At 44.9% G+C, this 256,149-nt stretch overlaps 3 protein-coding genes and 1 non-coding gene across 6 annotated transcripts; 2 read left to right on the top strand and 2 right to left on the bottom strand.

Annotated features, from left to right (window-relative positions):
• Positions 1 to 9,465: 9,465 nt before the first annotated feature.
• Positions 9,466 to 130,585, bottom strand: DPYSL2 (dihydropyrimidinase like 2). Of its 2 annotated transcripts, none has more exons than XM_061163853.1 (14): positions 130,217 to 130,585; positions 85,688 to 85,776; positions 83,734 to 83,918; positions 45,620 to 45,784; positions 43,398 to 43,459; positions 42,361 to 42,441; positions 41,342 to 41,410; positions 35,210 to 35,330; positions 24,675 to 24,831; positions 24,067 to 24,208; positions 21,295 to 21,465; positions 15,806 to 15,985; positions 14,542 to 14,707; positions 9,466 to 12,207 (listed from the first exon to the last, which is right to left on the bottom strand). In XM_061163853.1, exons 1-14 carry the CDS (start codon positions 130,568 to 130,570, stop codon positions 12,116 to 12,118), a joined length of 2,034 nt encoding a protein of 677 aa, XP_061019836.1. In that variant the 5' UTR covers positions 130,571 to 130,585; the 3' UTR covers positions 9,466 to 12,115. The 2 variants fall into 2 exon arrangements, with proteins under 2 accessions (XP_061019836.1, XP_061019837.1); XM_061163854.1 differs by lacking the exon at positions 130,217 to 130,585 and adding an exon at positions 89,141 to 89,458.
• Positions 70,145 to 70,263, top strand: LOC133071473 (5S ribosomal RNA). The gene has a single exon (XR_009696428.1). It is a non-coding gene; the product is annotated as a 5S ribosomal RNA (ribosomal RNA).
• Positions 130,586 to 130,928: 343 nt separating the features above from the next.
• Positions 130,929 to 138,666, top strand: PNMA2 (PNMA family member 2). Of its 2 annotated transcripts, XM_061163856.1 has the most exons (4): positions 130,929 to 131,046; positions 134,299 to 134,430; positions 134,722 to 136,165; positions 138,169 to 138,666. In XM_061163856.1, the coding sequence occupies exons 3-4, from the start codon at positions 135,139 to 135,141 to the stop codon at positions 138,177 to 138,179; spliced, it is 1,038 nt and encodes a 345-aa protein (XP_061019839.1). In that variant the 5' UTR covers positions 130,929 to 131,046; positions 134,299 to 134,430; positions 134,722 to 135,138; the 3' UTR covers positions 138,180 to 138,666. The 2 variants fall into 2 exon arrangements, with proteins under 2 accessions (XP_061019839.1, XP_061019838.1); XM_061163855.1 differs by having other exon boundaries at positions 134,722 to 138,649.
• An 87,498-nt stretch (positions 138,667 to 226,164) lies between these two features.
• Positions 226,165 to 250,640, bottom strand: BNIP3L (BCL2 interacting protein 3 like). The gene is made up of 6 exons (XM_061163857.1): positions 250,436 to 250,640; positions 242,627 to 242,810; positions 237,766 to 237,838; positions 231,867 to 231,970; positions 231,619 to 231,768; positions 226,165 to 228,921 (listed from the first exon to the last, which is right to left on the bottom strand). Exons 1-6 carry the CDS (start codon positions 250,533 to 250,535, stop codon positions 228,873 to 228,875), a joined length of 660 nt encoding a protein of 219 aa, XP_061019840.1. The 5' UTR covers positions 250,536 to 250,640; the 3' UTR covers positions 226,165 to 228,872.
• Positions 250,641 to 256,149: the final 5,509 nt, after the last annotated feature.

Consider the following 256,149-nt stretch of genomic DNA (forward strand, 5'->3'; position numbering starts at 1 on the left):
GGACGGCGGCCGTCTAGAAGCTGGGCCAGAACTCTCAGCAGAGGCTGAACAAAGCAGAACCTTTACCTTGGACTCCTAGCCTCTCAGACTGTGAGAAAATCAATTTGTTTTTTAAGCCACCCAGTCTAAGACCCTTTATAACGGCAGCCGAGTTACCTAATACACCCATAGAGAAGCTTCAGGGCAGTGGTCCCCAACCTTCTTGGCACCAGAGACTGGTTTCATGTAAAACAATTTTCCGATGGACTTGGTGGGTAGAGGCATGGTTTCAAGTGATTCGAGCACACTACATTTATTGTGCACTTCATTTCTTTTATTATTACATCAGCTCCACCTCAGACCATGAGTCATTAGAACCCAAAGGTTGAGGACATCTGCTTTAGGGCATAAAACAAAAGAACATCTAACCAGCTCCCAGGGTTCAATAAATACTAGCAGTGATTGCTAAAAATCTGAAACCATGGATAGAAATTAACGGTGAGTACCCAAAATAGAGGGGGATGCTTTGGCATGTATGATGGCCACCATGGAGAAATTCAAGCATGAGTCAGAGAACCTTTGGGGAATATTGTCACAGAGATAATTCAAGCATCAAAAAATGGTTGGACAAGGAATGGATAAACACACACTGACACTGAAGTTGCTCAGTCGTGTCCAACTCTTTGCAACCCCATGGACTGCAGCCCAGCAGGCTCCTCTGTCCATGGAATTTTCCAGGCAAGAGTACTGGAGTGGGTTGCCATTTCCTTCAATGTGGTACATATATACAATGGAATACTACTCAGTCATAAAAAAGAATGAAATAATTCCACTTGCAGGAGCATGGAGGGACCTAGAGATTATCATACTAGGTGAAGTAAGTCACACAGAGAAAGACAAATATCATATTTCACTTATATGTGATATCTAATAAAAATGATGCAAATGACTTATGTAAAAACAGAAACTGACTTATAGACCTCAAAATCAAATTTCTAGTTACCAAAGGGGAAATGTCGGGGAAGGTGATCAATTGGGAGATTGGGATTAAATATACACACTACTATGGATAAAATAGATGACTAATAAGGACTACTGTCCAGCACAGGAATTCTACTCAATATTCTATAATAACTTACGTGGGAAGAGGATCTGAAAAAATGGATATATATATCTATAAATAACTGATTCACTTTGCTATACACCTGAAACTAACACAAGATTGTAAGTCAACTACACTCCAATAAAAATTTAAAAAACAATAAGACATTATTTTTCAAGTGGTTGGAGAACATGCCTTTTCAGCTCCTTTTCAGTCACAAGAGCTTTGGAAATTTTGCTGTGGGATTTTAAAGTCCTTCCAAAATGCCTCAGTATTCATTTTCTCTGGATGATGCATTCACAAACCTATAAAGTGACAGTCAATGCTGTAAAACATTATCAGAAAAAGTGTTCCTGTTGTGTTACCCACTTTTGTATGTGTACGTGGTGTGTGCATGTGTATATATGTGTGTGCTGAAAATCCCTGCTCTTATGCTTCTCTGACATCAGTGTGGCAGATTTTTCACAAACCACCTGCCAGACGACAGCAAAGTCATATACGCACCCACAGGAGGGAAAAAGCCAACAAGAAAACAGTTGACTGTGGCTTCCTCATCTATGTGAGACACAGCAGGCCAGCCCTAGCAAATCCCTCCCTGATTGGCGTATCAAGGAAATGCTTTCACATTTTCACTGATTCACAGGAATCAGTGCATGGGCATTGCTGTTGCTATTTAGTCGCTCAGTCGTGTCCAGCTTTTTGCAACCCCATGGACTGCAGCCCGCCAGGCTCCTCTGTTCGTGGGATTCTCCAGGCAAGAATACTGGAGTGGGTAGCAGTGCCCTTTTCCAGGGGATCTTCCTAACCCAGGGATCGAACCCTGGTCTCCTGAATTGGCAGGGAGGTTCTTTACTGCTGAGCCACCAGGGAAGCCTGCGTGGGCATTAAGAGCTGATTTTATTAGTTAGCAACCCCAGGGTCTCAGTCAGGGAGCCCACACTTGGCTCCAAATACGTCCCAACATTTTCCCCTGCAGGGAGACCCCTGCCTGATCTGGACATGCCCCATCACCCCGGCCAGGGGTGTGCCTGTGGGACATAAAGACTGGCCTCTGGTCCTGGGATATCCCTCACCAGATGTAAGAATCACCATGATTCAGAGGCCTATGCCCTTGTCAGTGATTTCCTCTCCTTGAGAAAAGCCACAGGACACGGCAGTGAGCAGAACTCCTTCTGTTTTAGTATTTGGAAGTAACGATTCTTTTGTATGTGCTTTGTCAAAGATAGACAGCTACGTGAGGCAGACTACTGAGGATGGCATGGACTCAACGTGTTAAAACCAGAGACCGAGAATCCCGAACTCGGGCATTGTGCTGGCAGCGCCCTCTGGTGGACAAAGAGAATGCTGCCTCTTGCTCTCTGTAAAATACTAAAAAACTTGCGGTGCTGGTGGTGTTCAGCCGCTAAGCCGTGTCCGAGTCTTTTACCACCCCATGGACTGTAACCCACCAGGGTCCTCTGTCCATGGGGCTTCCCAGGCAAGAATGCTGGAGTGGGATGCTATTTCCTTTTCCATAGGGTCGTCCCAACCCAGGGAACCCACGTCTGCTGATTTCTTTAGCAGTGAGACACCTGGGAAGCCCCCCAAATTGTGTTAAACCCTGTTAAACCCATTTGATAACGTTAATAGAGTCAAGCATATTTTCTTGCTTTCCAAAATTAATTGGAAACGTTATTTAGTGTTATTGAAGGAGCATAGTGATAGGAGTGCAGGATTGAAAGGCAGACAGCCTGGGTTTGACTCTCAGCAAAGCTATTTTCTACCTGTATAAACAGGCAAATTATTTTAAGTCTTTATGCTTCAGTTTGCTATTCTCCAAGATATATCATACCATGTTGTAATAATTAAATGGGTAAAAACATTAAAAGTACTTAGAACAGTGCCTAGCACTAAATAAATGCTTATTTTTAATCTTAAAACATGCTGAGAAGTCAGGATTTCTTGGGACTACCCTGGCAGTCCAGTGCCTAAGACTCCATGTTCCAATGCAGGGGGCCTGGGTTCAATCTCTGATCAGGGAACTAGATATTGTTGCAGTGAAAAGGGGGAAAAAAGGAATGAGTTTTTTTTCTTTCCCTTTCTTGAGAACAAAGATGATAAAAAGAATAGTGAGCAGGCCTGAACAGTCCTCGTTTTCCTAACTCTGCATGTGCATAAAAAATAAACCAATTTCAATTACAAAAATTTATCCCCAAAGTTTCAATAAAATTCTTACAAATTGATATCAGCCCTCTGATAAAAATAATAATAAAATGCCTGAATTAATTTGATCATAGATCAAAAAGGAAAAATCACAGAATCATGCCAATAGGATTTCTTACAGTCTGGCAACCATTCTTTACAAAAAAAGATTTTTTTTCTAAAGTAGGATTTAAAAACTATTTGTTCCTAATGTGATAAAGAATATCTGTGTGAACACAATAGCCATATTTGGTATGCTTAAAATGTGTTCTAAATAATTTTAGCTCTGAGGGATTGTATGAGTAAGTAAGTGTAGAAATGGTACAGTGTCAAATAAGCCTGCGCAATGATTCAGCAAATAAAAAGGCTTTTATGTGTTTATGTGTATTCTAACTGTCCATATGTTCCATACCCCTTTGACCCTGTAGGACACTTTGTTGACAGAGCATCTCTCCAGACTAGCATTTTATAGGAAGTCACTTTGGAAAATGATGTAGTAGTGGTCTTCCCCCACAATACGGAGAAGAAAATCACAGTGTTACTGGCTCCACTCTAACGTTGTCCTAAAATTTTAGGTCAAAGTGTTCTCAGCTAACATGCGGGCAACCCAGGAATCGAATCTTTGTCTCCTGAGTCTCCTGCATTGGCAGACAAATTCTTTACCACTGAACCACCTGGGAAGCCGGCAGTGAACTGCTTTAGTAACAAAAAAATCTACACACCCACTTTGCTTTAATACGTAAAACTCTGCTAACTTGGAGTCATCCATTGATCTTTTCATGGACAGAATGCAACCCATGCACTGGGGAGCTGGCAGAGTGCTTGTTTAGGAAAGGATTATTCACTGAGTCAGTGTTGCGTTCCATTCTCTGTGCGAGCTGCTTCAAGGGCGGGGGACCTCATATTTGCACAGTTCATGCTCTGCTGCCATCTATTGGAAAATCTGTGCAACTAGCCAGAGCTAAGTTTTAAATAGGCTTCCCTCCAAATTCCTCAACCAATATTTTGTCAGCCGAGATTATCCTCTTGTCATAGGCCTGCCATCTAGGAGGGAAAGAGAACAGCAAGCGCGGACAGGGCGCTTATTAAAGTGGAGGTAAGCATTTAAAGGCAATCAAGTGAAGGACCATTTTAAGTAAAAAAGTGAGAGAGAATGCCCACTCGAATGGGTGGAAGCAGAGTGGCCAAGCAGGGTGCGGAGAAGATGGAGAAGTGGGAATGAGGAAGAAGAAGAGCAGTAATAATTCCAGAGAAGTTCAGTAAGACTTTCACACACTTATGAGTTCCGTTCTGAGAGCTCAGTCACTAGTGCAACTTGTTTGCCCGTCCAACAAGGTTAGCCTAGGTACCCACCCAACACAGTTGCTATATAGTATTGTACTGGTGCAGGCTTATAATACTTTTTACACACAAAAAATACATAAAAACAAAAAAGAAAGAGAACATTTTTAATCTTACAGTACAGTTCCTTGAAAAGTACAGTAGTCCAAGACAACAGCTGGTATACAGGGGCTGGCATGGAGTGAACAGGCAAGAAGGGTTACTGACTAAAGGAGGGAGCGGAGGTGGGAGACGGTAGAGCTGAAGGCTCGTCAGCAGTAGGGAACAGAGGGCCAGCTGCGAGCCTGAGGCTGATGGAACACACGTTTGCATCTTTGAAAGTCAGCAACATGAAGGTTCATGTGTAGGGGTTTACTGTAACCCTTTATGAACATTACAGCTGTCTAGACACCCATACAATTCAATTAACTGTACACCTAAAACCTGCACCATTGTTTGTTTCTATTCCGCCGTCAAGAAAAGTTAAAACTAAGAAAAATGGATGCAACAAAACAGTTATCTAGGAGACTAATAATGGTAGTTGAGATACAAGCAAAGGAGCAGAAAAGGGGATCCGGTTTTCTTTTAAGGCAAAGATGTAGGGGACAATGTTTAGTGAAGATGGGAGTTTATGGAATCATGTAAGTTTGTTGATCATGAAGCATATATATAAAGAGAGAGTTTGGGAGTGGGAGGCTTGGTCAAGGATAGAAGTTCAGAAGGACAACATGTAGGAAGATGAGGTACAGTGAACTAGCTTTCCATAGTCCTGTGAAAAAGTAACAGAAACCTCAATTATACACAGTTGGACCACCAGAAGGGGGAGCTCTCATACCCTGAGATAATCACAGAGCCAACAGGAAGAAGAAAGACTTCTCTCCTGGCAAAGGCTCAGCCATGGACTCATTGTTTACTAGAGCTTCCCAATTTCCTTTTCCTCGATTTAAAAAAAAAAAAAAAAAGAATTGTTCTCCTTCCTTGCCCTGCCAGAACTTGCACATGGCTTGCCCTGGTTGCAGACCCTGTGATGACCAAGAGGGCTGAGATGGGGAGGCGAAGGGCGAAGAGAGGCTCAGGAGGGAGGGGATATATGAATACACGTGGCTGATTCACTCTGTTGTGGGGCAGAAACTAACACAGCATTGGAAAGCAGCTATACTCCTATAAGAGTACTGCTAATGTTTGATCTGCCTGCGACGCAGGAGACCTGGGCTCCATCCCTCAGTCAGGAAGATCCCCTGGAGAGGAAATGGCAACCCACTCCAGTATTCTTGCCTAGAGAATCCCATGGACAGAGGAGCCTGGTGAGCTGCAGTTAACGGGGTCACAAAGAGTGGGACACTCAGGTCATTAGGAAGTTATAACCCTTTGGCCTCTGACACCTCCCATGATACCAGACGAGCATAATTAACATTGTCCTGGGACAGTGGATTTCCACCAAAAAAAGAATGAAGTTAGTTGCAGACCCTGAATGGCAATTCTCAGTTGATCCCGAATAAATCTATGTTTGCCAGAGAAATATCGGGCAGTCTGTTTCAGGTCAACAGCCCTGCGTTGCACAGTAGCACATAGGTTTCCCAGAACTCAAGCCAGGAGGGAGGCCAAGCAGTTAGGAATGGGTCAGGAATTTGCATTTCTCGTGATCTGTCACATGGTGTGGATTGCCAGGGAAGAACTAAGCAATCAGCAGGAAGTCTTTCATCTTGATGGGTTGTGTCTGTTCTTTGGAGTTGTTACACTGGATCAAGATAGTAGTGCAGACGGCTGCTGGCAGGCAAGGCTGCTGTAGCTGGGGATCCAGAGCTGGGATTGCTTCAAACCAGACCAATTGGAGGACATGCACTCAAGGATGTCGAGGGAGGGACTTCCCTGGTGGTCCAGTGGCTAAGACTCCACACTCCCAATGCAGGGAGCTTGGGGTCGATCCCTGGTCAGGGAACTAGATCCCACAGGCTGCAACTAAGATGCAAATAAATAAATATTTTTTTAATAAAACATTGAGGGAACTAGTGGGAGAGTTAAAACACCCACCGTGGAGCATGAGTAGGGTGCTGAGGGAGGCTAACAGCTGAAGGACAACCAAAGTCACGAGGCTGAAGGTGTATGACATCAAAAAGAGAGTGGGGACGTCCTTGGTGGTTCGGTGGTTAACAATCCACTGCCAATGCAGGGGACATGAGTTTAATCCCTGGTCTGGGAAGATTCCACATGCCACAGGGCAACTGAGGCCATGTGCTGCAATAGGAGAAAGCCCGCATACAGCAAGAAGACTCAGCACAACCAATAAATAAATAAACTTTAAAAGGAGAGCAGGGAATATAAAGCTGGGAGCCCGTCTCCCCACACCTAAGCAGGACCGCCCCCTCCCCAGAGCATCCCAGCAGGTGGCCAGCCCATCTCCTCCCTGTTCTCTTGAGAGACAAAGTGGTCTTTGACTACATTCCATGCTTTCTCAGCTCACACTTAAATGCACAGGAAAAGATGAAGGGTGTGTGTCTCCAACTGATGGAGTGCTGCATCACAGTGAACTGACCTCATTTACCAGGCTTACTGGGTCCCCAGAGGCCTCCTGAATCTCTGAGGGATGGAAACAGCAAACCTCTAGAGTGACAGGAACAACCATTAGACATGTAAGCTCAACCTAAAGGAAATCAATCCTGAATGTTCATTGAAAGGACTGATGCTGAAGCTGCAGCTTCAATACTTTGGCCTCCAGATGTGAAGAGCCGACTCATTGGAAAAGACGCTGATGCTGCGAAAGATTGAAAGCAGGAGGAGGTGACAGGATGAATGGTTGGATGGCATCACTGAATTGATGGACATGAGTCTGAGCAAACTCTGGGAGATAATGAAGGACAGGGAAGCCTGGCGTGCAGTCCATGGGGCCACAAAGAGTCAGACACGACTGAGGGACTGGAAAACAATGTAAGGTCAGGGTGAAGTCTGCTGCTCATCCGATCTCCCCTGAGGAGGGATGGACCTTGGAGACCCGTGAACAGCCAGACAGGCAATTCTCCCGTCCTGCCCCCTTCTTCCCTGGGGCATCCACGCTTGGGTGCCATCCGTGGTCCCTGGGGTCCCCAGATCCTGAGATGAAGCTTGATGTCATCACTGAAGGAGGTCAGGCCATTTCCCTCTCGTTTGTTTGTTTGTTCAATATTGGATTTATAACAGTTTGGGGGATCTGCCTTTTCTTACCAGACATGGGTACTACAGAAACTTACCAGATAATATAACCTTCAACACATACCAAGTCAACACAAAAATATTTCCCGAAGGACATGCATTCCATGTGCTTTTTCTAGATGCTCTAACATCTGTCTTTGGATTAAATCACACCACTAGTTATGCACCTGGTCCCGTTGTTCAGCCACGTGGCACCCATGGGACGCCCCTCTTTTGAGGACCCACTCTCTAGCCACCCACTTTCAATCCCTTCTTCAAATGGACACAAGCCTCTCCCCAGCGTCTCCATGGACCTCTCCATTAGAGGGCGGACCTCACGGTGGGTGTGGACGGCCCTTGGCATGGCAGTTTGCTACAGGCTGGCTGGAACTTGGACACATGGGCAAGCAGGCCTGAGCACTTTACGTGGGCTGGAGCCAAGGTGGGGTTAGAGGGAGGGTGGGCTGCGGGCCTGGGGTCTCCCTATCAATGCTTGCCTAAGGTCTCATACATGTCAGGTGAACACTTCTGCCCTTCTCTCCAGGATCGGTTCAGTTTCCCCTAGATGTTGGTGCTCTGCCATCAGGCAGCATTGATGGCAGGATGACAGCCAGTCCAGACACGCAACACCGCCGTCCTTGGACCCAGGACTTGCCCGTGGGGCTGAGCACCAGGAATCTGTATCCCTTTGGAAGGACTTACTTCTCTTTGGGTCACTATGTTATATGATCTTCTGGCCATGTTTCCTTTTTTGTTCTATTTGTTGCTAGAACATTCAGCGTTCCCTCACAAATTTACAACCTCATGGCATTGTGCTGTACCAACCAAACGCAGACCTTATCTCATTTTTCCTACTCTTAATTTCCCTTTACTCAAACACCCTGTTTATACAAGCTTGGCAGAGTGTGTGTATTTTTGTAAATCATCTCCTATCCTGTTTGGACAGGGCTGGATAGAAGAGAAAAAGGGTTCACCAACCATACAATGGGCACAGGGGAGCCCCACTCACATACCCGCTTCATTCAGTATTTTGCGAACCAATGAATCAGTAGTATCAGTGCTAGTTAATAAGCTAACTGTGAGGACTCAGCATCCGGTAGGTGGGAGTGGACACGGCTCACCAGCCCCTCCAGATGTGCATTCTTGCACCTCCCTACCAGGGGTAAAGGAACCTGCTTCACATCCGTGGCTTGTGCGATCCTAGTTCCCCAACCAGGGACTGAATCCAGGCCCTCCCCAGTGAGAGCGCTGTGTCTTAACCACTGGACTGCCAGGAAGTCCCTCCGATGAGCTCCTTGACTGAGCTTTTGATGCAGGCCCACATATCTCAGTCTCTTATCTTCTGTACCCTTCTGTGGGTTAAGGATTTTCAAGGGTGAACAAGCTCTGAGGATGCAGAGAGCCCAAGGGGTCACCACACTAACCCACGTGGTCCCACCAATTTCCACTTCCCAACTTATGTTTACAGCTCGATCCGGGAGGCTCCCTTGGCCGGGCTTAGGGTGGAGTCCGTGAATTTCTGAGACTCAGGGCTCTGTTCAGAATTAAACCTCAGTGGCCTGGACAAGATTACCAGAAACACACAATGAAAACTCCTGAATTAGCACAGTCATCGAAACGAGGCCGAAGACATCCAGAAAGTTCCGGGGAGGGAAGTTTTGAAGGAGGCCCGGGTCAAGCAGCCTGCCTCCTTGAACATCTCAACACAAGACACACCCTGAAACAACCACATTTTGCTTTATTAGGCGTTCCATGGTAATATAACACAGAGTTCTTAAGGAATAATAAACACGAGACTTGTTTTGCTGTTTTTTTTTTTACCATAATTATTTTGCCATTGAGACAGTGGTTACAAAAAAAAAAAGGTACTCTCCTGGCTACACATGTAATGAGCTTTAGCACTGAAAATTCCTCCACTCGTGGGTCACAATCACAATTCCAAGGGTTAAAATCCATCTATGATTAAATCCTACATGGTTGAGAGCATCAAGTCACTGCAGTTTTACTCAGTTCTGAGACACTGTCGATTTATTTTAGCATTTACACATGACATTCATTTAACAGACACACAAAGCAAGCCAACAGGAAAACATGCTTACACAGCCTGCAGAAATCTTCAGGTTTTAAGTTGTCTCAAGGAAACAATCAAAAGAACCAAGATGAGCATCATGGAAAAACAGGAAGACTCAAGTGAAGAGAAGAGAGCTGCAAGTGTTTCTTAGAATTGAAACAAAAATCTTTTTTTTTTTTCTGACTGGTTCAATTTCCCTCGCAGTGCAGGTGAGAAAAAAACAAAAAAGCAAATATATTAAGTTAACCAATGATTCTTTAAAAGTGCAATTTCCTTTTAAAATAACAAATAAACAACAACACCAACAAAAAGAAATAAACCCCAACCATAACCCCAAAGGCAAAACGTGTGGAGAGACAAGTGTCGTGATGGGATGACCTATTTTTTGATGTTACGCTTTATGAGAGCAGATTTGGTTTTATAAAAGCCTGCAAACGTAACATGGCTTAGGAGGACCTGTAAACACGTTTGGAAGAAGATGCAACACAGCTCAACAAAGACAGGAATAGGCACAAGGCAGCTAGTAGAAAGTAGAAAGGGTGTCTGAGACCAGGAGAGGGTAGGGTGTGGACACAAGGTCGCCTGTGGTCTTTAAGAGGCCACACATCAAATTTACAAGTTTTTTTCCCCCACCACAACTCTGACTCACAAAACAGATTTTTCCTCTTGCAAATGAAAATGGTCTTTTTTTTTTTTTTTTTAAACTCTTCATTGAATTTGCCACAATATTGCCTCTGTTTATGTTTTGCTTCTATGGCCCCGAGCCATGTGGGATTCCAGCTCCCTGACCAGGGATCGAACCCACACCACCCACGTTGAAAGGCAAAGTCCCAAAACCGGACCACCAAGTAAGTTCCCTAAAATGGTCTTTAAGCCAAACGTCCCATGGACTTTCTGAGTTTAGGAGACCTCCGTATATTGCATGCTGTCTTTCTAAATAACTGGACAAGAAAAAAAAAAGTTTTTTTTTCTCCAAAGTGAGAAGCCCAGTGTGATCTGGTGCCCCCCAAAGATACTTAGATGGAAAACAACAGCCCTCAGGGCCAGACTCCATCAGCTCAGCACCTCTTTGCTGGTGGCTGGCTGGAGACTGGTTAGCTCACAAGTTACGGGGGCTCAACTGACAGATCTGATTGTGTCTTTAGCCCAGTTAGCACTGCACAGGGGAAAACCTCTCAGGTCCTAGAGTCTCAGACTTCTCCAGCATCTCAGCACCGTTTGAGGTCTATTCTGGGCCCACGTGTGACAGCGTAGGTAACTCGGCCCTTCCCTGCATATGGGGATCATCTCAAACTCAAAGGCACATCCTGGGGATGTGAGTGGGTAGCACTGGTCTTATACAGACTAGGACAGCATCTTACAATGGTCGCGATGACAAATCTCACATCTTTCCAGGCAGGTTCTTAGGACCACAGTACAACGGCAGACCTGGTCATTGGCAAAGATCATGGGAGGGAAAAAAAACAAAAACAGAGACGAGGGCTGGAGGAAACACAAAGAAAGAGCAGACATGTGAACGTATCCATGAATGACAAAGCAAGAGGGAGAGAGCGCGAGCAAAAAAGAGGTAAAGAGAGAAGGGAATCCTCAAAAGATTTCATCTGCAGCAAAAATCTAGGCCAGAAAGAAAACCTTTCCTTTGTTAACAGTTGACCCAGAAGACGATGGAATGGCGGTGTGGATGCCGTGCAGCCTCTCAGGAGGGACATGGTGAGTCTGCCCACCACCCTGATTCAGCTTGATGGTTACACAATTGCATCATTAGGATGTCCAGTTCAAACCCCTTGTAGTAATAATGAATTAGGCTTTCCAATTTTGTCTTAAAAAAAAAAAAATCTCCCCCCTCCCCTACCCACCCCACCCTAAGCCCCAGAAAGAAAACTCTGCTAAAACTTTAAAAAGAAAAACGGCAGCTCTGGGCAATTCACTTTATCTTCCCCTCCCCTGATGACCAGGAAGATGATGACAAGTACAACACGGGTTGGAGATGAGAAACACCCTCACTGTGATTTGCTTTGTTTCGCATGTCTGAGTGTTGGATACGGTTCTGTGTACGGGCTTGGTGGACTCAGGGTGTGATATTCCTAGATGTGTAGGGAGGTGGGTGAGCAAAATAGGTGACTCCGGGTGAGGGACGGAGTGTGGGGGCTCGAGAGGGAGCCCCAGGAACTGGCTGCCCCACAGTAACTATCACAGGCTCCTAAAAAAAAAAAAAAAAAAGGAAGGAAAGAAGGAAGGAAGGAAGTCTCAGAAAGTCCTCAGGTGTCCCATCCCCCCGCTGACGGCAGCCCTGAACTCTAGCCCAGGCTGGTGATGTTAGCACGGCCACCAGGGGGCGCCACGATGCGCTGGGTGGTGCGGCGGGGGATGTTGTCATCAATCTGGGCACCTGGAGAGGAGAGAGAGGGTCAGAGACAGTTACCCAGGTCCGTGCTTTAAACCGAAATAACGTGGCTTTTTTCTAAAAAATATATTTTTGTTGAAATAGAGTTGATTTACAATGCTGTGTTAGTTTCAAGTGTACACCACAGTGATTCAGTTAACATATATCCATTCTTTTTAAGATTCTTTTCCTATATAGGTCACTACAGAATATTGAGTAGCGTTCCCTGTGCTATACAGTAGGTCCTTACTAGTTATCTAATTTACATACGGCAGTGTGTCTATGTTAATCCCAATTTTCCAACTTATCCCTCCCCACCTTTCCCCCTGGGGAACCATAAGCTTGTTTTCCCACATCTGTGACTCTATTTTCTGTTTTGTAATGAAACAACATAGCTTAGGAGAAAACCTGTCAGGCCCGTTCATTGTCCTTCTAAAACCTCACCAAGAGGATAAGCTACAAAAAAAGGCTGGCCTCAAGTGGCCTAAGAATCACAGATGGTATAAAGTCATCCTTGGAGAAGTTGGATCCACTACCTGAAAAGTAAAACTATACATAAACGAACACCACATTTCAGGCTTTTGAGAGACTCAGACTACATCCTGTCCCTATTCTCAGTAGGTCAATTAAGTGTGGCTTTTCCAAAGGTACGCTCTGTCCCCCTAACACTATTTATCTTCTATGTAATCATAGATAGGACTCATCATACTTAATATAGAATACAGTTAATATATAGTTAATATAGTTCCCTGTGCTATAGAATAGGACCTTGTTGCTGATCCATCCTATGTATAACACTTTGCATCTGCTAACCCCAAACTCCCAGTCCTTCCCTCCTGCTTGGCAACCACAAGTGTGTCCTCTATGTCTGCGAGTCTGTTTAAGTTTCATACATATAGCAGAGGGAATATATTCAATATCCTATGATAAAGCATAATGGAAAAGAATATGAAAAAGAATGTGTATAACTGAGTCATCTTACTGTACAGCAGAAATTAAACATAAAGTTGTAAATTGACTATACCTCAATATATATTTTTAGAAAAAGGTAAGAGTCATGATGGTTTTTGTGTTTGGGGGGGGCTTTTTGTTTTTGTAATAATTAAATTTATTTATTTTCCATTGAAGGATAATTGCTCTACAATATTGGGCTGGTTTCTGCCAAACATCAACACGAATCAGCCATAGGTATAGCCATGCCCCCTTTCTCATGAGCCTCGCTCCCACCTCCTTCCCCATCCCACCTGGTCTTTATGTTTGAATGGCCTGCTGAAAGACAGCACAGAAAGTGTCATGCAACATGAGTAACATGGATTATGTTATGGGAAAACTAATGTTCATTAGTTTTAAATTCTTTGCAAATGGGTAATCTGTATATGGCACCTTTCTAAAACCCAGTATATCTGACAAAAATATATATATTTCTGATTCACTGTTTCCCTAACCCATCATAGAGATTCGGGTACATATCTGTGACTCAGGGAACTAGAAAAATAGAAGATTTCTAATCACTGGCCAAATGAAGGATTGGAATGAAGTTCAAGTAGAGAAGCTCTAAAACTGGCCTCTTTTCCTCTCACCTTTCCTGACATCACATATTTTATCCAGACTAATAGCTAACAATTATCAAAGCACTCAATTCTAAGCATTTTATATGCATATTAAGTCACCTAATCTTCACAACTACCCCAAGAGATAATTACCACCGTTACACCCATTCTACACACGAGAAAACCAAAGCACAGCTTGCGTCTGGGCTGCGAAGTTAAGCTGCTTAAATTCTAGACTCCACAAGCTGAACCACTCCAATTTACTGCATTTGTGAGGGAGAGGAGAGTCCTAAAACACCACAATATCCTTTTTCATGATGGACATAATACATTGAAAAAACATCCTCTAATATCCTGCTCAGTGGTAAAGAACCCGCCTGACAACGCAGGAGACGTGGATTCAATCCCTGGGTCGGGATGATCCCCCGGAGAAGGAAATGACAACCCACTTCAGTATTCTTGCTTAAAAAATCCCACGGACAGAGGAGCCTGGCGAACTACAGTCCATGGGGTCGCAAAGAGTGGGACGTGACTTACTGACAAAACAACAAAAACACTGTCCTGGATATAAGTGTAGCCATCAGAACATTATATGTGATATAGACTCATGTCAAGATTCTGAAAGCCAACCCACCATCTGCTGTGAATTACATCTCTAGTGAATTACATCTTTGGGAGAATGGGTCTATCATTCATTTCCACTTCTTCTTCTACAAGAGTGATGCCCGCCCCACCAGCAACATGGAGCAAGGCCCTGCAGAAGCAGGTTCTGACCCAGCCGTAACCATACCGGACAAGCTGAATCCAGACTGGTGCAGGTTCCGGACAGGTGGGGCCTGCTGCTTGGCCGGAGACGTCTTAGCCGAGGAGGCCGGAGTGACCGTCTTGGGTGTCACGGACACCTCGCACACAGGTCCATCGTACAGACCGCGGGGAACCCCTCTCAGCTCCGCCAGCTGCAGAACAAAAGAACCCCTCAACTCAGTCCACATTCACAGAGGATACCTACCTGGCAACTGCCTGCCTGATGGGGAAGTAACAGGTGCTAGGATGGCCCTGTGAGATTTGGGGGAGGAGGGCTCTCTACGGAGTATGGCAGAGACAGATATAAGCACACAGCCAGCACCCCAGCTCCCGTGCAAAGCTCCCTTAACGTGGGTCCCATAAAAACTGATGAGGGGCTTCCCCGGTGGCTCGGTTGGTAAAGAATCTGCCTGCAATGCAGGAGACCCAGGTTCAATCTCTAGGTCTGAAAGATCCCCTGGAGAAGGGAAGGGCTACCCACTGCAGTATTCTTGCCTGGAGAATTCCATGTACCCTGGCAGGCTACAGTCCATGTGGTCGCAAACAGTCAGACACAACTGAGCAATTTAACACACACATGCACAGGGAACTAGATCCCACAACTAAGACCAAATGAAGCCAAATAAATAAATAAATATTAAAAAAAAAAAACTGATGAACAGTTCTTCCCATTTTCTCCCAAGGCACTTGAGCCTAAACTTCGGAGGAATTCCCAAACATGTTGTGAAGAGGGTCTGGGTCACATGTTCAAGATCTGGCCCCAGAGCTTCCAATCTTACTTTCCCTTTAATTCCCTGACAGTTCCACCCATTCCCTGCCTCACGGTCCTCAAGCACCAGTGCTGGAGAGTATTCAACATGTCCTAAATACACTCTACATTTTCTATGCTCATAACTGTCTCTCTACCTAATTCCCTTGTTTCCCTTCTTTGACTTGTACAACTTCTACTTAACCTTCAAGACCCAACTCAAAATGCCCTCTCCCCATGTTATTTTCTCTTATAACTGCAGCAGCAGTCCCCTCCTCGAAGCCTCATCACAGCACACACCACAGTCTCACATCACTCTGGCTGGCTGCAGACATGCCTGATTCCTGCACTGGCATTCTGAATTCCAGGAATAAAAAGACCATGTTTTCCTTCTCCCTAAATCTTCCGTACTGACCTCAGTAGTTTGACTCAGAGTGCTCCGTGTTAACGGAATTGAACTTTATCCAGGAGAGAAACCACTCCTAAGATAGGAGGTACTCACCCTGCTCCTTGCCTTGATACGCTTGTAAACGAAGTCAGGGAAGGGCTTCCGGGGGATGTAGCGTCCAGAGCCTTCGGTGACATGAAGGGTGCCATCCTCCAGGACAATCTTCCCCTGGCTGATGACCACCAGTGGGGAGCCACGGCACTCCATGCCTTCGAAGATGTTGTACTCAAGAGACTAAAAGGGAGGGAACACAGTAAACTTCAGAATTCGCCCTCCATCCTGGGAAAATCTCATCAGTCTGGCAGTACCCACTGCCCAGCGATCACTCAGAAGAAAGAAAAGCCCAGAGATGGGGTCCCTCTCCTGAATGACCACTCACCAGGACTTCATCACTAGGTCTAAATTCTGTCTGAGTTTCAGCACATACACACAAAAAAACGGAGGGGTAAAACTCACGGAAGAGAAAATTTATACAGAAAAGCAGAGGGGTTTGTAAATGCCACACGAATATAAGAAAATGATTCCTCGTATAAGCGGTGACTTTGCTCTCACTAACTCAGGCTCCAATCAGGTTAAAACCCCAAGAAGCCTTCTCTGACCAAGTTCTAAATTTAATCTTGAAATGAGCCATCCACGAGTCGGTTTTCCCACTGGTTCGCTTGGTTTTCCAATCAGTTAGCGATGTGGTTAAACTGAAGTTGCTAAATGAAAGGACTGTGGTAACTCCAGAGACATGCCGTCGATAAAACGCTTGAGGTTTAATTTCCCAACAAGGCAGCCATCCTTTTGGTTCCAAGCCTTTCATGGTGAAAGGGGGGATATATCTGTGTGCCCTCTTGGAAAATATGTGGGGTCTCTGTCTGAGTGAGTTTGTTGCTGCAATAACACTAAAAGCTCCACATGTCACAGGCCCACCCCACAGCCTCAGCTCACCCACTGCTCCTTCTCCAGATTCCAGACGCCTGCCCTGCTCACAGGTACAGCTGCCTGGACCTGGAGAATTAACAGGCAGCTCCATGGCAACCCACTCCAGTATTCTTGCCTGGGAAATCCCATGGACAGAGGAGCCTGGCGGGCTACAATCTATGGGGTTGCAAAGAGTGGGGCACGACTAAGCAGCTAACAACAGTTTGTATCCACAAAAAGCAGCTGGGCTTCTGGGGAGATTCGGACCAGGTGATCAGCGCTGAAGAGTCAGTCTGTGAGCAGAGCTGATGCACTGCCATTCAGGGCAACATCGCCTGCTTACTGCAGGGGCTGGTGGGCATGGGGAGCCCCAGGCTGGCTCATCAGCTCACACGGGACCCGTGGGGTTGCCTGAAAACAGCAACAAAACAGCCCTGCTCTGAGACTCCAAGGAGTAACCTGAAAGCTCCTGGAGGAATAAGAGGAAGAGGCGCCCGGGGGAAGGAAGGCGACTCTGCACATGGATTCCCAGGACCACAGTGTGTGCCCCCAAGCCCGTCATCAGTTCTAAGACACTGGTCCCTGAAATGAGCCTGTATCTCACAGCACGAGGAGCTGCCCAGTCAATGTCAGCCTAGGCTAAACTGGGCCCTTCCAGGGGATTGGAGTCAGCTTTTCCCACTGGCCTGGGGGGTTCCCAAACCTGTAACATGTTACAGGAAAATCTCACCCTCAGGTTTTTTCTGGACCGCTGCTGGACACAGCTTGCATAAGCCCCAGCTTTCAGTTCAGATTCTCTAAGCAGCCAGTTTTGCCCTCTCTGCACCAAAAGCCAGTATCAAGAAAGCCAAGCTTCTTTGCCACCCCTTCAGTACCTGGCAGATCTAGCTCTCATGTATCCCGTGCTCAGCACAAGCTGGCCTTTGGCAACACAGCATTTAATTTTAGAGCAGTATCCTGTTAGACTCCTCCTTTTTTGGACATGCTTTTTTTCATAGCAGTACCCAAACAGACTATCTTAAAATTGGTGGCACCTTAGATCTGTTTGAAATCGAGGAGTTGTATGACTCTGAGCTTTAATCTTGCCTCAGAACTTCGGTTTCTTCACCTGCCTCCTTTGCAAGGCTCATGTAGAGATGACAACCCAAGAAGCATCATATGGGAAAGAATTCTGACTGCTCTGAAAGGACCTTCAGGAGGGTTATCCTTGAGGACTGAGTCAAGTCTCAGGTCCTCCATGTCCCCCACAGTTAACTGTCTACACTCTGACAAGCTCCTCTCATGCCCTCCTATAGTCATGGCGACAACCCTGGCCATGGTGCCATCCGCCCCGGGGTCCACATCCCAGGTCTGCCATTTGCCAGCTGTATGACTTTGGACCAATTCCTCACACTTCTCTGAGACTCAGCGGCCTCACCTCTAAGGGGACACAGCCCACTTTAAAGAAATGATGCTAGGATCACAAGAAATAAAAGGAACAAAAGCATCTAGCCCATTACTCAGCATTATGTTGGCATTTAGAAAATCCCTCGTTCACTGTCTGGTTCTTTATTGCACTTTCCCAGCAAGATTGCAAGTGGCAAAGACATCCTGAGATGCATATGCTGAGTTTAGTTGCCTAACAATGACTGATCTCATGGGACGTCACTGGTGGTCCAGTGGTTGGGACTTCGCCTTCCAATGCAGGGGAGGTGGGGTACGGGTTCAATCCCTGGATTGGAAAGCTAAGCTCCCATATGCCTCGTGGCCAAAAACATGAAACAGACATGATATTGTAACATTCAAAAAAGACTTTAAAAATGGTCCATATCAAAAAAAAAAAAAAAGATGGATATCAGCACCCAGAAGATCTATGGGTCACCTCCCATTTTTAAAGGGATGTGGAAGAACAAGTCCTACGGCTCTCAGTGACTTAAAATTAACAAGTTCAATGGTCAGTCACAACCTGGGGTGTTCAGAGCCTATACTCTGTCAAGGGCTTCCCTAGTGGCTCAGGGATTTGCCTGCAATGCTGGAGACCCAGGTGCGATCCATGGGTCAGAGAGGTCCCCTGGAGAAGGGAATGGCTGCCCACTCCGGTATTCTTGACTGGAGAATCCCATGGACAGAGGAGCCTGGTGGGCTACAGTCCATGAATGGCAAAGAGTAGGACACGACTTGAGCGACTAACACACACAAATACTCTGTCAAACAGTGAGGCAGCGAGACCTCGTCGCTTACCAGGTACAGACCTTTATAACTTGCACCCACACATGCTTCCTAAAATGATTCATCTGGCTGGATACCGGGCAAATCCAAGCAGAGGCTTAGTAGCAACAGGGCTGTCAACAAGAGTTAGCTAAATACTCCAAATTAAAGCTAATTAGCCCCGTGGTAGGAAATGCTGTATTACACGGGGAAGGCCTCCTGCTAGTGTTCTTCTAGATAATTAGTGTTGCACAAACATGCTCCGTGCCGGCTCTTTCAAAGAGGTTTGGATGGGCGAGAGGCACTGTTAGAAGTCATGATCTCCAGGACTGCCTGGAGGTAAAGGCAGGGCATTGCTGTTGAATGTCTGGAGGGTGGAATCTGTCTTCTTGGATCATCACTCCTTGACATCCTCTCCTCTGCCGGGTTCAGAGCTTCCCACGCAGGTGCTCTAGTTAGGTCACCTGCAGATTACACAGTGAGTCCAGCCTGCTCTTTCCATCACCTCCGGGAAGGGGACTCTGTCAGGGAGAAACATTTTTCTCCCTCTGACCCTGACCAAGAGGCTGCGCACACAGTCTGGCAGGGAAAAGCCCTGGACAATTTTGGGTTCTAATTCTAGCTCCACCGCAAAATAGCTATGTAACGTTAGACTGGTCACTTAAGCTCTCTAAGCCTCTGTTTTATTTATCTTCCCGATTGAGATAATAATACCATCCCTTTATTGAGAAGGCCAAATGAAAGGGTAAACGGCGCTGTGATGCTGAAGGCACAAGAAGAGGTAGGTTCACAAGGCAGGAGCCTCGGTCGCTGTTGTCGTTCTTGTTCAGCCGCTCAGTCGTGTCCGACTCTTTGCGACCTCGTGGACTGCAGCTCACCAGGCTTCCCTGTCCTTCACTGTCTCCCAGAGTTTGCTCAAACTCACGTCCAGTGAGTGAGTGATGCTATCTAACTGTCTCATCCTCTGCCACCCCCTTCTCCTTTTGGACCCGAGGCCCCCTGTCGATAAAGAAGACAATGATGGGCCCCCGGGAGGTCGTGACCTAAGTCACCAGTAGGGGCCGCTGTCAGGCTCTGCTGGGGAGCTAAGCCCGCCAGTGGGGAAGAAGGGAAAATCCACCATTAATACCGAGAGCTGAGCAGACTTCCTTAAAGGCACCTACCCACCCAGCACCCACGGGTGCTTGTGCAGCCCAAGCCCCTCTGCCCACATAGGAAAGAGGATTAGGATTTAGCTAAGAGTCCAGCAGTGTCCTGGAGAAATGCCAGAAGCCCACCCTGAGCTGGCCCTTGGAGCAGGCGTCCATACTTGCTGGCCCAGGACACCTGGAGTGAGCAACCTAGAGTCAGATTCCTCACTGAGCCAGCTTTCAGTTTAGAAGTTTATCTCAAAAAGCCTCTTCATTCACTAAAAATTCACTTCAAGAGTCATACAGGGGAATTCCCTCATGGTCTAGGACTCACTGCTGGTTAGGACTCACTGCTGAGGATCTGGCGTTCAATCCCTGTCAGGGAATGAAGATCCTATAAGCTGTGATGCTCGGCCAAAGAAAAATCATAGAGGTTTCTGACATGAAAAACTCTGTTCTATACCTATTTCTTTTCTGAAGTTCTCCCTTTTGCCATTTCTATATTATACAGACACACACACACAATTTTTTTAATGAAGAACCAATGGTATCTACATCTCCATCTAATACCTGCTGACTTCACAGAATCACAGGATACTCAGGGGCCTCGTCAAAACCCCTCTTCTCAGCCAACAAGCCCAAGACATGACATGAAGTCACCTCCCCAGGGTCCTATTTATTACCAAGACAGGGCACCCCCAAGCTCTGCCATTTAGACCAAGAGACAAGAGAGACCCCAAAACTACAGATCCTAAAATCCTGATCACAACGCCTTCCAGGGTATTTCTTCTATTTCTTCCAAATCAATTCATGCCTTTAGGACATAAGAGTATCTGCCTTTTAGGCTTCTGTATGGCCACACTGACAATGAGAAAGCAGTGGCCTCAAAGAATGAAAGTGCCGAGTAGGCATCTCGGGAGTGAACATTTGAATGTTTTATTTGAATCCCTTGCACCAAGGGATGTCAGAAGAGATGATGCACCAAACTATTAAACTGGAATGCTGCCTGACTTCTAGAAGCTTCTGAGGTCCAGACATGATGCTAGAGGCTCTGAAGGTCCAGAGATAGAGACTTTCTAGCCATAGACAGGCCATTGTACTCCAAAGTGATGATAAGATTAATGGTCATGTTGACCTCACTAAAGAGAAGGAAAGAGCTATTTTTTTCTCAGCAAATTGCAAGTTATAACATATCCTAGGGAAAAGTTCCTTCCGATCACAGCGAGTTCTTTTCATAAATCCTGGGGACTGTCCCTGCCTCTGTCCTTCTATGAGAGTGTTACTGGTCTGGATGGGGTCCACGCCGTGAACAGGGCTTACGCTATTGTGGGTCTTGGCAGAGATGGTCTTCACGCTGTCGGGGTCCCAGATGACCAAGTCAGCATCAGACCCCACAGCAATGCGGCCCTTCCGGGGGTACAGGTTGAAGACTTTGGCAGCATTGGTGCTGGTCACGGCCACAAACTGGTTCTCATCCATCTTCCCAGTGACCTGAGGAGGACAATACACACACGTGTAAGAAAAGCAAGTTAGAAGGCTGAAGGGTGGAAGGCTACTTAGCAATAAAAAGAGATGCTCTGGATACACATAACTTGGATATTAAGGGCATTATGCTGAATGGAAAAAAAACAATCTCCAGGGACTTCCACGGTCGTCCAGTGGTTGGAACTTTGCACTTCCACTGCAGAGGGCATGGGTTCAATCCCTGGTCAGAGAACTAAGATTCCCACACGCCCTGACATAGCCAAAAAAAAATAACAGTCTCCAAGGGTCACATACTGTATGACTTCATTTATGGAACATTCTCAAAATAACCAAGTTATAGAGATGGACACACGAGGGGTGAGACGGAGATTCCTCCGCAGGTTAGGCGTGGGTGCAACTATAAAGGGGCAGGAGCACGGGGGTCTTTGTGATGATGGAGGACACCTCTATCTTGATTGCAGTGATGGTTACATGAATCTGCATATGACAAAACGACAGAGAACTAGACACATGCACCACACCACTGTCGTTCTCCAGGTCTGGAAATCACACTCCAAATATACATGAGCTGTAACTGTTAGCAGGTGAAGGGTACACGGGACCTTTCTGTCCATGCTATCTTTGCAAATCCTCTGAAAGAATAATTATTTCAAAGCAAGAAGTTTTTTTTTTTTTAAAAAAAAGCTGAAGGGGCCTCAATGCCTCTTTAGGAAACATGATTTGATGTGAATGGTTGTTCCTTCCAAAGATACAGGCACAGACCTCAGCTCCTAGTCCAGCCAACCTAGAAGTCTCAGCGCCCCATCCCTGCAGCAAACTCTGGATGTCGATCAAACTCCCCGCACATCCTTCCCCCTACTTTCTCATCTCTATCATGTGTACTTCGTGTCCCTTTAAATGTGGGATTTGAAGAGATGAATGCACTCTCTGTTAGAAAGCCCACTCTAAATCCAATAGAAAAATGGGCAAAGGACATGAGCGGGTTGTAAGGGAGAAAAAAATAAAAAATGGCTGAAAGCATATGAAAGAAATATACATTTTAATAAGTAACTGAAGAGATTCAATGTAAACCAATGAGGTGAAATTCACAATAAAATTGGTGATGCCTTGGGTTTTTTGATAACCCTGATCTGGACCTGGTAGGAGGAACTAGGGAATGCCGTCTACTGCTGGCAGCACACAAATTTGGTGTGACCTTTCTGGAAGGAACTCTGACAAGAGATATGAAAAGCCTTAAAAATATGCACACCCTTTGACCCAAAAATACCACTTTTAGAAGCTTCTCCTATAAGCATCACTAAAGATGTGTCCAAGGATGTACCTACGAGGGTGTTCATCCCAGAAGTAAAATCAGAAATAACTAAATAGTCAACCAAAGAATTACAAATGAATTATAGTTCAGCATCAAGATGGAAGAGTTAGCTATCGAAAACCAAGTTTTCAAGTACGTTGAAGGATGTGCAGAATTTTTATACTACCTTAATTGTAAAAGATAGGCTACAAAATAGTTTATATGATGCCTGTGTTACACATTCACTCATACATCATTTACGCATATGTAAACGCACTAGCAAAAAATTAAAGACATTCACCAAAATGTTCAGTGTAATTGGATCTGAAACATGATGTCATGAGTGAGTTTTACTTACTTCTTTATTCTTTTTGGAATAAGGAAATACATAGTTTACATAACTGAAAAAATTCCATAAGGTTTTAGAACTTTAAAACCCATAAGGGTTTAGAACTTTAGGTTTTAGAAAACCTAAAGTTGTTACATTTTAAGACATTAAAAATAAAAAGCCCCAAAGATTCCTCAAAGGTCAATGTATGTTCAAAGCAGGCCGTTCAAAAGCCTTTAGTGAGGATAAATGTTAAACTCAGAGAGTCCAAAAGACCATTTGAAGGAAACTGAGTCTATTTCCAAGAGCAGGAGATTAAGTCACCAGGGTGTGAAGGAAGCTTTCTCTTGATTGATGACAACAGTCATATTTTAAAGACCATCGTGTTTTCTTTTCCCCCAGTCTCTCCTGTTTCACATATAATAATAGTGACAAATACATATGGGTATTTAAAAAGAAATAACCTATGGGGAGTGGTCTTAGACTTCCAAACCTAATATTATCACACAAATACTGGTTTCTAGAATTTTCTCAACTGCCATTTCAAGGCTCGCATGAGACCCAAGGCCTCGGATGAGGAGGCAGGAGAAAGCCGAGCCCTGCCCACCACTCAGAGACCACTGCAGTGAGACCACCACTCCTTACCACAGCCTTACCCACCGCTCAGAGACCACCACCATGAGTCCACCGCCCCTTACCACAGACTTACCCTACTGCTCAGAGACTGCCGCCGTGAGCTGAGACCACCATCATGAGCCCACCACCCCTTATCACAGCCTTACCCCACCGCTCAGAGACCACTGCCGTGAGCCCACCGCCTCTTACCACAGCCTTACCCTACCGCTCAGAGACCACTGCCGTGAGCCCACCGCCTCTTACCACAGCCTTGTCCCTACTGCTCAGAGACCACCACCATGAGCCCACCGCCCCCTACCACAGCCTTACCCTACCACTCAGAGACCACCGCCGTGAGCCCACCGCCCCTTACCACAGCCTTGTCCCAGATGACAGACATCCGCTCCTCCGTGCCGTTGGTGCCCTCAGGGATCAGGGTGAAGTTGTCCTTTCCGACGGCCTTCTGGGCCGTGTTGAAGGTACAGTGAGCGCTGCCGGTCACCTGGAGATCTCCACTACAAGGAACACACAACACCAGCTTTTTACTGATCTTTACCTCAGATCATCCTTGAATATATTTTTTTCACGTGTCCGGCCACTGAAGGTTTTTAAAACAGTCCTCCTGCCCCCAGGAGTCAGGAAATGCAGGAAGACGTGGCCTGACATTAAAGCTTCATTAAATGCTGGGTCTCTGAGTCTCTTTCATGAGGTGTCTTATGAGTGACACCACACACAGTGAAACCCTTTCGCTTCCTCATTCATCCCCTTTGGTTGACTTTCAAGATGGCCCTGGCTTTTAACCCAGGATCCCCTTGAAAGGATCAAGATGCTAACCCCCTGCTCCCATCCAGCAATCCGAGTTTGGAGGACAAGGTTTCTGCTGGCAAGCTGGCTTTGGCCAGCCATACTGGAACCCACCGGGTCAGCCTGGTCTGAGGAAAGACCAAGAACAGGAGACAGGAGCAAGTCGCCGACACTCACCATGACAGCAAGGAGTTCAGAAAGTCTGGGGTGGTCGGGTCGGGGCTCAGGGGCGGGGAGGTGACAAAGGCAGCAGCCTTGGCCCAGTTCTTGCTCCAATAGTGAGAGCCGTCGGTCCCCAAGCTGGCAGTGATGGGCTCGCCGTACACCACGGTTCCTGACAAAGAGAAGGCAGAGCTGAGCCCCACACAGAGAGGCAGCGAGCGGGCCACCGCTGCCGGGAGTCCCTGCATCCCGGCAGCACGCCTCAGGTCCAGCACCCCTTCAGAGGAGGAGCCGCCCTGTCTCAGAGCTGAGGAAATGGGTGTCTGGGGAAGTCAAATACCCCAGCCATCCAGTCACCAATACAGTAAGTACTCCTTAAGATTTCACCTGTGACCCCTGCTCTTCTTTTCTTTCTGTTACTTTTTATTTTTTATTGGAATATAACTGATTTACAATGTTGTGTTAGTTTCAGGTGTATGGCAAAGTGATTCAGTTATCCAGATACATGTATCTATTCTTTGGATGGCGCTAGCGGCAGAAAACCCGCCTGCCAATGAAGGAGACCCAAGAGACACAGGTTCGACCCCTGGGTCGGAAAGATCTCCTGGAGGAGGTCACGGCAACCCACTCCAGTATCCTTGCCTGGAAAATCCCATGGACAGAGGATCCCGGCGGGCTACAGTCCGAAAGGTCGCAGAGAGTTGGACACGACTAAAGAGGCTGAGCACATACACACACATTCTTTTTCAGATTCTTTCCCCATAAAGGTCATTACAGAGTAGAGTCCCCTGTGCTGTAGAGGTCCTTGCTGATTATCTATTTCATAAACAGTGATGTGTATGCGTTAATCCCTGGCTTCCCTTGTGGCCCAGATGGTAAAGAATCTGCTTGCAATGCAAGGGACTCAGGTTCGATCCCTCAGTTGAGAAGGTCCCCTGGAGAAGGAAATGGCAACCCACTCCAGTATTCTGGCCTGGAGAATTCCATGGACAGAGGAGTCTGGCGGGCCACAGTCCATGAGGTCGCAGACTAGTAGGACATGACTGAGTGAATAACACTTTCATTTCACTTTCATATGTTAATCCAAGCCTAAGTTGATTGCTTCCCCAGACCACTGCTCTACTAACTCAACCCACTCTCCCTTGGAGAACCCAAACATTCTACCTTCTATTCTGTTGATCCCCAAATCTGTTAACAATCTCCAGCTCAGACTGCATTCAAGCACCCAATCCCAAGCACCACCTAGACTCTTATTTTGGGGTGATCCAGGGTACCTCATACTTGACCTCACTGCTCACCAAACACAACCCCTGGCCTGCTCTCCCAACATCTCCCAGTCCTTTTCCCAGTGTCTAGCTACGACTAATAGGCTGAGACAGAAAATCAGATGTGACATCAGTGGGATAAAGTATTTGAGAGCAAGTATACAGCCCTCCACATCTGCCTGGATCCCTGAGTCACCATTCTCAGGGCCCCCAGATTCATAGCAGACTTTGTCAGAAGGAGAAGTAAAGGACTCACACAGTTACATTACTGAGATTTCAAGGTTTGCAGACGTCTAGCCCAACTCAATATACTGTCAGGAAAGAATGTTGATTTCCTGGTGCTTAACTCATGTCCTCTTCTCTAGCCACTCATGGCCAAGCCAGAAAGTTGGAATCATTTATGACCATCGAAAGCCAATGCTGTAATGCCTTATACACATCCGTTCCTTTTCACTCTGCATGGTGGTGGTTTAGTCGCTAAGTCGTGTCAAACTCTTACAACCCCATGGACTGTAGCCTGCCAGGCTCCTCTGTCCAGGGGCTTCTCCAGGCAAGAATACTGGAGTGGGTTGCCATTTCCTTCTCCAGGGGATCTTCTCAACCCAGTAATCAAACCCGTGTCTCCTGCATTGCAGGCAGATTATTTACTGACTAAGCTACAAGGGAAGCTACTCTGCATACCTTCCCTTAAATCAGGGCTTCATCATTTCTCCCCAGCTCACTCCAATAGAGGGCTTCCCAGGTGGCGCTAGCAGTAAAGAAACTGCCTGCCAATGCAGGAGACAAAAAAGATGCAGGTTTGATCCTTGGGTCAAGAAGATCCCCTGGAGGAGGAAATGGCAACCCACTCCAGTATCTGCCTGGAGAATTCCATGGACAGAAGAACCTGGTGGGCTACAGTCCATAGGGTCACAGAGAGTCAGACACAACTGAAGAGATTTAGCATGCAGCATGCACCCTCCAATAGAACCTCCCAGTCAGAGTTCGGATTGTTTTCTGCTTTCCCCACCTCGTTCCTTGCCTCTGCATCCATTCTCCACGGCACTTCCAGAGTGATCTTCCTAAAACATAATCTTCATGGGCCATTCTCTTACATAAAGACCTCTGAAGGGATCCTTCTGCCTTCAAGGATAGACATGAACTTCTCACTGAAGCATCTCATGCCTTCCTTATGCAGCCTTACAACAAAGCTGGTCTCTCTTTTAACACTGTCCAAAAACTCAATCCCAGCCTCCACTCCAATAATCCAATAAGCACCCAGTTTTAAATTTTTTTATTTTTCACACAAATATCATATGATATCACTCATATCTAATGTTTTAAATCTAATGTCTTAAAATCTAATCTTTTAGATTTTAAAACATTAGAACCTAATGTTTTAAAAATGACACAAATGAAGCTATTTACAAGACAGACTCACAGATCTCAAAAACAAGTCGATGGTTACCAAAGGGGAAACATGTAGGGGGGAGAGGGATAAATTGGGAGACTGGGATTAACATGTATACTCTACTACATATAAAAATAGATAAGCAACAAGGATCTACTATATACCATGCGGAACTCTACTCAATATTCTATAATAACCTATATGGGGAAAGAATCTGAAAATGAATGAATGTGTATGTTTAACTGAATCACTTTGCTATACACCTAAAACTAACACAACACAGTAAATCAACACCAAGACATTATTTTTTTAAATAATAGATTTTTTTACTTTTCTACTTGATGGAGATACCCTGTGGAAAATGACTCTGTACTCAATAACTGTGTTGAACTGATTGAAGGGTGTGATGTTTTATGAAGTCAAGGGATCCGAGCTGGAATTTGACCTCAGACCAGCCCCACCACCAGCAGGAATGCACCTCTTCCACCTCCTCCCACTGTGGGGCTCCCGCACCCCCACAGTGGTCCTGCCAACCGGGCCCTTTTCTCCAAACCCAGTGCCTTCAAGGCCAAACACTTCTCAGTCTGGAATGCGTCTCCTTTCCTCTGCTCGGCCTTTCCCGAGGCCTTATCTCTTGATAACGCAGCACAACACCCACTCTGGGACAGTGGCTGCCTTGCGAGCTGGCTCTGGGAGCTGCCCCCATCCCTCCCACCCCCCACCCCAGACTCAGGAATCTCACAAAGAACACTCTGTTCCTCTGGGGAGTGTTAGAGGCCTGGCAGGCAGCTCACTTGAGGAAGTCAGTGACAATCCCCAAGCAGGAAGGAGGGCCCCGGAACGTGGGGACAGCCTCACCCTAAAGGAAGCCCCCAGGAAGAGGGGGGCCAATGCTCAGAATCACCTGGAAGGTCCCCGGCATTCCTGACCTACTCAGAGCTTCCCAGGCAGGCAGGATGGAATCCAGGGAGCTGCAGGGCAGCTGCACATCCTGTTTCAGCTCATCCCAGAGCAGAAAAACCTGCATCCCGAGAAGGCCCTGGCCCCTAAGGGATGTGTGTGAAATGCAAATGCCAAGCAGGCCCCCACGGCCCCGCAGGCCAGGGTTTTTGGTTCACGTATCAGCAGAAGTGGCTGAGCTGAGGGTGGCCCTTCCGACCCACCCAGGACTAGAGGTTCCACTGGCTCTTGTTGCTGCTCAGTTGCTCAGTCCTGTCTGACTCTGCGACCCCATGAACTAAAGCACGCCAGGCTCTTCTGTCCTTCACTATCTCCCAGAGTTTGCTGAAATTCATGTCCATCAAGTTGGTGATGCTATCTAACCATCTCTTCCTCTGTCACCCCCTTCTCTTATCTGAGCATAAAGGTGAGGTCTGGGTGAGGCCTTAGGAAAACAGAAGATCTGTAACCTTATAGGTTTCTGAGGACTTCCCTGGCAGTCCAGTGGCTAAGACTCTGCGCTTCCAATGCAGTGGGCCTGGGTTCAATCCTTGGTCAGGGAATTAGATCCCACACGCTGCAACTAAGAACTTGCATGCCTCAACTAAAAAAATCCCACATGCCACAATTTTAATTAATTTTTAAAATTCAGTTAAGGTTAAAATTGTTAATTAATTTTAAAATTAAAATGTTTAATTAATTTAAAACTAAATTAAAATTAAAATTAAAATTTTTAATTAATTTAAAAAAGAAAAAAAGGTTTCCTGGCTTTGTCGACCTGAAACTAATCAAGAGACAGAACTGCCTGGAGAAAAAGAGAGCTGCCGGTCTTTGGAAATCCTTGGACGAGCATCAACGGTTTCCTGATCTTCCCGTAACTCACTATTGTTCATCCTCTCCTTGATCTGCACTTCAGTCCTGCCTTTGGAAACCTGAGGACCGGGAGGGGCCGGTTCCCGGAACGCATCCTGCAAGTGTGAGCGCCCTTGACCTCAGCCTTCATCTCACTCCACAAAACACAACTCAGGTGGGGATGTGGGAGCTGGTGAAGGAACTGAGGCCCATCCTGTCTATGCACAGGCCACACAGCTCGACACAAGGGAATGAACTCGGCCTTCAGCTTCTACAAAACCCAGAACTGGGTCGGAGTTTCAAGGCCATGGCTGACCAGATCTGCCTCCTTAGCCCGAGGCTGAGCCAGGACTCCTGGGCCAGGGCCAAGTGAAGATGGGGGACTTGGAGAAAGAGGAAGGCATCTTTGCAGCTCATTCCTGCTTTGCCCTGTTCAGGGATTCAGAAGTCCTTGCTGTTTTGGGGTTTTCTCCTCTTTAGCCCCCAAAGACAGGGCAGGAGCTACATCACCCTAGAGGAGGCCTCCACCTCTGCCCATTTTATGAACACTGTACCTGAGACAGCCACGGATGGACTTCCAGACCCCAGCCAGGCCACAGACACCAAGGCACTGCATCCCGGAAATAATTACCACTAATAATAATAAACCACAAACTAGGCTTCACTGGCCTTTCTACACGCCTCCAAACACACTGCTGATGTTTTCTTGGCAGCAAGTTAGACCTTCATGCTTTTCTTCTCTGGGGAAAATCTAAACTGAAGGAGATGACCCCGGGCCAGCCTTTGGCAGGCTCCCTAGGATGGCCGGGAACAGGAGGGCTGGGGTGGTGTTTATTCACAACGGCCTGAGCGCATTCATGGAGAATAAAGGCAGGCTGGGGATGAGAGATGTTTGACAGCTCCCGCCCGGATGGTTAGTCATTTCCCATGAACAAGAAGCAGGAGGACAAATCCAGAGAGAAACAATGGGAAAGAAAACGTATGTGTGTGTGTATTTCAAAACACAGCCTTAAAAGCACAGTGAAAAATTATATAAACACTGGGAATTCCCTGGTGGTCCAGTGATTAGGGCTCCACTCTTCCACTGCAGGGGACACAGGTCCCATCACTGGTCCGATAACTAAGATCCCTCAAGCCACGCAGCACAGCCAAAAACAAACCAAAAAAACCCCCCAAAATACAAAAAAAAAAAAAAAAACCCAAAACCCTATGCAAACATATACAAGCTCCGGGAGATGGTGATGGACAGGGAAGCCTGGCATGCTCCAGTCCATGGGGTCGCAAAGAGTCGGACACGACTATGCGACTGGACTGAACTGAAACATACACACACATACCACTCTCTCTCTCCTCTCAGAGACCCCAGGCCAGAACTCAACACCCTAGGCCCTGTGCACGGACAACCCTGTCAGATTCTGGTACCGAGAGTAATTCTAAAGGAACAGAATCTTAAAAGTTTTCTGGATGGGTTCTGGGGTTTCTGGAATTGGTTCTCTAACCTGATTTAAGGTACTAATGACCCCACTTCAGTAGTTATAAGACAGCGCTGGCAATGCACAGGATGATGAGGCAAAAGAAATGCACAAAATACCACATCAAGTGCTTACAAGAGGCAAAGTTCTGGGTGACTGTGTATTTGATACCTTAGAACGTTTTTGTCAACCTGAGTATGACAGTATTAGCTGGTTGTTCTTAATTACACTGGACAAAGTGAGGAAAGACAAGGATGACTCAGGGATTCAAATTCCCAGCTCATAAAGAAAAAAAAAAAAATTCCCAGCTCAAGGGTCCCATAAATGAACCAAAAGTTTCTATATCTACCCCAAAAGAGAGCCTCATATCCAGCAGCCTCAAAGCCAAACCGACCGAAAACTGAACCCAGGGTCTCACCCTGCAAGTGGCTGAATTGAATTCCCAATTTGCAAGCATCTGCTATTGAGATGAGGGGGTTGATGGGGGAGGAATTCTGCCTCCAGACAACTTCCCATTGCAACATCAATGCTTTCCTGAATCTCCAACCAAGCAGCCTACCTGCAGACTTGCTTGCCAGTGCCCACAATGCATGAACCAATTCTTTAAAATCTGTGTGTGTGTGTGTGTGTGTGTGTGAGAGAGGGGGGTGGGGGAAGGGGAGAGATTGGTTCTGTTTCTCCAGAGCCCTGCCTAACACAAATTTTGGTGAGATTCATTCACAGCCCAACCAATGGGGCACTCTCTGGGCTCAAGATTACTAGGCTGTGCATTAACTTAACACAAAGGATTTGTCCCCAAGTTGGGATGGTCCTCGCAGAGCCCCTGACCATGTGCTTCTCATTACACCCCCGCCATTCCTACTGAACCTCAGGGCACAGGAAGTCTTGTCTCAAGTTTGGGTTGTGAACATTTCTGCATCTGGGTTTGGGGCTGGGGGAGGGATGTGGCTCAGATGAGGTCACTGGGCACGGCCCACGTGCCACCACTCACACACAGAAGGCATCGACACCATGTTCAAGCCCACACGTGGATAAAATGCAGTCGGAGGGAGCCCATGTGAGAGAAACCCCTACAATGGATTCTTCATGAAAAGAGAACCAGCCCAGAGTCTAGATCTAAGGGTTCTATTTCCTACAGGCTGGATGATCTGGGGCAAGATAGTCCATTTTCACATTTCGGTGTCCTTCTGTGACATCGGCCTTTGAAACTGACCAGGGTCTAAGCTCTTTGGAAGGGTGAAAACTGCCCAAGGTATTCTGGTGCTGGCTGTGTCTTCCTTCACTTCCTTGTTTGCAGACTGGGGTTGATGGGAGGCTGTCCTGCTGAATGACAGGATGGAGGAGACAACAGTGGCGACACTGGCTCTGTGGGAAGCCCGCATGACGCTGTGGCCAGTTAAAAGCCCCTGAAAACAGGCCTCACTCAGGCTCCATCTTGGGCTTCCCTGGTGGCTCAGATGGTAAAGAACCCACTTGCAATGCAGGAGACCTAGGATCAATCCCTGGGTCGGGAAGATTCCCTGAAGGAGGGCATGGCAACCCACTCCAGTATTCTTGCCTGGAGAATCCCAAGGACAGAGGAGCCTGGCGGGCTACAGTTGCAAAGAGTCAAACACGACTGAGTGACTAACACATGCTCACTCTTCAATCGTCACAGTATCAGGTACAGTTATCATAAAGTCCTTGTGGGCAGTATCTCATTTAGGCGTCACCCTTGCCTTAGGAGATTATCACTGTTACTATCCTCCCCATTTAGATCGGAAAAAGGGACCAAAGGATGGTAAGTTATCTGCCCAGCATCACAAGCTAATGCCTAGTGGAGCTGGGAGTTGTCTCAGGACAGGATGCTGATCCCAGAGCACTAACATTCAAATGCAGCTTTATATTAATTTTCTTCTTGGTCACTGGGGAATCCTGGCTTCCACATTCTCCATGACTTTGCCAAGTGTCAGAGTCCAGTTTCAACCCAGTTTGTTAAGGAACTAAACACCAACAGATACCAAGGAGACAGCCACAGCATCTCCCATATTAAAACAATCTCAAAACAGGAAGGTGAGTCAGACATTAGTGGGGACCTTCATGGCGTGAGGTCAGATGCAGATGATCAAAGCCCAATTCCACATTTCAGCAGCTCTGAGCTCCAGTTTACTCAGCTGCAAAGTAAAGCAAGTATAGAAATTCCTGCCCCAGAGCCTCCCAAAGGAATTATGAAGTTCCCAGAAGACGGAAAGAGCCTACAAGCAGGCTACGATTTCTCCTTCTTGCTAATTAACACCAGGATGCACCAGACATTCCTTTCTGGTGGTTCAAGTTCATCTAAATCAAAGGCTTTCAAGGTCTATGGGGCGAGAGCTGATGAATGCAAGAACCACCCTAGGAACCACAAGCAAGCACAGTTGGACTCACCCTAAAGGTTCTGAATGAAGAGACTGAAGTCCCTTCTTGGTGCTTAGACCCCAACACACAAGCAGATTCCAGATCATAAGGAAAACACGGGGACATCCTGGGGCACTGAATCGCAGAGTATCAGAGGGGACCTGGACTCTAATAACACACTCCAGCTTCAAATGGAAGAGCTGAGACACAGAAAGGAGGAGCCGCAGCACTGCTGGCAGGGCAGGCCCCAAGCCCAGGGCCACCAGCCCCAGAGCAGGACCAGGGCCACCTGCCCCAGACTGAGACACTTCCATCTTGCAATTCTGACAAGTGAGAGCTGGAATTGGAAAGCATGGCTGCAGTGTTCAAATTCTGATAAACTGAATGCTTAACTATATTGAAACTATATTAAAATGTTTGCTTAACTTTCTGTTTTTTATTTTCATCTGGGTAGGGTATGGTTACTAACAAGCTGTGCCCAGCTTCCCGTTTTCAGACACAGTGCCAGCTGTCTCCCTTCTACATGGAAGCAGCAATACTGTGATTAGCGCTGGGTGCTGAAGCTGAATCCCACATTACAGATGTGTGCCTGGGTGATAAAAGGCCCCATTGAGGGAGGGTCACCAGCAGTAATCATCCACATCTCCTAGAAACATAATTCAAAGCCAATTCTAAGTAAGTGAACAGTGGTGGTGATAGTTTAGTCACTAAGTCATGTCCGACTCTGTAAACCCAGGGACTGTAGCCCACCAGGCTCCTCTGTCCATGGGATTTCCCAGGAGAGAATACTGGAGTGGGTTGCCATTTCTTTCTCCAGGGAATCTTCCCCACCCAAGGATCAAAACTGGGTCTCCTGTATTGCAGGTGGTCTCCTGCATTGCAGGCAGATACTTTACCAACTCAGCCACCAGAGAATGTTCCATTGCAAAAAGGCAGTTCCTTCTTGCTGCCAGGAGAGGGCAGGTTTCTGAAACACTGGTAAATGCAGCAACCATTTCATGCAGCGTCTGAGGACTGAGACCCCAAGGGCGCTCCAGAGGACAGGGGCCAGGAATTCATTGCTAGGGCCATCTAGAAGCCATCAGCTCCTGGGACAAGCTGACTCAGTGGTCATTGAGCAATCTGTTCTAAGTCTTGCACCAACTCACCCACCAGTGAAAAAAAAATCTTCCTGATCCATGTGGATCACATCCCACTGAGAACCAGAGAACAAACCAGAGAGGTCAGAGGGCCCCCTTGCTAATGGAGAAAAAAAAGATACATGAAGAGAGATAACAAAGTCAAAAAAGAATGAGACAGAGAAACAGAGAGACCAAGAAAGTAATGCAGAGACCAGGAGAAAGCCAGAAGTCAAGAGAGAAAGAGAAATGGAGACAGAGATGGAGAAATGCAGAGACAATAGGGTTGGGAAATATAATGGAGGGAGAGAAGGAAGAAAGGAGGGAGGGAGGGAAGATCCTTCTATGATACTCTTGTCCAGATCCAGCCAAGATCCACCTCAAGTCCACTAAACAGAATCAGTCTCCCTTTCTGTATACTGAGCTACACTCCCAAGCAGAGACCAAGGTGGTGTGATTACCCGAACTCATAGTCAAGGTAGCTACAGTAGGGCTGTGTTGCATTCATAATGGATACGGTGATCAGGGCACATCCCCTGGAACGGTACTTAGTAGATTAGTTTCCAAGAACCTTCCCGCTGGAAATAAGAGCCAGCCTCAGCCCAGAATATATCGCCACCATCTACAGGGCGCCACTGGGGCACCAGAACAGGATATGATGATAGGGTGGGGGGGAGGGGAGCCGGGGGGCGGGGCAGAGCCTCGCCCCCACAAGCCTCTCTTACACAGGCCAGCGGAAATCACTTCCAGCCAGAGCGGAAGCGCACTTTGCAATGGAAGGTTCCCCAGAATTCTGCGGCAGATGGGAACTGACGTCATCTGTGTATGTGCCTGGTTTATTTAGACTGCATCAAATTAAATCCAACTCTTCTGCAGAAGTGAGAGCAGGAGGCAAAGCGTGTGGCCCACCCACCCTGCGCTGTGCGTAGCTTTAAATAGATACCAACACGGTTGCAGCCCGGAACAGAGCGAGAAACAGGAGCTGCCCGCCGCACCCAGATGTAATTAGGTTAATGCTGCAAAGTGATGAGAGCGCTGCGACCCACTTGGCAGCAGGAGCTGGAAAAGCAGTCCTTGCCCCCACCTACGACCCCTCCAGAACCTGCGCTTGCACGGTGAGACCGCGGGCAACACTTACCCTTTTTCCGGGCCTGGGCGATGACTTCCGCTGCGCTCTTGCTCATCACCTTGGTGATGTACAGGGGGCAGTTGGTCTGGTTGGCGATGGTGATGGAACGGTTCACGGCTTCAGCCTCGACCTGCAGAAGAGCATCCCAGTGTGAGAACTGTGTCCACTGTTCTGTGAGTTCCCTGAGCTCATGGCTGCCCTCCACCCACAAGGAGGGGCTACGGGTGAACCAGAAACCAATGTGTGCCCAGGGCTCTACCCCCAGCGGCACGGAGGGCAAGGGCAGTGACTTGCCCAGCTGACCCTTGTAGATGGTTCTAGGTGTGATAAGCAGCCACCTGGAGTCTGTAAAGGAATGCATTTTCTCATGAGTCTCAGGCCCTTCCACCATATCCAAAGGGTCAGTAGCTCTGGGGGTGGGATCCAGAAGGTTGGGTCTTACCAACTCTAGGTGATTTTTATGCTTGCTAATGTTTGAAAGCCACCATGCCTGGAAACCGATGGCTCCCAGTTTGGTGCATTCACTCCAAGCGTGTGGTCTCTCCAGTCAAGATATCCACTGATGGAATTTTTGTGCTGGGCTTCAGTCCCATGCTCAAAAATGAAGTCAGCCTCACCCAAAGAACAATGCAATCTCACAGCGCTCTGGGAACAGGGGCAGGCAGATCTGTGTAAACCAAAGGCCCCTCTGTATGGGCAAACCCATCATCACCAGCCATAGACTGGTACTCCCTTCCACACGAGATGGGAGGGCTGCTCTAACCAATAACCTGATTCTTTAAACCTGATGCTTCAGTGAATGATGGTCCAAAGACCCCAAGGGATGGGGCTTCCCTGGTGGCTCAAACAATAAAGAATCCACCTGCAATGCGGGAGACCTGGGTTTGATCCCCGAGTTGGGAAGATCCCCTGGACAAGGGATAGGCTACCCACTCCAATATTCTGGCCTGGAGAATTCCATAGACAGAAAAGCCTTGCAGGCTACAGTTCATGGGATCACAAAGAGTTGGACATGACTGAGCGACTTTCACTTCCACTTGTTCACTGAAAGTGAATGATATTCCAAAGACCCCAAGGGATTACTGCTAACACCTGAACAGGTAAGACGAGTTCTTATGTCATTGTATCGTACAGAGGAATCAGCAGTACAGAGGAATCAGTGGGCAGCTGAAGGAACAAATGCAATGATGAGACAGAGGACCTCAGAAAGCTTCTTGCTGCCTCCCAAATTCTGGCAAAAGGCTGACTTCCACTAACTTTTCCAGGCGAGGGGCTGGGTCTTCCTTGAATTTTTTGCTTCCTCTAGGCAGTTCCCAGGGTAGCTTCTGGTACCCAGCAGGTGCTCAAAAATGTTCACTGAGCAAGTAAGTGACTTCATTTCAGGTTAATGGTTAAAGCTAGGCTGGTTCCATAAAGGGCTGCCACTTTTCATAAGACATGACCAGCTCCAGACTGAATCATCTTAGCTAACCAGTCTCTATGGGAGCTCAGCCAAGAACTGAAGTTCTGTAAACTGCGCTAATGGGTGATCTAATTTAATATAAGAGGACAGCATCCTTCATACTTGGTCTCTTGGGCTTCAACTATGTGAAGAGAGATGTCTAGAGACCCACAGGCAAACCAAACAGCCCTTGAAAAAGCTCATTAAACATCCAAGTGTTTTTAATTCCTGGCATAGCTGAAAGATCGCCCTCCCCTCTCTGTGGCTCCAGTTACAACAGAAGGGCCTCTGGCCGGGCAGCATGAAGGAGGGACGTCTTGCGTCTCTGCGGTCACCTCAAAAAGTACACAGGGGATGTGCAAACAGGACTCCACTAGAATCTGCATGCTTTCCAGGGGTGCAGGTGACTGCCTGAATTCACGGTCCCTATCTTATAAGACTCTTCTGAAAGCAAACAGAGGCACTATTCATAACTGTCCGGGGCAATGGGTGTGGACCAGGACTGCCTGGGGTGAACCAGAACTCACAGTCAGGCTCATCAGGGAATAAATGGAGCAGAAGTACCAGTTCCAGGGGGCCCCTCCCCAAGAGGAGTGGTTTCTGTTAAGACTGGTTTGGTGGGAGAATCTGGGTCCCAAAGCCCTGTCTGGATTGGCTCATCTACTGAGTTCTGACCCCTCCCCTTCCCCAGCTGGGCAGTAAGGTCATGTCGTGGAGAGAAAAGGTCATGTAAACCCCACCTCTCCAAGTTTCACCCTGAACCATGGAAGGATTCACACATATCCTTCTGCAGGTACATATTGTGACCCCATGGACTGTACCCACCAGGCTCCTCTGTCCATGGGATTCTTCAGGCAAGAGTACTGGAGTGGGTTGCCATTTCCTTCTCCAGGGGATCTTCCCAACCCAGGGATAAAACCTGGCTCTCCTGCATTGCAGGCAGATTTTTTACCAACTGAGCTACAAGGGAAGCCCGGTACACGTGTATGCCTCCGCTAGAAAACGTACATTGTCTCAGGCACACTGAAATCTGGCTTCAGTATTATGACAACAGTGTTATGTTTAAAAATAAAACTTTGTCTTTGTCTCTTTATAGAGCTGTCAGGGATTTAAGCGGTCACCTGAGCCATGCTTTCTGCTTTTAAAGATGAGCCACCCCAAGTTATGACCATACCCCGGTCATCCCATGCCAGTTAGGAGTTTTCCTTCTCCATCAAAAATTCTGTCACATTCACCTCTGGGTCCCCACTCTCCACCCAGACAATAGGCTGTGTGTGTGTGTGTGTGTGTGTGTGTGTGTGTGTGTGCGCGCGCATGCGCACGCTTTGTTTTGTTTTTACTTTTGGCCACACAGCGTGGCTTGAAGGATCTCAGTTCCCCAACCAGTGACTGAACCTGGGCCACGGCAGTGAAAGCCCAGAATTCTAACCACTAGGCCAACAGGGAACTCCCCCGACACCAGTCTTACATCTCTTACTGGCTCAGAACCCCATCACATGTCGCCCCATCTACTTACTCTGCATCTCCCCCTTTCTCCACCCCCCACCCCCCAGCTCATCCAAAATTCCCTTCACAAAGGACCACTTTCTCATCCATCTCGACATCCCCTACAGGTTGAGCAGTGCCTCCATCAAAATAAGCTCTTGGGTACAATTGATGGACAGGAGGTTTCTATTAATAGATTTCTGCATCCCTATTTGTCTCCCTTTCAATCTTCTCTGCTGAAAACTGGGGGAAATCCTACCAGCCATCTCACTCGGTGAGTTGGAAAGAGTAGCAGAAAGAAGAGCATGTTTTGTGTGGTTCAAGTCAAGTTCAAGTTAACCATCAGGACGCTGTCAATGGATCATGAAACCAGGAAGAAATTATGTTATTAACTGTGTTTTTTGCACTGGCAGCATCTCTCTAACTTCATACTAAAGCTCAGTTCCCTCAATATGCCGCCATATTTTATTCTCTTTATTGCTTATGTACAGCATGTGAAAAATAAAAGTGTTAGTCGCTCAGTCGTGTCCAACTCTTTATGACCCCATGGACTATACAGCCCGCCAGGCTCGTCTGTCCATAGAATTCTCCAGGCAAGAATACTGGAGAGAGTAGCCATTCCCCTTCTCCAGAGGATCTTCCCAACCCAGTGATCGAAACTGTGTCTCCTGAATTGCAGGCCCAGCAATCAAACCTGGGCCTCCGTTACCATCTGAGTCACTTGGGAGGCCCTACGTAGAATATAACACACTGTTGTTAACAGATCCCTACCACTGAACTGAGAAACCATCCCCGGGAGCCAAAGGAGAAGGTGCCAGCTGGCGCCTGGCGGCTCACACGGCTGTCCTAAGGATGCATCTGCGCAGAAGCACCGCAGACCATGCCTGGCCTCGAGTCAGTGCCTCTGAATCAGCTCAGCAGCAGGTGCCCCTGGAAAGCAGGCAGTCCCAAAAGCAGCCTCGTGTGGGACCACAGGACCCACCCCCCCCGCAAGGAGCCAGGACCTCCCCATATTGGAGTGCTGCTGGGGCTGCCAGCTCCCAAAGGAGGATTCTAGGGGTCCCAACACAGCAGCGGCTGCAAAAGAAATATCCCATGCCTCAGGGTGGAAAAACAGGTGACGTTTGTGGTCATAATGGCAACCAGGCCTCCTCTTCTCTGAAAGTTGTGGCCTGTTCAGTAAACCCAGGGAGGACTCGCTTTCTGATGGGGGTGTGCTGGGACCTGGGGAGGGAGTGCAGATGGTGGGAAAGGTAAGACGGGAAGCAAGCCCCCAGGAAGGCTCTGAAATGGAAACCAGCAGGCGGCTCTCACTAGGAGCCCTGGGCCACAGGAGGAGAGACGTTTACTCTCGGAAGACAACATCCTCTTCCCCTTCTCTCCTGGACGGTTGGGACTGGAGGGGAGGGGCTCCCAGCCAGGCTCCCGGATAAAGGTGAAGAGTAAACATTCTAATGGAGCCCAGCCCCAGGTGTCCGCCTGCTCACACAGGCCAGTGGCTTCCCATGGAGCTTGGGCTCCCGGCTGTGTATCTGTGTGTACACTGAGGGTGGTCAGGGGGGCAGGCAGGAACTGCACTTGCTAGCTCTCTGATGCTGAACTTCACACCCCTGTGATTTCTTTACACAAGAGACCCAGGGGACAAAGACTTTGCCTCCAGGCAGCACCACACACAGGCAAGCAGAATGGAACGGGTCCCCTGGACACAGCTATCCTTTCATCTGAAGGAAATGTCCTGAGTCTCCGATGGTAATGAAGGTGCCCTGGTGTGCCTGTGTCTATGTATGCACATGTGTGCAATTATGTGTGTCTGTGACTCTGTGTGTGTGTCTGTGTGTGGGTATCTGTAACATTTGTGTCTCTGTGTCTGCGACTCTTGTTTCTGTGACTGTATGTGTATATGTCTGTGTGTCTGTGTATGTATATGGATGTAACTGTGTCTGTGACTCTATGAGTCTCTGTGCATATGTCTGTGTGTCTGTGATGCTCTGTGTGTGTGTGTATATATCTCTGTATGTGTGTACGTGGGCACATATGTGGCAAGAAGAGCAGAACAAGGAAATTAAGCCCTCAGTGTGTGCAAACATTCCAAGTGATTTCTGCTTTTGCTTTTTTCTGCCTCTTTCCTACATTCTTTCTCCTTTTTCAGCCTCATCCCTCCCCACAAAGCCTGGAGAAAAGCCTGATGAGACGAGGTACTTCTCCTCACCCCAGGCAGCCTGTTGATGGCACCTTCAACGCCACACGCTCAGAACCCCTTTCCTTCTAGGCGGAGCAGAGCCCCTGCGCCCACAGGTCCTAACCCAAGTGGGTTAGGGAGGGGCTCCCCAGACTCAGTGGGGATGTCCTAGCCCTGAAATGCTGTGACTTTGGGGCCCTGGTCCCATCCGTACCCCTCTGACCCAGCATCTTCCACCACCTGTTTCTGGGAGGAAAAATCCTAATTTTAAGTCATCATCCACAGGGCAATTTTATCTGCCTTCTCTGCCTGTCCCTTTTCCCAGGACAGAGTCTCTTCACTTCCATCAGACTCTCCAGCATCCTCTTTGCTCAGAGCCACCAGGAACCTCAAAGCCTGACCTTGAGGCTTTCCTCAAAGAGCTGGCTCCTGAAAAGTATTGAGGCCACAGATTCTCATTTAGAAAAACAGACTCTTCTATCACGTAAGATGTGAGCCCTCCTTCTCACTCACAAGCTTCACCATCCAAAGCAGTGACTCTCAACTCTGGGCCAGCAAGAACCCTGCTCTGCACTCTCCTCCCTCGACTGTGAAAGATTCGGTCTACCACACTCTGCTGATTGCACTATACTCCATGTAGACTTACCATGGAAACACTTACAATCTCCCTTCTGCCTTCTAGATACTTAGCAGGATGTTGGAGGCCCTGGGTTACGAACCACAAAACCCCTATTGCTGGATGCTAATAAACGCTGTTTGTGTTTGTCTACCCAAGGAAGGGTTTGGAGAATGAGAGTCAGAAAAGGAGTCTTTAGGTTAAACAAGCCACACTGCTTTACCCCACAGCACATTCTAACACTTCACTTTGCCTGTGTAGACACTTCTCAGTGGCCGATTGTGACTTCTCCAGGGACCAGAATCAGCATCCGAGGGAAAAAAACCAACATTCTCAACAGGCAGGAAGTGGGCGCTTTGTGGCTCTGGCAGCGCCTGCCCCAGAACACGGATTCATCCCCTCCCTTCAGCAGGCACTCACCTCCTCAGGCCGGCTCAGTACATGTCCCTCAGGGCCCGTGATGCCCAGATCCAGGATCCTCTGCTGCTCCTGCAACGTTTAAAGAAAACCAGGCTGTCAACCCTGTCCATCCGAAAGGAAATCAACTCTGAATATTCATTGGAAGGACTGATGCTGAAGCTCCAATACTCTGGCCACCTGATATGAAGAGTCAACTTCATTAAAAAAGACCCTGATGCTGGGAAAGATTGAAGGCAGGAGAAGAGGATGACAGAGGATGAGATGGTTGCACGTCATCACCAACTCAATGGACAGCAAAATCTGAGAGATGGTGAAGGACAGGGAAGCCTGGCATGCTGCAGTCCACGGGGTCACAAAGAGCTGGACATGAACTGAACAATAACAAGGCTGTCGGGGGGGAACCGGATCCCACATGAGCCTGATTGCCAAGAGCTGGGTAAAAGTCACTCTGATGAGACATCAGAATGGAACTGCTGGGACTTTCCTTCCGGTCCAGTGGTTACGACTCCACACTTCCAATTCAGGGGGTACAGGTTTGATCCCTGATTGGGCAACTAAGATCCCACATGCCATGCAGCATGACCAAAAATTAAATTAAAGTGGCACTTTTGACCCTCATCCCAAGACCCCACAAAGAGAGGGCTTGGTACCCCGTCCCCCGGTGCTGCGTGAGTTATAACAGATCAGTAACAGCCTCCCCAACAGTACAGCTATCCCCTAGGATGCTAAAAGCTAACACATCCCAGTCCTGGGCTTCAGTGTGACATATCTATATGTGGGTGTCCACATCCGCCTCCCCGCAGGCAGCCACTTCACAGCGCTGAGAGAAAGGACTTCTCAATGGAAAGGCTGTTCGTCCTGAGAACACATCAAGGGGTGCGTGCGTCTCCGATCTTCATGCTGCCCTAAGACTGTTGCCACAGTCCCCTCCGGAGGTGAGCTACGGCAGCCCCTCCACTCCCTTGAGCCTACGTCTCGCCCAGGGGGTCCCGTGGCGGTGACAACGCGGAAGCACGCACCTCTGCGATGATGTCGCCGTTTTCCGCGTGGACCTGGGCGATCGCTCCAATATCCCGGATCACGCTCAGGACTTCATAGATCTGCGAGAGGGAGGGCGTGGGATCAGAGACAGGGAACTCAGTGTTCCTGGTCACAAGTACCACCACCTCCCTGACAACCGCCAGGACTAGCACCAGGACCCCTCGATGCTTCTATGAAGGCCAGCTTTTCTGACACGCCCGAGGGCAGTGTTTCCGGTCACACGTAGCAGAGAAGGACCTCTCAGTAGTTAACAGATAATCTACAGAGGCAGTGTAACCTACACAGGCTTGGATGCAGAGAAGTTGGTGGGTGGCACCCGCTCTGCACCAGGTCTGCTGAGGGGGGTCTGAGAACCCCCCTCAGTTATACCTGCCCAGGCAGGTGCCCGATTCCAGAGCCTGGGAACACCAGTCCCGGGGGGCCAGGGCTCGGGCTTCACACCATCCCCTGAAGGGAGTGACATCAGGGACTTCATCCACCAACCATTCCCGTAAGCATACACAGAGGCAGCTGTGGAGACAGCAGCAGTCCACACTGAGTTTATTTTTGTGTGTGGTGTTGGGGCATGCTCCCACTACATTCTTTTACATGTAGCTGTCCAGTTTTCCCAGCACCACTTGTGGAAGAGACTTCCACAAGAGAGTGTCTTCTCTCCACTGTATATTCTTGCCTCCTTTGCCATAGATTAGGTGACCACAGGTGCATGGGTTTATCTCTGGGCTTTCTATCTGGCTCCATTGATCTATATTTCTGTTTTTCTGCCAGTACCATACTGCCAGGGGTAAAACAGATAGCTAGTGGGAAGCTGTGATAGAGCCCAGAAGTTCAGTTCAGTGCTCTGTGATGACCTAGAGGGCTGGGATGGAGGTCCAAGAGAGAGGGGATATATGTGCACATATAGCTGATTCATTTGGCTAACACAACATTAGAAAGCAACTATTTGCCAAAAACAAAAAAGACAACAGCAGTGGCCCAAATGTACCAAATGCCAGTAAGAAAAGCCGGCTTTTCTTACCTGGGAATCCGTGAGCTGGAAGCGATCTTTGAAAGCCATGTACACGAGGAAGGAATTCACCCCTAGAGGACAGACAAAGCATAGAGCTGGAGACATGACTCACAGATAAACCAAATCATCTGGGGAATAAGGAAGTCATAATATGCATATGTGTGTGGAGAGAGAAACTCAGAAGGAGGAAGAAAGGAAGAGATAAAGAGAGACAGAGATAAAGACAGAGGCAGAAAGATAAGGCAAATAAATGTGATAAAACAACTGGAAAATCTGGTACTAGGGTGCATAAGGGTTCTTTTTAATATTTTTACAGTTTTCTGTAAAACTATATCAAAATTTTAAATTGCCAGTATTTGCACACCCATTTTCACAGCAGCATTGTTCAAAATAGCCAAAAGGTAAAAGCAAAATAAGTGTCCATGGATGAAGGGCTACAAAATGTCCATCCATACAATGGAATATTATTCAGCCTTAAAATGAAGGGAATTCGAACACAGGATGTTAGAATCTAACATGGATGAGCCTTGAGGACATTCTGCTAAGTGAAATAAGTCAGTCACAAAAGGACAAACACTGTAGGATTCCATCTACATGCCAAATTCAGAGGGACAACAAGTAGAATGGGGGTTGGGGGAAGGGAAAGGTATGGTTTAACGGAGACAGAGTTTTAGTTTGGAAAGATGAAAGAAAGGTCTGGAGATGGACGGTGGTGATGGCCGCACAACAGTGGGAATGTCCTCAGTGTCACTGAGCTGTACATTTAAAATGACTAAGACAGCAAATTTCACATTATGCTGTATTCTACCATAATTAAAAGTTAAACATTAAAAAGAAATTTGCTCCTAACTGTTGTGACTTTAACAAGAAAGTGAATTCAAAGATCTCTAATAAATGTCTTTTCTCCTGTAAACTGACTGCCTTCTATGCTGATTTTTCAGAAATGTCTGTGGGTGCAACAGCAGATGTCACAGTTCTCACGCTGGCATTTTAGAGTTCTTGCTTCCAAAAGCAGCAGACCAAACATCCCTGCTCAACATCCATCACAAGGGTAAACAACTGTACTGACAACCTGCTAGCATTAGAGCTTAATTCAAGCCACAGGGGGTGCTGGAAGCTGCCTGTGTTCAATGCCTTGGGACACTTTGGCCCTTCTCTCCTGCTAGGCAACAGTTGCTATGGGAACCCTCCAGGCTGATGTGGAGTAAATTCATTATTAGCATTTAATCCATTTGAGTCTCAGCATTTGCAAAAGTGAGAAAGGTCAAGGATTACCTAGTTTCTTTCATGTGGGACCTCCATGTGGGAATGAATCTTAGGGTATCTAATCCAATATCCTCATGTGAGACTTTTTGTTAAACTGAGACTCATCAAGTTTAAGTGATTTGGCCAAGGTCACACAGCTAGTTTGTGGAAGAGAAGAGAAATAAGCCCCAGACTACAGATTATCATTCTAAGCTTTTCCCACCATATCTGTAGATATCTACCACATCCATGCCTAGATTTTACTCTCAGCTCATGGTATTTCTGAGTCTAGAAGTTCCAGAGCCATAGAGCATAGATGTTTCCTTGATGATTTGGATCCAAAGAGGTCAACATGTGACCCCATGTGATCTCCAGTCTATAGCCAAGGTCAAGAAGACCCCCAAAGATGATGTTGTCTGATAACATCACCCAACCCCCTAAGGTTCCTGTGGATAAGAGGGACCCAGAGGCACCTGGAGGTGATTAAGATCCCCCCAACATCCCTGGGAATCTTTCAGAACCCAGTCGTTAGAAGCTGGCTCCCCCAGATAGTCCTATGGAACAAAAAAAAGACACCTCATGTGGTTCCAGAGCCTCATCACCCTGAAATCGACCCTGGTTCTCCTGGATTTACAAACAGAGGCTGCCAAAGTCCTGGACTCAGGGTCCCGGGCTCTCCTCTAAGATTACCCAGAGTCCTCCCTGGGAGGTGCACTCTTCTCCTTTAAGAGCAAATCCCTCTGTCATCCTCAGCTCTCCAGCCCGGCTGGCACGCACACACAGTGTGCTTACACCAATAAGCTGTGACCATTGTCTGACCACGGCCAGGCCCAGCACAAGTTGCAGGCCACGCCCTCCCTCCTAGCACACAGGCAGGTGCAGCCGGCCCCTCGGGGCACCATCCACACAGCTCTTCCTCAGAGCCGGGGCAGCTCGTGGTCTGCGACGGAAACACCGCCAGGGAGCGCCGGGTGGGCACGACCTACCATGGTCCTTCACCAGGGCCTCCATCTCCTCCTGCACGCCCTTGTGCCATTCGGTGATGTCCACGTGCAGAGAGTAGTCGCAGCAGGACTTGCTGTCGGCCCATTCCCGCCACTGGTCGAAGGCGGCCAGCAGGCTCGTCCCAGGTTCAGGAACCACGTGGTCAACTAGAAAGGAAGAGAAGTGTCGTCGTCACCAATAGGAGCTTCCAGGTGTGCAAGCCAGAAGCTGTTTCCCCATTTCAACCCTGAACAAGGGCTCAAAATTAAGATGGGACTCTACCACCAGGTTCTAAGAATCCACTTAACCAGCAGACTACCCAACAAGGAGAAAGCAGAAACTTGGCGTGGCGTGACTGCTCCAGTGAAACCATGCATGACCTGCCCAGATCTGATTTCCCGGCACAAAACTCCTGAAAGCACAGACCTCGGGCACATTTCACGGACAATGAGTCCTTTTGGACAATGGCAGTGTCAAATGGCGAGCCGGAGCCACCAAGCCCTTTTCTGTATTGATAGCTATTTCAGGGACACCCTCCACCAGACGACAGGGAACTTGAAGATGCTGGACCAGAGCCACGCAGACGGGGCCTTTTAAAAGGTCCCCGGCAATTGCTTCTCCGTCTTTCGGCTAAGATCAAATGTAAAGGTTCCCCAGCATATCCAGTATCTCATCACCACTCGGATTTCTGCAGCATAATACCACTTTGTAATTCAAGGGCAATCGTTCATCCTAAGAGTTCAAAGCATTTTAAAACTGCGGTTATTGTTATATTATTATTGAAATAGGCTGATAAGGAGTACAGAGGACTAGTCAGGTGCACGTGGCTTTGCTTCTGGCTCCACTCCCCACCAGCAAGGTGAGTCACTTCATCTCCACGACCCTAAGTTTCTGGATTGGTTTACAATAGAGATATGGGGACGTCCCTGGTCCAGTAGTTAAGACTTCGCCTTCCAATGAAGGGGGCACGGGTTTGATCCCTGGTTGGGGAGCTAAGATCCCACATGTCTCGGGGCCAAAAAAACGAAATATAAAACAGAAACAATATTGTAACAAATTCACTAAAGGCTTTAAAAACTGGTCCACATCAAGAAAAATATTTCTTTAAAAAACGGGGATATTACATACCACATACATTGGTTATGAGGATTCAATGAAACAGCATATCTATCAACATTATGTAATTTAGTCACTAAATCATGTCCAACGGTAACCCACCAGGCTCTCTGTCCATGGGATTTCCCAGGCAAGAATATTGGAGTGGGTTGCCATTTCCTTCTCCAGGAGATCTTCTCCACCCAGGGATCGAACCTGGGTCTCCTCCATTGCAGGCAGATTCTTCACCAACTGAGCCACCAGGGAAGTCCAACCTTACGTCCCTCCCCAATTTAAATCCTCCAGTGGTTTCCCCTCACTCTTCAGATAAAAATTTTTTTAATATTTATTTGTCTATTTATTTGGCTGTGCCAGGCTTTAGTACAGAAGCAGGCAGGATCTTTAGTTGCGGCATGCAAACTCTGAGTAGCAGCATGGGGGTTCTAGTTCCCTAATCAGAGATCAAACCCAGGCCCCCTGCCCTGGGAGTGCAGAGTCTTATCCCCGATGGCTCAGTGGTAAAGAATCCACCTGCAGTGAGGAGTGTGGGTTTGATCCCTGGGTGGGGAAGATCCACTAGAGGAAGAAATGGCAACCCCCTCCAAGTATTCTTCCCTGGAAAATCCCATGGACAGAGCGGCCTGGTGGGCTACAGTCCCTGGGGTTGCAGAGATTCTGACACAACTGAGCGCACTCCAGGGAAGTCCCCAGACAAAAGTTAAAGTTCCCGACAAGATCCTCGCCTACCTCTAGAAATCACCCTGGACCATCTGCCCCTTGCACTCTGCTCACCAGCCGCTCAGTGGCCGCCTTTGAGTTGCTCTAATATTATCAGCCTGCTCCCCTCTGCCACAGGGCCTTTGCATGGGCTGTGGTCTCTCTTAGGTCTTGAAGAGCTCTCGCCCAATGGCCATGATTCTTATTACTCATCTTCTGCCCAGAGACACTCAAATACAAACCAAAGTGACGTGTCCAAGGTCAATTCAAACTTATGCAACCAAGAGGACAAAACTCAGGACTCTTGACGCCTAAAGCAATGAATCATTCTTTTATATATTCGATTTTCTACAGCCAGGTAAGCAGTTCTCAGCTAAGAAAATGCCAATGCAGGCAACACTAGTGAGGTTGAGTTTCTGAACCGGATCAAATCTCACAGACACTGCTCAACTGCAATCAATTGAGCTTGGCTTTATATGCCTGGAAAATATGAACATCGAAGCTGAATTTTCTTCTGACAAAATTTACTTTTTATAAGTAGCAGCATATGTAATTAATAGGTAAATACAAAGCTGGTATTGTAATACATATAACATGTAATGTTACCTAACGAAAGCAATGAGGACGTATATTTTTTTTGGCATATAATTACCTTACAATGTTGTGTTAGTTTTTTCTGCAGGAGGTAGACTTCTAATACAAGTCTGTTCCATCTACTAACACAGAAACTCTGACAAAGTGATTCCAATTTTTCTTTCTAAATTGGTTCCCCCTGCCCTCAGCAAAAAAATGAAAAAGGACTAAAATTTGACTTAGTAGCAATCATAGTTTTGGCAGAATCTTCCCTAGTCACACTCTGCTTCATCACTTGCCCTCCTCCAAAGCCTCCGGTAGCTGCTCATCATCTGTAGAGCAAAACTCTAACTCCTCTTTTTGGTTCTGAAAATCAGCCCCAACTTATCTCTCCAATGTAATCTCTGCTACCTACCCACTGCTCACCACCTCCAGGCCACCATGGCCGGCCATGTTTCATTCTTTGACTTGCCAACTTCCCCACCCCCAGATCTTTGCAGGGGCAGTGCCCTCTCTTTGGAAATCCATTCACCTTGCTCTTTCCTTGGGCACCTCAGCTTTTTTTCCCCTTCTGATTGGGTTAAATGTCAGCACCCCAGGGTCACATTCCCATTTGCAGCAGTTTCTGCATCAGGTTTCCCTACTTTATGGCATGCATAGAGGACCTCCAGGCTACAGTCCAGGGGGTCACAAAGAGTCAGGCACGACTGAGCACACTTTACCCTCTGACTCTAGCCCCCACTCCACCCCACCCCACCCTCCTCCATGGGATGTAAAGTCTCCCAGAGCAGGGTGTGGATGCACTGATACAGGAAGTGCTCAATACGTATTTTCAACAAACGAATGAATGCTCCCTTCCAGCTCACACATCACCCTGCAAGATAGGTCAAGCTCAGAAGGGCATGCCCTCCTGGGAACACAACCAGATTTTCCTGTTCAACCCCAAGCGTATGTAAGATCATCAGGTGCTAGGCTCCTCAAACTTCAGAGAAAATTATCTTGAGAGCTAATTAAAACCCAGTTTCCTGGACATCACTCCCAGACTTTCAAAGTCTGTAGGCCTGGGCGGGGACCTGAGAATCTGCACTTTTAATAAGTTCCCCGGGAGCTGAGGGATCTTCCTGGGACCACCATGAGTATCACTTGCTGTTATTATTGTTTAGTTGCTCAGTCGTGTCCAAGTCTTTGTGACCCCGTGGAAGGTAGCCCACCAGGCTCCTCTGTCCATGGGATTTCCCAGGCAAGAATACTGGAATGGGTTGCCATTTCCTTCTCCAGGGGATCTTTCTGACCCAGGGTCGAACCCTGTCTCCTTCACTCTCAGGAGGATTCTTTACCACTGAGCCACCAGGGAAACTGAGTGCAAACCTTTTCCCACTGACTCCCCTCGCCAAGGTCATTCCCTTGTGCCGCTTCTACCATCAGGGTCCTGTTTTCTACACAACAGCTTTATCACGTACCAAAAATATCCGGTTCCCTCCCTATCCAAAAACAGCTCTTAGAGTTATGAACCCTTGAAAACTCAGGACTCAGGCAAAGCTGAGGACTTTGGGGAATAAACACATTTCCTGCCAGAATGAACGACACTCAGAAACGTGTCCACGAAATGACTCCTCATGTTTTCCCACAGTTCTCTTTCCACAGAAGGTCTCCTGGGAAGAGCTGCTCCAGAGAACAGGACAGAGTGTCACAGTCATTTCCGGAGGGAGCAGAGATGCCCCGAGGAGGAGGACAGAGCCTGGAAACGACTTGCATGGCACCCACAGGCCTTTTCCCTGGTGACTGTCCTAAGCCATCTGTCCCTGGGAGGGCCTGGCTTCTGTCTTTAGAGGGACATCTCATCAACCCAGTCTGGTAGCAGGCAAGGAAAAGAAGACGGCCTTTGGGGTCGCTGAGCCCCACGTTCTGATGCTGACTCCCACAGCATCACCCTTCTGCTGTATATATTCCTTGGAACCACCATCTCTTCACATATGAAACATGGGCATTAAGCATCCATGCGTGCAGGGCCTCGAGAAGTTCAAGAAAACATGTGAAAGCTTCCCGAGTGGCTCAGTGGCAAAGAATCCGCCTGCCAAAGCTAGAGACCCAGGTTCGATCTCTGGTCTCGGAAGAGCCCCATACTGCAGAGCAACTACGCCCAGTTCACCACAACTATTAAGCCTGGGCTCTAGAGCCCCAGAGCTGCAACACTGAAGCCCATGTGCCCTAGAGCGTGTGCTCCACAACAAGAAAAGCCACCACAATCAGAAGCCCACACATGGTTACTAGAGAGCATCCCCTGCTCGCTGCAACTAGAGAAAAGCCCATGTAGCAACCAAGACCCAGCACAGCTAAAAATAAATAAATCAATCAAATTAATTTTTACAAAAAGAAAGCGTGTGAAAGCACCTGGCGAAATGTCTGGCACGTACTGAGTTTTCATACCCTCAGGAGGAGCATCAGAAACACCGCTGTGGTTTCAGTGGAAGGCCTGTGAATCTGGTTTATGATGGAGCCAAAACATGCCCCAAGGCAGTGGCCTGAATTGAGGCATTCCAACCAGTGTCTGGAAGTGCTTGCATCTAGAGGACACCAGCTGTTTCCCAAGGGCTTTTATTATTTCTCTTAAAACTGTCAAAGGACATTACACTTTTTTTTAATAGCTTTATTGCGATATAATCCACATACCAGTCAATTTACACATTTAAACTGTACAGTTCAATGGTTTTTAGTCTCGTCACAGAGTTCTGCAACCGTCACCACAATCTAATTGTAGAACATCACCCAAAAAAAGAAACCCCATACTCATCAGCAGCCCCTCCCCACCCCCCCATCTCTCAACTCCCAGCCCTAAGGGACCACTAATTTGCTTTCTGTCGCTATGGATTTGCCTATTCTGGATATTTCATATAAAAAAAGAATCATACAGCATGTGGTCTTTTGTGTTTGGCTTCTTGCAATTAGCATGGTGTTTTCATGGTTCCTCCATTATAGCCTGTATCAGCACTTCATTGCTTTTTACTGCCTTGAGTGGTTTTGGTATCCTATTGTTATGTGTTCTGGATATCAGCAAAGTGTTAACGCCATGTAAATACATTGCTGCTCCTGGAAAATTCAAATCTAGGGCCTCTTTGGAGTTTGCAGTATTTAAAAGACCCTATTTAAAGTCCATGGGGCTGCAAAGAGTCGGACAGGACTTAGCAACTAAGCAACAACAATGGTATCTGTGGCAGACTAGACGGCCCAGCAGCTAAAGAATCCACCTGCAGTGTAGCAGACACAGGAGATGCAGGCTCGATCCCTGGGTCAGGAAGATCCCCTGGTGGATCCTGGCAACCCACTCCAGTATTCTTGCCTGGAGAATCCCATGGACAGAGGAGCCCGGCGGGCTAGTCCATGGGGTCACAAAGAGTCAGACACAACTGAGTGACTAAGCACACGATTGTGGTAATGATAAGCACACCATCACAGTATTTAAAGATTCACATGTAGTTGTAAGAAATGACACAGAGAGAGCCTCAGTCTGGTACCCCTCCACAAGGGCAATATCTTGCTAAAGTGCATACAACATCACACCTGGGAAGTCAGCCCTGACATAATCTAAGACCCCAGATTTTTAAAAGGCCAGCAGTTAGTGTTTCTAATCAGTTCTTCATATTTAGAACATAGAGAGATGCCAGAAAAGTCACCCCCGCAGTCCTTGTCCTGGAATTGAGGGGGCTGAACAAGAACCATACTCCAAGCCTGCTGGGAGGATAAGCAGATGGAGCAGGAGGAAGATGGGTGTGGGGAGTCAGCCCTGCCGGGTCCCACTGAAAGCTCTCCCCCTGCCTCTCTGGAGCCTCAAACACAGACCCCTGTAGCGGCAGGCCTAGAATCTCCTGTAGTCAGTACACACACCGCCCGTGCTCCCTGGGGCCTTTACCCTATCAGAACGGCCCCTCTCCAGCCCCCCGTTCCAGAATCAGCACTGGGCCTCCTTCTCCAGGCCCCGTGCTTAGCTGTGTGCACGTTGGCCTCCCATTTCCATCTGAGATAAATTAATGGACCTGAATTAAAAGCAAACCACCAGGGAGATGGCAGCACAGCCACCGCTGGCTTATCGCTGGAGCTGCCAGCGTCTCCTGGCGTCTCCTCAGCCAAAGGCCGGGCAACCTATTCAGCAGAGTGTGGCTTTTGTTGCTGGAGAGATAACAGCCTTTGGGGAGTCCGGGCTGCCAGTTAGGATAACATGGTTTTTGTCCTCAAAAGAGGCAGAAAGGGAAGAAAAAGCACCTGCGCCGGGGAATACAGGAGACGCAGGGGAGGAGAGGCGAGGTCAGATGACGGAGTTCCTGGCCTGTTCTGCCATCTCTTCATCACGTGACTGTGGGTGAGACAGTCAACCTCTGGGGACTTGACATTCCTCATCTGTAAAATGGGATTGATACGAGTACCTAACCCACAGGTTTCTAGGGAGGTGAAAATGAGTCAATACAGAAACCATCTGAAGAGTGCCTGCTACACAAGCGTGCTCTAAATGACCAGCAGGGAAGGCAGAGTTATTAATACAACACTTCATAAGGAAAACTCCCTCGTAAATCCCTTTGTGAAATATTAAAATGCCTCTAAACCACATGCTTCCAGGGCTAACTACTTGCCTTGTGCAAATATTCTGCTTCTCCTGCCATGCAAGGAAGCACTTTCCTAAAAGCTAGAACTATCTAGAACAATCGCAGGCATACCAACTGCTCGAACCTTAAGGCACCAGGGTCATCCTTTTATTTCTGTCTTTCCCGAGCCTCCTTTAACATTATCTCGCTTTTAAAACTAAGCAAGTATCCCCCAGTGGCTCAGTGGGTAAAGAATCTGCCTGCAATGCAGGAGACACAGGAGATGAGGGTTTGATGCCTGGGTCCGAAGGATCCCCTGGAGAAGGAAATGGCAACTCACTCCAGCACTCTTGCCTAGGAAATCCCAGGGAGAGAGGAGCCGGGCGGGTCCATGGGGTCACAGAGTCAGACACGACTGAGCAACTGAGCACACATGTTCATATCAACCATGTCAAGCCATAAGAAACCATTCAGTGTCCAGTGATCACTGCTAGAATCATTAAGCTAGAGATCTGGTGGGAATAAAGGCCATGGCAGGAGTCAGTAAAATGTATTTATAAAACAAACAAACAGCCTCTTCACTGATCTGATGAGTAGCCAGCTATGGAGCAAACGAACTCTGCTCCTAAAATACTATTTTAGTATTATTTGGGGGAAAAAAATACTGGGTTGGCCAAAAGCTTTGTTCAAGTTTTTCCATAGATGTATGGAAAAACCCGAACAAACTTTGGGGCCAACCCCATATACTAAAAGCTACACATAAGAATGACACTGCTCCATCCTCAGGCTGCTGCTCACTTCCGGCCCTGCTTCTCCTGCCAAGTTATGGACAGGGGTGAACGCTGTCAACACCCCGTGTTTCCGCCCCCCTTCACTCTCGGCCCACTGCACCCTTGCCTCCCCGCTGCCTGAACTCACCCCGGGTTCATCCCAGCTCTGCCCATACCATCCTGGTGTGACTCCCCAAAGCACCAATACCCCATCTCCCAGACAGAGCAGTTTTCTGTGTCCTGACCCATCCTTGGCCTCAGACTCAGTACTCACTGGGGGATAGATCTGGAGGCCTGTGCCCTCTTCAGCCTCAGGCAAATCCCTATGCCAAGCAGCTGGAAGCAGGTGGGGTGCCAAGGCTACAGCACCTATCAGGGGTGGTCCCTGCTGCCCACAGGCATCTGTGCATCCAGACGCTGCAGGTGGGCACTCGGAGTTCCCCATACCTGCAGCCCATGCCCTCTGCCCCCCAGACTCCCCTTCCTGTGGCCTGGGTCTGCTGGAAGGAGGCTGCCCATTCCTTCCAGGCTGCTGGAAGGCAACCTAGAGAGCCCAGGAATCAGAGCTAGAGACAGAGGGTGGGAAAGGAGAGGCAGGGAGCAGGGCAGAGAGAAGACCCAGATTCCAAACCCAGCATTAGTTCCGATTCGAACGATGATCATGGAAAGGCCTCTTGGCTTTTCAATCCATTTTCACAATTTAGCACAAGGCATAACCAAAGCTCCTCACTTTACGAAAACATATCTACTCCTACCTACAGAAATTCTTTTTAAAAATAGGAACAGGACCATTAAATCATTTTATAATGTCATGCCAATGTTTGTTTGATGGCAACAATATCAACCTCACCTTGGTACAGCTCTATAGCAAGTAGTCCACAAAGTGCTATGGTGTGCCTGATCAGGTGATGCTCAAATCAGGCAGACAGGGCAGTTTCACAACGCTCACATCACAGACAAGGAAACTGGAGGCTACCGGACTCACCTGCAGTTCTGCAGACACTGTCTCAGAGCTCAACTCCCAACCTGCCTTGTTCAACAGCCACAACAAACCACCACCTTCTATCAAGAACACACCTCAACTTTTCAAACCTAAACCCCCTTCCATCATCAAAAACATATGCAGGTTCACTTAAGCAGGCAGCTAATGAACTTAACCCGGTGGACAGAGGGGATACAGCCAACCTGAGTCACTGAAATTCAATTTGGGGCACCAGGTAAGAGCTTGTCAATATGTCAGCAGCTCGTAAAGCCTTTCTCTTTGAGGCTCGGGTATAGTTTGCACACGGCCTCCTTGCATGCATGATCAAAGGCAGAGCTAACGCAATCTTTGTGTGGCAATGAAGGGCCATTTATGATGTGTAAATCCTTGAAAAGGATTTACAAACCAAATGATGCACAGAATCCTCTCCTTGACTCATCAAAAGCAGACATAGAGTCTGAGAGCCCATCTGCAGGCAACATGGGGTCAACCTTCCAGGAAGGGACCCACCAGAGGCAACCGGTCGGCAGGGGGAGGGAAGGAAATCACCTGCTTCACCAGAAAGAGCTTCAAAACCAGCCTCCAGGGATGTAAGAGCTCTCTGCTCACTTGAGGTAGATGTGCACAGTAGCGCCTTCAGGAAAAGCATCATCAAGCCGTGAATGGTGGGTGACAGCAGGTCCGGAGCCACCAAGAGTGCTTACGGAACTTCACAGTTTGTGCACAATGATGGCACTAACTGCCCCCAAGTTGTTTGGGTTTTTTTTTGTTTTTTTTTCACAAATTGTTTATTGACATAAGCAGTCCAGCAGACGCCACTTGAAGAGACTATTAGTGGCTACAATCAGGCTCAGATCCAGAGACCCTTGGAAATGGTTCTAGCTTTTTACTGATGAGGAATCTGAGTCCCAGGAAGTTTGAAGAGTCACTAGAGACACATAACGAGATGGAGCAATACCAGAACTAATCCCAGGTCTGAATCCAAAATCTGTACTGCTCCCTTTACTGTTCTTATTAACAGGAGAAAATATTACCTATAATCCCACCATCCCAGTCATAACTATTCATCTTTTTTCTAGATCATCTTCCAGTTTCTAGATCATCTTCCAGATCTGGCATGTATATATTGTTTCTTTTTTGCTTTTTTCTCTTTTTTATTTTTTAAATTATGAAATTATGCAACACTTTTACAGGACACTTGGAAAATACAGAAAAAAATTACATATAGTTCCATTCTATATTACAATTATTTTTTAAGTAGATAAATTAAGATTTTTTTGTTGGAGTTTCAATATCAAACTCTCAAAAATTAATAGAATGAATATACAGAAAAGTAGAAGGATACAGTAGACTTAAAAAGTACTATGAACAAATTCAATGTAATTAATATTTATACAATTTTCATGTGTATCTGTTTTACGTGGGTATAATCACAGGGCACATTCACTTAACTGTGGCTTTTTTCTTAATACCATGTTGTCTTAGAGTCTTCATAATTCCATTTTTTATGAGAATTATTCTTTGAAGAATCTATTATGACTTTCTTCACCATTCCCCTGTGTTGAACCTATAGAATGCGTCCACTTTTCCTCTATTATACATAACATTCCTATGGACATGTTCATGCAAATAACTTCCCCTTACGTTTTTTTTTTTTCCAGCCACTCCACATGGCTTATGGCATCTTGGTTCCCCTACAAGGAATCGAACTCAGACACCAGCACTGAAAGCCCTAAGTTCAACCACTGGACAGTCAGGGAATTCCCATCTTCCCCTTCCTTTAAATGGTTTTCTCTGGAGAGGGTTCTAGCATCGAGTGAGCTTACTGGGTGAGCTACAGTTCTTAATACAGATGAACAGGTTGCATTCCAGAGCATCATCGCTCCATACCACCTCTAGGCACGCATCAGGATGTCACCCCAGCCAGCGCTGCTATTTTCACTTTATTTGCCTGCTATTTAAGGGAATAAAAACAAAGCTCTTTTCACTATTCTAAGCCGTCTCTGTTTTAGATCAATGGCCACCTTCCAAGACCCAAGTAGGGGACGAAGCAATACTCTTATAGAGCAGATCAACCAGCTGGACAAAGAGGTTACTGACAATTAAACCAGAATATGATGAAATGGTGACGGCCGCCATCTTACTTCTCCAGTCCCCTCATACCTTCTCTTAGCTTCGTCCATCTGACTCATAAGCTGATCCCCTCAAGGCCGCCTTGTGAGGCCAGCAAGCCAAGGCAGCAGCCCAGGCCCCTGGGCCCTAAGTGCAGAGAGCACAGCTGTGCTTTCTCTCAGCTCCATGAACGCTTACAGACAGATAAGACACTGAACAGGAAGTGCCCGCTGCAAGCAGCCTGATGAAACCATGGCCCGGGGGAGCAGGCAAGGGAAGCCAGAGGTGAGCATTCCAGCCAAACGCGTTAGAAGGCAAAGCCTCCAACTCCAGGTCCATGCAGAATTTCTCCAAGAGATGTCGAAATCATTGACTAACTGTGGAGAGGGCCCTGTTTCCTGTAATTAGACCGGCGCGCTGAGTCTCCGTCTGGAGACAAGCCAAGTTTGCGGCCCCTCGCATCCAGGCATCGGTGGTGGGAGAAACACCGAGTGTGCCTGAGGCTTGTGCTCGGGTCCTGGAATTCCTCTAAGCCGTCTGAAGTCCCGAGGATCCTCACGGACCGGGACTGCACAGCCTGCGAGCCAGCTGACTCTCAAACGCCCTGATCAGACAACGGGGCTTCAGCCCCACCCATCAAATGTGCGCGTGTTTGTGAGCATAGGGACTCGCCTGGTCCTTCAGTGGTTGGGAGTCTGCCTGCCAATGCAGGGGACATGGGTTCGATCCCTGGTCCGGGAAGATCCCACATGCTGCAGGGCAATTAAGCCCTTATAATACCACAACCACTGAGCCTGTGCTCTGGGGCCCATGCCACCGTAATGAGAAGCCCACGCACGGCAACGAGCGACATTCCAAGAAAAATTAATTTTACAGCTGAAACTTAACTTTAGATTAAAAATTAATCTAAAATAATAATTTTTTTTTAGGTTAGAGCACCAGTTGGCAGCCTGAGCCGGCACCCAGCTCTGCCATCCACTAGCTGCACAACTCTGAATCCTTCACATTCTCCAGGCCTCAGTTTTCCCATCTGTTAAATGGGGCTAACAGCATTCCCTTGCAGTGTTGTTAGGAACTGGTGTTTATAAAGGGCTTATCCCAGTGTCTGCCAGAGTAGGTCTTACACAACCATTTGCAAAATAAATTGAAAGTAAAATAGGAATGTCTTGAGCCTGTAAGACTGCTTGACATAATTCCTGGCATGAAGTCAGTCTTCTCCACATGCTCGATTAGGCTTTGACATAGAATGTGAAGGGGTTGGGGCTTGGGCACTGTGGGGGAACAGAACTCTCCAGCACTGCTGTGGGCTGGGTGGCAGGGACAGGGTTCAGGGCGGCAGGGGAAGGTGACAGGCTCAGGTGGAGGACCCATGAGGGGTAACAATGTAGGAAGGCAGCAGATAAAGACATTATAATAAGAGGAGAAGGCCAGAGGCTCCCAGTGCCAGGAGAGAGGCCTAGGACTTTAAGGTATCCATCCAGCCAAACAGTCTCCTGCATAAAACTGAGTTAGACAAAAACAAGCAAAACAATCTGTCCTGTTTACACAGCAAGTAGGCATGGGTCGTAAAATAAAAGACAGTGAATGCTAGAGCAGGAAGCCTCATAGAGACCCTCTGTCAACAAGCCTAAGTATAGACTTTGCACCCCCCCCCCCCACCAGGGAACCACCCTCCCCACCCTCTCTCTGACCCCAGGACACCATGATGGAAACAATCTTCCCGTCCAATGGAATGTCTTAAGCTTGAAGAAATGCATCTATTTGGATTATGAAAAAACGGCCAAGCAGAGCAGAGAACACAAAATAATCATCATGAAGAAAGTCCACGTAATTCCAATCACAAGCAATGAAACCTGATCTTACCCTGGAAACATCACGGCAGTGTGAATCTCCAGCAGGCTTTCAGAATATTGAGGCTGATTATATTTTCAAAGGCCCCCGGGGGATACGGTAACTCCAGGCTGCGATGGATGACCTGGTTTTCCCCTTTTGCTCTCCAGGCAGGGAGGAGAAGGAGGTGTGTTTCCTAAATGCTGGAAGCACTGGCAGCCCCAGGATCTGCAGATTTCCTGAGCAGACCCTCCCCTTCCATCAGCATCCTTTACCAGACACAAGGCCCCGGGTACCAGGATGACGACCAGAAGCTATGTGTTGTGCATGAGTGTATGTATATTCACACATGCATGTGCATGTGTGTGCACATGTGTGTGCCTGCTTGTGTGTGCACACATGTGTGTGCCTGCTTGTGTGTGTACACCCATGCATGTGTGCACATATGAGTGTGTGCCTACATGCCTGTGCTGGGGGTGGAAGGGTAGGAGGCGAGCTCCCTACTCTACCTCCTGTGGCCTCCAGGCTGCTTTAAGAAAATGGAAGAGACTTCCCAGTTGTTTTTCTTTTACTTTTAATTGGAGGATAATTGCTTTACAGTGTTGTGTTGGTTTCTGCCATACATCAAAGTGAATCAGCCATTAAGTACACACGTGTCCACTTCCTCTTGAACCCACCTCCCACCACCACCCCCGACCCCTCTAGGTCATCGCAGAGCACCGGGCTGAGCTCCCTGCGTTACACAGCAGCTTCCCACTGGCTCGCTATTTTCCATATAGTAGTGTATATACTTCAGTGCTTCTCTCTCAATTCTTCCCACCCTCTCCATCCCCTGCTGGGTCCAGAAGTCTGTTCTCTACATCTGCGTTCTCTATTCTTGCCCTGCAAAGAGACTTCCCAGTTTTCACCACAAAGTCTGCCATAAATAAACTCCAGACTACAAACAAATGATGAAAGGCATGCAGGAAACTAATGAGGGATGGGGACCCCAGGGGCTGGGGGGGAGACCATTGAAAAGGACCCTGTGTGGGGCTGGGTCAGACTCAGCTCTGAGGAGCTCCACCTCAAAGAGGGGGTGGCCACTGGCCGTGTCGGGCCAAGATGAGGTGGCGGGGGAAACATGTGAGTAATGACACTTCCTCTGTTTGTCTCAGCCTTTGGTTGCCTGGGACTACGCGACCTCAGATTCGGGGCCGGCCTGCCAAAAATAAGAGATTACAGGGCTGTGCAGAACATCACGAAAAAATAAAAGTCACACCACAAGGCTCTCACGTGCAAAGACTGCATCTGTCTGTTTTCCTTCCTGCTGGATCCTTGTGGGGAAGGGAACCTGACCAGAAACTCAAGGACTTACAGCTTCCTAATGAAACACACAGACTGACATACGTAATGTGAAGAGCCATATCGAAACGCTCCGGCCCAAGGTCACTGCCAATAACAGGAAAGGATAGCAAGCCGCTTCATCAAACAAGGTCACATTTACACTCCTATCAAAGGAGATAATCAAACACACCCTAGGATCTAGTGACAGTCATCTTTCTCTGAAAATACAGACCAGAGTAAGAGTGAGGTCACACCTACTGTAATTCAGGACGGCACATGTGGACACCCACCAGATAACATAATAAGGACGAGAGCACCTCATTCAAACAAGAACTGTCGTAAACATGGGGCTCTAATTAGCAACCGAACGATTCCTCCCTTGCACAAAGCTTGTACAAAGAAGGGCATGGCCACCCACTCCAGTATTCCTGCCCGGAGAATCCCATGGACAGAGGAGCCTGGTGAGCTACAGGCCATGGGGTCGCAGAGAGTCAGACACGACTGAGCGATGAACACACTTGTGCAAAGCCACTGTGACAGACTCGCTGTGTATAATAAAGAGAACAGTGGCCACCAGGCTGGAGTTCAACCCAGAAACAAAAGCACAGGGGATCCGTGCTCCACTGTTTGTTCCAACGTTGCACAATTCTCCTTGCATCCCCTCCAAATAAAGGCGGCCAGGGAAGGAAGAGTTGGTGATGTCATGTGTTGACTGGGATCTATCTAGAGCCAGCATAATTGACGGGTGTTTTCCTCCTAGGAATCTGGACTGGATTCAAAAACATAGCATAACATCTCTGCAGTCTGAACCACGGCCCTTGTACCATGATGTGCTGCCCATCTCGGGCTGAGGGCTGGCAGTTCAATGGGTCTTTTTTCTTATTGTTGATTAAGAAGACTCTGACTAGCAGCCAGTATATCTGGACAACAAGATCTAAGCCGGATAAGGGACCCAGCTGCTCAGGGAGCTTCCATGACGCTTTATAACTGTGTGGATGGTGGAGAGTTTAGGCTCTACACAAACACCCCAGCGCGACTATACATAAGTTTAAGCACTGCCTCACATTATATTTTCTTTCTTCCCAGGAATGACAAGGGTAAGAGATAGCAACCCAGATGAAAATGATAACTTCAAGGGAATTTGCTTTTTATAAAATTCCTTTAAGTGTGAAAGCACTTACACGCCAAAAAATTGAAGGAAAAATTTTAATTATTCCATCATTCAAAGAAAATCACTATTAATATGCTGATGTATGCCTATGCAATCTTTTTTCCTACCCACTATACATACATATATATCCTTTATGAAAATGGTATAATTTTATAGTTTAAATTACACTTCAATAAAGCTTTTCTCTAAAAAAAGGTAAAATCAAATTGGACACGTGATCAAGCCCTGCTTTTTTCCATCAATACACTGTGAACATACTCATATTAATAAATATTTTCCACAATGTTTTTTTAATGACTCCATAACATTTTGTTCTAGAAGTGGCCATAATTTACTTAATCAATCACTTATTTTGGTCACTTAGGTTGTTTCTAATTTTTTCTCACAATTGCAGTGAACATCCTTACCACTAAATGTTTGCACATAGATTATCCTGGATCAAGGGGTACGAATATTTTTTCTTCATAAACTTTTTATTTTTTAAATTTATTTTTTAATTGAGCATAACTGCTTTATAAGAATGTGAATCAGCTACGTATGTACAAATATCCCCTCCCTCCTGAGCCTCTTTCCTACCCACCCCCGTCCCCACATCTAGGTCGTCACAGATCACCAAGCTGAGTTCCAGTGCTATATAGCAGCTTCTCACTGGCTATTTACTTTATGCATGGTAGTGTATATGTGTCAATGCTACTACAATTTTAAAGTTCCTGTTAACTAGTGTCTTACTGCCCCCCCACAAAGGTCATCCCAATGTAAACACCCATCAGCAGTCTATGAGGCCCATTTCACGGAAACATTGGGTTAAACATCTGAAAATTTGGTAGACAAAACTTAGCTCATTGCTAAGTTAACTTGTATTTCTTTCATTACTCATCCAGATGAATATTTCTGCTTAAGTTTAATAGGAGACTTATTTTTCTTTTGTGAATACCTTGTTCATACCCTTTACATTCACTATTAAAGCCTCTTTCATTAAAATGTTATGATTTCATATTTTAAATATTATCAGCTCTATGTCGTATATTGCAAATAAAATTTCCTAGTGCTTTTTTTTCTTTTAATTATTTTACTGTGATGGGGGTTTTAATTTCTGTGTAGTCCAGTGTCACCATCTTTTCTGATTTCTACCTTTGATGAAATACCTTCTATGACCCTTTGATTATATTTTTTTTCTGCTTCTCTTTTGACTTTGTTGTTGAAATTTAACATTAACCCATTTGGAAGGTATTTTGGCATATGATTTGAGGTAAGGAGTTTACTTTTCCTTGTTTTTCAAATAGTTAACTATCTCAGCATAATACTGTAACTACATTATCATTCCACTATGAGTTAGAAATGTTATTTTTTTCATACACCAAATACTTAAATACAGTTGGCACTTACGGATTTTCTATTTTTTCCTACTGATGTATGTGTCTCTTCTGGAGCTAGGACCATGCCACCTAAATTATTATATTTTTAAAATATCTAGAGGTCTCATCCTTTTCTTCATTATGCTTCTTACAAATTTCTCTTAGTTCTTATTACCTATTGATTCTTCCACCAGAACTTCAGATTCAGTCAGGTGTCCAAAAAAAGAAAAAAAACAACACTTTTTAAAGTTTTGGTTGGAATCACACTGAATTTATAATTAATCTCTAAATAATCTGTTTCTTCAGAGTATTAGGTCTTTTTATTCATTAACATAGCACTTTTTTAATTGATTAAAGTCTTTTCTTGGGTCCAAAACATACAAATGTATTCTCGTAATTCTTGGTTACTTTATATTTTGTGCTGCTATTGTGAATGGGATTTTTAAATTATATTTTCCAACTGGTTCTTTCTGACATATGGCAAAGCTATTAATTTTTAATAATATATTTCTACACTCAGTCATCTTAATAAGCTTTCTTCTTAGAGCCAATTATTTTCTTCAGTTAATTCCTTTGAGTATTTAAGGTAAACCACCTAACAAATATCAATCATTTGGTTTTTGCTTTCCAACAGTGTTACTTCTTATTTTTCCTGTCATATTACATTGACTAAGACTTCCAGGATAATGTTAAATAACAGTGATAATAACTGGCATTCTGGCCCCATAATCATCAGGGTAATATATATATATACCCAGCAAAACTGATCTCCTTGTAAATTCTAAAGCATTCCACACTCTTATTTACTTAACTCCACAGGCCTCAATCCACTCACCCATGCCTCTCTTTCAATTGGACACCTCCTCCTAATGCCCACTCCACAATCAGACTCCAGGACAGAATCCTGGCCAGCCTTCAGCGCCTTCATCCAAGTCTTGGACCTATTTGGGGAAGCTTTTCCATAACCATCTCTGGCCCATTTTAAATATTTCTTCTTCTCTGTTGCCCCTGACCCTTCATCTAAAAATGATCACATTTTGGGAATTCCCCAGAAGTCCAGTGGTTAAGACTCCACGCTTTCATTGCTGAGGTCACGGGTTCGATCCCTAGTTAGGGAATTAAGATCCCACAAGCCATACAGTACAGCCAAAAAAAATTTTTCTTTTATTTTAAAAATTAAAATGATCACATTTTATTGTAATCCTTTCTTTGTGGGTCTCCCCAGTAGGCAGCAATAGAACAGAATAGAGCCCATATCTGTGATCCTAATGGCTAGACCAGAACCTACCAAGTGGCCTAATAAAGACCACGAATGTGTGAATGACTTGATGGATGAATGAACAGGGTTTCACAGTGGAGGAAACCACAGAGATTACAGAGACTAATACTGAAACGGCACTGGGAAGGACCACATCCTCCCAGGTTGTTATCTCTCCCTCTACCCACATCAATGCAGCCCCAGCCACCCAGCACCGTTCTCAGTTCACAGTTTTATGAGGTGTTCATCACTATGACATCAGAAGCATCCGGAAAGCAACAACAGAGTCCTCTGAGATCCAGAGCATGCACTGAAACCATGCATCACACCTGATGACCACAGCAACATGCCAAGCAGGACAGGCGCCGACCAGAGATTCAGATGACCAGGGTCTGAGTTGTCTGCAGCCTCATGTTAGTTGGGTGGATTTGGGCAAGTCAGTTAACCTCTCTATTCTGCAATTTCCTCAGAAGTGGGGGTTATTTCCCACCTTCTTGATCAAACCAGTCAATCCTAAAGGAAATCAATCCTGAATATTCATTGGAAGGACTGATGCTGAAGCTGAAGCTCCAATAATTTGGCCACCTGATGTGAAGAGCTGACTCTTTAGAAAAGACCCTGATGCTGGGAAAGACAGAAGGCAGGAGAAGGGGACAATAGAGGATGAGATAGTTGGATGTCATCGCTAACTCAATGGACATAAGTTTGAGCAAACTCCAGGAGATAGTGAAGGACAGGGAAGTCTGGCATGCTGCAGTCCATGGGGTTGCAAAGAGTCAGACATGACTGAGCGACTGAACAACAATTGATCTTACAGAGGCAGAAAGCAACCCTGAGTAAAGACTGTGAGCAACAGATGCAGGATGTGATTAGTTTTATTATGCTGGCCTATGGAAAGCAGAGATGTCCATCTGAGACAGGCATAGACTAGCCTGGGAGATCTCTGGTCCTCGGCAGAGACTGCCCTGGCCTGGCAGTCTACAGAAGGTGTCAGAGAGAACACTGGAGCAAAGAGGCTACAAGGCCTCGGCCAAGTTACCTCCCCGGCACAAGACCTCTTACCTGCCCACCCCACCATAAAGCAGAATAAACACAGTGAAATCATTCAGTCATGTCTGACTCGGCAACCCAGGGACTGCAGCCCACCAAGCTCCTCTGTCCAAGGGATTTTCCAGGCAAGGATGCTGGAGTGGTTTGCCATTTCCTTCTCCAGCGGATCTTTCCCGATCCAGTGATCGAACCCGGGTCTCCTGTACTGCAGTCAGATTCTTTACCGACTGAGCTACCAAGGAAATCCAAGCAGAATAAAGGGTACTCATAAAAGACAGAAAAACAGGACTCACTCTGGGACCCATGGTGACATAGCAGTGCATCTGGAGAGGCAGAGAGAGGTCTGAAAGGGAAGGAAGTGGCCAGTCCAGCCAGCCAGGGACAGTGAACCCCAGAGTGAGGATTTCTGGGACTGTCAGGGGTGAGGACAGAAAGCCCTGTTTTTCTGCATGTATGCATGCTTAGTTGCTCAGTCATGTTTGACTCTTTGCGACTTCATGAACTGTAGTCCACCAGGATCCTCAGTACATGAGATTATCCAGGCAAAAATACTGGAGTGGGTTGCCATGGCCTCCTCCAGGAGATCTTCCCGACCCAGGGACCCAATCCGCATCTCCCGCTGAGCCATCAGGGAAGCCTGTTTATCTGGGACATCCCTAATTTCAACTATTCGTTCTCATCTCTAGGAACATCTTTATACTTTTCATATCCGATGTCCCCATGCAGAGTGAGGAAAACATACTCAAAACCAAGTTCTCACATCGTGGGTCAAGAAAAGTGTGACTAAAGGTCCATGAACAAGTGGACTGGCTTTACAATAAAGCCTAGAGTCAAAACCACAATGAAATACCACCTCACACCCCTAGGGATGGCTGTAATCCTAAAAAGAAAGCAATAGGTGTTGGTGAAGGTATGGAGAAATTGGGGCCCTTGGATGCTGTTGGTCAAAATGTAAAATTTCACTTTGGGAAAACAGTTTGAAAGTTCCTCAAAAAGTTAAAGACCGAATTACCATGTGAGCCAGCAATTCTGCTCCTGCAAAGATACCCAAGGGAAAGGAAAATGTATGTCCACATGAAAACTTGCCTACAAGTGATAATATTCATTCAGAAAAGCCAAAAAGTGGAAACAGCCTTAAATCCATCAACTGATCAATGGATAAGCAACATATAGTATATTCTATGACATATTTTTTGTCCATAAGAAGGAGTAAGGTACTAATACATTCAACAATGTGCATCTTGAAGACATCATACTAAGGGAAAGAAGGCAGACAGAAAACACCACACATTGTGTGATTCCATTTCTATGAAATGTCCAGAGCAGGCAAATCAGCAGAGAACTTTCTGTTTTCGTTTTTGCCATGGTCTAGAAAATTACAAGTAACTGCTAATTAATATGGAGCTTCTTTGGGGAATAGTAAGAATGTTCTAAGGGCTTCCCTGGTGGCTCAGTAGTAAAGAATCTGCTTGCAACGTAGGAGACTCTGGTTCAATCCCTGGGTCAAGGAGATCCTCTGGAGAAGGAAATGGCAACCCGCTCCAGTATTCTTGCCTGGGAAATCCCATGGACAGAGGAGCCTGGTGGGCTGCAGTCCATGGGGTCGTAAAGAGTCAGACACGACTGAGTGACTAATGAACAACACAAGGAACGTTCTGAATTAGAGAGGAGTGATGTTTGCACAATCCTGTGAATACCCTAAAAAAAAATGTGTGCACTTTAAAAGAGTGAATTTTATGGTAAATAAATTATATATATTTTTTATTTTTAAAGAGCCAATATAGTGTGTGTAAGCCAATACATTTATTCACACATAAATAATGACAGAATAAATGAATGAAGCCTAAACTGATGAGACTCCACTTACTGAGCATCTCCTCTTGATGCAATTCCTAAGAAGAAACAATAAGAATAGACTGTCTTTTTGCAAATTGCCTTAAAGACAAAGAGAATGAGGAAAAGACAGGGCCAAACCAATCCAAGAGGAGGAAAGGTAATCAGGAAAATAACATTTTCTGGCAGAATCATGGATGGAAAAGCTATCAGTTGCTAGAGGACATCTTCAACTGGCAAGGAGACAGCACAAAGAGAGGATTTCCGTCAGAGAGGCAGAAATGTCTCACAGCATGTGACTTTTGGATCCCCTGACTCTATCAGAACAAAAGCCCGTCCGCACAAGCCAAAGGATCCAGAATGAACAACAGCCTTCCATCTCCTGATGTAGCAGAACCTATTGCCTTTTATTGATCAACTTTTCCAGTTTGTCTTTCATTAAGAGGCCTTGTCATTTAATGAAAACTCACATTTCAAAGTGGGACAGCAAGACCATTTTCAGTTATCCTCTGGAAAGTGAGCTTACTATTAGAGATGCATGTCTGTGCAATGGGAAAGCTTCTCTGGCCATTACCAGCACTCACTGTCGGTAGGGGGCTAAAATGCACAGAAGCTGCACCAGCTACAGACATAAGTGTGCCCTATGGAGAAAGGGCACAGACCTGGAGAAAGCCCTGGGCCTCAGTGTTCCAGCTGCAAAATGAGGCGACTGCAACAAATCACCTCTACGTCCCAGACACAGCCCACACCTAGAGCCTGGGGTCAGGTGTCCATCCCCCAGCAACAGAGATTTTGATGTTGAGGCTTTACCTGCCCTTTGAGCCAACCATCAATTAAAAGCACCTTTTTCTAAACTATAAAAAGAGAACATGGGACATCCCTAGTGGCCCAGTGGTTAAGACTTCGCCTTTTAATGCAGAGGGTTCAGGTTCAATCCCTGGTTGGGGAGCTAATAAGATGCCACATGCCTTGCGGCCAAAAAAAAAAATCAAAATATGAAACAACAGAAGCAATATTGTAACAAATTCAATAAAAACCTTAAAAATTCTCCATGTTAAAAAAAAAAAAAAAACTTTAGGATTTCCCTAGTGGTCCGGTGGTTAAGGATCCGCCTGCTGACGCAGGGACACAGGTCCCAAGGAATATACCACACGCCTGCGCGCCACAACAGAGCCTGTTCTCGGCAACAAGAGAAGCTGCCACAGTGAGAAGCCCAGGCACCAAAACTAGAGCAGCCCCCACTCAGCCCAACTAGGGAAAACGAGTACAAAAAAGACCCAGCACAGTCAAAAATTAATTCAGTTTTTAAAATCTTTTAAAAAGAGAGAAAATGATCAGACATTCTGAATACCCCACTAAGCAGGATATAAAATTCAGCAAAGAAAATCTTCCTTTACCAAACTAAGATGGAAAGTATGTTTTCTTGGGGAGGGAGTGACAGAACTCGCCAATAAACAGAGCTGAATGCTTTCAGCCAGGAAAGAAATTTGGGTGACAGTAAAGAGGTACCTCTGTAACGCCCAAGGAGATGTCATGTCAGAGCCACACTGCCCATTTTAATTGAGTCTCAGTGAAAGAAGAATAAGAGGAGAGGTGTATAATGAAATGAGAAATGACTGCTAAAGCCAACTGCTACCAGGAAGCAAAGTTAGCCCTTCAAACCTCTCAGGATCCAGGTGTCATGATAGAGGGTTTTGACTGGGCTTTCCTGGTGGCCCAGTGACTAAGACTGGGCTTCCATTACAGGGGGCCTAGCTTTGATCCCTGGTCAGGATACTAGATCTTACATGCATCGATCCCTGGTCAGGATACTAGATCTTACATGCATCAACAAAGATCCTGCATGTTACAACAAAGACCCAGTGGAGCCACATAAATGTTCTTAAAATAAAAAAAGTTTTGACTGTCAGGATCAAAACTGGGCTGCAGGGACTTCATTGGTGGTCCAATGGTTAAGACTCTGAGTCCTCAATGCAGAGGGCACGGGTTCGATCCCGAGTCAGGAAACGAGATCATGCACACTGTAATTAAAGATCCCACAGGCATCAAGTAAGATCTGGCGCAGACAAAATAAAATAAAATTTTTAAAAACTGGACTACAGGGCCTACTCCCCTCCTACAGAACCTGCCCAAGCTGTGTCACACCCACTGTCTCACAAAATCCTTACAGCAACCCTATTAGGCAAGACAGGCTGATCCTGGCCCTTTTGACAACTGACAAAACCAAGACAGAAACGTGGGGTAACTTGCCTGAGCTAATGAGCAGAGGGTCAAGACCCGAATTAAGGTCTCTTGATTCCTGGCTCTGTGAAGATGTGTCATCAAGAAGTTGAGGCCTCAAATTCTTTCCGTTAGACCTCATGCTTCTCCTTAGAGGATCTCCAGAAGGGAAAAAACAATGCAGAGAGCTGCAACCCCAAGTCTGATAAACTGTTTGATCTTCCCTGTTCCTGCTCCTCCTCGAAAAATGCCATGTGCCCGGGGTGTTCCCCAGCCAGGCTTGTGAAGGGCTGAGCGTTATGACCCTTGCAAGTGGGGGCCGAGCCAAAGTGATTCAGAGAAATGGGGAGAGATGGGGCCCAGGCAAGGGCCAGGAGACCTTTGAAGCGGCTTGCGTGCCGCCATCTGGCTGTGCAGAGAGAAGGGCTCCTGGGCTCCAGAAGAGGGATTAAGTTCAGTTGATGAATGCACGGCATGAGTCATTCCTCCTGGTTGCTCTCCAAATCCCTCCTGGGATGCAGGGGGACAGCTAAGGCATCCATCATGTGCTTCTGTTGGGAGATCAGAGATGCTCGGCACACCACCATCTAGGTGAGCATCTTCCCCTGCTGGATGCAGCCTCCCGCTCAGTGACAGACAATCACTAGCTGATCACTAGTTCTCCCTTCATATCACAGAAAAATGACTTCTACATACAAGCTGGGTTGAAGGATCTTTCTGTGTCTTGGGGACCGGGCAGCCCAATGCCCCATCACAAACTGCAGGTGGGCACTGTATCCAGGATGTCTGTGAAGCATCCGGATGCTGGGCACAGAGCAGCATTGGTGAGCACACTCTTTATTTTGGGGAGGGGCTGGATTTTTGGTTTGTTTTCATTTGTTGGCTTGGCCATGCAGTGTAGCTTGCAGGATCTTAGTTTACTGGCCAGGGATTGAACCCACACCCTCCACAGTGAAAGCGCAGAGAACTAACCACTGGGAGCTTCCCACGTGGTGCTAGTTGTAAAGAACCCACCTGCCAAGGCGGGAGACATAACAGATGCGGGTTCAATCCCTGAGTTGGGAAGATCCCCTGGAAGAGGGCATGGCAACCCACTCCAGTATTCTTGCCTGGAGAATCCCATGGACAGAGGAGCCTGGCTGGCAGGCTACAGTCCATGGGGTCACAAAAGAGTCAGACACGACTGAAGTGACACGCACTAACCACTGAACCGCCAGAGAATTCCCGTGAGCACGCTCTTTGACTGTTCAAAAGCAAGCAGTGCTCTTTATTCTGTGGTCCAAGAGTGCCAAGAGCCCAGCCCTAACACGTGCAAGCTTCATGGTTTTAGGCAAGTCACCTGGCTTCTCTGGACTTCCCATTACTCATTTACAGCCTGAGGATGAGTATGTGCACGCTCAGTCGTGTCCGACTCTTTGTGACCCCAGGGGCTATAGCCCACCAGGCTCCTTTGTCCACGGGATTTCCCAGGCAGGAATACTGGAGTGGGTTGCCATTTCCTCTTCCAGAGGATCTTCCCGACCCAGGGATCGAACCTGTGTCTCCTGCATGTCCTGCACTGGCATTTGAAATCCTTACCACTGAGCCACCTGGGAAGCCCCACAGCATGAAGACAAGCCCAGCTATCTTCAGGGTCGACGTAAGGATTAGAAATGCTGTGTACAGTCTACGGCCATACCACCCTGAACACGCCCGATCTCATCTGATCTCAGAAGCTAAGCAGGGTCGGGCCTGGTTAGTACTTGGATGGGAGACTGCCTGGGAATACCGGGTGCTGTAGGCTTTGAAAGGAAGAAAGAAAGAAAAGAAATGCAGTGTACAGGGTTTGCACTGGCGCACAGACTCCAATAAACTGTATCTGTTTTCTCTTCCTTCTAAATCATCTTACCTTCTTCTACTGTATCTTGTGCAAAGGATGGAACCATGCAGCTCCCTGCTACGATTCCTTGCAGGTTGGTGCATGGGTCCAGAGAGCAGCCACTGGGTCATTCCCCTTCAGAAGCATTCAGAGGACAAGAGAACTCCATGCAAGCCCCTTGGAGGAAGAGTTACGCATACTGGGGTGTACCTGGGCAGCCAGCTTTACGCTGTTGTCCTGATGTAACAATTGCAATTCTGTCGCTCAGTCACGTTTGACTCCGTGACCTCGTGGACTGCAGCTCACCAGGCATAACAACTAGTAGCAGCCTTTTCACTCTCAAAAGCGCATCCAGTTTGGACAATAACTTAAATGCCCATTCTACACACAGGGCTGAAGCCCCCATCTAATTATGTTAAAAGACGCTAAAACAAACCACCAGTTCTGAGCCTGTTGTTCGGATACTCTGTGGGGCTTGCATTTAACTCTGAAGCAAAAACTACACTGTCTCCAAAATACAAAGTCCACCCCCCCTTCCACAGGGCTCAGTGAAGTGAAGTGAAGTGGAAGTTGCTCAGTCATGTCCTACTGTTTGCAACCCCATGGACCATAGCCCGCCAGGCACCTCTGTCCATGGGATTTTCCAGGCAAGAATACTGGAGTGGGTTGCCATTCCCTTCTCCAGGGGATCTTCCTGACCAAGGGATCAAATCTGGGTCTCCTGCACTGCAGGCATATTCTTTACTGACCGAGCCACCAGGGAAGCCGTGAGGGAACCGGGGGCTCAGAGCGACCCCCAAATTATCTGCCAATCCCTCAGGACATAGTTTTCTAACTACACTCTCTTTTTGCTTTAACTAGAGATCTGTTCTGCCATTTTTTCCTACCTCCATGATTTGTGGAGCTAATGAGCCAAAGCGAAAAATAAATAAACGACAATAATAAAGATTCCCAGCTGAATGAAAGAAGCAGAAGTGAATATAGAAAAAAAGACATTGTCTGCCTGGATGGACAACATGGATGGACTTAGAGATTACTATCCTAAGTGAAGTAAGCCAGACAGAGAAAGACAAATATCACATGATTTCACTTATATGTGGAATCTTTTTTTAAAAAAGATACAAACGAACTAATTTCTAAAACTGAAATAGATCCACAGACATGGAAAACCAATTCATGGTTACCAAAGAGGAACGTGTGGGGAGGGATAAATTAGGAGGTTTGGCTAATATATACACACTGAGATATATAAAAACAGGGCTTTCCCAGTGGCTCAGTGGGTAAAGAATTTGCCTGCCAATGCATTAGACGCAGGAGTCAAGGGTTCGATCCCTGGGTTGGGAAGATTCCCTATAGAAGGAAATGGCAACCCACTCCAGTATTCCTGCCTGGGAAATCCCATGGACAGAGGAGCCTGGCGGGCTACAGTCGGGCACACCTGAAGCGACTGAGCACAAAAGCACGTTATAAAACAGATAAACCAACAAGGACCCACTGTACAGCACAAGGAATGATGCTCGGTATTTTATAGTGGCCCAGAAGGGAAAGAATCTGAAAAAGAACATGTGTATGTGTGTAGCTGAGTCACTGTGCTATACACCTGAAACTAACAGATTTCTAAATCGAGCATATTTCAATAAAATACATTAAAAAAAAAACAAAACACATTTTGTGTTTCTTAAATACATTTTAATACATTAAAAAAAAAATACCAGGCACCAACCGTCAGGGCCCAACGCTGTCACCTCTGAGGGGTCTGACACAGTCCCTTCATTTGATCCCACAAGAGAGGAACGGGTCCCTGGCCAGTCTGCCAGAGAGGAGCAAGCTCTGAGTCCCATAGGACTCTTATGCCACGCGTCTCTGAGTGTGAGGCCCTCTAAGGCTAAAAGCTCCTTTGCCAAAACAGCCCCTAGAGAAGAATTTGTCACCAGCACTGCCAGAGGACTGACCCAAGGCCAGGCACTGGAAGCGCAGCAAGCCTCGAGGCTGTGGGAAGGGTGATGCTTGTGCAAGGGAATGCAGACCTCCTTGCATGAATCCACCACTAAAAACGAGGGGTCCAGGCGCTCAACAGCATGATAACAACCCATTATAAAATTGGCCCCATTTGAATTCCTTTTTTGGCTAAAAAGTCAAATCTAGCAAGAATTATTCACTAGATGAGCTGCTTGTTGATGACATTGCTTTGCATCTGTGGGGTCAAATGAATTGTCAAAGAAAATTAAGCCCCAAATTCTTTCAGCGATTATTCAGAGGGCAAAAAAAAAGAGTGAAAAAAAATTTTTTGTATAAGAAGTCATTTTAAAGGGCTTTTTATAGATGATGGTTTCTCCTGCTGGGTTGGAAACATGAATTCCATTAACATGGGGTGAAGATTAAGCTTGAATTTCTTTCTGATCTCCCCAAGCGGCAGGAAAGGGAGATAACCCATCTGGAATCAGCCGGTACATGACTGCATCCATGGATCAAGAGAGATGAACAGTAGGAGAGACTGTTGTTCAACAGTCATGTCTGACTCTTTGTGACCACATGGACTGCAGCACACCAGGCTTCCCTGTCCTTCATTATCTCCCAGAGTTTGCTCAAACTCATGTCCTTTGAAACAGTGATGCCATCCAACCATCTCATCCTGCCCCATGTCATCCCCTTCTCCTCCTGCTCTCAATCTTTCCCAGCATCGGGGTCTTTTCCATTGAGTCAGCTCTTCACATCAGGTGGCCAAAGTATTGGAGCTTCAGCTTCAGTCCTTCCAATGAATATTCAGGATTGACTTCCTTTAGGATTGACTGATTTGATATCCTTGCTGTCCAAGGGACTCTCAAGAGTCTTCTCCAGCACCACAGTTCAAAGCATCAATTCTTTGGCGCTCAGCTTTCTTTATGGTCCAACTCTCACATCCATACATGACTACTAGAAAAACCATAGCTTTGAGTTTATGGAGCTTTGTTGGCAAAGTAACGTCTCTGCTTTTTAAAATTTTGTCTAGTTTTGTCATAGCTTTTCTCTTAAGGAGTAAACGTCTTTGAATTTCATGGTTGCAGTCACCCTCTGTAGTGATTTGGGAGCCCAAGAAGACAAAATCTACCCCCATTTCCACTTTTTCCCCATCTATTTGACATGTGATGGGACGGGATGTCATGATCTTGTTTTTGATGTTGAGATATCAGATTAGATAGATGGATTAAACAGATGATGTTGATTTACATAGGTAAGAAACAGCTAGAAATATGAACTAGATATATAAGAAAAATGACAGATGATGACAGCTTAGATGCCATGCCATCTGTCTCTGGGTTATGTCCAGCTCTTTGCAATCCAATGGGCTGTAGCCCACCAGGCTCCTCTGTCCAAGGGATTCTCCAGGCAAGAATACTAGCGTGGGTTGCCATTTCCTTCTCCAGGGGATCTTTCCAACCCAGGGACCAAACCCATATCTCCTGCATTGGCAGGCAGATTTTTTACCACTGAAGCACCTGGGAAGCCCTAATTGGTATCGATATTTAGATAAAGAATAGAGATGCTGGCTAAATCATAGATTAGATAGGTGGACAGATCCATTGAACATTGATCCACTGATTCACATAAGCGCCAAAAGTGTCACAATAATCATGTACAGCACAGTCTCACTTACCTTGCATATAACCCTAAGTAACAGGAATTTATTATCTCCATCTTACAGACATGGAAATTGCCATCTAGAAATATACTGAACGAGTGAAAGTCGCTCAGTCATGTCTGACTCTTCCTGACCCATCGACTGTAGCCCACCAGGCTCCTCTGTCCATGGAATTCTCCAGGCAAGAATACTGGAATGGGTAGCTATTCCTTTCTGCAGGGGATCTTCCTGACCCAGAGATCGAACTCAGGTCTCCCGCATTGCACACAGATTCTTTACCTCCTGAGCCACCAGGGAAGCCATAGAAATATATGAGATCACACTCAAACAGAAAGTACTAGAAAGGGAAAATTAAACTTTGGGCTTCTGATTACTGGACCTCTCCCAGCCCTGCCTGCGCTGTTCTTTGCAATTCCACCCTCTGGAACATGCTCCAGTTTCTCCCAGCTGAGAGAAAGAGAGAGAGGAGCTGAGACAGACCATATGAATGCTTGCCTTAAAAGTCTCTGATTCTATGTTATTACCAGGCCCCTTTGATTTTTCTCTCACAGGCTCTCCACAGGGAAGGATTCCAGGTCTGACCTATCATTAGAGGGAGATTAGGTCATAAACACTATTGACTCAACCTAAAGACAGTAGGGTTTCCTCGGGGAAACCAGCACAGCAGGTGGTCCACAGGGCTGGGCCCGGCAGTCCATATCCCAGCTCCACTCTGCCTTCAGCATCCCCTCTCATCCCACGCTGTACTGTCCATCATCTCTCACCCACCCTGACTCCAAGTCATGTGCATGAGTGCTAAGTCACTTCAGTTGTGTCCAACTCTGTGCGATCCTAAGAACTGCAGACTGCCAGGATCCTCTGTCCATGGGATTCTGCAAAGTCCTACCAGCACCCTACTAGGTACCAGCTAAACAAAACCTTCCAGGACACCGAGGACAGCACCTGAAGGAGGAGACCCTTTTCAGTGACCTGAGCTCAGACCCATCCCGTTTCCTAAGTTTCTGAAGGGTATCCAGCTACAGGATCCACCCACTCCAGGTCACGCCACTGGAATCCCCTTCCCATAGCAAAGAGGCCAGGATACAGCAGAGAACTGAGGGCAGAAGGCACCTCTAGCTTTTAGGAAACCTTGGCAGACCTTCACTAAGTTTCAATAGAAATCCAACTGCTGGACTAGGCACCTAGATTTGGCTCTTAAGCCTGGCCACTACAGGAAGCTTTAAAACTACCAACCTACCTACTTAGAGGGCTTTCCTGGTGGTTCAGCGGTAAAGAACCCACCTGCAATGCAGGAGACTCAGGTTCAATCCCTGGGTCAGGAAGATCCCCTGGAGAAGGAAATGGCAACCCACAACAGTGGAAAAATCTGGAAAAATCCCATGGGAGGAGGAGCCTGGTGGGCTGCAGTCCATGGGGTCGCAAAGAGTTGGACATGAGTTAGCGACTAAACCACCACTGCCTACCTAGCACAGTCAAATCAGAAGTTCTGGTCTCTGGGCTTGGGAAAAACTCCCCAGGGGATTCCAGTGTGCAGCCGAGGTTTGCAACTGGCTCATCGCAGAATTTCCCTTCAGAGAACAGTCAGCCTCAGCCACAGGGACCCCACCCCCGCAGCATCCTCCCTATCATTAGGGGAACATTTAGTCACATTCAAAGAGCGCTAGCTCCCATAGGGGTTAACCAGAAAGAACTCTAATTTCTACTCACTGTCATTCCCCTGGGTCATTACCATGGCAGTTCAGACAGACTAAAAGCAAGGAATTTGGGTAAATGGCTTCACCCAACAACAGCAGCCAGTTGGAGGCAGAGCCCTCAAAGCCCAGAGAAAACAATCATTTCCCGAGAAGAAACAGGGAAGTCCTTTCAAAGAGGAGAAAGGGGAAAGCCAGGGAAAGGGCCCCTAATGGAGTGATCAGGGATCAGAGCGATGGACAGCAGGTAGAAAAAGGCAGACCCTTCTGCTAAACCCTTGCCTATGACAGTCATTTATCCCTTTAAGACACCGTGTACGATTAATCGTTTAAAGGAGGACAGAATGTTCACCTATTATGAAAAGCCACTCTGATGAAAAGCACAGCAGTCCGGGGCCAATCTGGGCAGGGAGATGAAACAGCTGCTCCGTCCTAGTTCCTGCCTTGAACAGGAGGTGCCTTCAAGAAAACCACTGAAAACGTACCTCATGGTTAGTTTTCCTAAGTGACTAAGTGGGTATGTCCCATCTTACTAATCACTTCTGACTTCTCCCCTACAACTCAGCACTGAGGCTGTCCAGGGAGCAGTCACAGCGCCAGGCTCTGGAGAGAAGGTACGCAGGCAGGTTTGGGGGGAGTGATGGAACGCAGTGGGGTGGTTTCCAGCTGTGCTTCCCCAAGCCCTAGGATTTCCCAGAGGCAGAGGAGCTGCCAAGACAGAGGGGAAGGAAGAAGTGGAAGAGGATCCGGGCCCTCCCATGGCCCAGCAGTGAGTGACAGCTGCCCTCTTTCATCAGTCTCACTTGCCACGTAGGGGCTCCCCTGTCAGATTTCACATGAGAAGAGGAGAACAGTGCTAAAGGTCCCAAGAGAAGAAGGAGCCAGGGGGTCAAGGCTTTGGTCCAGACTCAAGCTGCTGTTCATCAGGCAGCCAGCTTCCGTGGATGCCGCGGGCCATATAGTAATGGGTAGCGCCAGATCCATGCACTCCGGAAATCTCTGCCAGCTCACTCAGCCAGCACAGGGAACAAAGGTCTCCTTGGACACATATGTGTCAGGCAGGCTCTTATCTAGCCATGCAGAAGCCTGAGCCCATGCGATGCTGACTGTCGGAAGCCTGTCCCTCTCATCAAAGGTCTTGCTGGAGTCGATCACAGGCATATTCCCAACCACACCCCCTAGTTCTAGCTGTCACTCTGGGCAACAAGACTAACAGGACATACCCAACCATCAGGATATCCTGCTCCATGGAAAGTCAGAGAATAGGCTCTAGGAGCAACCAGTAATGGGACTCTCCACCCTCTGTGTACAGGAGTTAGACCTGATCACGTAGGATGGAGATGCCTTCTTAAGAGATGACGTCACCCTTCTGTGGCCTGGGGTGACTCCTAAAGCTGTAACTGCCAGTGCTCAGGGCCAGAGGCCAGGCAACACACCCTGAACAGATTAGGGTAAATGCCACAATGTCCATGAAATAGGGTCTAGGACCCAAACAGAACTGTCTCTGCTTCCCGAAGGGCCTCCACGTGTGTGTGCTCAGTTGTATCCAACTCTTGTCATCCTATGGACTGCAGCCCACCAGGCTTTTCCAGGCAAGAACACTGTAGTGGGTTGCCATTCCCTTCTCCAGGGGATCTTCCTGACTCAGGGATCGAACCCAGGCCTCCTGCATTGCAGGCAGATTCTTTACCATCTGAGCCACCAAGGAATCCTTGTATGTTAAAGTGCAATTATTTTGGATACACTATTGTTGTTGTTCAGTCAAACAGCTGTGTCCAACTCTTTGTGACCCCAAAGACCGGAGCCTGCCAGGCTCCTCTGTCCATGGGATTTCCCAGGCAAGAATACTAGAGTGGGTCGCCATTTCCTCCTCCAGGGGATCGTCCCAACACAGGGGTCAAACTCGCATCTCCTACATCTCCTGCACTGGTAGGCAGATTCTTTACCACTGAGCCACCTGGGAAGCTCCCAGAAGGGGCTAACAGACTCTAAATCCCACTGGGCTATGAGCTCAACTCATGAATGGCCTCCTTCACGAGAACAGCATCTATGGATGTGTGTGCTAGCCCTTCAGGAAGTGGGGGCTACATTCCAGAAGGATTCATCTTTTTCACTCTCTTCCTCTGCTCTGCTTGGCACCAGGTGTTAGGTGGTCAGGCCAAAATATCCCAGGGAGTGCATGGGTTCTTGCAGTTCCAGCCATTCGTGGCCAAGATTTGCACAGCGACACCTGAGCTGGTCCCATTCTGTGGTGTCGGCTTCAGAAGGCACTCATGTCCATAGGTGAAATGTACACTTTCACCCACGTGGGGCTTGGGGAGGATGTGAGGCGGAGCGGACAGAAAGAACCCATGCCCACAGCCCATCAGATAATGTGGCTTTCTAACTGCCAGCCCACAGGCAGATGTTGTGGGGACAACTCAGGTCCTGGACTCAGAGACTTGCGTCTGATGTGGTTGGGTTTTCCTGTAAGCACTTTCTAACCCAAGTCAAATGAAATGATGCAAAGGGAATAATCAAAGTATGGATTACAGATGCATTCATATTCCAGTGCATGTGTGTGTTCACACATGGACCCGTCAGAGGCAGGGAGCAAACCCAAGCGCCACGTGGATGAAGAAATGACAAGCAGTGGCTGTGCCCCAGGGATGCTCCGAGCCAGGAAGGCCCTTCACCTTGATGTAGGCCTTCTGCCTCCACCAGCACGGCTCTCTAGGAAGAGCTGGATAAGCCAAGGGGCTTCAGAGATGACTGCTGAGTCCTCCGTGGTGCTCAGGGACCACCCTGTGCACTCAGAGAGCAAGCTCCCTCATGAGAGGACCAGCATCCCCACTTCCTTCCGAAAGATGGAAGGAGCAATCCCCCTTCACGACCTCAGGCTGATGCTCAGGCTCTGGGTTTTCCCCTCCAACTTCTCTCCCCCAACCATTCCAACAGTTGATTGGGCCACAGTGGCCAGGGGCAGACAACAGAAATGAGGGCAGTACTAAAGAGACAGTTGCTTTGGGGGAAATGAACACAACCAGTGAATGTTGTCAACACCAGACCCTCCTCCCCACCCCCAGGATTCTTGGTCCACTGGCACAATATGCAGATGAAGCAGGAAACCAAGTCCCATGAGCAAATAAGCTCATCCCATCATTCATTCATTCACTCATTCAGCCATGCATCAGTGGAGCAAGTGTCTCAGGAGTAAGACACTGCTGGGGGTGGCGAGGGGCAGAGCGGGTGGGGATGAAGACGAAAGAGACAGGGCTTCCCTGGTGGTCCAGTGGTTAGGACTCCACTTGCCAATACAGGGGACACAGATTCCATCTCTGGTCCAGGAAGATCCTACATGTCGCAGAACAACTAAGCCGATGTGCCACAACTACTGAGCCTGGGCTCCAGAGCCCAAGAGATGCAACCAGAGAAGCAACCACAATGAGAAGCCTGTGTGCAGCAAAAAAGACCCAGAGCAGCCAAATAATTTTTATAAAGACAAAAGAGGCAGAGGAGCCATGATCAAACCGTAACACAGGACAAACGTCCTGAGGACTAAGGCAAGATCCTTAGCCATCTAGAGCCTGCAGATCTGGCATGGACCTCCAAGAGCCCGACTTTCCAATAGCTCCCCAAGCTCACGTGACAATCACCAGATTCAAATACAGATTCACAGGTCCCCTCAGCACCCTCCAGGTCAAGAGGTTGGGTAGGGCTCAGGAAACTGAATGTTTTAAGAGGCACCCCAAGTCACATCAGGGAACCCAGTCTGCTGACCACACTTAGCGAACCCCCGCTCCCAGCAAACAGTCAGGTCGGTCCTCCTGCAGTTGGAGCCTCTTTCCTCTGGCTCTGTAGAGAGTAGAGATCCAGAGGGCATCTCCGTGGAGATGGGAGGTTTCTGGTACCTGATGTGAGATGGAACAATAATAACCACCACAGCTGAGTGCTGACTGAGGGCCGGGTCCTGTTCTGATGGCTCCACCGTCGATCTCTGCGACAACTATCCCCAGTCTGCAGCTGAGGCTTAAAGCAGAGGTCACACAGGTGGCAGGGGGTGGGGTCACAGTTGCAGGTGTGCCCTCCCATACCTGTGACCTGCACTGGTGAATGGGGTGAATGTCCTGCCCTCTGGCCCCGGTCTTCCCCTCTATAAAATGGAGATAACTGTTCTTGCCTGCTTCCTAGAGACTCTGGGGTCTGAACTCTGATGGTCACAGAGCCCCCAGGACGCCAGCAGCACTTTCAACAAACGGCGCCCTTGCCACCTCCATGACCCCTCAGCTGGTCTGGATGCCGCCTACTGGGTGTGTGTCTAGAGCCTCTGCCCACCCATCACCAGACGGAAAGGGCAAAGGACGTTCCCTCTGCCCCGCATGGAGGGCCCCTTACAAAGATCTCATTGTACTTTTCTCAATGACAGCCTCTGTTTCATGGCAATAATATTATTTTCTGCCACTGACGTGTCACCTCCATTTCCAAACTGGGACCATTTGGCTGCATTTTGCACTGCAGGCTGTGCCTTGCAGACAGAAATGGAGCCTCCAAGTCCCGTGACCTGAGAAATGCACAGCAGGTAGCAGGTGAAGACACATCAAGTAACATGACGTGCAGCAACGCAGAAAGATGGGAGAGAGGGGTTATGGGGAGCATGGTGCTCCTTCAATGGCTTATTTCTGTTTTCACTTGAAATTCTTCAAAGTGTCCAAAGTATTTAGTGCTGGCCTCAATATTCATTAAAGAAGCTACAATCTCATTGAAAGAGCAGGTCACAGGTACCAAAGAAGTCTCACTAAGCTAGCTATTATTCCTCTTTGCAAGGCTCCACTCTGAAGCACACTCTAGCCACTCACTCACTTGAAGCAATACAGAATGCATAATCAGCAAGCAAAAAAAATAATTCTGATTTCCTCATCTGTATTATTACCACGTGTCTCTTGAGGGAAGGGCAGGCAGTGGTAATTCTATACAGGTCAGTAACCATGGGTGGGCACTTGCAGGAGCAGTTAATACTTCTCCAAGGATATACAAGCAGTGGAGTTTGGAGTGTGACCACTTGGGAACACATCCCCACCACCTCTGCTTACTTTCATTCTTTGAGATTTGCTCATTAAATCTCCCCACTTTTTAACTGTGCCAGCAACTCTGCCTTAAAGGATGCTTGCATTCTGCCTGACTGAGTGGGTCAGGCAGTCAGATTTTTTCCCCCTTCTTTGTTCCAATGCACAATAAAGCCATCTGCTACGTATTCTGGGCCTGCGGTCCAGGGGCAGGACTCTGGAGACATCCCTCATCCCTCCACAGAAGGAACCCACCAGAAAGTCAGGGAAAGATGCTCACGCTGCTGAGAAAGAAGGCCAAAGGGAAGGTGAGGCTATCAGTAGGAAGGGATGTGCTCACGAGTGAAGGTGGGTGGGGGAGGGAAGGCAGAAAGAGACAAGAGGACTTCCCTGGTGGTCCAGTGATTAAGACTGTGCTTCTACTGCAGGGGGCATGGGTTCAATCCCTGGTCAGGGAACTAAGATCCCACATGCCACATAGCATGGCCAAAGAAAGAAAAGGACAAGAAGCAGGAAAGGCGCCAAAGAATGGATCAAGTGTAAAAAAAAATTTTTTTAAAAACAGTGAGGAGTGAAGAGGCAGAATCAAGAAAGCAGGATGGAGTCTTTCAAGTAAGTCGGAGAGAAAGCAGAGTGTTGACGGACCTGTGGAGCAAAGTGCAAGTAATTAGAGGCAAACTGCGTCTCTGAGCTCAGTGAGTTGCCCAATGTGGGAGCTGGAAAGGACATCCAGGATCCTCTAGTGCAAATCCTTCACTGTGCAGACGAGCAGCCGCGAGAACTGAGGTGATTCCCAAGGTCCCACAGCAAGTTGGTGCGGCAGGTAGACCAGATCTCCAGATGCCTCGTTGGGTATATTTGTACCTCCTAGGGCTGTCCTTTGGTTCAATGATAGACATCACTGATCACTCCCTTGAAGTGAAATGAAAGTCACTCGGTCGTGTCTGACTATTTGCAACCCCATGGACTATAACCCGCCAGGCTCCTCTGTCCATGGATTTCTCCAGAATACTGGAGTGGGTTGCCATGCCCTCCTCCAAGGGATCTTCGCAACCTAGGGACCAAACCTGGGTCTTCTGCATTGGAGGCAGATTCTTTACCGTCTGAGCCACTGGGGAAGCATTATTTGTGACTTACTAACAATCTGTGACCAAGGCAGGGGCCTACAGGGGGGCCTACAGGGACTCCAGACTGAGGCAGTTTATAACCTTGACTGGGTCTTCCAGGCTGACACCCGAGGAGTCTGTTTCTCTAAGGTCCAGTGTGGCTCCACGGCCCACCCTGGAGGAGGTGCGGAAATTCCCACTGGTGCCGGTGAGTCCTAACAGACACCACTGACAAAGCAGCAGGCATCCACCCTAGGCCAGTGTTCCAAGATGTGTGTGGACACCACCCACAACCACAAGAAGGGTACCCTCTAGGTTAAGAGGTAACATGTGCAGTAAGAAAGAAGTAAGGCTTAAAAAAAAAAGCTTTTTCTGGTCAGTGATGACACCCAGAAGACCAGGAAGGACACAAGAAGGTGAATGCTTGATTTAAAAAGTCAAAGAACTCGGACGAGAAGGGGCTGGCAGTGTTCTGCCAGGAGGTAGGGAGGACAAGAGGAAGCTCAGAAACAGATCCTGCAACCTTACACATTAAAAAGAGCATCAATTCAAAAAGTAACCAGCAAGATAGGTTTTTCTAAAGCATAAAGCACTAAGTTCTTTCCACATTGACCCTCTTCTAAACTGAACTACAAGGTTTTAAGACCGACTGTATATTGGCTTTCACTCCTGGATAAAATCTTTAAAAAAAAAAAGAAATAAAATAATGCCAACTGCAGCAACATGGACAGACCTAGAGATGACCATACTAAGTGAAGAAAGTCAGACAGAAGAAGATAAATATCATACGATCCTGCTTATACGTGGAATCTAAAAACTGATACAAATGAACACATTTGCAAAATACAAACAGACTTACAGACATAGAAAACAAATTTATGGTTACCAAAGAGGAAAGGAGCAGTGGGGAGGGAAAAATTACTAGTTTGACATTAAGAGATACACACTACTATATATATATATAAATAAAGAGATAAACAAGGACTGACTGTATAACATAGGGAACTATATTTACTACCTTGTAACAACTATAATAGAAAAGAAGCTGAGAAACAATAGACACACATAGATATATAACTGAATCACTCTGCTATACACACAAAACTAACACAAATTTGTAAATCAACTTCAATAAACAAATAAAAATTTAAAAATTAAGTGTCTAGTGGGTCAATGTACAACTTGCCTACCTCCTCAAAATCAAAATGATATTTGTCAAAAGGGCAACAAACAGGTATGCTGGAAACTGACCATTCACAAACACTTCACATTTGTTAGGAAATATACTTTGGATTCGGCTGAATGAAAAGCACACATCCTACAGAGCCATATTCATGGGACACCAAGGTGTCCATGGTAGAACAATTTTCATATCTTGACAACAACTGAGATCTGCAGGTGCTTCTCTGAGCAGGACTGCCCAACTCCATTTATGTCAAACCCCAAGCAGGAAGTAATCCTTCCATTTGATGTTCTTATCAGTAGAATTAAGTTCCTGGTTCAACAATTCATCTGCTGTACCCTGGCCTCATTCCAAAAAGATACACCCTTTAGGAATTCTTTAAAAAGTCAAAATCAAATACTTAGGAGCAAAGGCTCAAAACTGATAGCTCTGAAGATTCCTCCACGGACTGTTGCTTTCAAAGTCATCACAATTAAATCGCATTTTCAATCTAAGAAAGACAAAAGCTCTAGAGCAGAGAAAGCAAGAAGCCACTTTTTTTTTTTAATCCTACTGAAATTCTCAAGTTCAACTGAAGAACCTTAGAGCTGGACAGAAAATGAGCCTAAGGCTGGCCTGCTCCCATCACTCCCCTTACTTGGAAGACCCATCCGCTGTTCAGTCTAGCAATTTTCAGAAGGAACGACAACAACACAGGCTCATGTTCACGTGACAATGGTGCTCAGGCACTAAGAATATTTGTAAGCTGTCTTACTGATCATGGTGGTTCCTCCAGCCAGGGCTGCCTTGGTGCCTTGGAAGAAGTCATCAGCAGAGGTCATCCCCTGATCAGGCATCTGGAAGCGGGTATGGACATCAATCCCTCCAGGGATCACCATTCTGGAATGGGCTTCGATGGTCTTCACTCCTCCCGGCACAATCAGGTTTTCTCCTATTTGCCTAAATAAACAGGGTGGGCAATAATGACTGTAAATGAAATGTCCTAAATCAAACAGCATCTGACAGACACTTTCACCAAGTCCATAAACATTCCTTCTCTATATTCCAAAGACTTTTCAGGTTATTGTTATTGTTATTACTCATAATGTCTGTGCCCTACTCCCTACCCACAAGAAGCAATGTAGAGCATACTAGGAAACAAAATTTAAATAAGGCACCAGCGGCTGATTCAAGGTTTAGTTACCAGAAAATCCATATGACCAAATGATAACAAAGTCCCAAGGTATTTACATAAAATAATGCCATACTTTATCACACACCCAGTTGAATTACTTATCCTATAACAACTTTCTCCAGACCTGCTTTCACTTTACATTTATTTTCACCATATCCTTTTCAACAAAGAGAAATGAGGATTAAAAGGGTACGGAGTAAAACAAAACAAAGCAAAAAAATAATAATAATAACATTCTTATTATGAAAAGTAAACACTATGATTGAAACTACTTAAAAATATGATTAGCAACTCAGATAACAGAGGTAGAAAATTATTCATTCATGATGAATAATGAATATAAATTAAATTCATTAACATGCATTAATGAATACTCATTCGTGGGTAACATGAATTCCCTTCCCATTTTTAAAAAAGTACCTCTGTTACATCTGTCTGCCAGTTTTTTGAAAAGGTAAAACTAATCACGAAGGAGTTGGTCAAGTTCTAAAACAAATTAGTGATGACTAAAAATAGCACATGGGCTTATTCACTCTTCCGCCAGAGTCTTACGGACCAGATCATGCTGCTTTCCAGTTGGGGGAAAATGGAACATGAAAGTCATGGTATTTGAGAGCCTGGAGCTGAGACTGTCACAAGCAAACACACATGGAGAAAACATTAAATGTTGAAATGTTAAAATCTCTTTTAGGATCATAAATCAGGGTGTGAGTTTCCAGGCAACACACCCGTTCACTACACTTTTCCACTTCTCTGGATTGGTTTGTTGCTGGCCCTTGATAAATGCTGCTTATTTAAAAGATGTCACTTGCTGCAGTGTTTGTCTTTAAACAGATGTGCTATTTCTCCAGGGCCCTGTGAGCTGTCCCAATTGGAAGGGCATGAGGATACTGGGATGGTCTCAACGCACTTAACCCTCTAGGGTCCAAAAATACCCTAATTCCATCACTGTTCTATTGTTTTCTCCCTTGAAACACAATACACAGTAAACACAAGGGCAGTCCTATTTGTGTTCATTGACACTTAAAGAATGAAACCTAAAATTGCCTTGAATGAGGCAGTAATTTTTCTCTGTGGCCTAGTAATTAATTGGGTTCCCTTTGGCCCCCAACAACTTGGATTCTTGATTAAGAAAGCAGATGTGCTATCATGACAATGAGGCTGTATTTTGTACCTGTGTCCTCTAACTATCCTACCCTTCACACACAACAACTACGTTCTAGGAACACCTTTAATATAGTCAATGGATCATAACCCAAGTATTTGGCAACAAGAAAACGTTGTGTCACTTTGGTTAAAAATAGTCAATTACATAACACGTAAGGAAATGGATGTGCATCCAATTGTGGCTTTGAATTCCCTAAATCTGAGCTTTCAAATTCACTAATTACCAGCAATCAAGCTGTGTTTAAACAGATATTAAGTTAGTGTCTCTTTGAAGTCACTAGAGCTGATACTAGACGTCTGAATTGTACATAATGCTTGGGAACACTGCAAGGTACCCAAATTTGTCAAGATGATGAGTTACACTTACTTGATCAACCCATCCTCCATGTATATGTCTGCATAGAATGACTGGTCATCATTAACAATTTTACCTCCTTTGATCAGAAGACGATCACTCTGAAACAAAGAAGTAGTAAGGTCATAATGCATTCCTGATTCACGATAAGACAAATGAGCTAAGAACACTTTCATTGTTCCAAAGAGATGCTCAAAATGAGCCAATTTGGGAAAGACTCAGTGACAAAGGTGAACCTGTATGTGGCAACCTATTCATCACTTGATGAGTCAGAACATACTGGCAAAATTCAAAGCTTATCCTAGAGGAAAAAAATCTTTCTCAATTAGACCCAAAAGCAAAAGAGAATTAAAAAAAAAAAAAAAAAAAAAAGCCCAACAACCTCTCTTTAAAGAGCTATTTAAAAACATTTCAGATAAAGAAGACAATTACTTTAAATAGCTTTAGGTTAAACTTCATTTTAAAACAAAACACACCCACATGTAGGGGAAGTCAATTCTTGGCGAGGTTTGTGTGGGGGAAAAATTAACCGAAGTCTGTTGTCATGGGATACTCTACACAAACACATTTGGTTCAATTATAGCAAGGTTTCAATTCAGTATGTTATCTTTGTGGTAAATCACAGCAACTGTAGGTGGGAAGAAAATACTTCAAAGATGCACCATTTTAACTGTTCAGCTGTTAAGAAAAAGGTAAAGTTTTCAGATAAAGTAGATGAGAGGACAAGTTCTAAAACTCTCACACCATTATTGACTGTACATGTACTTATATTTTAATTGGTGAAAAAAAATATATGACAAGCAGCCCATAAGTCACAAGAATGGAACAGAAATGTTACATTATGATTCATCTCTACAGAAATGCTGTTGATGGAATCTTATGCTAAAATCCTGTGTTCAGCGGACACACACCTGTATTATTCCACAGAAGGGTTAAATGATTGCCCTTTTTATATGGTTTTAATATGGTCCATTTTAACAATGATTAACTCAAAATTCAATTAAAAATAATATTCTCATCAAGTGCAATTTATGTTTAGCACCTACCAAAATGAGAAAATTAAAGCAACTCTTAAAAAAAAAAATGCTGCTTGAGACATAGGGGAAAAGACTTTTACACATAAATGCACACACACTTGGGTTTAGAAAGTATTTATTGTTTCTCTAACATAATGAAAAACATTAAGATTATTTTAATTGTGTACACTGTGGGGGCCTTCCTTCTGCAGACTTTGAGAGACAGAATAAAGAGGCAGCAACAATTCCTGTATTTACATAAAATAAATGTAAAAACCTTTACAAAATCCTGCCCTGTAAACCATGTCACCCCAGCTGCCAATCAAACCTGTGAGGTGGATGGAACCAGATTCTTGTTCCCAGGACACAGATAGAAACTGAGACTCAGAGAGGTTAAGCCACTGGCCCAAAGTCACCTGATCCAGTGCATGAACTGTCTACAATGACCTCCCCCTCTTCCCCAGTACCTAGCTTTGACAGGATAAATATCCCTGGGGAGGCAAGGAGAAGCCCTGCCCTTCACCACCTGCTCGCTTAGTCACTGCGGTACCTGTCTCAGCCATCATGCGAATCCCAGAGCCAACAACATGTTAAGAAAACAAGAGAGAGAGAGAGAAACATCAGAGCCCAGCTCACTCGTGTGGCTTCTTACATAAGAGGTTGGCCATGCTGATGGAGGAAGGGAAACCATGCTATAGGTCCCACTATCCTGCAACCAGATTTTGTTAAAGGGTAAAGGGGGCGCTCTTTTGGAAAAAAAAAAAAAATCAGTCTTGTTGATTGTTTGCTTTTTACATTTTTTTCTCCCCACACTGTCAAACCGAAACTGCATTTTTCATTCACGAAGACAGCGGATTACTTCAGGCTTGCAGCAAATCTGCTCTCCACCCGCCCCCCACCCCACGCCCCAGATTCCTCTCTCGGGCGCAATGAACACATAATGTGGGGTGCCCCCACGCTCGGCCCTTTGGGATTCTGGGTCTCTCGCCCTCAAGAAAAAGCTAGCAGCCACCGCCTCTGCTCATCCTCTAAAACCCTCCGGAGCACACGCCCCCTCCCCCGTGAGTTTGCTCCCACACCCCTCTCTTGCGGATGGGTGTGCCCTTGTGCATCCACTGGAAGCCGGGGTGCCGGTGGCCAAGGAGGAAACCACAGTGAAAGCGCGCCCTTAGACCCAGCCCTAAACACATCGTGACTTTTCAAAGATTCTTTCTTTCAGTCACCGTCTCAGCCCTGGGTTCTACCAGTTTCAATCGCGTTATCATTATATAACAATGAATTTCCCTCGCGTTCCTCCCTCCGCGGGATATCATTCGAGGATGCAGACAGCTAAGATTGGCGAGAAGAGAAGATGGGGGCGGGGGAGCAGCGGGAACAGGAACCTGCGTTCATCTCCCAAGCATCGGAGAGTCATCGCTTGGAGCTCCTCCTGATTTACAGACTAAGGACCCCAAGCCCCAGGGCTGCGCCCGCATCTCCGGCTGCTGCGATCATTGTCTGGCCGAGGCCAGGCCGGGCCATCTGCTCTGCACGTCGCGCAGCGCCATTACCTCCCCGAGCCCGGCTTCGCGCTGTCCCCAACGCCCACCCCCCTAGCCCGCTTTGTATAAGCCAACACGGAGGCCTCCCTGGCTGCAGAAAGACACAAGAAAGCGAGCCCAGAGCCCCGCCAGGATCCCAGCCCCAAACTCTGGGGCGAGAAAGCCAACAGGGCCATCAAAAATCGATCCCGGTCAACAAAAAGCCCACGCCTGTCCGTCCCTACTGCCCCCCCCCTCGCCCCCTCTGCTCATCAACACGTCCCTGTTTTTCCTTCCAGTTTCTCCAGGATCCCGGTACACCCAGCCCTTCTCAGCATCCCTCCGCTGTCATTACGCCTCCGGGCTGAAACCGCTCCTTTTTCTGAAGAACCGGAGGAAGGCTCCAGAAAGCCCCTCATGGTGGGGGCGGGAAATGGGGAAGAATCCATTTCCCCGTCTTCCCCCTCAGGCTCCAGGAGTCCAGCCCCGCAGCACGCAGCCGGGAGAACAATATCCGAGCTTCAACCATGCATATTCAATCTGAGATCCATTTGCTTACACCCCGCAGACCAGCACCGCAGCATCCCGCTCTGACAATAAAAGGATACAGCGGATCTGGCGCGCTACCTAAAACGACCTTAATGCACTCACGCTCCTATTTTAACGCCTTAGAAACTATGCAGCTTACAATTCCATAGGATTGCGTCTCCCATCACGATCGCCTTCCTCGGTAACAAGGGGGTAAAGAGAAAAAAAAAAAAAAAAAAGTTGGGTTCCTCTTCCTCCCCCTGCTTTTTAAAAAAAAAAAAAATATATATATATATATATATATATATGTATATATATATATATATATATATTCTTTAGACCATCTGTGCTACAAAAAAAGGTTGCTGGCCGATCGCATATCGCCCAAGTACCCAACTCACCGTGATGCGTGGAATATTTTTCTTCCCCTGATAAGACATCTCTCTCCTGGGAAAAAATTAATTTCAAAAGAGCAGCTTTAAACAAAAATTGCCAGGAAAGACACTTGGTTATTTTTTGCAGGATTGAAAACTGTGCAGTCGAAGAGCTGGTCTTGCTGATAGCAAATATCAGGAACGTAAGAGATAAATGCAATCCTCTGTCTCTTTTTCTTCCTCTCCTCCAGCACTGCCCCAGCTAGGGCGGAAAAAAAGAAAGAGAGAGAGAGAGAGAACAGGAGGGAAGGGGGTGGAAATAAACTACAGCAATAAAAGCCTCGGTTCAAGTCTGCCACCGCGGCGCATGCGCCGCCAGCCACTCCCTTTCCTCTCGGGCCAAAGCCATCCGCTTCGAGAGAGACGAGTCCTGATTGGTCACAATCGTGGGATATGCAAATAAGTGCAGGCGGGGAGGGGAGCGGCGCGAGTGCGCGAATTGCTGCAGTGCAGCCGAGGGCGGCGGTCGGTGCGTGCGCCCGATCGGGGAGCGCGCCTTTCGCGCCCTTTCTTTGGACCAGGGCCTCGGCCACCGGGGCTGGCAGAGGCCCCAAATGCAGCATCAGCAATGCAGGGATAGCGGAGGGGTGGTCATTACGGACAGGGGGAGTCCAACCCCTAGACGGTGGGCTTAGATGGGGCCCCGGCGGCACGCACCCGCTCGCGCGCGCCCCGATGGATGCCCGCCCGCGCGCCAATCCGCGGAGGCCGCCGCTGCAGCCCCGCGTGGGGTGACTGCGCCGAGCCAATGGCTTTGCTGGCGGCGAGCGCGCGACTGCACGGCCGGCCGGCGCCGCGCCGCCCGGGAGGGGCGCCCGAGCCCTCCTCCCGCCGTCCTCGCCTTTCGCGAAGGCTCGCTCGGCCTCCGCCCAGGAGTCGACGGGGGAATTCAGATGGCAGCGAGCGGAGGGAAGGGGAGCGGGGCGGGTAAGGCTCCGCGAGGCGCCGCGCCGGCCACGCCCGGCCCTGGAGAGGGGCGGCTGGACGCGGGCCTGTGGGCGGCCGGCGCCCGGCTGGGCTCGCCGGGGGCGGAGAGGCGCGGGCCCGAGGTGAGGCTGCGGATAAGTGGAGCCAGAGGCCAGGCTTCGGGCATCCTTGGCCTGGCAGCTGGAAAAGAAAGTCTGAAGCCCTCACTGCTCTAAGCAGGGAAGGAAAGCAGCCAAGGAAGACGTAGTTCGCTGCTGGGGATGGAAACCCCGCCCTAAAACATCCTTTTGTGTCTTGGGGTCGCCAGGAACTTGGGGGCAAGGGAGGAGCATCAACCCCCTGTTGAGGCCAAAAAAGGCTCTGTCTAGGCCCGAGTCTCTTTAATAGTCACTCTCACCTACACGATTTAGGGGGATGAAGCAGGAGGCAAGGGATGGGGGCAGGGCTGGGGAGTACGTTTCACTGCTGCCTGCAATTCTGTTGAGAAACTGTTGGGATTAAAAGTGCCCAGGGAGCATTGTTATAGACTGGCCCCCCAGTTCACATAATGAAGCCAAAAGCCAGGAGATGAACTGGAGAAGCTGGAGGAATGAAGGAAAGGCGATCTCAAAAAGAAAGGTATCCTGAGTCATGTAGAGAACCACCCAGAATCCGTTTAAAACACGGGGAATCTTAACTCCCCAGCCAGAGATCCTACCACACAGGGCTTTTAAGGCCTCTCTTCTTGGGCTAGAAATTAAACAGGTTGGGACCCATTGGCTCTGTCCAAGTCCTTCTCTGATGCTCTTACTTCAGAATCCTTGTAGAAAGAAGAAGCTGAACCACTTGATCGGGAGCCGTCTATCAAAAGTCATCTCTTAGGAAGGTTGCCCAGTCAGGTACAATGACTAAAACATCTGGGCTGGCCTTGAACTTCTCTACTAGAGATCAAACAATAGATAGAATCCTCACGTAATCTATGCCTTCCGGCAACCATGGAGAGAAAAAAAAAAATCTATTTAATTGGCTCACACCTGCTCAGCAAAGATTAGCCAGATAAACGCAAAATAATCCTGAGGCTAGGATGGGCTCACATTTCAAAGTCTCTGCATCTGGCCACTTTGGATGGTGGTTTGTCTCTCCAGAAGGTGTAAGATGCACCCTTTCACTCCTCTTTCTGTAAATTCTAAAGACCCAGAAAGAGGCTCTGGGGCACCCAGCAATCTTCCCAGCTGGTTAATTCATTGCAGTTCCAATTAGCTCTGCATCTTAAAAATTGAAAAAAGGAGCACTTCCCCCTCCAACTCTGCGATGTGCTAAGAGCCAAGTGAGTTGAAGTCAGCAAGTATTGGTGTCAGCCTGAAAGGGTCAAAGTCACAAGTCTGAGAAGACACAGAATGTACCTTCCTACCCAGAAAGCCCTCTGACATTTCCAAGCAGGAGTGGGTGAGGGGCAGCAGGAGGATGGGTATCCTATTAAATCATAAGGAGAATACTACTGGACAAACAAGTAAATGAGGGTCAAATTAATTAAAGCAAAATAACCACTAATGACATTATTTGTTTATATTCTTATTCTATGTTCCTGCTCCCGAATTGCTTGATCGTAAAGGCTTTAACTATACCTTGCTATTTATGAGTTTGCCATTGAATATTTTGCTCCCAAGAGCTTTTATATCCATCTTATTTATATCAACCTTATTTCTATAACCACTGATAGGAGGTTCCTAGACCAGGAGAACTGACATTACCGCTCATAAATATCCAGAGATGTGATGTTTAATTTCATTTGTCTGCTCTGAGTAGAGCCTAAGAGTATTTGGCACGTAGAAGGTGCCAAATAGATTTAATTGACCAAGGACAAGAACTGTCAGCAATCTGCATTGCTTACCATACTTACCGCTCAATAACAATGCAGAGAAGGAATCGATGTGGGGGAGAATTTTCCACCCACTCTGCATTGATTGACTTGTTAATATACAGTATTTTTACACTGTCTTTGGATGAACACTCAGTGAAAATTGCCTGTAAAGTTACAAACCATTGACCCTGAACCAAATAGGTGAACCGATTCTCGGGCATGATTTTTCTGAATTTTTTTAAAACTTAAAGCATTATAAGCTGGCCTATTCTACATTCACGACCCCTTCCCACTCCTTGCCTTCCCACTTCCCATAGGTCTCCCCCAGCATCTAGAAAGAGCCAGAAGTGATGTTGTTGTTTAGTTGTTGTGTCCGACTCTTTGTGACCCCACGGACTGTAGTCCACCAGGCTCCTCTGTCCATGGGATGTCCTAGGCAAGAATACTGGAGTGGGTTGCCATTTCCTACTCCAGGGGATCTTCCCAACCCAGGGATCAAAACTCGGTCTCCTGCATCGGCAGGCAGATTCTATACCGATTTGACACCAAGGAAACCCGAGAGGTGATGGACAATGAGTTAATGAAATAGTTATGCTGCAGACATCCTGGTGCTCTGGAGGAAGGGAGACCCTGCCTCATGATCCGAGAGCAGCAGGAGCGGTATCCTATATCCAGCGATAACCTATATCCAGGTGGTATGTGTGTGCTCTGTCCCTTCAGTCACGTCCAACTCTTTCCGACCCCGTGGACTGTAGCCCACCAGGCTCCTCTGTCCATGGGATCTCCCAGGCAAGAATACTGGAGTGGGTTGCTGTTTCCCCCTCCAGGGGATCTTCCTGATCCAAGGATTGAACCCACATCTCCTTCATCTCTTGCATTACAGGCAAATTCTTTACCACTGAACCATATCCAAGTGAGCACCAAGTAGTTTGAGCTCTCAAAGTCTAGGAGCTCTTTCAAAAGTCTTACTCATCTTTTACCCAAATAAAGAGCCTGACGGAGAAAGGGTTCAAGAAGGATGGGGTGATGGAGTGATGACATCCAGCGTGTTTGAGATGTTCCGGTCCTACAGCCTGCCAGGAACCGGGGGTGGGAGGTGAGTCCCAGTCACTCAAGCACTCCAGCGTGCCGGGGCTGCTTTTGGTTCCTCGGCAGCAGTGTCCCCTCCTGGACCAGCCCCACCTCTGCTCTCGATTTCTTCTTCCCACTTTGGGGAGCAGGGGTAACCATTTCTGCTTCTGTGACCCCACCCCCACCCCCGAGCCTCTGCGGAAGTGAAACCTTCAGGATGTCACCGAGCAAGGGGAGTCCAAATATAAATAGTTGGCCAAGAAGAAAAGATTTCAAGTGTTCACTTTGCTGCAGTACAGACGCCAAGGGCAGTGGCCTCAGATGCAGCCTGCTGCTAAGGTTAAAATGAATGCGGTGGTAAGAGGAAGGACTGGAATTCTGCCTTGCCAAAAACTAAGGGCATCAGCTAGGACACTGAGAGGGAAGTGTTGCCTGCTTCTCTGCGGCTGGAATTGGGCCAGTCTGCAGGGGAACAGTTAAGGACCAACGGGTCCCAGCCTGCCCACTGCCTTTCCCAGTGGGGGCATCCTTTACCACAGGGGACAGGGTGGGGGCTGACGAGGATCAGAGGGACTGGTCCTCTGAGCCAGATGCTGACTTTGCTGGAACTGGAAGTTGGGGCTGTGAAGGGTCTTGAGGAAGTCCTTACTGTATGCGGAAGAAGCAAGTTTCATCGTTCAAATCCTGCCAACATCGGGGCACAGAGGAAGTCATGCACTTCACAGAATCTAGTAGCTTGGCTACGTTGGCTTTCTCTTCTTATCTCCGCTTGGCTCGCAATCCTCCCAGATGACCCCCCGCTTTATCTGCCTGGCACAGCACCCTCTGGGGGGCTACAGATTTTCCCCGGGGGTCCCTCGGTCAGAGCCAAGACAGACAGCGTCTCTCTCTGACCGTTGTGCCTCAAGCTCGCCCTCTGGTGGTGAATGGGGAGAATGATCTGGTCCCCTTGGTCCTTGTCTAGCGTGATGGATGATGATGACTCAGGACTTGAAAAGGCCCTTGGAGATGCTTATTCCAGCATACCTGGGTCTTAATCACCTAAAGTGATTTTGCCTCTGTGTTAGAACCATCTGGGGCTCCAGCTCAGATCATCTAATTAGAAACTCCAGAGATAAAACCCAGGAATTTTTTTAAACTAGTCTACCTCTGGCCTCTAGACCCAGGGATCCCCAATCTCTGGGATCTAATGCCTGATGATCTGAGGTGGCGCTGATGTCATAATAATAAAAATAAAATGCACTATAAATGTAATGTACTTGAATCATCCCCAAACCACCCCCACCTCCACTGTCCACAGAAAAGTTGTCTTCCACAAAACCAATCCCTGGTGCCAAAAAGGTTGGAGACGGCTGGTCTAGACCACTCCTACCCTCCTTTTACAGAAGAGGAATCTTGGAGAATATGAACCAAAATGCAGTCCCTCCCCAGGACTTTCCCCTCCCCAAAGTACATTGATGGTCCTGCTCTTTCCCCAGCAGGAACATCTTCTGAAAGAGTCATTAATATCATCATCATGATCTTTCTACTGTTTGTTTTCTAGTAAAACACTGTTATGGGTTTACCAGGTGGAACTAGTAGTAAAGAACCCACCTGCCAATGCAGGTTAGACATAAAACATGCTGGTTCAATCCCTGTGTTCGGAAGATCCCCTGGAGGAGGGAATGGCAATCCACTCCAGTATTCTTGTCTGTAGAATTCCATGGACAGAGGAGCCTGGTGGGCTACAATATATAGTGTCGCAAGAGTCAGACACACCAGAAGCAACTTCATTCGCTGAGCACCTACCAGAGTCTAGATACAAGAACTGGGTGCTTTAAATACATCTTATTCAATCCTCCCCCAAATCTTACTAGGTAAGTCTCCGTATCCTTATTTTCTGGACAGGTGTGTAAAGCTCAAAGAAATTTCTTGTTCAAGGCCTGGGTTCACACGAGAGCAACAGAAGGATTGTTCCAATTGTTGTTGGATTGTGTGTAACTGGAGTGTTGCACACAATCTAAGTCTGTGTGGAGACGCCAAGCCCAAGGTGCTCGTTATCTGAATGATTAAAGTATTTGTGTAGCAGCAGCCAGGACCCACCATGAAAGAAGTGAGCATAGGTGGTCTGCAGTCTCTTCACCCCATTCACAGTCTCTGGCTGCCACTCGAGGCACCGAGAACTTCCATCAGTCAATCAGGACCTGTGTGTGTTAGACACTTGCCCTTGTCCCCAGATTAATTCTCCATCTCTCTCTTTCTTCATCACGCACTGAGATTCAGTTTCTCTCAGAGACCCAGCTTTCCTCTGATTGGAAACCTGATAGATCAACACCAGAGTTTAAGTGAACAAAGAATCCACACTGCACTGCCCCTGGGCTGAAAGGGGAAGAGCCTGATGGGCTGCTTCCATAAATAAAATGCAAACTATCACTTCACTGCAGACTCTTCCTGGGTTCCCTCGCCCCACCCCCATGGGCAGCCCCCTGGTTTCTGCCTGTTTCCTCCTCTTCTCCCATTCACAGCGGGGCCGGCTCCTCCTAACCCTCCAATACTCTCCGCAGGATGCAGAGAACGGGCTTGTGGAGACAGCGGGAGGAGAGTGTGGGACGAATAGAGAGGGTAGCACTGGCATATACACGCTACCACGTGTAGGACAGAGCGCTAGTGGGGGGCTGCCGAGCAGCACGGAGCTCTCAGCTCGGTGCTCCGAGGATCTGGAGGGGAGGGGTGGGTAGGAGGGAAGCTCGGGAAGGAGAGGATATATGTCTGTACATATAGCTGCTTCACTTCATTATACTGCAGAGACTAACACAACCTTGTAAAGCAATTATCCTCCAATTAAAAAAAAAATTTTTTTAAACTCCCTCTGCAGGAAGCTCCTTCCTGCCCACCCTGTCTGAAGTCAGCCCACAGTCACCACGCTTCCCTGTCTTAGTATCGTCTCCTCAGCACCAGTGACCACAAAGCTGGAAGTATTTTGTGTATTCATTTACTTCCCTCTCACCTGCAAACTGTCTAAGGGGCCTTATTCTCCACCCCACCCAGCACAGACCTCACAGTGCTCAATAGCACACACGCTGAATGAGCAAACCAATGGCACGCCCTTCCCCACAATGGCCTTGCGCGGCTGTCCTCGGGCCGCCCCGTCCTGCTGAGCCGGCCTGCAGCCTGGGTGACAGCCTCTCCTACCCTGATGCAAACCCCGGGGTTTTAAAATGCCAGATGGAGAGGGACTCCCCTGGTGGCCCAGTGATGAAGACTGCGTGCTCCCAATGCAGGGGGCACAAGTTTGATCCCTGGTCTGGGAACTAAGAGCTACCCACCTGCTTTGGGTTTGTCACAGAAAATAATAATAATAACTATAATATAATATAATCATATACTGTATGATGCAGGGAACTCAAACCCCCTGCTCTGTGACAACCTAGAGGGGTGGGATGGGGTGAGAAATAGGAAGGAATCTCAAGAGGGAGCAGACATATGTACACCTGTGGCTGATTCATGCAGAAACCAACACAATATTGTAAAGCAATTATCCTCCAATTAAAAATAAATTTAAAAAAAAGATTAGCTAACAAAAAAGACGGTAAAAAATACAGGCAAATATTTTATTAATAAAAAATATATATAATCCTTGCAAAGTGTGTGTTAGTTGCTCAGTTGTGTCAGACTCTTTGCAACTCCATGGACTGTAAGCCCGCCAGGCTCCTCTGTCTATGGAATTCTCCAGGCAAGAACACTGGAGGGGGTTGCCATTCCCTTCTCCAAATCCTTGGAAAACTTATAAGAAATTCAATTATGCCAGCAGCATTTTAGAATGACTGTTCATTAAGATACTTCTTAATGAAGTATCTTTTCTAAAAAAAAAGTATCTTTTCTAAAAAAAATTATATATATATATATATACATACATACATACATATATATATATATATATATATATATACACACACACACATACATAAAATAAAATGCCAGGTGGTGAGAATTCATCTCACTGGGTTGGGTCATGTGTCTGGGCTCCAGTTATCCACTGCAGAGCAAGCAGATTCCCTCCCACGGGGATCTTCCCTCCAAAAGCATTCTACCGCACAGGTCTACCTGCAGGCCAATTGTGGGCACTGCAGTCAGCTTCCTTTCCCAAGCCTACTCATGCTCCGCCACACCCAGAAAATAACAGCAGATCCTCACCAACCTGGGCCCTCCTTGAATCAGAAGCTGCGTCAGTTTCACAAAGGACCGAGAAAAACGGAGAACTCTGTGCCCAGAGAGTGTCAGTGGTATTTCAGTTTAAGTCCCTTAAGAGAACCCCAGCCATGTTCACAGACTGAGAACTACTCGCTGATTCAAAAACACTCCATGCCTCTTGCCTATTTGCTCAAACAGGTTCCCAAGAGACCTCTTTGGGGTGATTTGTTAGCTTTAGTCTGTGAACTCTTGGAAGTAGTCCAGTTGGATATTGTAAAGATGTCAAGAAATGCAGAATTTCCCCTTAATCAGATTGCTCTGCCTTCCCCTCTTCCTCCCTCCTCTCCTCGACCCACCCACTGTTTGTTTTCAAGTGGGCCAGAGGTTGGGCTCCCCAGGTGGCATTGTGATAAAGAATCCACCTGCCAATGCAGGAGATGTGAGTTTGATCCCTGGGTTGGGAATATCCCATGGAGGAGGAAATGGCAACCTACTCCAGTATTCTTGCCTGGAGAAGTCCATGGACAGAGGAGCCTGGAGGTTACAGTCCATGGGGTCACAAAGAGTCGGACACAGCTGAGCGGCTGAGCACTCACATATGAGTCAGAGGTTATCATCCACCGTGGGCCAGCCCAAGGAGATCGCCAGCTCCACACACACAGCCCCTCCTATGCTACAAGGTGCTGTGCTGTGAGGCCATCGGGCGAGGCATGTCCAGGCCTGGGCTGGGGGCTCTGTGTCCCCAGAGACCCATCCAAAGACTTAGGAGCACAGCCGGCCTCTGTCCAGAATCAGAGTAGGCCCTCACAAGACAGAGGGGGAGAAGAGTCAGCAAAGGAGGAACAGCCAACAGATGCGAGCAGATGCCCCATGGAGGACGTGGGCCTTTAGACCAGATGCTATAATCACGGGCAAGGCTGACTTCGGGTGGGCGCTGCAGTCCCACTGGGGGAGGAACTGGAGAGCTTGCACTGGTGTCTACCCAGCTCGGCGGTTCCCCTCTGTTCCTCCAGAATTGAAAAATGGAGTGAAATTGGTAAAGTGAGTGAGCTGAGAGAGGAAAAAGGTAATCCGGGAGGGCTGAGAGGAGGTGGTGTCTTTCCTCTCTCCTCCTGTCTCCTCTCCACCTCAGGCCACGGCACTCATCTGAGTTGTCACCATCTCTCACAGGCCTAATTCACTGGGACCCTGCTTCTGAGTCTGATTCGGTCCTGAAGTCAGAGTACTTTTATAGAAGTGCAAAGTTGGCCGTGTCATTTACGCTTCTGCTTATCATGTTGGAATTGCTCACAATCCCTGTGGGATAGGACCCATAACCCTTAGCATCACATCCACGGCCTGTGACTAGCCCAGCCTCTGCTTCTGCCCTTGCCTTCCTCAGCACGCTCTGCAGTCGTAGCGCTCACCCCATGCTCCACACTAAAGCCTTCACTTCCCTTGCATATAGCCTCCGTGTTTGTACTCACATCTGTGTCCCTCCAAACACACCCATCCCCTTGCTGACCCCTCACACCATCACCCATTTGGGCATCCATTCCTTCGTACAACTGACCACTCCTTCTGTTATACTGTGCTGACGTCTCACAAAGCACCTGAAACAGTTGCCTCTACCTATTTCTTTACACATTGTCTTCTTCTCCTGGACAATAAGCTTCTTGAGGACAGAGATGACACTTTCTTTTTTCAGCACCCATCATCGTATCTTGTAGACAATAAGTACAAAGCAAGCTCTGAAAGAACGGATGGGTGGGTAGATGGGTGGATTATGGATGGATGAGTGGACACATGAACGGATGAAAGGATAGATAGATGGATGGAGAGATGGATGGGTGAGTGGATGGATGGATTGACAGGAGGGTAAATGATGGATAAATGAATGACTAAATAAGCTCCTTGAACAAATCTCCCAGTAATAACATACAGTTACACTAGAACTTGAGTCTAAAATGATCTTCTACTGCACACAGTTTACAACCAGGTTCTGTCTTAGGTCCCATCTATTTAGTGAGAGCTGCCAGGAAGACCAATGGGCACTCAAGACAACAACCTTCTCCCAGTAAAGGAGGTTGTGGAACCGTCACTAAGGCTTGGGCAACTTAACCTGCTACCAGTACCACCCTGTATTCATAGATGGATTATGTCCTCTCGGGGAGAGACACTCTCCATGTTGCAGAAACCTCTAGGATCAGTGGGTGTATCTCCAGACACTTCTCCTTCATGGGAATGGGATAGGAGAGCTTGAACAAAGAACACCTTGATAGAAGTGGCATCCTCCAGTGTGACAGAAATCCTTCTAGATTGGTATGTGGGAAGTTCAGATAGACAAAGGCAGGACAATCAAGGTCACCTTGTGAAATGTCCTCTCAATCCAGCACTGGGATATAAATTCCTCATCCTGCCCACTCCCATTCACTATCCTTCCTCTCGTTATGCCATATCAAGTCATTTGGCCGTTTTGCCTACAGAATACCAGAAGTGTTCACGATTTGGTGGGTGATCAAGGTTATGATCAGAACAGAAGGAGTCTGAATTCTTAAACTCATGACCCCTGGAAAGCCACTGGTTTGAGCCCCTCCCTTTCAGCCTCCTTTGGGGTCAAGGCCAGAGCTGAGAGACACAGTGCAAGCCTCAGGCAGATCGGCTCCTGAGTCATCATCTGCTGGGGGGACCGAATCTGGGCATTCAATCGACCTGCGTATCAGAGTGATGGAGAAGAGCAGTGAGACAGAGTTCATCAAAGCCACTGCCATTTCTCCTACAAGGATGCAGCAAAATGCTGTCAGGCTGCAAAGTCATAACAAAAATCACAGCATGCAGAGGACTTCCCTGGTGGTCCAGTGCTTAAAAATCTGCCTGCAATACAGGAGACACGGGTTTGATCCCTGGTCTGAGAACTAAGATCCCATACGCCTCAGGGCAACAAAGCCCCGCAGGCCGCAACTTCTGAGCCCAAGCACCGCAACTAGAGAGTCCGTGCACCACAAGGAAAGATCTCACATTCCATAACTAAGATGCAACACAGCCAAATAAATAAATAAATAATATTTTTTTTAAAAAACAAACAAAAGAAAACACAGCATGCAGCATTGGGACCCATAGCCATTGCCAGCTTAAGCTACTGTCTCCAGCCATGCATCTCTGTGTCTCATTGGCCAAAATGCAGCTGGCTTACATCTCTATTTCAGCCTACCTAGGCTAATACTCTTGCATTGGCATGGCAACCCACTCCAGTATTTTTCCCTGGAGAATCCCACGGACAGGGGAGCCTGAAGGGCCATAGTTCATAGTGTCGCAAAGAGTTGGACACAACTGAACCAGCACATGCAGGCTGATACTCAGCAGCTATTCCTACTGCAACAACCCAGGAAGTGTCCCCTACTGGCTTGTGAAGGTTGATTTGGTTCTCAGGATGACAGCGAGAAGCAGGACAGCTGGCCATAATCCAACTGTCTTCTGTATCACCATGAACAACAGAGAAGTGACTCAGCCTCTCTGTGGTTTCAGACCTTTCACAACTCAGACAGCAGCACCTGACCAAATGCTTGATTCTCCCTTCCCCAACCACGGCGGGTCCTTCTGATACCTTCCTCCAGGTCTGTTTAAATTACAACCTTGAGTTGCTCTTCCGTGACAACTGTGTCTGCTCATAGCAGTCTGAGCCCAACCAGCTAATACATGGCTGAGAGAGACAGTGCCATTTGGAACATGACAAGCTATGGCTTTCATCAAAGCATGAAGAAGACAGTGGCCCCAGATGATTTCAGGCTGCGTTCCAGATGGGTGGATTACTGGTGGGAGGCCCTCTTGAAAAATGGCAGCCCTCCCCTGGAATAGCTGCCTGCATCTACCAACCGGTGCTCCTCAGAATCCTTCCCTCAGAGAACAGCATCGAAACATGTATATTATCTAGGGTGAAACAGATCACCAGCCCAGGCTGGATGCATGAGACAAGTGCTCGGGCCTGGTGCACTGGGAAGACCCAGAGGAATCGGGTGGAGAGGGAGGTGGGAGGGGGGATCGGGGTGGGGAATACATGTAAATCCATGGCTGATTCTTGTCAATGTATGACAAAACCCACTACAATATTATAAAGTAATTAGCCTCCAACTAATAAAAATAAATGGAAAAAAAAAAAAGAATCCTTCTCTCAGATCCTATCCCAGGGTTAGGCTTAACTGATGAACCACTGGCCTTTGCACCCTAGAGTGTGTTAGTTGCTCAGTCATGTCTGACTCTTTGCAACTCCATGGACTGTAGCCCACAAGGCAAGAATAATGGAGTGGGTAGTCATTTCCTTCTCCTGGGGATCTTCCCAACCCAGGAGTCGAACTCACATCTCTTAAGTCTCCTGCATTGCAGCCAGATTCTTTGCCATCCGAACCACTAAGAAAGCCCATTTTGTACCCTAGAGATGCCCCCACAAATGCCACCTATTGCCACCATTTTGCCTGAAAAGTAACCCCAAAAAGAGCTGAACTCTTTGAAGGATGGTACCTGCCCAACTAAGCACCAGAGTCAACCTCCACATGAGTCAATCCCCTTCCATATCCATCCTGTTTCAGGAGGACCTGGGACAGACCACAGCCCCTTCCCACTGCAGGAACCAAGAGTTCTGCCTCAAGGTGTTAGCATAAAACTCCTACTCCTCCCAGGGATCAAACCTGCATTGCAGACAGACTATTCACCGTCTGAGTCACCGGGGAAGCCTCCCCACTCCTCACAGAGTAGAGTGGATAGAAACAGGGTGGAGAGGTGAGATTCTCCATCTACTGTCAAGTCCCCAAGACTCACAAAGTTACAGCCATGAGAAGCCTGAGACAATGTGAAACTCACATGAATTGTCCTTCTGACCTCCACCCTGGCTGTATGACAGTAGCTAATAAATCAACAGTTGTGTGTCTATGTCTAAGAAAAGGAACCACTTCTGACATGACATCGCCTTTCATGCCCTTCTATCCTGGTGTTATTGTTGTCTTGTTCAGTCACTAAGTTGTGCCCGACTCTGTGACTCCATGGACTGTAGCCCACCAGGCTTGCCTGTCCATGGGATTTCCCAGGCAAGAGTATTGGAGTGGGTAGCCATTCCATTTTTGAGGGGATCTTCCCAACCCAGGGATTGAACCCGGGTCTCCCACATTGCGGACAGATTCTTTACCATCTGAGCCATCAGGGAAGTCCCCAAAGCCCTTCAAGTTCCCCTAAATGAATCCCCAGACATTGTGGAGCAAAGACAATATAGTCTTGCTGCATTGTATCCAAATTCCTGACCCACACAATCCATGCGTGAGCATAATACCGTCCCTCATTTTTGCCACTAAATTTTGGGGTCATTCGTTACATAGAAATATCCACCTTGTACAGCTGAAGTTAAACCAATAGGTAAGGGCCATGTATGGAGAACTTTCTAGGCCATGGAAATACATTTGGATTTTACTCCATGTTTATAAAGAAACCATATAAAGGTTTTAATTAAGAGGCCAACAAAATCTGATTCATACTTTATCATTCTGGCTGCAGAATTAAAGGATTAAAGGGGAGAGTTCATCATGGCTAATATTGGGGTAGGGGCAGGTAGTCCTGAGACCAATGGACAGATGTACCCTTTACATTGGAGGTAATTTTTTTTTAAGATTTTTTTGATGTGGACCATTTTTGAAGCCTTTATTGAATTTGTTACAATATTGCTTCTATTTTATGTTTGGTTTTTTTGGCCCTGAGGCATGTGGAATCTTAGGTCCCCACCTCCTGCATTGGAAGGGGATTCTTAACCACTGGACTGACAGGGACGTCTCTACATTGGTGGAGAAAGAAATGGCAACCCACTCCAGTACTCTTGCCTGCAGAATTCCATGGACAGAGGAGCTTGGCAGGCTACAGTCCATGAGGTCACAAAAGAGTCGGACACGACTGAGTCACACACACACACACACACACACACACACACACTGAGCCAGGCATTGTTCTAAGCATTTTACATGTATCAACTCCAGTTAATCCTCATAGTACTTGTATTTGATACTCACAAAACCCCTGTGAGGTAGGGTGGGAACAGAGAGAGATTAGGGAACTTTCTCCAGGACACGAAACTAGTAAGTGGCTGAGCCAGGAATCGGGATTATATCAGGTACCATTAAATTAAATAACCATGGACAAGTGCTCTCTCCCCCACTCTGAAAGGTTCTAGTTCAAATTCAAATTCCTCTTTAGACGTGGAGGCCCCATGAACACTCATTATATAGTTAACGGTGTTTTTTTCCCTTTCTGGTGAGAAGTAAGTGGGACCAGCAAATTGTGCTGAACTCCTAAACTTCTGTCAATTATACTTAGATGGATCACTCTAAGGTCTACATGTACTTTATATATACAAAAATGAACTCGAAATGAATCAAAGGCCTAAATATAAGAGATAAAACTATAAAACTCTAAGAATAAAACATAGGGGTAGACCTTTATGCCCTCAGATTAGGACACTGGTGTCTTGACTATGATACCAAAAACTCAAGCAACAAAAGAAAGATAGGTAAATTGGACTTTGTCAAAATTTGAAATGTTTGTGCATCAAAGGACACTATCCAGAAAGTGAAAAGACACTTCACAAAATGAGAGAAAATATTTGCAAATCCTATAAGTGATAAGTGTTTAGTATCCAGAATATATAAAGAACTCCTAAACTCAACAACAAAAAGACAATCTGGTTTAAAAATGGACAAAGGACTTAAATAGATCTTTCTCCAATAGATCTTCTCCAAGAAGATATACAAATGACCAATAATCATACAGAGAAATGCTCGACATCATTAGTCATTGTTGCTGCGGTTTTTCAGCTGCTAAGTCGTGTCTGACTTTCTGCAACCCCATGAACTGCAGCATGCCAGGCTTCTCTGTCCATCACTATCTCCCATCATTAGTTGTTGGGGAAATGCAAATCAAAACCACATCTAGTAGGCTAGCTATAATCTAAAATACTAAAAAAAAAAAAAAAGTCAGGGGGAAGGGGGACTTCCCTGGTGTTCCTTTAAGAATCCATTTTTCAAAGCAGGGGATGTGAGTTTGATCCCTGGTAGGGGAACTAAGATCTCACATGCCCTGAGGCGACCAGACAAGCTCATGCACAGCCAAAAAAAAGAAAGAAACCACTAAAAAAAGTGTGTTATTGAGGACGGGTAAAAATTGGAACCCCTCACATACCGCTGATGGGATAAGTGGGACAGCTGCTGTGGAAAACAATTTGGCAGGGCCTTAAAAAGTTAAACATAGAGCTACCATATGAACCAGCAATTCAACTCCTAGACATATATTTAAGAGAACTGAAAACATATGTTCATACAAAAACTTGCACATGAATATTCATAGCAGCATTTTTCATAATAGCCAAAAAATTAAAACAATCCAAATGCCTGTCAACTGATGAAAAAGTAGTACATCCATACAATGAACTATCATTCAGCCAAAGAATAAATAAAACGAATGAAGTAGCTAATACATATTACACCTGGATGAACTTTGGAAACATTATGCAAGCTCACGCTGTGGTACCAAAACGCCACAGACTGAGTGGCTTCAGCAACATTCATTTCTCATAGTTTGGGAGGCCAGAAGTCCACGATCAGGATGTCAGCACGGTTGGGTTTTGGTGAGAGTTCCCTTCCTGATTCATGGAGAGCCATTTACTCATTGTATCCTCACATGACAGAGAGAGAAAGAGAGAGAGAGGACTAGACCTCTTTGTCTTCTTAGAAGGGCACTCATTCTATCGTGGGAGTCCCACCCCCATGACCCAGTGTGGTAGTGTTAGTTGTTGTTCAGTTGTGTCCAACTCTGCAACTCCACAGGCTGAAGTCTGCCAGGTCCCACTGTCCCTGAGATTTCCCAGGCAAGAATATTGGAGGGGATTGCCATTTCCTTCTCCAGAGGATCTTTCCCACCCAGGAATCCAACCAGGATCTCCTGCGTTGCAGGCGGATTCTTTACCATCTGAGTCACCAAGGAACCCCCACTCTCATGACCTCACCACTTCTCAAACTCTCCACCTCCTAATACCATCCCAAAAGGGGTTAGGAATTCGACACATGAATTTTGAGGGGACACACACATGCACGTGGTCCATAAAGCTAAGAGAAGGAAGCCAGTCACCAACGGCCATACATTGTATGATTTCCTTTATGTAAAAGGTCCAGAGTAGGCAAATCCATAAAAATAAAAAACAGATTCATGGTTTCCAGGGGCTGGAGGTAGAAGAAATAGAGAATAACTACTTAGTGGGTTTCTCTGGGGGGAATGATAGAAAATGTTTTTATTTATTTATTTCACGTTTTTGTTTATTTTTGTAATTTTTGGCAGTGCTAGGTCTTCGTTGCTATGCAGGCTTTCCCCCTAGTTGCAGTGAGGGGTAGCTACTCTCCAGTTGCAGTGCCTGGGCTTCTCATTGCGGTGGATTCTCTTGTGGAGCACAGGCTCTAGGCCCATGGGCTTCAGTAGTTGGAGTCCCCAGGCTCTGGAGCACAGGCTCAGTATTTGTGGCTCATGGGCTGAGTTGCTCCACAATATACGGGATCTTCCCACACCAGGGATCAAACCCACATCTCCTGCACTGGCAAGTGGATTCTTTACCACTGAGCCACCAGGGAAGCCCAAAAATTGTCTTGAAAGTAGACTTTGTGATAGTTGCACAATTTGTGAATAAACTTAAGCCACTGAACTGTATACTTTAAAGGGGTAAATTTTTATGGTATGTGAATTATATCTCAATTTCAAAACCACTTTTTACCAAAGCTCGCTCCTCTCCTGAAGTCCACTCTGACCTCTTGCCCTTGGAAGATATCCTCCCCTCTTCTTTAACCTAAAAATTGAACCCACCAGAGACAAACTCCATTAAATGCCTCTCTTCCCCTTCAGCCCCATTCCTGGGTTCGCACCAGTCACACCAGTCTCTTCCGTGCTGCAAGGGAAAGCCCTGATCATCCCCCAGGCAACCACATTCACCTCTGTGCTGGAAGCCAACCCTCTCCTCCTTATCAGGGAAACACTCCCAGTCTCCATCAGTCCTGTCCTCCTCCTGGGGCCTTCCTCTCACTAAGGTCAGGGTTGCCCATCTTACAAAAAAGCGAATGAACTTACAAGCATGCAAGGAGCCCTCCTTGTGCCTGTCTCCCTAGCAAACTCCCTGTCTTTCCCATGGGCACCAAATTGTGATTCCCCCACCTGCCCCCACCACTTCATTCCCAATCTCCCCAGCCTCACATCACACAGCAGTTGCTGCCTGCCCTCCACCGAGACCGCTCCCACAAAGATCCCAGAACCTAACAGACACTAGTGGTGTCTCCCTTACAGGCTTCACTGTACTTCAGTTCGGGCTTCCCTGGTGGCTCAGTTGGTAAAGAATCCATCTGCAATGCAGGAGACCTGGGTTTGATCCCTGGGTCAGGAAGATCCTCGGAGTAGGAAATGGCAACCCACTCCAGTATTCTTGCCTGAAAAATCCCATGGACAGAGGAGCAGGCCAGGCCACAGTCCATGGGGTTGCAGAGTCAAACACAACTTAGTGACTAAACCACCACCACTTCAGTTTATTCTGCCTTTGGCACTATTGACTATCCTGCAATCTTCTGAAATGTCCTTCCCTTCCTTCCCTATCTTAACTTTTTAAATATTAATTAACATAATATGGCCATTGCTTAAGCACCTGCTAATACCAGTCACTGTATCTCTACAATCCTTCCGGTTAATCAGCTCTGCTATGTAATAGGAATTGTCTGTTTTTCTTATTAGCTCCAGAGCCAGTAGATTTGCTACACTGAGGCCTAGAATTAAATATCTGACTCATCCCCAGCTCTAGATGGCTCCAAAATCAGTGCTTTATCTCCCATGCTGCCACTCTTGTCTACAACTTATCCTATTCCTATGGCTTGTGATCCTTAACCTCTTTTAGACACTTTGCAACCAGAATTATCGCACCCCTAAGAAATTCTTCACCCTCCTGCTAAGTCATTATAGAATGAATAATGGATCAATTCATCAAAGCGGTATAACTGTAAATATATATCCAGCCAACACTGGAGCACCTAAATATATTAAGCAAATGCTAACAAATCTGAAGGGAAAAATAAACAACAATACAGTAATAGTAGGGAACTGCAGTACCTCACTTTCAACAATTGATGGATTACCCACTCAAAATCAACAAGAAAATATTGCATTGGAACTACACCTTGGACCAAATAGACCTAACCGACACATACAGGACATAATAAAAGCCTTTTATGACAAATTCACAACTGACATCATATGCAATACCTCCCACCACTGAAAGATCTATACATAGCAATTAGGCAAGAAAGAAAGTATCTAAGCTGGAAAAGAAAAAGGAAATTTGTCTCAGTTTGTAGATGATACAACTTTATATACAGGAAATCCTAAAGACTCCACCAAAAAAATTATGATAACTTATAAAATAATTCAGTAAAGTTGCAGGATACAAAATCAACATACAAAAATTATTTGTATTTCTATACACCAACAAAAAATTATCTGAAAAAGAAATAAAACAGTCCCATTCATAATAGTGTCAAAAAAATAATAAAATACTTAGGAATAAATTTAACCACGGAGGTTAAAAAACTGTACACTAATAACTATATGACTTTGATTAAAGAAATTGGAGAAGACACAAATGGAATGATATCCATAGTCACAGATTGGAAGAATTAATACTGCTAAAATGTCCACACTAAAGAAAAGTTTTTTAATTAAAAAAAATTAAATGTCCATACAACCCAAAGTCATCTACAGAATCAATACAATACCTATGAAAATCCCAATGGAATTACTCACATAAATAGAAAAAAAAATCCTAAAATTCATATGGAATGACAAACCTCCCAAAAAGGTAAGACAACCCTGAGAAAGAATAGAGCTGGAGGCATCACATGTCCTGAGTTCAAACTATACTGCAAAGTTTAGTCTTCTAAACAGTATGGTATTGGCATTAAAAACAGACCAGCGAAATGGAATCTAAAGCCTGAAAATAAATCCTCTCATATGTGATCAACTAATACTTGAAAGGGAGCAAGAATACTCAATAAGGTAAGAATAATTTCTTCAACAAACAGTGCTGGGAAAAACTGGATAATCACATGCAGAATTTTCTAAAATACTAGGCTTAAATTATAAACATATGTGTTTTCAGAGATTAACTCTTTTCTCAGGACTTTTCTCTGAAGCCACCATCAGTTACACCTGCTGTAATCTCTGTAGTCTCATTCTCATAGTACAAACAGCTATTCTGAGATCTCAAAGTTTTCTTGAGCCGATGTAGAAACATAACTAAAACTAAGTATATTTTGTTCCTTGCTTTGCAATCATGTTTAAAAATTTCTAAACTATTTTCTAAATTTTATCTCAGACTGTTATAATTTTGAAAAACATTTTATTCTAAAATAAAATTTATTTATAATACTTTTACTATATTTACAGATGGATTGTTAGCTTTAAAAAAAAGATAAGACAATTTCTAACCACAGAGCCACATTATCCACAATTAAAGATGATGAAGAAAATGAAATTGAAATATCAGAAGGTTCTTTGAGTCACCTGTTTCATGCAAAGCATGTTATTTATGCTAACTGGTGATGAGTCTACTATTTGCTATTTTTAAATGAATTAATCAATATTTTAAAATTCCAAGCTTTAATTTCTAATATGGTAAATATAGAAAGCTATAACCTACAAAAAGAAAGGCTCCTTGAGGTCATCAATACATTTTTAGGAATGTAAGGGTATCCTGAGTGCGAAAAGTTTGAGGAGCACTGATTTAGAGGACAAATATAGTGTGAGTCTGGGCTTCCCTGGTGGCTCAGATGGTAAAGAATCTGCCTGCAATGCAGGAGACCCAGGTTTGATCTCTGGGTCGGGAAGATACCCTGGAACAGGGAATGACTATCCACTGCAGTATTCTAGCCTGGAGAATTCCATGGACAGAGGAGCCTGGAGGGCTACAGTCCATGGTGTTGCAAAGAGTCAGACATATTGAGCAACCAACACTTAACACTAGAGTGTGAGTCAGCAAAGAGGATTGAGAAGGAGTCTGGTGATTAGGAGGAAAACTAGAGGCGTACAGCATCACAGAAATCAGAAGAGTGTTTCAAAGGCGATAGTATTAAATAAATGGGCTCAAGGTGGCACCTATATCTTGGCCCTTATGTTATTTACATCTTCACAGTATACTGGGACTTTTGGCTCAAAGCCCGCCCACACCAAACTCAAATTTTCACACATCCGATTGCTATACATATAGCCCCAATAAACATATTTTTAGCCATTTAAAGCCTGCCTACTGGAGAAGGAAATGGCACCCTATTCCAGTATTCTTGCCTGGAGAATTCCATGGACAGAGGAGCCTGGCGGGCTACAGTCCATGGGATCACAAAGAGTCAGTCGGACATGACTGAGCGACTAAAACTTACACTGACTTACTTACTTACTACTCATATGCAGCAATATCCATGATAAGGTCTGACGTATTGTGGAGACTCTTAAAAAGTAAACTTTCTATGTTGTTTTTATTCATAATGGCCAAAAGCTGGAAGCATCTAAGATGTCCTTTAGTAGTTGAATGGACTGTAGAACATCTAGACGATGGAGTAATATTATTCAGCTGGAGAACATCCACACATTGTAGTATTATTATTCAGCACCGAAAAGAAATATTACGGAGTCATGAAAAGACGTGCAGGGAGCCGAGATGCATGTTACTATGAAAGAAGTGAATCTGAAAGACTACATACTGTATGATTCCTGCTATATGTCATTCTGGAAAAGGGAAAACTATGGATACAGTAAAAAGATCAGAGGTCACCAGGGGTTGAGGGGAAGAATGAATAGGCAGAGTATAGAGGAATTTTAGGGTAGTGAAATGATTACGTATCAAACAGTGGTGGATACACTGTTTATACATTTGTCAAAACCCATAAAATTTCAGCAAGAGTGAACTTTAGTGAACACTATGGACTTTATTATTTTTTATTTTTTTTTTTGGACTTTAAGTGATAATGATACGTCAATGAAGGTTCACAGGTTTTAACAAATGTTCCATTGTGGTGAGTAGTGTGGAGAGGTTTTGCCTGTGTAGCTGAAGGAGTTATGTGGATACTCTGTACTTTCTCTTCTCAACTTTGCTATGAAGCTAAAACTGCTATAAAATATAAAGTCTACTTAAAATATGAATTGCTCAGGAGGATTTGATTGAAAAATTTCAGGAGCTGACAGACGCGGGGCCCAGTTTGTAGAGACCTGATACTTAAATGTATAAGCACTAGGGATGGTTTTACTTAGGATTTACTAGATTTGGTTTGGAGTTTGTTCTAAAAATCTAGATGTCATATCACTGCATGTTAAATATATGCAGTATTTTTTCCATTTGTATACGATAATGCACTTTAAACAGTACTCTTTTTGTTTCTTACTTATGTTGACATGTCTTTAATATGAACAGGGGAGGGGAAAACCACTTGTTTTTCTTAGGGCTGTATATGTTTATGTCATTGAAATGAAGGACAACACTTAAATCAAGAAAATTGAAAACAGCCAGACTCACAAGCGGTCTCAAAACAAAAGCAATAAAGTTAAAAATTTTCCTCTTGGTTTAGAATGGGGACAAATAAAATGATAGCTTTTCAGTATCAAATAACCTTTTATTTATACAAGGATGTTTACACTATTATCTGAGAGAAATAAATAAATACTCAATTTGGATGTTTCCATAGAGTAGGTAGAGGTAGAGGTTGGAGGTTTCTCTTCAATCAAAACATGAAAGTGCTAGCAAATTTTTGGGAGACAGAGAAAAAAAAAATTCAGCTGCCATTTGCCTGCTGGTGACTTAAATGGATTGCCTGAGTAATTTCTTATCATTATTTGACTGACAAACAACAGTTTGTTGCATTTTGAAGGAAGAGTGAGAAAGATCAGGGGCCTAAGAAAGAAGAGATGGCTTTTACGCAGTTGTTTTTACTAACTCTAATTTAAAGTAACTGTGCGGACAAAAAAAAAGAAAGAAATATTTTACAAATAACTTAAAAATTTTTCCTGATAATATCTAATATTTTGAAAAATCACTACAAGACAAAAACAAGGACCATCTCATTTTGACAAGATAGCACTTGGTTTACAGTAGGTTTTTTTTTCCCTGTCCCCTGCCAGTTAAAACATAGAATTATAAATTTAAGCCTAATTTAAAACAATGTACAAAGCTATAAACGAATGTTCTCAACATTAAAGAGAGGTTTCATAAAAAAAATTATAATAATAAAGCCTGCCTGCATTGCACATCCTGAAAAACTGCACCCAACATCTGCTAGCCATAGATTTAAAAATTCTTGTGTCTATTGTTGTTCAGTCGCTAAGTCATATCCGACTCTTTTCGACCCCATGGACTGGATCACACCTCCTCCACTATCTCCCAGCGTTCGCTCAAACTCATATCCATTGAGTTGATGATGCTACCTAAGCATCTCATCCTCTATAAAAGGCACTAAAGGATAGCTGCCTTTGACCCAAACACGCAACTGTACTACTGAGTAACACCATCCAGAGTCCTAAGTCCCCACTCCCACCCTGGAGGACGCCCCTCTCCCCATCGAGTCCCCTTGCCCTCTTTCCCTTTTTGGTGGCAGGCCACACCTCTGTCCTGGGAAGGGTTCCTGCTGGGAGAGACTTCCCCTCTCTAGTAACTTGTCAAAGTGAAGTGAAGAGAATCTGCATTGCAGGCAGATTCTTTAAGGTCTCCCAGGTGACTCAGCGGTAAAGAACCTGCCTGCCAATTCAGAAGATGCAAGAGATGGGGGTTCGATTCCTGGGTGGGGAAGATCCCCTGGAGGAGGAAACGGCAACCCACTCCAGTATTCTTGCCTGGAAAATCCCGCGCACAGAGGAGCCTAGCGGGCTGCAGTCCACGAGACGGCAGGGAAGCCCGACCTGTATAAGCTCCGCCCAAAAGGCCGAGTGTGTGCTAGTGCCACCTAGTGGTCACATTTGTCCTTCACCAACTTGTGTGCTAGTCTCTCAGTCGTGTCCAACTCTTTGCAACCCCACGGACTGCAGCCCACCAGGCTCCTCTGTCCGTGGGATCTTCCAGGCAAGGATAATGGAGTGGGTTGCCATTTACTTCTCCAGAGGATCTTCCCAACCCAGGGATTGAACCCGGGTCTCCTGCACTGCAGGCCGATTCCCTACGACTGAGTTAGGAGGGAAGCCCTAAACTGTCCTCAAACCCACTATAATCGACGCCGTCATAAATCACTGGGCTACAGAGTAAAATGACAGGAAAAGGTCCCACTGAATTCACTCCATGGAAAATTGTATCATCTTAACGAGTTTCAGTAGATATAGAAGTCATATTGGAGTCAGCTGAAGAGTGAGTTGTGGTATCTCAAATACAGAAACAACACTTAGAAAGCAAAAAGAATAAGAGACACATTCCAACAGAAAAGTAAGATTATAAACAGGCAGTTTGCAAAAGAAATACTATACATGACTAGAAACTTTTTGAAAATATGCTCCATCTGCTAGCACTCAAAGTCAAGTGGAAATTATGAGCTATGATTTTTAACCTATGTGACTGAAATTTCTTTCTCTTGGCCACATTGCAGGACATGTGGGATCTTAGTTCCCTGCTGCTGCTGCTGCTGCTGCTAAGTCGCTTCAGTCGTGTCCGACTCTGCGTGACCCCAGAGACAGCAGCCCACCAGGCTCCCCCATCCCTGGGTTTCCCCAGGCAAGAACACTGGAGTGGGTTGTCATTTCCTTCTCCAATGCAGGAAAGTGAAAAGTAAAAGTGAAGTCGCTCAGTCGTTTCCAACTCTTAGCAACCCCATGAACTGCAGACTACTAGGCTCCTCCATCCATGGGATTTTCCAGGCAAGAGTACTGGAGTGGGTTGCCATTGCCTTCTCCACTTAGTTCCCTGACCAGGGATCAAACCCATGTCCCTTGCATTGGAAGCATGGAGTCTTAACCACTGGACCACCAGGGAAGTCCCACAATGTTTTATGACTTCATATCAAGTGTTGGTGAGATCATGGGGAAACAAGATTGCTCCCATAGGACTGATGGGAGTGTGAAAAGGACAGTCCTTTTCAAGGGTGGTTTGACAGTATCTATAATAATGTTAGATGTGCTTATCTTGGGCCTCAGAAGTTTCCCTCTTCAGTGTGTACCACACAGGAACGCATAGGCCTCCACAAACAAGCAAGCATGTACAGGATGCCCCCCGAGCATAGTTTATTGTCAAGAAAAACTAGAAACAAGAAACATGGCTAAAATATGCCATGGTACATTCACACTATGCTTCCCAGGTGGCTCAGTGGTAAAGAATCCACCTGCCAAGCAGGAGACTCCCGTCTGATCCCTGGGTCGGGAAGATCCCCTGGAGGAGGAGATGGAAACCCACTCCAGTATTCTTGCCTGGGAAATCCCACAGACAGATGAGCATGGCAGGCTACAGTCCACGGAGTCACAAAGCGTCGGACATAACTTAGTGACTAAACAACAAAAAAGCAGCAAAATTCATACTAAAAAACAATGTCATAATTAGGAGCACAGACTGGAGCCAAATGCCTGATTTTATATCCTGACATCATCACTTCCTGAGCATCTAACCTTAAGCAAAGTCCTCTGTCTTTTTCTGCTTCAGTTTCCTTGTTAAAATGAAGATAATAATATCTACTCCCCAGGGGCCACTAAAAGTCCTAAATAGGTAACCTCAGTAAAACAATTGGAAATAGAGAATAGGTCATGGTCAGCACACAATAAATATCAGTAATTATTAGTAGTATCAGCAGTTAAAAAAAAGTGAGTTTAAAGGAACTAACAAGGATCTTCCCTGATGGGCCAGTGGCTAAGACTCTGTGCTTCCAATGCAAGAGGCCCAGGTTCAATTTCTGGCCAGGAAACTAGATTCCACGTACCACAACCAAAGATCTCAAATACTGCAACTAAAAAAACTAAAGACAGTTTGGCCAAATAAATAAATAATATTTAAAAAATTAAAATGTTTAAAATAAAAGAATTAACGTAATTCACACACACTAACATAGACCTCTGAAACACACAGAGAGAAAAGGAACAGGTTGACAATATAGTGATACCACTTGTGTAAAACAGACACACACATGCATGCAAATAATACTATGCATTTTCTCCAAGGATATATGTGCAGGTAAATATGTAGGGACGGGGCTGGAAGGATACAAAGGAATGGATAACCTTGGTTATCTCTGGTCAGGGGAGGGGACCAGGATGGGGATAATGGTCAAAGTGGGCCTTAGCTGTATTTCTGTGTTTACAAATACATTCCTCTGTGATGTACAGAAAGTTCATTCTTTTAAAAAACAGTGAATGGGACAAGAGGAAACAGCAAATATAGATTAGACTGTAGAAAATTTTGCTAACAAAGAAGTGAAAAAGTCTCAGGATCCGGAGAGGACTGTGGGGTCAGGAAAGGACTTTGTGAGGTTTACTTCTGTTGTTTTATAATGGAGGTGTTAAAGGCTGTTTATGCTGATAGAAATGATCCAGTAGATGACCATGGGGGTGGGCAGTTTCCAGAGGTGATGGTATTCAGGGCATACATGAGCAGATGGTCATGGGCAGACTAGGGACTTCCTTCCGCTGTGAGCTTAGGGGAAGGGAGGACTGTTCCAGTGATTACAGGTGACAAAGTAAGTGGGTTCCTCCCTGAAGATCTGCTCCCTGCGCTACTTCCCAGGGAACAAAGTGGAGTCATCCACTGAGGGAAGGCAGAAATAAAGAGTATGTATGGTTTGAGAGGAGAAAAGATATAGGGCATTTGTCTTTGAACTGGAAAGGGGTGAATGTCCATTTGCAATTTGTGGCCATTAATTAAATGAAAACAAACTCTTCCCACTTTGATGCTCCAAGTAATTTCACACCTTTCCTGTGGACCTCATCAAATGGTGCTATATTTATACATACCGTTAGATGGGGAAACAATGGACAGTGACAGACTTTTTTTATTTTCTTGGGCTCCAAAACCACTGTGGACGGTGATTCAGCCATGAAATTAAAAGAGGCTTGCTCCTTGGAAGAAAAGCAATGACAAACCTAGACAGTGTATTAAAAAGCAGAGACATTACTTTGCCTTAAAGGTCCATATAGTCAAAGCTATGGTTTTTCCAGTAGTCATTTATGGAATGCTGAAGAACTGATGCTTACGAACTGTGGTGCTAGAGAAGACTCTTGCGAGACTCTTGGACAGCAAGGAGATCAAACCAATCAATCCGATAGGAAATGAACTCTGAATATTCATTGGAAGGACTGATGCTGAAGCTGAAGCCCCCAATACTTTGACCACTTGATGCAAAGAGCTGACTCACTGGAAAAGACTCTGATGCTGGGAAAGATTGAAGGCAGGAGGAGAAGGGGATGACAGAGGACGAGATGGTTGGATGGCATCACCAACTCAATGAACATGAGTTTGAATAAACTCTGGGAGATGATGAAGGACAGGGAAACCTGGCATGCCGTGGTCCGTGAGGTTGCAAAGAGTTGGACATAACTGAGTGACTGAACAACAAAAATTTATATGCACGTCCATCTCCTACTCATTTTACAATAACAGCTAAGATTGCTGAGCCGCTACACAGGCCAGGCATTTTATATACAATACTCCATTCAGTCATCCCAGTGACCCCAGGAGGTCACTATTTCAATGTCCAGGTCTAAAGGAATAGGTGATTTGCTCAAAGCCATCATCTGGTGTAACCAAAAAGCTCTCGATAACAGGGAAAACTCTCCCAACCTTTTGCATACAATACATTCTCCACTGATATTGAAGAAAACCTCAATAATTGAATGCAAAACACACCTAACGTCAATACATCTTCTTACCTAACTAAACGGCCAAAAGGAAGGAAAAATAAAAACAGCTGGTAATACTGTCAAATATTTAAGGATTCTAAAAGCAATCCAGAGTCCCATCAAGCCCTAGAAGTTTGTAGCATGTCTCTGCATTGCTTTATCTGACTCCAAACTGGGATAACACCTTGGAGGACTTAATTCCTGAATCCTGCATGATCATTTCAGAGGCCACACCTAATTAGGATATGACCAGACATGCCACAGATAAGTTAGGGATTATTTCAAGAATAACATTATAAAGATATACTGCTTTTGGTGTACAATTGTTAAGCTAAGATAGTTCCGAATGAGCAAGCTAAGTTGACTCAATTGTGTCCAACTCTTTGCGACCCTATGGACTGTAGCCCACCAGGCTCCTCTGTCCATGGAATTCTCTGGGCAAGAACACTGGCGAGGGTAGCCATCCCTTCTCCAGGGGATCTTCCCAACCCAAGGATCGAACATGGGTCTCCTGCATTGTAGGCAGATTCTTTACCATCTGAGCTATCAGAGAAGCCCTTACAAATACAAAAGCACCCAATAATTCTGTACATTTAAGACCAACAGACACGTAAGGAGGAGAAGGAGACAACAGAGGATAAGATGGTTGGATTGCATCACTGACTCGATGGACATGAGTTTGAGCAAGCTCCGGGAGTTGTGATGGACAGGGAAGCCTGGCGTACTGCAGTCCAGGGGGTCGCAAAGAGCCGGACACGACTGGGCTGCTGAACTGAACTGAACTGAACTGACACGTAGGGCCGAATCTTGTAATAATCTTAGGCCTACTATTACCAGCTGGTATTGTTATATCGATCATGATTTTTTAGGCTCTGTATTGCTGGTCCTTGGACATCTGGGGCCTTGTGGACCCTGGAGAGACTGTCCCTCCCAGGGCGAGCCAGTTTTTAGATTTCTAGACTCTCCTGAGAGTGTAACTTTCATATGCAAGCCAGTCAATCCAGAAGCCATAATCCCATCTGCCTTCTTTTTATTTTTTTAACATTTTTTTTGTTATAGCCTTATGTTGGAGAAGGAAATGGCAACCCACTCCAGTATTCTTGCCTGGAAAATCCCATGGACAGAGAAGCCTGGTCGGCTACAGGACATGGGGTTGCAAAGAGTCGGACATGACTGAGCGACTTCACTTTCACTTTTCACTTATGACAAGCAGGATCTTAGTTCCCTGACCAGGGATCAAACCTGCATCCCCTGCATTGGAAGCATGCTGTCTTAACCACTAGACTGCAGGGAAGTCCCCCATCTGCCTCCTTTATGAAGCTCTTAAACTCAGGGCCACCCCACCATCCCTTAAGCAAATATCAGACAACTAGAGACAGCCTCTATGTGTCAGGGCTGACTACAATTATCCAAACCATCCTATCCTGTTAACGATGCCTTGCCTGTTCCTTCCCAGAAGCCAGAATAATGACTCCTGACCTCGTCCTTCCCTCACTCTCACTGCCTCCTGACTCACTCTTGTGCTTCCCCACGTTGCCTTGCAGTCATGTCCTGTCTCCACCTTCTAGGAATCTGTGAGCATAAAACCTCACAGGTCTTTGCTTCATGACAGTAATTTCCACACTTCTGTGTCTTTCCATACTTGACTGAAACAAATCCCAGGTGCATTTTGAAACAATTGCCCATGCTGGCCTGGGAGAGGTCATGTCTCTTTATCCAATGGAGATAAACACTTCTGGAAAGAGGCTGTGTGGGAAAGGCCAGACAAGCAGAGGTAAGAGATATGCCACCTCTCCAGGGTGAAGGGTGCCAGGGAGGACAGTTAGGGAGTTTGGGATGGACATGTACACACTGCTGTATTTAAGATAGATAACCAACAAGGACCTATTGTATAGCATAGGGAATTCTGCTCAATGAACTGTAGTAACCTAAATGGGAAAAGTGTTTGAAAAACAAAAGATACATGGATATCTATAACTTATCCCTTCACTGTACACCAGAAACTAATACAACCATAGTTAGTATATAAATACTAATATAAATGTAAAAATAATATATAAAATATAATTATATAAAACAAAAAAATTTTAAGAGATATGCCACCTCAACCAATGCTGGCCTGGCGGCCAATGCCAGGGTGCCTGGGGGGCAAGGTGTTCACAAATCTAGGTCAAAATGAGAAAAACAAGTATCCTTGGAAGGAAAGTTATGACCAACCTAGACAGAATATTAAAAAGCAGAGACATTACTTTGCCAACAAAGGTCTGTCTAGTCAAGGTTATGGTTTTTCCAGTGATCATGTATGGATGTGAGAGTTGGACTGTAAAGAAAGCTGAGCGCTGAAGAATTGATGCTTTTGAATTGTGTTGTTGGAGAAGACTCTTGAGAGTCCCTTGGACTTCAAGGAGATCCAACCAGTCCATCCTAAAGGAGATCAGTCCTGGGTGTTTATTGGAAGGACTGATGCTGAAGCTGAAACTCCAGTACTCTGGCCATCTGATGCGAAGAGCTGACTCATTTGAAAAGATCCTGATGCTGGGAAAGATTGAGGGCAGGAGGAGAAGGGGACGACACAGGATGAGATGGTTGGATGGCATCACCGACTCGATGGACATGGGTTTGGGTGGACTCCGGGAGTTGGTGATGGACAGGGAGCCCTGGCATGCTGTGGTTCATGGGTCACAAAAAGTCGAACATGACTGAATGACTGAACTGAACTGAATACATTTAATCTTTCGTAAAGCTCAATTTATGCACATGTTTAAATTCTAGAGTTATTTTTTCCTTTTAATAGTTTTGGTGCTAAAACAACCTTTATTTTGTGAGATGCTACTACAGAGTCATGTCGGGGTTATTTGGAGGATTACTTTTGTTTGCTTGTTTGTTTGTTTTAGCATCCTTATTTTGGCAACATAAAAATTTGGCAACCTTTACGATGTTTCCCAAATTTGTTTTTGAAATTTAACTGCACAGTGAAAGCCAAAATCTGCAACTTTGGCACCAGAAATGGGAGTTGGACAAGGATTTGGTGTTTGAATCAATCCACAAACTCTCAGCCTAATAAAGAAGATTCCACTAGTACATGTAGTCAGGGAATGAGGCCAAAGACTGTTCACACCCTCCTCCAGTGAAAACATGGATTCTGAAGGGACTTCACCTGAACTGAAGGTAAATACAAAGGAAAAATATCAAGTTTATGAAAAATTACTACGAGACAAGGAATAAGAGATCCCACTTCCTGGGGGGGAGGAAGAAGGAGTTCAAGAAATGATTTGGCATCTTCAGTGGAGGACAGAAAGCTATCTGTAAAATAGAAACAGACATAAAACACTACAACATAGACTCTATCACACCAAGTCCTGATTTTAACAGTATGTTGAGAAACAGAAAATAGTTGCCAAGAGCTGGCCTGGCACTCACAGCAAGGCCTGGGCATTCTCTTGTCACATGTAAATTTCACAGAGCATCAGTATCAGAGAAAGCCACTCAGTGACCATGGCGGATCAAAAACAAAGACAAGACTCCTCCAGAAAATCACAGGTAACAAAATATGAATATGTCTTCTATGCTGTCTGCTTTATTGGCATATAGTTGTTTGTAGTAGTCTCTTATGATCCTTTGTATTACTATGGTGTCCGTTGTAACGTCTCCTTTTTCATTTCTAATTTTATTGATTTGAGCACTCTCCCTTTTTTTCTTGATGTGTCTGGCTAAAGGTTTATCTATTTTGATCATCTCAAAGAACCAGCTTTTAGTTTCATTGATCTTTGTTACTGTTTTCTTCATCATTAATTATCGGAGAAATGCAAATCAGTACCACAATGAAGTATCACCTCACACTGGTCAGGATAGCCATCATCAAAAAGTCTACAAATAAATAATAAATGCTGGAGAGTGTGGAGAAAAGGGAACCCTCCTACACTGTTGGCGGGAATGTAAATTGGTACAGCCACAGCATGAAGTGAAGTGCAAGTTGCTCAGTCATGTCTGACTCTTTGTGACCGATGAACTACACAGTCCATGGACTTCTCCAGGCCAGGATACTGGAGTGGGTAGCCTTTCCCTTCTCCAGCGGATCTTCCAAAATCAAGGATCGAACCCAGGTCTCCTGCATTGCAGGTGGATTCTTTATCAGTTGAGCCACAAGGGAAGCCCAAGAATACTGGAGTGGGTAGCCCATCCCTTCTCCAGTAGATCTTCCCGACCCAGGAATTGAACTGGGGTCTCCTGCACGTGAATTCTTTGCTTCTTTACCAGAGAAGCCCAGAGAGCAATAGGAAGGTTCCCTATAAAACTAAAAATCAAGTTACCATATAACCCAGCAATCCGACTCCTGGGCATATAACTGGAGAAAAACATAATTTGAAAAGATACATGCATCATGGTGTTCATTGCAGCACTATTTACAATAGCCTAGACATGGAAGCAGAGAAGGCAATGGCACCCCACTCCATACTCTTGCCTGGAAAATCCCATGGACGGAGGAGCCTGGTAGGCTGCAGTCCATGGGGTCGCTAAGAGTCGGACACGACTGAAGTGACTTAGCAGCAGACATGGAAGCAACTTAAATGTCCATCAACAGGTAAAGAAGATGTGGTAGTTATATATAATGGAATATTAGCCATAAAAAAAGAATGAAATACCTATGGCTAATTCTTGTTGATGTATGATGGAAAACCACAAAGCTCTGTAAAGCAATTATCCTTCAATTTAAAAAATAAATAAATAAAAAGAATGAAATGTCATTTGCAACGACATAGATGGACCTAGAGATTATCATAGTTAGTGAAGTAAGTCAGACAGAGAGAGATGAATATCATGATGTCACTTATGTGTGGAATCTAAAAAGAAATGATACAAATGAATTTACAAAACATAAATACAGTCACAGATGTGGAAAATGAACTTATGGCTACCAGGCAGGAGAGGGGAGGGGAGGGATAAATTGGGAGATTCGGATGGACGTATACACACCACTATATGTAAAGCAGATTATTAATCAGGACCCACTGTATAGCACAGGGAACACTTCTCAGTACTCTGTACCGATCTGCATAGCCCAAGGAGCAGGGAACACTTCCCCATCCTCTGTAATGATCTGTGTAGGAAAAGAATCTAAAAAGACTGGCTGCAGCACTGTTTACAATGCAGGACATGGAAGCAACCTAGATGCCCATCAGCAGGTGAATGGATAAGGAAGCTGTGGTACATATACACCATGGAATATTACTCAGCCATTAAAAAGAATTCATTTGAATCAGTTCTAATGAGGTGGATGAAACTGGAGCCCATTATACAGAGTTAAGTAAGCCAGAAAGATAAAGACCATTACAGTATACTAACACATATATATGGAATTTAGAAAGATGGTAATGATAACCCTTTATGCAAAACAGAAAAAGAGACGGAGATGTACAGAACAGACTTTTGGACTCTGGGAGAAGGCGAGGGTGGGATGTTTCGAGAGATCAGCATCAAAACATGTATATTATCTAGGGTGAAACAGATCACCAGCCCAGGCTGGATGCATGAGACAAGTGCTCGGGCCTGGTGCACTGGGAAAACCCAGAAGGATCGCGTAGGGAGGGAAGTGGGAGGGGTGATCGGGATGGGGAATACATGTAAATCCATGGCTGATTCATGTCAATGTATGACAAAAACCACTACAATATTGTAAAGTAATTAGCCTCCAACTAATAAAAATAAATGAAAAAAAATAAAAAGACTTGCTATGTGCATATGTATAACCAACCCACTTTGCTCTACACCTGAAACTGACACTAAACCAACTCTATTCCAACACAATTTAAATAAATAAATAAGAACGTTGTCCAAGTCACAAAATACCAAACAAAATCCCCCCATTCTAGTTAATATGAGTGCCTGCTGCTTCTTCACCAACCACAGCTTTAGCCTCAGTCTAATCTGCCCTTATACAGATAAGGGGTATTGAGATGCCCAGTCACAGAACTGCCATCACCTTATGACAGCACCCAGTCCAGAGGGAATGCTCACTTCCTTGCGCTCTCCCCAAAATCACCTCCCACAGCCCAAATCTCTCACCTCCTACAGACACCCTACAGCTCCCTATGGTATGTGGTTTTTCTCACTGCAACAAGTAATAAACCCAACTCACTCAACCTCTCATTAAAGTCAGAAACCAAACAGGAAGCCCTAATAAAACCACCTCTACTCAGCATAGCTCTAGTTCAAGCAATGTCATGAGACCAGGAAGAGAAATAATAAATAAAGGCATTGGGTAAAAAGACATAAAAGCAATGTTATATAATTAAATAGTCCCAAGAGAATCAATTGAAAACGATCAGAACCCAAAGTGAGTTCAATAGAGCAATCTGTTATGAATTACCATAAAACTCAGGACTTCCCTGGTAGGCCAGTGGTTAAGAATCTGCCTCCCAATGCAGGGGATGTGGGTTCGATCCATGGTCCAGGAAGATCCCACATGCCACAGGGCAACTAAGTCCAAGCACCACAAGTACTGAGTGCTCCCTTTAGAGCCCATGTGTCACAACTAGAGAGGCCCGCGTGCTGCAACGGAGACCCTGCGTGCCACGACCAAGGCCCGACGCAGCCAAGTAAATAAACAGTTTATGCATTATGAACCCAAGGGTCACCAGAAGGTAAGCCACAATATGCAGTAGGGAAATTTCCCACTCACAATAGCAACAAAACAACTGGGAATGAATGTAAGAAAAAATTTCAGAGGAATAGAATGAAATACCTGAAAAATGGCAACACATACTATAAACTGAGGTAGAAAGGCTTACTGTCTTAAAAATAAATATAATTTATTTATATTCATTATAAATTATAATTCAATATTTAAATTTAATATAATTCTGGTAAAATCATATCAGGTTTCTGTACTGAAACTATCTTTCATGAAAAAAATGAAGAAAAGTAAAGCTAGTAAAAAGTTGCAGTATAACACAGGGAATGAAGTCAGTTTATAATAACTATAAAAGTTTTGAATCACTATGTTCTACACCTGAAACTAATATTACATTGTAAATCAACTATACCTCAATTTTTAAAAAGTTATAGTAACTAAAGTGGTTTTGAATCTTATGAAATTAGAAACACAAATCACTGAAACAGAGCAGGAAGGCAAAAAACATGCAGAGATATATGAAAATTTGAGTATATAAAAAATAAGTGGAGAAATATCAATTATTCAAAAAAATGGCCATTTGGACAACTGACTATTTGGAAAATTAAGTTATACCTTACTTCAAGTTATAGACAAAAATTAATTGCCAGATTTAAATATAAATAAACACAAAACCCAAAATGATTTTAAAAGACATCCAAGTTAAAAGCAATCATGAAAGGCAAAACACATGTTATAAAAGATGAACTGACTTAACTATGTAAAAGTTAAATTTGGATGTCAAAAAATAAAGGCAGTAAAAAACACTAGATGCAAACTAGGAAATAATGTGTAATAAGCGATTTTTTTTTTTTCGCTCATTATCAGAGAAATGCAAATCAAAACCACAATGAGGTACCATTACATGCCAGTCAGGATGGCTGCTATCCAAAAGTCTACAAGCAATAAATGCTGAAGAGGGTGTGGAGAAAAGGGAACCCTCTTACACTGTTGGTGGGAATGCAAACTAGTACAGCCACTATGGAAAACAGTGTGGAGATTTCTTAAAAAACTGGAAATAGAACTGCCACATGGCCCAGCAATCCCACTTCTGGGCATACACACTGAGGAAACCAGATCTGAAAGAGACACGTGCACCCCAATGTTCATCGCAGCACTGTTTATAATAGCCAGGACATGGAAGCAACCTAGATGCCCATCAGCAGATGAATGGATAACGAAGCTGTGGTACATATACACAATGGAATATTACTCAGCCATTAAAAAGAATTCATTTGAATCAGTTCTAATGAGATGGATGAAACTGGAGCCCATTATACAGAGTGAAGTAAGCCAGAAAGATAAAGAACATTACAGCATACTAACACATATATATGGAATTTAGAAAGATGGTAATGATAACCCTATATGCAAAACAGAAAAAGAGACACAGATGTATAGAACAGACTTTTGGACTCTGTGGGAGAAGGCGAGGGTGGGATGTTTTGAGAGAATAGCATGTATATTATCTATAGTGAAACAGATCACCAGCCCAGGTGGGATGCATGAGACAAGTGCTCAGGCCTGGCACTGGGAAGACCCAGAGGAATCGGGTGGAGAGGGAGGTGGGAGGGGGGATCGGGATGGGGAATGCATGTAACTCCATGGCTGATTCATGTCAATGTATGACAAAACCCACTGCAATGTTGTGAAGTAATTAGCCTCCAACTAATAAAAATAAATGAAAAAAAAAAAAAAAAGGAAGAGTTCTGGGCTGGGGTTAGGAAGCCAAGCTTATAGTCTTCTCTTTGTCTCCACAAGCTTTCTACTTGCAAGAGCACTTATCTGGGTCTGTCCTCAGAATCAGAGCCCAGGCAAGCTGTTTGTGTGTCTCAAACGCAAACCTCAAGCCGTCTTCAAGACCAGGTGCTTTCCCGTCCGGACTCTATCTGTGCAGCTCTTGGCCTCTGCTACCAGTCTTGGCCACAGGCGGCAACCAACCCAAGTGCCCATCGACACACCTGCCAAGGCTTCTATTGACTCTCTCATTATTTGTTTGTAGTTTATGATGTACATCGAGTGGGAGAATCACCTTGTCATCACATTGCTCCAATCTTAGAAAAGCATGTCATTCATACAGTCAGAGTTGGCCTCTGTCCAGTGATATCTGAAGCCATGTCTTAGATTTACAAATATCATCAGTGCAGGACACATTCATAAAAACAGATCAATGGTCTTTTTCATAAATGGCTTCAGAGTACATGGCGAAACAGAAACCAGAAAAACAGAACTACTCAGAACTATTTTTGCAGCAGTTCAATAGTTAAGTCTTTGGAGATAAAATGAGAAAAGAATAATTAATATAGAAAACAACTCAGTATACCATAGTGATTAAGATGTTCTTTAATCACATAGTGAAAGTCAGGGATCACAGGTTCAATCCCTGGTCAGGGAATAAGATCCTACAAGCCACGCAGCATAGCCAAAAAATAAAAATAAAAAAATAATTAAAAAAAAATTTTAAGTTAATTTAATTAAAATGTTAAAAAAAATCCAGGATCTAGACTGTAAATGTACATTCTAGGGAGCAAACAAGTTGGCAGGTTCATAGGACGTGAAGTTCACCTCTTCCCACAAATACTTTCTAAAGTTACTTAGCGCCACATAAGTAACAAGGTTTTTGCCATCCCCTCTCCAGGGGATCTTCCCAACCTAGGGATCAAACCCAAGTTTGATCCCGCATTGCAGGCATACTCTTTACCATCTGAGCCACCAGGGAAGCCCTAAGTAATAAGGTTTACTGGTGTAGGCCTGCAGCGGGCCTGGGCAGTAAGAGGTCTTCACCCCGGTGTGGGACTGGCATATGAGCTGCACAGGGTGAGGAGCTGTCTTTCTGGGCATCCAATTCTCCACCTCTAAGACGAGATGATCAAACAGTCATAGGTCTCTTTCAAGCCTGGACATTCAGCGGAAGTACACATGTGAATCCATCACCTGACTCTCCTTTCATTCCTAAATAAGCAGAGAGTGTCGCCAAAGAAGCCATAAGACCTTGTCTTTACGAAGGGTGGGAAATGCCTTGGCCCTGCCTGATTTCCATGGCCCCCAAGTTGGTGAACCATGTAACATTCAAGAGGTCATGGCCAGACATTGTCACTGGAGGTTCAATAACAGCAATTGTCCTCTCCACCCTCAAGCTACAGGGGAAGGAAGATGGAAGATGCTGTTTAGTTGGTAGGAATTTCCATCTGCTCAGGCCTTGGGCCCCAGGCTGGGTGAGTCTACTTCATCCCAACGATAATTCCTACTTCCTCTCACAACAAATTCATTGTAGACCCATTCACTGAGTAACAAATTTTTCAATCATCAATAACTTGTGAAAATTGAACTAACTCTAAGAATATCACTCAGCCTTAAAAAAGAAAGAAATCTAATCGCAGGTTACCACATGGATGAAACTTGAGGGCAGGATGCTAAGTGAAATCAGCCAGTCACAAAAGGACAAAAACTATATGAATCCACTTACATGAAGTACCTGGAGGAGTCAAATTCCTGGAGACAGACAGTAGGAGGGTAGTTGTCAGGGGAATGGGGAATTCAAAATTTAATGGCATAGAGTTTCAGCTTTGCAAGACAAAAGAATTCTGGATGATTGCATGACAGTATGAATATATTTAACATGACTTAACTGTACCCTTTAAAATGGCTGAGAAAGTAAATGGTATGTTATGTGTATTACACCACAATTACTTTTTAAAATTTAACTAATTATATGATCATTTGGGAAATCAAGAGTAACCAATAATTATAGATCATAATGATTTCCTTCATCTCCCCAAGTACCCCACCTCCTTCAAACCTAGATGGATTTTAGGGTTTTTGGCACCCTGAACACACAAATTTCCATTTTTGTGTCTCCCTTTTTGAAATGATGTGGCTTCTAAAATATCAAATTAATGCCCTCTTTCTAGGCTCCCAGCCAAATCTCTACCACACAACCCACTAACTAGACATCTATTCTGTTGAACAGGCCAGTCTATTATCAAACAAGTATCTCTGGGGACAACTTGTATATTGGTTACATAAGAGATGGATGCCTTCAATCCTTGGGATTTCTTTCCAGTTAAGATTAATACAAGGAAGAGACTTTGAATGGGAGAAGGAGGGGAGCAAAGTAGGAGACAGTGATTTCAGAACTTGTTGCTTTTGGAGAAAGAAAGATCTAGAAAAAGCACCATCAAGGGATGGTGTTAACCAGTTAGAGGGCAGCAGAATTACTGGGCACTCAGGGCTGGGGAGATAATTCACACGGGGAGAAGGGATGGGGACACAGAATAGAAGGGAATATCGGAAATCACTATACAGACTTGGGGATTTTGTCAAGTTCAGCACACTATTGTTTAGCCCACTCACTGGCACCTGCCCACGGAAGTGGCGAATCACTCCCTAACAGTCTAGTTCTCTAGTCTATGTAGGTTGTTTGCTGCTGGGAAAAGACCCTGAAAGCCCCTTTGGAAAGGATGCTTATGATCCAGTACCCCTGGCTGAACAGTTGGTTCTGGCTAAACTGTGTCTGAGTGGAAAGAAAGGAATTCCTAAGAGGAAAGGAAGAGGCTGGGAAAACCCTGGGCACCAGCAGGGAGAATTATGCTCTGTTCCAAGAGGCTCAGAGTCCGTCATGGGTGGTGATCTATTTAACCTCACTGCAGGCCAAGGTGAACGTCCCCAAGGACACAAAGGAAAAAGAGGGTAATGAGATAGCCTTCCTCATTCACATTCATTACACCAGCATTTTCCTTTCACCACAATCTACCAACCCAAACCAAGCCACACCCATTGCTTTTGGCTGCCAACCTGCTCACGCCTGCAAACGCAATTGCAAACACTCAACCTCCCCTCATCTCCCACAAACCACATGGCATCTGGGCTAAGGAAGCCTGTATCCTCCTTTCCCGAAGCCTTACTAGAAAAACAGCAGAACCTGCTAGAGCAAAAGTCACTTTGGATCACACAATAAGGATATGTATAAATACAGGTTTTGAGGAGGATAGAAACAGAGTGAGGGGCCCCAGGATCCACTCATTCTAGTTCTCTGCTACCTCTCTCTGTTCCAGGGCATGAGATAAGAATGCCCTGGGATGCTGGCAGTTACCCTGCTCATTAGCTGAAAACTGAGTAATGGCTACTCAGTTCCATCAAAGTGGTGGGTCTAACCATACTTTTGGAAATAAGCATTACTGCTATATATGTGTGTTTGTGTGTATGCGTGTGTGTGTCCCCAAATCCCCTTTTCTCTCTTGTATAGATATGAAATCATCAAACACTGATCCCGGTAAATGCTTTTAGTCATGAATGAAAAAATTCCCACAGGAATGGCTGTTATGTGATATGGCAACATCAAAAATGAAAATTCAGGGAAGGTTGCTGAAAGATCAAGCCAGAATCACTCTGTTACTAGTAACTGAATACCTACAGCAAATGTGGTTTGCAGAGGCTAAAACTGCCTGGGTTATTGGTTAAGAATTTCCTCTTCGAATCTCCCCCTCCATGTCCCCTAGGTTTACAATTTAGAATTTCTATGAAATTCAGAGAGTGTTCAAATAAGTAGCTCTGATGATCAAATATCCAAGCTTCTAAATGGGCAGGAAAAGAGATGTGTTATTCAACACAACGAAACTTTGCCTTTCAAACTTAATTCACTGCCATATTTATCAAGATGGCCACTTTCAACCTTTGCCCTCGGATCTGCCATTTTTAAAATGATCTCTTCCTTATCTCAAGGCATTTTTTCTGCTCCCTTTAGGACACTAGAATCACCATCACCACTAGCTGAAGATGAGGTGATTACACAACCATGATACCATATAATCAGGGTCTAGTCCTCACCCAGTGTATTTCACATCCCTCAGCTCTCAGTGGAAGTCGCGTTATTAGAAACGTGTACTTCTATTGTCTGATCCTGTGGAATAACACAAGTTCTTGGATTAAGTTCTTCTGACTGACCCATAGTGATATAGGGGTGGCAGGTACCCCCTGGCATGTGCATAAATCAGAGAACGGAGCTGGGCAAGGAGGAATCAGTTAAGTAACTAATTGTCATTAAAAAGTGACAGCAAAAGGTTTCTCTCTCCTAGAACTGGTCCTGTGTAAGTCAAAAGCTGCAAAACCCTATGCCACATCAGGAAACAGGAACATGTTCAGACCATTGCCATCAACCTTTAGTTGTTCTCTGATGAGTTCACTGTCAACCTACAACCTGAGTGCCAGATAAATGCTTATCACTCAGTGGATTTGTCTGGAGCACTCCCAACGACTCTCGAAGATCTTTAAGAACTCACCTTGAACTTTTTGTAGCTAATCTCCACCCTACCCACACACAATAGGTTGTTAATAAATAATCGATTGTTGACTGATTTCTCATCTTCACCAATGGGCATGGAAGACAAACGGCAAACAAGAGTTGAAACCTTTCACACTAAAATTTATCACTGGAGACATTAAGGCTGAGGGAAAAAAATTGTACAAGTATGAAGGTCACCCTGATAAAGGAAAGCACATGTGGTATGCGAAGACAAAATGCACACTGTACTTATTTCCCAGAGATGACATTTTCTGAAATTCGGTTTACCAAATTGGTCTTCTTTGTTTCCTCATTTAACCCAGTATGGGGTGGGGAGCGTCTAATTCATCTATGACAATCTATTCAAACTGTGAGGGCTTTCCCCTTTTCTTTTACCCTTTGATTATAATCCACCTAGTCCCCATCCCCAAAGCCCTCCCAAATAGTGGCGGGGTGTGGGGGAGCGCTCTGAGACGCCCTTGCTCAGATACTTAGCGGAACTCTGTTCTTCACACGGGCTATTTGGGAGAGTCGCGGTCTCCTCGCTTCGCCCACTGCCTCCTGGGTTCTTCTCTCGCTTCGAACAGGAGTCAGGGTGATGAGGTAGTCTCCCTTGCGGTCCGGGGGAGGCGCTGGCCATGGTCCTGACCTCGAGCTCGGGACTGGAGCGCGGAGGGCGCCCAGGAGCTGCGTTGGGAGAGCGCGCAGGGCGCGGCGGGGAGCGGCCGTCGAGGCCCCCGCCCTTCCCGACCCCGGGGGAGCCCGCCGGCCTTCGCGCGAACCCTTCACTGCCTGCTCGGAGCTGCATCAAAAAGGGTGGGGCATCCAGCCACAGCTGCAATCGGAAGCCACCCGGGAGGATTGAAGAAGAATGGAAACCCGGCCCGTCCCCTCCCCCTCCAACCATGCGACCCCCCCCCCCCCCACAGTCGGGGATGGGCCCATCCTTTACCCCCCACCCTCCACCTCCCAGGCCCAGGGAGGCGCGGGCAGCCTTTGTGGACGCACGGCCGCCCACCACCGAGCCCGAGCACAGACAGGGGTCGGGCAGGGTGGGGTGCTGTGCACCTGCAAGAAGCGGTATTCGAGGCGGGGCAGGACTGTGGGTACGCTGGGATCCTCGGTTCTCCGCCGAGCTGGAAGGGGGCGAGGGAGGGGCGATCCCCACGCCCTATTCTCGGTCTCCAACACCGCGCCCCCCCCACCCATACCAACCTGGTCGTTGATGTTCTGCAGGGCTTCCTTGCCCGAGGCCCGCCGGATCTCCACCTTCCTGCTCGATTCAACAGATGGCTCCCCGCCGGCGCGCCGGCCCTGCCGGGAGTAGGGCGTCTGCGGGTCGGGGCCCAAGTGCGCGACGTCCCGCTGCTGGGCCACCACCTGCCCCGAGCCCCGGCCCACCGTCAGCGAGTCGAAGTCGATGGTCTTGTTCTCCGAGGACCCCTCCACCGGGCAGAACATGCCACAGAATTTCTGCCGAGGCTTGGGGCTGCCTGAACCCAGGTTTTTAAAAAAGGCAGGGACCTCTTCGTCCTCTGCCGCCTTCCCGGATTGCTTCCTCTCAGCCATGGCGTGGGGGCTCGCGGAGGGTCCTTGCCCTTCGTCCGTCCGTCTGCCGGTCCCTACGTCGGCCTGTCTCTAGGCACAAACCCCCTGCCCCGGCTGCAGCCGCGGCTGCCGCTCTCTGCTTACCGCAAGGTGTACAGAAAGGAAGGAGGGCTGGCGAGCGAGCGACCCACCCCTCACGGTCCCTCCCCCTGACCCCGCTTTCTCCCCTCCCTGCCCACGCCCCCCGCCAGCTCCCGCGAGCAGCAAAGTTGGGTCTGGGCGGGTGGCCGCTGCGGCAGCGAGAGCGGAGAGGCTGCCAGTTCCCGGCAGCTGCGGGAGGAGCGAGGCGCGGGCGGGGCGGAGGCGGGGCGTGGCGCGCGGGGAGGGGAGCGAGGAGCCGGGGAGGCCAGGGAGGGCCTCGCTCCGGAAGTGAAGCTGCCAGACCACCGGCTAATGGATGCGCAGCGGAGGGCCCGCTGACCGCTCTGGGCGCCACGGTGAGTACCCTGCAGGGCACGCGGGGGCGAAGATCGTAGGGCGCAGTCCCTGGTCCCTGCGCCCCTCTCCCGGACCGGCCCGGCCCAGGCGCCTCTTCCTCACCGCATTGCGGAGGTGGGCCCACGACGAGTGCCCACCGTGGGGAGGACTCCCTCCCCCTGCCCCGGCTGTGAGCTGATGGGTGGGGAAAGTGGCACTCGCTGGCGGGCGCCAGGACACCCGTGGTGGAGGGCGGGGGGAGAAGGAGGGAAGGCACTGGGGGTGGGGAAGAGATGGCGCAGGCCGCGCGGAAAAGGAGGGACCGTAAGAGGCGCGGGGACACTAGAGCTTCGGTCTAACCACCGGCCGTGGTGGGATACTGGGAGCAGAGATAGAAACGAGATTCTCGCTTACTAGCGCCCACAGTGGTGGTGGGGTGGCGCATCATGGCGGGGAGAGATACAGAGGGGCGTAGCAAATACGAAGTGGGTGGGTGTAGAGACAGAAAATAGATCTACAGTCTGTGCAAGTGTAGCAAGGCGAGGTACAGCCCAGCGCGGCAGCTTAGGGTATAGTGAGAGGGGATGCAGGTGGGCGGTATTGGCCGAGGGCGCCGTGTACCGTCGCTGCGCGACTGTGCCAAGAAGGGTCCCGCAGAATGTCTTCATTTGATATCTTCCGCCCCTTTCTCCCGCCCAAGGGGGAAAGATACACATGGAAGGCCCCCCCCCCCCCGCCCAAAAAAAAAAATCTCCAGCCCTACTCGGGGCCACCGGCGCCCCGCCTCATTCCACCGCCTCTGTAGCGCACTGCGCCAGAGCCGCGGGGTTTCCTAGGCTGCCAGAAGCCGCGTGCCTGGGCGCTAGTGCGCGCGCGTCCAGTGCAGGATCAGCGTGTGGGGCGCGGCTGTGATGGTTGCCTTGAATTGTGTGAGGCCAAGCAGCAGAAAGGTGTATGGGGACGTGGTGTGTATGCACGAGTAGATCAGCCTCAGCCATGGGATTAGTGGGCATCCAGGGGGCATTTTGATGTAACGCCAGTACATCAGGCCAGTAACACAGCCTCCAAGAACCTTTCATTGCTTACTCCTAGTCCCCGTGTCTTTTCCACGTCTCAGTCCCTGCCCAGGGTTGATTACAGCCCCGCCCCTCTCTCCACAGTAGCAAAACCCTGCAGAAACGATGCCCATCCTTTGACAGCTCGAGAAGGAGCTCTGGGCATGCTCAGTGATCAGGGCGGGTTTAGACTGGGAAACTGTTAACCACAGGAGCTTGGTGCTGGGCTGAGCCACCAAAGATTCGGTCCCATTGTCAGCCCTTGCCCTTGGAAGGACTAAATGCGGATCCCCAGCCCTCCTCCACAATTACCAGGGAAAGGTGAATGGAGTTAAACTTAGAGGACAACCAGTCCCAGCTGGAAGATAAGCCCACCATGATGGGATAAGGAGGAAGGACGGAGGAATGTACCTGTGCAGGGGATAAGAGAAGCAGAGGCGAGCATTTGGACCTAGCACCAGATGTCCTTTGTATTTGAATAAAGTGCCTCCACACGAATTACATTTCCTACTCCTAGCAGACCCCTGGGATGAGTGCTTCCTTATCACCACTTTCCAGGGTAGGTAACAGAGTTAGATGCTTTGCCCAAGGTGACTATATAGTTAAATGATCCAACAACTCCAGTGGGGTCTTCCACCTGAAAGTCTGGTTCCTCTTCCACCTTATCCTATCTTTATGTGAGATTTTCACATTTTTTTCCCCTATTCAAGTATTTCCAGTCTTGGTCTTATCCTGAAGCACCCAGGTGGCTCAGACCATAAGGAATCAGCCTGCAATGCAAGAGACCCAGGTTCCATCCCTGGGTAGGGAAGATCCCCTGGAGAAGGAAATGGCAACCCATTCCAGTATTCTTGCCTCAGAAATCCCATGGACAGAGGAGCCTGGAGGGCTACAGTGCATGAGGTCACAAAGAGTGGGACATGACTGAGCGACTAACACTTTCACTGGCCTTACCATGTACCAGGGATGTTTCACTTACCGTCTTTTTATTTGGAAGGTTGCATTGCAGGTTGAGATAGCCTTTGGAGGAAGAAGCCACTCAAAGGTAGCCTAACTTGAGCGGGACAGTTATGTAGACCTTAAGAGGTGTTTCTTCCTGGGTATGCAATGTCTTTTGACATCTCTTGTTTCCTCTAAATATTATAACCGGGAAGAAGGTCACCCCCATATCTTAGAAGAAGATCATGAGGCAAGAGGGAGGAGTCAATGTACTCAAATCCCTGGGGCTGCTGGGCAAGGACTCGATCCAGCATTTTGCCCTCCCTGCCCTCTGGCACACGCACCTCCTTTCAGCACCTTCGAGAAGAACTCAGAAAATGTGCCTGCAGCAGGAGCAGCTCCCCTGCTTTAGCTGCAAGTTGGTGTCTGTGGCATACGGGCCCCATTTGGACTGATGGAGAATTTTAGGGCAAGAATGATTATAGCCACTTAATACTCCATGACAGCAACTCGAGATAGACGCTCTTCCCTTTTTAAATCAACCGGTCTCCACTGCTCCTTCACAGATGTGCCTCCTGTCTTTTTCTTTGTTTTCAAATGACCCATTCAAGTTCAGATGCTATGAAGAAAGCATTGTGTTACTAACTTAACATTTATAGCAATAGAAAACCCCTAGCTGTGCATTTGCAAAGCATAACCAGGCATAACCAAGGAGAATTAGTTCATAACTTCAAGTTTAATTTATTTGGCTCTGAGTTTTTTGTAGATTTTAAAACCTATATTAAGTTGTATCTATGTTATTATATTAAAGCATATTATGCAAGTTATCTTGCTAATCCCATATTAAGTTGATTTTAAATGTTTGAATGATTCTAATTGGACTTTTAATCAAAGGAATGAAGTAACTCAATATTGTTTAGTAGCTCTAATTAGATTATGAAGGATTTGGGGGGGGGATTTTTTTTTGGCTGCATGGCAATGCTTGTGGGCCTGGCAGTGAAAGCACCAAGTCTCAACCACTGGACCGCCAGAAAATTTTCAAGAATTACTGTATTTTTGAATAAGTGTATTAATAGTCTTCACACTGGGTATTGTCATTGTTGAGTCTATAAGTTGTGTCTGACTCTGCTTCCCCGTAACCTGGCAGGACTGTAACCTGCCAGGCTCCTTTGTCCACGGGATTTCCCAGGCAAGAATACTGAAGTGAGTTGCCATTCCTCCTCCAGGGACACTGGATATTATCATCATAAAAATACACTATTTATTATATTTATACAGGGCAGCTTGGCTTGGCTGGAGTGGAGAGACACCCAGACACACCATTGTGCTGAGTGGGTAACATCATCTTCCTGTACCAGAAGCTGAACACATAAGCGCCTTGGCTGTCACAGAACATTCTGGAACAAACAGGTACCTAACAAACAGCCTCCTGATTTCAGTTTTCATGTGGGAAAGATCTTGAGTCCTGTCCATCACAGGAGCTCCATTAATGGCATGCCTGATGAGTATATGGTGGGGAAGCCCAATTGCAGGAGGGTCCCCAAGAGAATAAAAAGTCACTGTAAGCAAAGAAGAACAATGACTCAACTACAACGTGAGGCAGTCTCCCTGTTTCCCGCTCCCACTCCCATCCCTCACCAGGTATCCATGCTTCCCGGAAAGGGGAGGGCTGTGTGGTAAAACTGAGCCTTGTTTCCCTAGGAGCCCAAGCCACTCTGCTGGGAAACTTCCCTCCAAGAGTTCTGGCTGCCAGAGTGGAGGCGTCTTCCCACTGGCTAGAGAGAGGTGAGGCGGCAGAGACCCAGAGAGGGGTGGAAGGAACACGCACGTGCTTGCGCTTCCAGTGCTGCAGGTCCCCACCCCGCCTCCTCAATGTGACTGCAGAGCCTCTGGCCGTGGTCCTGTCGTAACAGATACTAACCTGGGGCAGGCCTGGAGACCTCACGGAAAGGGCCAAGTTCTTGCCACTGAGCAGCAAAGGTGATTGGTCCAGGACCTGTTGACTGGTGGGTTATAAGTCTAGAAGCTCATCTGGGATATTCTCAGTTTGAAGTCAGTGCCAGTCTGTCCCATAAGCTAATCAGTAGCCATAGAGTTCCAGCCAGGCAGTATCCGGCAATGGCGCTGGCCCTGTTGGAGGACTGGTGTAGGATTCTGAGTGTGGATGATCAGAAATCACTGATGGTTATGGGGATCCCAGTGGACTGCAGCGAGGATGAGATTCAGGAGGTCCTGCAGGAGACTTTAAAGCCTTTGGGCAGGTATAGACTCCTTGGCAAAATATTCCGGAAGCAGGAGAATGCCAACGCGGTGCTGTTAGAGTTGCTGGAGGACCCTGAGGTCTCTGTGATCCCCAGCAAGGTTCAGGGCAAGGGGGGCATCTGGAAAGTCATCTTCAAGTCCCCTAACCAGGACATGGAATTTCTGGAAAGACTGAACCTCTTTCTAGAAAAAGAGGGACAGACGGTCTCGGGAATGTTCCGGGCACTTGGGCACGAGGGGTTGTCTCCAGCAGCCTTGCCCTGCATCTCACCAGAGTTACTGGCCCACGTGTTGGGACAGGTGATAGCACATGCCGCTCAGCCTCTGCTCCCCATGAGGTACCGGAAGCTGAGAGTGTTCTCAGGGAGCGCTGTGCCTGCCCCCGAGGAAGAGCCCTTTGAAGTCTGGCTGGAACAGGCCACCGAGATAGTCAAAGAGTGGCCGGTAGCAGAGGCAGAAAAGAAGAGATGGTTGATGGAAAGCCTTCGCGGACCAGCCCTAGACCTCATGCATATAGTCCAGGCAGACAATCCATCCATCAGCGTGGAGGAATGTTTGGAAGCATTTAAGCAAGTGTTTGGGAACCTGGAGAGTCGCCGGACCTCCCAGGTGAAGTACCTGAAAACCTATCAGGAGGAAGGAGAAAAAGTCTCAGCCTACGTGTTACGGCTAGAAACCCTGCTACGGAGAGCAGTGGAGAAGCGGGCGATCCCCAGGAACATCGCCGATCAAATCCGCCTGGAGCAGGTCATGGCCGGGGCAAGCCTCAGTGAGGTACTCTGGTGTCGGCTTAGGGAGCTGAAAGACCAGGGCCGGCCTCCCAGCTTCCTGCAGTTAATGAAGGTCATCAGGGAAGAAGAGGAGGAAGAGGCCGCTTTCGAAAGTGAGAATACTGAAGAGCCAGAGGGAGGGGATGGGTATGGTCACTGGGGTAATGAGGCCAATGACTAAAACCCAACTCCGAGGGCGACCCACAGACGGTGGGTGGAGGGACAGCCACGTTATTAAGCTGAGACCTTTTCAGTCTTTTTTTCTCTATAATTTGCACAGTTGAAATCACAGCATTCAAGCCAGGTTTTATTTTGTTGTTCTTTAACCTTTCTGGCTGCATCATGGGGTATGTAGGATCTTAGTCCCCCAACCAGGGATTGAACCCATGTACCCTGCATTGAAAGTGGAGCCTTAAACTCTGAGTGGCCAGGGAAGTCCCTTGAGTCAGAAAGGTCTTGATTCTTCTTTGTAAGGAAAAAAAAAAAAAATCTGAGAGTTTCTTGGACTCTACATAGACGATTGCTAAGTCTCTTCAGTTGTGTCTGATTCTGTGCAATCCTGACTTTATGGACTATAGCGCACCAGGCTCCTCTGTCCATGGGATTCTGCAGGCAAGAATACTGGAGTGGGTTGCCATGCCCTCCTTCAGGGGATCTTCCTGATCCAGGGATCAACCCTGCAGTTCACAGATGATTATTAATAAACAAAAACTTAAATTCCAAATAGGAGATCAGAAGCCTAAAGGAATCTGAACCAGTTGTCCTTTAAATCCCTCCCAATAGACCAAAGAAAGCAATGATGTAAGAAAATAAAAATCTCTTTTGTCATCTATTTAAAAATCCCAGCTCTTTGAATTAATGTGTTTTCCTTTCTCAAATCTACAAGCTCTCTCTCTCTGAGTACCATATAAGACAGTGTTCAGAGAGCATGGTGTGAGGGACATTCTCAAGAAACGGTAGTTATCACAGGAGGGCCTGCAGAAGCAGGGGATGCACCCACCATGTTTTGATTCAGGCCAGTGGTTAGAGAAGAGGATTTTTAGTGATGACAAAAGACAAAGAAGAGAGGAAGTGAGCTGATAGTTACTGAGAAAATGCTCTGTGACAGGCATTTTACATGTATACATTTTTCATGTGTACATCATCCCCAGTGTGGTATAATTATGCTCATTTTAAAAGAGAGGGGGGACTTCCCTGATGGTCCAGTGGTTAGGACTCCACAGTTCCAATGCAGGGGTTGAAGATTTGATCCCTGGTTGGGGAGCTAAGATCCCACACCGCCAAATGGCACAGCCAAAAATATATAAATCATAATTTTAAAAAATGTCTCCCAATTAAAAATAACTAAATAAGTGAGAAGGAAAAAAAGTCCGCATGGGTTACACGGTCTGCTCAACATCAAAACGCTAACAGGTGGCGGAGCACAGACAGAAGTCGGGACCTCTCTGACTCTTCCTAATCCGCTCTCCACCGTGATCATAGTTTTCGAATCGTGCTTTGTAGTTCTGCAGGGACTTTTCAGCAGTTCCATGTTGAAATTGTATTTTACCCTCTTTAAATCTCTACTAGATAACAGGTAGACAGACACAAGTGTGCTGATATCCAGATTTTAACACACTGGCGTTTGCCAGCAGGCTCACTGTTGTTTCCAGATTGACTCATTTTGTGCAGATCTTGGAAAAAAGATTCCCTGGTGAGATCCAAGCACACAGCCAAACTTCTATTCATTCTTCGTAGATTAAGGAAGTCATAGCATTTCAGAGGTGTTTCAGTCAGGCTTATGCCTGTCCTGTGATGCCAAGTGTGCTTCAAGCATAAATGAGCATCATTCAGTTAAGCACTACACAAGACTCCAACACAATCCATGTCTCACATCCTGGCAGCTTTGTATATACAATAAACAAGTGGCTTAACTTCTCTAAGTATCAGTTTTCCTCATCAGAAAAGTGGGAGGACAATAGAATAGGGTTGTTGTTAGGATCAAATGACGTAATACCTTTTAAGCACTTAGCATGATGTCTGGAACACAGAAAGTCCCCAATACATGGAGGCTCTTTTTCTTATCTTTCCCATGCTTATTGTCTGATCAGTGCATGTTCTCTTCTTTTTCTAACAGTCCTGCAATAATGAGTAAATAGGTAATCTGTTCGGTTGTGACAACGTTGCATTAGAAACCATTAAGTGCTTGTGGTAAGTTGGAGCTCTTATTGTCTGTTATCTTTGTGATCAGTTTTCCAGCTATTGTTGACTATTGTTAGTGATTATAAAAAATAAATTATTCTTTCTGATGGTAAATAATTTTAACTGAAGGAATATCCTGAGATTGTAGGAAAAGGCTTTTATTAAAAAAAAAAAAAGATACCATTTGTGAGCACTTACCTGTCTAAGTTCAATTTTTCAATACTGTTCAAATAAAGTGATATAACTGTCAGCCTATACACCTGGATTTCATGTGGTTTTTGTATTTGTAAAAATGGCCTCATTGTTCTCATGTATTCTCAGTATACAAAGTAAAGTGTTATAAATGTGAAGTTATAAAATAAATCCATTCTGGTAAGAGTCTGAGTTTTTTGTGCTTTGTATATTGTGGTTCTGTATAAACTTTTGCTTAACAAAGGGATTTAATTACTAAAAAAAAATTTTTTGAGAGATAGAGATTAGAAAATCAAGCTAAAACCACAAAAGATCTTGAACTCTTCTAGAGAAAAAAAAAAAACGAGAGCAAAATGCTGGGATGGAAATACTTGGACTTGGTCTCCAAAGATGAGAGGGAGCTCAGTTCACCCATCACTGATTTCCCTTTTAACCTACAAGAAATGACAGATGGAGGCCGGGTCCCTCGGAGACCTCCAGCCCATTTGCTTAGACAAGTAACTGTACCTTGACATTCACCAACCTCTATTCTGCCAAAGGGGAAGTGACCCAAAGGTGAAATACTACATTTCTTGAATGAAGTAATTTTTTGCTATATAGATACATTGTGCTGATGCTCCAGTCATGTCTGACTCTTCACAACCTCATGGACTAGCCCACCAGGCTTCTCTGTCCATGGGATTTTCCAGGCAAGAATACTGGAGTGGATTGCTTTTCCTTCTCCAGGGCATCTTCTTGACCCAAGAATTGAATCCGAGTCCCCTGCATCGGCAAGCAAATGCTTTACCGCTGAGCCACCTGAGAAGCCCTATATAGATCTATAGAGGGGTTAAAATTTCTCTTGCCTTTAGCCCTCTTGAAAAGAGGAAGAGAACTTCCTCTTTTCTACAGCACAGTGGGGAAGCATTCTTCAAGGGCTGTACATAGTGCAGATCGACCCGCTGTAAGTGTCAGAAGGGATGCTCAACACTCTCTCCCAATCATTTGAACCAAACCTTCCTGGAGATTGGTCTCACCTCTTACTTAATCTGTCTCCAATCCTGACACTTGGAGGCCAAGGCTTCCAAGATGACATAGTCCACTGCTGAAGTTAACTTTTCATTAGGGGCCTCTCAGGCTGTAGGTGTCGCCTGACATCTCCCCCTGTACCAGCCAGTCCTGCCAAGCTTCTCTTTTTGTCCATCCTAAACACAAGATCTCTGGTCATCAGTTCCCAACTTTACTTTCAAGTCCACACTACACCGTGCCTCCTCCCCAGTGCTGATCTTTAAGACCCTCTCACGTGCCTACTGGATTTTCAGTGTCCCGAAAGACTAGCCTATATGACCAGAGTCCTTGCTGGATACTCTATGACCGTATTCCTTGACTGAACTCTGGTCCTCCTGAGAGTCTATTGCCCTCAAACCCCTTGAGGAGAAGCTGCTCATTCTCCCCCCCTTCCGGAGAGATTGGAGAAGGGTAACAGCATCTCTTTCTCTCACCATCATCACATCTCCCCTTGCAAACATGTTTGCTCCCTCCTGGCAAATGCTCACTCACTCTGCCCCACCAGCCACTGTGGATCTGTCCTGACAAGCCTAGACAGAGCATTGGCAAAGAAACTAATGTTGGTGGGGGTGGGTGAAGTTTAGGACCAAATCTGGCTGGGTGTTATCTAAAGAAATAAGAAGAAAAAATTAATGAACCCAAGCCATGTCCAAGGGAGACCTACAAGCAAGACTGATAAAGCTGTGGGGGCGGGGGTGGGGGGGTTGTTTGTTTTACTTTTAATTTGGGCTTCCCTTATGGCTCAGCTGGTGAAGAATCCGCCTGCAATGCAGGAGACCTGGGTTTGGTCCCTGGGTTGGGAGGATCCCCTGGAGAAGGGAAAGGCTACCCACTCTGGTATTCTGGACTAGAGAATTCCATGAACTTTATAGTCCATGGGGTTACAAAGAGTTGGACACGACTGAGCGACTTTCACTTTCTTTCACTTTACTTTTAACTGGAGGATAATTGCTTTGCAATCTTGTCTTGGTTTCTCCTCTACAATGAAGTGGATCAGCTATGTGTAGACACATGTCCCCTCCCTCTTGAACCTCCACCCGCCTGCCACCCCTCTAGGTCATCACAGAGTGCTAAGCTGAGCTCCGTGCTATATGGCCGCTTCCCACTAGCTGTCTATGTCACACATGGTAGTGTATATATGTCAACACTACTCTCTCAATTCCAAAGCATAGTTTTGAAGCTAGATGGTTGAAGGTGGAGTTTTGAAGGAGTGGAGCCTGAGATGAAATATACAAGTGAAGTATAAGAGGATCTGAATATAAGAGGATCTGAGACAAGTATTGTCAAACTCATTCAGGGTTTGTTTTGCTGCTGTTGTTGTTGCTATTGTTTGATCATCAGCATAATCTTTGGATGGTCTAAAGGCCCAAGATCAGAGCAGACATCTCTCCCATCCCCCACCTGTTTGGGGGGACCAGGAACTCCTGAGTTTGCCCAGGGAAGACTTAACACTCATTCAGACGGTCTCTCAGAAAGGAAGACAGTGTCCATAGGTGGCTATCACAAAAACTAGCCTTCCCACTGAACAGGCCCCAGAGTTGTCCCCATTCAGGATCTACATTACACAGCTTTCCCTGCCCAAGTGGCTCTTGACATCCCAAATGGACGTTTTTTTAAAAACCAGAGTAACTCCAGAAGCGCATGCCAGAATCAATTCTATCACAGGAGAAAAGCACCGTGTAGGATTTCAGTCTCTCTTTCAGGCCACCAGCTGGAGCTGTCCATTAGTCTAAGAGATAGCTGAGACCTTTCCCCATCTTCCTACCCCCACCCACCCATGAAGGGAAATGTTTCCAGAGGGAGTTACCCAGACTTTGAGGGGATGCCACTGCTGGGAGCCATTGCAAGAAGTCCCCAAGGAAGGTTGGGGACGCTCACCCCCACCTCCCATCCCATCCCAGACCTGCCCTTGCTCTGCACGGACTAAAGGCAGAACCCCACTGAGGGCCTTTCCTGGCTTCTTGGCACAAAAGTTTTGCCAACAAACTCAATTACTATTATTACTATTAAAGAATATTACTATTCTTGAAATAATAATGGTCAGAAAAGGAAACTTCATGTTTTTCCAGCTTTTCTGAGGTATAATTAACAAATACAAATTGTATATATTTTAAAAGTACAGTGTAATTTAAAAACTTTGTATTTCTTTATCTTTGGTTGTGCCAGGTCTTCATTTGTTTGTGCCGCTTCTTTGGTTGTGCCGCTTCACGTGGACTTTCCCTGGTTGTGGCGAGAAGGGGCTACTCTTTATTTGCAGTGTGTGAGCTCCTCATTCCGGCAGCTTCTCTTGTTGAGGAGCACGGGCTCTAGGGCACATGGGCTCAGTAGTTGCTGCTTATGGCTCAGTTGCCCTAAGGTGTGTGGAATCTTCCAGGACCAGAGATCAAACCCAGATTGGGCTTCTCAGGTGGCGCTAGTGGTAAAGAACCCGTGCCTGCCATGTGCAGGAGATAAAAGAAACTCGAGTTCCATCCCTGGGTCAGGAAGATCCCCTGGGGAGGAAATGGCAACCCTCTCCAGTATTCTTGCCTGGGAATTCCCACAGACAATGGATCCTGGTGGGCTGTGGCCCATAAGGGTTGTAAAGAGTTGGACACAACTGAAGCGGCTTAGGACAGACAGACAATACATGGTGAAATGATCTTCACAGTGAAGATAATTAACACATCCATCATCTCACACAGGTACCATTTTGTCTGTGGTAAGAACACTTAAGCTGTCTACTCTATCAGTAAATTTCCAGTGCACACTACAGTATTATTAACTATAGACCCATGTTAGATCTTAGCTCTCCAGAATTTATTCATCCTGAGTAAGTGAAAGTTTTACCTTTTGACCAGTACGCTCCCATTTCCACTTCACCACCATTCTACTGTCTGCTTAGGATTCTACATATAAGTGAGACCATACAGTATTTGTCTTTCTGTGTCTGGCTTATTTCATTTAGGATTATGTCCTCAAGGGGCATCCATGTTGCCACAAATGGCAGGATTCTCTTCCACAAGAGCCAACTTTGTATTTCAAATGAACATGTGTAAGACAGTGGAAACCAGGTTGATGAAGAAAGGACTCTGAGTTCTGCTGACAGACCATCATAATGCATTCCCTAGTAACATCCGATCCAAGGATGTGAGCCTCTGATGACACTTCCTGAGCTTGTTATTGTTGTTCCGTCCAACTCTGCCACACCATGGACTGCAGCAAGCTGGCTTCCCTGTCCTTCACTGTCTCCCAGAGTTTGCTCAAACTGATGTCCACTGAGTCAGTGATGCTATCCAACCATCTTAACCTCTGCCACCACTTTCTCCTTCTGCCTTCTATCTTTCCCATCATCAGATATACTTCAGTTTTAAAAATTAATCAAATAGTGGCTAGTGAACATTTTAAAGTTTCTAAATAGAAAGCTGTTATACAGGCCTGAGGCAACTGTAAATGTATAGGTCTGGGTGTGTTGCCATCTTGGGAAAAACATCTATCAACCAATCCAGAATTATCAGGGTTGTTTCCAATTTGAAGGTGATTTATGGGTCTAAAACTAAGATGGGGACTTCCCTGGAGGTCCAGTGGTAAGACTCTGCACTCCAGTGCAGGGCGCGCAGGTTCAATCCCTGGTCGGGGAACTAAGATCCCCCACGCAGCAAAGCATGGCCAAAAATAAATAAATAAGCAAACATAACTAAGATGATGATCCTTTGGACTCCCAAGCCCCATCACAAGTCTGGATTTATGGCCTACAATAGGCAATGTGGGATGAGGACCCAGCATCAGAGGTTAGCCAGGCCATATTCAGGGCCTTAGATGGGCTTTTTGTTGATGACTAAGATGGGAATTTGGCAGAACCATGGAATTCCTAGGCTATTCCTCCCCAGAACTGGTAGATTTTATCAGCAGCAGAAGTATGTGGAAACTAGTCCTTGACCAGAGCCTGGTCGGCTGCTCTTTGAGGTTTTAGAGTGCTCGGGGCATGGATCTGAAATGTATTCCACCTGTAATGGGAATAGTTTTGGGTCTGAAATCCATCAAAGTTGTGCTGCAAGGGGTAAAGGCCAGGCCCTGGTACCTTCTCTACCAGGTGGGCTGCCAGGAATGGGCAGGTCAACCTGAACTGAGCAATCTGCTTACGAAGTGGGCAAAGTTCTCAGGACACAAGAACGGGCCCTGATGCTCGGGCTCAGTTGCTCAGTCTTCTCTGACTCTTTGTCACCCCATGGACTGTAGCCCACCAGTCTCCTCTGTCCATGGAATTCTTCAGGCAAGAATACTGGAGTGGGTTGCCACTCCAGGGGATCCCCTTCGCCAGGGGATCTTCCTGACCCAGAGATCAAACCCAGTCTCCTACATTGCAGGTGAATTTACTGTCCGAGCCACCAGGGAAGCCCCTTTCTATGCAGAGTAATTGCATATAACTTACCCACTTCCTCCCATATACTTTAAATCATTTCTGAATTACCTATAATACCTACTATAATGTAAATGTTATAATAGTTTTGGTTTTTGGAACTGTCTGGATATTTTTTCTGAATAGTTCCAGTTTGCCTTTGGTTGAATTCACAGATGCAGAACTCGCAGATACGGAGAGCTAACTATACTCCTGACTTTTCATAAGAAGATATGAAAGCCAGAAGGGTAATAACATTTAAACCCATAATTTTGGTTTATAATACTTCAAATATATGAATAACATTTACTTCCCATAAGTTTATTATACAATACTCCAAATATTTTCATTATCATTTTTTCCATAGACCATCAACTGGATAAATAAATGTTGTTCAGCCAAGATTTAGTACAAATTTGTCTTTAAAATCATCTGAACCTAAAAATATTTGAAAGTGGTTAGAAAGGTAGAGGGACTGAACTACTGATCAGATTTATTTAATGGCTATCGAACTACTTGAGTTTTCTGTCTTCTTCTTAAGTCAATTTTAGTAGCTCAGATTTGTAATTTTTTTCCATTTTATCTAAGTTTTTTAAATGCATAGGCATAAATTTGTCAGCATTCTATTCAGATGACTTTAATTATTCTTGCTTCTGTAGTTATGGCTCTTTATTATTTGTCTTTTGCTCTTTCTTTCTGGGTTAATACTCTCAGAAGTTTAGCTACTCCATAGATTTTCTTCAAAGAATCAGCTTTTGGATTTGTTCAAGCTCTCCATCATTATTTTAGCAATTTCTACCCTTACTTTTTATTATTTCTTTCTTTTCATGTTTAGAATTAATATACCATTTCATTTCCAACTTCTCGAGGATTTTTCCTTCTTTTCTTTTTTTTTTAAATGCACACAGATTTATTAGGGTATACTTGTACATTCAACTGTACATGGTTTAAATGTACATTTTGGTGAGTTTTGACATGTGTATTCCTTTTTTTGTGTGAGTTTTATTTTTTTTTAATTTTTTTCATTTATTTTTATTAGTTGGAGGCTAATTACTTTACAATACTGTAGTGGTTTTGCCATACATTGACATGAATCAGCCATGGGTGTACATGTGCTCCACATCCTGAACCCCCCTCCCACCTCCCTCCCCACCCCATCCCTCTGGGTCTTCCCAGTGCACCAGCCCCGAGCACTTGTCTCATGCATCAAACCTGGACTGTCGATCTGTTTCACACTTGATAATATACATGTTTCGATGCTGTTCTCTCAGATCATCTCACCCTCGCCTTCTCCCATAGAGTCCAAAAGTCTGTTCTATACATCTGTGTCTCTTTTTCTGTCTTGCATATAGGGTTATCGTTACCATCTTTCTAAATTCCACATATATGTGTTAGTATACTGTATTGGTGTTTATCTTTCTGGCTTACTTCACTCTGTATGGGCTCCAGTTTCATCCACCTCATTAGAACTGTTTCAAATGTATTCTTTTTAATGGCTGAGTAATATTCCATGGTGTATATGTACCACAGCTTTCTTATCCATTCATCTGCTGATGGGCATCTAGGTTGCTTCCATGTCCTGGCTATTATAAACAGTGCTGCGATGAACATTGGGGTACATATGTCTCTTTCAGATCTGGTTTCCTCGGTGTGTATGCCCAGGAGTGGGATTGCTGGGTCATATGGCAGTTCTATTTCCAGTTTTTTAAGGAATCTCCACACTGTTCTCCATAGTGGCTGTACTAGTTTGCATTCCCACAAACAGTGTAAGAGGGTTCCCTTTTCTCCACACCCTCTCCAGCATTTATTGCTTGTAGACTTTTGGATAGCAGCCATTCTGACTGGTGTGTGGTCTTGATTTGCATTTCTCTGATAATGAGTGATGTTGAACATCTTTTCATGTGTTTGTTAGCCATCTGTATGTCTTCTTTGGAGAAATGTCTGTTTAGATCTTTGGCCCATTTTTTGATTGGGTCATTAATTTTTCTGGAATTGAGCTGCAGGAGTTGCTTGTATATTTTTGAGATTAATCCTTTGTCTGTTTCTTCACTTGCTATTATTTTCTCCCATTCTGAAGGCTGTCTTTTCACCTTGCTTATAGTTTCCTGTGTTGTGCAAAAGCTTTTAAGTTTCATTAGGTCCCATTTGTTTATTTTTGCTTTTATTTCCAATATTCTGGGAGGTGGGTCATAGAGGATCCTGCTGTAATTTATGTCGGAGAGTGTTTTGCCTATGTTCTCCTCTAGGAGTTTTATAGTTTCTGGTCTTACATTTAGATCTTTAATCCATTTTGAGTTTATTATTGTGTATGGTGTTAGAAAGTGTACTAGTTTCATTCTTTTACAAGTGGTTGACCAGCTTTCCCAGCACCACTTGTTAAAGAGGTTGTCTTTTTTCCATTGTATATTCTTGCCTCCTTTGTCAAAGATAAGGTGTCCATAGGTATGTGGATTTATCTCTGGGCTTTCTATTTTGTTCCATTGATCTATATTTCTGTCTTTGTGCCAGTGCCATACTGTCTTGATGACTGTGGCTTTGTAGCAGAGACTGAAGTCAGGCAGGTTGATTCCTCCAGTTCCATTCTTCTTTCTCAAGATTGCTTTGGCTATTCAAGGTTTTTTGTATTTCCATACAAATTGTGAAATTATTTGTTCTAGTTCTGTAAAGAATACCGTTGGTAGCTTGATAGGGGTTGCATTTAATCTATAGATTGCTTTGGGTAGTATGCGCATTTTCACAATATTGATTCTTCCAATCAATAAACACGGTATATTTCTCCATCTATTTGTGTCCTCTTTGATTTCTTTCATCAGTATTTTATAGTTTTCTATGTATAGGTCTTTGATTTATTTAGGTGGATATACTCCTAGGCATTTTATTCTTTTTGTTGCAATGGTGAATGGTATTGTTTCCTTAATTTTTCTTTCTGTTTTCTCATTGTTAGTGTGTAGGAATGCAAGGGATTTCTGTGTGTTAATTTTATATCCTGCAACTTTACTATATTCATTGATTAGCTCTAGTAATTTTCTGGTAGAGTCTTTAGGGTTTTCTATGTAGAGTGTTCCTTCTTTTCTGTTTCGTGATTGTTTTAAAATATATATACTTAAGCATAGAAATTTATGTCTAACACCACCTTAACTACATCCCATAATTTTGTTATAAAATACTTCTGAATGAAATATTTTCATTATTATTTTTCACATAAACCATGAATTCATTTTGAGTACAGCACAAAGTAGTTAAAGATATTGTGATTTACAATAAATACATATTTCAGTCTTCCAGCTACAGTTCATAGCTCACAGCTCCCAAAACTCTTGTAATATCCTGAGAAGTAAAAGCAATGGGAGCATCTTTTGTTATAACATTTGTTCTCAGTTCCTGAAATGGCTTCAGAGCCATAAAGGTGAAATAAGAATCTTGTTATTCAAAAGCCCATTTTCACCAGAATAGGGGTTATGTTAATGAGGTGACTTTTGGAAATCCCCTTTATGAACTGCTTCACCTGCATTCCACAACTTTTTATATTTTTTAATGTTACTCATTTCAAAATATTTCCTAATTTCTTTTATGATCTCTTTTCTGATGCAAGAATTATTTAGTAATATGTTGTCCAGTTTCCAATATGTGGATTTCCAACCATCTTTTCATTACTAACTTTTAACTTAATTCTTTTTTGGGAAAAGAATACACCCTGTATGCTTTCAAAGTCTTGTGATCTAACATATGGTCTGTCTCAGTGAATGTTCCATGCGCACATGAAGATAACGTGGACTCTACTGTTGTAGGTTGTAAGTTTAAATCAAGTTGGCTGAAAAGCTGTACATTTTTAAAATTTTCCTTGCTCATTTTCTGCCTACTTGTTTTCTGAATTACTAAGACAAGGGTGTTACAATATGCGATTATAATTGTGGATGTGTCTGTTTCTCTTTTTTGGTTCTCCCAGGTTTTGCTTCTTTTTTTTTCTCTTGTGCATATGGATATCCAACTGCTCCTGCACTGTTTGTTGAAAACACTATTATCATTTCTCTACTGAATGGTTTCTTTAATCTTTGTCAGAAATCAATTGACCATACATGTGCATGTCTGTTTCTGGACTCCATTCTGTCTCGTTGATCTATTTGTCTACCTTGGCACCAGTGCTAACTCTCTTACTTACTCTAACACTATAATAAGTCTTAACATCAGGTAGCGTAAGTCCTCCAATTTTGTTCTTTCTTAGAGTTGTTCTAACTGTGGTCCTTTGCATTTCAATGTGAATTTTACAACAGACTACTCAATCTCTACCCAAAAAAAAAAAGTCTTCTGGAATTTTGTTGGAATTGCTTTTAATGTATGGATCAACTTGGGGTAACTAAAATTTTTATAATAGTCAATTTTATTATCCATGAACATGGCATCCCTCTCCATTTGTTAGATCATGTTTAATTTTTATAGCAAAATTTTGTAGGCTTGAATATCAAGGTCTTACACACATTTTGTCAAATATATTCCTAAGTACTTAATTTTTAATGATGTTGTGAGTCATTTCATCTTTTGTTTGTGCTAATATATATAAATAAAATTAATTTTTATATATTGATACATGTCCTGCAACCTTGCTAAACTCTAGTAACTTTTTTTGATGTTATGAATTTTTGTACATAAATGATTGTGTTATATGGGATTAAAGATAGTTTTACTTCTTTCTTTCCAATCTAGATATCATTTATTTCTTTTTCTTGATTTATGGCACTGGCTGAAACCCTCAGTACCATATTGTATAGAAGTGGTGAGCACAAACATTGTTGTCTTGCTCCTGAGCTTAAAGGGAAAACATTCAATCTTTTACCATTATATTTGATATTAGCTGTAGGTAGGTTTTTTGTAGATACCTGTAATAGGCAGAATTTCTAAAATGGCTCCCCCAAAATATTCTGACTACTCCCTTGAAAGACTGACAAATGGCAAGATCATATATGAAAAAATAGCTCTCTGACTCACAATTTCCACAGCAGCCAGCTCACAAAAGTCAACACTTGATCAGTAACTGCTAGGTTCCCTAATTTTTGCTCCCACTTCCAATTTAGGAACAAAAAGAGAAAGTCAAATATACGACATGGAGCAATCACATAGGATGTTCTGCTTACAATTAGCCCACCTCTAGCTTCTGCATGTCAAAAACCTTCAATAAGAGCATATGTTAAGCCCTTCCTTTTCCCACTCCTTTCCTGACTTTGAGTCTGAGATCTTGCTCCTATGATTATGTTAAATGCCACAGCTAGGGTTTCCCCTGTGGCTCAGTGGTAAAGAATCCTCCTGCCAAGCAGGAGACATAGGTACAATCCTTGGGTTGGAAAGATCCCCTGGAGAAGGAAATGGCTACCCACTCCAGTGTTCTTGCCTGGAGAATCCATGGATAGAGGAACCTAGAGGGTTACAGTCCACAGGGTCGCAAAGAGTTGGACACAACTCAAAGCAACTGAGCACATGCACATATAATGCAGTTGACCATAAGAGGGAAATTATCTGGATGGGCCTTATCTAATCATGTAAGCCCTTAAAATGAGAGAACTTTAGGGGCCAAAATGAGAGAACTTATGGGCCAAGGACGTTAATAGACACTTCACCCAGGAAGATTTACAGACAACAAATAAGTCTATGAAAAGATGCTCCACATCATATGTCAATCAGGGAAATGCAAATTAAAACAGCAATAACATACTGCTACACACTTATTGGAATGGTCTGAATTCAAAACCACACCAAGTGCTCACAAAGATATGAAGTAACAGGAAATCTCATTCTTTGCTGGTGGGAATAAAAATGGTGCAGCCACTTTGGAAGACAGTTTGGCAGTTTCTTACAAAACTAAACACACTTTTACCCTAATATTCAGCAGTCATAATTCTTGGTGTTTATCCAAAGGATCTGAAAACATGCTCACGCCAAAACCTCTGCACATGGATATTTGCAGTGGTGGTGTTCAGTCGGGTCCAACTCTTTGGGGCCCACTCTGTGGTCCACCCAGCTCCTCTGCCTCTGGAATTTTCCAGGCAAGAATGCTGGAGTGGGGTGCCACTTCCTACTCCAGGGAATCTTCCTGATCCAGAGATTAAACCTGCCTCTCTCTCCTACACTGGCAGATGGATTCATTACCACTAGTGCCACCTGGAGAGCCAACATGGATGTTTATAGTAGCTTTCTTCATAATTGACAAAATTTGGAACCTGCTAAGCAGTCCTCCAGTAGATGAATGGGTAAATCAACCATAGTTCATCCAGACAGTGGAATATTATTCAGCACTAAAGAAAAATGAGCTATCAAACCATGAAAAGACATAGAGAAAGCTCAAATGGGTATCACTAAGTGAAAGAAGTCAGTCTGAAAAGACTACTTGCTGCATGATTCCAACTATATGATGTTCTTGGGGAGGCAAAACTATGGAGACAGGAAAAAGATCAGTGGTTGCCAAGGGTTAAGGTGAGGGGTGGGATGGACAGGCAAAGCCCAGAGGATTTTTAGGACATGAAAATACTCTGTATGATACTATAATAACTGATTCATATTATTAGACATTTGCCCAAACCCATCGAATGGAATAAAATACCAAGAATGAATGTAAAGTAAACAATGAACTTAAGGTGCTGATGATGTCAGAGTAGATTTATCAATTGTAACAAATTATTGATAATGGTAGGGACTGTTGAGAGGGAATGCTCTGATAAGGAAAGTTGATGGATGGGGGAAGTTTCTATGCATGGTGAGATAGGAGGTATGTGGGAAGTCTCTGTACTTCCCTCTCAATTTTGCTGTGAAACCAAAACTGTTTTTAAAAAAAACCTGAGAAAAAAATAAGAGGCCTTTCTCTAGTTAATAAAAAAGGCAGTCAGGCAGAGTCAAGATGTGAGAACAAGACACATCCTTGTTGCTCTGAATATGGAGGGGACCATGCGAGAAGAAATATGGGTCTCAGGAAACTGATGCCAGAGCCTGGGTACCAGCTAGCAAGGAAATGCAGACCTTAGACCTTCAGCCTACAACCTAGAACCAGGGTCTGCCAACAACATGAATGAGCTCACAAACAGATTCTTTGGCATGCCTCCAGAGCCCAGCCAACACCAAAACGTGAGATCCTGGGTTTCCTTGGTGGCTTGGTGGTGAAGAGTCCAGCTAGCAATGCAGGAGACATGGGTTTGATTCTTGATTAAGGAAGATCCCACATGCCACAGAGCAACTAAACCTGTGCCCTGCAAGTATTGAGCCTGTGCTCTGGAGCCCAGGAACTACAGCCACTGAAGCCCACGAGCCCTAGAGCCCATTCTCCACAACAAGAGAAGTCACCACAATGAAAGGCCTGAGCACCACAATGAAAGAAAGCCTACACACAGCAGTGAAGACCCAGCATAGTCAAAAATAACAAGTAAATAAATAAAATTGTTTTTTAAAAGGAGCAAAATTTATTTTTTAAAAAAGTGAGATCCTAAGCAGAGGGAGAAGTCCAGCCCATACTGATTTCTGTGTTCAGCATTCTTTTAAAAGATTTTAATAGGAGGGACTTTCCCTGACAGTCCAGTGGTCAACACTCTGTGCTTCCAATGCAGGGGGCTCGGGTTCAATCCTGGTAGGGGATCTAACCTCCTACATCCCACAAGCTTCTGGATTCAGTCAAAAAAATGACTTAAAAATGAGAACAAATGTCTTTTATATTTACTCACTCATTTAATATTCCTAGTACTCTTCATTTTTTTATATACATTTGAGTCTCGTGTCCTTTTCCTTCAGCCTGAGGAAACTCCTTTTACAATTTTTTGTGGTTCTAGTCTACTGGCAATGAATGATCTCAGCTTGTTTTTATGAAAAATGTCTTTATTTCACTCTACTTTTTTTAAAATTTCACTCTACTTTTAAAGAACATTTTCACTACATACAGAATTCTAGGATAGAATTTTTTTTTTAGTTTTAGCACATTAGATGTTATTCCTTTATCTTCTGGCTTGTACTGCTTCTGACAAAAATTCTGGAATAAATCTCGTTTTTGTTCTCTTGAATATGATGTGTCTTTTTTTCCCTCTAAGTCTCTAAAATTTTCCTCTTTTGCACTGGTTTTTATCAGTTAGATTATGATGTGCTTTGATGTGGTATTTATTTGTGCCTCTTCGTGTTCATTGAACTTCTGGCAGAAAGGCAAGTCTGGTACTAGGGTGGCACAGTGCTAAAAATATCCACCTGCCCATGTAGCAGACACAAGGGACATGGGTTCAATCCCTGGGTCAGGAAGAACCTCTAGAGAAGGAACTGGCAACCTACTCCAGTATTCTTGCCTGGAAAATCCCATGGACAGAGGGCCTGGTGGGCTATGGAGTCGCTAAGAGTCAGTCACAACTGAGCATGCATGCATGCACACATGCATAGGAAGGAATCATTAGAAAAGAATACGCTGAAACAAAAAAAAAGGAGGAAGAGGGGGAGGCTGATGGTCAAGGTCTCTGGAGAGCAGAGCTTTGTGCACACGCGTCCTCGGGGAGGAGGAGAGAAAAGAGTTGGGGGCCGTACAAAGAGAGACAGCAGCTGTTTGGTTGATGTGCAGTCAGAGTGTGAAAGCTGGAATTATCTCAAGGACTGCCTAGTCTAAACTTCCATTGTATAAATGAAGAAACTTCAGCGTCAGGGTCTGTGACTTGCTCAAGGCTGTAGTTTCTGTGAGTGGCAGAACCAAATGAAGCCCCTCAGTTTCCATCCCTCCCCATTTCTTTCCTCACTTGAAGCCCTATTTCAGGATGCTTTGTAGATTCCTTCTCCACGCATGTCTTCCATACTCCAAATATTTATTGCTCTTATTTGTGCACCAAGCCAAAAGGAAGGGGTGGTCCCACTTAGGCTTGAATATGTAAGCTACTTCAGGATGGACAAATAAGAGAGAGAAGGGTGATCTGAGTCTGGGGGAAGGACCAGAGGGGAGTCACAAATGATGCATTCTTCTGGAAGCAGAGAAACTGAATCAGCTAGAGCAAAGGATTTTGTCCATGAAGGTTGAAAATTAGGCTGCCAGATTATGGAGAGCTTTGAATGCTAGAGGGAGGAATTTACGGATTATTTCTGCTTTCATCTATTCATCAATTTATTTTTTTAAGTGTTTAGAATGCTCATTATGTGCTGTCTCTTCTCTTGAGACTCGATTGGGAGCCACAAAATGAAAAAGGCAAATACCAGGAAGTACAGAGAAGAGTATCAAGTCCTTTGACACACAGTAGGTAAATTCACATTTGGATACTGATCCTAAGAGACTATGTATACACCCATGCTCAGTCGCTTCCATCATGTCCAACTCTCTGCAGCCCCATGGACCGTACCCTCCAGGCTTCTCTGTCCATGGGATTCTCCAGGCAAGAAAACTGGAGTGGTTTTTCATGCCCTCCTCCAGGGGCTCTTCCTGACCCAGGGGTCAAACCTGTGTCTCTTGCATCTCCTGCATTACCGGTGGATTCTTCACTGCTGAGCCACTAGGGAAGTCTCCCTAAGGGACTATGCTTACCTGAAAATATAGGTGTTGTCTTTGTTCTCCTGACATGGGTGTATACACGGCCAGCTGTGCATTAAATTCAGTGCATGGCACAGCAGAAAGACCCCTGGATTTGGATTCGGAAGAGCTTGGTTTTGGTCCTGGTTCTGCTTCATTTTATTTCCTAAGCCTTTGTCTCCTCCTCTGCAAAATAAAGAGTGAATTTCCCTGGTGTCCAGTGGTTAAAGTTCTGTGCTTCCAAAGCAGGGCATGCACAGGTCTGATCTCTGGTTGGGGAACAAAGATATTGCATGCTGCGCGGCACAGCCAAAAAATTAAGAAGAGTGAAGGAGGGGGAGAGAGAGAGAGAAAAAAAAAAAAAAGGAAGGAAGGAAGAAGAAGGGGAAAAGAGACCAGCAATTTCTCTTTTGATTTAAATCCTAAGGCTTCCTTCTCTTGAACAGAATAAGATTCATTTAATTTATTCAGAGACCCTTATTAAGTGACTTCATGCGAAGCACAGTCCCAGTGGCCAGGATACAATTGGAAGAAGATAACAGCCCAGCTTCAAAGCATCCCATTCCAGGATCTCATGTGCATTAAAATACGGTGAAGATAGCAGCCCAACCTCAAAGCATCCCACTCTGGGATCTCTTAAACATTAAAATACGGTGAACACGGGTGGATGGAGAAGCAAGGACACATCTGCTTAGGTCACCCAGCCTCCCCACCCTGAATTACTCAGGCCTATCCAGCCTCTTTTTCCATAAAATGTGGACTCAGGGCCTCCATCAGTCACTTCGCAGAGTGCCATATCCCGTGAGAGAAGAGACCTGCAGACACATCAAGGCACGAGGGTATCACATGGCACGTGGTGAGCGCAGGGAGCCTGCGGGAGTTCCTGTGGGAGCCCACCTCCTTCTGTAGGGAATGTAAAGCAAAGGATCTTAAACTGACATTCCTGAGCCCCGGGCTGACAAGCGGAGCTTCTGCAGCCCAGAGGGAAGTGGTATAAGTGGGCTCAGGATGCCACAACAAACACACAGCCTGTGGGCTGGAAGTCCAAGATCACGGTGTTGGCAGGGTTGATTTCTCCCAAGGCCTCCCTCCTTGGCTTGCAGACAGCCACCCTCTCACTGAGTCCTCACACTACCTTTCCTCAGAGCCCGTGCATCTCTGGTGTCTCTTCTGTGTCCAATGACCTCTTCTTATAAAGGCAGCGGGCAGCTTGTATTAGGGCTCACTCCAGTGGGCTCCTTTTAACTTCAGTCAGTCACTCAGTTGTATCCAACTCTTTGTGACCCCATGGACTGCAGCACGCCAGGCCTCCCTGTCCATCACCAACTCCCAGAGTTTGCTCAAACTCATGTCCATCAAATCGGTGATGCCTTCCGACCATCTCATCCTCTGTCATCCCCTTCTCCTCCTGCCTTCCATCTTTCCCAGCATCAGGGTCTTTTCCAGTGAGTCAGCCTTTCTCATCAGGGGGCCAAAATACTGGAGTTTCAGCTTCAGCATCAGTCCTTCCAATGAATATTCAGGATTGCTTTCCTTTAGGATGGACTGGTTTGATCTCTTTGCAGTCCAAGGAACTCTCAAGAGCCTTCTCCAACACCACAGTTCAAAAGCATCAATTCTTCAGCACTCAGTTTTTTTAATAGTCCAACTCTCACATCCATATATGACTACTGGAAAAGCCATAGATTTGACTACATGGACCTTTGTCAGCAAAGTAATGTCTCTGCTTTTTAATATGCTGTCTGGGTTGGTCATAACTTTTCTTCAAAGGAGCAAACTTCTTTTAATTTCATGGCTGCAGTCACCATCTACAGTGATTTTGGAGCCCAGAAAAATAAAGTCTGTTACTGTTTCCATTGTTTCCCCATCTTATTTGCCATGAAGTGATTGGACCAGATGCCATGATCTTAGTTTTCTGAATGTTGAGCTTTAAGCCAACTTTTTCACTCTCCTCTTTCACTTTCATCAAGAGGCTCTTTAGTTCTTCTTCACTTTCAGCCATAAGGGTTGTCCTTTTAACTTAATCACCTCTTTATGTGATTCTTCCAGTTGGTGCAGGAGGGGGACCCCTTCCAGGACCCAAGAGAGGGCTTTTGTCTGACACTCGGTAATGAATTGTCTGAGGAGACACACATGCTAACAAAGTACGAGACTTTATTGGGAAGGAGCGCCTGGGCAGAGAGCAGGAGGCTAAGGGAACCCAGGAGGACTGCTCTGCCACGTGGCTCCCAGTCCTGGGTTTTATGGTGATGGGGTTAATTTCTGGGTTGTCTCTGGCCAATCATTCTGACTCAGGGTCCTTCCTGGTGCCAAGCGCATCACTCAGCCAAGATGGATTCCAACAAGGAAGATTCTGGGAGGTTGGTAGGACATATAGACTGGAAACTCCACTCTCTTCTTGACCTTTCCTGAATTTTTCCCATTGGTGGTAGCTTGTTAGTTCCGCATTCCTTACCAGGACCGCCTGTTGTAAGAACTACTACAAGCGGCTACTATGCTGCCTGTCCAGCGGGGGAGGCTTCAGTCAGTGTTTCCCCTAACATTTAAAGTCTCTGCCTTCAATGTGCACAGTCATATTCTGAAGTCCTGGCATTCAGGACTTCAACAGATGAATCTGATGCATGGTGAGAGAACCACAAGTCAGCCTATAACAGAAATCAGGTCTGGGTCTCACCACTTAGCACACTGAGGTCAAGGTCAAGGATGAGGACAGCTCTCCTCTGAAAGGAGAGCACTGCCCATGCACCAAGGCACCAAAAACAACAACAAAAAAAAAAAAACAAGTAAAAAATAACACAAGGAAGCCAGCAGCTTCCGGGGCAGGCACTGTTGCACAGAATGTGCGAACACGGTCCTCTTCCAAAATTAGAGAGCTCTGCCCGATGGTGTGGCTCGAAATAGTGCCTGTTGATGATGCTGTCAGCTTTTCTCAGGCCTCCTCCTTGGCATCTCTTAACCCTTTGGTGAGCACCCTAAAGACAGAGGCATTAAGTTCTGCCCTCCTGGACTCTGGCCTGCGGGATCTTCTCTCCTTGTCTGATCTCATTTTCGATGCTGGCCATTACTCCCAAGAAGAGAAAGGCGGGGGACTGGCACACCGAAGGAGAAATTATTTCAAAGAAAGCCCGTTGCCATGGAAACCGGTTGTCAAATGCTTTCTGCGCGGGAGGTGTCAAGAGTGGGGCCACAGCTTTCCCTCACCATTGCCTGCTTTTCGTTTTAATTTGTGACAAGAACAATGAATGATGGGAGAGGGGGGATGGGCAGGAAAGCACTTGTCTGTCAGAAATTCACTGACAGCCAGGGGCTTGAGGTATGGCCTGTTCTGACGGAGACTTCGAGTCGCAGTGCTTAGGGATGGGCCGGGGTCCATGCTGCAGACGTGATGAGGAAGCAGTGGGAAGCCTCCTTAGATGGAGCAGAACGTGCTCCCAGGGCTTTTACTCTGTGTTCAGCCTCAGGCTGGGCTCTGTTGGGGGTTCCTGAGAAAGTCAGATTAGTCTGGAGCTTTCCAACATCACAGCTGCCCTAGGGAAGTGGAACCAGACGGAGAAAGAAAAAATGACAGAAGCCAATGCATGATACTGACAAGTGCTATCTCTGTGAAGATGCTCAGTCTCCATATGCAGCTGCCTGGAGCGGGTGTGGTAGACTTTGAGAACTGCAGGGCTGCACATGACCTATACCGCAGAAGGGCTGTTTCCCTTTGTCTGGGCTTCCTCCAGGGCTTAGCGGTAAAGAATCCTCCTGCAATGTAGGAGAAGTGGGTTTGATTTCTGGATCGGGAAGATCCCCTGGAGAAGGGAATGGCAACCCACTCCGGTATTCTTGCCTGAGAAATCCCATGGAGAGAGGAGCCTGGTAGACTGCAGTCCATGGGGTTGCAAAGAATCAGCCACAACTGAGTGCGCGTGCACACACACACACACACACACACAACCAGTCTCCATCCTGAAACTATTTAGGGGCCCTGCCATGAGTCACCTTGTTAGCATAAACTCAGGTATCGTTAGAAGGGATTCCTTATAGGGGTTTTCTTGGTGGTCCAGCGGTTAAGACTCCTAGCTTCCACTATGGGGAGCACATGTTCAATCCCTGGTTGGGACTAAGATCCCACATGCCACCTGCCCAAAAGAGAAAAAAGAGGGGGCTCATCATTAACAACAAAAGATGCTCCTATCATCTGGAAGGTTCAAGGTACTTTTTTTCTTTTTCTTTTTTTTTTTTTTTGGTCATACCACGAAGCTTGTGGGATCTTAGTTTCCCAACCAGGGACTGAACTTGAGCCCTCGCCCTCAGCAGTGAAAGCACAGAGTGCTAACCACTGGACTGCCCGAAAATTTTCTGGGAAGTCCAAAGGTTTCTGAAGCTCTGTGCCAGGGACTGAGGACAAAGACTGTGGCTTTTTCATTGGTTTTGTTTTCGTTGTTGTTGTTGTGTTAGTATCCCATAGGGACCTGTGAAGGCAAGTAAACCCAGGGAGCCATCATGCAGTCCTTGAGCTGTGTTCTCGGGGCCCAGTGGGAGCCAACTAGGGCCCACCCCACCAAGCTGTTGTCACAACAACCCACATCCCAAGACGGTGCTTCTCTGAAACCCCTCAAACCTAATCTGGTTTCAACTGATCCCCATCCAATCTCCTGCTTTGCTCAGCCTTCCGACCTGCTGCATTGCCAAGGCATGGGGACCCTCAGTGCAAAATGTGAATTTGTCACCCCCCTCCTGGCTCAGGGCTCCCACACTGACTTTGTGACTTTCTGGTCTCGAGATACTCATAAGCTACTTCCGTGAGGTTCAGACTCCCTCCGCTGGCCTCTGCCCTTGAATGGTCAGATATGAACCTAGTCTCTTTGGGCTTGTTTTTCTGTTTGTTTTTGTTTTTAATTACTTTTTATTAGAGTACAGTTGCTTTGCAGTGTTGGGTTAGCTTCTATTTACAGCAAAGTGAATCAGCTATTCGTACACATATTTGTTGTTGTTTAGTCGCTAAATTGTATACAACTCTTGTGACACCACGGACTGTAACCCGCCGGGCTCCTCTGTGCATGGGATTCTCCAGGCAAGAATACTGGAGTGGGTTGGCATTTCCTCCTCCAGGGGACCTTCCTGACCCAGGGATCGAATCTGAGTCCCCTGGATTGCAGGTGGATTATTTACCACTGAGCCACCAGGGAAGTTCATTACGTGTGTATGTATATCACCTCTTTTTTTGGATTTCCTTCCCATTTAGGTTACCACAGAGCATTAAGTAGAGTTCTCTGTGCTATACAGTCGATTCTCATTAGTTATCTATTTTATGCTGAGTATCAATAGTGTATACATGTCAATCCCAGTCTCCTGATTCCTCCCCTCCTTGTGAGGCCAGTCCCTTTAAATGGTTTCCACATCAGAAGCAATCTTGCATCCTCCTGCCTTCCCATCAAGTTGGCTGTCTCCTCAGGCACACACCCTCGGCTCGCTATCTCAGGCCAGTAATGTGGTATCAGAGAAAAGGACAAGTCTACAAACCAGTCCCAGCTCCTGTATGTCTCCAGGGGCCCCAGGCTTGTTGCAGGTCCCACCGACAACTTCATCTACTTACATTCACCAGGAACTGGGAGATTTTAATAAGGGGAGAAAAAAAAGCAGTCATCCGATTTTGGAACTTCAGGCACTCTGACAGCTGGTGAGAGGAGATATTTGGGGTCAGAAGAAGTAGCTCAGATCACACATCCCAGAAGGCTGCCTGCACTGCCTCCTCAGACAGCCAGCCCCATCCAAACACCACGTCCTTTTAGGTGCCAGGAGCGATGCTCAACATAGCATGTACTTTCGCTTAAAGTAATGACTTTATAAATGTTGACTTGAAGGCCTTATAATACATGGAGATACAATACAAAGAGAAGTGAACATAAATGATCCCTGCAATTAACTTGCAAGAGAAGAGAACTGTGGACTTCCCTGGTGGCCCAGGTATTAAGAAGCTGCCTGCCAGCTCTTTGCCAATAAAATGGACAACTTGGAAGAAATGGACAAATTCTTAGAAAAGTATAACTTTACAAAACTGAACCAGGAAGAAATAGAAGATCTTAACAGATATATCACAAGCACGGAAATCAAAACTGTAATCAGAAATCTCCCAGCAAACAAAAGCTCAGGACCAGATGGCTTCACAGCTGAATTCTACCAAAAATTTAGAGAAGAGCTAACACCTATCTTACTCAAACTCTTCCAGAAAATTGCAGAAGAAGGTAAACTTCCAAACTCATTCTGTGAGGCCACAATCACCCTAATTCCAACACCAGACAAAGATGCCACAAAAAAAGGAAACTACAGGCCAATATCACTGATGAACATAGATGCAAAAATCCTTAACAAAATTCTAGCAAACAGAATCCAACAACATATTAACAAGATCATACATCATGACCAAGTGGGCTTTATCCCAGGAATGTAAGGATTCTTTAACATCTGTAAATCAATCAATGTAATACACCACATTAACAAATTGAAAGATAAAAACCATATGATTATCTCAATAGATGCAGAAAAAGCCTTTGACAAAATTCAACATCCATTTATGATAAAAACTCTCCAGAAAGCAGGAATAGAAGGAACATACCTCAACATAATAAAAGCGATATATGACAAACCCACAGCAAACATTATCCTCAATGGTGAAAAACTGAAAGCATTTCCCCTAAAATCAGGAACAAGACAAGGGTGCCCACTCTCACCACTACTATTCAACATAGTTTTGGAAGTTTTGGCCACAGCAATCAGAGCAGAAAAAGAAATAAAAGGAATCCAGATGGGAAAAGAAAAGTGAAACTCTCACTGTTTGCAGATGACATGATCCTCTACATAGAAAACCCTAAAGACTCTACCAGAAAATTACTAGAGCTAATCAATGAATATAGTAAAGTTGCAGGATATAAAATTAACACACAGAAATCCCTGGCATTCCTATACACTAACAATGTGAAAACAGAAAGAGAAATTAAGGAAACAATACCATTCACCATTGCAACAAAAAGAATAAAATACTTAGGAGTATATCTACCTAAAGAAACAAAAGACCTATACATAGAAAACTATAAAACACTGATGAAAGAAATCAAAAAGGACACAAATAGATGGAGAAATATATCGTGTTCATGGATTGGAAGAATAAATATTGTGAAAATGAGCATACTACCCAAGGCAATCTATAGATTAAATGCAACCCCTATCAAGCTACCAATGGTATTCTTCACAGAACTAGAACAAATAATTTCACAATTTGTATGGAAATACAAAAAACCTCGAATAGCCAAAGTAATCTTGAGAAAGAAGAATGGAACTGGAGGAATCAACCTGCCTGACTTTAGGCTCTACTACAAACCCACAGTCATCAAGACAGTATGGTACTGGCACAAAGACAGAAATATAGATCAATGGAACAAAATAGAAAGCCCAGAGATAAATCCATGTACCTATGGACACCTTATCTTTGACAAAGGAGGCAAAAATATACAATGGAAAAAAGACAACCTCTTTAACAAGTGGTGCTGGGAAAACTGGTCAACCACTTGTAAAAGAATGAAACTAGAACACTTTCTAACACCATACACAATAATAAACTCAAAATGGATTAAAGATCTAAATGTAAGACCAGAAACTATAAAACTCCTAGAGGAGAACATAGGCAAAACACTCTCCAGCATAAATCACAGCAGGATCCTCTATGATCCACCTCCCAGAATATTGGAAATAAAAGCAAAAATAAACAAATGGGACCTAATGAAACTTAAAAGCTTTTGCACAACACAGGAAACTGTAAGCAAGGTGAAAAAACAGCCTTCAGAATGGGAGAAAATAATAGCAAATGAAGAAACAAAGGATTAATCTCAAAAATATACAAGCAACTCCTGCAGCTCAATTCCAGAAAAATTAATGACCCAATCAAAAAATGGGCCAAAGATCTAAACAGACATTTCTCCAAAGAAGACATACAGATGGCTAACAAACACATGAAAAGATGTTCAACATCACTCATTATCAGAGAAATGCAAATCAAAACCACACACCAGTCAGAATGGCTGCTATCCAAAAGTCTACAAGCAATAAATGCTGGAGAGGGTGTGGAAAAAAGGGAAACCTCTTACACTGTTGGTGGGAATGCAAACTAGTACAGCCACCATGGAGAACAGTGTGGAGATTCCTTAAAAAACTGGAAATAGAACTGCCATATGACCCAGCAATCCCACTCCTGGGCATACATACTGAGGAAACCAGAACTGAAAGAGACACATGTACCCCAATGTTCATCGCAGCACTGTTTATAATAGCCAGGACATGGAAGCAACCTAGATGCCCATCAGCAGATGAATGGATAAGGAAGCTGTGGTACATATACACCATGGAATATTACTTAGCCATTAAAAAGAATACATTTGAATCAGTTCTAATGAGATGGATGAAACTGGAGCCCATTACACACAGTGAAGTAAGCCAGAAAGATAACACCAATACAGTATACTAACACATATATATGGAATTTAGAAAGATGGTAACGATAACCCTATATGCAAGACAGAAAAAGAGACACAGATGTATAGAACAGACTTTTGGACTCTGTGGGAGAAGGTGAGGGTGGGATGATCTGAGAGAATAGCATTGAAACATGTATATTATCAAGTGTGAAACAGGTCACCAGTCCAGGTTGGATGCATGAGACAGTGCTCGGGGCTGGTGCACTGGGATGACCCAGAGGGATGAGATGGGGAGGGAGGTGGGAGTGGGGTTCAGGATGGGGAACACATGTAAACCCATGGCTGATTCATGTCAATGTATGGCAAAAACCACTACAATATTGTAAAGTAATCAGGCTCCAACTGATAAAAATAAATGAAGAAAAAAATTAAATTTAATTTAAAAAAAAACACTAAAAAAAAAAAAAAAGAAAATGAAAAGGAATCATTTTGGGATATTTTAAGCAGCCCCAAGAGTCACAGAACTAGACAGTCCCTTAGAGATCAACTAATCCAAACAGGCCTATGGTTTTATTATTGAGGAAAATGAGGTCAGCAGAGCAGGAAAAAAAAAAAAAAAAAGCTGCCTGCCAATGCAGGGGACATGGTTTCGATCCCTGGTCCAGGAAGATTACACACGCCTCAGGGCAACTAATTCCATGCCCTGCAACAACTGAGCCCAAGGGCCCTAGAGCCCGTGCTCGTCAACAAGAAAAGCCACGGCAGTGGGAAGCCCATTCACCGCAACTAGAGAAAGCCCACCCACAGCAATGAAGACCCAGCATGGCCAAAAAGAAAGAAATAAATAAAATTAATTTTAAAAAGAGAGAGAGGAGAACTTCACTGACTTCTGCTGGGTGGACCTCTCTTCTTTTTTTAAATGTTATTTATTTATTTTTTGGCTGTGCTGCTGTTGTTGGGCAGGCTTTTCTCCAGTTGTGGCAAGTGGGGGCTACTCTCTAGTTGCGGTGCCTGGGCGTCTCATTGCAGTGGCTTCTCCTGTTGTGGCGCATGGATTCTAGGGCTCACGGGCTTCAGTAGTCGCATCACATGGGCGCAGTAGTTGCAGCCCCTGGGTTGTAGATCACAGGCTCAGTAGTTGTACATGGACTCAGCTGCCCCGCAGTATGTGGGATCTTGCCAGATCAGAGATCAAACCAGCATCTCCTGCATTGCAGGTCTATTCTTAACCACTGAGCCACCAGAGAAACCCTGGACCTGTCTTCTCAACATAACTTTTCCCCACTTACTTAATTTCTCCAAGTTTCCTCATAGGGACCCCATGCATTTCTTATCCTCTTACAACAAAACAGAGCAGAGAGGAATGGGGGTGGGAAGTGATGAGTTCTAAGCTGCAGAAAGCAGTCTACCCATGGGAAGACTGGGTAGCCAGTCTCTGGGAAGCCAGAGGCTGGGGGAAACCACTCTGCTTTAGGGTCCAGTAAAAGGAAAGTACAGTTTGGTAAGCCATGTTGGCTGTGAGATAGCAGCTGTTTCCAGTGGCAGGCCAGGCAAACAGCTGGCAGTAAGTGGTGCAGAGTGGGGGTTGGGAGTGGAATTCTAAAAAGTAGAAAGGAAGATACTGATATTTATTTAACTCTTTCCATATAACAAACACTATGCCAAGAACTTTGCAATATTATTTCATTTAACCTTATGGCAATCTCTATCAGCTGTCAATGGCACATATATAATGGAACATTGCTTAGCCATAAAAATGAAATAATGTCATTTGCAGCAACATGAAAGGATGTAGAGATTATCACACTAAGTGAAGTAAGTCAGAATGAGAAAGACAAATGCCACATGATATGACTTATAAGTTGAATCTCAAACATGACACAGATGAACTTATCTACATAACAGAAACAGGCTTACAGACATAGAGAACAGACGTGTGGTTGCCAAGGGGGAGAAGAGGTGTGAGAGGGATGGATTGGTAGTTTAGGGTTAGCAGATGCAAACTATTACATATAGGATGGATAAACAAGGTCCTACGTCATAGCACAAAGAGCTAAATTCAATATACTCTGATAAACCATAATGGGAAAGAATATGAATATGGTCTTCCCAGGTTGCTCAGATGGTAAAGAATCCACCTGCAATGCAGGAGACTCGGGTTCAATCCCTGGGTCGGGAAGATGCCCTGGAGAAGGGATCAGCAACTCACTCCATTATTCTTGCCTGGGAAACCCTATGGACAGAGGGGCCTGGCAGGCTACGGTCCAAGGGGTCGCAAAAGAGTTGGACACAACTTAGCGACTAAACCACAACAAACAAGATATAAGTTCCTTTAGCATTGTTTGTGTCCCCAGCTGGTCAGCTGGTGGTGCAGTACCTGGCTCCACCAGGGGTAGGCACATCATAAATGGTGGGATGTATGAATGAATGGATGAATGAGTCCTTAATTAAAGGGCAGCATTGCAGAGACTACTTATTCACACAGTGACTGAGTAGATGAGGTATCACGGGGAAGCTAGAGTCCCCGCAGCCCCCTGCAGGAACTTCAGCATCTCCTTGTTAGAATTCTCTCCTAGGATTTCTTGTACTTCTGAGTGAGTTTGACCACTCAATTTTTTAAAACTCACACACTTGATTTATTAAATAAACACATGGTTTATTTTATCCTACAAATGGAAGGCTGTATTGACTCAGTTTTTCCTTTCACTTGCTTTCTGTATATCTGGTGGGAGGAGGGGCTGTACACTGCTTTAGAGAAAGTGGAGAGAAGGTTTTCAGCTTCTCAGAAGCAACCAGCCCATTGTTTACCCAAGGCCACAAAGCCTGGAATCCTAGCATCCTCCTTTGGAGATGTTGCCATGGAAACCATGCTTGGGCTATGCTTACAGAAGGGCAACTTCTAGCACAATCAGCCTTGGCTCCTGAAAGAATGTAGTGCCAGAGGTAGGAACCTGCAGACAAGTCATCAGAAAGAAGAAGCAGAAAGACTGCTTCTCTACAATGAGAACATAACATCTTCCTCTTTCCTCCTCTTGCCCCTGCTTCCCCAGGCATCCCAGTGGGAAACGTGCCAGCCCCTTTATGACATGAAGCACAGACCTCCCCTGGCCTGAGTGATGGATTTAACAGGCATTTGCCTTGAAAGGCTGTAATGTTAATTGCACCCTGTCATGTCAGCAGAAGAAATGAGACAAGGTGGAGGGGCTGAGAAGGCATTGTGCACAGGGCAATGACTGATGCACTGTGTCATGTGGATGGATGGTGATCAGGTATAACCAGGACAAGAAAGAAACACTGCTGCTCCCCTGGACAGGGAGACGATGTCCACCCCAGCCATCCCCCCCACTTCTGGTTAGTCGTTAAGGCAGGAGCCACTGGAGTTGACCCCTTTGTGTTTATTTTTTTAACTTTGCCTTTTATTTTGGAGTATAGTCAATTAACAATGTTGTGAAAGTTTCAGGTGGACAGTAAAGGGACTCAGCCACATATACACATGTATCCGTTCTCTCCCAACCCCGCCCCCCAGCCAGGCCACCACATAGCACTGTGCAGAGTTCCCCTGTGCTGGACAGTAGGACCTTGTTGGTGATCCATTTTAAATGTAGAAGTGACACCTTTGCTTTTAATGCCAGCTCCTTATCCGCTTCCATGCCACCTACTAGGTGTGAGACCTAGCGACACTGCCTGATCTAAGCCTCCATTTCCTTCTATAGCATCTGCTGCATAAGGTACTTGAAATTTAGAAAGTTGGTGATATGTGGGTGCATGTGTGTGTGTGCTAAGTCGCTTCAGTCGTGTCTGACTCTTTGTCTGACCCTATGGACTGTAGCCCGCCAGGCTCCTCTGTCCATGGGATTCTCTAGGCAAGAATACTGGAGTAGGTTGCCATGCCCTCCTCCAGAAGATCTTCCTGACCCAGGGACCGAACCCCCATCTCTTACATCTCCTGCATTGGCAGGAAGATTCTTTACCACAAGTGCCTCCTGGGAAGCCTGACATATGGGTAGTCCTCACCAAACCTCTGTGTCTGTTTATACAGCACATGCTCACGCATAAATTAGAAGCTATCGGTAGGATGCAGGGATGTCTCATAGGACATCGGGAGGGGAACACACCCAGGCCCCTTAAGGGCCTGGATCCAGAACTGGGACCAAATGGCCTCTTGTCTCTTGCATTTGATCCTCTCTCTGCTCATCAGTGTGCCCTATTTCTCTGTGTGAAGGGAAGAAATAGTCATGCCAGCACCAACTCCATGGAGGCTTCCAACTGGTAAGCTCAATAGGAACTAAAAGAGTCTCTGTGCCAGTCCCCTATTCCAGGAAGATGGTCTCATTCACCCACACTCATCAGAGGTCTCCCTCCAGTCCAAGGCCTAGGGTCACCCCTCTCCTTTTGGCAGCAGGAGGACAGGGGGCGGGGGAAATCTCAGACAAGGAAGCACTGAAGTATTTTTCAAGTCTCCCTCAGTGGAGTTCTTCCAAAATCTTTGGGCAGATGACTCAGCAGGAGGGTGCGGTCCAGACTTTCTCCTAATAAATACCCCAGCCTTGATAAGACAGGCTGCAAGCTCCTGGGAGAAACGGAGGGGCCCCATCTGCGCCTATCACGTGGCCACATCATCCATATGCGAAAATAGGCAGACAAAGCCGAACTTGGCAACTTCCTTCCTGCTAGTCTAATGTAGGGTACCCAGATTCAGATCTTACAAATGTGTCCAGATTTTAGCATCTGGAATACTGAGAACTTCCCTGACACTCTAAGGAAACGGTGATGATGTAAAATACAAGCTGACATCAAGTATTTCAGACAGAGTCATATGCTGGGAGAAAGAAACATTATTTTATTATACTGGATCTTTTCCCAGAAAGCTAAAAACCATTCTTCATTGCTGAGTTTAATAAGATTCATCTTTTTTTAGAGTCACTAGCATCTTGGGGCAATTGTTCTAAAATAATTTGATTTATTTATTGATGGCTAGGTCTTCATTGCAGAGCACGGGCTCCAGGGCATGTGGGCTTCGGTAGTTGCAGCACCTAAGACTCAGCAGTTGCAGTTCCCGTGCCCGAGAGCACAGCCTCAATAGTTGTGGCACACGCGCCTTGTTGCTCCTCGGCATGTGGGATCTTCCTGGATCAGGGATTGGACCTGTGTCTTCTGCACTGACAGGCGGACTCTACCACTGAGCCACCAGGGAAGCCCTTGGGGTGATCTTCTGTCTGCGTTACTATGCCAGCCTCAGAAGGCAGTCAGATGTAAAACTATTATACTTAAATTATTAATGACATCAGTCAAATGCTCCTATTCTTATCTTTTTTCTGTACTTGATAAAATACTCTCAGAGAAATGTTTTTCTTTTTCCCATATTTCCTCTGATTTTTTTGCTTTATGTATCTTTGTTCCTTTGCTGTTAGATGTGTAATGGTTTATGAAGTCTATCTTCTTTGTGAATTGTACCTTTTATCACTAAAAACATTCATCTTTGTTTCATTTAAAATAAATAAACATTTTTTTTAAAAAGGCAATCAGGAGGATCAGTCAGTTTTATATTGAGAATCCTGTAGGAAAGTCACTCACGTAGTCGTTCATTCACTTGATAAATATTTATCAAGTTCCTCTTAGGAGAGTGATGGTGTATCAAGCGCTGGATAAAATGATGGGTAACAGCAGGCAAAATCTCCCGTCTCACAGAATCCACATCTGATGGTGAAACAGGCACTATGAAAACTGCACAAGCTTTGTCCCATCTCAGCTGGGACAGGCGTTCCGTGCGGCGGAAAACCTGTGTTGCAAGAGGGAGGTCTGTCCCACTCAGGGAGTCAGTTTCCGTGCCAGGTGATGCTTGAGCAGAGTGATGAAGCCCGAGTAGATGTTCCCAGAAATCGAGGTGAGGAAGAAGGACTCTAAGTGGAGGGAAGTGCAGTGAGTGGAGTGGGGAGGGAGGGTTGTGTGCAGGGAACCGGTGAGGGTTTTATCTGTTCTGGAAGCAGGAAGGTCATGTGAGAAGATCTGCATGTTGAAGAAGTCCCTCTAGCTCTTGTCCCATTTGCAGTCATTTAGGTGAGAAAAATAAGGCAGCCTGGGGCTTCCCGGGTAGCGTAGTGGTGTAGAATCCACCCGCCAATGCAGGAGACGTGGCTTCGATCCCTGGTCTGGGAGGACCCCACACGTAGCAGAGCAACTAGTCTGCACCACAACTGCTAAGCCTTCTCTCTACAGCCTGGGAGCGACCAGGCTGGAGCCCCTGAGCCCCGAGAGCCCGTGTCCCACAACAGGAAGCCGCCACGATGAGAAGCCTGCAGGCCCCCGCTCGCTGCAGCTAGAAAAAGCCCCAGCAGCAACAAAGACCTGTCACAGCCAAAAATAAGCAAGTAAAATATAGATAAATAAATAAAAATGTAAAGGTAGCCTGAACTAGGCTCTTGTTGTATTTGCTGGTGGTGGTGGTGGAGTGGAGAGAACTGGATGGACTTGAAAAATATTCTGGCTGGGAGGATGAGGCAGAGGTGTGATGAAGGCTAACCCTGAGGGCTCCAGCTTGCCCAGAAGGATGAGACTGAGATGGGGACCGCTGGAAGAGGGCCAGGATTTGGTGTTAAGCATTATAAATTCCTCCACTTCTATGAGTCTTTCTTTGTCTAATCTAAGTTAGATTTATCTCAAAGAGGGATGAGCACTTGCACAGAGCGTTGAATAAAGGGGTTAATCAATCTTCTCTGACTTTGAGGGATCAGCGGAACCTAGCTGTCAGCTGGGTTACATATTTTATGAAAAGAGAGTAACAGATGGCAAATAAGCATGTGAGCAGATGCAAAACATCATATGTCATTAGTCAATTAAATCCACAATGACATACCAAGACACACCTATTAGAATGGCAAACACCCAAACACCTGACAATAGCAAATGTTGACAGAGCAGCAGGAACTCTCTTTCATCGCTGGTGGGAATGCAGAACTGTACAGCCAACGTGGAAGACAGTCTGGCAGTTTCTTACAAAATTAAACAGTCTCTTACCACACTGTCCAGCAATGGGGCTCCTTGGTATTTATACCCACGTGAATTTAAAACTTATGTGCACACAAAAATGCGCACACAGATATATATAGCAGCTTTACTCAGAATTGCCAGATCTGGGAAACTACCAAGATGCTGTGCAGTGGGTGAATGGATAAACAAACTGTAGTGCATGGGGCAATGGGAAGTTATTTGGTGCTAAAAAGAGATGAGCTATTCAGCCATGAAAAGACCTGGAGGAAGTGCAAATTACTAAGTGAAAGAAGCCAATCTGAAAAACTTCATATCATATGATTCCAACTATATGACTTTCTAGAAAAGGCATAATGAAGACAGTAAAATGTCTAGTTGCCAGGGATGGAGCCATCGGTGGTAGGGGGTGGGGGAAATGGGAGGAGAGAAAACAGTGATGAACATGTGGAGCACAGGCACTTTTTCTGGCACTGAATCCAGTCTGTTTAATACTGTGGTGGTGGATACATACCGTTATACTTTTGTCCAAACCCACAGAATTTCTTGTACAACACAAAGAGTGAAACTTGATATAAATGAGGGACTTCAGTTAATCATAGTCTATCAGCATTATTTAATTAATTGTTATAAATATACAATACCAACGAAGACGTTAGTAAACATAAGAGACTGTAGGGGAGAGGAGTATTAAATGAGAACTTTCTGTACTAGCTGCTCAATTTTTTTGTGAATCTAAAACTGCTAAAACATAAAACATGTTAGTTGAAAAACAGAGAGAAAATAGACAATGTTTATTTCTGTGATGAAACTATAAGTGACATCTATCTTTTCTATTTGACTATGATCCCATAATTTCATTATAAGGCTTTATTATATATTTTTAAATCGTTAATTACACAACTGATACATAAATACTTCCTTACTGAAAATATTTGAAACACTACAAAAATATTCAGTGTGAATCCCATTCTGTGGTGCATGCATTCTAGAATTCCATTCCAGTGGTGCGTGCATGTGATCTAAGTTGCTTCAGTTGTGTTTGAGTCTTTGTGACCTGATGGACTGTAGCCAGCCAGGCTTCTCTGTCCATGGGATTCTCCAGGCAGGAATACTGGAGTGGAAACCATAGACAATTTGGCGAGACTCCTTCTGGGTAGTTTCTGGATCATCTCTGGATGTATATATATCAACACGCAGTTGTGTTAGTTGGAAATGTACCCATCTAGAAACCTTTGCTAAAAGTGACTTAAACAAATAAGGGTTTGATCTGAGTCACAGTCCCTGGTGGCTCAGTCAGTAAAGAATCTGCTACAATGCAGGAGACTCGGATTCAATCCCTTAGTTGGGAAGATACCCTGGAGTAGGAAATGGCAACCCACTCCAGTATTCTTGCCTGGGAAACCCCATGGACAGAGGAGCCTGGCAGGCTACAGCCTATGGGGTCGCAAGAGTTGGATGCGACTTAGTGACTAAACCACCACCAAGAATTCTGGACACAGTCAGCCATAGTCAGCTTCCCAGAAGCCCAGTAACATTAGGCAGCACTACTGTCGATGATGCTCTGGAGCTTTCATTCATGCTTGTGACCTCATGGTGCAAGGTGCCTGTATGCTTCTAGCAGTCCACCTGGCGCATCTGTGTTCAAGATGGGAAGGATAGGAGCGGAGTGCTGTATCTGACCTTTTCATCAGGAAAGCAAATATTTCCAGAAACCTACCAACAGACTTCCATGTATGTTTCACTTGTCAAATGGGTCCTAGGCCACCTGTAGATGCAACGGAAGCCAGAAAGGCAAATATTTAACTGTTCCAACCATCCAAGGAGATGGCACCAAGGAGATAGTTGGACAGTTAGTTGCTTTTGGATCTACCAACAGCATTGCTGACAAAAGAGCTAATTTTTAAGAGCTAATTTTAGTTTGTGTATGTTTTGTGTTTTAAACTCATTTGTGGATTTTTTTCTTCCTTTAGCCGCTTCATGCAGCATATAAGATGTAGTTCCCTGACCAGGGATTGAACCTGTGCCCCTTACATTGGAAAGGCAGCCTTAATCACTGGACCACCAGGGAAGTCCCTATATACGTTTTCAATGAACAATATTGTATGTCTTAGAGACTCTCTGTCAATCATTTCATATCATGTTTAAAAATTGTGTGTGATATCCCATGGTATAAACAGATGACATTTTATGGTTTCACAGTGATAAACATTTAGATTGTTCTTAAATTTCCCCTGATTTCAAAACAATGCTGCAGCAAACTCCTTGTACAAGTTTCTTTGAGCACATGCAAAAAGTGCTTTTAAAAAATAATTTTCAGTTCAGTTCATCCGCTCTGTTGTGTCCGACTCTTTGTGACCCCATGACCTGTAGCACGCCAGGTCTCCCTGTCCTTTACCATTTCTCTGAGCTTGCTCAGACTCATACCCGTCAAGTCAGTGATGCCAACCAACCATCTCATCCTCTGTCATCCCCTTCTCCTCCCGCCTTCCATCTTTCCCAGCATCAGGTGGCCAGAGTATTGGAGTTTCAGCATCAGCCCTTCCAATGAATATTCAGGATTGATTTCCTTTAGGATTGATTGACTTGATCTCCTAGCAGTCCAAGGGACTCTCAGGAGTCTTCTCCAACACCACAATTCGAAAGCATCAGTTCTTCAGCACTCAGCCTTCTTTATGTCCCAACTCTTACATCCATACATGACTACTGGAAAAACCATAGCGTTGACTAGATGGACCTTTGTAGGCAAAGTGATGTCTCTGCTTTTTAAAACACTGTCTAGGTTTGTCACAGTTTTTCTTTGAAGCAACAAACATCTTTTAATTTTATTTATTTATTTATTTTTGTCTGTGCTGGGTCTTGGTTTCTATGAGGGTTTTATTCCTCTAGTTGCAGCAAATGGGGGCCATTCTCTAGTTGTGGTGCACGGGCTTCTCATTGCAGTGGTTTCTCTTGTTGTGGAGCTCAGGCTTTAAGCACTTGGGCTTCAGTAGCTGTGGCACATGGGCTCAGAAGTTGTGGCTCCCGGCCGCTAGACCACAGGCTGAATAGCTGTGGCACATGAGCTTAGCTGCTCAGCAGCATCTGGGCTCTTCGTGGATCAGGGATCAAACTAGGTCTCCTGCATTGGCAGGTGGATTCTTTACCAGTGAGCCACCAAGGAAGTCCAAGGCTAAGTCCTTTTGAAACTGACGGATTCTACTGAATTGCCCTCTAAATGGGGCAACTTATATCCCTACCAGCCCTGGATATGAGTGTCTATTTCCCACATCCCTACAAACACTGGAAATTCTGAATATTATCCAAAAAGGGAACAAAAATATCACACTCTTTTATTCTTATCTATTGGATTATGAGGTTTCAACTGATTCTCTAAGATATTTATAGGAGATATTTTTAGTACCTGCAAATAATTGTCTCTTTAACATTTGAAACTTTTATTTAGATTAGCCTTTCTTTTGGTTTTGGGGGACTTCCCAAAAGCCCTTTTCAGTTAAACACTTAGTTCACTTATGTTCTGTTTACTATTTTCTAATATGTGCATTTGAGTCTTTACATTTACTCTGGCTACAGCTTTGCATTCATCCATGGATTTTAGTATATGATGATCTTGGTGACCGCATTTCTAACTTATTTTTTTCAGTGTTTCTTAAATTGAAAGAAGGAAGATCTTGCTCCTTGTATATCTTATTCATTTGTTATTTTCCATATTGTTACTTTAGACACTTCAAAATTACACAGAATAGTAAAAAATTCAAGCAAATATTTCCTATATGAGGCTATATGTAAAAATTCCCAGACCCAGTTCTAACTCTTCCCCAGAGGTAATCACCAACAGGTGCTTTTGATTCTTTCCTAAATTACCTTATGAATTTCATTGTTTATATTTTCTTTTGCAGTCATTTTTGTTATTGTGGCCACCCCGCATTTTTGAAATAGAGATTGTGTATGTGTGTGTGTGTGTGTGTGTGTGTAAGACTTGGTAGCTAATTTTTATTCATGTACCTTATGTGTGTAAGCACTTCCCTAGTAGCTTAGCTGGCAAAGAATCCACCTGCAATGCAGTAGATCCCAATCTGATTCCTAGGTCAGGAAGATCTCCTGGAGAAGGGATAGGCTACCTACCGCAGTATCCTTGGGCTTCCCTAGTGGCTCAGTTGGTAAAGAACGTGACTGAAATGTGGGAGACCACAGTTCAATCCCTGGGTTGGGAAGATGCCCTGAAGAAGGGAACAGCTACCCATTCCAGTATTCTGGCCTGGAGAATCCCATGGACTGTATAGTCCACGGGGTCTCAAAGAGACACGACCAGGCGACTTTAACGTTCACTTTAAGTGTTTAAAAAGAATAATTTTTCTTTACTGAGTATAAAATTCTACACACAGTTATTTGTAAAATATCTTCATTTATTCAAATCCTCTGTATCCTCACCACTTGATTTTTGTTAATTTCAGATAATTTCAATATCTGAAGGAGGTGAATTTTTAAATCTCCTACTACGATTAATTATCATTATCAAGTACCTGGTCCTGGGGTGATTAGGGCAGGCAGACAGTGGCCCACAGTGGGCAAACAGATAAAGGAGGTGGTTGGGGTGTGGACTCTGGGTTGGTTAGATATATGAAAGGTGCATTTGCAGGCAAGACTTTATGAGATGCAGGTTCGATCCCTGGGTAAAGAAGATCCCCTGGAGAAGGAAATGGCAACCCACTCCAGTATTCTTGCCTGGAGAATCCCATGGACAGAGGAGCCTAGCAGGCTACAGTCCATGGGGTTGAAGAGAGCTGGACATGATTGAAGCGACTTGGCAGCAGCAGAAATTGCCTAGACTTGGAAGGGACAGTCGCTCCAAGATCAGCAAAGCCATAGATGTCAAAGCATCAGAAAATATAGGAAATAAAAAGACGTGATGAATACAAAATTCTCAGCTCAAAGTGGGAACTGAGAATCAGGATTCAGTAACAAGATCAAGGTGCTGACAAAATGGACGATAAGAAATGGTTGTGTGTCCTCTCTAAAGAGGACCTTAGGTCTTACTGTCCATCACAGGGAACTCTGCTCACTGTTATGCGGCAGCCTGGATGGGAGGGGAGTCTGGGAGAGACTGGATACATGTTCTATGTGTGGCTGAGTCCCTTTTCTGTCCATCTGAAACTATCACAACATGGTTAATTGGCCATACTCCAATATAAAAGAAAAAGTTAGAAGAAAAAAAAAAAGAAATGATGGTAAATGAACTAGAGGAAACAGAAAAAATAAATAAAATAAAGAGGAGGAACTTAGGGATACTTTCAAAAGGCTGCTTATTAATGGGGTAACTCTAGCCTGTATGGCGGCTTCCCTGATGGCTCAGTGGTTAAAGAACCCACCCAAAACGCAGGAGACTCGGGTTCTATTCCTGGGTTGGGAAGATCTCCTGGAGGAGGGCATGGAAACCCTCTCCAGTATCCTTCCCTGGATAATCCCATAGAGACAGGAGGCTGGTGGGCTACAGTCCCTGGGGATGCAAAGAGTCAGATACAGCTGAAGCAACTGAGCACGCATGCACAGCATTCTGTCCAACCTCTAACCTTTTATTTATTTTTTTCCAACCGCTAACCTTTTAGAGGAAATTCCTGACGTCACCTAGAGACAGAAAATTGTGTCCCAGCAGAAACATCTTACGTCTCACTTTCCCCATGGCTCACACAACACAAAAATAAGAGCAAGTGGCTGTCCAGAGGATTTTGTAAATTAGTGAATTTACAGGAAAGATTTTTACAAGGATACAACCTTTATGTGACCTTTAACTGTTACACTTAGCACTTCATCTCCATTCCAGTGAATAAAATAATGATCATCTTAACTATTCCAGATAAACCCAGACCTCACTCAGACTGCTGCTTGGTGTACAAGGCAGTCTGGTTTCTGTGAGGTCGTGGACGGAGCCACCTCCACTGCCAAGGAACCGAGGACAGGGCAGACAGGACGGGGAGCTGCCGGGCTTGTAGATGGGCACACAGACAGGCTGCCAACGTACAAATCAACCAGAGTGGGCTGGCCACATCCCCTGGGATTGCCAACTCTGCCAAATCCAGCTGAGACTTTACACAGAGAGACCATGGGTGACAGGAAGCCCGGCCAGCCTAGAGCCAACCTGTCTGGTCTAATGAAAAGGACTTTGGCTGGTGGTGTTAGAGGCTACAAGGACAATCGTCTGCAATGGCTGAGAAAGTCCCTCATCCCTTCTCTCTGCAGTCTTGGCAGCTAGCTATACTTGTTCCAGAACAAAGAAATGCTGGAGCAGCAGGACAGCGAAGACCCAGAGTTCACAATTCATAAAGAGCAGGAGAACGAAGAGCTCGGTCAGTTCCTTCATGCTTCCCATCAGGGACAGAGGCAACGAAGCCTGCAGCTAGGAATCCTCGCCTATGTTTATAACCGTCAAACATTCACACAGCCCCTCCAAGCTAGGCACTGGGCAAGGCACTGTGGGCCTTGCAAAGGATAAACTCCAAGCTCTGTTCTTCGAAAACTCATGGGCCAGAAAAGGGATTAGATCAGCTACCAAGGCTGGAACAGACAAAGAGAGTCAGAAACGGCCTCATGGGGCTTGCCTGGTGGCTCAGTGGTAAAGAATCCACCTGCCAAGGCAGGAGACACAGATTCAATTCCTGGTACGGGAAGATCCCACATGCTGCGGAGCAACCAAATCCCGTGAGCCACAACTATTGAGCCTGTACTCCAGAGCCTGGGAGCCGCAACTACTGAAGCCTGCATGTCCTACAGAGTCTGTGCTCCACAACACGAGGCGTCACCGCACAACTGGAGAGGAGCCCCTGCTCGCGGCACCTACAGAAAAGCGATGAAGACCCATCACAGCCAAAAAGAAAATACATTTTTAAAAAAAAGAAACAAACAGCCTCATGGGGGAACAAGGAGACCCCTACCCCAAACCAGCAGCCATCTGCTGCTGGTGGGACCACTCTGTGCTGGGAGCAGGAACAAACACGGTCCTCTCCACCCTCAGGAATTGAGCCTAGTCAGAGGATGAGATGGTTGGTTGGCGTCACCGACTCAATGAACATGAGTCTGAGCAAATTCTGAGAGACGGTAAAGGACAGGGGAGGCTGGCGTGTTTCGGTCCATGGGGGTGCAAAGAGTCGGACAGTGGGCGGCTGAACACCAACCACAAGGGAGCCAAGGCAGGAATGCATGCAAACACCTCCTACTGGGGCCGTAGGGGGAGTACCAGCAGTGTGTACTGCGCTCAGAAATAGCATCATGGAGCACTGGACGTGGGGTTTTAAAGCACAGGAAGGGTATCAGCAGAGCAAGCAGAAGAGAGCATCAGTCTTCTGGCCAGAGGGAGCAGAGGATGCCAAGGCCGGGAGATAAGACTTCTCCGGGAATGTCCAGGTGAGGTCAACAGAGAGAGTGGGTGAGAGGGCCTTGAAAGCTGGGGTGCAGAGGACAGATTTAGTCAATTGATCCAGCAGGTGTTTTTTTTTTTTTAATTGTGGTGAAAAGCACATAAAATGCATCATCTTAACCACTTTTAAGGACAGGGTTTGGTGGTGGGACGTATATTCACATTGTTGTGATATAAGGGTCTCCAGAATTTTTTCAGCCTGTGAATCTGAAACTCTGTAGCCATTAAACATTCCCCTCCTCTCCCCTCTCCCCACTCCAGGTAACTCCTATCCTACTGTCTATCTATATCTGACCACTCTAGGTACCTCATTTAAGTGGAATCATATAGCAAAAGCCTTTTTGACAGGCTTATTTCACTTAACTGTATCCTCAAGTTTTATCCATGTTATAACACATGACAAGATTTTCTTAAGGCTGAATATGATTCCATTGTGTTTATACACCACGTTTGTTTAGTGTGGCACGTGGGACCTTCAGCTGTGGCATGCAAACTCTTAGTTGTGGCATGTAGGATCTAGTTCCCAGACCAGGGAGAGAACCCAGGCCGCCTGCATTGACAGCCTAGCATCTTAGCCACCGGACCATCAGGGAAGCCCCTAATCTCCTTTTTTTTCACTCAGAACTCATCAGCAAAAGTCTGTCTTCTTCACTCAATACCAATAATCTATGTCTACAAAGGAGGTTTCCAGAATACCTGCATTCATAGCAGTCTTAATTATAATAGTCAAAAGATGGAGCAATGCAAATATCCATCATCAGATGGATGGATAAACAGTGCGATGTAGACACAGGATGAAATACTATTCAGCCTTACAAAGGAAGGAAAAGTCAATACACGCTACAATAAGGATAAACCTTGAAGACATTACGCTAAGTGAAATAAGCCAGTCACAAAAAGACAAATATTGCATGGTTCCATTTACATGAGGTACCTAGAATTCAGAGAGACAGAAAGTAGAATACTAGTTACCAAGAGCTGGGGGAAGGGAAAATGAGAGTTATAAGAAGGGGCACAGGAACTTAACTGGTGGTCCAGTGGTTAAGACTCCATCCTCCCAATGCAAGGGTCCCAGGTTCCATCCTTGGTCAGGGAACTAGATCTTGCATGCCGCAACTAAGACCCAGTGTGGCCAACTAAATAAATTTTTTTTTTAATTAAAAAAAAAAAGAATGGGTACAGAGCTTCAGTTGGGGATGATGAAAATTTTCTGAAGATAAATGGTGATGGTTGCAACATATTGTGGATGTATGTACTACCACTGAACCATATACTTAAAATGACTAAAATGATACATTTATGTTATGTGTATTTTATCACTAAACATACATTTTTTAAAAAAAAAGTTTCCACACTGCCAGTAGGAAAGCTAGCAACAAACCTCTTCCCCACCTTGAACTCAGTCTCATCATCTTTAATAAGCAGGCTGACTAGAGGCTTCTGGGTCTGCAGTCTAATGTTTCCATGGTAACCAGAAGAAGCAGATGCCTGGTGAGCAGGCTCTCATCATCAAATCAACAGGGCCCACCCTACTGGTCTCCCTCCCATTCACCCCATTCTCTAAGTTGCTACATACAGCTAAAAATCTATCAATGTGCCTCTCTCTGCATCTCACGCCAGCACTCAGGCATTCTGCACAGCTTCAGCGATGCTGCAGTTAATTCCCACTTGTTCTTCCCTCCATTCTAGAACACCTTCTCCTCATGCCCCACTCCCCCAGCTTGTTCATTTACTAGCCCTTCGGTCGCCTTCAAATTCTTCCGGGCTAACTACAATGTTGCTTCCTCCAGGAAGTCTTCCTTTTCTGACTGTCTGGAGGATGTCACATCCTTTGTCACATGTTCCCATGGCTCTCTGCCTCCTCCCAAGGGAAGACATTCATGGAACAAACCACAGAGTGGGTGAGAAAATCAGGAAGTGGGAGAGGGGAGAGTCATCCCAGAGGTCTTTTATCTAAATTAGAGAGAAGCTTGTGAGTATTATGGACTTTGGAATCAGAACCCAACAAACTGGAAACCCCAGATCTCATTCTCTGGTGCTGTGTGACCGTAACCAAATTACTTAACTGCTTCAAGTCTGTTTCCTCTTCCGCAAAGCTGAGATAAAGTTTCCTAACTCTCCATGGTGTTGAAAAGTTGATGAGAAGTGACATAGCCCAATAGCTCTTGACTTGGGTAACTCCCCAGCAGTCAAACATCCTCACCCCTGCTTACCTAATACCTGGATTCCTGCCTGTACTCTGCTTCCTCCCCAGCTCATTTCCCAAGTTGCAGCCAGAGCATCTTTCTAAATGGCACCTATGATAACCCCCTGCTTGCCACTGGTCATTCATTCTCCATTGACTCTGTGATAAAATCTACGTTCACAGTTGGTTCTCTGCTATGCTCTCTTGCCTCATGTCTCTCTACTGCCCCCTATGGCCTGAGTTCCAGCCATGCAGAATCTCAGCCCAGGCTCCTTCCTGCCTGTAGTCTTTGCACCCATTTCTTCCTGAGTGTGAAACATCATCCACAGTCCCACGCTTTGCCTGACAACAGGTATTTGTCCTTTGACCCTACCCTGTGCTCCACAGAACCCTGTGATTTTCATCTTCCTGCCCTTTATCGCATTCTTTGTGTGCATTACAATTTTTTAAAAAACTGGCTTTACCAGTTTTATTAATGTATAGTTGGCATACAATAAACTGCACATGTTTAAGTATGTAATTTGATTAGCTCTGACATGTACACACCCATGAAAGAATCACCACAATTAAGATAACAAATTTATCTATCAGCCTTTCAGATTTCTTTGTTGCCCTCTGTTGTCTTTCCTGCTGCCTTCTCCAACCCTCATGTGCAGGCACCCACCGACTGACTGCGGCTTCCCCGAAGGCTCAGACAGTAAGGAATCTGCCTGCAGTGCAGGAGACCAGGTTCAGTCCCTGGGTCAGCAAGGCCCCCTGTGGAAGGGCATGGCAACCCACTCCAGTATTCTTGCCTGGAGAATCCCATGGACAGAGGAGCCTGGTGGGTTAAAAGAGGTCGGATACAACTGAAGCAACTGACTGAGCGAAGCTTTACCATTTTAACTGTTTTTACATAAACAGTTCAGTGGGCATTAAATACATTCACGTTGTTTTACAGTCATCACCACCATCCACCTCCAGAATTTTTGTCATCATCCCAGACTGAAACTCTGTAGCATTAAAAACGAATTCCTCACTTCTCCCCACTCCTTCCAGCCCCATGGAAACCAATATTCTGCTTTCTGTCTCTATGAACTTGACTACGCTAGGTACCTCAAATGAATCATACACTTCGTTTTGTGTATTACACCAAAATCATACATTTCACTTGGTGTAATGTCTTCAAGTTCATCCATGTTGAAGATATGACAACACTTCCCTCTTTTTAAGGCTGAATAGTATTCTTTTGTATGTAAATACCACATTTTGCTTCTCCACTCATCCATCAGTGTACACTTGGGCTGCTTCCATCTTTTGGCTATTGTGAATAATGCTGCTATGAACACGGGTATACAGATATCTGAGTGCCTCATTAATTGCATTTAAAATTTTTAAATATATTTTTAATTAATTGCATTTTAATGGTTACATACCATTGCTTGCAACAGTGTCTGACACATAACAAGCATTTAATAAATATGTGACACTGACAGCCAAATGGATGGAGTGAGTGAATCCCAAACTGCACGCCAACTCAGATAGACTTGTATCACTTGTCCTGTGGGTGCCACTCACGGCATTCTAATGCCAGGAGTCAGTTAAGAAACTGATCTCTTTGGATCCCATCCAAGAATGAGGAAAACACTTCTCCTGCTTTAATTTGTCACCCTTGCCTCTGCTTGCTGTCCCACGGGAGGCTCAGCTGACTGAGGTCTCTGGTCAGTCACAAGATACTCAGTGGGAGGCATAGTCGAGGCTGCTTCAAGAAATTCTTTCCTCTGAGACATCTGAGGAACCACTCACTACCTCCCTTCCCACGAAATAATAACAACATTAATAGCTAACCTTTTCTGTGCTTACCCCGGGCCAGGTGCTTTATAAGCATTATCTCATTTAATTGTTAAATAACCCTTAATTAGGTACCATGAGACTCCTCACCCCACAAAACAAAACAAAACAAAAAAAAAGCACAGATCAGTTCATTAACTTGCCCATGGTCACTCAGCTAGCAAATGACAGAGCCAGGGTTTGCATGCAGGCACTCTTGACTCCAGAACCTACCAGGGAGAATAAAAATCCCTCTGTTGTGCCATGTGAATAAAGAGGGACCTCACAAGCCACTCTACTCACTCAAAGTTGCCTCTAGAGTTCACCGGGTGTTTCAGTAACATTAAGAGCTGACTCAAGCAAAGCCTGCTCAGCTTCCCATCATGTAAATCTCTGCAGGAAGATGGACCTCCATGAATGAGCCTGTCATCAAAGCAGGGCCCACCTGGTGTGCGTCAGTCACTCAGTCATGTCCTTGCGACCCCATGGTCTGTAGCCCGCCAGGCTCCTCTGTCCACGGGATTCCTCAGGCAAGAATACTGGAGTGGGTTGCCATTCCCTTCTCCAGGGTATCTTCCCAACCCAGGGATTGAACCTGGGTCTTCTGCACGGCAGGCAGATTTTTTACTCTATGAGCCACCGGGGAAGCCCAGGGCCCGTCTGGAGAAGGAAACAAAGGTGGAAGCCAGGTTCAGGACAGCTGAGTGACTACCACTCTTAGGAGAGAGGGTGCACATTTATTTGCATTTATGGCCACGCTCTGTGGCTTAGCCTGACTGTTCCATCACTCAAGCTGCTTCCTAAATCCTGGTCCCACAAGGGCAAGCTTCACCTGCCCTGAGTGTCCAGGCATTCACGCAGCCTGCCCTGCCCTTGGGGAGCCCCAGTGTCATGACATCTCTCTCTGCCAAGTCCACCACACCTCTGCACCTTCCTCTTCCCCTCTGTTTGGGGGTGCCACCCTGCCTGCCAGGCTCCTCTGTGTTGCTTCAGCTGTGCCAGGGCCCTGATCTCATTGGGAGGCTGCACCCACTCCCATGCCACAAACATGACCGTCCCACCCACAGCTGTCTGGACATGGGAGGAGCTATTTAAAGGCTGCACCTACCCTCAGGGAAACTAAACAGCAAGGATCCTCCCTCCTGGGATACAGGTGGAGAGACTGAGTCATGGAAGCACCTTGCCAGGGCATTCCCAACCCCTCCGTGACTCAATGAGGTCACAATTCCACGACGCCCCACCCACAAGCCGTGGAACTTCAGGCAGAAACTCTGCCCTGTGCTTTCTCATGGACACGGGACCTGCTGGTGTCACAAGTTTTGCCCAGGGCTCGTCAGTGACGGTTCTGGGATCCCACCTCTCAGGCCCTGTTATGTTGAATCCTGACGCCGGCACAGATGGCAAATCAAGGCATTCTGGCTGAAGATAATCCAGATGGTTCTGTATACCTGTGAGAGAGTTAAAGCCACCAGATGTGTGTGTCTGTCCATTCTAACGCAATCGGCACCAGCAAACTCCCTCTGCTGTGCTACATGACAATCCCTAACAAAGACTAAACAAGCTGAGACTGTTGCTGGCCAAAATCTTGGCCTTCTCTGCTCACCGAAGTCAAATGAAAAATACATTTGGAGGAAATAGAAAGGTGGCTTTAATTCTCAGCTGGCAGACAGGGGAACACAGTAGGCTTATGCCACAAGAACTGTGCCCTCCGCCCTCCATGAGGAGACGAGGGGCTTATATAAGATGAGGGCTCACAGTCAGGAATCCGTGATGAGGAACAAAGGTACTAGGATCTCGATTTTCTTCTTCTTGCACTGTTTCAAAGACTGGCATCAGTAACCCAGTAATTGAGTCTGGCAGTTCTGTGGCCTTCTTTCAGATATTTAACTACAAGGGGAAGGATGTTGTAAGGCTCAACACCAAGTACAGGATGTATTTAGCATAGAGTCAAAGGAAAATAGGTGCCAAGTGTAGCTCATGCAGAGTTAGGGGGCACAAAATCATACTTGGTTATAGACATGCAGAGTTAGGAGCAGTTAAAGTAAAAAAAAACTAGGAATGTTCAAGTCTGCTCACTGTTCTGTTTATCTTCTTTGTTCTCAGGAGAGGGAAAAGAGAAAAATTCATTCCTCTCTTTTTTTTCTTTTTCTGCAACAAGACCACAGTTCTAAGGGATGTGCATCTGAGAAGCAGATGATGGACTTCCCTGATGGTCCTGTAGGTAAGACTCTGTGCTTCCACTGCAGGGGACACAGGTTCAGTCCCTGGTTGGGGAACTAAGATGGTGGGGGAGAAGGGGACAAGTCCTTTAGCTTAAAACAAAAAAGACAGTTGGAGAAGCAAAGATGGCAGTTCAGGTCAGGCGTCTCTTCTGTTTGACTCTTATATACCTATTCTGTTTGGGGGGGGATTGGGGGCAGGAGAAGGGGACGACAGAGGATGAGATGGTTGGATGGCATCACCAACTCGATGGACATGAGTTTGAGTAAATTCCAGGAGTTGGTGATGGACAGGGAGGCCTGGCGTGCTGTGATTCATGGGGTCGCAAAGAGTCGGACAGGACTGAGCGACTGAACTGAACTGAACTGACCTATTCTGTTGAACTCTATGTGGCTCTTAGCTGTGTTTGTCAAGTGTCCCGCAACGCCTCATAAGTTCACTTTCTTCTCCTTCCAGGAGGGAAAAGGACTAAGTTATCAAGTAGCACCAGGCTGGGAACAGCTCTAGTTTTAGGTACATCATAAATCTTCACAACAGTGAGCTGCTGTCCCACCTACAGATGAGGCTCAGAAAGGAGTCTCATCTCTGAGCTGGTAGCTCAGAAAGGCTACCAGCGGGTCACGCTGCAGGCTCTGGGTGGGCGGGGCCTTCCAGCTCGCCTCCCACTCCTCCGGCCCTGGACCCCCGCAGGCCCGTGCCCCCATCACCTTGTTTCCTCGGCCTGGGGAACCCACATCTCCACTGGCCAGACATCTTGCATTTTTCAAAGCCCCAACCTTCTCCGCCCTGAGGCTCACAAACCCTGAGGTCACACCCCCGTGAGACTTCCCTGGTGGTCCAAGGGGTTAAGACTTGGAACTTCCGAAGCGAGGGGCTCAGGTTCAATCCCTGGTCAGGAAACTAATATCCCAGAAGCCCCAGGTACGGTCAAAACGAAACAAAACAAAAAGACAAAAATCTACAGCTACCCTTCTCTGGGGTCCTCCTGGTTACCCTATACTCCAGTTCTACAGCCCACAAACCGCACCAATACACCGGGAGGTCCCGCGGCCGGCCACTAAGAGCGCCCACGCCTCGGCCCGCCAGCCAGCGCCGGGGCCACGACCTCCCTCCCCTCCCGCTTGGGGCAGCCGCCAAGGGAGGGAAGGGCGGCGGCTGTGAGAACGGCCGGCCAGGGAAGAACCCAAAAGCCGGGAGACGTGCTGTGACCGGAAACCTCCCGGCGGCGCAGCGGTGCACGGAGCCCAGGCTGCAGGACTGCTGCAAACCCGCCCCTGGCCTGGCGCCCCCGCCGGCCCCTCCCTCTCCGCGCCCCCTCCCCCAGCAGCTTAGGCCCCGTCTCCTCCGCTCCTGGACCAGTGATGATTCACTCGCCTGGACAGGGGTGGGACAGGCCGGGATCAGGTCTCCGCCACGGCCCCAGGAAGGCCCCCCATCCCCGTGCCCCCTCCCCACCTAGGCCCTCCTCCTTCTTCGCACCCGCCCCTCCTACCCTCCCCTGCGCGTCCCTCGGGTCACTCTCTCCCCTCCCCACCTGGTTCCCCTCCTCTCCTCCACCCTCCGCCCAGTCTCCCCCCGACCCTGCTCTCCTCTCCCCCCCGCCCCCGTCTCGCCTCTTCTCCATCCCGTCCCCGTCCCCCTCTCCCCCCACCCCGCCCTTCTCCCGCTCTGCCCCGCTTCCGCCCCGCCCCGCCCCCGGCGCCCCGCGCACCCCGCGGCGCAGTCTACCCGGCTCGGCGCGTCACTGCTCGTCCCACCTCCGGCCCAGCCAATCAGGCCTCTTCTCCTCACCCGGCCTGCCCTCCCCGGGGAGACCAGAGGCCCGAGATGCCAAGTCGGGCACAGCGTGTGCAATAACCGGGCGAGAGGGCAACTGCCAAGTGCAGAACAAACGGGAAGGTGGCTGGGGTGGTTGGCGGGGGCGGAAGGAGTAAAGACATCCATCCGTCAGCCAAGATCAGCGAGCTGAAGTTAGCCCCGGGCATTTAGCACTCTGTAGCTTAACAAAAATGCTTTCCTTCAAATGCTCTCTCGAACCTCAGAATAACCCCGGGAGGCGGGTGTTATCTCCTTCTCAAAGCCGAGGAAAGTACCGCGTGGGGAGATCGAGTCACTGCCCACAAGGTCCCAGGCTGGGTAGCGGAGCCCGTCTGAGTCAGACGCGGACCCAAGCCGGACTCCATGTCCTCTTGCCCAGAAACCAAAGACCACTGGAGGCACGGGTGATGGGCTAGGCCGGCCCCGTTTGAGAGCCACTTGCCTGGGTACCTTTCCTGAGTTTCGAGGGTGCAGGCGTGGAAAAACAGGGGGATGAAAGCAGGGATGAGAGGAGGAGCTGAGGCCGGGACTTTAGGTAGAAGGCGAGCGAAAAGGGTAGATTCTAAGATTTGCGTTGGGATTTCTTCCGCTGCTAGCCTAGCTGGTGTAAGGCGGGGCCAGAGAACTGTATTTTAAAAAGAAAGTCTTGGGAGCTGTGATGGAGCGGCAGAAATCCTAGGCAGGAGAGCATCACTCGCCAGTGCCACGCACGCACGACGCTCCTTAACATCCCAGCGCGCGGAGATCTTACAGCGCGGCGCTCGGAAACCGCGCGGCCCGGGCGCAGCTAAAACAAAAGGCCTGGGATCAGGGCCCAGTGAGGATAAGGCGGCCGTCTTGCGGCGCCTCCTTCACCGGCTCACTCTGCCTTACTGTTTGCGGCCGCTTCTTCCTCCCGGTATCTACCGGAGCTCACGGCCTGTACTCCAAGGCCCGCTTCCCAGCGAGGGCTCCCTAACCCTTTGACTGCCTCCTTTTCACCCTAGCATTTAGCAGGGTCTAAGCAGTGCTCCTCAAACACGAGTGTGCCGGTGGATACACCAGGAAAGCTTGTTACAACGTTACAGGGAAGAATGTATCTGTTTTACTTTGGCTCCCCTTGCTTTTGTTCTTTAGAAGGATAGGTCTGTATACATAATGGCCTCCCTTGGGGAACCCTGCCCCTCTGCCTTAATTTAAATCTCAGTGCTGTGGGTTAGGGAGACATTCTGACCCAGTCCAGCTATGAATGGCCGCAGGACAGAAGAAATTAACACATCCCCTTGCTGAGGCTGATCATTCCGGAGGTATTTTCAAGATTAATGGTCATTTTACTTTATTTCCTACCTCCCCGCCACTTCTATATAAAGAAACTGGCATCCAGACCCCAAGGTGATTTTGAGACACTAGTCTACCATCTTCTCTGCCAGCTTTCCGAATGAAGTCACTATTCTTTGCCTCAACACCTGTCTCCTGACTTATTGGCTTGGCACGGGGCAGGCAGAGCAAGCTTGGATTCGGTACCAACAACAAAGATACACACTCCGTTGGTCCAAGGTGGATCTTCATGTTTCTAACCTGTTCCCATCTGGTGTCTTTGGATCTGTGAGAGACCCTTTAAATAGAAAGGATTTAAAGCACTAGACCATATCCTATGTATTTTAATAATAATTGTATAGGCATATACCCATACACCCATTTACCCAATAATCTTATTCTGTCAATATATCTCTAAGAATAAAATAACACTATGTAAGCATAGATATTTAAGGCTGCTTATTGCAGCATTATATGTAAATTTAGCAAAATAAAAGCAAAGGAAAACAGAAGAAAAAGTTTCTTTAACAAAATAGCCATTTTTTCAATGAACAAAATGTTAATAAATCATGAAAAATATTTTAAATAAAATAAAACATTAAAAATTGGAAAAAACAGATCACATTTTTCATATTTATCTTGTTTTACTTTCTCCCACACCAGAATATAAGTTCCAGGAAGTAAAGATTTGGTTTAATTTCTTGTCTAGTCTGTCTTCAGCACCTAGAAGGGTACTTGGCACACAGTGGGGACTTGTGGTTATTCATGGAAGGGTGGAAGGAAGGAAGAAACCAGAAGTGATAAATCCAATGTCATACAAAGTAGAATTCAAGGTGAAAACTGTAAATGGAACAAAGGAGATGAGGAAAAAAATACATTTTTGGTATTTACTTTTTATATGGGAGGAAATAACAATCACAGACCCTTAGATCATGAGTAGTATGATATCAATTTATTTAAAGTAAAAATCACCCAAATAACAAGCAGAATCATAAATATCACATTGAGTTTAGAAACCTTAGCTCCTCTGTCTTGGTCACATCTCATAGGAAAATGGTGACATAGAAGACCTAAAAATAAAGTAACTTGATTTAAGAGTTCTGTAGTTATCATTTTATTGTGGTAAAATGTAACATAAAATTCTGAATTTTTGTATGCACGAGTCAATGACATTAAGTACGTTCACATTGTTGTGCAATATCACCATCATCCACCCACAGAAATTTTTCATTTTCTCAGACTGCAGCTCTGTACCCACTAAACTCTATCTCCATCATTCCCCCTTCCTCCCCAGCCCCAGGCAACCCACATCCCAGCTTCTGTCTGTGTGTCTGACTGTTCTAGGTGCCTCACATAAGTGGAATCTACAATATTTGTCCTTCTATGTCAGGCTTATTCACTTTGTTTCCAAACCATCCATGTTGTGACATGTGTCAGAATTTCCTTCTTAGTTACAATTGAATAATATTCTATTTTACATATATATCACATTTTGTTTATTCATTTACCTGTTGATGGACACTTGGGTTGTTCCCACCTTTTGTTTACTGTGCTAATGCTGCTCTTTAACTCTTGGATCAAAGAGAAACTCAAGAAGAAATAAAAGAGTCTTCAGAAAATAACACTGAGAACACTCAACATTTGAAAAATAAATTTAAGGAAATCAAAACAAATAAATTAAGGCAAATATTAATTACTACAAAAATTTTAAAAATCAGTGAACAAATTAAAAAATAAAGCTTTTTTTTTCTAATTAAGAAAAATGGCTAAGACTCCCCTGATGGTGCAGTGGTTGGGACTCCACGCTTGCAATGCAGAGGGTTCAGGTTCAATCCCTTGTTGGGGAACTAAGAGCTCACATGTCGCAGAGCAAGGCAAAAAAATAAATAAAAAATAAAATTTTTTCAAAGAGAAAATGCTACAGGAGATGGACAGAAATAGGAGATAAAAGCAGGCGGTGCTAAGGAGAAGAGAGGAAAGGAATCACAGGCATATTTGCTCCCTGCTCCACCGCCTAAGGCTGACCTATTCAGAGCTCAAGTCTGACAGTCCTTTCACATACTAGGTTTGTGAATGTGGACCTATTACTCAATTGGTCTGAATACTATTGTATTGAATAATAGTATTGAATACTCTCTGAACTTCAATGCATTTATCTGAATAGTAGACTTACACCTATCTACTTGTAGGGGCTTCCCTGGTGGCTTATTTGGTAAAGAATCTGTCTGCAATGTGGGAGACTCAGGTTGGATCCCAGGTTTGGGAAGATCCCCTAAAGGGAATGGCAACCCACTCCAGTATTCTTGCCTGGAGAATCCCATGGACAGAGGAGCCTGGCAGGACTGTAGTCCATGGGGTTGCAGAGTTGGACATGACTGACTGACTGTCATCTACTTTTTAGGAGGGAGAAGTAAGTGAGCTACTGACCAGAAAGGACTAAATACAAGGCTTGCCACATGGGGATACTTATTACTATTAATCTTGTTGATGATGATATTGTTCATGAGAATATTTATATTTTGTTTCACCCTAGGAGAGGTGCTCAAGAGGAGAATGTGAGTGGTGTAAACCTTAAAAAAATATCATTGACAAATTAGAAAAAGCAAAATGGAGCTTATTCGGAAGAGCTGAGGAATAGCAAGCTGGGAAAAGCAGGCTATGGTGACCAAACAGGCAAGTTGGAAAAGACAAAAGGAAGGTCAGCTTTTAGGAGGAAATTGGGGAGGGTCATTTTAATCGAAAGTTGATTGGAGGAGAACAAGAGTTCAGGGTTGAGGCAGTTTCTTATCAGCTGCCAGAGGTGGCTAGACTGTTGTCTCTAGGGCAAGAAGGGATCTTCCTTCTTATTCTTAAAAACAGGAGATAAAATCCCCCAGTGGAAAATGCCTTCCCTTGTCAGAATAATTCTCATCATTTTTCTCCCTGCTGGTGTCCTGGGCTGAGTGTGAGAGCTTCCCTTCAGGACTGCCCAATTCCATTTTAAATGAGGTTTCCTTTGTTTCTTTTCATGCCAGCAATTCCCCCATTGGGCATATACCCGGAGAAAGCCGTAATTCCAAAAGATACATGTATCGTAATGCTCACTGCAGCTCTAGTCACAACAGTCAGGACAGGGAAGCAACCTGAGTGTCCATCCACAGAGGACCGGATAAGGAAAATGTGGGACATACATACAATGGAATATTACTCACCCGTAACAAAGAACGAAATTGTGCCACTTGCAGAGACGAGGACCTAGAGACTGTCACACAGAGCGAAGTTATAAAGAGAAAAACAGATACTGTATGTTAACGCATATGTGTGGAATCTAGAACAATGAAACACATGAACCTATTTGCAAAGCAGAAATAGAGACACAGATGTAGAGAACAAAGACGTGACCACCAAATGGGAAAGGGGATGAACTGAGGGACTGGGACTGACGCAGATACTTACTGTGTATGGAATAGATCACTGATGAGAACCTGCCGTATGGCACAGGGAAGCCTACTCAGTGCTCGGTGGGGACCTAAGCGGGAAGGAGATCCAAAACAGAGGGGAGACGTGTGTACGTGTAGCTGATCCACTTTGCTGTGCATCCGAAACTAACACAACGTTGTAACTAAAAATTATAAAAATAAAGTTAGTTTTTAAGAAATAAACTCACTTATTCTTGTGGGTCTGTTGATGAAGACAGCTCAATAAACTATCAGGCTGGCAACTTGTTTAAAAAAAAAAGCAAGTGCCCAGTGGAGGGTGGGAGTGGAGGCTGTCCACCTGGGACCAAAGGAAGACAGGCATCCAAGGGGGACAGCGGGTCTGCAGGGTCCAGGAGGCTCATGCTGGTCACGGCACGACATGCCCTCTCTCCCTCCATCGCCCCACAGGCAAACAAGGGTGAAAAGGAACATGTCGCCATCTACACTGGGAGAGGCCTAGTGGTCCCTGGCTTTTCCTAGCTCTGTTGGCCTCTATACAGGGGACTCTTAGGCTAAGCAACATAGGAGAGAAGCCGGACAGAGGAAAATAGGGCAGGGTTCCAGCTCACACGCTGATTGTGATGAGCTGGTGGCAGCATGCTTGCAGAACCATGACCCAGGTATGGACTTCAAAATGTCTTTAGCTTCTCACTCGTCTAAGCTAGGAAAGGTAGGACCAAGCCAGTATGACGCACTCGGCCGACTAGGTTCCCTGCACTCTGAGGAGCCCTGTGAAGGGAGAACCTGATGGGTGGCGGGCAGTCCCAAAGGATGTGATGCAAGGAACAGCATCCAGTCGCCAGCCACCCCCAGTGCCATGGCCCCAGAGGCATAGACAGCAGAGAGCCTCTATGCTCTAAGCACAGCCCATTCATTGGTAACCCCTCCCAGTGGGTCTTATCCCCTCTGGACTGGTGAGGAAATGGGGGAAATGCCAGATTCTTGAGCGGAATAAAGTAAAGGCTAGACAGAAAATAGCTAGTGGGAACCTGCCATACGGCACAGGAAGCTCAGCTAGGAGCTCTATGATGACCTAGACGGGTGGGGGCAGGAGGGGGGTGGGAAGGAGGCTCAAGAGAGAGGGGATGCATGCATACATCACTGACCAACATGGTTGTTCAGCACACACATTGTAAAGCAATTATACTCCAATTTTAAAAATACTGAAAAAAAAAAAAAAGCTGGACAGAGACGCATCCATCAAAACCACACGAACAGAAGTCAGTGGATACAGAGCCTGTCCATCGTATAAGCTGCCCACAAAATCAAGATGACTGGGAAGCAGCTGGTATTTACAGCTGGAATTCTCCCCTGGCCCTCACTTGGTTGGAGGCAGAAAAAGAACATTGCCGGCAGCACTTTGGGGAATTCCCCCCAGCCACACTCTGTGATAAGCTGCCTCTCTTGTTATGATCGGAGCCAGTTGCCTCCAAGGATGGGCGTGTGACCCATGACTCCTGTGGAGAGATTGCCATGGATGTTGTTGTTCAATCCCTCGGTCGTGTCTGGCTCTTTGCAACCTCGTGGACTGCAGCACGCCAGGCTTCCCTGTCCTTCACCATCTCCTGGAGTTTGCTCAAACTCATGTCCGTTGAGTCAATGATTCCATCCAACTATCTCATCCACTGTTGTCTATTTCTCCTCCTGCTTTCAATCTTTCCCAGCATCAGGGTCTTTTCCAATGAGTTGGCTCTTCACATCCGGTGGCCATGGATGTAGGGGGGATCTTTTTTCTGAGATTATCTTTGTAAATGTAGATATGATCAAGGTGGGTGGAGGGCAATTTTATCCACCCGTGGAGAGCTCCTTCCTGACAATGAAGCCACTCTGTGGGCAGCAGAGCCATGCCGGCATGCTTCAATGATGCAAGTAGGTAAAGTGTCTTTCTTCCCTTTAAACCAGAGGTAGTTTGAAACTTTCAACTGGAGTTGGCTTAATATACCTGTATGGGTTGAATCTCATACCCTGAAAAGATGTGTTCAACTCTTAACCACTGGTACCTGCACATGTGTGTGTGTTTGTGTGTTAGTCGTTCAGTCGTGTCCACCTCTTTGCAACCCCATGGACTGTACACTGCTGGGCTCCTCTGTCCATGGAATTCTCCAGGCAAGAATACTGGAGTGCGAAGCCATTCCCTCCTCCAGGGGATCTTCCTGACCCAGGGATCAAATCCAGGTCTCCTACATTGCAGGCAGATTCTTTACCATCTGAAACCATCAGGGAAGTCCTGGTCCCTGGGAGTGTGAGCTTATTTGGAATTAGGTTCTTTGCAGATGCGATTGGGCTAAGATGAGGCCATATGAGACTAGGGCAAGGACACAAACACCCACAGGAGGGAGCACCGTGTAATGGGGGCAGAGACTGGAGTGATGTATCAACAAGCCAAGGGATGCCAGCAGCCACCAGGAGCTAGGAGAGAGGTGTGAAAATTCCCTCAGATTCTCTCTCAGAACTTGCAGAAGGCACCAATCCTGCTGATATCTAAGTTTTTTAAACATTTATTTGTCTGCACCAGGTCTTAGTTGCAGCAGGTGGGATCTTCAGTCTTCACTGAGGCATGCAGGACCTTTTTCAGTTGGGCCATGAGAGATCTTTAGTTGCAGCATGTAAACTCTCAGTTGTGGCATATGGGATCTAGTTCCCTGACCAGGGATCGAACCCAGGCCCCCTGCACTGGGAGTGTGGAGTCTTAGCCACTGAACCAACAGGGAAGTCCTGATGCCTAAATTTTCACCTTGTAGCTTCCAGAACCCCAAGAGAATAAATTTCTGTGGTTTTGAATCATTTAGTTAGCACTGCTTTGTTACGGCAGCCCAATAACCTAATACAACCCCCTCACAGATGGTGCTGGGTATGGTATCATGTTCTACCCCTTCCCTCTAAGAAACACATGCAAGAGACTTTTAGGAAGTGTTATCAGTGGTACAGGGCTTTCTAGGTGGCTCAATGGTAAAGTATCTGCCTGCCAATGCAGGAGACACAGGTTCTATCCTTCAGTTCAGTCAGTTCAGTCTCTCAGTCATGTCCGACTCTTTACGACCCCATGAACTGCAGCACGCCAGGCCTCCCTGTCCATCACCAACTCCCAGAGTCCACCCAAACCCATGTCCATTGAGTCGGTGCTGCCATCCAACCATCTCATCCTCTGTCGTCCCCTTCTCCTCCTGCCCTCAATCTTTCCCAACATCAGGGTCTTTTCAAATGAGTCAGCTCGTCGCATGAGGTGGCCAAAGTATTGGAGTTTCAGCTTCAGCATCAGTCCTTCCAGTGAACACCCAGGACTGATCTCCTTTAGGATGGACTGGTTGGATCTCCTTGCAGTCCAAGGGACTCTCAAGTCTTCTCCAACACCACAGTTCAAAAGCATGAATTCTTCAGTGCTCAGCTTTCTTTATAGTCCCGGTACAGCCAAATAAAAAATAAAAATAATAATAAACTAGAAGCTACCCTGCTTTAAAAAAAAAAAGAAGAAGAATCTTCCTTACAATGCAGGGGACTCAGGTTTGATCCCTGATCAGGGAACTAAGAACCCACACATCACAGGACGTCTAAGCCTGAATGCCTCAACTAGGGAAGTCTACGTGATACAATGAACACCCAGCTCAACCAAAATTGAAAAAAAATTTAAAAATCAGTGACTTTCACAAGAATATCCCTCTCAGGGTCTGCTTCTGGGGACTTGATCTAAAACAGGCCCTTTTAATAAATAAATAAATAAAAGTAAAATACCATGAATGGGTAAAACGTATATAGGAGTGTGGGGATGAAACTCCAGATTCATTTTGAAAAGGAAAAGGCTGTGTGTATCCATTTGTAGGGGAAGGAAGCTCAGCTTCCTGTTTGTCCTTGGAGTGCAATAAACTGAGCACTTTCCTGGTATCGAAACCCTATTTTCTCCTGATTCATTTCCTACATCACAGGGAAGCTGACAGCTTCCAAAATAAGGATCAGTCCCATGTTCTTGAAAAGCAGTAGTGTTGATCGTGCAAGAAAGTCCATCCTCTTTTAAGATATTCTAAAGGGACCAGAAACTGCTTTGAGTGAAACTCCAGTGTGAATGTGGTCCTTTTCCTTTTACTGAACAGACTGATCTGTTGAGTCCAATTCAAAAAGGCCACAAAGGCCCAAACTGGCCAAAGTCACAAGTCTACAGTGGCCACTCAGATTCCAACTGAGAAGATCACACCTAATAAAAAGGTCATTCATTGGAAGGACTATTCATTAGAAGAATTGATGTTTTAGCTGAAGCTACAATACTTTGGCCACCTGATGCAAAGACCCAACTCATTGGAAAAGACCCCAGTGCTGGGAAAGATTGAAAACAGGAGGAGAAGTGGGCAACAGAGGATAAAATGGTTGGATAGCATCACTGACTCAATGGATATGAACTTGGCAAACTCTGGGAGACATAGAGGGACAGTGAAGCCCGGCATGCTGCAGTCCATGGGGTTGCAAAGAGTCGGACACGACTGAGGGACTAAACAAAAACAAAATATAAGATAAATATATATAAATATAATATATAGTAAAAGGGTCTCCTGGGCCCATGCCCTGCTCTCAGGCAAATCTATTATATCTTCCAGCCCAGCAGTTAAGGACGCAAGCTCTGGAATCAGCCTGTGTGTGTGTTTGACTCCTGGCTCTGTCCCCTGGTGGCTGAATGGCCCAACCTCAGCATCCCTGTCAGTTAAAGTAGGGGCTCCAGTATTATTAAATGCATTAATACAGCAGTTGAGCAGAAACCCATGTACATTCCATGATGCAGTTTTGTAAGTTAACTTGTTATTATCATAATAAGCAATTGCTCATTCATTTGAGGGCATGTGGGTACCCCACTAAGTAGCTCTACATATCTGAGCAAAACATTTAAAGTGTTTCAAGCTCTTAAACACTAGGTTCAGCCCTATGCCTTCTGAAGTCCTTCCCAGACCTAAAATAGAGCTCAGCCTGGTCTTGTAGCTCCAGGTCTTGAGCTACAGTTATAACCAGGACATATTTCTCATTGATTCATATGAGACTTGTCTTTTTTTCTTTTTTTCAATGTTCATTTTATTTACTGATTTTGCTGCACCAAGTCTTAGTTACAGCACACGGAATCTTCAGTCTTTGTTTCGGGATCTTTAGTTGTGGCATGCTAACTCTTAGTTGCGTCATGTGGGATCCAGTACCCTGACCAGGGATGGAACCCAGACGCCCACGCACTGGGGGTGCGGAGTCCTAGTCATTGGACCGCCAGGGAAGTCCCCATATGAGATTTATGACGGACGACTGTGTGTGTCAGCTGGACTGGGCCTGGATATTTGGTTAAACCTGATGCTGGGTGTGTCTGCGATGGTCTGATGAACAACACTGCTGGGATCCTTACAAGAGGATGTGAGAACCAGGAAGAGGGGGACCTCGAAGGCCCGGCTGGCCTTGCCTCCCAGGCTCCACCCTCTCAAGGCCAACTGACATCCGGGGAGACCTAGATGACCCAGCTTCCTCAGGCCATAAAAATAAACAAGCAGCCAGGGCACTTCTAAGTATGGTCAGCTGTGTCCTGACTCAAGTTCTGTCAACAAAACTGATGGATTTATAACTACGATTACAGATTGCTGAGCTCATGTTAACCAGTTCTTCCCATTCTCCCAAGAACGAGACACTTCAGCACTATTTACAGTAGCAACTGGAGGGCAGCATGGGGGTCAGGCAGGGGATGTGCCCAGACAGCAGACTCTTGAGAACAGCTGTCCATAAAAATGAGCATCTTTTTAAGGAGAATCTGTCCACAAAATAACAGTAACTGCCATTCACTGGGCCTGGCTCCACACTCTTTATGTGTATCTGCCCATCTAGGCCTCCCAGAAAACCTGCCAGGCACATATTATTTGGAATCTTAAAAATACAACAAACTAGTGAATATAACCCAAAAAAGAAGTAGACTTACAGATCTAAAGGACAAACCACTGATTACCACTGGGGAAAGGGAAGGGAAGAGGGGCAAGATAGAGGTAGTGGATGAAGAGGAACAAACCATTATGTTTAAAAGGAAATACTATACACCATGGGAAATAGAGTCAATAGTTTATAACAACTATGCTATGCTGTGCTTAGTCACTCAGTTGTGTCTGACTCTTTGTGACCCCATGGACTATAGCCCTCCACGCTCCTCTGTCCATGGAATTCTCCAGGCAAGAATACCAGTGTGGATAGCCATTCTCTTCTCCAAGGGATCTTCCTGACCCAGGGATTGAACCCACATCTCTTGGGTCTCCTACACTGCAGGCGGATTCTATACTGGCTATGGCTGATTCATGTTGAAGCATGGCAGAAACCATCACAATATTGTAAAGTAATTATCCTCCAATTAAAAGTAAAATAAAATTGTAAAAAAAGATTCTATGCTTCCCATGCAAGGGATGCATGGTCAATCCCTGGTTGGGGAACTAGGATCCCATGTGCTGCTTGGTGCGGACAGAAAAAAAAAAAAGGAAAAATTTTGAGATGAAGCGCTTGTCTTGGATTATCCAGTAGGCCCTAGTGGCCACCATGAGTGTCCTTATAAGAGAGATCAGAGGAGATTAGGTGAACACATAGGGGTGAAGGTCTGTGAAGATGGAGTTGGAGGCGGGAGGGAAGCAACCACAGAACGCCTGGAGCCTCCAGAAACTGGAAGAGGTGAGGAGAGCTCCTCCCCCTGCCAACAACTTGATTTCAGACTCTGGAACTGGAAGAGAGTCGGTCTCTGTGGTTTTAAGCATTTACATTTGTGGTGAATTGTTACATCAGTCACAGGAAACTAATGCACAACCCAAACTCATGGGTGCGTCTGGGTTGTCACACTGCACGTGCATTCCACCTGGCCTGGCTGAACTTCAAGTGGCCAGCTCTTTCCTGTCTTCAGATCTCAGCGCAAGTTTAGGTCTTACCTTCTCAGAGAGACCCTCTTCAACCCCACAATCTCTCCTGATGGGCCCTCAGCATTCTCTATTACATTATCCTGTTTTTTCCTCCATAGCACTTGTCACTGATGTTATTATTGTTTGCAACTTACTGTAAATAAGGCAGTTATAACAAGCCACTTACCCAGTGGCTCAGTGGTAAAGAATCCATGTGACCGTTCAGGAGACGCAGGAGATGTGGGTTTGATCCCTGAGTTGGGAAGATTCCCTGGAGGAGGAATGGCAACCCACTCCAGTATTCTTGCCAGGAGAATCCCATGGTGGGCTACAGGCCATGGGGTCACAAAGAGTCAGACATGACTGAGCGTGGAGCATGAGCATGCACAAACAAGCCACAAAGATAATAAAATGTGAATGAATTTCTGTATCTTACTTATTTCTCCATGAACTAATTCGTAAGGGCAAGGACTTTATCTATCTTAGTCAAATGTTTAAACTCCAGTGCCCAGAACACTGCTGTATTTCTTAGGACGGCTGTAACAAAATACCACAGACTGAGGGGCTTAAACAGTAGACATTTATTTTTCTCACAGTTCTGGAGGCTGGAAGGCCAAGATCCAGGTGTTGGCAGGTCTAGTTTGTCCTGAGACCTCTTTTCTTGGCTTGTATATGCCACCTTCTCCCTGCGTCCTCCCGTGATCTTCCCTCCGTGCATCTGTCCTCATCCTTTCTTCTTATAGGGACACCAGACACAGTGGATTAGGGCCCACCCACATGACTTCATTTCACCTTAATTATTTCTTCCAAGGGCCTATCTCCAGTCCATTTCTGAGATCCTGGGGGATGCAATATATGGATTTTTAGAGGACAAAATTGCCCATGACACCTGCCTAACATAGAGTAGGCAAGCAACAATGTGCTCTTGGGTGAATGGCAGAACTATAAGAATGGCTGTGAAAAACAAATGAAGGTGATACGTTGGAAAATCAAAAAGAAAACTCAAATGAAGAGTGAAAGTATTAGTCGCTCAGTAGTATCTGACTCTTTGTGACCCCATGAACTGTAGCCCACCAGTCTCCTCTGTCCACGAGATTCTCCAGACAAGAATACTGGAGTGCATTACCATTCCCTTCTCCAGGGGTACTTCCTGACCCAGGGATCAAACCCAGGTTTCCTGCATTGCAGACAGATTCTTTACCGTCTGAGCCACCAGGGAAGCCCCAGAGGGACAATAAACACATAAAAATATGTCTGATCTCACTAGAGTCAGAGACAAAAATTAACAGAAAAAGGAGATATTATCATTTGCCTATCAAGACAGCCAAGGTTAAAAAGAATGGATAGCAAAGTGGCCAAGGTTAAGAATAGACAATGGGGGGCTTCCCTGGTGGCTCAGTGGTAAAGAATACACCTGCTTGGATCCCTGACATGGGTTTGATCCCTGACCCAGGAAGATCCCACACGCCACGGAGCAACTAAGCCAGTGCGCCACAGCTGTTGGGCCTGTGCTCCAGAGCCCAGGAGCTGCAACCACTGAAGCCCATGCATCTACAAACTGCGCTCCACAACAAGAGAAGCCACCGCAACGAGAGGAGCCCCAACTCGTTGCAACTAAAGAAAGCCCGAGCCGCACTGAAGGCCCACAAGAGCCACAAATCAATCAATCAATCAAACAGACAAAACAAAGAGAACAGACAATGGCCATCTGTAGGTATGGGAACACGGGAAGTGGCCCTTTGATGTTATGCTGGTGAGGGTGTACTTGGAACACAGCTTCTGCCAAGCAGCTTAGCGGGATGTGCTTTGCAACACATAGTGTTCTGAAGGGTGAGTGGACTTCCTTAAAGAAGCGACCCAAAGGGTAGGTCTTAGTCAAATGAAGGAGCAGAAGGCAGCATATGAGGCAGAGATAACCGTTTGTGTGAAGGCCCAGAAGCCAGGAAGCATGGTGCCTTCAAAGACCTGAGACAGTGGAGAGGGAAGGTGCCCGATTATACTGTCCCTCATAGACCAAGGTCAACATCAAGGTCACCTTCCTCCCCAGATCACACCTCTACCAACATCTACATTCACATCTGGTGCATCACTCTGTTTTCTTCTCTCTCTTTTTCTTTTTTTTTAAAATGTTTCTCTATGGTTAACAACGTCTACATTCTGGGATCTGATGGTGAACAAACCAGGGAAGATACCTACCCTGGGGGACTTCCGTTGTCATGGGGAATGCAATGTTATTTTTAAAATACGTATTTATTTATTTGGCTGAGTCAGGTCTTAGTTGCAGCATGCAAGATCTTGTTCCTTGACCAGAAATAGAACCTAGGCCCCCTGCACTGGGAGCACGGAGTCTTAGCTGCTGGACCACCAGGGAAGTCCCTAAAATGGGCTTTTTAATAACATTTATTTAAATGTCTATTTGTTTATTTTTATCTTTCTCTGCTTGACAAGAGCAGAAGTCTGACCTTTACACCAGAGGCCGCTGAAAGCAACTGAAGAGATTTAAACAGAAGACTGTCTGATCAGATTTGCATTTTAGAAAACCACTCTGGCTGCCACCTGCAGAATCCTCTGAAGGCTGGTAACATGGAGGCAGGGAGACTTCTCAGGAGTCCACTCCATAATCCAGACCAAAGTTGAGAATGAGCAAACCAGAGGCAAGGCAGTATGGAGAAGCAGATTGACGAGAGAAATGCGGGAGTCAGGACCAATGGACTTGTGACACATCTGACCAGGGGAGGCGGGCAGAGAAGGAATATGAGTGCCACTCAGGTTTAGACTTGAGCTGCTGAGTGCTGGCAACCTTCCCCGGGGGAGAAAAGAACAGGAAAAGGAGCCTGGGTGGGGGGGCGGTTAAGTTCCTTCTTTGATATAATGAAGGACTAGGAGATCTCCTCATTGGAGAAGTCCCAGGAGGCAACACATGTATAAAGATATTATCTAAATAAAGTTGGGGGCTTCCCTGGTGGTCCAGTGGTTAAGAATCTGCCTGCCGATGCAGGGTTCATGGGTTTGATCCCTGGTCCAGGAAGACCCCACACGCCTCAGAGCAACTAAGCCTGTGCGCCACAATCCGGAGCCCGTTCACCTGGAGACCGCCCTCCACAGCCAGAGGAGCCATCACAACGAGAAGACCATGCACCACAGCCAGAGAAAGCCCATGGCAACAAAGGCCCAGCACAGCCAAAAGTAAATAAATATTTTTAAGGAAAGAAAAAAGAATTTTTTTTTTAAGGAATAAAGTCAAACCGGAAGTCAAAACCCACGGTTGGGATGAGATCTTCCAGGTTGGATGTTAAGACTTCCAAGGACCTGTCCACCCATCTCCACCTCTAGGGTCCAAGAACAAGAAATCCAAGCGGGGTCAGGGGGCTGCCAGAACCTGGGTGTTACACATTTTAATGGAGAACCATAGGAGCCGAGCAAGGTCCCCACAGAAGGCGGAGTCTTTTCAATTTTTGAAAAAAAAAATTTTTTTTTAATTGGAGGATAATTGCTCTACAGTGTTGTGTTGGAGAAAGCTGATTCTGACAGAAGGGTTTCACAGATTTTATGAACTCCAAAAATTGTCACACAGCATCTCCTGTAAAGGCCTTTCCTGAATCACAACCCTCTCCCTTGTCCCCACTTCATCCACTCACATGTAAATGGAATGGGGAGCAAGGGGGTGCCTTAGAAGAAGAAGCAATTTTTCTTTTGTCATATTTGTTCAATGACCTTTTCCCAGTTTATCATTTATCTATTGACTTTGTTTATGGTATTTTTCACATATGAGTTTACAATCTTTTGATCATAAAATTTCAGTCTTCAAATATTTTCCTTAGGATTTTTGAGCTCAAGTCTGGGGCTCTGAGTGTTTGATAAACCTCCTTTTTCTTTGTTGTTTTTCTTTTTTTGACCCCATGGCATGTGGATCTTATTTCTCTGCCAGGGATCAGATCCATGCCCCCCGCCTTAGAAGCAGGGAGTCTTAACCACTGGACCACCTGGGAAGTCCTCTCTTTGTTTTTCATGAATCAATTTGGAAGATTATAAAAAACTGAGAGCTCACAAAGACAAGATCAGTGATATCTTAGGTAAAGGGCTTTTCCACACAAGCCAGGCTGTGGTTTGCTACCCCACTGACTTTCTAAAAAATTTAGTACTGTATTTATTCTGAAGATAACTGGTGAGCATCCAAGTACTGACAGGACACTGTGTCTTTTTAAAATACTTCTCAGGGGAAAAACATCTTTCAGGCATCACTGATCAGAACTGCACAATTAAAAAAAAAAAGAACTATGCAATTGGCTTGTTTTAATTTTTTGTACTGTGTAAATGATGTCTTGGATTATGTTTCCCCCTTTGCACTGGACACTGGGATGGTTAGATCCAATTTTCCTTTAATAAAAAATGTATCTTCCCAAAGCATGTGTTTGGGGAATTCATATTTGCTCTAACTTTAGAGTTTTCCTCTATCTTTTCTTTTTCTTCCTTCCAATTTATCTTTTATACTCATCTTTAATATGGTATACCAAGTACTTTTTGAAAAGGGATGGGAAAGAAAAGAATGCAGAAGAGAGAGAAATGGAAGAGACAGACAGAAAATTTTCCCAAAATATATACTTAGCAAGTGCATTATTTACATTGCCAAATTACATTTAACTTCACCATGGGATTCCTTCATGTAAAGTTCTCTGAAAACATTTACATTTTCATTTGCTTTATTAAAAAACCATTCCTGATAAGCACAGTATCTCTTCAACACGTCTGCTGTATAAAGTGAACTTTATCTGTATTTCAAAATTGAGAAAACCACCCATATTGAGCAAAAACTGTAACGTGGAAAACTCAGCTATGGGCTGAACTTGACTTTTATCTACCCAGGTCCCTTTTGGTTTCCCTTTATATACGCTAGCTGGCCTTATTATTAAGTGTTTGATACGTGTCAGCCCGTATATTTCTTTTAATCCTCATTATGAAGAGACTGAGGGGCTTCCTGTTGGCGAAGTGGTAAAGAATTCCCCTGCAATGCAAGGGACAGAGGAGATGTAGGTTCAGTACCTGGAACAAGAAGATCCCCTGGAGTAAGAAATGGCAACCCACTCCAGTATTCTTGCCTGAAAAATACCATGGACAGAGGAGCCTAGTGGGTTACAGGTCGAAGTGTCATCAAGAGTCAGACACGACTGAGAACACAAACATATGAAGAGATTGAGAATTCACAAGGTCACTCACAGAAACTCAAGTCAGTGGCAAAAAGACAAGAATTCCTTTCTCCTTTGCCTGGGTTTTTGCCACCAGATCACCTGTATCCTTCATTCTCAAATAATTCCAATTATTTTCTCCATGCTAATTAGCAAAAATAGGCAGTTCATATCTATGCATTCTCTCTCTCCCCCTTTCTCTTACACTCACACACATATAAGTGTATGCTAACTATGTTGTATATCTAACTTAATGTAAATCATTTCTGGATAAAAATTGAAAATTTAAGTACTGATCACCTTATAAAGATTTAGGATGGCTATTGTCAAAAAAAAGAAGAGAAAAAAAAAAACAAACAAACAGAAAATAACACCTGCTGGGGAGTGGGGAGAATGTGGAGCAACTGGAACCCTTGTACATTGCTAGTGGGAATGCAAATTGGTGCAGCTGCTGCAGAAAATAGTATGGAAGTTCCTCAGAAAAAGTTAAAAATAGAATTACCATATGATCCAGCAATTCCGCTTCTGGGTATATATCCAAAGGAATTGAAAGTGAGGCCTCAAAGAGATATTTGTACACACATGTTCATAGCAGCATTATTCATAACAGCAAAGAGATGGTAGCAGGTCAAGTATCCACGGATATTTTAATGGAAAATGTGATATATGCACAACTGAATATTATCTGACCTTTTTAAAGAAGGAAATTCTGTCACATGCTACAACATGGATGAACCTTGAGGACACCGTGCTAAGGAAAATAAGCCAGTCAGCAAAAGACAAACACTGTGTGACTCTACTAAGCTGAGATATCCAGAGCGGTCACATTCATAGCGACAGAAAACAGAAGTGTGGTTGACAGGGGCTGGGGTTTGAAGGAAATGAGGAAATGTGATGCAGTTTAATGCATGCAGCTTCGGTTTCTGGATGAAAAAGTTTTCTAGAACTGTTACACAACAACACACACACAGCACTACTAAACGGTACACTTAGAAGCAGTTACGGGTGTGTCCTCAGTCATCAGTCGTGTCTGGCTCTTTGCGGCCCCTGAACTGTAGCCCACAGGGCTCCTTTGTCCATGGGATTTTCCGGGCAAGAATACTGGAGTGGCCATTTCCTTCTCCAGGGGATCTTCTTGACCCAGGGATCAAACCCACATCTCCTGTGTCTCCTGCACTGCAGGCGGATTCTTTACCCCTGAGCCACTGGGGAACTATTTAACTTGGATAACACCCTTTTCTCTTGTGACTTAAGCAAACAACCCAGTTTAAAAATGGGCCAACGACCTTACCAGACATGTCACCATGGAAGACGTGCAGCCGACAAATAAACATATGTAAAAATGTTCTGCATCATATGTCATCAGGGAAATGCAAATTAAAACAATGATGAAGGGCCTTCCTGGCGGTCGAGTGGCTGAGACTCCACCTTGCAACGCAGGGAACATGAGTTCGATCCCTGGTCGAGAACTAAGACTCCACACGCCTCAGAGCAACTAAGCCTGCGAGCTGCAACTACTGAGCCCTTGTGTTAACTAGAGTCTGGGTGCCACAACAAAGATCCTTCATGGTGCAACTAAGACATGATGCAGCCAAATAAATAAATATTTTATAGGAAAAAAGCAACAATGAGATACCACAGCCCAACAGTTAGAATGGCCAAAATCCAGAACGTTGGAGAGGGTGTGGAGCAACAAGAACTCTCAGTCATTGCTGCTGGGATAACCACTTTGGAAGACAGGTTGGCAGTTTCTTACAAAAATAAGCATACTCTTAATATATGACCCAGCAGTTATGCTCCTGGTATTTACACAAACGGCTTCAGCCACTCGACCACCAGGAAAGCCTTTCATCATCAAACGACTTCAAAACTTATGTTTACACAAAAACCTGCACACACATGTTTATAGCAGCTTTATTCATCATTGCCAAAACTTGGAAGCAACCCACATGTCCTTCAGTAGGTAAATAGACAAATAAACTCTGGCAGACCCAGACAATGAAATGTGATTTGCTGCTAAAAAGGAATGAACCATCAAGTCATGAAAAGACCTGAGGAAATGTACATGCATACTACTAAATGATAGAAATCAATCAGAAAAAGTTGCATTTGGTAGGATTCCAATTATATGACATTCTGGAAAGACAAAACTATGAACAGGGTAAAAAGACCACTGGTTGCCAGAGGTTAGGGAGGATGGAGAGAAGAACAGGTGGAGCACAGAGAACTTTCAGAGCAGTGAAACTATTCTATGTGGAACTGTAGGGCCTTTCCTGGTGGTCTAGAGGCGAAGATTCTTTGCTCCCAATGCATAGAGACCCGGCTTGATTCCTGATCAGGGAACTAGATCCCACATATTGTAACTAAAGATCCTGAATATGATAACTAAGACTTGGTGCAGCCAAATAAATAAATAAGTATTTTTTTAAAAAAGAAAGAAACTGTAATTATGGAGACATATCCTTATCTACTTATTCAAACTCAAAACTAAGAGTACACAATGGACTCTCTCAGTGATCACTATGTATCAGTGTAGTTTCATCAACTGTAACAAACTTAATCACTCTGGTGGGAGATGTTTTTAGTGTGGGAGGCTTGCCTGAGGGCTGGGGGCAGGGTGCAGGGGGCATAGAGAAGTCTGTACTTTCCACTCAATTTTTCTGTGAACCTAAAACTGCTCTAAAATAGTAAAGCCCATTTAAAAATAATACTTTTTAAAATGGTTCCAATGGTAAAATTTTATGTTATGTGTCTTGTTGTTTAGTTGCTCAGTCGTGTCCAACTCTTTTGTGACCCCCATGGGCTGTAGCCCTCCAGTCTCCTCTGTCCATGGTATTTTCCAGGCAAGAACACTGGAGTGGGTTGCCATTTCCTCTTCCAGAGGATCTTCCTGACCCAGGGATCAAACTCATGGCTCCTGCACTGCAGGCTGATTCTTAATGCTGAGTTACCAGGGAAGCCTGTTATGTGTTTTACTGCAATTAAAAAAGAAAACTTCTTTGGTCTCAAAGAGACTAATCAAAGTCTATCAGTTGGAGACACTCAGAATTTGACTTTAATGAGAAAAGATTGATAAATTCATGTTTGCAAATATAATTATTCATATCAAGAAAACCACCTATTTTAATTTAAGCATTAAATCCTGATGAGTCATATTCTAACTCAAAAAGTTGGAAGGACTTTATTCAGGAGATTTATCCATTTGTCTAATACTTTAAGCTCTGAAATGTTCATTTGTCTTATTCACATCTCCCCACTCCACACACACGCTTCTTTCTCCTTCCCTCTCCACCCCCAACCCCACCACCATCAGGAAGTGCCTTTCTCTACCCTCCCCTCTCCCCGTGCCCATCTTTCTTTTAAGTTATTTTATTTTATTTTTTGGCTGTGCCATGAGGCACCTGGGCTCCTTCCCTGGTGGCTCAACAATAAAGAATCCGCCTGTAATGCAGGAGACTTGGGTTCAATCTGGTTAGGAAGATTCCCTGGAGGAGGGCATGGCAACTCACTCCAGTATTCTTGCCTGGAGAGTTCCATGGACAGAGGAGCCTGATGGGCTACATACAGTCCATGGGGTCACAACAAGTCAAACATGACTGAAGCGACTTTGCTTGCAAGCTTGAAATCTACAATAGGAACAGAAGAGAGTTTTATATGAGCCAAACTGAGGACTATAGCCTGGATGACAGCCTCCCAGGTAACTCCGAGCAATTGCTCTGGAGAAGCATGGTTTTCAGCACACTTTAATCTCTTGTCAGAACAAAGAATATCAAACAAGCCAGGGACACATTCTTTCAAGGCTTAAACAAAACAAAGCAAAACAAAATCAGATCAGTACACACACAGTATGTCAGTACCAGCTCCAACCTGGGGAAGGAAATCTTATTGAAGAGGACCCACACTGGGATCCCAGGAAGAGAGGCATTTAACCTATATTTTTAACATGGATATTCTTCACTTCTGGTCAGTGTGCCCTTTTCTTTATTTGTTAAAACAGAGAAGTGAAAGTGTCGTTGCTCAGTTGTGTCCAACTCTTTGCAACCCTATGAACTGTAGCCAGTCAGGCTCCTCTGTCCATAGGCTTCTCCAGGCAAGAATATTGGAGTGGGTTGCTATTCCCTTTCCCAGGGGACCTTCCCAACCAAGGGATCAAACCCGGCAGGACTGCAGACAGATCTTTTATGGTCTGTCTGAGCCACCAGAGAAGCCCAGATGTACAATGCCCAGACGTAAAATGTTTTAAAATTAAAACAGATGTACAATGTAGGCTACCAAAAGGCTGTTGTAGTCAGCAAACATTTCAAGTTAACTCCTGTATAAGCCACAATGACTTCCCCAGACCTCAATATGTGAAATTCTCTTTTATCAGTGTGTGTGCACATGCACACATTTTAGGATAAGAGCAGAACTTGGCAGGCAAGCAAGTCACCCTGGAAGCCACTGAGAGATCTCTGTGTTTCAAAGGTAGAGATCTACCCAGGCGATTAGGGTGGATGGCCCATGGGGTGCCAGAGGTCAGTCTTTTGGTGAGAAGAGGGAAGTGATCCAACTTCAGGCAAAGTGGACTCACTGAGTCTGAAGGAGGAAAGGCTAGTGATTCAGGACAGGGTCAGTGATCTGAGTCCCACTCATGTACAAATGAATCCAGTCACGTACGTCAAAATTCTTCAGAAAGCAGCATTGACATATATACACTACCATGACTCCGGGAGTTTGTGAGGGACAGGGAGGCCTGGCGTGCTGCGATTCATGGGGTCGCAAAGAGTTGGACACAACTGAGTGACTGAACTGAACTGATGTGTAAAATAGATAGCACATGGGAAGCTACACTGTAAACTAGCATCTTGGGGACCTGTCCGGGATCTTCAGGACAAGGTAAGGACACTCAGAGCTCTACCCTCTCTGCTTTCTCAGTATACACATTTTCTGCTTTACTTTACTAACTCTACGCTGTGCTTGTGTGAATGAATGACACGCCCTGCGCAAAGCAAGTGATGAACCCTGCTCTGCAGTTTCGAGGTGCCTCGTCATGACTGAAGGCACCCCCCAAAAGGGGAGCCTTGACGGGGTTTACACCGATCTGCCAATGCCACGAGACACCCAGTGGAGTGGCCAGAAATGGGCAAAGCATGTGGACCGAACTTCCCTTTCTCAGTCACCTTTTCCTGGTCTCTTTGACCATTTCATAATTGTGTGGGGAATTAGAACTACTTACCTAATCTGTTGGATCACAGACTTTCAAGGGACTTGGGATCCATGCTGTTACTGTGTACGTTTACTTAGACCCCATGTATGGAAGCGCCTAGCCTTGCTATGAGCCGAAAGTTACGAGAGTGCATTTGGGAGCAAGGCAGCGCTCAAGCTCCAGGAACATCTTTCAGGCTAGAGGTCACTCTCTTGGCTGCCTGCCTCAGGGTCCAGAGTCCTAAAAGCCAGTCCTTGTCATGGCTGTGCCTCCGAACTATGTGGAGGGAAGCGCTGCTAGTGAGCATGAGGTTTCTAAGAACATAGTCAGAAATCCCAGGTGGGAAGTACAACGGGGATCTTCCTCTGGTAATGCTAGCTCTTAGCGGACCACAGAAAGCTCTCCAATGGCTTCTGTCTCAACTCCTTAGGTATTTCTTTTGTGGAATCTGTGGAAATGAACTGGAAGGATTGGTCCTAGTAGCTTGAGGACAAAAATCACTTTTTCTTCTCTGGTCAACTATCCACAACCTCTTTTGCTATCACATATACTGGTGTGGTGACGCTCAGAAGGGACATCTTAGTTACTGTCCGTCTCTTTATGACTCACTGCTTCTACTGTGGTCAGGACTGTACTCAGCAATGTGCATAAACACAAGGAACACAGATGCGTCCCCTAGTAGTCGTAGCTTGGGAAACATTCCGGGAAAGAGACTCTGCTCCACCCCGGGTGGCATCAGAAGAAAAGGGAAAATCAAACAAAGGTCTTGGTGGTAAGGAACTGGAAATCAATTTGGGATACCATCAGGTCTACCCCTGGTACATCTCCACCCACCTCAGTGGTAGAACCAGGAGGGACAAGTAAGGTGCCTGTGTTAGTAAGGGACAGACTAAGTCCGGCCAGGGAAGGAAAGCTTTGGTGGAAAATCTGTCTACACCCCTCTCTAGAGCAAGGAGGGACACCTCCGGTGGAAAGAAGCCATAGCTGTGGATGCCGCTTTTTTCTCTCCTACAGATAGGAGCTAGCAGTTCCAGAACCACTCCTTTACAGTGTATTTAAAAAAAAAAACTGGGACAAGTTTGATCCCCAGAATTAAAAAAAAAGACACGCCTAATCTTCTTCTGTGATACTGAATGGTCACAGTATCCTTTGGAAGACGGGGAACGCTGGCCTGTTGAAGGGTCTCTTAACTACAATACTGTTTTACAACTAGACCGGTTCTGTAGAAAAGAAGAGAAATGGGCAGAAGTGCCATATATGTTGCTCTTTATCCCTCTGCAAGACATGGTAGACTTATGTCCTAAGGGTGCAGATCTGGGTGTGAAACCTTCAGCTCCCTCCTGTCCTCCTCCTTTGCCCCTGTATCTGGGGCTCCCAAGTGAACAGGCTAAGACTCGGGGCACCCTTCCAGCAGGGGTTGCCTCAGTCTCGGGAGAATTTCAAACAGTCCCAATTGTGGTCAAGACTGTTTAGAGGATCCAAAAAGTACATAGAAGCCTTTATGGGACTAACTTATAACCTTAGTTGGGCTTCCCTTGTAGCTCAGTCGGTAAAGAATCTGCCTGCAGTGCAGGAGACCCCAGTTCAATCCCTGGGTTGGAAAGATCCCCTGGAGAAGGAAATGGCAACCCACTCCAGTATCCTTGGCCTGGAAAATCTCATGGACAGAGGAGCCTGGTGAGCTGCAGTCCATGGGGTTGCAAAGAGTTGAGCACGACTGAGCGACTAACACAATTACTTATGACCTTCCTTGGAGAGATGTAATGTACACCTTCGGACAGATGCTGACTCCTGACTTGAGAGCTCGAGTCTTGGGGAAGCTACTTTTGGAGATGAATGACTTGAGCGTGAGGCAAGGGGAAAGCAGGAACACGAAATAGTCCTCCTCCCTACTGGGAGCCAAGCAGCTCCCATAACAGAGTCACTTTGCTAGAGGTAATCTTGAAGGATTCAAGTGAGCACACACTAAGACTTTAAACTATGCCAAGCTGGCTGACATAGAACAGGGAGAGAAGAAAAGTCCTCATAAATTCCTAGACTATGGGAGGCTCTCCGAAAGCTTTTGTCAATGTTTACTGACACTGACTCTGAAAGTTCAGAGGGAGAAATAATCTTAAAAGATAGATTTCTCACTCAGTTGGCTCCAGATATCTGCCGTAAGTTATGAAAACAGGTGTTTGGACCAAATCAGTCTTCAAAAAACTGTTACAACTGGCTCAGACAGTATATTACATTAGAGAATATGAGGAGGAAAATAGGAGGCAAAAAAAGGAGCCAGGCAAAAGACTGAAGCCCAGCATGGCTGTTAGATCGGCTCTGAAACAGCCTGCGGAAAAATGCCCAGAGGAACCCAGGTGTAAAGGGTCTTATTGTTACTATGAAAAGGAGGGGCATCTAAAGCAGGATTGCCCTCAGGCATCTAAGCCAACCCGGCTCCCTGTTGGGTCTGTAAAGGACCACACCTGAGGAGAGACTGCCCTCCGAGTCACGGGCCCCAGGGGTCAGGCTCTCAGGACAGTCAGGACTGAAGGTGCCCGGGGGTCCCCACACAAGCTTCTGTCCTAATTACACCTAAGGAACCCCAGGTATTAATAACTGTAGGGGGCCAATCAGTCAATTCCTTCTGGACACTGGGGCAACTTTCTTGGTCCTCCCTGAAGCCCCTGATCCTCCTGATCCACTACCATAATGAGATTATCTGGATGGGACAAATGTTATTATTTCAGTAGTCCTCTAAGCTGCAACAGAGATTCTGTACTATTTTCTCGAGTTTCTAATCGTCCCAGAGACTCCCTCACCCCTTCTGGGGAGGGATATACTGAACAAGCTCTAGGCCTCTGTTTTCATGAGTATGGAACCTGCTCTTTTTAATTGTCAAAATGTAAATCCTAGAGTGTGGGCTGATGAAAAACCTGTGGGTTGAGCACAAAATACTGTTCATGTTGTTATCAAGCTCAAAGACCCTCACCTATTTTCACAACAAAAGCAGTATTCGCTAAAGCCTGAGATTAAGGAGTGGGCGAAATCTTACTGTACTGACTTCTCATGATGTAAGTGGGATCTTAAACTCTGATCTTAAGTTCAGAGCAACAAAGTTGCATCTTTAAAGCTACTGTAACTCATGGAGTATCAAAAGTTCTAGGAATAGAATATCACTTACACTGTTCCTGGAGACCCCAGTCTTCAGGAAACGTTGAAAAGGCTAATGCCATTTTTAAAAGACATCTGCATAAACTAACTCAGCAAACACAAGACAGTTGGTTTAAAGTCTCACCCATGGCTTTAATGAGGGCTTGAATTGCTCCTAAGAAGAAGGGATTGTCTCTGTGAGAGACTGTTTTTGCTCACAGATATTGCCATAGATCCTGAAACCTTAGAAGTTAACTATGTGACTCAGCTTTCAGCTTCTCAACCTCCTCATCAATTGAAGACTTCCCATGGTGAGTTTCTCCACTTCAAGGAATGGACTTTCTTCAGCTCTGCGAATAGCTTCACCAACAACAATCATATGTGACCTCTTCTTGATCTGATGACTTCTAATAATCCTAAGATGGACTGATGTCTTTTAATTTTGGTTATGTTTTAACTTGGTTTAATGACTATTTTGCCTTACATCTGTAACTGTAAAATGAGGTTTGTTTCTAACAGTCTGAAGGCTTTTAAGTTACAAATGGTTGTTCAAGCTCCTATGAGTGCCACAACCTCCTCCAATTATTACTTGGGGCCCCTAGATAGAGACCCTCAATATGAAGGTTAGGAGAATATGTTGCCTCAACAATTTAGGGATGATGCCCCCAACAGTAGGAAGTAGTTATGGAATGAAAATGACACCTCTTTCCCTTGGCAACCTAATTCTCCTAAAAGAAAAGAGGGGAATGAGAGAGTCAATTCCTAGGCAGGTTGATAAGAAGTTCAGGGTCCCCGAGGAGGAGAAAGGGGTCTGGAGTCCTCAAGAAGGAGAAAGGGGTCTGAGGCTCTCAAGCAAAAGAAGGACAAACTTTTTTTCTACATTGCTTTGTCCTAGTCAATATAACAATCCATGTATTTTGCTCAAAGACATGGACTCCTTAACAAAAACCTTCTGACTAATCTTGCTATCTTAAGACTTATATTGTGGGAGTGGGTCTGGTAACACCTTTCTATTTTTAGTTCTAATATTGTTAATTTAAGATGTATGTTGTAGGAGTGGTCTGGTAAAAGTATATCAGGCCTTGATAAGACTAGTGAGGCTTTCTCCATCCCCCTCTTGATGTCTATGTCATACACTTTCTCTGTCCCTTTTCAGACTTTAATAAAACTGCTACACAAAAGCTCTTGAGTGATCAAGGCTGGTCCCTGGTCCTGAAGCTAAATCTTCTTCTTTGGAGATCACAAATCTGACACTGTTAGGAGTAAGCTATCACAAGTACCCTCCAATTGGAAAAAAAAAAAAATCAATCATAGCCAAGGAATATTGGGACTTACCTGGTGGTCCAATGATTAGGACTCTGAGTTTCCACCATAGAGGGTGCAGGTTAGATTACTGGTCAGGGAACTAAGCTCTAGTATGCCTTGTGGAGCTGCCAAAAATTTTTAAAATAAGAAAGTATAAAGAAAAAAAAAACCATGGCCAAGTTTTGTTTATCCCAGGAAAGGGAGAATGGTTTTGCATTAAATCTCCTAATATAATTTGCCAGGTTAACATACAAAAGAAAAATATATCATCTCCTCTCAAAAGATGCAGAAAAGATACGCAATATAGGTCAAAGTCCATTATGTCGAAATTTCTTTTTCTATTTTTTAAAAATAAACATGCACATGCACAGAGGTTTATGGAAATGGGATTATATCATACATGCTGTTTGGGGCAATGACCTTCCCTCTCCCTCACCTTCTTCTATTTCAGGTCCCCCATTGCCATATCTCCTATCAATCATTTTTCTCCAAAGTCTAACAGTGCCACACACACCACATCTACATATGTACACTGATATAGGAATGAGAGTGGACACTATTAAATAAAAATAATAATATTTACAGACTGTTTTGCATCATACTTCTTTTCACAGAACAATACCTCAAGGAGTTCCTTGGAAGACAACTGATATGACCTTAATTTATTCTTTATTTTCTTCCAGTTTTACTGAGACATAATTGAAACACAGCACTGTAAAAGTTTAAGGTGTAATCATTTAAGCATAATGATTTGACTTACGTACATACTGAAATGATTATCCCAATAAGTTTAGGGAACATCCATCATCTCAGATGGATACAAAATTAAATATATTTTTTAAAAAAGTGTTTCCTTGTGATGAGAATTCTTAGGATTTAGCCTAACAACTTTCATATATAACATACAGCAATTTCAATTATATTTATCATGTTGTACATTCCATCCTAGTACTTATTTATTTTATAATTAGAAGTTTGTACCTTTTAACCACCATCGTCCAATTTCTCCTCCCCATTCCCCACCTCTGGTAACCACAAATCTGATCTTTTTTCTATGAATTTGTTTCTGAAGTATAATTGACCTACAATGTTGTTATTTCCTTTTGCACAAAATAGTGGTTTAGTACTTCTATACATTTCAAGATGATCACCACTGTTCATCAGTGATATTGGCCTGTTTGAGAAGGATAGGTATTAACTCTTCTCTAAATGTTTGGTAGAAATCACCTGTAAAGCTGTCTGGTCCTGAACTTTTGTTTGCTGGGCATTTATTTTTAAATTACTGATTCAATGTCATTACTAGCAATTGGTATGTTCATATTTTCTATTTCTTTCTGATTCAGTCTTGGGAGATTGTACATTTCTAGGAATTTGTCCATTTACTCCAGGTTGTCCATTTTATTGGTGTATAACTATTTGTAGTAACTTATAATGACTCTCTATATTTCTATCCTGTTGGCTGAAACCTTCCCTTTTTCATTTCTGATTTTATTTGTTTGGACCCTGTTTTTCTCTTGATGAGTCTTAATAAAGGTTTATCAATTATGTTTATCTTTTCAAAGAACTAGCTCTTAGTCTCACTAACCTTTTTTAGTCTCCGTTTCATTTATTTCTACTCTTCTCTTTACAACTTCTTTCCTTCTGCTAACTTTGGGTTTTGTTTGCTTTTTTTTTTTTTTCCTAGTTCTTTTATGTTCAAGGTCAGGTTGTTTATTTGAGAATTTGTCTTGTTTCCTGGGGTAGGTTTGTATCACTCTAAACTTTCCTCTTAGAACTGCTTCTGCTGCATCTCATAGATTTCAGACTGTTGTTTTCATTTTCATTCCTCTTGGGGTATTTTTAAAAAATTTCTCCTTTGATTTCTTCTGTGATCTATTGGTTGTTTAACCTCCATGCATTTGTGTTTTTTGCAATTCTTTTTTCTTGTGGTTGATGTCTAGCTAATGGCTATTTAACTAACATTCCACAATGTGGGTGAACCATGGCTCAGCCATCTCCACTTACAGGCTCATGCTCAGTCACTTCTGTCCGACTCTTTGCAACCCCATGGACTATAGCCCTAGAGGCTCCTCTGTCCATAGGCAAGAGTAATGGAGTGGGTTGTCATGCTCTCCTCCAGGGGGTCTTTCCAGGGATCAAATCCGCATCTCCTGCATCTACTGCATTGCAGGCAGACTGAGCCATTACTGTGAGCTACCGGATCAGCCCCTCCCCACTTACAGGCCTTTGCTTTTCTCTAGTTCTGGCCTCTACAAACACCACAGGCAAACACTCTTGTATTCCTGTCATTACACACTTGGAACTTTTTTCCCCACAGGAAAGATTCTCAAGAGTCAGATTTTTTTTTTTTTTTTTTTTTAAGAGTCAGATTCAAAGACCAAAAACTATATATACATCAAATGGTAAATGCTGCCAGATCATCTCCTAATGGCCCCCAAAATCCCCTCCTTCCCTCCTGTCACGAGAGAACTCTTTAAGTTTTGCCAGTCTGCTGTATATATAAAGCAGTGACTCATGTTTATTTCAATTGCAATTTTCCTGATGGCTTATAAATTTGAGCTTCTTTTACTTTTATTTAGCTTTATTTTTATTAAAGTTCTACATCTACAAAATTCAACAAAGTCAAATCGAGGTCTTGGATCGGAGAGGGCAAATCCAACACACTCATCTACCTCTGTTACCCCCTGAGATCCTATTAAAATGACAGTAAAGATGGGTTTCTTAAAGGCATAAAGGATCTCCCAGATCGTGCTTGCCTTTTTTCAGTTGGCCGGTGGCATTCATTCTATTATTTTGCATATCTTTCTTTTTTTTTTTTTGCTGCACTGGGTCTTGAATGCAGTGTGCAGGCTCCCCAGCTGTGATGTATTTCAACTATCCTCTGGTGCAGAATATTAAAGACCTGTTTACATATTTTCTTTGTATAATTTTATTTCTTTATTTTTGGCCGTGCTGGGGCTTTGTTGCTGCACGCAGGCTTCTTCTTGCGGTGGTTTCTCTTGCTGGGGCTCCGGGCTCAGTAGTTGTGGCCCAAGGGCTTAGTTGCTCCATGGCATGTGGGATCTTCCCAGATCAAGGATCGAACCCGTGTCTCCTGACAGGTGGATTCTTTACCAGTGAGCCACCAGGGAAGGCAGCCCCGGGATTTTGTTCTTAATATGAGAATAATATGAACAATATGAGGATGGGCAGATTTGGGGGTGGGTGACGGAACTGTTGGTGTCTTGATTACGGTGGTGGTTATATAACTCTATGCATTTGTCAAAATTCGAAGAACTGTATACTGAAAAGCTTTACTTTATGTAACTGAAACCTAACTTTTTTTCATGAAGAAAAACAAGTTATCTGGTAAGTATAGCTTTCTCTGAATTACAGTTTTGACTCAGTTGTGAAACACAACATCCCTTTGAGTACCCCCCAGATAATCTACTTAGCCTCTGGGACAAGCAGGGCAGATTTCACTGGAGATTTTGCTTGGGGAAAAAGAGATTTACATTCCAAAGTGCCTCTCACATAGAGAATATCTGCGTCTTCTTTCCTCTTCCGGGCTACTTCTCCGTCCCCTAGGGACCTGACCTCTATACTCACCCCAAATTCCTCTGCCCGGATTTTGAAGAACAGTTTAGCTTTCTGCCTTGAGCTCTCAAACTGACAGACCAGGTGTGATTGCATGGTTGGGTGTAGTTGCACATTCGTTGTTGTTCAGTCGCTCGGTCGTTTCTGACTCTGCAATAGCTTATGGACTGCAGCACGCCAGGCTTCTCTGTCCACATACACCTTTAAAAATCATTTTAGAGACTTCCCTGGTATCCCAGTGGTTAGGACTCTGCACGTCCACTGCAGGGAGCACAGGTTCAGTCCCTAATCAGGGAATAAAGATCTTGCATGCCTCAAGGTGCAGTCAAAAAATAAATCACTTTAGAAGCAATATTTTTTGGTTTAACGGCATTGAAGGTAACCACATCACTGTACTCAGAAAAACTGCACTCCACCCCCCAGCCCCCACTCACCCAATGCTAGGCATTGGGCTATGGAGCACTCAGGGGCTTGGAGGAGAGAGTCCCCGTGAGACATCTTAAGGCAGCTTCCTCCTTCTCAGGGCCACTGATCTTTTTTTATTATTATTGGAGTATAATTACTTAACAATGTTGTGTTGTTTCTGCTGTACAATGAAGTGAATCAGCTGTGTGTATACACATAGCCTGGCGTGCTACAGTCGAAGGGGTCACAAAGAGTCAGACATAACTTAGCAACTAAATAACGATCTCCCTCCTGGACCTCCCTTCTACCCACATCCCCCACCCCACCCCTCTGGGTCATCACAGAGCACCCAGCTGAGCTCCCTGCGCCGTACAATGGCTTCCCACTCGCTAGCTGTCTACACATGGTAGTGTACATATGTCGGTGCTAGTCTCTCAGTTGTCCTCCCCTCCCCTTCCCCGCCCGTGTCCCTAAGTCTGTTCTCTACATCTGCTTCTCTATTCCTGCCCTGCTAATAGGTTCATCTGTAACACTTTTCTAGTGATCTTTATGTGCAAAAGGGTAGTAGCAAAACCCTGTCACTTGTATCTCTCCTTTATCTTCAACTCTTTTTCTACTAGATCCTTCTCTTACATATTTAAACATGCTGAAATCTGTTCAGCTTTAAAAAAGAAAAAAAAATCCTCCCTCAAGTCCCATGCCTCAGTCACCATCCTATCTCTTCTCCTTTGTGGCCATGTGTTCCACAAAGGACTGTCCCCGTTCCTCCACCTCAGTAAAGCTCTCTAGTCCAGCTCCCACCCCCAGTCACTTTCCAACTGGGCTGCGGTTCCGATCAGTGTTTCCATGTTGATGAAACCAGCAAAGGCTCTGCAGTCCCTCATGTAAATTGATCTTGAAACAACATTTGGCATCGCTGCTCTATAAATATACTCTTCTCTCAGTTCCCACGCCTGGCTTTCCTCCTCCGCCCTGGCTCTTCCTTTTCAACCTCCTTTTAGCTTCTCCCCTGTCCAAATCGTTCCACGTTGCCATTTATCTCGGGCTCTTTCTAGACTGTCTTTCCTCTCTCCCTCTAGACCAGCAGTCCCCAACCATTTTGGCACCAGGGAATGATTTTGTGGAAGACAATCTTCCCACAGACCGGGGGTAGGGGGATGGCTTTGGGACGATTCAAGAGCATTACATATACTGTGCACTTTACTTCTAGTCTAAGGCTGCCGGTGATTTGCTAGGAGGTACCAGTCTTTGGCTCAGAGGTTGGGGACCCTTGCTCTAGGTGGCGCCTACTCCATGGCTGCATCTGATTAAGACCAAACTCTAGGTCAGTCTTTCTTATGAGTTCCAGACTCATCCATCCACTGACCTGGTGTGCATGTCTATTTGGTGATCTGAAAGCACTCCATCTCATTCTGGACCACTAGGCTGACTGTCCCTCAGGAAATTGGACTCTCACCTGGTGGAACTCTAAGAGTAACCCTTTTCATCTTTGGGTGACAGCCAATTATTCATTCCGACCTGTTGATTTTACTTCCCAGATATTCCTCAAATCCACTTATCCTCCCATCTCTTCAACCACAGATTTTCTGTTGTTCAGTCGCTAAGTTGTGTCCAACTCTTTTGCAGCCCCATAGACTATAACCCACCAGGCTCCTCTGTCCATGGGATTCTCCAGGCAAGGATACTGGATGGGTTGCCATTTCTTCCTCCAGGGGATCTTCCCGACCCAAAGACTGAACCCGTGTCTCCTGCATTGTCTGGTGGATTCTTAACCACTGAGCTACCTTCATGTTAAACCACTATAATCTCTTTGTCCTAATTGGTCAACCCACACCCATTCTTGTCCTTCTCAAGTTCATTCTCTAAGCTCGAAAGAGTGGTCTTTTAATTATGCAAACCTATGCCTGTTGATTTTCTGGTTAAAATTCTTCAATGATATCCCTGAACTCTTGGAATATGAAGTCCACAGTTGTTGGCCTGGCCTCCAAGACTCTGCATGTTCTGTTGTCTGCCTCTCTGGTTTCTCTCCAACACTCTAAACCACACCACTCTGACCTTCTTTCAGTCAGTCACACACATTTTCTTTTACCTTCAGGGCACATGCTGCTCCCTGTGCTTACAAAGATCTCCTCCACCCTTTTCTTCCTGCAGCTGTTTCTCGGTTTCCAGGGCTCAGATTAACGCCACCTCCTCTGCTCCTTCACATTCACATAAATCTCCATGACAGGCTCTCCAGGTGTCCTGTTCTTAACACTTACTGCAATGATATGTACTGCAATGATTTATTTGTTTTCCCTGCTAGACGGACAGTTCCATGTCTGTTTTGTTCAGTCATAGATGCCGTTTGTCTTCCCTTTTAGCGACCCGGCACCTAAACTTTCCAGCTTAGAAGAATCAATCAAGCAAACAAACAAAAAAGAATCAACCATTTAGGGACTTCCCTGGTGGTTCCAGGTGGCACATTTGGTGAAGAATCCACCTGCCAGCGCAGGAGATGCAAGAGACGCGGGTTTGATCCCTGGATCGGAAACACCGCCTGGAGGAGATGGCAACCCACTCTAGTATGTGAAGTGAAGTCGCTCAGTCGTGTCCGACTCTTTGTGACCCATGGACTGTAGCCTACCAGGCTCCTCCGTCCATGGAATTTTCCAGGCTAGCGTACTGGAGTGGGTTGCCATTTCCTTCTCCAGACGATCTTCCCGACCCAGAGATCGAACCCAGGTTTCCTGCATTGGAGGCAGATGCTTTACCATCTGAGCTATTCTCCCCTGGAAAATTCCATGGACAGGGGAGCCTGGCAGGCTAAAGTTCCTGGGGTCGCAAAGGGTCTGATATACTGAACATACTGATATACTATGCATTGGTGGTCCAAGACTTTGCATTTCCACTGCAGGAGGCACAGGTTCAATCCCTGGTTGGGGAACTAAGATCCCACAGACCTCAAGATGCAGTCAAAAAAATAAAGAACCAACAATTTAGTGAATCCTGGTGGGAGAGGCAGGAAGGTCAAAGACCACTCATTTGCCTTTCCATTCGCCTTTTGAGGCTCCCCTGCACCTGAGACATGAGCATCCCCCCACCAGGCACATCAACAGAGGGTTTGGGACCAAGAACTGATCACACAGGAAGAATCGCAGAGTTGGAAGCATCATGCCTCTCCTTCTGGCAGAAGCAGTGGTGGTGGCTCCAAGAGTGAGTGATTGACAGGGACAGAGGTGGTTTTGGTCCCAGCAGTGACAGGGACCGCCAAGTGAGGTCCTGGCAGTGGGACTGAAAAGGGTCCTTGTGGTACAGCGGAAACACACAACACTGAAAGTCAACTGTGCTCCAATAAAACGAAAAAAAAATAAAGTGACCATCAGTTAAAAAAAGAGACAGACAGACAGACAGAAAAACGGAGTCCTAGGATTTAGGAACTTCACTAGTTCAGAGGTGTGGCTTTCCAGCCCTCTCCATGGTTCTGTCACTTGTAATGAACTTTTTAATAGACCCTACGTGCAACAGACTATAACAATCCACTAGCCAGAGGTGAGGAATGAATGCAGCAGCTATAAATCTAGCACTTCAGAGGAGTTCCTGACATGAAACACATACACTACTAATATTCGCTGGTTAAAGGGATGCATGAAACGAAAGGATCATAAATGTCTTTGTGGACTGAAGAGCCTGTATACTTACAGAGGACAATTTTCAAACTTCATATCTACCTTACATTTAAACGAGGCTTCCCTGGTGGCTCAGATGGTAAAGAATCTACTTGCAGTGCAGGAGACCTGGGTTCGATCCCTGAGTTGGGAAGATCCCCTGGAGAAGGGAATGACATCCCACTCCAGTATTCTTGCCTGAGAAATGCCATGGACGGAGGAGCCTGAGGGGCTACAGTCCACGGGGTCTCAAAGAGTTGGACACAGCTGCGTGACTCACTTTCACTTACATTTAAAATGGCGAAAGTCACCAAAGTTAAACCAAAGTTTGCAAACACTGCATTTGTTGATATTGGAAATTCATTTAAGACTGTGCTCACTGTATTAATACCTGATTTCTTTTCCCACTAGGAAAAAAAAAGGGGACTTCCCTGGTGGTCTAGTGGTTAAGAATTCGCCTTGCAATGCAGGGGTGAGGGTTCGATCCCTGGTCTGGGAACTAAGATCCCGCATGCCACAGGGCAACTAAGCACGTGTGGGACAACTAGAGTCTGTGTGCCAAAATGAAGATACTGCATGCTGCAATTAAGACCCGATGTGGCCAAAATAAATATTTTTTAAAAATCACATCCTCCAAAGAATAAAAAGTTGACCCAGCAACCAGGGAGTTTGCATTATAGAAAGGGCAGTTCACCTGGAGCTAAGGCTCACCAGGCTTATAGGCTAAAACCCAAAGGAATTCAGAAGTTGCTCTATGAGCAAGAACGTGGGTGAGATCTGGGTCATTCATTGAACCTAGATTTTCTCTTCTGTAAAATCACAAGAGCAACAATATGGGCTGTTGTGAGGATTAAAGAATGTAAGAGCTCAAGCCTACTCAGTGCTCTGTGGTGACCTAAATGAGCAGGAAATCCAAAAAAAGAGGGGACATATGTAAACACGCAGCTGATTCACTTTGCTGTGGTGCAGAAACCGACACAGCATTGTAAAGCAACTATACTTCAATAAAAAAAATTTTTTTAAAGAATATAAGATTCAATTTCTGATCAGTACTAAATGGTCCCCCAGTGTTTTCATATATCCTTCCTCCCTCCAGTCTTCCTTCCCTTGCCCCTCACTCTTCATCTCAAAAAGCGATGTATATTTACTAAATTACATGGCTAAGACGGCAATGTTTAAGAAGCCAGTGATACTGACAGTTTCTTCATGCTGTTCTCAGCCTGAATTACATGCCACCCAAAATACAGATTCTTTGGCAGGAACGTTATAACACGGATAAAGGCACATATGATATGAAAATTAACTTTCAGAAATCATTAAAATGTGTATGGGCTTTCTTTTTCAGATTTATTCCCGATGCTGAACTTGGCGATGCCCACATGGATGGCTTGAAGCTTCAAAAAAATCTATCTTTGCACAAGGCATGTTAATGTTGCCAATATAACAAAATATGCCACTCACTCTGACAATACTGCCCAGGGTTTGATTCGATTCTGTTATTTCCTGGATTTGGGCTTCCTAGGCGGCTTGTTGGTAAAGAATCTACCTGCCAATACTGGACATGTAGGAGTCGTGGGTTTGACCCCTGGGTTGGGAAGATCCCTTGGAGGAGGAAATGGCTACCCACTCCAGTATTCTTGCCTGGGAAATCCCATGGACAGAGGAGCCTGGCGGGCTACAGTCCATGGGGTCACAAAGAGTCAGATGCAACTTAGCGACGGAGCCTGTGTGCACCATTAGAACAGCTGAAAGTATTTTCAAGAAAATTAGTTATTGCAGAAATCTAATGTTTGGGTTAGAAGCTGTGATTTTCAGGATATAAATAGATACTTAAGAAACTCCACACACGTGATTTTAAAAAGAGCCCTGAAAAGTGATTTTTTTAAAATTAGCATGTCAACTCTAATTTATGAATGGTGTAATACAGGTGAATTATTTAAGATCTCTGAGCCCCGATTCCCTCATCTATAAAATTACCTAATATAGCAGTCTATTAAGTAACAGCAACCACAATGCTCAGCTAAAAGAAAATCCTCACCGGATGCAGTTTTTCTCAGCAGGCAGTGAAGACGTGTTAGAAACACTGATTTTAAAAATTCTCAGGAAATCTTGCCATCTGCAACAACATGGATGGATTTGGAGGGCATTATGCTCAGTGAAGGAAGTCAAAGAAAGACAAATTCTGTGCGATATCACTTATATGTGGAATCTAAATAATACCACAAACTAGTGAATATAACAAAAAAGAAACAGACTCGAAGATACAGAGAACAAACTAGCAGTTACCGGCATAGATGGGAGGGGCAGTACAGGGGTAGAGGAGTAAGAGGCACAGACTGTTAGGTATAAAATAAATTACAAGGATATATTGTACAACATGGGGAATAGATTCTGGGTTTAATTAGAAGGCTAAATAATCAGCTTCACCCATGCGGCTTCAAGAGATTTCCATGAGCTTTATTCTTTCTCTTAAGTCTTTCTTTTTTTTTTTTCCTTTTTTTTTCATTTATTTTTATTAGTTGGAGGCTAATTACTTTACAATATTGTAGTGGTTTTTGTCATACATTGACATGAATCAGCCATGGATTTACATGCATTCCCCATCCCGATCCCCCCTCCCACCTCCCTTAAGTGTTTCTTAAACATTTTCCTCTTCTCTCTCCAAAATGAAACTTTTCAAAAATCTGTTGCCACTCTATACAATTTCCCTAGAGTTCAATCCTCCCTAATTCTTAAGTTATCTCGAAATACTTGCTACTCCACTTCAGGTAAATTCAATAAACCTGGCCTGAAACTAGCTCTGTGGTGTGTGTGTGTGTGTATTTAAAAAAACAAAATTCACTTGGTAAATCCAAGAAATGGGCTTCCGTGGTGGCTCAGTGATAAAGAATCTGCTTACAATGCAGGAGACACAGGTTCAATCCCTGGGTTGGGAAGATCCACTGGAAAAGGAAATGGCAACCCACTCCAGTATTTTTGCCTGGGAAATCCCATGGATAGAAGAGCCTGGTGGGCTACAGTCCATGGGGTCGCAAGGAGTTAGACATGGCTTAGCGACTAAACAACAACAAATTCAATAAAACTAGCCTGAAACTAGCTCTGTGTATATGTGTTGAACACAAAATTCAGTAATTTTCACTATTTTTAGCACGCATGTGGTGACAAGCATTGTCAGTTCTGGGACGCTGTGGAAAACAAGCCAGATACAGTGCTTAACTGAGAGAGCCCCAGGGCCTGTGAGGCATGGAAACAGACTGTCCTATTTCAGGGCGAGCTGTGCTGCAATGGGGGTAAATGCCAAATGAGAGGGGGAAGGGCTATCCTGGCAGAGGGGAAACCATATTCACAAGGGCCAAGAGTTAGAAGAGCATGAAGATCTGGTCAGTCTGACCGGTGTGGGCGCGGGAGTGAAGAACAGCCACTGGAGAGTTGAGGCTGAGACAGGCTGAGACCCGATGGGAAGGGCCTGGCAGCAAACTCGCCTGCTCATCACTCGTCTATTTGAGACCCCATGGGCTGTAGCCCACCAGGCTCCTCTGTCCAGGGAATCTTCCAGGCAAGAATACCGGAGTGGGTTGCCATTTCCTACTCTAGGAGATCTTCCCGACCCAGGGATCAAACTCACATCTCCTACACTGGCAGGCAGATTCTTTACCACTATGCCAGCCAGGAATCCCGGCAGCAAACTTAGGAAACTTTACCCTTAGGATAACAGGGAACCATTTAAGGGTGACACCGTGATCTGATCAGAGTTGTACTTGAGAACAATTACTCTGGCTGTCAAGGAGACCAGTTAGGAAGCTCTCACAGTGGCCCAACAACAGGGGTTGAGAGGTGGCCTGGATTAAGGTAGGGGAAAGTGGGGAGAAGTAGGTGGGGCTATTTTGAAGGTGGAATTAATAGCCCATGGTGACAGACTGGAGAAGTGGAGAAGCAAAATAACTGGAGAACTGTGGATTTGGGCAGCTGAAAGGATACTTGTGTAATTCACAGACAACATAAGATGATGTGGAAGGGAAGATGAAGAAGATGAGTTCAGGACATAAGAAATTTAAAATGCCAGTGCTAGGACTTCCCTGGTGGTCCAGTGGTTAAGAATCCACCTTGCAATGCAGGGGAACTGGTTCAATCCCTGGTCCAGGAACTAAGATCCCACATGCTGCAGGGCAGTTAAGCCTGTGTGCAAAAACTACTGACCCCACATGCCCTAGAGCCCATGCTCTGCAGGAAGAGAAGCCACTGCAACGAGAAGCCCAAGCACCACAAGGAAGAGGAACCCCTGCTCATCGAATGCAAGCAGAGAAAGCCCAAGTGCAGCAGTGAAGACCCAGTACAGCCAAAACTTTTTAAAAAGAAACAAAAATCTTAAAATAAAATAAAATGTCAATAGTAGCTGGATATGTGGATCTGGAGTCCAGTAGAGATCTGCCATGATTACAGCTGTGGGCATCCTTCCCATGTACCTGTGAGTCAGGGAGTCAAAATCTTAGCTGTGCAGAAGAATCATTTTTAGAGCTTTTTTTGAAAAGCCTGTTATTTTTTTCCTTATGCAATATATCTACAATTTTTCCATATTCATTGTATGAGTGAGAATAGAGGACAGGACATGAAGTGGAGGTCAAATTCATCGAGGTTGAAGAAGTAAAGACATTTTTGTTTGTTGAGCATTTCAAGAAATGATATGAGCTATGAGCTGCCTGTGTGGGGGTGGGGGGTGGGGGGTGGCGGCAGGGGTGTGTGTGTGTATATCTTTTACTAAGTGGTAAGCAAATGATTTCTGATGTGACTTGTAGCTCTTCTTCCCTCACCCCAAGCTTCCAGCCTCATTTCACTTAGGCAAACTTCAAATTTGCATTTGCAAGTCTAAGCCTTGAACAGCAGCTTAACTATCCATTAGCACTTACTCAAAACTCTTGGAAGCAGCTCAGATGCTCTTTCTGGTTGTTTACAGAACTGAGCACGGTCCACTGGCTTCTGACTGAGTGCCTCCTGTCTTCTCAGGGGGAGAAATGAGGCCTTTTTATTTGAACTTATAAACTGATGAATTTCATGACCTTTCCATTTGTGTTTCTAAATAAGAAATAATAACAAATGAAGTAGATGATATGGTAATCTTTACAAATTCTCCACTCCAAAGTTTTCACTGTTTTAGAATTAATCTAGAAAAGTGGCTGTGACTTTGAACTTCATAACCCTCACAGAGCAGAGCTATAATAAACAATCCCAGGCTAAAACACACAAAAATTTAAATATCAGGAATGGGGTTTACTAATTCACTAATGATTAAATCATTTGTTATTTGGAATCCTCGCTTTTCTGTAACCAGAATATATAGCTTTTCCTCTGCATTCTGGTTCATTACCTCGTCCATTTACCAAGAGACATAGCGAGACTCAGAAAAACATGCTTTCTTGTTCCACCAACAAATATAAAGGAATGCTTAGAATATGTCCATAATGCCCATACATCATTCTGCTATTCTCAATTCTGCTTTTTAGACCAAACTGTAATTTATTGACAGCAATTACATAATTAAAAGGTCCCAAGACATCATTTAGTCCAATCCGAGACAGCTGAAAACGCAAAAGCATCATCTAGGCTGAAAGGTGGCAGAACCTGGTCTGAGCTTCCAGCTGACTCAACCTCAAGGAGTGCTGGGGGAAGACGCCAGGAGCAATTAAAAGGCTCCAGGAGTCTCCTGCTCTTAGTTCCAGCTGCTTTCAGATCAGGAGATACTGATGAAAAACAGTTCCATCTTCCTTCAGCATCTACCACCATCCGCACCTTTAAAGACCTAGCCTTCATGGAGAAAGAGCCCATTATGTGTGAATTTCCTCTAGTTCGTGCTCCCCACAGATCTCTCACCTTTTCTCACCTATCTCATCATTTCCTACTGTAAATGTTTGGAGTCAGTGAATTTTGAATGGTTCCAACAGTTCCTCTCCCCCTTTCCAACGTTAATCTCCTCTGAGTCCTAAATATATTCTTAATTTCTGTCTCGGATAAGGTCCTGTTTGTGCGTGGTTAGTCACTGTCACGTCCGGCTCTGTGACCCGGTGAGTTGTAGCTCACCAGGCTCTTCTGTCCACAGGATTCTCTGTGTCAAGATCCCAGAGGACCTTTATTTATCTGCTCCCTTGCATCTTCAGTATTTCCTTTTGTGCTTTCTCCTAATCCTACATTCTATAGGATCCTACATTCACCCCTCCTGCATTCTATACCCCAACCTAAGCAAACGATCCTATCCCCTTCATCTCCAAACTGACTCAGAAGAGTCAACACTTTCTTAGTTGCTATTCATTCTTTGACCCAATTCAATTTAACCTGGGACCTCTCTTTTGCTCTGACAGAAAACGCTCTTGCAAAGATTAGCAGTGATTTAACTGCCAAGTTCAGAAGCTTCTTTCCAATTCACCCTCTTAAACTGGACAGGGCTGGTCACCACCTCTTTGCAGGGAGGGGTGGTTCTCCCACCACACTATTTTACATCACTCACCTTTTTGAGCTTCTCTTCTGCTCCAACGCTGCACTGGACTATTTTCCTGACTTCCCTCATCTGTCCTCATGTCCAGATCTTCAAACATGATATAATATGCACACGAGTGTGTCTTGGTGTGCCTGTTTCATTTCCACTCCACACCCCACTCCTGAGTTCTAGTTCTATACAAGGTCTCAGGGACTTCACTGGTGGGTGGGCCAGTGGTTAGGATGCCACACTTCCACTGCAGGGGGCATGGGCTCAATTCTTAATGGGAGAACTAGGACCCCACATGGTGCTTTGTCAAGGCCAAAAAAGGGAAAAATTTTAAAACAGGGTCTGCTGGGTAAGCTCAAACCAGGCAAAATGTAGTCAAAATTGAAATCATCTCGCTCTCCCCCTACCACTCCACTCTTCTTCCGACCCTTTCTCAGTTAATGGCATCAATAAACACTCAGGACAAGAAAAAAAAAAAGATCACACATGCCTTCTTCCTCTCTCAACCATCTCCTTACCATGGACTTGGCTTTGTCTCTCACACCTATCCCAGCCCACCTTCCCCACGCTGAGGGTCACAGCTGAGGGTGTGGCGTGATTCCTTCCTTAAGAGTTCACAGGCCCCCTGGCCTTGGTGCTCATCACCTTTCATAACCATCTAAAAGTTGCCTTCAAGCGTTTTCCTGCTTTAAATAATCCCTTGAAAGGTATCTCACTATTCAAATAAGTTCAACCCCTCGGAGGGCATGTAAACTTCAGGTCTGGTCCACCACTTCACAATATTTTCAGTGTCCTCTCTACCCACCATGTTTTCCAGCCACAATGAACGTGTTTATGTCCGGAATGTGTTTTCACATGTCAGTTACAGGCATGTGCATAATCCCTTTTGAACACTCATCCTTCAGTAGATTCCCTCCTCTGGAAGCAACGCCTTGATGCTTTCTGGCAGCACAAATGCTCTAAACCAGCAGTCCCCAAGCTTTTTGGCACCAGGGATTGGTTTCGTGAAAGACAGTTTTTCCGAGGGCCAGGGGTGGGAGGGGGGATGGTTTCGGGATGATTCAAGCGCGTTACATTCATTGTGCACTTTCTCTTATTATGACATCGGCTCCACCTCAGATCATCATCAGGCATGAGATCCCAGAGGTTGGGGACCCCTGCTCTGAACGCATAGCCCCGTTGTACCTCATACATGATAAATGATTATATCGTGTGATGGCTGTCTCCCCAACCCCAGGGTAGCAGTCCCAGGAGGGCAGGGACGTCATCCACTCCTGTGCGCTGGGCACACTGGCAGGTCCTCTAAGATCTGAGCAACTCAATGGAAAATGTGTATGTAGACGGGTATTCCCCTCAACTCCCAGGCAACACACGGGACATAAAATCATATACTGACAGAAAGAGTTTTGTGATAGCTTTAATAGCACAAAATGTTTGTTGCTACAAGTTATACATGGATTGTAAACTGTATATAATGATACAAAGTGCTAACTAAATAGATGAGGAATGCATAATCACTTTGGCTCAGTTAAGTCCAATAATTTCAACAACTGGTTCACTTGAAGATTCATCTGACTGGCTAAATCTTCAGTTTTCATTGTTTAGAAGAGTCAATGTTTTTACTGCAATCAGAATAACTTGCTGCACTCGTCAATGTGCAAGTTTGTGCAGTTTTGCTCTTGATTATATTTACAAATATCTCACGCCAGTTTTCATCAAACATAGGAAAAGGAAGCCTGCCTTTTTGTCCCCAAATTGTGAACAGGCATAAAGCTTTTTAAACGATCTTAAAACATGTCAACTGTTCATTGTCCAATTCTCCTTTCCAATCACACAATCTGGCTCCAATCAAAACAAATCTGGGGAGGAGCATAAACATTTATCCCAAACGTTAAGATTATTGATAAATACTGCATGATTTCATCTTATGATTAAGTTCTACTGTGATCGCGTATTCATGTTCTAAGTAATAGTCCAAAATTTCACAGCTATTTGAAGAAAAGGGGCAGAACTACATTTATTTTCAGTGTTGGAAAACAAACAAAACAAAAAAACCCCACAAATGTACTCAATCACACTCCTGATAGGATTACTATTGAATTTCAAAAGAGAGTCCTGCGTTGTCTGTATAAACTTGCTTTCCTCTAATTTTACTTTTCCCTCCCATGATACTCCATGTAATACAAACTGTGTATCAGAACAGTTTAGCTCTTTAGTTCACTTAAGTTTACCGGCCTTTCCAATTTTATTCAAGGCTTTTCAAAGTCCAACAAGCCAGCAGATGTACTTTCTTCCCAAAGAAAAATGAAGACTTGAAATAAATAGGTTATAGAAGGCAAATCAGGTGTTATCAGATTTGTGAATAAGACACGGAAACAAGGCCTAATAAACAGACGGCCAAGACTGCTCAGACAACAAAAACTAGAAAGAAAACGCCAAAGAGTTCAGAAGACTACCTGGATACACCGTCTTCCTTAAAGATATCCAGATGTATTCTTGAATAAAGAGATCAGAAACTAATTTTTTTTTTTTGTTTAAGCTACACATTATTTTCCACTATAACACATCAACTTTACAAAACTTGATGTGAGAGAGAAGACAGTTTCTGCAAACTAGCAAACCTGATGGTTCAGAGTGCTTTTGTTCAAGTCAACCTGGTTTCCCTGTGGTTCTCTAAATATTCAACGTCTATACTACAAACAGTAATTATTTATATATGACACACATAACAGCATCCCTTCAGAGTCATGCTGTGTGTTCAGAGAGCCAATAAACCTCCTTGAAATAAATGGTAACTGATGCTTTCTAACAATTTGGTCCTAAAGCTTCACATCTGAGAAACGAACACAGAAGTGTATCATGAGAGGAAGCTGTTGAGTGTTCTGGGACTTGTGGAGCTCAAACGGAGCTGGAAAGGTGGCTGCGGGAGGAGGAAGTGGCCGGCGCCTGTGGACTCACAGGCATCGGTCAGGCAGGCTGTGTGGTACACACGAGAAAGGGAGTGAGCAGGAGAACACCAATGGCTTCTCTTCAGAGCTCTGTCCACTGTTCCCACAACCCAGGTCTGGTTTTCCAAGTTTCCCAAGAGCTTGAAATAACTCTGAGACAACTGTCTTCAGAGCTGAAAGGCTTCAGAGTGTAAGTGATGCTTCCTAAAACAAGAAGCCTGTATTTATACCACAAATTGGAACTCATTCCCAAGCCTCTGAGGAAAAAATTAAAAAGGAAAGAAAATTCCAAGTCGTGAAAAATTCACATGCAGCTAATAGACATAAAAATACCACATACACACACACACACACACACACGCACAAACCCCCAAAGCAATTTCATAGATTTCTAGGCCTGAGACATTCCTTACCAGAAATAAAGATTCTACACTATAGAAAAGACAGCATTAGAACCTACCAGTATTAAAATCTGCTAATGTATTCTAGTTCTTGTACTTTATACCTATCATTTACGTAGCCTGCCTCCAACAAATTAAAAAGGCGCCATTAAGAGGCTTAGACAAAGAGTGGCTCCAGAGCTGGTTTAAAATAACTTTTTATTGCCCAGGATATTTTTTTCCCTTGTGTTGTATTTTGTCTGTTTCATTTGTTTTTGTTTTCTTTTTTCATAACTATAAATTCAAGCTTAGGGAAGCTTGCCTCTGTCTTGAAAAACAAAACAACAAAGCTTTCATATCATTTGCAACCTGGTCTCATTTGAAGAGACAGGTGGGGTTATCTTGCAAGAGGAAGATTTATACCATGAATGGTGCAGGCCTAGATCTGGTGGTACTGAGAGAAGACAATGGCATTCTTGACAAAATTACAATCTGCTGGTGGCGTTTGCGGAAAAGAAGCCCTTGCAAATTTCTAAACGACAGTAAACTCTTATTAGGAAATTCTAAAGTGTTTTACAGGCCAAAAAGGGAATGAGGTTATTAGTAAAATGCCTCAACAGAGTTGGAATAAAATACTGGATTTGAGAGTTACTGGAACTTGGATATGTAAAAAGAGGGTGGAGGTTGGGTCATGCTTACAATGGTCTCAAGTTCAAATAAACTACTGTGACAAGACACCACTTCACAAGTCACACGCTGGCCCGGGGACTCTTCTCTTTCCTTAGTAGGTGCTGGCAGAAGGCGTGCTCAGTCGTTTTCCAATGTAGATGCTGAAAGGGAAACAGAGTGTGCGTGTTTCATCTGTTTCAACAGCTCTGTACCGACCTGGCCACAGCCTGAACTGTTCAAAGGAACGTCTTCAGCCGTTTGCAAAAAAGGGCTCTCTAGAGGTCTACGTGCACGGTTCCCTGACACCCTGAAATCATTACTGACTTACCTGAAGCCAGTCACCAGCCAGCTAAACTGGTTTTATGTGGTTGTGTTTACTCGTGGGGCAGGACTGGACAGCACAGGGCAGTGATTAGATACAGTCAAGCCAGGGAGAACAGATGCTTCTGAAGAGACAAGCAGAGCCAGCCTCCTCTGAGGTGGTCTGCTGTGGTGCACAAAAAATTCTACTGATATTTAAGCTAAAAAATACAGGAATATACCTAATTACAAAGCTGCCTGTGCTTTAAAATGTTCTAACAGTTTAATTCTTTTTTAAAAATATTGTTTCATGATTTCTCGTCTCTTTAAATTTATTTACTTCTAATTGCAGGTTAATTACTTTACAATAAATATTGTGGTGGTTTCTGTCATACATCAACATGAATCAGCCACTGGTAACGCATGCTCCCTGCTTCTTGAAGCGCCCCCTCCCACTCCCACCCCATCTAGGCCGTCACAGAGCTCCCTGCATCACACAGCAAATTCCCATTGGCTACTGGTTTTACATATGGTAATGTCTGTTTCCCTGCTACTCTCTCCATTCAGCTCAGCCCTCCCTTCCCCCGCAGTATACCAGCTTAACTCTTAAGGGCCTTGTATCACTTTCCCACACCAAACAGGGGTTTTACCCTGATAGAACTGAAGCAGAAGGGAAGGGAAGGAAAAATAGAACCAGCCCACACCCCAGTGTAATGAAAGCGTCATTTTTTCTACATTTAACTGTGCTGGGTCTCAGTTGCAGCTCGTGGGATCTTCCTTGCAGCATGCTGACTTTTTAGCGCTGGCATGCATGTGGGCTATCTAGTTTCCCAACTGGGGACCAAACCCAGGTCCCTGCATTGCAAGCTTAGAGTTCTACACACTGGACCCCCAGGGGTGTCCCCCAATAATACTTTTTAAAATCCTTTTTTTCTCCATCTGATTATATCAATAGTTACACCAGCAAAAGAAACAGTCCAAAGATTCATAAAAGCAAGATAATTCAAGGTACAAAAGCCAGCCAACCTCCTGAGGGCAAATGAACTGCTGTGCCATCAACCCTGGGGTTGGGGGGTGGGGAGCCTGAGCTCCGAGCCTGCCCCCACACCAACCACACACAACTTTCACACACTCCCTGTCCTGCTGCGTGCTAAGGCTGTCCTCACCCTCATGGAAGCAGGCAGCCAGAAGGACAGAAGAGGTGTGTGAGACAGTCAGGTGTGTTTCCAAGTTCACGACTCTGAACATCTCTCCCACAGGCTGAGCTCCTTTTAGGGAAGTTAAAAGATGTGTATCTTCTGTGCATTCTACACAGAAAATGACCCACTAGGCATGCTCAAAGAGAAGGCCGGATACATCCTGAATAGAAGTAAAACCAAGTACCTAACTCCTAAAATACAGGGTTGGCCAGAAAGTTTGTTTGGGTTTTGTTCACAAGATGTTATGTTAAGAACAAACTTTCTGGCCAACCCAGTATTTAAAAAAATATGTTTCCTCAATTGTTCAAATTAAAAACAAAGACAAAAAGAACAAAGAATTTAAAAGACATGCCAGAAAAATGAACAAGTTATGGTAAATGCTCAGTTTTAGAAAAATTGAAAAAAAAAAAAAAAAAAAAAGACTGTAAGAAGAAAAGAATTGTACTAAGAGTATCAACCAATTTTCCAGTTTCACGCAAGGACTATTCAAGAAAAGTGTGCTTTCCCACCTAGGAAAAAGAAATATTCACACCAATCCCAGCTTTACACACTCAAGGTTCATCTACTTTCAAACTCAGCTGATCCTGAGTAATTTATAGACAACAGCAACAAAACCCAAAAAGAAAAATCAAATACAGAAGAGTTCACTTAAAAAAATGATCATTTAGGGGATTAAATCACAGAAACAACTTGCTTTCAAATGAGGGGAAAAAACTCTACTATTACAAACCCCTGTTGGGACAGGTGTATCCCGCTTTTCTAAAGTTTGGTTTCCGCCACTTCACTACGTAAGTTAGACCTACATTAGTACCTGTTTTTGTTCACTGAAAGAAATCTGAAGAGGAGTTTCACTTATATTAAAAAAAAAATGCAAAAAGTGAAAATACCAAAAAAAAAAAAAAAGTGAAAATACCACTCAGGACTGGTTTTGAAGAGAGCTGTGAGGGAGACAGGGCACCCCACGCAGTGAGAATTGCCCTGTCAAGCTCCTTCCTAGGGACCACACTCGGCATCTCAGCACCCAGCCTCCAGAGATTTGAACCGAGCATCTGTGCTTTATCTCAAGGCATCTTGCACCTGCTAGCAAGACGTGTCCTCAGGTGACCGCTGCTTCACCTTATACCATTTCAGCTTACGGAAGGTTTCCTAGAAACGCTCTACTTTCAGAGAGTGGGGAAGGGTGGGGGGAACGTGTGTATCAATAGTGTATCAACTCATTCTTTTAAGTTCACTCCACTTGTGCTAACATATGAAAAGGAAAACACCACACACTGCTTTCACATGTATTCCTTACATCCTGAAAACAAAATCTGTGCAGAAAATGAATGGAAAAAACTTCAGCCATTGACCAGTACTTACCCTAGCCCCAAAGCCAAAACATGGGAGAGGAAGAGAGATGGAATGAACACCTTAAGAAACTCTGCGGAAAAGATGCCCCCTTTCTTCATGGCTCCACTTTTCCTCATGCTTAAGGAGACGGAACGTTTAGGGTGCCTGAAGTGGAACTCCCTGGGGGAAGAAACGTAGAGGGGATAAATGTATCTCAGGTGCTAGCGGGCCCACATCACTGCACTGCGTCCACTGAAAAGGGACATGGACCGACTTACTTGGGTGGAATGTTTTCAGGTCTACTGGACCAGTCGGACACCCAGTCTACGCTTTTCTTCAGAGCATCCACTTCTTTTTCTCCTTCTGCAACTTCTTCTTCTGACTGTAGAGGAGAATGCACACTTTAAAAAAGGAGAAAAGGAAGATAGAGCCTTCCTACTACAGAAGACAAATATGGACAGAAAATATATAAGAATCATAAACTTGGGCATCAGTAATTTTTATGTAAGCAACATGCCATGTTTCTAAAAAGGCTGATAAAATAATCTAAGATCAGAGTATTTAATATCTTAAAAAAAAAATCAAAAAACCTTGAGTTTCACTGTGGTTATATAAACATAAAATGAACCTGAAACTTGAATTATATCTCAATTTAAGAAAAAGAATATGAATCTGAAAAAAGTGTACATTAGGACATAATGTTAACTGAAGTGTGGAAAGCATTGATAATTGTTGAATGTGAGTGATACGTGTATGGATGGCCAACATAATAGGCTCTATTTACTTTTGTATGAATTCAAAAATGTTCATAACTAAAAGGAACATATCAAAAAGTATATGCTAACAAATAGTAAAGAAAAAAACTGGGAGAGGTGCTGCAGAAACAAAACAAATAATTTAAAATAAATAGTATTTATTAAGCACTTACCAAGAGATAAGTATTGATCTAAGCACTTTCCATGTACTAACCTCTACTTAAAACAACCGTATTAAAAAAAAGGAACTTTCACTATTCCATTTTCCATATGAGGAAACTGAGACATAAATAACCACCTAAGACTATATGAGTAGTAAGTAGCAGGGCCATATCCAAACCCAGGCAAACTGTCTCTAGAGCCCCCACTCTTAGGGATTAGGTTTTGTTTTAGTCCCTGGAAGGAGATTATAGTTTTTAGAGAAACTGCTATCCAAATATTTCCCAAAGTTTATTCAAAACTGGTGGCACTACTGGTAAAGAATCTGCCTGCCAATGAGGTGGCACAGGAGACGTTGGTTCAATCCCTGGGTCGGGAAGATCCCCTGGAGAAGGAAACGAAAACCTACTCCAGCATCCTGGCCTGGAAAACTCCATGGACAGAGGAGTCTGGCAGGCTACAGTCCATGGGGTCGCAAAGAGTCGGACATGACTGAACAACTGAACAACAAACTACATAAGCCAAAAGTTTTAAAAAGTAATTTATTTAATACTGAGTAAGAATTTGACAGCTTTCATATCAAATCTTTTTCTTGCTAATGAGAACCTAAACTTTCGGCCTAAGAACAATCAAAATTTCCAATAGCTTCTCTTTCAACAGAACCCGCAGGGATGAACAATTTCTGAAAAATGACACAGATTTATTTATTCAGTTTCCAGGAATATGAAGCTATGACCCGAAACCAAAGGGTCTCAAATGACCTGAAACCAAAGGATCTCAAAGCTAAGAATCATTTTGATGTTCTTTTGTTTGGGCAGAGTTAACTTTTTCACCCAAACTTTCATTCTTTTCAGTAGGTAGTTATGAAAATTCTCTATGAAACAGCTGCCCCAGGAAGGTAACTTCAGAGAATCTCTAGGTATAGATGGCTCCGTTTGCTGTCAAACTGAAATTAAATCCCTGTGGATTTTTGCTACTCTGGTACTATCATTCTTAGTTCCGCTGGGCTTGACAAATTCCACAGAATGACACGATGTAGCCTTTGGATTAAGCTTGTTCCCACTGGGTTTTGAGATGACTGGGAACCAGGAGTTGGCTCTCTGGAGTAAATCTGAAAACACTAAATCAAAAGTGATCAACCGCTACAATTTACTTAGAGATCAGCCTGTCACACAGTATCTCATTCAACACACTGTGGGTCACTTCAGTTTCTAACCTTGGTCTCAATCAACTCTTCTAAAACCACTCAAAGATTTAGATTTAAATTTGTGAATAAGGTAATTATTTCATACTTTCCAAAAGAATGAAAATATAATAAGATTTTATGGTGATTTTTAGAGATGATGATCTTCAGACTATGATTTAGGGAAAAAACAAACAAACAAACAAAACCCTGATTAGTTTAGAATGCTGACCTTAAGAATAAGGGCTGTAACCTTTCCTCACTCACTACCCTTTGCTTACTTTTATAAACCTTAAATTTACCAGTTTTAGGCTTTAAATTGCCTTCTGATTCTTATAATTTTAGAATACTGTAAAAATGTGCTTCATCTAATGAAGTGAGAGTTGAGAGTCATGCCTTTATCCAAATCAATACCCCTCGCCCCACATCTACATCTATCATGAAAGAAGACTCTGATCATTTCAGTGCGTCATCATGTCAAAGTCCCTTACTTTCTAAATGCTTACATTTTCCTTCTCTGGCCCACCCCAAGCTCTCTGAGGCCTCTAAACACGGATATTAAATTCCATACCACGTACAGATAAACCACAGTTTTACAGGAGAGAAAAGGCAGGCATTTTCAGCGTGTATTATCTTCCAACCCATGCTGGCCTCTTTGGTCCCAGAAACACATTGAGAATTGCCTCTGAGAGACAATCTGTGGTCTATTTTCTGCTACAAACGTTGAGATTCATGAGGACCATCATCCTAAAAGTCCAGTTTGAACAATCTTTCTCCTAAACACGTTACACCCTAGGCTTCCCTGTACCGGGACTGACTTGCCTGACACATCTCGGTTCCTTCTCACAACCTTGTGAGCACTCCTGAAATCAATCCCATTCATCAGCTTACTTGAGTACAACAGGGGCCACAGGCCCAGACAGCCGGGGTTTCAGCCCTGGCCTATCACTTACTTCCTTGGGGATCTTAGGTAAGTAACTTAATTAAGACAAAGCTTCGTTTTTCCAGTTTATTCATGGGGATACTGTCACCTCTTTCACTGAACTGAAAATAATGTGGGAAAAACTCTAAAAAATATTCTAATAAATGAGTGTGGAGATTCCTTTAAAAACTGGAAATAGAACTGCCATATGACCCAGCAATCCCACTCCTGGGCATACACACTGAGGAACCAGAATTGAAAGAGACACATGTACCCCAATGTTCATCGCAGCACTGTTTACAATAGCCAGGACATGGAAGCAACCTAGATGTCTATCAGCTGACGAATGGATAAGAAAGCTGTGGTACATATATACAATAGAATATTACTCAGCCATTAAAAAGAATGCATTTGAATCAGTTCTAATGAGGTGGATGAAACTGGAGCCTATTATACAGAGTGAAGTAGGTCAGAAAGAAAAACACCAATACAGTATATTAATGCATATATATGGAATTTAGAAAGATGGTAATGAAGACCCTATATGCAAGACAGCGAAAGAGACACAGATATAAAGAACAGACTTTTGGACTCTGTGGGAGAAGGCAAGGGTGGGATGATTTGAGAGAATAGCATTGACACATGTATATTATCATATGTGAAACAGATCGCCAGTCCAGGTTCGATGCATGAGGCAGGGTGTTCAGGGCTGGTGCACTGGGATGACCCTGAGGGATGGGATGGGGAGGGAGGTGGGAGGCATGGTCAGGATGGGGAACACATGTATACCCATGGCTGATTCATGTGAATGTATGGCAAAAACCACCACAATATTGTAAAGTAATTAGCCTCCAATTAAAATTTTAAAAAAATTCTAGTAAATGAGCACCTTTCCTTTGTCTTCCTAAAAAGGCTAAAAATGTCATATATTCTTCATGTGGACAATATAAAAATATTCAATAAGAGCAAGTAACAGGCCTTTGTTAACTGTTTTTAACTGTTTCCTAACCCTAAGCTTCCTTCCCATTTATGAAAAAAATTCATCCTTCTAAACACTAAATGATCTCTTCTTCAATTAAAAACAAGCAATATAAAAAGCTTTTTGAAAGTGTAAGTAAATTACACCTATTGATTTCTCCCTTACTAAGAGTCCTACTCTGAAGGATATAATGTTTTTCTACAGGAGTTAGACTGCTTTTCGAAAAACATAACCTGGCTTAAATAGACTGATCTGATTGTTAGCATCATTTACGCAGTGCTTGATGATAACCAGTGTTCTTTTAGGTACTTGTTTCTGAATAGGAATCACACTAGCGATCCTATCACAATCTGACAAGAGACCAAACTCTTTTCTCTCCTGAATTTCACAAATTCCTTTCGAATTCTAGGATGGATGCAGTCAGCTCTAGAATTCCACTTAAAATACAATTCTCAGGTGAGCCTAATTGTACACCTGCCACCCCATGAGCCAGGACTGTTCTTATCTGTGGTTGTTAGTTACCAGGTAGATTATTAGGGGGAAAAGGTATGTGTGGAGGGGGAGGGAGGTCTAAGGTCAGGTAAGTTTGGGAAGCAGTCAGCTCTCAGTATGGGTTGGTCGCACATCCTCGACTATGGAAGCTGACTGCACTGCCAGTTTACATGAGGGACTTGATCATCCGTGGACTGGGGTGTCGGGGGTAGTGGGGGTGGTCCTGGGACCAGTCCCCTGAGAATACCGAGGAACGCCTGCACTTGGTGGAAATCAACAGACTTCTTTATTGCAGGAATTTCCAGAGCCTTTAATGTGTTTCTCATGCCCTGGTACCACTGGAGAGGGAAGGGGAGTGAACCTGGGAACTGCAGTGTATTTCCCAGATATCTGACTTCAGAACTACCTTATGGAGCCTCCCATCAAGCAAATGTTCCTCAAAATGTTTTTAGGGAACCAATAACTCTGGACTTTCGACTTGTCTGTATAAAAGGCTATATGGATGGAGACAGTTAACTCAGGGAAAGACTGAAGCAAACAGTTAATTTCACTTCTCCATCCTGGGATTCCTTAGTACACTTTTTCACTCCCCCATCCCCCATGGAAGCTTCATAGAGTCTTCTCCTTGTTAGCTACAGCTAACTGCACACAACAAAACTGATGGACAGAGGCGAGCAATTCCACAATCACAGGCAGCCAGCTCCCTGCATGAATGCCTTGGGGCTACGAGCTTCTCTGCAACATAAAGCTCATTGTAAAATCGTTAGTAGTCAGTCCCCTAGATTTTCGAGGTTTAGAAAACAGCACAAATGAAGCACAGTCAACATAGGGAGAAAGTGTACAGCTTCTCAAACAGAAACAACACTGGGTGGATCCCAGGTAACATGCAAAATATTTCCAGTGCAAAGGGAGCCAGGACACTGCAGAGAGAACCCCACAAAACGGCTTTTGTTAGCATTCACTGAAACACTCACTCAACACACATTCTTCAGGTACCTGAGCATGGGAGGAAAAAAACAATGCTTCCTGTTCTCAGGAATTTGCACTCTGACACTGGGAGGTGATCTGACATGTCAATAAAGTCAAGGGCTGGTTATGAACATTCTACATCATTAACATCCATTACTTATTTATCAAAGGTTTATAATAAAAACCTTTGTAAGCTTTCAATACTACATTCATCTATAGTTACAACAGTGCCAACTCCTAGTGAAACAATATTTAACTTCTTTACCTTAAGGAACTTGCTGTGTTTAATTCAGGAGAGTTTTACCTCTCGCTGCTGAAAATCATTGCAAAAGTCACTGACTTGATTCTAGGTGCAAAAAAAGCTTCACACCTGGTTCTACAACAAATTTCATTTATTCTGTGACCTTAAATATGTCGTCAGTCTCAGTTTTCAAATATTTATAAACCTGAGACACTAGCCTGGAATACTGGAATGATACAGACAAAAGAATTTCCCAGTTCTTTTAGGTGACAGGATCCCAAATTCTGGGTTGTAAGGGAGCACATTCATGACCATAGGCATTAAGTAAATTTCAACATGAGAGCCTCAGTAAGTTAAAACGGCTTCAAACTATTTTTTAAAGTCTTCATATTCTTTATTTTAGCAAACCAGACTTATTTATGGATTTGCATATTCCTAATTACTGTAAACCACAAAATTAAACACACACATACACACCTGAGAGCTATGGTCCTTGCTTGTGTGCATTTCCACATCAAACATGATCTGCCCATCTTCTTGTGGGGAAGGGCTGGAGGAAAAAGACATTGAGCTGTTAGTTTTCTTTCAATCTGTCAAATAAATCAGCCTCTATTGGATATTAGAAAATTAAAGGTTACAGTCGTATGGCTTTGAAAAAGCAGAAAATCAGAAAGTATACCATAATGCTGTGTAATAAAAATTAAAACTGAGCACTCTTACTGTCCAAATGATCTAGAATTTTTCAGTGGTGTTAAATTCCTTCGCAATGATAAACATGCGATGGAAATATCACCCAAAGACAGAAGCCTGTCACATTTTCTTATTTTTACTTTTTTTCCCAATAACGGTAAAAGGATCTTCAAATTCAGAAACTCCAGTTTGGGCTTCTTTTTCTCAACGCTCTCTCATCATTAAATAACTCACCAGTAGTTCTCAAAGTGTGAAAGCAGCTCTTAAAGACTCTTTCAGAAGGTCTGTAAGGTTAAAACTGTTTTTACATCACCATTAGGATTTACGTGCCTCTTTCATGCTCATTTGCTCATGAGAGGCCAGTGCAATTTTCCAAAGGCTGCATTATATATAATATCATGACAGAGAGAATGCAACAGCACGTGAGAATCCAGCTGTTTTCTATTAAGTCAGATATTAAAGAGATGTGCATAAATATAAAACAATGCCACTATTCTTACAAATTTCTTGGTTATGGAAAACAGTTACTTTCTGTTTAAAAAAGTTACTTACGGTAATGTTTGTTGTTTGGTATGGTAGGTTTGTTATCATTGACTGAATGAACACATACTTTTTTAATGCTCTCAGTTTTACTTTCTACTACAGTAAATATCAAAACATACAACCCACATAAATAAAAGCCCTTTGGGGTCCCTCATAGTTTCACAGATGTAAATGAGTACTGAGACCAAGAAGTCTGAGAACCACTACTTTACTGATTTTTAGAAATATTAACTCTGAGATATTGCAGAGTGAATTATGAAAGCTTATAAGTGATAACCTTTAGTAACTACAAGACGTATTCCAAGAATGACAAACTTTTAGACAAAGATACATGACCATGAGTTGTACTGGACACAACAGATGAACACAACATGGTACGTGCTATTCTGAGTGGCATCGATGACTCCTTGTGTAACCACAGCGAGTCACTGCATCTTACACTCACAACCCACCTCCCCCGATTTAAACTCAAGTGGGCGTGAAGAATGCTCCAGGCTTAACTTGCTCAAAGGAATTGATAATGACTATCAGAGCTGCCAAGAGCATGTGTATGATGGTAATATACAGAGATGCTGGTGAGACTGACTAGAAAGTGAGATCCCCAGAAATGTGTCTGATATTAGGTCTAGGAGTCTTTGACTATTATAACTGACATAAGTGAAGTGAAAAGTATTAGTTGCTCAGTTGTGTCCAACTGTTTGACCCTGAGGACTCTAGCCCACCAGGCTCCTCTGTCCGTGGCATTCTCCATACAAGAATACTAGAGTAGAGTGGGGAGCCATTCCCTTCTTCAGAGGATCTTCCCAACCCAAGGATCAAACCCAGGTCTCTCGAATTGCGGGCAGATTCTTTACCATCTAAGCCACCAGGAAAGTCCCACAACTGACATTAAGAGATTCTACAATGAGGGTAGGAAAAGGGAAAAGCTGGTTCTGTATCAAACCACCATATTAACATATTTAGAAAATGTCTGTCTTGAACTGGAGTAGAAATCTCAGGCTATAGCACAGGAACCCAGCAGAACGAGGGCCTCTTATCCTCAGTGTACTGTCATTAGGCTGCTGACTTCACAGCCATAGACTGGCGAGGGGCCAGCCTCACAGAGCCATGATGATGAGGACAAGGCAGCCAAATGATCAGTCAAGAACCCCAGAGAAGCACTGCTCTTCTCTACACTCCTCTTACCATGGCAAGCCCAAAGGAAGCTTGCTTAGATTAACACTCAGCGTTTCACTGACTGGCTGAGCCCAACAGCACTATTCTGTTTGGAATAATCTGGTGTGCATTTTTATCCTGGCTCATATTAGGATCAGCTAGGAAACTTTTAAAATTCTCTCCTGCCTGACAACAGGATGAGAATCTCTAGGGACAGGGTCTCTGCGCTAGTATTTTTAAAAGCTCCCGGGGTGAATCTAGTGTATAGGTTGGAAACTCCGACAAGAGGCTGGAACAGAAAGCAAAACACACGGGGGTTATTTTCTAACAATCGCAGTGACAATCATGCTTGCTTGTTTTAGTCTCTAAGTCATGTCTGACCCAGTGTGACCCTATGGACTATAGGATTTCCCAGGCAAGAATACTGGAGTGGGCTGCCATTTCCTTCCCCAAGTGGCAATCATATAGCTACGGGATAATTTTTAAATTAACAATATACATAGGGACTTCCCTGGTGGTCAAGTGGTTAAGACTTCAACTTGCAAAGCAGGGGACGTGGGTTTGATCCCTGGTCCGGGAACTAAGATCCCCCAAGCTGCAGGGCAACTAAACCTGAGCGCCACAACTACTGAGCCTGTGTGCTCTGGAGTGACCTGATGTAGCCAAATAAATAAAGAAATATTTAAAACTAAATATATAAATATTTTAAAATAAATTAAAAAAAAAATACACATAAGGCTGACTCATTGGAAAAGACCCTGATGCTGGGAAAGACTGAGGGCAGGAGGAGAAGGGGACAACAGAGAATCAGATGGTTGGATGGCATCATTGACTCGATGGACATGGCTTTGGGTGGACTGCGGGAGTGGGTGATGGACAGGGAGGCCTGGCGTGCTGCAGTTCATGGGGTCACAAAGAGTCAGACACGACTGAGTGACTGGACTGAACACATAAGTTAACTCTGGAACTAATAGCCAACACTCCTAAAACACTTCTGCCTACAAGAAACAGTTTGTAGCAATTTCAAGTACAGACACATTGGCAATTTTGATGACATGAGCTGTAAAGACGTTTTTAAATGTTCACGTGTTAGATATCCCCAGAAAGCATCACTGAGCTAGCATCTGAGGCCTCCTCTGAGGGGTGACTGGTAACCTAGAGCCTGAAGATGAGTCAGTGAGAACACAAAAGTGTCCAAGAGCACCTACCACACATCAATTAACATGTTTAGAAACCCAACTGGAACATGTTCACAGGAAGATGAATTTGTATCAGATCACAAATATAACTGCAACCCCTGGTGGTCAGAGGTAAAGAACCCACCTGCCAATGCAGGAGACATGTGTCCCATCCCTGGGTCAGAAACATCCCCTGGGGGAGGAGATGGCAACCGACTCCAGTATTCTTGTCTAGAGAATCCCATGAACAGAGGAGCCTGGTGGGCTACAGTCCACAGGGTCACACAAGATCAGACATGACTTCTTGACTAAACACACACATAAATGACACGAGATGACGAGAAGGGCGGGCAGGGGATCTTTTCTCTGCTCAATGACAGCACCAAGGGAACGGCAGGCTAAAGGACTCGCCAGTTCCCATGATCCAGGGTTGCATATTTGAACGTATAAGAAAAGCCTTATCAGTAGGCCCATAACCAGCAGAAAACTTCAGAAGCTCATCAGTGAGTCCCACAACATAAATGCACCATAATATAAAAGTGATTCACAGAAACAGACTTCTGCTGGAACTCCTATACCTGGCGGCAAGCTGCTCTGAGGCACGCCATCTGCTCGTGACAAGAGCCATCCTTGCTCCTCAGAAGCCCAGGGACATGTGAGCGATGTGACGAGGTGCTGGGGGTGAGGGGCGTGCCACAAGGCCGTCAGACCAGTCCTTTGTGGCCTCAGTAAAGGCAGTGGGTCACCGTCATGCAGGAACTTTGAATATGAGTTAACTCTTAATTCTCCTTTTCTACTTTTTCTGGTAAGAAACATGTACTATGCACAATTTTTACAAAGTATAAACTCTGAAGAAGGCCGATGGCCAGCATTGCATCCCCTACAGGTAATCACTGTTTACATTTCGAGATGGCTCCTTAATCTATTTCCTGCGTATCTGCATTTTCTCTATGGCCAGTGTCAGTGAACTCTCATCAGCCAGATCATCCAATACCCGAAAGTGCTAATACCAGAGCTGTCAGCAGTCTAAGAACTGTTTGATATACTGCTAATGTCATTTAATTCCTAGTCCCTCTGGAAAAAAGAGAAGGCTGTACTGAGAAGTAAACTAACAACTCCGTTCCAGTCTCCTCATATATATCTGTATTCTGAACTCCCTCAAAACAAGCAGTCCTTCATCAGAAGAACTACTCTTCCCAAGCCAAATATAGGAAAACGAGAAAACTTTTGAGCTTTAAGGTAATTCAATAGCCTTCAAAATTAACTATCTTTACAGACCCTGGTTGGTGCTTCCATCAGACAAATACTGGTATAGCTTGAATCAGCTTGTAGTTCCTGCAACTCAGACATTTACTGAGTGGCTACTATATGCCAGCCCATGACTGTCAAGAGTGAAGCTGGACCCCTGCCTCTTAAAGCCTCAAACACTATATAAGGGAGGACAGATACGTACAAAGGTTAACTGTATTCAAGGCAGAAAGAGATCTATGAAAGGACAAAGGAAAATGGGAGAAAGATTAATTCTCTAAGTAAACCTTTGTATCACTGCCTGATAAATATCTGAAAATGATACAGTCTGAAGAAGGAAACTAAGGAAAAAGTGGCAACTCATGTCCTTGTCAGCTGGCTGTCTGATTTATACACATGCTGCCAAGAAATTGGGAGCTGTATTTCTGTCAAATGAGGATAGAAGCAATTTATTTTTCCTAATGGGAATTAACGTGGCAACCCGCCCGTGTCCGGAACTCCACCAGAACACGGATCTCACTCACCTGTCGCAATGAGAACTGCCTCTTGAACTGCTCTGTCCGGATTCATGCTGTGCGTCCAGAAGAATCTTCTCCATGTCCCCATTGTGGATGGAGGATGAGGAGGGCACGTGCTCTAGCCCCCCATTCTTCCCATTGCCATTATCATTGCCATTGCTGCTGTTCATGGGGAGCTCCACCCAGGAACCTGTTGGACAAGTCAGATAACTGCCGTCAACCAGAGCAAACGGCAGGCTCGAGTGTGCATGTACCATGCGGCCATGGTGAATTCAGATAAGAATTCTGGCTCGCCTGGAACCAGAGGTCCAAGTATTCTCAAGAAAATAAACAAGGAGCAATAAAAGTCGGAAGACCTACACCGCTCTGTTCCTGAAGGTTCTGGCTTAATCCACCGATGTAGAAGCAGTTGGAACTCTAAAATGAGGAACTTAAGAAACGTGTCTTTCAGCCAGTTTTCTTTTGGTTAAAACTTATCTACAATAAACACGGCAGGAGAACTTTTAGGGTGCTTTTCAGAAAATAAATAGCTATTACCAGATAGGCTACTTACCTTTAATATTTTAGTTACATATGTATGTATTTTCCATAGTCTGCCTTTATCTAGTTAGTTGTCTAGTCTCCATCTGGCTTAGAAATTTCATAAAGTTTATCTTAGTAGTTAGCAACTGTGCCCTAATTGGTACAAACTACTGAGAAGCTCCTGGGGAGGCAACTGTAGCCAATCGTAAACATGTCAATTCCTGTGTGAGTCTGGAGCATAAAAACCAACGCAGCGGGCTCTTTGCTACATCAGGTGAGAATGCGAAAACGTCTAAAAAAGCCCTCCTGTCCCACACATCAGCTTCTTCCCTTCTTTTACACCTTGTTCTTTCCACTCCTTCTCTTTCCTCTATGCACTCAACATACCTTGCAAACGGCTTTTCTCTCTTCGCTCCCCCAAGTTCCACCGCCTAGGGTTTTCATGAAGCCAGCCAGTGCGGGGTCAGGGGCGGACTGCGCATGGGCAACACTGAGGCCTCAGATGGAAAGAGGGCGGGGCCACGGGAAAGGGGCGGGGCCCTGGGCGTTTGGCTCGGTCTTGAAAACAGGGCTCTGTGAGTGCGGACTACAAGGAGGTCCTTTAATTTTAGTAAGAATTGACAACAATAGCCAATAAGGCAACTTCACAACAAAAAGAGAGAGTGGTACATTTCTTCTCATAATTTCCATGCCTTACAACAAATTTTGTTTTAAAAAAGGTAATCATACAAGTTGGTGGAACCGTTCCCGTAAACTCCAAGAAGTGTTGGAGAGAGTTCTGTGGCTGAACAGTCTCCTACCAGTAAGTCAGAATAACAGGCTCAAACCCTAAACTGCACCCTAAATGAGGTGATGGCTAATCCAGACCCAGAAGTGAACTCAATATCACCGGTCTACAAAGGAAAAGCTCAAAAGGTAGCCCTGGCTGGAACTCTGACTTTCCCACTCACTGTGACTTCAGCTGCCTCATCTGTAAAACAGAGATGATAACAAAGTACCTTCCTCCCAGTGTTGCTATGAGGACTAAACAGAGAAATACAGGAAAAGTGTCTCGTAAACAGGAGATGCTCGTCTATGCACTAGTTAAGAGTTGATATTTGTAATGTACAGTGTTTGCTCCATAAAAATGAAGTTCCCTTTTCCTTCCTTTCCCTCCAAGGCAGTCCCAGTGTCAGAATCCCATCATCACCACCACGTCTTTGGCACTGTATTGTCAGACAACACAATTGTGAGAAATCTCCCAGGTCTTCTTCTGTCCACACACAAAAATGGACACAGACTGGACAGTACTCAAAATGGATGAACAAATTCCACTAGCAAAGCTAAGAAAGATCTAACATTGAAGGTCATTTAACTAAATGCTTATGCTTGGAGGGCATCTGGAGTGCGTAAGAAATACACTAAAAGCATCCTTAAGTTTACAGCTCTGTCAAAACATTTTCTTTCCTAAAGGCAATCAACCCAGAATGTTCACTGGAAGGACTGACGCTGAAGCTCCAACACTTTGGCCACCTGATGCAAAGAGCTGACTCACCGGAAAAGACCCTGATGGTGGGAAAGATTGAAGGCAAAAGGAGAAGGGGGCAGCAGACGATGAGATGGTTGGATGGCATCACTGAGTCATGAATTTGACAAACTCAGAGAGATAGTGGAGGACAGATAGAGGAGCTTGGCGTGCTAGAGTCCACGGGTAGCAAAAGTCAAACATGACTTAGCAGCTGAACAACAACAAGCAAGTATTTTAACTGAAAAGAGTGACAGAGAAAGGTATATGATGAACAAACTGTTTTGTTTTCTACTCCCACTCTTTTCTAGGACTGAAAACACCTAATTTACACCAATAGGACCAGTTCTTCTTATTCAGAAGCCCAATGTGACAAACAAAAAGCCAGAGTTGCTCTGGTAGAAGTAGAACTAAGGAACCAGGAGTTCTAGAAGGATCTCTGTGAAAGTCAGTCTTCCCTAAAATATAATTAACATTCACTGGAAGCAGCTGATTGGGAGAAAAAAGGTTGTAACAATACCAGGGTTTGGAGACCTTGCTTTTTTTTGAAGGACTTCCAAACCCATATGTAAATTCCACTTTCTACATTAAATGTATGTAAGTAATCAGAGTGTAGGAACTGGAGGAGACACACCTAGAAAGGCTTGGTGAAAATGCCCTGCAACTGCATTAATGTGTGTGCGCGCTCAGTTACTCAGTCACGGCCCCCAGGTTCCTCTGCCCACCGGATTCTCCAGGCAGGAAGATTGGAGTGGTTCGCCAAGTCCTCCTCCAGGGGATCTTGCATCTCTTCTGTCTCCTGCACTGGCAGACGGGTCATTTACCACTATCGCCACCTGGGAAGCAACCACCTCTACTGCGTGAATATTATCTCAAAGGAAGAAGAAGAAGAAGCCTCTGGCATAAGTCCTGGTACTATCACCATGTGATAAACAGCATGATGACTATAGTTAATAACTGCATTGTGTATCTGAATGAAAAGAAAGTAGTTCTTAAAAGTTTTCACCATAAGAAAAAAAATTTTTTGTAACTGTGATGATGAATGTTAACTAGACTTAACTATAGTGGTCACTTCAGAATAAATAAATAAAATCATTATTTTGTACACATGAAACTCATACAATGTTGTATCTCAGTTACACCTCAATTAAACACACACACACACACACACACACACACACACACACACACACACACACACACACACACACAGAGGCAGCCTGGACGGGAGGGGATGTTTGGAGGAGAATACATACATATATATGTATGGATGAGTCCCTTTGCTGTCCATGTGAACCTATCACCACACTGTTAATCAGCTATGCTCAAACATAAAATAAAAAATTAAAAGAATACAGAAGGGCTGCCTGCACACAGTGAGAAAGCAAAACAAAACAAAACAAAACACATCTACCTCATAGAGTTGTTGGGAGGATGACAGGAATAATGAAAATAAAGTGCTATGTGTTAGTTACTATTATAGTTCTTCTCATTATCTTTTAAAACACACTTATTACAAAATTAATGCATTCCTTGAAAATGTAAACAGTACATGAAGGACAAATTCACCCCTCTTCCCACCCTCCCATTCCTACTCCTAAAGGAAACTACTTTAAATAATTTCATATACAGACTTCCAGAAAACACTTCATTTTTTGTGTTTTGCTTTTATAAAAAAAAAAAAAAAAGGAACTGTATTGCACCTACTTTTCTGTAACTAGTGTTTCTTACCTAACAACTTGATGTTTTTCAATGTCAATATATGTTGCTTTACCTTATTCTTTTGCATTGCATCTCATCATAAACATATACCATGCTTTAACCATTATCCAAACGGCAATAGTCAATCATTACCCAAGGACTGTCTCTTAATATTTTGTTATTACAACCAGGACTTCCGTGAACATTCTGCCAAGTAATCTGCCAAGATCTATTAAAAGCCTTAAAAAAGAAGATTGCCATTAACTCTTAATTCTCTTCCAGTAATATCATCTATGGAAATACTCAGTGCAGAGCAAGTTAGACACACATATCCACTAAATGTTTACATAATAGCTTTATCTTTTGAGTAAAAATGAAAAAAGGCAGACCTGTCTTTCTCAATAGATGAACCACACATGCCTTTTTCTCATCACCTACTTCATTCCTGATTTGCAGCCTCAGAATTTCTGCCTGGTCTAAGGTTACCAAGTCCCTTTTTCCTTGGAAAGGAAACAAGGCAAGATATGAGCATTGTGCTGTCCAAGTATTACAAAGTTGAAAGAAAAACCTCAATGAATTCTCTTCCTAATAAATAAGCTTTAAAATTAAAAACTGGAGGCTCTATTATGTTAAAAGACTACTTATAAACTAACCACGGTTCTGTTGGCGTCAGGTTGCACATATACACACTACAGGAGCTATTTTCTAGCTGAAGTGTGAGAACTGCTAAGAGGATTCAGAGATGCATGCCTCTACATTGTATAACACAGTTCACTGCGAAGGCTGGTCCAGTAATTGTGATTACATTCATGACTGTATGGTGTGTTTACTCTTTAAAATTTTATAATCACCAGTTCAATCCTCTTGCAAGAAGGGAAGTGGGAAAGTGAGAGAATGTGGGGAGAGAAGGAAAAAGAGTTTTTCTCATTCTTTCCCCAATTTTTCAATCCCATGTGCAACTCATTCTAATCCAGGGTAACACATTTCATTATGTCTTATTTTCTTTCCTCAAAACCTTTCTTCTACTTCAAGTACCTAATGCTGGAATACAGCTGAGAACAGTCACTGACATTTTTCTTAAAAAAAAAAAAACAAAAAACGTATTATAAGGCTCTGAAGTGTCACGTATTATAGCCTTAAAGGCCTTCTTGCAGTACTGGGGAACCACGTACACCAGAGCTGAAGATGTTTAAAAGATTAAAAAAACAAACAAAAAAAGCCTGTACTGCCTACATGAAACAACAACAAAAACTGGATTACTACTGTAATTTTCCTCATCTTACCTACTGAATTTTATGACATAAATGTCAAATATCCTTAAGCAACTTGATAGTTTTCTCTAAACTAAAAGTAGCAACTGGAAAATATTCTTTTAACTTTGGAAGTAGTTCAGATATTGCTCCACTGATTTGTAATGAAAGCAAACAGTCCCTCTACATGGATAAACTTTTTTTAAAAAGTCAGAGAAAGGTTTCATTATTCCAAAAATTTCAGTAATTTGCTAGTAAAGCTCCGCTTTGACCCCTGAACTAAAGATAAAATCCCAAGCCACAGATTATCTGTACAATGAGTTCATCTCCTGTTTTTCAGACTTGTGCAACTTTGCCCAACAAAGAACTTCAACTTATCAGCAATTTGGGTAGTATTAGATGCCTGAATAAGTTGTTTTCCAGAGTGTCCAAAAATCACTTGAAGGAATCAATAAGCCTTCTTGTTTTGTTCAGTCCAGATTTGTATATCAGGCTTAAAAAAAAAAAAAAAAAAAAGGAGTGAAAGGCAAGAGAAGCATAATGAAATGTGGCAAGAGAAGCATAATGAAATGTGGCACCATCTAAAAGCTTTTCAATAACATTTCAAAGCAGCTCACCCTAGCTCCAACAAAATACTTCCTATCTAGCAGATTTCCCAAAGCAACATTTTGATACTACACACACAGGCTGAGCATCCTTGCACTTCTGTAACAGCTAATACAAATGTTATCGGCACCTGATTGGTCAAGGACATCGAAGACCTCAGGGGTCTGTCAGGACAGGGAGGAAAATCATCACATGGAGTGCAACCCCATTTTTCTGTTACATGGCCCAAGGTAAAGAAAAATTCCTTTGCTTTCTGTGATGTCAGGGACATATACTAACCAAACAGCTAATGTGTATCACAGAAAAACTGGAGTGCAAACAAGAAACAGTACACTACAAAGAGATCCATAGGCAGCTCACCTCTGTACATCAGGTGGGATAACACAGGGAATAAATAAGAAACACACAAGATCAGGGGATTGTGGGCCACTGAAGGAGTGTCCTGAAAGGAACACTAGATTGGGTGAAAGTAAAACCTCAGCTCTAGGATCTAGCCTGTGGTGAACTTGGACAACACACCTGAGTCTAGACTTGTTTCTCTTTTCAAATGAGAAGCATAGTTTACTTACAATGTGCTAAATTTTGCTGTATAGCAAAGTGGCTCAGTTACACACATAAATATATACTCTTTTTTACATTTATTTCTAATATGGTTTATCCCAGGAGACTGGATAGAGATGCCTGTACTGTATACAGTAGGACTTCGTTGTTTATACATTCTAAACAGACCTGTTTCTTTACCAGTAAAGAACAGTGGACAATTACTGCTAATGTTTCTTTCCATTTTAAAATCACATGCTTCTAAAAGAGTATGCTGAAAAAAAAGTTAATAATTTAAAAATGCATATTAATATGTGAGGAAAATAACATTAAAAGACAAAGAAATTAATCCTAATTTACTGTGGGAAATAATACATAAACCTTATATCCCAGAACATAAGACACTTCAAATTTTTGAGAAGCCAACATGTAAGGAATCACTTAATCAAAAGATGGAGCAAGAACAATAAGCATTGAAAACATTTTTAAAATACTTAAATTCTATCTCAATATTGTGAGGAAAGGAACTCTCTTTAAAATAATTGTTGGGCCATGTTGAACACCTCTCCCTGATCAAAGATCTTGCAGTGCTTTTAAATGTCATTTAAGCATCAAAGTGATTTTTAAATGACTTTATGTGGCCATATGCTAACTGTCCCAACTACCTCTTTCAAAAGGTAAATTACGGGAAGGTTAGGCAAGAACCTTCCCAAGAGTTTCAGCGAGCTTTAAAGGCAACAGGGAAAAACCTCAGAACAAGACGTCTAAGCACCAGAATGTTAGGAAAAGCAACTTTATTTGGTCGTAATTCGATATTGGCATTGATTTTCAATAGCCCACTTTGGCACATTAAAAACGAATGAGTTTTCAGTCCCGTTTGTGAAAATCCATTGCCCCAGACGCCAAGATTTGTGCAATCCTGGACGGTTCAAGAGGCTGTTCAAAATCAGGTTTACAGGACACACAACACGATCGTTTAAAAAAAAAAATTACTCAAGCAACTCTGAAACATCTTTTTTTTTTTTTTTTTAAAGTAGCATAGCCTCCTCACCCCCACCCTCACGTGATACAAGTAACCACTAAATTACCAAATAATGTTCCTGGCCGGCCTGTGCTAACAAAAGAACGCAACAAGAGGGCTCACGTTCCGAGCCCAGGGGAAAGGCCGACCCAAAGAGGTGGGGTCAGCCGGGCCTGGCCCAAGCTCCCAGCACCCTTGACCTCCTGCCCGCCCTCGGCCGCCCCCTCCTCTCGGCCCGCTGCCCGCGTCCATCCCCCGGCGTCCCAGCCGCACGTCCCCATCTCTGCCCACGTCCCCTTTGCTGCCCGCTCCGCCCACCCTCCCTCCCGCGCCGCAAGGCCCACCCCTCCACGCCCCGAATGGCTCCTCTCTGGGGCCCACCACAGGTAAGATCCACTCGACCCCCTCGTCTTCCCACCCAACAATCCTCCCCAACCGCGAACCCAAAGCGTTCCCCATCCAAGACCCCAGGAGGGAGCGGAGCCAGGTTTCGAGGAAGACAGAAGCGACTACTCCTGACCGGTGACGGGAGCTGTCAGTCACCCACACATCCTCGGTCTTGACCAATGGGCTGTCTTCTCCTCCCGCCCCCCGCGCGGAGCTGGCGGCGGCGACCCGAGCAGCTCCTCCTCCCCCATCCCCTTTACCGAGTCCGCCGGCCCAGCACTCACTGTTGAGGCCGGCAGGCGGTGGCAGAGACTGTTCGCCTTCCTCACAGTTATTGTTGTTGTTGTGCAGGGGCGGCGGCTGTTCTACTAAGTGAGACGACATTGTCAGGAGGCTGGAAGAGCTGCGGCCCCGCAGCAAGGACCGTCTCCGGCTCTCCGGCAGCAACACAACAAGCCGAGTCCCCCGCCCCCTTTTCCGCGCCTGCGCAGCCCCTCCCCCGCCCTGACGTCAGGACCCGCCCCGACCACGTGAGGACAACACAACAAGCGACGGGGCGGGGCGGGGGCGTGCCCAGGCGAGCAAGGTACGTGGAGACGCGGGAGTCGCGCTGACGCGCGCGCCGGGAACGAATTCCTGCGTGTCGTTGACTGGCAGGGTGGAGTGAGGTACGCGGCTGTAACTGGGATAGAGGATGAGGAGACGTGTAATGAGGAAGTGCAAGGCCCTCTGGTGCTGACACGCAGGTCTCCCACACCTGCGGGGTCAGCATTGTTTTATCAAACCCGTGAGCATTTCTCTTTGAATTTCCGTAAGGACTCTTCAGATATTTACCTGTTAATAGGTATCGTGGTGACAGAAGGGAAGGGCCTCCCCGTCATAAATCTAAAATCAAGCTAGTGGAACACTGAACACGCCAAACAAGGAACAATATAAGGCAGGCCAGATTTTTTAGTTGTTAAACAATTTAAAAAAAAAAAACAAACCATAATTACAAACAACACGCAATCATTATTTTTAAAAATGGGAAATTTTAAAATGGGAAAACAGAGAAGAATATAGTCACCTAAATCGCATGACTTGGCCCATTCTGAAACAGGACATGTGAAACCTTGTTTCCTATAGGTGGGTTGACCGTAAATCATGTTCCTTGACCCTCCATCTACGTCCGATTTCCGTGTCTTTGTCGTTTCCGTGGTCTCATTTATGTGTGGCATCTGTTTCTCTCGGTCTGTCATTTGTTTTTTTAACCTTGTTTCACTACAGTGGGTTCTCTAGTGTTAGTCGCTCAGTCGTGTCCGACTCTTTGCGACCCCATGGACTGTAGCTCACCAGACTCCTATATCCATGGGATTCTCCAGACAAGAATACTGGAGTTGGTTGACATGCTCTCCTCCAGGGGATCTTTCTGACCCAGGGATCCAACCCGGGTCTTCTTTGCAGGCAGATTCTTTACCAACTGAGCCACCAGGGAAGCCCAGGATTTCACTATGCTGAGGCAATCGAATCTGTTATTTTTATGACTTGGGAATACCCTCACACCTTAAATCTATTCCCTAGAATTTTTTTCTAATAGGTTGGATTTTTATACTTATACCTTAGTCCATCTGAAACTTATTTTTGTATGTTATAAATTGCTTAACTTCAGTTCTTCACAGTTGATCCAACAGTATCTCTTAAGCCATCCTTTTGACACTGACTTGAGCGTACACCTTTATCCCATATTGAGTGAGTGAGTGGAGTCGCTCGGTCATGTCCAACTCTTTGCGACCCCATGGACTGTAGCCTATCAGGCTACTCTGTCCATGCAATCTTCCCTGCAAGGGTACTGGAGTGGCTCGCCATTTCCTTCTCCAGGGGATCTTCCCAACCCAGGGATTGAACCTGGGTCTCCCGCATTGCAGGCAGACGCTGTACCATCTGACCCACCAGGGAAGCCTTATCACATTTTAAATTTCCACAAAAACAGGAGTTCATTTCAGTGTCTCTGCAATATATCTATCAGATAACTGTTAGAGAAAGTCTTTCCTCATTTGTCCTTTAAAATGTTTTTATGACTATTTAATTACTCTTCAGATGAACTCTGGGGGAATTATTGACATATTTACAAAATTGTCTTCTATTCAGATACTGATATCTCTTCATATTCTGTTTTTATTAAAATTTTTCAAAGTCGTTCTTCAAAAAGATCTTAAACATTTCATCTTTTTAAGTTTTGGTATGATCTTATGCTCATTGAAAAAGAAAAAAACACAGAAGGTTTCCTTTTCTGTGGTCTTAAGTAGATAAAATTGAAATTACCTTTCTGTTTCCTCTAAGGAAACATTCAGATCTAGTGTTTTTAGCAGGGAGGGGTAAACTCTGGTTCTGTAGGATGTTACCTTTATTTCTTATGTTATTTGGAATCTGTTTTCTCATGATTATATTACCTAATGGTATATCTATTTTACTGGCTTTTTTAACCCAATTCCTTCTTCCTAACCGTATGATTCTGAAATCCTTTTTTATTAGCTTAGTTGTTATCTGGTCGCTAAGTCCTGTCCAACTCTTATATGACCCCATGGGCTGTAGCCTGACGGGCTCCTCTGTCCATGGCATTCCCCCAGGCAAGAATACTGGAGTGGATTGCCATTCCCTTTTCCAGGGGATCTTCCCAACACAAGGGATGGAACCCCCCATCTCCCGCATTGCATGTGAATTCTTTACCACTGAGCCACCTGGAAAGCCCTTTATCAGCTTACTTGAGATATAACTCACATACTCTACAATTAACCTTAAATGGGTTAATTAAGTTCACAGCTCAGTGTTTTATTTACAGATTTGTGCAGCCATCTCCACAATCTAATCCTCAACTTAGGTCACCTCCAAAAGAAACCCTATGCTCATTAGTTATGTCTGATTTTTCCTATCTTCTTACATTTGATACTTATTCCATTCATTATTTATTTGGGTGTTTAAGAATTTTTCTCTGTTCAGAGTATGTTTTCGTACTACTTCTAGTTTGGCGATTTCTCTTAGGTTTTCTTTGGCGCCTAATTTATGGTTCCATTTGGGAAATGTTCCATGAATATTTGAAAAGAAGGTATGATTTGATTCCTGTGTTGAAGACAGCACATTTGATGTATCTGTTGGAACTACCTTAATAATTATTTAAGTTTTTTTAATTGTTCCCTCTTTCTGTGGATTTCAAGAGGTCAGTATTTCACTCCTGATGTTCCTTTCTTCTATTTTATTGTAATTGAGGCTTCACTATTTGATGCATAGATATTCATAACTGTGTCTTTATCATTATGAATTGGTCCTAGTTTTGTCCTCAGTCCAACCTTGTCTGATACTAAAATCATGATTCTGAGTTTTTATTATTGTTGTTGATGTTTTTGTTTAGTTGCAACATTTTGATGTACTTCTACCCATTTTTTTTTTAACTTAAAAAAATTATTTATTTTTGGCTGTGCTGGATCTTTGTTGCTGCACGGACTTTTCTCTGGTTGTGGCCAGCGGGGCTATTCTCTAGTGGTATGCAGGCTTCTCATGCCGCAAGAGAAGTGGTAGCTTCTCTTGTTGCGGAGCATGGGCCCTAGAGCACAGACTCAATAGTTGTGGCACAGGGGCTTACTTGCTACACAGGAAGTGGGCTCTTCCCAGACCAGGGATTAAATCCATGTTCCCTGCATTGGCAGGCAGAGTCTTTACCACTGTGCTACCTGGGAAGCTCAGCAGCTAAACTTATTGTGCACTTAATCTGAGCCAGACTTTATGACTGTCTCATAGAGCTAATTTCCTATTTAATTCTCCCAACCATCTGAGGAGTTAGGTATTGTCACTACTTTATAAATAAGAAAACCACGACACTTGCTAAGTACCATACACATGATGATGGCGATACGGGTGGTACTTGGACCCGGAACCGTTTGCCAAGTACAGACTGATACTTCTGCGCTCCCTCTTCATTTCCACACACGTGACTGAAGCTGCCAGTGTTCTGATTATCGTCCTGCTTCTTAGCCTCCAAGGCACTGTCTAGAAAAATGGCTCCAATTGAGCCAGATTCCTCTTTACCCAAATTTACAGAGATCCCACCTGGATACAGTCTGCATTATCCTAACCGGCTGCACTGCCAGGCATCCTTCCTTTGGAACTTTTTACTGTAAATCACAGAGTTCCTACTTATCAATTATGGGCTTATGCAAAGTTCAGTATGTTAGGTGTAATTATTTACCATTTGATTGGTAGGAAAGAATGTTTCCTTTCAGACGCTAAAAAAAAAGAAAAAAAAAATGCTGCCTTAATGCTGGTATGTTCATCCAGGGAGTGATTTCTCTCAAATTATAGTTTTACTTTGCTTTCAAGGGAAGAACCATAATTGTATCATGCAGAAAATGTTTTGCCTTGATCTCTGAAGTTTTGTCAAGTTTGAGAACACTGCATTGTTATTAACTTTTGAAAAAATAAGGACCAAGTGATATAAATCAGTCAGGAAATGGACATTTTGATCCACAATTTTTGGAAATTGCTTTGGTACCTATAACACTGATAGCTAAATTAGGACCTTAACTTGTCTCATTACATAACAAAGCTTTGTCTACAGCCATTCTGGTGCAGACTGCATCCAGATTTTAAATGTAGTCTATTGGTCTAGAACTTTCACTTTCAGGAAATTAGCCTAACAAAATAATTAAAGAGGTCTGTCCATGGATAATCATTGCAGTATTACTGGCCACAAAAAACTTAGATTAAAAAATCTAGTTGTGGCCAACAGAAAGTTAATTTAATAACAGTGGTACTTCCTTGTAATGTAGTCATGAAGAATGAAAATGTTGATCAGTGATGGGAAAATGTGGGCCATCATGTGAAAATAGTTTACAGAACAGTATTAATAGCCCTCCAACTTTTGTATATATATGAAAGCAAAAGAAATGATATCTGAGAGGAAGAATTGTGGATAGACTTGATCTTTATCTTCCTTTCCTGGCAGTCTATTAAAGTAGTGGTTAAGACTGTGGGCTCTGGAGATGACCCAATTGGGTGGTATTTACTAGTCATGTGGCTCTGGGCAAATTACTTTGAGAAAATGTTAATTTGTGTAAAATCCTTAGTAAAGTGCAACTATCATCATCATTACCATTACGAAATGGAAATTAAGTAAAAATACATATGTCTTTAATCTCAGAGAGGCATCGTGTGTAAGATAGAGCAAAAAACATGGGACCCAGAGTAAGAAAAACTGAGTCTGAGTCCAGGCTTTCCAGTGATGAGATGCTGGGCAAGTCACATCCTCTCTGAGCTTGATCGAGGGTCAGCTAGGAAAAGTAATTCTCTTTCACCATCTCGGGGATGTAGTAGGCATCAAATGAGATGTTTATGAGACAAAACCATGATGTACTCTGCAAACCATTTTTTTATTGTGTGTGTGTGTGTGTGCTCAGTTGCTCAGACGTGTCCAATTCTTTGTGACCCCATGGACTGTATTCCCACCGGGCTCCTCTGTCCATGGGATTTTCCAAGCAAGAATACTGGAGTGGGGTGCCATTTTCTCCTACAGGGTATCTTTCTGATCGAGGCTCCAACCCACATCTCCTGCGTTTCCTGTATCAACTGGCAGGTGGATTCTTTACCACTGAGCCACCCAGGAAGCCCATTATAAATTATATTGAGTGTTGATTACATATCGTAGCCAATTACAAATAATTTTGCCTTGTTTTGGCCCTAATTCTAAAGCAGAAGAGGTGTGAACTCGGTGGTTTCAGAAGGGAGGAAGGTAAGCAAACGTGGGAGAACTGAAGCCTGAGCTTTGAGAAGCCTTCTCATCCAGTGACCGGATCAACTTTTCTGCACGCTCCGTCAGCACTCAGCTGCCAGCTGAGACAGTGAAGAAGTTCAGAGGAGGAAAGGACTTTATAATATTTTCTTGGACTGGCAGCGCTCCTGGTGTGGCATTTCACCACATCCTAATCACCTTGTTCTTTCCTACTGAAAGCAATGGCTGCCTGGCCTGATC

Source organism: Dama dama, chromosome 16 (assembly GCF_033118175.1).
Source record: "Dama dama isolate Ldn47 chromosome 16, ASM3311817v1, whole genome shotgun sequence".
NCBI lineage: Eukaryota > Metazoa > Chordata > Mammalia > Artiodactyla > Cervidae > Dama > Dama dama.

What these genes read in the sequence shown, in the direction of transcription:
- BNIP3L (XM_061163857.1), bottom strand. Translation starts at nt 250,535, where the DNA reads ATGTCGTCTCACTTAGTAGAACAGCCGCCGCCCCTGCACAACAACAAC. An exon ending in GCAAGGACCATAGCTCTCAG is followed by an intron (nt 231,971 to 237,765) that starts GTGTGTATGTGT and finishes TCTCCTCTACAG; the next exon opens with TCAGAAGAAGAAGTTGCAGA. An exon ending in CCTGAAAACATTCCACCCAA is followed by an intron (nt 231,769 to 231,866) that starts GTAAGTCGGTCC and finishes TTCTTCCCCCAG; the next exon opens with GGAGTTCCACTTCAGGCACC.
- DPYSL2 (XM_061163853.1), bottom strand. Translation starts at nt 130,570, where the DNA reads ATGGCTGAGAGGAAGCAATCCGGGAAGGCGGCAGAGGACGAAGAGGTC. An exon ending in TCCAGCTCACGGATTCCCAG is followed by an intron (nt 42,442 to 43,397) that starts GTAAGAAAAGCC and finishes TCCCTCTCGCAG; the next exon opens with ATCTATGAAGTCCTGAGCGT. An exon ending in CTGCCAAGACCCACAATAGC is followed by an intron (nt 15,986 to 21,294) that starts GTAAGCCCTGTT and finishes CCTCCCTTTTAG; the next exon opens with TCTCTTGAGTACAACATCTT.
- PNMA2 (XM_061163855.1), top strand. Translation starts at nt 135,139, where the DNA reads ATGGCGCTGGCCCTGTTGGAGGACTGGTGTAGGATTCTGAGTGTGGAT.